The sequence below is a fragment of the Macaca nemestrina genome, chromosome 12 (genome assembly GCF_043159975.1).
Source record: "Macaca nemestrina isolate mMacNem1 chromosome 12, mMacNem.hap1, whole genome shotgun sequence".
In the NCBI taxonomy this organism is placed as follows: domain Eukaryota; kingdom Metazoa; phylum Chordata; class Mammalia; order Primates; family Cercopithecidae; genus Macaca; species Macaca nemestrina.
In genome coordinates this window covers 17,430,448-17,717,646 of record NC_092136.1, presented here as the reverse complement: position 1 = coordinate 17,717,646, position 287,199 = coordinate 17,430,448, and the positions used below count along the sequence as shown (strand labels likewise).

At 46.3% G+C, this 287,199-nt stretch overlaps 2 protein-coding genes and 1 long non-coding RNA gene across 3 annotated transcripts; 2 read left to right on the top strand and 1 right to left on the bottom strand.

The window, feature by feature from the left end:
• Positions 1-64,559: 64,559 nt before the first annotated feature.
• Positions 64,560-255,368, top strand: LOC105471704 (protein tyrosine phosphatase receptor type J). The gene is made up of 25 exons (XM_011724464.3): positions 64,560-64,711; positions 195,844-195,862; positions 199,160-199,396; positions 207,453-207,716; positions 210,071-210,322; positions 211,419-211,637; positions 214,190-214,453; positions 216,879-217,142; positions 222,243-222,500; positions 223,205-223,483; positions 225,701-225,991; positions 229,126-229,257; positions 231,456-231,666; positions 231,781-231,905; positions 233,629-233,716; positions 236,186-236,227; positions 236,729-236,737; positions 236,837-236,924; positions 238,800-238,890; positions 240,810-240,883; positions 240,994-241,128; positions 245,518-245,637; positions 249,033-249,193; positions 249,952-250,087; positions 252,804-255,368. The coding sequence occupies exons 1-25, from the start codon at positions 64,616-64,618 to the stop codon at positions 252,960-252,962; spliced, it is 4,014 nt and encodes a 1,337-aa protein (XP_011722766.2). The 5' UTR covers positions 64,560-64,615; the 3' UTR covers positions 252,963-255,368.
• LOC139357453 (uncharacterized) lies at positions 216,141-220,972 on the bottom strand. Its single transcript, XR_011610584.1, has 3 exons — positions 220,899-220,972; positions 219,836-220,028; positions 216,141-216,259 (listed from the first exon to the last, which is right to left on the bottom strand). It is a non-coding gene; the product is annotated as an uncharacterized lncRNA (long non-coding RNA).
• Positions 255,369-284,995: 29,627 nt separating the features above from the next.
• On the top strand, positions 284,996-286,035 carry LOC105471705 (olfactory receptor family 4 subfamily B member 1). Its single transcript, XM_011724465.3, has one exon. The coding sequence runs from the start codon at positions 285,044-285,046 to the stop codon at positions 286,025-286,027; it is 984 nt and encodes a 327-aa protein (XP_011722767.2). The 5' UTR covers positions 284,996-285,043; the 3' UTR covers positions 286,028-286,035.
• Positions 286,036-287,199: the final 1,164 nt, after the last annotated feature.

Here is a 287,199-nt window from a genome sequence, read left to right as displayed (position 1 = left end):
TTGGCTGAGTACTGACCTGGGGGCACCTACTCACTGCATGGCTTTAAGGACTCACCTCCCCAGTTTGGGCTTTGGTTTCCTTGTCTGAGATATGGGGGAGATGGGTGAGTCTCTGCTACTTCTCTTTGCAATCTGTACTTTATGAGTTTAGGAATCTTGAGAAATTTGTGAGCCTTCCAAGACTTCCCCCTCCTCCCCTGTTAGCAGGACATTGGAGTTATATTGTCGAGGGGTTTGTGTCACTCGATTCACATTTTCCTTTTTTCTTTTTGAGACAGAGTCTTGCTCTGTCACCCAGGATGGAGTGCAATGGTATGATCTTGGCTCACCGCAACCTTCGCCTCCTGGGTTCAAGTGATTCCCATGCTGCAGCCTCCTAAGCAGCTGGGACTACAGGTGCATGCTGTCATAGCCAGCTACTTTTTTCTATTTTTAGTACACGTGGGGTTTCACCATGTTGGGACAGGCTGGTCTTGAACTCCTGGCCTCAAGTGATCCGCCAGCCTTGGCCTCCCAAAGTGCTGGGATTACAGGCGTGAGTCACTGCGCCCGGCCTGGATTCACATTTTCTTCCCTGTTTATTCACATCCGTGAACAGCTGGCCAAAATCAGGCCGTGACTTGGAGTTGCAGAGGAGGCAGGATTAGACTCAGGACCTTGCCCGTAAAGCACTTCAGACAGCCTCCGGTCCTTGGGTGGTGCTTTGCAGTATTGTGAAGCATTACATGTGAAAAGCCTATCCACCAGCTACCCGCCCCAGACCCCTACTTTACTGGCCAGAGGAATGTGATGCTCCGATTGGACAAACCTGAGTCACATGCCCACTCTTGGAGCGGGAAGTGAAGTGAACTCCAGGAAATGAATTTCTTTGAGGAGCAGAGCTGAAAAGGGGGTGTAGCTGGTCCCCTGAGAATAAGCCGGGGATGAAGACACTAGAAAGAAGGGTAAATGGATGCCAGGTGGCAAAACCACACATGCCCACCCTTCTGGTTGCTAAGCAACATTTTGTTTTTCTGCTCTGGTTCCTCTTCTGTTCTGCAAAGCTCGCCTAGCACAAGGGCTGACCATTCTGGAGTTGGAAGAGGGCCAAACCCAGGGGCCTTGAGTGAAGTGGAAAGAGATCTGGGCTGGAGATTTGGGTTTTAGTCCTGATATTGCCACATACTTTCTTCGCTTCCTGAGTCTCAGTTTTTTCTTCAGCTGTAAGACGAGGAGACTGAATAGAACCTCTGTGGGGCCCTTGCAACTTACTAGGCTGGGTTCTGGGCAATGTCATACGCAGTGGGGGCCTCCTGTGCCTCTCATATTATATCTTAGAAGTGAAGGCAGCTTTCTCTGAGCATGGGCAATCCCTGCCATGGAATGTGGCTTGCTAGAAAGTGCCTCAATCTTGGCATCAGATGATTTGTTTTGGTTTCTGATAATTTAATTTCTTTTTTTTTTTTTTTTTTTTCTGAGACTGAGTCTCGCTCGTCACCCAGGCTGGAGTGCGGTGGCACGATCTTGGCTCGCTGCAACCTCCCCCTCCCGGGCTCAAGCAATTCTCCTGCCTCAGCCTCCCGAGTAGCTGAGACTACAGGTGCATACCACCATGCCCAGCTAAGTTTTGTTTTTAGTAGAGATGGGGTTTTGCCATGTTGGCCACACTGGTCTCGAACTCCTGACCTCGGAGGCCCACGCCTCCCAAATGGCTGGGATTATAGGTGTAAGCCACTGCGCCTGGCCCCTGTCCTTAATTTCTGACTCCTTCTAATACCTGTGCAACCCGGGCAAATTACTTAACCTCTCTGCCCCTTCTTATATAAAGTGGAGTTAAAGATAATCCCTCAAAAGTTGTTGAATCAAATGAGACAATGGATGTGAAAGTGCTTTGTAAGCCCCAAAGTGCTGTGCAGACGGAGGGCCCATCCACCCAGGGTCCGGGTCTCCCAGGCCAGTGTGGTTCCTGGACTTGCTGCTCCTGAGAAAAGGCTAGTGCCCACATTCAATGAGCATAAGCCCTTCCACAGTGCATGTCTTTTACTTGTATTTATTCTAAACCTTGTTATTCTGCATGTAAGTGCCACATCAGGGGGTGACCTGAAGCAACTGTGAGGATGGGTGAGAAACAAAGGTCACTGATTATTCCAAATTTTGCACAATCTATCCTGGAGGAGTCTTGGTCTGGGGGCCCAGGACCCAGCAGCTGGCAGTGAGGGAGCAGGAAGCCAGGCCCTGCCCTTCTTTTTTTTTTTTTTTTTTTTTTTAGAGACAGAGTTTCACTCTTTTCGCCCAGGCTGGAGTGCAATGGTGCGATCTCGGCTCACCGCAACCTCTGCCTCCCAGGTTCAAGTGATTCTCCTGCCTCAGCCTCCCGAGTAGCTGGGATTACAGGCATGCGCCACCACCCCAGTTAATTTTGTATTTTTAGTAAAGACAGGGTTTCGCCATGTTGGTCAGGCTGGTCTTAAACTCCCGACCTCAGGTGATCCACCTGCCTCAGCCTCCCAAAGTGCTGGGATTACAGGCGTGAGCCACTGCGCCCGGTGGCCCTGCCCTTCTTTTCTGAACATTCTGTCCCTCTGAGCAAGCCTTTGGATAGAAGCCTCCCTCTGACCTGTCTAGTGGGGCTGGGATAGCCACATCTACTCTGATATCTCACAGTCATCTCAAATTAACATGTGTGTTTTAGGAAGCGGAGGACGGAGGATCGCTTGAAGCCAGAAGTTCAAGACCAGCCTGGGCAACAAAGTGAGACCCTGACTCCACTAAAAATTTTTAAATTCGCTAGGTGTGGTTGTGTGCACCTGTAGTCCCAGCTACTCAGGGAGCTGAGGTGGGAGGATTGCTTGAGCCCAGGAGTTTGAGACTACAGTGAGCTATGATCACACCACTGCACTCCAGCCTGGGTGACACAGTAGGATCCTATCTCTAAGAAAAAAAAAATTAACATCTTCAAAATAGATCTCTTGATCTTGATCCTCACCTCCAAAATCAGTTTTCACCCAGTTTTATAAATGTCGCCTACAGCCGTTCAGTTTCTCATGCCAGACACCTGTGACCTTGAACATCTCTCTCTTTTATCCTGCCACGATCCATCATTAAATCCTAACTATTCCCCCTCTAAAGCATACTTCGATTCCACTCATTTTTTCCATCCCCATTACTACTACCCCTGTCTGAGACACTGCCATTTCTTACCTAACTAGTAACTTGTAGCTAGTTTTTTCATCTGGGGGCCTGTCCCATTCCCCAAGAGGAAATCTGCAGCTGAAGACACTAGTAAGAAGGGTAAATGGATGCCAGGTGGCAAAACCACACTTCCCCACCCTTCTGGTTGCTAAGCAACGTTTTGCCTTTCAGTTCTGGCTAGTCTTCTGTTCCTCAAAGCTCTTCTAGTACAAGGGCTGACCTTTCTGTAGTTGGAAGAGGGCCAAACCTAGGAGACCTTGAGTGAAGTAGAAAGAGAGCTAGAATGGAGATTTGGGTTTTATTTTTGGTTTCCCAAATGTAAATTTGATGGCATTACTGTCCCTCTTACAATCTTCAAAGACCAATACATTTGGAATGACAGCCAAGGTCCCCAGTGTGGCCTGCAGAACCCTGCAGGGTCTGGCTCTGCCCACCTCTCCAGGCCCCACCTCCTCTTACTGCATACTCCCCATTGTTCCTGACACTCCAGTCACTGGCCTTTTTTTTTTTTTTTTGAGATGGAGTCTGGCTCTGTCACCCAGTCTGGAGTGCAGTGGCTCAATCCTGGCTCACTGCAACCTCTGCCAACCAGGTTCAAGCAATTCTCCTGCCTCAGCATCCTGAGTAGCTGGGATTACAGGTGCATGCCACCATGCCCGGCTAATTTTTGTATTTTTAGTAGAGACGGGGTTTCATCATGTTGGCCAGGATGGTCTCGATCTCCTGACCTCGTGGTCCATCTGCCTTGGCCTCTCAAAGTGCTGGGATTACAGGCATAAGCCACCATGCCTGGTCTGCCACTGGCCTTTGTCCATTTCCTGAAGAGGCCACGTTCCTGCACATCCCAACATCCCAAAGTGCTTTCCCCTACTGGGTCTGCCCCTCCCACTTTTTGCACAGAGTTGCTTCTACTTATCTTTCAGATCTCAGCTGAAAAAGCTCAGTTTATCAGAGTCCTTCCCCAATGATACTAACCAAGTAGTCCTCCTGCCCTTGCCCACCTCTGTCCAGGTACTCTCTTTTGGCAGTCTTTGTTTTCTTCATAACCCTTACCACAATTCATATTTATCATTGTGTTCATTTAGTTGCTTATTGCCTAGCTCCACTAAGTGCTCAATAAATGTCTTTTTTTTTTTTTTTTTTTTTTTTTTTTGGCTGGGTGTGGTGGCTTACACCTGTAATCCCAGCACTTTGGGAGGCTGAGGCAGGGGGATCACTTGAGGCCAGGAGAAGTCAGGAGTTTGAGACCAGTCTGGGTGACATAGCAAGACCTCATCTCTACTGAAAATATACTTAGAGACAGGGTCTCACTCTGTCACCCAGGCTGCAGTGCAGTGTTGTAATCACAGCTCACTGCTCACTGTAGCCTTGACCTCCTGGGCTCAAGCAATCCTTCCACCTCTGCCTCCTGAGTAGCTGGGACCCCAGATGTGCACTGGCTAATTTTTTTTTTTTTTGACACGGAGCCTTGCTCTGTCACCCAGGCTGGAGTGCAGGGGCACGGCCTTGGCTCACTGCAACCTCTACCTCCCAGGCTCAAGCAATTCTCCTGCCTCAGCCTCCCAAATAGCTGGCTTTACAGGCACCTGCCACCGTCACCACGCCTGGCTAATTTTTGTATTTTTATTAGAGACAGTGTTTCACCATGTTGGCCAGGCTGGTCTCAAACTCCTGACCTCAGGTGATCTGTCCACCTTGGCCTCCCAAAGTTCTGGGAGTACAGATGTGAGCCACTGCGCCCAGCCTTTTTTTTTTTTTTTTTTTTGTAAATATTTATTGAATGACAGAGCAAACAACAAAAATTAAAGACTCTGCTTCTGTGTCTTCTTTGGAAGATATTCCTCAAAGATTCTACACTGTGAACCAGTAATTCTGAGCACTCCATGGAACCAGGAATAAAGAGAGATGCTGGCACAAGAAATGGTAACTGGCCTAGCTCCCTTCTCCAGTCCTAAGGGTACCCACCCAGCGCTGAAGGGGCTTGCAATGCCTTCCCTCCCTTCTCTCTCTGCAGTGGGATAAAATGCCTGGCTGTATATCAAGTTAGTAGGCTGGCCTACCTCCCCCTATTGCCCAGGCTGCAGTGGCATGATCTCTGCTCACTGCAGCCTTGACCTCTCAGGTTCAAGTGATCCTCCTGCCTCAGCATCCCCAAGTAGCTGGGACTACAGGCATGCACCACCATGCCAGGTTAGGGTTTTGGGGGTTTTTTTTGTATTTTTTGTAGACATGAGGTTTCACCATGTTGCCCAGGTTGGTTTCACACTCCTGGGCTCAAGCGATTCGCCTGCCATGGCCTCCCAAAGTGCTAGGATTATAGGTGTGAGCTACTGAACCCAGACTCCCTGTCTGCTCTCTTGACCCTGACTGTGGCCTTCCCCCCCCACACATCCACAGGTGCAAGTGCCTGGATCCTCAAGCCCTTCTAAAATGGCTTTCAGGCTGGGTGCAGTGGCTTGTGCCTGTAATCCCAGCTACTTCTGGAGGCTGAGGTGGGCGGATCACTTAAGCCCAGGAGTTTGAGGCTATAGTGAGCCGTGATCATGTCACTGCACTCCAGCCTGGGCCACAGAGAAGGAAAAAGAGAGAGAGAGAGAGCACGCGAGAGCTTGTCTCTAATAATAAATAAATGAATAAATAAATAAAATGGCTTTTAGGAAAGGATCCCATACATTCTGGCACACTGGTGAATAAGAATAGGCTGTATATGCTGGGCGCGGTGGCTCACGCCTGTAATTCCAGCACTTTGGGAGGCTGAGGCGGGTGGATCACTTGAGGTCGGGTTCAAGAGCAGCCTGGCCAACATGGTGAAACCCCATCTCTACTAAAAATACAAAAATAAGCCAGGTGTGGTGGCACCCCTGTGGTCCTAGCTACTCGGGAGGCTGAGGTGGGAGAATCACTTGAACCCAGGAGGCAGAGTTTGCAATGAGTCAAGATTGCACCACTGGACTCCAGCCTGGAATGGCAGGTCAAGACTCTGTCTCAAAAAAAAAAAAAAAGGAAAAGAAAAACAATGGATTCGATGTGTTTCATAACAAACAAAAATAATAAGCTAGGATACTTGAGGTGACAAAGGAGTTTTGTGATACTTCTTGCAGAACTGACTATATATATAACTTACAGGGCCTGGCACAAAATGAAAATATAGACCCCTTGTTGAAAAATTATTAAAAATTTCAAGATGGTGTCAGTAGAGCATTCAGCCACTTGCAGGGGCACCTCTAAGCCGAAATTGCACACCCATGACACTGGTCCTGCTTGCTGCCTTTGGAGGCAGGCCAGGAGGCTCGTTTAGATTTTCTGGACTGGCCCTGCTCTCTCTGTGGACACTGCAACTTCCCAGAGATCCTTTTCCCATCAGTGCAAGAACGATACTTGTTCCACAGAGAACTCTCAGCAGTCAGGATAGACCAGGCATACAAGAGGCTGCTGCCACTTTTTTTTTTTTTTTTGAGATGGAGTCTCTGTTACCCAGATCAAAGTACAGTGGCGTGATCTGGGCTCACTGCAGCCTCCATCTCCCGGGTTCAAGCTATTCTCCTGCCTCAGCCACCTGAGTAACTGGGATTACAGGCACCTGCCACTATGTCCAGCTAATTTGTGTATTTTTAGTAGACATGGGGTTTCACCATGTTGGCCAGGCTGGTCTTGAACTCCTGACCTCAGGTGATCCACCTGCCTCGGCTTCCCGAAGTGCTGGGATTACAGGCATGAGCCAGCGTGCCTGGCCTGCTACCACTTCTTGACCAAAAATTTCCCTCAGACTCCATGGTTTATAGCTAAGTCAGATGACTCAGAGCACAGTCAAGTTTATTTTCTTTTATCTAGTAGCTTAAGGAAGCAGGAAAGTTGTTTTTGTAAAACTCCCTAGAAGCTAAACATGACGACATTTTTTTCATTCTGTTTACAGGACACATTGGCATGGAGGGAGTTTCTGTTGCCACCACATGCTGCTGTTTACCTGTCCTTCATACACCTCCAGCCGGCCAGCGGGACAGCTGCTGCAGTAGCCCAGTCTCCCAGAATTTGGCCTTTTTTTTAGGGGAGGGGAGGGACATGGAGAGGGGAGACTATAGGCAGGCCCAGGCGGGTGACTCTGAGTGACAGTGGGAGGGGACACTAGCTTGTTTCCTGAAAGCCACCAAGGGAAACTCTAAACCTCATTCACCAAATTGTTCAATCAATATATATTTATTTTTAAAAATTGTGACTAGAGGTTGGGCTCAGTGACTCATGCCTGTAATCCCAGCACTTTGGGAGGCTGAGGCAGACAGATCACAAGGTCAGGAGATCAAGACCATCCTGGACAACATGGTGAAACCCCGTTTCTACTAAAAAGACAAAAAAATTAGCTGGGTGTGGTGGCATGTGCCTATAGTCCCAGCTACTCAAGAGGCTGAGGCAGGAGAATCACTTGAACCTGGGAGGCGGAGGTTGCAGTGAGCTGAAATTACACCACTGCACTCCAGCCTGGGCCACAGAGTGAGACTCTGTCTCAAAAAAAAAAAAAAAAAAAAAAAAAATTGTGAATAGAATTGTGTATTTTTTAATTGATTTTATTTTTGAATAGGTACTATATTTCTATGGTTCAAAGCTCAAAAGTTACAAAAAGGTTTATTGTGGAAAATATATTTATTTATTTGAATTGACACATAATAATTGTACATATTTGTGGGGTACATAGTGATGTTTCAATATATACAGTGTAGGCCGGGAGCAGTGGCTCACGCCTGTAATCCCAGCATTTTGGGAAGCTGAGGCGGGAGGATCACTTGAGCCCAGGAGGTTGAGGCTGCAGTGAGCTGTGATTGTGCCTATAGAAAAAAAATAGTAATAAATAAATAAATAGCCTGTAATCCCAGCACTCTGGGAGGCTGAAGCAGTGGGATCACTTGAAGCCAAGAGTTCAAGACCAGCCTGGCCAACAAAGCAAAACCTTCTCTCTACTAAAAATACAAAAATTAGCCGGGTGTGGTGGTGCTTGCCTGTAGTCCCAGTTACTCGGGAGGTTAAGGCACAAGAATGGCTCAACCTGGGAGGCGGAGGCTGCAGTGAGCTGAGATGGCACCACTGCACTCCAACCTGGGTGACAGAGCAAGACTCTGTGTCAAGAAATAATAATAAAATAAAATAAAGTAATAAAAAAATTCATTGTCTAGTGATCGGATAATTAGTATATCCAACATCTTAAACACTTAACCATTTATTCATCTTGGGAACATTCAATATCCTCTCGTCTAGCTATTTGAAACTATATATGATTATTAACTCTAGTCATCCTACAGTGGCATAAAACACTAGAACTTGTTCCTTCCATCTATCTAGCTATACTTTTGTGTCATTTAACAAATCCCTCCCTATACCCCCCTTCCTCCTACTCTTATCATGAAAAAATCTTTCCTACTTCCAAGTTATGCAGTTACCCTCCCTGTAGGCAGTCATCATAACTCTTTTTTTTTTTTTCCATTTTTGTGGAGATTGGGTCTCACTATGTTGCCCAGGCTGGTCTTGAACTCCTGGGCTCAAGCAATCCTCTTGCTTCAGCCTCCCAAGGTGCTGGGATTATAGGCATGAGGTACTGCGTGGTCATAACTAGTTTTTTCTTTGTTTGTTTGTTTGTTTGACACAGAGTCTCGCTCTGTCACCCAGGCTGGAGTGCAGCGGCTTGATCTCGGCTCACTGCAACCTCCACTTCCTGGGCTCAAGGGATTCTCCTGCCTCAGCCTCCTGAGTAGCTGGGACTACAGGCACCCGCCACCATGCCCGGCTAGTTTTTGTTTTTTTTGTTTTTTTTTTTTTTTGAGACAAAGTCTGGCTCTGTCACGCAGGCTGGAGTGCAGTGGCAAGATCTCGGCTCACTGCAAGCTCTGCCTCCCAGGTTCTCGCCATTCTCCTGCCTCAGCCTCCCGAGTAGCTGGGACTACAGGCGCCCGCCACATGGCCTGGCCAATTTTTTGTATTTTTAGTAGAGACGGGGTTTCACCATGTTAGCCAGGATGGTCTCGATCTCTTGACCTCGTGATCCTCCTGCCTCGGCCTCCCAAAGTGCTGGGATTACAGGTGTGAACCACTGCGCCCGGTCAGTTTTTGTATTTTTAGTAGAGACAGGGTTTCACCATATTGGCCAGGCTGGTCTCAAACTCCTGACCTTGTGATCTGCCCGCCTCGGCCTCCCAAAGTGTTGGTATTACAGGCGTGAGCCACCATGCCCAGCCATCATAACTAATTTTTTTTTGTATCCCTTTTGTTTTTTTCACAAACAAGCAAATATGTATATGTCTTCCCCATTCTTTCACCAGCAATAGCCTACCTTAACACTTGTTGTTTTCACTTAACAATATATCCAGGAAATCTTTCTCTATATTAGTTCACAAAGAGCTTCTGTGTTATTTTATAGGTGTGCTTAGTATCTTCATTGCATACCTGTATCATAATTTATTTAACCAAGTGGACATTTAGGTTCTTCTAGTCTTTCATTATTATAAACAATGGTGTAATATACAATTTAGATGATTGAGGTTCAGAGCTTCTCTTGGTTCCTTTAAGAAAAGTGTAAGTCGGATTCACCCTCACATTCTCATTCACAGTCACTCTGAATCAAAGGGCGTGTGCACGTGTGCATTTGAGAGATACTATCCGCAGCCCTCTGTGGATTTCAAAAAATATCCATGGAGTGCCCAGTTCGTGTTGACACTGTTGTGAAATGCTGGAAATAACAGCAGTGACACAACGGACCCTGCTCTTATAGGGATGCAGTCTTGTTGGCGGCCTGGGAAGGAGAACAACGATCAAGGACCCAAATGAATGAGAGAATTTCAGATAGTGATAAATGTGAAAAAAAAAAAATCATGAGGTCAGGCGCCTGTAATTCCAGCACTTTGGGAGACTGAGGCGGGAGGATCGCTCGAGCCCAGGAGTTCAAGACCAGCCTGGACAACGTAGGGAGACCCCCATATCTACCAAAAAAAAAAAAAAAAATTGGGCATGGTGGTGTACGCCTGTGGTCCCAGCTACTTGGGAGGCTAAGGTGGGAGGATCACTGGAGCCCAGGAGTTCAAGATGACAGTGAGCCATGATCGTGCTACTATCCTCTAGCTTGGGTAACAGAATGAGACTCTGTCACCTAAAAAAAAAAAAATCACCTCTCAGGTCACCTAGGTGATTGATGTATGCAGCTTGTGGGAGCCCTGCTTAGATAGGATCCAGGCCAGCTTTTAGATAACTGAGCTATGCTTGGGGAAATGGTTCCAGAGAGGTGAAAATAAACCCAGCCTTTTGGATTTATGTAACTTGTAAGGCTGTTTTAGACGTTCTCCATTTGGCCAGGTGCGGTAGTTCATACCTGTAATCCAAGCTACTGGGGAGGCTGAGGCAGGAGAATCACTTGAACCCGGGAGGCAGAGGTTGCAGTGAGCCAACACCACACCACTGCACTCCAGCCTGGCAACAGAGCAAGACTGTCTCAAAAAAAAAAAAAAAAAAGGCTGGGCACAGTGGCTCACACCTGTAATCCCAGCACTTTGGGAGACTGAGATGGGCGGATCACCTGAGGTCAGGAGTTCAAGACCGGCCTGACCAATATGGTGAAACCCCATGTCTAATAAAAATACAGAAGTTAGCCAGGCGTGGTGGTGTGCGCCTGTAGTCCCAGTTACTTGGGAGGCTAAGGCAGGAGAATTGCTTGAATCCAGGAGGCGGAGGTTGCAGTGAGCCAAGATTGCACCGCTGCACTCCAGCCTGGGCGACAGAGCAAGACTCTGTCTCAAAAAATTAAAAAATAAATAAATAAAAATAAAAGCTTTGAATGATCAGTCCAGAATCAGAACTGATGAGACAGATGCTGGCTGCTGTGCCCAGTGGATGCAGCTCTTCCACTCCTGCCTCTATACATGTTTTTCTGTCATCCTTTCTGTTTGCATGACAGGCAGTTCCTTATCGTTTCTGCCTTTTAAAATCCTTCCCATTCTCCAAGTCCCAGCTCAAATCCTCCTTGTCCATGAAATTTCCCTTCCTTACAGCCTGGCATAAACACGTAGGATCCCGGAAGTCATCGTCTTTTTTCCTTACAAGGTAGGCTTCTTTGAGGGCAGAAGCCTTGACATACATACCCACTTCTGTTTCTCCCCCAGAGCCTGCACAGTTGAGCCTTTTCCATAACAGGCCCACAACGCATGTGTGCTGGCTGCGGAGTAAAAGCGTTGGCCTTGACTTGTAAGGTGACACTGGTGGTAAATGTGAGCTGGTGATGCTTAGGGGAGGGCGATCAGCACATTGTTTTTGCTTGGAGTTGTTCAAGCAGCTCTATTTCCCATCCAAGTCAGCACTCTCTTGTTTTCTATTTTGGGTCCTAGTTCACCAGAATGCTTAAACAAAGGAGAAATCATCAAAAACCACAGTAGAGACTGATGGGGTGGAGGAAAAGACAGAATTAAGCAGGTATTTAACCATTTGTAAAATGGGGATAATATGTGTGCCCACCTCATGAAGAGGTTATAAGGAATGAGGGACCGTGCATATAAATTGTTTAACCCAGTTCTTGGAACTATTATAATAATTATAAATATTAACAACTGCCTATTTATATCACTCTCACCCTCCTATTGCCTAATATTCTCTCAAGTGTTCTGAACCTTATTTTCCCCTAATCAAACACCCAAGAACAGTTGGATAGAACTTTCTTTGATGATTGAAATATTCTGCTGGACAGCAGGGTGCGGTGTCTTATGCCTGTAATCTCAGCACTTTGGTAGGCCGAGGTGGGTGGATCATGAGGTCAGGAGATCGAGACCATCCTGGCTAACACAGTGAAACCCCGTCTCCACTAAAAAAAATAGTAGCTGTTGTCCCAGCTACTAGGGAGGTTGAGGCAGGAGAATGGCGTGAACCTGGGAGGCGGAGCTTGCAGTGAGCCGAGATCACACCACTGCACTCCAGCCTGGGAGACAGCGAGACTCTGTTACCAAAAAAAAAAAAAAAAAAAAGGAAATATTCTGCTGGACGTGGTGGCACACACCTGCAGTCCCAGCTACTCAGGCAGCTGAGGCAGGGGAGAATGCTGGAGCCCAGGATTTTGAGACCAACCTGAGCAACATGGCAAGACTCCCATCTCTACCAAAAAAAATATATATATATATTTATATATAAGAATATATAATATATAATTATATATAAATTATATATATATGTGTGTGTGTATATATATATAAATATGCCAGACTTGGTGATTCACACCTGTAGCCCCACTACTTAGAGGCTGAGGGGGGAGGATCATGTGAGCCCAGGAGTTCAAGGCTATAGTGAACCATGATTGCACCACTGCACTCCAGCCTAGGTGACAGAGTGGCACCCTGTCTCTAAAAATATACAAATAAGAATAAATATTCCACATCTGCATTATCCATGTGGCTATTGAGAACTTGTTATGTGGTTTGTTTGAATGAGGAGCTGATTTTTAAATTAAATTAAAAAATTTTTGAGGCAGAGTCTCGCTCTGTCACTAGGCTATAGTGCAGTGGAGCAATCTTGGCTTACTGCAACCTCTGCCTCCTGGGTTCAAATGACTCTCCTGCCTCAGCTTCCTGAGTAGCTGGGACCATAGGTGTGTGCCACCACCCCTGGCTAATTTTTGTATTTTTAATAGAACGGGTTTTCTGCATGTTGGCCAGGCTGGTCTCAAACTCCTGGTCTCAAGTGATCTGCTCGCCTCAGCCTCCCAAAGTGCTGGGATTATAGGCGTGAACCACCACATCTGGGAAAATTTAATTTAATTTAATTTTTTTTTTTTGAAACGGAGTCTTACTCTGTTGCCCAGGCTGGAGTGCAGTGGTGTGATCATGTCTCACTCCAATCTCTGCCTCCCGGGTTCAAGTGATTCTCCTGCCTCAGCCTCCCGAATAGCTGAGATTACAGGCACCCAACACCATGCCTGGCTAATTTCTGCATTTTTAGTAGAGACAGGGTTTCACCATGTTGGCCAGGCTGGTCTCAAACTCCTGACCTTCAGTGATCTGCCCATGTTGGCCTCCCAAAGTGCTGGGATTACAAGCACGAACCACCATGCCCGGCCTAATTTTAGTTAATCTAAATTTACATTTTAATAGTCATATGGGGCTAGTGGCTACCATTTTGTACAACATAGCTCCAGAAATTATGAGCGATGGGAAGAAAAAACTTTCAACAAAAAATTTTTTAAGAGAATCTTTTTTTTTTTTTTTTTTTTTTTTTTTTTTTTTTGAGACGGAGTCTGGCTCTGTCGCCCAGGCTGGAGTGCAGTGGCTCGATCTCGGCTCACTGCAAGCTCCGCCTCCCGGGTTCAAGCTCCGCCTCCCGGGTTCACACCATTCGCCTGCCTCAGCCTCCCGAGTAGCTGGGACTACAGGCGCCCGCCACCGCGCCCGGCTAATTTTTTGTATTTTTTAGTAGAGACGGGGTTTCACCGTGTTAGCCAGAATGGTCTCTATCTCCTGACCCTGTGATCCGCCCACCTCAGACTCCCAAAGTGCTGGGATTACGGGCGTGAGCCACCGCGCCCAGCCGAGAATTTTTTTTAAAGACAGTACTTTTAAAGAGCTCTTTAGAGATCTAAATTCGTCTTATCTGATATGTAATACAAGAATATATTATATACTTTAAGTCACTTACAAAATGTTGGGATGTTAAAGACATAAAAACCCTTAACAAAAGAGACATCTTTTCCCTTTTCGTCCCTCCTGTGCTTCCACTGTTTCCTTCTTCCTCCTTCTTCAACTCTAGTAGCTCTTTTTGTTTCTCTTTCTGCATTCTCCTTTTTCCGTCTAGAGGTGAGAACAGCCTCAGTGGATGGAGGGTTGATAGGGAGAAACCGCCTTATTTCACTTCTCTTCTGTTGCTGTGAGTGGCACTATCCCAGGTCTGTTCTGTCCCGGGAAAGGACTGCCACTGGGTTGTTCATTAGACTCAGGTTTGTAACACAGACGGTGCAGGACAATCCAGTCCAGTAGTAAAATTAGGCGTTTTTTTTTTTTTTAATCCATTCCCTGGGCCAGGCACGGTGGCTCACGCCTGTAATCTCAGCACTTTGGGGAGCCGAGACGGGCGGATCACTAAGGAGTTCAAGACCAGCCTGTCCAACATGGTGAAACCCCATCTCTATTAAAAATACAAAAATTAGCTGGGTGTGGTGGCGCCCACTGTAATCCCAGCTACTCAGGAGGCTGAGGCAGGAGAATCGCTTGAACCCGGGAGACGGAGGTTGCAGTGAGCCAAGATCTCACCACTGCACTCCAGCCTGGGCAACAGAGTGAGACTCTAGTCTGGGCGACAGAGCAAGACTCCATCTCAAAAAAAAAAAAAAAAGGACATTCTTTATGTATGAGGAAAAATCATGAACTTTTGAGCTAAGAGGTTCCTTAGAGACTGTGTGGTCCAATCCCTTCATTTTTTAAATTAGGACTTCATTTTTTAAACCCAGGACTCCTAACTCCAGTCCTGTGCTTGTTCTGTAACTCACAGCGGATGGCCCACATATTTTTCCAATATTTTTTCTTAAGAACAAAAGCATAGCCGGGCGTGGTGGCAGCATCTATAATCCCAGCTACTCTGGAAGCTGAGGCAGGAGAATCGTTTGAACCCGGGAGGTGAAGACTGCAGTGAGCTGAGATCACACCACCATACTCAGAGCAAAACTCCGTCTCAAAAAAAAAAAAAAAAAAAAGCAATGAAAACTCAATAACACGAAACCAAACCAGACTTAGATGTTGTTTTCCTAATCTCAAGCCTTTTAGATAGATCTCGTCGTTTTAGCAAAAATTTTTGGTCTTGATACATGGGAAAAAAATGAAAGGCATTCTTTGAGTTTTTTTTTTTTAATGACTCTGTTCTATAAATATTCAAAAATATTGCATCATGTTTTAAAATCCTCATTATAAATGAAATGACCAGGCCGGATGCAGTGGCTCATGCCTGTAATCCCAACACTTTGGGAGGCCAAGGCAGGCAGATCACGAGGTCAGAAGTTCGAGACCAGCCTGGCTAACATGGTGAAACCCTGTCTCTACTAAAAATACAAAAATTAGCTGGGCATGGTGGCAAGCGCCTGTAATCTGAGCTACTCAGGAGGCTGAGGCAGGAGAATGGTTTGAACCTGGGAGGCAGAGGTTGCAGTGAGCCGAGATCGGGCCATTGCACTCCAGCCTGGGCGACAGAGCGAGACTCCGTGTCAAAAAAAAAAAAAATGAAATGACTGAATATTGCCTAGCTACTGTTATTTGTTTTGTGTGTTTGCTTTTTAGAAAAGAGCACGTGCCTGAATGTTGGTGGAAAGTACTAACCAAAGCAAGACATTTTTCATATTAAATACATTCATCTGATATGGAAAATAACCTTTAACAGACAACATGCAAATAAGATGGATGTAGCTGAGTTTGCATAAGAGTACCTATTTTCCCTAGCAATTACACAGCAGTGTACTATGAAGTCCTATTAAGTTAAGGCCCTAGAGTCAGATTCTTGCTCTGACACTTAGAAGCTGTTTGATCTTGGGCAGGTGACTTGCCCTTTCTAAATTTCAGTTTCTTCATCTTGTAAAATGGAGTCGACAATAGTACCTGCCTCAAAGAGCAGCTGACTAAAAGGGAATCCATGTAAAGCTTATGGCATAGCACCTGACTCATAGTAAGCTTTCAATAAATTGTCATTATTATCCTTTACTTAGTATTATTAGATATGAGATGTGTGAGCTTTGCAAATTAAGTGTGATGCAAATGAACATTATTTAAATTATATTGATTTTTTTTTTTTAAAGTAATTATAAAAATACCCCAGATTCCAGCCAGGCGCAGTGGCTCACACCTGTAATCCCAGCACTTTGGGAGGTGGAGGTGGATGGATCACGAGGTCAGGAGATCAAGACCGTCCTGGCCAACATGGCGAAACCCCGTCTGTACTAAAAATACAAAAATTAGCCAGGTGTGGCGGCACATGCTTGTAATCCCAGGTCCTCACGAGGCTGAGGCGGGAGAATTGCTTGAATCGCTTGAACCCGGGAGGTGGAGGTTGCAGTGAGCAGAGATCCCACCATTGCACTCCAGCTTGGGCAAACAACAGTGAGACTCCATCTCAAAACAAAACAAAGCAAACAAACAAAAAACGCTAGGTGCAGTGGCTCCCACCTGTAATCCCAGCACTTTGGGAGGCTGAGGTGGGCAGATTACCCGAGGTCAGAAGTTCGAGACCAGCTTGACCAAGATGGAGAAACCCCATCTCTATTAAAAATACAAAATTAGCTGAGCATGGTGGCACTTGCCTGTAATCCCAGCTACTCAGAAGGCTGAGGCAGGAGAATCACTTGAATTCGGGAGGCGGAGGTTGCAGTGAGCTGAGATCGTGCCATTGCACTCCAGCATGGGCAACAAAAGCAAAACTCTGTCTCAAAAAAAAAAAAAAAAAAAAAAGAAAACCCAGATTCAGCCAGGTGTGGTGGCTCACACCTGTAATCCCAGCATTTTGGGAGACCAAGGTGGGCAGATCACCTGAGGTCGGGAGTTCGAGACCAGCCTGACCAACATGGAGAAACCCCATCTCTACTAAAAAAAAAAATACAAAATTAGCCGGGCATAGTGGCACATGCCTGTAATTCCAGCTACTTGGGAGGGTGAGGTAGGAAAATCACTTAAACCCGGGAGGCAGAGGTTGTGGTGAGCTGAGATTGCGCCATTGCACCCCAGCCTGGGCAACAAGAGCGAAACTCCTTCTCAAAAAAAAAAAAAGAATATGTACACATTACATACATACGTATGAGTATATGTGTGTGGAGAGAGAAATTGATCAAGCAAATGCAGTAAAATGTTAACATTTGGGTAATTTGGGTGAAGGATGTACTGTTATTCTTATAATATTCTTGTAGTATTTTCCTGTAAATCTAAAATTATGTCAAAATAAATGTTAATTTATAAAATCCTTGAACTTTGACAAGGTCTTCAGAAAAGGCATAAAGTGAGGACAGAATTTTAAAATGCAAAAAAAGTTTGTTTTTGTAAAAATAACCTATAGCTACAGGGGAAGAGATGTTACTTAAGGAGAGATTGTTTTCAGAATATAAATTAGGAGGCCTGGGCCTTCATTTAAGCATCTGCAGATTTAAGGCTCCGACAAATGTTGGCAGAGTATCTCCAATAGAGGGCGGTACAACATTACGAAGAATAAATCATATCGCATGGGTTTTGGGTAACGTTATTTAAAGTGGATTAAAGTGTTAACAAGTAGACCAGAGTGCCGAGAATCTTAGAGCTAAATGCTAACTACATCCCATTTTACAGATGTGCAAACTGAGACTCGAAGTGGGAAAACAACTTGGTCAAAGTCATAGCCACAAGCAGCACAAATGCTTTGCAAATACAGTTGGGGCCAGGCGCGGTGGCTCACGCCTATAATCTCAGCACTTTGGGAGGCCAAGGTGGGAGGATCACCTGAGGTCAGGAGTGCGCGACCAATCTGGCCAACATGGCGAAACTCCGTCTCTACTAAAAAATACAAAAATTAGCTGGGCGTGGTGGCATGTGCCTGTAATCCAGCTACTACTCTTGAGAGTGAGGCTGGAGAATCGCTTGAACCTGGGAGGTGGAGGTTGTAGTGAGCAGAGATGGCACCACTGCACTCCAACCTGGGCAAAAGAGCGAGATTCCATCTCAAAAAAATAAATCAAAACAAACATAGTTGGCCTTCTGTGAGTTCCATATTCCCGGGTTCTGCCTTGGTGGATCCAACCAATCATGTATGGAAAATATTGAAGGTGGAATTGAATATGGAAAATATTAAAGGCAGGGATGGTTGAGTTTGTACTGAATATGCATGGACTTTTCCCCTTGTCATTATTCCCCAAGCGATACACTATAACAATGATTTACATAGCAATTTACATTGATTGTATTAGGTATTGTAAGTAATCTAGTACTGGTGCTGGTGGCTCATGCCTGTAATCCCAGCACTTTGGGAGGCCGAGGTGGGAGGATCACGAGGTCAAGAGATCGAGACCATCCTGGCCAACATTGTGAAACCCCATCTCTACTAAAAATACAAAAATTAGCTGGCTGTGGTGGCGTGCGCCTGTACTTCCAGCTACTTGGGATACTGAGGCAGGAGAATCGCTTGAACCTGGGAGGTGGAGGTTGCAGTGAGCCGAGATTGCGCCACTGCGCTCCAGCCTGGGAGACAGTGCAAGACTCTGTCAAAAAAAAAAAAAAAAGTAATCTAGAGATGATTTAAAGTATTTGAGAGGATGTGTGCAGGTTATATGCCAATATGACACCATTTCAGGGACTTGGGTATCCATGGATTTTGATATGGGTTGGGGAGCATTCCTGGAACCAGTTCCTCACAAATAGTGAGGAACAACTATAATAGCCACAGTTATCATTCCTTGAAGTCTTACTAACGTAAGCACTTTGTGTACATTATCTACGAAATTATACAATCCCTCCTCTTTTTTTTGTTTAGCTCACGTTGAGGCTCAGATAAGTGAACCACTTGTCTGACAGCACTAAAAAACGAGATTCTGGTAGCGCCCATAGCTAACAGGCCATTCTGTCCCACCGACCCTTAAAGAATTGATCCTTAGTAGGGGAGCCACAACAGAGCCATCAAAAGAGAAATCCATCCAGTATGTACTGTTGGATATGCACCCAGCAGGAGCTAGAGATTCAGTGAAGGAAGATTCTTAGGACTGAAAAGAACAGAAAAGGAAGGTGCCCCCAAATGGGGGAGGGGGGTGTAAGTCTTCTACGAAAATAGAGGCCGGGAGTGGTGGTTCATGCTTGTAATCCCAGCACTTTGTGAGGCCGAGGTGGGAAGATTGTTTCAGCCTTGGAGTTCAAGACCAACCTGGGCAACATAGCGAGACCGCCATATATATATATATATATATATTTTTTTTTTTTTTAAAGAAAAGGCCAGGTGTGGTGGCTCATGCCTGTAATTCCAGCACTTTGGGAGGCTGAGGTGGCTGGATCACCTGAGTTCAGGAGTTCGAGGTCAGCCTGACCAATATGGCAAAACCACGTCTCTACTAAAAATAAAAAATAAAATAAAATAAAAAATTAGCCAGGTGTGATGGTGGGTGCCTGTAGTCTCAGCTACTTGGGAGGCTGAGGCAGGAGAATTGCTTGAGCCCAGGAAGCAGAGGTTGCAGTGAGCTGAGCTCTTGCCACTATACTCCAGCCTGGGCGACAGAGTGAGACTCGGCTTAAAAAAAAAAAAAAAAAAAAAAAGAAGAAGAAGAAAAGAAAGATGGATAGGTTTAGAGATGAAAACAAAGTAGAGTAGAGAGAGGATATGGAAGGAGATCGAGACCATCCTGGCTAACACGGTGAAACCCCGTCTCTACTAAAAAATACAAAAAACTAGCCGGGCGAGGTGGCGGGCGCCTGCAGTCCCAGCTACTCGGGAGGCTGAGGCAGGAGAATGGCGTAAACCCGGGAGGTGGAGCTTGCAGTGAGCTGAGATCCGGCCACTGCACTCCAGCCTGGGCGACAGAGCAAGACTCCGTCTCAAAAAAAAAAAAAAAAAAAAAAAGAGAGAGGATATGGAGAGAAAACAAAGAGGGGAGGAAAAGCATCCACTCTCGCTGAGGAGGGCCATGAGCCTAAAATGTTGACTCCTCCTGTCCCCACTACCCTACGTCTCCTCTAAAGAATCCACCAGCTGGTCTTGTTAGCTCTACTTCCAGAAACATCCGTGATTCCTCCACTTCTCTTCATCTGCACTGCCACCTGCCTTCAGGCCACATCACCCCTCACCACGGTTTCTCTTCAAAAGCCTCCACACTGGTCTCCTTCTTACTTCTTCTTTTCTTGCCTTTTTTTTCTTTTTTTGTTTTTTCTTTTTCTTTTCTTTCTTTCTTTTTCTTTTTTTTTTGAGACAGGCTCTCACTCTATAGCCCAGGCTGGAGTGCAGTGGTGAGATCTTGGCTCTGCAACCTGTGCCTCCGGGGTTCAAGCAATTCTCCTGCCTCAGCCTCCTAAGTAGCTGGGATTACAGGCGTCTGCCACCATGCCAGGCTAATTTTTTTTTTTTTTTCTGTATTTTTAGTAGAGACCGGGTTTTGCCATGTTGGCCAGGCTGGTCTCAAACTTCTGACCTCAAGCGATCCACACACCTCAGCCTCCCAAAGTGCTGGGATTACAGTGTGAGCCACCATGCCCGGCCTGGTCTCCTTACTTCTTTTACACTTTTCACAGTTCATTCTCCACACAACAGCTAGAATCATCTTTTATAACATAGATCATTTCACTCTTCTGTGAACATTCTGTGAACAGAGACGGAGTCTCGCTCTGTTGCCAGGCTGGAGTGCAGTGGCGCGATCTTGGCTCACTGCAACCTCCGCCTCCTGGGTTCGAGCAATTCTCCTGCCACAGCCTCCCTAGTACAGCTGGAGTACAGTGGTGCGATCACAGCTCACTGCAGCCTTGACCTTCCAGGATCAAGTGATCCTCCTGCCTCAGCCTCTCAAAGTGCTGGGTTTTGCTGTATTGCCCAGGGTGATCTCAAACTCTTGGGGTCAAGAGATCTGCCTGCCTTGGTCTCCCAAAGTGCTGGAATTACAGGCATGAGCCACTGTGCCCAGACCTCTTTTTTTTCTTTCTTTTCTTTTCTTTTTTTTGGAGACAGAGTCTCACTCTGTTACCCAGGCTGGAGTGCAGTGGTGCAGTCTCTGCAGACTCGACCTCCTGGGCTCAAGTGATTCTTCCGCTTTAGCTTCCCGAGTAGCTGGGACTACAGATGCATGCCACCACACCCAGCTAATTTTTAAATTTTTTTGTAGAGATGGGATTTCCATATGTTGCCTAGGCTGGTCTCAAACTCCTGGGCTCAAACAATCTGCCCACCTCAGCCTCCTAAAGTGCTAGGATTACAGGCGTGAGCCACCATGCCCGGCCTGTGTGATCATCTTTTATCAGCTTCCCGCTGCACTTGGAAGAGAATCAAAGCTCCTGGCCAGGCTGTTTGAGCTGGCCCCTGCCCACCTTCCTGACCTTATCTCCTACCAATCTCCCTTGCCCTCGTTACTTCCTTCAATTCACCCCGAGGACATGAGAAGCTTGTTTTCAGGGGCCTTTGCACTGGCTTTTTCTTTTGTCTGGAACACTCTGCTTCCAGGTCTCCGCATGGCTGTCCCTTCTTACTCAGGTCTTCCTTAAATGTGTGCCCACAGAGAGGACTTCCTGGCCACTAAGTCCAGGGCAGCCCCAGTGCCTTTCTGTCACTGCACCCTGATTCATGACATTGCTTGTGCTTCTGCTATCACAGCCTGGCCCTCATCACTGTCTGCAATAATCCTATTCCTGTGTTTGCTTGTTTATCGTCCATTTTCCCTTCTAGAGTGTAAACTGCATGAGGATAGAAATTTCTCTTGTTCATCACACCAGTGCCTATAGCTATGAGTGTTTGGCAATAGTAGGGATGTAGGCTGGGTGTGGTGGCTTACATCTGTAATCCCAGCACTTTGGGAGGCTGAGGTGGGTGGATCACCTGAGGTCAGGAGTTCAAGACCAGCCTGGCTAACATGGTGAAATCCCGTCTTTACTAAAAATACAAAAATTAGCCAAGCGTGGTGGCACATGCCTGTAATCCCAGCTACTTGGGAGGCTGAGGCAGGAGAATCACTTGAACCTGGGAGGCGGAGGCTGCAGTGAGCCAAGATCACACCATTGCACCCAGCCTGGGAGGCACAGTGAGATTCCATCTAAAAAAAAAAAAGTAGGGATATAATAAACAGTTACTGAGTGAATGGAGGGATGGGCTGAACTGATTAGAACAAAGAGTCCTGGTGAAACAAAGAAGTGAGTGGGGCAGGGAGATGTATTTGAAAGGATTAGGGCGAGATTGAGGTGAGGTGGGCCTCGATGGTAGCCTAACGCCTCTGTTTTCTGTGGGCAGTGGAGAGCTGCTGAAAGATGCTGATTTCCTGAAAGCAAGGTTTGCTTAACACTAGTGTGTAGGATGGATGAGAGGAGTGCTGGAGGTAGGCAGTTAGGAGAGTTAGGAGACTACTGGAAATCCATAGGCCAGGCGTGGTGGCTCATGTCTGTAATCCCAGCACTTTGGGAGGCTGAGGCAGGAGGACTGCTGGAGACCAGGAGTTTGAGACCAGCCGGGGCAACATGACAAAACCCCATCCCTACAAAAAAATACAAAAATTAGCTGGGCATGGTGGCATGCCTGTTGTCCCAGCTACTCAGGAGGCTGAAGTTGGGGGATCACTTGAGCCTGGGAAGCGGAGGTTGCAGTGAGCTGAGATCATGCTATTGCATTCCAGCCTGGGTGACAGAGTGAAACCCTGTCTCAGAAAAAAAAAAAAAAAAAATCCAGCCAAGTGAAGAATGATTTAAACTAAATAAATTGCCCGCTTTGACCATATAACAACAACAATGATAACGAGTCATGCTTGCATAGAACTTACTGTGTGTTTTTGTTTGAGTGCCTGAGTAGACTAGCTGGAATGTGTCCCAGTGGTGGCGGGGTCTGAACTGAAATGAGATCGGGTGGTACCAAGGTATCAGCTTGTCCTTATTCTGAAATTATGGTTTGTGGGTAACATCATTTGAGTCAGTCTTTAAAAGGTTAACAGGCCGGGCGTGGTGACTCATGCCTGTAATCCCAGCACTTTGGGAGCCAAGGTGGGGCAGATCATTTGAGGTCAGGAGTTCGAGACCAGCCTGGCCAACATGGTGAAACCCTGTCTCTACAAAAAATACAAAAATTGGCCAGGCATGGTGGCGCACTCTTATAGTCCCAGCTATAAGAGTGTGGCTGGCCGGGCGCGGTGGCTCAAGCCTGTAATCCCAGCACTTTGGGAGGCCGAGACGGGCGGATCACGAGGTCAGGAGATCGAGACCATCCTGGTTAACACGGTGAAACCTCGTCTCTACTAAAAATACAAAAAACTAGCCGGGCGAGGTGGCGGGCACCTGTAGTCCCAGCTACTTGGGAGACTGAGGCAGGAGAATGGCGTAAACCTGGGAGGCGGAGCTTGCAGTGAGCTGAGATCCGGCCACTGTACTCCAACCTGGGCGGCAGAGTGAGACTCCGTCTCAAAAAAAAAAAAAAAAAAAAAAAAGAGTGTGGCTAAGGCAGGAGAATTGCTTGAATTCAGGAGGTGGAGGTTGTAGTGAGCTGAGATCACGCCACTGCACTCCAGCCTGGATGACAGAGCGATAATCTGTTTAAAAAAAAAAAAGGGTTAACAATCAGGTGATAGGATTTAAGAATTTAAAGTCTTAGCTCCAGAAGAGACCCAGTCCAAGTCTTTTCATTTTACAGATAAGGAAAAATGAGATTAGAGAAGGGAAGTGACTTGCCCAAGGCCAAGAGACCAAAACTGTTTCCTCTGTTTTCCAGAGATATTTCTTCTGAATTAGGTTTCTTCATTTCGAAAACACAGAGTCAAATCCTTCTGCACAGGGTTAAATTGATATGATTATTTTATTTTAATTTTTTTTTTTCAGACACAGGGTCTTGCTTCGTCACCCAGGTTGGAGTGCAGTCATGTGATTATAGCTCACTGCAGCGTCGAACTCCTGGGCTCAAGTGCTCCATCCGCCTCAGCCTCCCAAGTAGCTAGATTACCTGCCATCCCACCCAGCAGGATCAAATAAATATTATGAGAGGCCTTTATAAATATTATGACACCTCATCTCAATCAAAACAGTAAAATGAGGGGCTCACTTGATATTTTATTATTATTTGACCACAGCTGCGAGCTTGGCTTTAGCTCAGGCCCAGATTCATTCTTTTTTTTTTTGAGATGGAGTTTTGCTCCTGTTGCCCAGGCTGGAGCTCAATGGCCTGGTCTCGGCTCACCACAACCTCCGCCTCCCAGGTTCAAGCGATTCTCCTGCCTCAGCCTGCCAAATAGCTGGGATTACAGGCATGCACCACCACGCCTAGCTAATTTTTGTATTTTTAGTAGAGATGGGGTTTCTCCATGTTGATCAGGCTGGTCTCGAACTCCCCACCTCAGGTGATCCGCCTGCCTCGGCCTCCCAAAGTGCTGGGATTACAGGCTTGAGCCACCACGACCGGCCAGATTCATTCTTTCAACAAATTTTAGTGCCTACGAATGCAGGTCTTGTTCTCAGCACTGGAGATTCTACAGTGAATCCAGCATTCACAAGCCCTATCATAACAGTGCTTTCATGCTGGTGAAATTGTGTGTGTGTGTGTGTGTCTGTCTGTCTGTCTGTGTCTGTGTCTGTGTCTGTGTTCTGTGATGATAGGTGCTATGGAGAAAAATCAAGCAGGAAAGAGGAGCAGAGGACGTGCCAGAGGTAGGGAGGGGCTGGAATTGTAAATAGGGGGATCCAGAGGGGACTCTCAGAAAAAGTGATGCAGATTCTGGGCTGCACCTTAGCACAGTGAAGGGGCACACTTTTTAAAGAACCATATTTGTTCTTGGGTAGCAGAGTCCTGAGGGAAGGCTGACTTTGCTAGGATTCGGGGTGATGACCGTCGACACTGGCTTGGAGCAGAGGCTACAGAAATGAAACCTTCCCTATCCGTACTCTTCTAGACCATCAGATGTAACTTTCTGCTTCCTTCTTGAAAACCAAACCCAAGCCAAAGACTTCAGGGGGTAGCAGAAATAATTTGCACTAAGACTCATCTTCAAGTCTTCTTGGGGAAAGGGCAGGGAGGACATTGGTCCATTCCTACTATATGCGAAGTGCAGTGCTGGCCTCCTCCATACGCTGTCCCATTTTATCCTCCAGGCAGCCCCACAAGGGCGTATTACTGTCCCCATTTTGGAGATGAGGCAACTGAGGCTTAGAGTGCGACTGTGACTTGCCCCACGTTGGCACAGCTGGTAAATGATAGACCAGATATTCAAATGCCGGGCCGGTCGGCCTGGCACCATATCCTGCGCTCTCTCTGTGGCATCACAGCCTCTTCTGCAGATGGAGAGCAGGAGTGGCTTTGAAAGCCACTACTGGCCGGGCGCGGTGGCTCAAGCCTGTAATCCCAGCACTTTGGGAGGCCGAGACGGGCGGATCACGAGGTCAGGAGATCGAGACCATCCTGGCTAACACGGTGAAACCCTGTCTCTACTAAAAAATACAAAAATCTAGCTGGGCGAGGTGGCGGGCGCCTGTAGTCCCAGCTGCTCGGGAGGCTGAGGCAGGAGAATGGCGTAAACCCGGGAGGCGGAGCTTGCAGTGAGCTGAGATCCGGCCACTGCAGTCCAGCCTGGGCAACAGAGCAAGACTCCGTCTCAAAAAAAAAAAAAAAAAAAAAAAAAAAAAGAAAGCCACTACTGAAACCTTTCCCAAAAGGCAATTTAGAAATTGTATAGTCCAACTCCTTCGTTTCACAATGCAAATGAGATAACGTGTGAATGCCTGCCTAAACACCTTATAAGCATACAGTGAATGCTGGCTTTCTGTCTTTGCAGATTAGAGATGTGGTTGCTTGCCTGAGATCGCACAGCAGGTTAGCGGCAAAGCTTACACTCTAAAGCAGCCTTTGCACCTCCAGATCCCTCTGTCCTAGATTCACTACCCTCAGAGCCACTTCACATTTAATGGTCAAAGGCTGTATTGTCAATGACAAAGAGAAAGAGGAAGAACTGTCAGGCTACAGAGGGCCAGATACCCAGTTCTCAAGACCCCGTGGGCAGGTGGGGAACAAGAAGAAAGTGGGAAGCTCTGCCCCACTCCTCCCCATCCCCAGATGGGGAGGGATAGAGAGGCAAGAAAAAACCTCTCTAGATGGCCTTTGTTCACATTTACAGCCAAGCGGTATTTATTCAACACTGTTGGGTGCCAGACACAGAGGATCAGGAATTGCGTGCGGGAGCAAAACTCATCTCAGCCCTTGGTGCTGGCAGGTTAGTTAGTGGGAGGCACAGATGAGCAGATTGTGAAACCTATCATCAGGGTCAGCAAAAGAATGAGTGATGTGTTCAAGGTTGCAGGGCTGTCAGGTGATTGCTGTGATGTCTTCACACCGTTGTTTCTGGCAGAAGCTGCCTAAAAATATTCGCGCCTTCGTCAATGAGCTGTGATCATGTAAGGCTTCTATAAAAATGATGATCATGGCCAGCCAAGGTGGTTCATGTCTGTAATCCCAGCACTTTGGGAGGCTGAGGAGGGAAAATTGCTTGAGCCCAAGAATTTGAGACCAGCCTGGGCAACATAGTGATACTTCATCTCCACAAAAAAGAAAAAAATTAGCTGGGTGTGATGGTGTGAGCACACCTGTGGTCCCAGCTACTTGGGAGGCTGAGGTCACTTGAGCTGGGAAGATTGAGGCTGCAGTGAGTCGTGATCATGCCACTGCACTCCAGCCTGGGTGACAGAGAAAGATCTAGGCTCAATAAAAAATTACTTTTTTAAAAAAGGATAATTATGGTTGAATGTGGTGGCTCAAGCCTGTAATCCCAGCATTTTGGGAGGCTGAGACGAGCCGAACACTTGAGGTCAGGAGTTTGAGATCAGCCTGGGCCAACATGGTGCAACCCTGTCTCTACTAAAAATACAAAAATCAGCTGGTCGTGGTGGAGGGTGCCTGTAATCCCAGCTACTTGGGAGGCTGAGGCAGGAGACTCACTTGAACCTGGGAGGCGGAGGTTTTAGTGAGCTGAGATCGCATCACTGCACTCCAGCCTGGATGGCACAGCGAGATCTGTCTAAAACACACACACACACACACACACACACACACACACACACACACACACACACACACACACACGGGGTCTGCTGAAATCTCACTTAAGCTGCGCAGACACGCATCTGTTGCAGTGAATTTGCTTTTCCAAGTTCTTTGCTTTAAGAGGCAGGGTGGTGGTGGGTGCTGAGAGCTGGTGTGGGGCTGGCTGGCTTGGTTTCCCATTCACTGGAGTAACCCTAATAATAATAATGGCAATTAGTATTATTTCTTTTTTTTTTTTTTGAGTCAGAGTTTCACTGTTGTTGCCCAGGCTGGAGTGCAACGGCGCAATCTCGGCTCACCACAACCTCCGCCAACCGGGTTCAAGTGACTCTCCTGCCTCAGCCTCCTGCGTAGCTGGGATTACAGGCATGCACCACCACGCCCGGCTAATTTTATATGTTTAATAGAGACAGGGTTTCTCCATGTTGATCAAGCTGGTCTCGAACTCCCGACCTCAGGTGATTCTCGGCCTCCCAAAGTGCTGGGATTACAGGTGTGAGCCACCCACCAGGCTAATAATGGCAATTATTATAGGTGGGAGGGTGTGGGGGAAGACAGACAGAGGGAGGGGGAGGGGCTAAGGCTGGGGGTGGGCGAAGTAGGGAGAAGGCATGGTTTGCATTTAGTTTTCCCAGCAACCGATCAATCAGGTCACTCCATTATTCTTGCTTTTTCACAGCTGAAAAGACACAGGCTCAGAGAACTCCAAGGCCACACAGCTGGTGAAAATTCTAATTTAAAGCCATATAGGCTCAATTTCTCCATCTGTGTGTGTACTGGGGGGGGGTGGGGTGTGACACGGGGACTTAATTCCTTCTCTTTTAATGAGAAAATGCCACGTGGCGGAGGTGGGGAGGGTGGGAGGAGTCCCGGAGATTTCCGTGTCTAGGACTGAAGCCTCCCTATTTTTGGAGCTGCCTTGCTGTGTTTGGGAAAGTCACCAGGAGGGCCTTTCTGAGAACACGAGGCAAAAACCCGCCCATTGTCTTTGGGGACGCCGGTGGGGTCACCCCAATCTCCTCGCAGATGTAGCGGGCTGCGCTAGGAGTTCTTTTTAGTGATGTAAATTGGGTGTCTTTTTAGCAGATCTTCACCCTTGAGGAGTCAGGGAGAAATAGTATTCCTGGAGGGAGATTCCAACTGGACAGTGGTTCCTCCCTGGGAGGTTACTGGAGATTAAATAATGGAGACTAAGATCGAATAATGGAGACCAAGAAGATACCGTGGGCCCTTGTGACTGCCTCCTGTGAACCATCACGTCATTCATTCACTCACTCATTCCCTTGTGTCAGCAGCTCTGCTAGGCTTTGGGAAGGCACTGGTGAGTTACCCCCAGCTGAATCTTGGAGGAATTAAAAGGGCAGCACATTAGCCCAGCATAGGGCAGCTAGTAAGGATTGGAACTGACTTTGGACCTGTGAAGCCACCTGGGGTCTTGATGTCATCGTCGTGCCCTCGTAGAGGAAAAACATTTTCAGAAGAATAAAGGGCTCTGAATCATATATTTGGATATTTTAAAATCAGAAAGATCAAGTGGGAGATAAGAGACATTTACAGTTACAGACTGGAACCAGGGAATGCAGCTGAATCTAAATTATCTTTTAAATTTGAATTTAAATGCCTTTAGGTGGGGGTTGCAAGCTTCCTTGGTTCTCACCACTATCTGTTGATTCACATACAGTATTTATTGGCCATCTGCCTAAAAAAAAAAAAAATGGTGAATAAGTTGACATTCATTTCCATTCATTCCACATAGATGTACACACACACACACACATGCACACACATAGTTGGTTGGTTGTTTTGTTTTGCTGGGGTTCAAGTGATTCTCCCACCTCGGACTCCTGAATAGCAGGAACTACAAGCGTTTGCAACCGTACTTGGCTAATTTATTTATTTATTTATTTATTTATTTAATGAGACAGCATCTCACTCTGTTGCCCAGGCTGGAGTGCAGTGGCGCAATCTCAGCTCACTGCAACCTCTGCCTCCTGGGTTCAAGCAATTCTCTTGCCTCAACCTTCCGAGTAGCTGGGACTATAGGCACATGCCACCATGCCCAGCTAATTTTTTGATTTTTTTGGTAGAGACAGGGTTTCACCATGTTGGCCAGGCTGAGGTTTTTTTTTTGGAGATGAGTCTTGCTTTGTCGCCCGCCCAGGCTGGAGTGCAGTGGCACAATTTTAGCTCACTGCAACCTCCATCTCCTGAATTCAAGCAATTCTCCTGCCTCAGCCTCCTGAATAGCCGGGACTACAGGTGTGTGCCATCACGCCAGACTAATTTTTGTCTTTTTAGTAGAGATGGGGTTTCACCATGTTGGCCAGGCTGGTCTCGAACTCCTGACCTTAGGTGATCAGCCCGCCTCGGCCTCCCAAAGTGTTGGGATTACAGGCGTGAGCCACTGCTCCCGGTCTTTTTTTTTTTTTTTTTAGTAGAGACAGGTTTTCACTATCTTGCCCAGGCAGGTCTCAAACTCCTGAGTTCAAGTGGTTCTCCTGCCTTAGTCTTGTCAAGTGGTAGGATTGAAGATGTAAGCCACTGAACCCAGTCTTTTTTTTCTTTTTGAGACTGGGTCTCTTGCTCTGGGGCCTAGGCTGGAGTATAGTCATTATGATCAAGGCTTACTGCAGCCTCGACCTCCTGAGCTCAAGCAATCCTCATGCCTCAGCCTCCCAAGTAGCTGGGACTGTAGGCAGGCACCCCTACGCCAGGCTAATTTTTGTAGTTTTTATTTTGTAGAGACAGGGCCTCACTATATTGCCCAGGTGGGTCTTCAACTCCTGGGCTGAAGCGATTTTCCCTCCTCAGCCCCAAAGTGCTGGAATAACAGGCAGTGAGCCACCCGGCCTGGCCCCCCATATGTATATTGACAACTGCTATGTGCCGGCACCTTTCTAGGTCTTGGGAATACAGCAGGGAAGAAAACAGACAACAATGGAACTTGAATTCCACTGTGGGTGGGGGGAGATCAATAGAGAAGATACATGCTATATGGTGATAAGTACTAAGGAGGAAAAGTGGGAAAGGCGGTAAGGAATATTGGAGGAGGAGCAGTTAGAAGGGTTGACCATTGTAGGTTTCACTGGGAAGATTAGTATTTAGTAAATATCTGAATTAGGTGAGAGAGCTGGCCATGTGGCTGTCTGAGGCAAAAGCGTTCTAGTCACAGAAAACAACAAATGTGGCGGCTAGGCGCGGTGGCTCACACCTGCAGCCCAGCACTTTGGGAGGTCAAGGTGGGTGGATCACCTGAGGTCAGGAGTTTTTTGTTTTGTTTTGTTTTGTTTTTGAGACGGAGTCTCGCTCTGTGGCCCAGGCTAGAGTGCAGTGGCCGGATCTCAGCTCACTGCAAGCTCCGCCTCCTGGGTTCACGCCATTCTTCCGCCTCAGCCTCCCGAGTAGCTGGGATTACAGGCGCCTGTCACCTCGCCCGGCTAGTTTTTTGTATTTTTTAGTGGAGACGGGGTTTCACCGTGTTAGCCAGGATGGCCTCGATCTCCTGACCTCGTGATCCGCCCGTCTCGGCCTCCCAAAGTGCTGGGATTACAGGCTTGAGCCTCCACGCCCGGCCGAGGTCAGGAGTTTGAGACCAGCCTGGCCAACATGGCAAAAACCTGTCTCTACCAAAAATACAAAAGTTAGCCGGGCATGGTGGTGCGTGCCTGTAATCCCAGCTACTTGGGAGGCTGAGGCAGAATTGCTTGAACCTGGGAGGAGGAGGTTGCAGTGAGCCAAGATGGCACCACTGCACTCCAGCCTGGGTGACAGAGTGAGATTGTGTTTAAAAAAGAGAGAGAGAGAGAGGAAGGAAAAGAAAACAACAAATACAAAGGCCTTGAAGTGAGACCAGGCGTGTTAGAGGAACCCCATGGACATGCCGCATACCATTCGAAGCTTGCTCACTCGTAGGAGGGAGGTACTGCTATTGTTCCCATTTACAGATGGACAAATTGTGACCAGAGATGATAAGAAACTTGCTCCAGGTTACATAAGAGGCAGAGGCAGCTGCTGAGGAAGGCAGAGTTTGTGTTCTTAAATACTAAGCTATTAAATCATTAAATAAATGATTTCATTAGCCTGGGTAGCCCCAGGTACCAAAGATTTGTACCTCCAGCTCCCAGTGAATTTTCCAAGCCCTTAAGGAAAGCCCTGGGTGTGGTTGTAGGGGAGGGAGTGACTCAGGCCTTGGCTGGCTTCCTGCTGAGTCACCGCTCCTGGGCCCAGGAGGGAGGCTCAATCCTGTCATCTCTTTGCAGGGGCAGGTTCCTGCCTTTTTGGGGGAGATGCCTGGCGCCAGGCCTTAACCGCACACCATTGGTGGATGAATCTGTCTGACTCTCCTAACAGCTTCGTTGTGAAATTGTGGGTGGGCTCCATTTTCTAATGTGACCCTTCGGCCAGCAAGAGGGAACTTTCTGCCCAGCCTAGCACTTCATTCTCCAAGCTGTCCTGGACGGACAGGTTCTGCCTCTTGACACGTTCTGGCTTCCATCTCAGGTCAAACAGCCGTGTGCTTGGCACACCCACGACAAAGTTGAGCAAGACGCCAAGGGAGCCACCTGCATTACCCTGGGCCTGGTGATGCTCACTCCAGACACATTCACAGATACGGCAAGGAAGAAATGGGTAAGGACTGTGATGGGGATGCCAAGTGCCATGGCACCAAGTTGGTTAATACTTCAAACTGAGAGTCAGCCGGGCATGGTGGTGTGTGCCTGTAGTCCCAGCTACTTGGGAGGCTAAGGCAGGAGGATGGCTGGAGCCCCAGAGGTAGATGCTGCGGTGAGCTTTGATTGCACCACTGCACTCCCGCCTGGGTGACAGAGAGAGACGATCTCTGAGAACAACAAACAGGCCGGGAGCGGTGGCTCACGCCTGTAATCCTAGCACTTTGGGAGGCCAAGGCAGGTGGATCACCTGAGGTCAGGAGTTTGAGACCAGCCTGGCCAACATGGTATAACCCTGTCTCTAATGAAAATATAAAAAAATTAGCCAGGCATGGTGGCAGGCACCTGTAATCCCAGCTACTCGGGAGGCTGAGGCAGGAGAATCACTTGAACCTGGGATGATTCAACCTGCGGATGTTGCAGTGAGTCAAGATCATGCCAGTGCACTCCTGCCTGGGCGACAAAGCGAGACTCAGTCTCAAAAAAGCAAAAATGAGATCTGGTGAGGTTGCCTCACAGTATTTTCTTGTGGTAGACACCTTTAGTGATCTACCCAATGCAGTCTCCCTCCTTCCTGGCTAAAAAAATACCAGTTTTGCTGGGCACGGTGGCTCACGCCTGTAATCCTAGCACTCTGGGAGGCCGAGGCAGGAGGATTGCTTGATCTCAGGAGTTTGAGACCAGCTGGGCAACGTAGTGATACCCCATCTCTACAAAAAATACAAAAATTAACTGGGTGTGGTGGTGCACGCCTGTAGTCCCAGCTCCTTGGTAGGCTGAGGTAGGAGGATTGCTTGAGCCTGGGAAGTTGAGGCTGCAGTGAACTGAGATTGTGCCACTGCACTCCAGCCTGGGCAACAGAGCAAGACCCATCTCAAAAAAAAAAAAAAGAAAAGAAAAGAAAAGAAAAAGAGGCTGGACGTGGTGGCTCACACCTGTAATCCCAGCACTGTGGGAGGCAGCGAGGCAGGTGGATTGCCTGAGGTTAGGAGTTTGAGACATAGTGAAACCCTGGCTCTACTAAAAATACAAAAAATTAGCTGAGTGTGGTGGTGCGTGCCTGTAACCTCAGCTACTTGGGAGGCTGAGGCAGGAGAATCACTTGAACCCAGGAGGTGGAGGTTGCAGTGAGCCGAGATTGCACCATTGCACTTAACCCTGGGCAACAAGAGCGAAACTCTGTCTCAAAAAAAACAAAACAAAACAAAAAACAGCCAGGCACGGTGGCTCACACCTGTAATCCCAGCACTTTGGGAGGCCAAGGCGGGCGGATCACAAGGTCAGGAGTTCGAGACCAGCCTGGCCAATATGGTGAAACCCCATCTCTAATAAAAATACAAAAAAAGTAGCCGGGTATGGTGGCTTGCCCCTGTAGTCCCAGCTACTTGGGAGGCTGAGGCAGGAGAGTTGCTTGAACCTAGGAGGTGGAGGTTGCAGTGAGCCGAGATGGCGCCACTGCACTCCAGCCTAGGTGACAGCAAGAGTCCAACTCAAAAAAAGAAAAAAAGAAACACCAGTTTCAGTTTCATTGAGGGTGACCACATGGCCAGCCCTAGGTGGTAGATTCTTACATATCTAAGCCAATAATGACACTCTGTTTCCCACTTTCCCAGCACCGCTTGCAGCTTTACCAATAAGACCTAAGGGGAGGCTTCTGAGAACGCTTTTGATTTTTTGACAAAAGGAAACGTTTCCTACTTCCTCCCTTGGGACCACCCCTCCTCTCTGCCCCAAACTTAAACATAGTCATAAGGGCTAGAACTCCTGCAACTGGAAGGGTAAGATCTGAGGGCTGTCAGCAGCTGTCATTTGCTGAAAGCCTCTTGCTGAGGGGCTGCTGTGGGCAAACCCAGAGAGAAAAACAACAGGCCAGAGAGGGAGAAAAGTTGAGGCCTATTTGAATGTCTAGATCCATCCGTATCTAAAAACCAGCATCATCCCTGAAATTCCAAGTGATGTAAGCAATACAATGCCTTTCTTTTTCCCTCAGGATTATTTGAGATGGATTTCCATTATTTGCAACCAAAAGAGTCTGACCTACACTCCCTGGGCTCAGGTTTCTTGTCTTTTTTTTTTTTGGAAATGGAGTCTCATGCTGTCACCCAGGATGAAGTGCAATGGCATGATCTTGGCATGATACAACCTCCGCCTCCCGGGTTCCAGTCATTCTCCTGCCTCAACCTCCTCAGTTGCTGGGATTACAGATATGCACCACCATGCCTGGCTAATTTTTGTATATTTAGTAGAGATGGGGTTTCACCACGTTGGCCAGGCTGGTCTTGAACTCCTGACCTCAAGTGATCTGCCCACCTCAGTCTCCCAAAGTGCTGGGATTACAGATGGGAGCCACCGCACCCGGCTAGGTTTCCTGACTTTACAGTGAATGTCTAGTAGGGCTCCAGCCTTCCTCTGCCTGTGACACCTGGTGACTTTGACCGACTGTTACAATGTGTGAGGGCTGCGGGTACACGTCCAACCCCCTGCCTATTCTCATCCTCAGCAATTCTGCCCCCGAAGATAACTCCACTCTATCCTCTTGGTCAAAAAGTGTCTCAAGGGAATGAGGAATGAAGAAACCTAGGATGTCACCACATACCAAGGCCACTTCAACTCCACAATGTCCTCAGAATGCCATTGCAACACTCTTGTTTGAGAAACACTGAGGTTAAGACATGGGAGTCAAAGAAAAGCAAGAAGACTGGGCGCAGTGGCTCACGCATGTAACCCCAGCACTTTGGGAGGCCGAGGCGGCTGGATCACCTGATGTCAGGAGTTCGAGACCAGCCTGACCAACATGGAGAAACCCTGTCTCTACTCAAAATACAAAATTAGCTGGGCATTGTGGCGGGTGCCTGTAATCCCAGCTACTCGGGAGGCTGAGGCAGGAGAAGCGCTTGAACCGGGGAGGTGGAGGTGGCAGTGAGCTGAGATCAGGTCACTGCACTCCAGCCTGGACAAAAAGAGTGAAACTCCATCTCAAACAACAACAACAACAACAACAGCAACAACAACAAAAAAGCAAGCAGAGTAGGCAGGGGCGGAGCGGTGTGGGGTTCATCTGATCTGTGAAGTACATTAGAGATTTCTCACTTGTTTCTTCATTCATGCAACACATTTTTGTTGAGCACCTACTTTTTTTTTTTAGATGGATTTTTGCTCTTGTTGCCCAGGCTGCAGTGCAGTGGCACAATCTTGGTTCACTGCAACCTCTGCCTCCCGGGTTCAAGTGATTCTCCTGCCTCAGCCTCTGGAGTAGCTGGGATTACAGGCATGTGCCACCACTCCTGGCTAATTTTGTATTTTGAATAGAGACGGGGTTTCTCCATGTTGGTCAGGCTGGTCTTGAACTCCTGATGTCAGGTGATCTGCCCACCTCGGCCTCCCAAAGTGCTGGGATTACAGATGAGAGCCATCACACCCAGCCTTGAGCACCTACTTTGTGCTTGACTCTAAAATGTCCCAGCCTTCTCAACGTAGGTTGGGAAATGTGAAATACCTTATATGAAGGGTAGAAAAGAAAGAAACTGGTGAGTTTCTCTCTTCCTTCGGGCTTCTCAAAGAGAAAATGGTCTCAAAAATAAAACAATTGAAAACTAGATTTGCAATGAGAGAGCCTTACTGTTGGTTAAGACTTGGGATGTTAAAATGAGGTGTCACATTGGGATTTAGCATCTCCTTTCTAAATGGAAATCTTTAGGAATGAAGACCTAAACCATTGGCTCATTTTTTAATCAACTAATTGATTATTTTTCCATAGAGATGGCAGGGTGGTGGGGGGCGGGGTGCAGGGTGGCGATCTCACCAAGTTGCCCAGACTGGTCTCGAACTCCTGGGCTCAAGAGATCCTCTCATCTCAGCCTCCCAAAGTGCTGGGATTGCAGGCAGGAGCCACCGCACCCAGCTCCATTGACTCATTTTTAATGGAAAGCTTCACGGGTAATGTATAAAGAAAGGGCTTCTGGGTGAACAGACTTAGGTTCAAATCCTGATTCCTTTCTTGAAATGTGTGATTTAGACAAATTCCTAAACCTCTCTGGCTCTGTTTCCTTTGGGTTGTGATGAGCATTGTATGAAGATAATAAGACCACTTAATGTTTATCTTCTGGTTATGAGCTAAGTTCTGTATGTGTATCAACTCATTAATCCTCATTTAATCACAACAAATGGGGAAACCGAGGCATAGAAAGATAAGATACCTTGCTGAGCAGTTGCAGAGCCTGACTTTGAAAGTCGATCTCTGAAGTCTTTGCTTGTAGCCAGATCATTTACTGACACCCTGATTGATAAAGAGGGGGATGCCTCACTCATGTGATACTGTTCATCTATCTCTACTGAGAGATGATGGTGAGGTGGTAAAATGCACGGATTTTGGAGCTGGACTCCCATGGTTCCAATTCTAGGCTTATCTTCCGTAATGTGTAACCTGAGTTATTTTGAGCAAGTTCTGTAACTTCTCTACTCCTGTCTTGACTTTCTTTTATGTAAAGTGGAGCTGATAATAATGTTCTTAGGGTTTTGGGGAGGACTGAGTGAGTCAACATGATAAACTTAGAATCGTATCTGGTCCATAGTAAGTGCTCAATAAATGCTGCCTACTGTTAACTTTCGAGTCTCGTCACTTCCTTAGGGAGGCCTCTCTTCCTAATCTTAATTACGTTTTCCTTCCCTGTTATTCACTCTCATAGCACTTAGGACAATTTGCAATCATATATAAGAGTAAACATCGGGCCAGGCACCAAGGCTCATGCCTGTAATCCCAGCACTTTGGGAGGCCGAGGCGGGTGGATCATGAGGTCAGGAGTTCAAGACCAGCTTGACCAATATGGTGAAACCCCATCTCTACTAAAAATACAAAAATTACCCAGGTGTGGTGGCGCACACCTGTAATTCCAGCTACTCAGGAGGCTGAGGCAGGAGAATCGCTTGAACCTGGGAGGTGGAGGTTGCAGTGAGCGGAGATCATGCCACTGCCCTCCAGTTTGGGTGACAGAGCAAGACTCCGTCTCTAAAAAAAAAAAAAAAAAAAAAAGGAGTAACCATCTGATGGGATTATTATGATGGATAAATAATAAGATATGAGTAAAGCATGAATTTTGTGTATATTTGGCTCTCAACATATGTGAATTTTTTTTGTTATTATTATTTACACTGGATTCCTTCCTGGGTTAAAATCACTGACATGTCTACATTATTGGCAATTTTACCAAATCGAAGTCACCATCAATTGTAACCCACACCCTTACTGATGCATTTCTAGGAAATAGAAAAACCATGACACAAAGCTTTCCTATCACTTAAAATTTTCATTTTATGCATATTAAAAGAGCTCTTTTAGGCCGGGCGCGGTGGCTCAAGCCTGTAATCCCAGCACTTTGGGAGGCCGAGATGGGCGGATCACGAGGTCAGGAGATCGAGACCATCCTGGCTAACACCGTGAAACCCCGTCTCTACTAAAAAATACAAAAAACTAGCCGGGCGAGGTGGCGGGCGCCTGTAGTCCCAGCTACTCGGGAGGCTGAGGCAGGAGAATGGCGTAAACCCGGGAGGCGGAGCTTGTAGTGAGCTGAGATCCGGCCACTGCACTCCAGCCTGGGTGACAGAGCGAGACTCCGTCTCAAAAAAAAAAAAAAAAAAAAAAGAGCTCTTTTAGGTCTTACTTAGACATAGATTTTTATCGTATATCAAGCTGCTTGTTTCCTTACCCTTTTTAGCATACAATAATTTTTCGTTTCAGTGCCGAATCAGTGTGGAATGTTTTTGAAGACATTGTAAGTAGTGATTAAATTCAATACCTATAGTGCTAACAGTGCAAGTAGCTTAAGGGAAAGGATGGCAAGAGGAAGAGCTGTGACCAGCCCTGTGCACGTGTAGGCAATGACTATGACCTGGCTGTCGGCAATTCATCAGCAATTTGAGATGCCATCGATTGCACATCAATTTACACATTGGTGTAAAAATGTGGAAAAAAAACAGTGTTGCAAATTGATGAAATATAATATTAAAATGTGAACATCCCCCCTAACAGTTATATGGTTCCCTATATGGTTTTCCCAAAGCCACCTATTTATGAGACAGAGTCTTTTTTTTTTTTTTTTTTTTTTGAGACGGAGTCTCGCTCTGTCGCCCAGGCTGGAGTGCAGTGGCCGGATCTCAGCTCACTGCAAGCTCCGCCTCCCGGGTTCACGCCATTCTCCTGCCTCAGCCTCCCGAGTAGCTGGGACTACAGGCGCCCGCCACCTCACCCGGCTAGTTTTTTGTAGTTTTAGTAGAGACGGGGTTTCACTGTGTTCACCAGGATGGTCTCGATCTCCTGACCTCGTGATCCACCCGTCTCGGCCTCCCAAAGTGCTGGGATTACAGGCTTGAGCCACCGCGCCCGGCCATGAGACAGAGTCTTGCTCTGTCATCCAGGCTGGAGTGCGTTGGCGTGATCTCTATTCACTGCATCCTCCGCCTCCTGGGTTCAAAGGATTCTCCTACCTCAGCCTCCCGATTAGCTGGGACTACAGACGTGTGCTACCACGCTTGGCTAAGTTTTGTATTTTTAGTAGAGACGGGGTTTCACCATGTTGGCCAGGCTGGTTTCAAACTCCTGACCTCAAGTGATCTGCCTGCCTGGGCCTCCCAAAGTGCTGGGATTACAGCTGTAAGCCACCACACCCAGCAGGTTTTCCTTTTTAGTAATGACTTCATCTGTCACATTGAGCTTTGTGTTGGTTAAAGCAATTCTAACTGCTGTAACAGCTAAAACCTCATTGGTTAATGCTATAAAGGTTTGTTTCTTGCTCATGTAGAGTCCAAATCAGATGTCTCTTTTTTTTTTTTTTTTTTTTTGAGACGGAGTCTCACGCTGACAAGAGCTGTACTCCACGTTGTCATTCAGGGATCCAGACACATAGAGGTTCTGTCAGTTTCACCAGGTCATTTGAAGGGTTGCCCTGGGCCCATAAGCATAAAAGGGTTTATGGGCTAAGCCTGGAAATAGCTTGCAAAGCACACTTTTGCTCACATTTCACCGCTAGAGCTTGAGCACCAGGCAACATCTATCTGCAAGGGAGTCTGGGAAATGCAGTCTAGCTGGGTCCCCAGGAAGAAAAGGAAATGGATGTAGTAATCAGGTAGCAATATCTGCTCTAAGCTTTACAGAGAATTAAAGGACTGTGATGGGCATTCTGTATAAATTAATTCATTTTGCCCTCACAATAACACTTCAAATGGGCATTGTCCTCACTTTACAGATAAAGAAACTGAAACTCAAAGAGGTGAAGACTTGCCCAAGGTCATATAGCTTTACAGTCATGGAGCTAGAGTTAAAGTCTTATCTGCCTCTGTTCTTCTCATTACACCCATTTGCCTCTTTGAATTATACAAGAAAGGTGGAGGGAGAGAGAAACTACATATCTATAGTCCTTTTCCTATGAGGCTGATCTGCATATAGGGTTTCCTTTGGTTTTCTCCAAGGTCATGGATTTTATCCGTAATCAGTCATCTCTTACCAGTGGATAGGGGAGGACCAGACTGCAGCATTTGCTACCCACAAATAGCCTCGGTTTCATCTGGGTGCGTCTGGCTGGGATGCGTCCTTTTTCTGGTTACATGACATTTAGGAACAGTCATTTGAACAATGGAGTTATATCTATAGATATACAAGTAGATATAGATGTAGATGAGATATAGATAAAAGAGATACTTAGAAGTAAAAACAACCAAATACAGGATTGGATCCTAGTTTGAAAAAAAAAGCAGTAAAAAATATTTTGGGGGTAGGTGCAGTGACTTACGCCTGTTATCCCACCACTTTGGGAGGCTGAGGCGGGCAGATCACTTGAGCTCAGGAATTTGAGACCATCAGGGCAACACAGTGAAACCCTATCTCCACAAAAAATACAAAAATTAGATGGGTGTGGTGGCATGTACCTGTAGTTCCAGCTACTTGGGAGGCCGAGGTGAGAGGATGCCTTGAACCTGGGAGGCAGAGGTTGCAGTGAGCTGAGAATGTGCCACTGCACTTCAGCCTGGGCAACAGAGCCAGACCCTGTCTCGATAAATAAATAAATAAATAAATAAATGTAATTATATATATAAACATAAAAGGTTTAATTATATGTAATATATGAAAGGTTAATTATAATTGTATATTTACATATATGTTATGTATATGTAATATATACCATATAATACATATATAATATATATAATATGTATATATATTACATATTACATATGTATATAGGTAGTGTCACCCAAGCTGGAGGACAGTGGTGTGATCTCAGCTGACTGCAATCTCTGCCTTCTGGGTTCAAGTGATTCTTGAGCCTCTGCCTCCCAAATAGCTGGGATTACAGGCCTGCACCACCACACCTGGCTAACTTTTGTATTTTTAGTAGAGACGGGTTTTGCCATGTTGGCCATGGCTGATCTTGAACTCCTGGCCTCAAGTGATCTGCCCGCCTTAGCTTCCCAAAGTGCTGGGATTACAGATGTGAGCCACTGCACCCGGCCAAATTTTTTATAGAGGTGGCGGGAGGCAGGGGGGTCTCACTATGTTGCCCAGGCTAGACTCGAACTCCTAGCTTCAAGTGGTCTGCCCGCCTCAGCCTCCCAAAGTGCTTAGGATTACAGACATGAACCACGATGCCTGGCTGGATGTTTATGATATTATTCTTCCTTATGACATTTGCTTTTTGAAGTAAGACAGTGAGGATATTTGGATGAAGCTTAAAAATGGATAGCACTTATCACTATCTGATGTTTTTCTTGTTATATATGTTTATTTATTGATTGATACATTTTCTCTGCCTGCCCCCTAATCTGACTGTAACTCTCTGAAAACAAGGACCTTTCTAGTTTTGTTTGTTTTTTTTGAGATAGGTTTTTCCTGTCACCCAGGCTGAAGTGCGGTGGTGCCATCATAGCTCACTGCAACCTCAGCCTCCAGGGTTCAATCCTCCTGCCTCAGCCTCTTGAGTAACCACACTTCAGTGGGACTACAGGCAAGTGCCACAACACTTGGTTATTATTATTATTTTTTTTTAAAGACAGAGTTTTGCTCTATCGTCCAAGCTGGAGTGCAATGATGCGATCTTGGCTCACTGCAACCTCCGCCTCCCAGGTTCAAGTGATTCTCCTGCCTCAGCCCCCTGAGTAGCTGGGATTATAGGCACGCACCAACACACCCTGCTATTTTTTTTGTATTTTGAGTAGAGACAGGGTTTCACCATGCTGGTCAGGCTGGTCTCGAACTTCTGACCTCATGATCCACCTGCCTTGGCCTCCCAAAGTGCTGGGATTACAGGCGTGAGCCACTGCACCTGGCGGCTAATTTTTTTTTTTAATTTTTAGTAGAGATGAGGTCTTGCCATGTTGCCCAAGCTGATCTTGAACCCCTGAGGTCAAACTATCCCCCAAAATGCTGGGATCACAGGCATGAGCCATTGTACCCAGCCGACCTTGCTTGTTTTGGTTAACTCTATCCTTAGCACCTATCACAGTGGATAGTATGAAGTTGAATGTTTTATTTTAATTTTTTCTGCTAAATTAAATTCTCACTGATGTAGTTGGCTCTCATCCATCATAGCTGGCCTTTTTGTTCTCCCTGGTTCTGGCTGCATTTCTGTTTCTTCAGCTTCTGTTGTCCACAGCCCTAGCCTGCCTTGTCTTAATCTATCTCTGATCACAGGTCCAGTTAGGCAGGAAGTAAAAGGCTGCTGGTGGTCCAGGTGCCCCCATAGTCTCAGCAGTAGCCTGTAGCTGTCTCCTGCCCTCCTGGTGACTTGCTGCTATCACACTGTTGACTCCTTGGGATTTGCTGAATCACTTGGCGCCATACACAACTGGCGCTCAGAAATCATTCCTTGATTGATCACCTGTCCCCATCCTCCTCCTGGTCCCACTTCTCTCTCTCTCTCTCTCTTTTAATTTGAGACAGAGTCTTAAGAGAAAATATTAAAAAAAAAAAAAAAAGAGAGAGAGAGAGTCTCGCTCTGTCACCCAGGCTGGAGTGCAGTGGCATAATTATGGTTTGCTGCAGCACCAAACTCTTGGGCTCAAGTGATCCTCCCCCCTCAGCCTCCAGCCTCCCAAGTCGCTGGGACTACAGGCATGCACCACAATGCTCGGCTAGTTTTTGTATTTTGTATTTTTAAAATTTTTTTTTTTTTTTTTTTTTTTGAGACGGAGTCTCGCTCTGTCAGCCAGGCTGGAGTGCAGTGGCCGGATCTCAGCTCACTGCAAGCTCCGCCTCCTGGGTTCACGCCATTCTCCTGCCTCAGCCTCCCCAGTAGCTGGGACTACAGGCGCCCGCCACCTCGCCCGGCTAGTTTTTTGTATTTTTTAGTAGAGATGGGGTTTCACCGTGTTAGCCAGGATGGTCTCGATCTCCTGACCTCGTGATCCGCCCGTCTCGGCCTCCCAAAGTGCTGGGATTATAGGCGTGAGCCACTGCGCCCGGCCGTATTTTTAAAATTTTTTTAGAGATGAGGTATCGCCATGTTGTCTAGGCTGATCTTGAACTTTTGGGTTCAAGCAATCCTCTCACCTCTGCCTCCCAGAGTGCTAGGATTACACCTGTGAACCACCGCACCTGGCCCACTTCTCTCTTTCTTGATGAGAAAAGTTTTCAAATATTAATTTCTTTTCTCTTATTATTTTTTTTTTTAGATGGAGTCTCACTCTGTCACCCAGGCTGGAATGCAATGGCGCAATCTCGACTCACTGCAACCTCCGCCCCCCGGATTCAAGCGATTCTTCAGCCTCAGCCTGCCAAGTAGCTGGGATTACAGGCACCCACCACAACGCCCAGCTAATTTTTGTATTTTTGGTAGAGACGGGGCTTCACCATGTTGGCCAGGGTGGTCTTGAACTCCTGACCTCAGGTGATCCACCCACCTCGGGCTCCCAAAGTGCTGGGATTACAGGCATCAGCCACTGGGCCTGGCCTCTGTTATTATTTTTAATTATACTAATAATGCATAGTAAGTATCGAAAAATTAGAAAATGGAAATAAACTACATGAAAAAGTATTAAAATTACCTAAAATTTCATCTCCTATTATTTTGGTACATCATTAACTTATCTCTGTGCATATATTAAAATGTTTTTTTTCTCTGTGTAAAATGGTATTATTTTTGTCCTGCATTTTGTGGCCAAGAAAATATTGAGAATTTTTTTTTCTTTTGAGACCGGGTCTCGCTCTGTCACTCAGGCTGGAGTGCAGTGGTGCAATCGTAGGTCACTGCAGCCTCAAACTCCTGGTCTCAAGTGATCCTCCCAGCTTAGCCTCTTGAGTAGCTAGAACTACATGTGCGTGCCAGCATGCCCTACTAATTTTAAAAACTCTTTTGTAGAGACGAGGTCTTGTTATGTTGTCCAGGCTGGTCTTGAACTCTGGCCTCAAGTGATCCTCCTGCCTTGGCCTGTCAAACTGCTGGGATTACAGGCATAAGCCACTGCATCCTGCCTCCGCCTATTTTTTTCTTTTTTTTGAAACAGAATCTGACTCTGTTGCTCAGGCTGAAGTGCAGTGGTGTGATTATGGCTCACTGCAATCTTGACCTCCCTGAGCTCAGGCAATTCTCCCACCTCAGCCTCCCAAGTAGCTGGGAGTACAGATGCATGCCACCACATGTGACTAATTTTCCTTTTTTTTTTTTTTTTGTCTCACTATGTTGCCCAGGCTGGTCTCGAACTCCTGGGTTAAGTGGTCCTTCTGCCTTGGCCTCCCATAGTGGTAGGATTACAGGCATAAGCTACCGTGCCCAACTAATCTTTTTTTTTTTTTTTTTGAGACAGAATCTGGCTCTGTTGCCCAGGCTGGAGTGTAGTGGTACCATCTTAGCTGCTTTAACCTCCACCTCCCAGGCTCAAGCGATCCTCCCACCTCAGCCTCCCGAGCAGCTGGGACTACAGGCGTGCATCACCACACCTGGCTAATTTTTTTTTTTTTTTTGTAGCAGAGATAGGGTTTTGCCATGTTGCTCAGGCTGGTCTTGAACTCCTGGGCTTGAGCAATCCACCCTCCTTGGCCTCCCAAAGTGCCGGAATTACAGGTGTGAGCCACTGTGCCTGAAAACACTGGCTTTTTTCTTTTTTTTTTTGAGACGGAATCTTGCTCTGTCACCCAGACTGGCATGCAGTGGGGCCATCTCAGCTCACTGCAACCTCCACCTCCCGGGTTCAAGTGCTTCTCCTGCCTCAGCCTCCCGAGTAGCTGGGATTTCAGGCATGTGCCACCATGCCCAGCTAATTGTATTTGTATTTTTAGTAGAGACGGGGTTTCTCCATGTTGGTCAGGCTGGTCTTGAACCCCCGACCTCAGGTGATCCACCCGCCTCGGCCTCCCAAAGTGCTGGGATTACAGGTGTGAGCCACCGCGCCCAGCCACACTGGCTTTTAATACATACTGCCAAACTGCCTCGAGAGAAACTGGATTGGTTTCTATTCCCACCCGCAATGTGTGAGCCTCCTGTGCCCCCTCCCACCACTGTCCTTAAGAGCCAGGTCCAGGCAGCCTCTGCAGGGAGGTGTCCAGCAGTGTGTCCACATCTATTTCCTGCTCACTCTCTCTCCCCCTCCTTCTGGGTTCTCTCACTGGCTACACACCTTGTCTTTCAGTGTTAGCCCTGGCTTTTCAGCCTGGCAGCCTTTGGTGCTGCTCATCTCCAGCTCCTTGACTCCAGCTTCCCGCCTGCTCTGAGCAGGCCTTTGGTTTTGAGGTTCCCTGCAGATCTTCCTGCCATTTACCATGGCACCATGCAGTGCTTCCCACAGGATCAACCACTGACTCAATGGCCCCCAAGTGGAGGCCTTAGACAACCAGAGGGCAAGAAGCAGGCTGGAGTCTGGGGCTTCATGACTGAAAGCAGGTTTTTATCTTTCCTCTACTTTCCTGTCCAATTTCATCAATACTCTCAGGAACCAATCAGGGGATCTTCCTTCATCTGGGTAGGAGGCCTAGCCACAGCTGAAATTGAATCTTAGCCCTTGGCCCAAGTCCTTCTAGGGCTGCAGGGATATCCCTTGGCTTCTAAGGATTAGTGTGGTGTGAGCAGGCATGCATTTGGATGGTGGGAACAGAGGTATCAGTGATCCTATGGAAAGAGCATTCTGTTCTGAGAGTCTGGACGCCGGGTTGGAACCCTGATTCTGCATGTCCTCTGTGACCATAGTAGATAACCTTTGGGGCATTTGCTCAGCTCAATGCTACCCCCAACTGTGCATCTGCTTTCCAGTGGAGGTGCTCTTTGGTAGCCTTTTCTTTGTGTGTGTTTGAGACAGAGTCTTGCTCTGTTGCCCAGGCAGGAGTGCAGTGGCGTGATCTTGACTCACTGTAACCTCTGCCTCCTGGATTCACGCCATTCTCCTGCCTCAGCTTCCTGAGTAGCTGGGAATTACAGGTGCACGCCACCATGCCTGGCTAATTTTTGTATTTTTAGTAGAGACGGGATTTCACCATGTTGGTCAGGTTGGTCTCGAACTCCTGACCACGTGATCCACCTGCCTTGGCCTCCCAAAGTCCTGGGATTACAGGCGTGAACCACTGCACCTGGCCTTGGTAGCCTTTTAACATTTTTATTTCATTTTTTTCCTGCAGCTCCCGCTTAAAGGAAGTAGGCACCCACCTTCAACCTTTTTTTTTTTTTTTTTTCAAAGAGGCAGGGTCTTACTATGTTGCCTGGTCTGGTATCAAATTCCTGGCCTCAAGCAGTCCTCCCCTCTCAGCCTCTTGAGTAGCAGGCACTGCAGGTGTGCATCACTACACCAGGTGGTAGCCATTTTTACACCATATGACCCTGTCCCTTTAGCCACATTGATGGGACCAGGGGTGGACATGGGATCCAAGCTGGGCCAATCGGATTCCCTTTGGGAAGTGGGATTTATTTTATTTTGTTTCGTTTTGTTTTGTTTTTTGAGACAGAGTCTTGCTCTGTTGCCCAGGCTGGAGTGCAGTGGCATGATCTCAGTTCACTGTAACCTCTACCTCCCAGGTTTAAGTGCTTCAGCCTCCTAAGTAGCTGGGATTACAGGCGCCCGCCACCACACCCTGCTAATTTTTTGTATTTTTAGTAGAGACTGAGTTTCACCATGTTGGCCAGGCTGGTCTCGAACTCCTGACCTCAGGTGATCTACCCGCCTCGGCCTCCCAAAGTGCTGGGACTACAGGTGTGAGCCACCATGCCCGGCTTGGGAATTGGGATTTGAAATGGACTAGGAGTCACTATAACAACATGAAATAGAGGTCAGGGAAACTGATGAGAAGGTCACGGAGATGCAGAGAAGGGTGGCCTGCTAGAGAGAACCAAGAAGCAGATGTGCAGAGAAAGAGAAACAGCTGGTCTGAGCTCTTGGTGATTTTCCAGTTCTTGGCGCCAGGCCTTGGGGAGTCCTTGCTGTGGCCCTGCCCTCGGTAGGGAAGGTCTATGAGACACTCCAGTGTCCTCATAATAAAGCCCTTCTTTGCTTAAGCTACTTCTGTAACCTGCACACAAGAAATACAAATGTTGTTTAAGGTGGTGAATAGGGCTAAGCATTAATTTTTTTTTTTTTTTTTTTTTTTTTTTTTGAGACGGAGTCTCATTCTGTCTCCCAGGCTGGAGTGCAATGGCATGATCTTGGCTCACTGCAGCCTCTGCCTCCTAGGTTCAAGCAATTCTTGTGCCTCAGCCTCCTGAGTAGCTGGGATTATAGGCATGCGCCACCATGCCCGGATAATTTTTATATTTTTTGGTAGAGGCAGAGTTTTACCATGTTGGCCAGGCTGGTCTCGAACTCCTGACCTCAGGTGATCCACCCGCCTCAGCCTCCTAAAGTGTTGGGATTACAGGCATGAGCCACTCCGCCTGGCCTAAATATTAATCTTTCTGAGCCTCCACTTGTGCGTCTGTACGATGTTGTGTTAGGTCATTCTTGCACTGCTATAAAGGATTACTGAGATGGGGTAATTTATAAAAAATGATATTTAATTGGCTGAGGGTTCTGCTGTCTATTCAGGAAGCATAGTGCCCAGCATCTGCTCGGCTTCTGAGGAGGCCTTGGGCTGCTTACAGTCACAGTGGACAGCAAACGGGGAGGCAGCATCTCATATGACGAGAGTGGGAGTAAGAGACAGGGAGAGGGTGCTATACACCGTTTTTTTTTTTTTCGAGACAGAGTCTTGCTCTGTTGCCCAGGCTGGAGTGCAATGGTGTAATCTCGGCTCCCTGCAACCTCCGCCTCCAGGGTTCAAGCGATTCCCCTGCCTCAACCTCCCAAGTAGCTGGGACTACAGACTCATGCCACCACACCCGGCTAATTTTTTTTTTTTTGAGACAGAGTCTTGCTCTGTCACCCAGGCATGCCACGATCTTGGCTCACTGCAACCTCCATCTCCCGGGTTCAAGCGATTCTCCTGCCTCAGTCTTCCAAGTGGCTGGGATTACTGGCGCCCACTACCATGCTCAGCTAATTTTTGTATTTTTATTTTTATTTTTATTTTTATTTTTTACTTATTTATTTTTTTTTTTGAGACGGAGTCTCGCTCTGTCGCCCAGGCTGGAGTGCAGTGGCGCGATCTCGGCTCACTGCAAGCTCCGCCTCCTGGGTTTACGCCATTCTCCTGCCTCAGCCTCCTGAGTAGCTGGGACTACAGGCGCCCGCCACCGCGCCCGGCTAATTTTTTGTATTTTTAGTAGAGACGGGGTTTCACCGTGGTCTCGATCTCCTGACCTTGTGATCCGCCCGCCTCGGCCTCCCAAAGTGCTGGGATTACAGGCGTGAGCCACCGCGCCCGGCCTAATTTTTGTATTTTTAGTAGAGACGAGATTTCACCATGTTGGCCAGGCTGGTCTCAAATTCCTAACCTCAAATGATCTGCCCACCTTGGCCTCCCAAAGTGCTGGGATGAGCAGGCGTGAGCCACCGCGCCTGGCACTACACACTTTTAAACAATCAGATCTCCTGAGAAATTATTCACTATCGTGAGGACAGCCCTCAAAGATGGTGCTAAACCATTCATGAGAAATCCACCCTCATGATCCAACCAGCTCCTACCAGGCTCACCTCCAACACTGGGGATTACATTTCAGCATGAGATTTGGCAGGGACAAAGATCCAAACGATATCAGATGGGAATAGTAACAGTGCCCATTTCTCAGGGTTGGTGAGATGCCAAATGTATTAATGTTTGTAGGGCTGCAAACCGATGCTCATCCTGATTCATCAGAACCTGTGCCCGACTGGCTAAAATAGTTTGAGTATTACTCCTGATCATATGTGAAAGAACTTCGTAAACTTTAACGTGGTATAAAATTGTGTGTGTTTGTGTGTGTGCATGCGTGTCTATACCTATATAGACAGCAGCCCCTGCTTATCCATAGGGGACACGTTCAAAGACCCCCAATGGATATATGAAGCAGTGGCTAGTACCAAACACCATATACACTACGTTTTTTGTTTTTGGTTTTGGTTTTGGTTTTGAGACAGGGTCTTGCTCTGTCACCCAGGTTGGAGTGCAGTGACTTGATCACTGCTCGGCCCACTGCAGCCTCAACCTCCTGGGCTCAGGTGATCCTCCCACCTCAGCCTCCTGAGTAGTTGGCACTACAGATGTGCACCACCACACCCAGCTAATTTTTTGTAGAGACAGGGTTTTGCCATGTTGCCCAGGCTGGTTTCAAACTCCCGGGCTCAAGCAATCCTCCCACCTTAGCCTCCCAAGGTGATGGGATTATAGGCACAAGCCACTGCACCCAGCCTCACTATGTTTTTTCTTTTTTTTTTTTTTTCTTTTGAGAGGGAGTCTCACTCTGTCGCCCAGGCTGGGGTGCAGTGGCCGGATCTCAGCTCACTGCAAGCTCCGCCTCCCGGGTTTACGCCATTCTCCTGCCTCAGCCTCCCGAGTAGCTGGGACTACAGGCACCCGCCACCTCGCCCGGCTAGTTGTTTTTTGTATTTTTTAGTAGAGATGGGGTTTCACCTTGTTAGCCAGGATGGTCTCGATCTCCTGACCTCGTGATCCGCCCGTCTCGGCCTCCCAAAGTGCTGGGATTACAGGCTTGAGCCACCGCGCCCGGCCCACTATGTTTTTTCAATACATCCATACTTATGATAAAGTTTTAGTTATAAATTAGGCACAGTAAGAGATTAACAGCATTAATAATAGTGCAATTATAACAATAAACTGTAATAAAAGTTACTTGAGTGTGGTCTCTCTCTCAAAATAATCTTTTTTTTTTCTTTGAGACGGAGTCTTGCTTTCGTCACCCAGGCTGGAGTGCAATGGTGTGACCTCAGCTCACTGCAACCTCTGCCTCCCTGGTTCCAGCAATTCTCCTGCCACAGCCTCCTGAGTAGCTGGGATTGCAGGCGCATACCATCACACCTGTTTCATTTTTGTAGTTTTAGTAGAGATAGGGTTTTGCCATGTTGGCCAGGCTGGTCTTGAACTCCTGACCTCAAGTGATGTGCCTGCCTCGGCCTCCCAAAGTGCTGGGATTACAGGCATGAGCCACTGTGCCCGGCCCTCAAAATATCTTATTGTACTGTACTCACCCTCCTCGCGATGAAGGGAGATGATGAGCTGCCTGTGTGATGAGATGAAGCAAGGAAAATGAGGCAGCCATTGTGTGGCAGCGTTCGGCTGCTCTTGACCCTCTGAGAGCCAGAAGGAGGATCATTTGCTTTGGGTGATCCTGGAGCACTGAGCCATGACAATGTCCATGGTTGGATGTCAGGAACACACGATGTGGATGACTAACATTAGGTGGTATATACAGCGTGGATATGCTCGACTCAGGCAGGACAGAGCAGGATGGCAAGAGATTTCTTCACGCTGCTCAAAACAGTGCACAATATAAAGCTCAGGAATAGTTTATTCCTAAGTTATTCCTAAATTTATTCCTACGTCATTCCTATTTGAGGGTGACTGAGGGTAACTGAAACCATGGAAAGTGAAACCATGGATGAGGCGGGACTACTGTATTCCACATCCCATCCCTGTCCTCATTCTGACTTTTCCTATAAATTTTCCCATGGCCTTAGTCAAGCTGTTATCCTTCTCTGGGCCTTTTTTTTTTTTTTTTTGAGATGGAGTCTCTCGCTCTGTCCCCCAGGCTGGAGTGCAGTGGTGCGATCTCGGCTCACTGCAACCTCCACCTCCCAGGTTCAAGTTATTCTCCTGCCTCAGCCTCCTGAGTCGCTGGGATTACAGGCACTCGCCACCCTGCCCGGCTAATTTTTATATCTTTAGTAGAGACGGAATTTTGCGATGTTGGTCAGGCTAGTCTTGAACTCTGACCTCATGATCCGCCTGCCTCGGCCTCCCAAAGTGCTGGAATTACAGGCATGAGCCACTGTGCCCAGCCTCTCTGGGCCTTTTCTAATCATCAGGAAATCAGGGGTTAAATGCATGACTTCTAAACTCTCTTCTAGCTGACAGCCAACAGTTGGGTTGGTTGGCTAACGCTTGGATATGGCCCAGGTGTGCAGGAAGCATATCTACCTCTGCTTGGTGCTAAAGGCCCTAAGGCCGGGAAGCAGGGAGCCAGGGATCCTCCCAGATAACAAACTCCAGGGTGACTGGGGGAGTAAGGCAGGATCCCTTCACTGCTCTCCTTTGTTTAGGTTTATAATTCTGCAATGTGGATGTTTTACTCCAGGCATAATGATCCTCCAGGCTGGGCTGGGCGTGGTGGCTCATGCCTGTAATCCCAGAACTTTGCGAGGCCAAGGTGGGTGGATTGCTTGAGCTCAGGAGTTTGAGACCAGCATGGGCAGCATGGTGAGACCTCTGTCTCTGCTAAAAATACAAAAATTAGCCAGGCATGGTGGTGCATACCTGTATCCCCAGCTACTTGGGAGGCTGAGGTTAGAGAATTGCTTGAACCAGGAGGTGGAAGTTGCAGTGAGCCGAAATAGTGCCACTGCACTCCAGAGTGAGACTGTGTCTCAAACCCCACCACACCGCAAACAACAGCAACAACAAAAAATTAAAGTGATCCTCCAGGTCAGGTGCAGTGGCTCACGCCTGTAATCCCAGCACTTTGGGAGGCCAAGGCAGGTGGATCACCTGAGGTCAGGAGTTCAAGACCAGCCTGGCCAACATGATGAAACCCCATCTCTGCTAAAAATACAAAAAAATTAGCCAGACATGGTGGCAAGTGCCTGTAATCCCAGCTACTCAGGAGGCTAAGGCAGGAGAATTGCCTCATCCTGGGAGGCGGAAGTTACAGTGAATGGAGATCGCGCCACTGCACTCCAGCCTGGGCAACAAGAGCAAAACTCTGTCTGAGAAAAAAAAAAGAAAGAAAGAAAGAAAGATCCTCCAGGCTGTCATTGTGTCAGTGGGGACAAGAGTAAGGCAAGTTTAACTTTGCCAGGAAATCCAGGACACCTGGGATGCCTGCTGTAGCCTCATCTACACCAGGATCATGATTGGACAATGGCCAGGTCCAGGATGAGCTAAGCCCAGCCTGATTTCCCAGGGTCCAGAAGCCCAAGGCAAAAATGCTTCACATTCTCTACATCTTTGGTGACTGCAAACTTCAAGACTTGGCTAAATCAAGCATTCAAGCATATTGACATTTCTTTGTTTCTTCTTTTTCTTTTTTTCTTTTTGAGACAAGGTCTGGCTCTGTCACCCAGGCTGGAGTGCAGTGGTATGATCTCTGCTCACTGCAACTTCTACCTCCTGGTTTCAAGCCATCCTCCCATCTCGGTCTCCTAGGTAGCTGGAACTACAGGCACATGCCACCATGCCCGGCTAATTTTTGTATTTTTTGTTGACATAGGCGTTTTGCCTTGTTGCCCAGGCTAGTCTTGAACTCCTGAGCTCAAGCGATCCACCCACCCATCTCAGCCTCCCACAGCTCTGGGACTACAGGCATGAGCCACAGAGCCTGGCCGACATTTCTTTTTTTTTTTTTTTTGAGACGGAGTCTCGCTCTGTCGCCCAGGCTGGAGTGCAGTGGCCGGATCTCAGCTCACTGCAAGCTCCGCCTCCCGGGTTCGGGCCATTCTCCTGTCTCAGCCTCCTGAGTAGCTGGGACTACAGGCGCCCGCCACCTCGCCCGGCTAGTTTTTTGTATTTTTTAGTAGAGACGGGGTTTCACCATGTTAGCCAGGATGGTCTCGATCTTCTGACCTAGTGATCCACCCGTCTCGGCCTCCCAAAGTACTGGGATTACAGGCTTGAGCCACCGCGCCCGGCCCTGGCCGACATTTCTTAACAGCCCAGAAATTAATGGAGGTCAATTCAGAAGGCTGGAGGCCCAGAATGAGGAAGATCTCATTTTCTTTTCTGCCAGTCACACAGAGGAGAACGAGCCATGTCAAAGAAGATGACAGGACAGAAGCCTCATGGCTGAAGTGCTGCTGATTTCTAGACCAGCTGTGTTACCATTTGCAAGTTACTTAACCTCTCTGAGCCTCAATTTGTTCATCTGTGGGATGAGCAGGTTGGACTGGATTTCTCCAAGGTTCTTTGTCATGTGTTACATGTCACAACTCCCTGAACCTCGAAGCAATAAACTTCAAGAGTGGCAGCAGCAGCTTTTAGTAGAGCGGATGCAAAGCTAAGAAAAAAATGCCTGATGAAATTGTTGGCGGGGCGTGGTGGCTCATACCTGTAATCCCAGCACTTTGGGAGGTCGCTTGAGGCTAGGAGTTCGAGACCAGCCTTGCCAACATGGTGAAAACTCGTTTCTACTAAAAATATAAAAAGTAACTGGGTGTGGTGGAGGGTGCCTGTAGTCCCAGCTACTTGGGAGGCTGAGGCAGGAGAATCACTTGAACCCAGGAAGTGGAGGTTGCAGTGAGCCGAGATCGTGTCAGCATGAGACTCCATCTCAAAAAATAAAAAAAAAAAGAGGTCGGGCATGTTGACTCACGCCTGTAATCCCAGCACTTTGGGAGGCCGAGGTGGGTGAATCACGATGTCAGGAGATCAAGACCATCCTGGCTAACACGGTGAAACCCCATCTCTACTAAAAATACAAAAAATTAGCTGGTCGTGGTGGCAGGTGCCTGTAGTCCCAGGTGCTGGGGAGGCTGAGGCAGGAGAATGGCGTGAATCCGGGAGGCAGAGGTTGCAGTGAGCTGAGATTGCGCCACTGCACTCCAGCCTGGGCGACAGAGCGAGATTCTGTCTCAATAAATAAATAAACAAACAAACAAACAAATAAATAAATAATAAAAAAAGAAAATGTCAATGACAGAGGAAAATGTCAGGCAGCTGATGAGTAAGAATCAAGGGAGATGAAGAATTTGTGTGTTCTTGTCTGGAAATGGTTCATTTATGATGTGCATTCAGGGAAGTCAGGGATATCTAACATGCTGCCCTTTCCAGCAAGCTAGAAGTTAAAGGACCGTGTAGGAGACTGCCCAGGGCAGAGGAATTCTGCAGAGCGCCCTCCTTAGGCTAGGGATGTCCGTCCTGAAAAGCTGTCATGTAGTGGTTGACACAAGCTTGGGCTTGGCCTGCTGTGTGTCGTTGAGCAAGTTACTTAAACTGCACATGCTTTAGTTTCTGTAGCCATAAAATGGAGATCATGCTAGTGCCTGTGGTGCAGAGTGGTGGTAAGGGGTAAATGAGATCAAGTGTATTCCGATAGCCTACCCAGACCTGGGTACATAGTTAGCTGCCAGTAATGGTTTTTGCCCTCTCCTTCTCTTGGGTTATAGTTTCCAAGCAAGTAAAGGGAAACTCTCTATGCTATTCTGCTTAGATGTGGTAGTCTAGGCCTTTTAACATTCTTTTTGCATCACAGAAAAATAAAAATCCAGATGGGGCTTGGTGGCTCATGCCCGTAATCCCAGCACTTTTGGTGACCAAGACCTGAGCCCAGGAATTTGAGACTAGCCTGGGCAACAAAGCGAGACCCAGTCTCTACAAAAAATTAAGAAATAAACTTGGCCGGGCGCGGTGGCTTACGCCTGTAATCCCAGCACTTTGGGAGGCCGAGGCGGGCGGATCACAAGGTCAGGAGATCGAGACCACGGTGAAACCCCGTCTCTACTAAAAATACAAAAAATTAGCCAGGCGCGGTTGTGGGCGCCTGTAGTCCCAGCTACTCGGGAGGCTGAGGCAGGAGAATGGCGTGAACCCGGGAGGCGGAGCTTGCAGTGAGCTGAGATCCGGCCACTGCACTCCAGCCTGGGCGACAGAGCGAGACTCCGTCTCAAAAAAAAAAAAAAAAAAAAAAAAAAAAAAGAAATAAACTTAGCCAGGTGTGGTGGCATGTACCTGTAGTCCTAGCTACTTGGGATGCTGAGGCAGGAGGATCACTTGAGCCCAGGATTTCCAGGCCAGCCTGGGCAGCATAGTGAGACCCTGTCTCTACAAAAAATTAAGAAATAGACTTAGCCAGGCGTGGTGGTGAACACCTATAGTCCCAGCTACTTGGGAGGCCGAAGTGGGAAGATTGCTTGGGCCTGGGAAGTTGAGGCTGTAGTGAACTGTGATTGCACCAGTGCACTCCAGCCTGGGTGACAGAGTGAGACCCTGTCTCTAATAAATTAATTAATTAGTTAAAATTAAAATAAATAAAACTGAAAAAGAAAAAATATCCAGAAAAATAATTGAGGCTATTTTCTCAAGGTGGGGGTAGAGGAAGCCAACTGCATGTGAATTACCTGTGTGCCTCTTACTATAGATTCCTGATCTCTCCCTCCAGACTCTAACTGAGTCCCCTGAGTGTGGCCCAGGAATAAGTATGTTCCACCAATCAAGGCCGAGCTCCAAGCTCGTGGGCAGCATGCTGTCCTGCCACACAACAGACTAGGCTAATGCTTCTCAAACCTTAATGTTCCTAGGAATCTATTGGGGATCTTGTTAAAATGTGGATTCTGGCCGGGTGCAGTGGCTCACGCTTTGGGAGGCCAAAGCAGGTGGATCATGAGGTCAGGAGTTCAAGATGGTGAAACCCCGTCTCTACTAAAAATACAAAAATTAGCCGGTGCGGTGACAGGAGCCTGTAATCCTAGCTACTCAGGAGGCTGAGGCAGGAGAATCACTTGAACCCGAGAGGCGGAGGTTGCAGTGAGCCGAGATGGCGCCACTGCATTCCATCCTGGGCAACAGAGTGAGACTCTGTCTCCAAAAAAAAAAAAATGTAGATTCTGATTCAGCAGGTTTGGTGTGGGGCCAGAAATTCTGCATTTTCAACCAGCTCCCAGGTGGTGGCCATGCTGCTGTCTGTGGACTCCATTTTTATTATTATTATTATTATTATTTTTTTTTTTTTTTGAGACGGAGTCTTGCTCTGTCACCCAGGCTGGAGTGCAGTGGCCGGATCTCAGCTTACTGCAAGCTCCTCCTCTCGGGTTCACGCCATTCTCCTGCCTCAGCCTCCCGAGTAGCTGGGACTACAGGCACCCGCCACTTCGCCCGGCTAGTTTTTTGTATTTTTTAGTAGAGACGGGGTTTCACCATATTAGCCAGGATGGTCTCGATCTCCTGACCTCATGATCCGCCTGTCTCGGCCTCCCAAAGTGCTGGGATTACAGGCTTGAGCCACCGCGCCCGGCCTATTATTATTATTTTTGTTGTTGTTTTTATTTTGAGATGGAGTCTCACTCAGTTTCCCAGGCTGGAGAGCAGTAGTGTGATCTCGGCTCACTGCAACCTCTGCCTCCCAAGTTCAAGCCATTCTTGTGCCTTAGCCTCTCGAGAAGCTGGGATTACAGACGTGCACTGCCACACACGGGGGTGGAGACGGGGTTTCACCATGTTGGCCAGGCTGGTCTTGAACTCCTGAGTTCAAGTGATCGACCCACCTCAACCTCCCAAAGTGTTGGGACTATAGTCACAAGCCACTGCGGCTGGCCTGTAAATTACATTTTTTTTTTTTTTTTTGAGACCAAGTCTTGCTCTGTCGCCCAAGATGGAATGCAGTGGTGCGATCTCGGCAACCTCCACCTCCTGGGTTCGAGTAGAGACAGGGTTTCACCTTGTTAGCCAGGATGGTCTCAATCTCCTGACCTTGTGATCATCCTGCCTCCGCCTCCCAAAGTGCTGGGATTACAGGCGTGAGCCACCACGCCTGGTGATTACATTCTTAATAGCAACATTTTAGTGACTCTCTGATTGTGGTGGTTATTAATGCTGTTTAGCAGACATTTCTTGCCCTGCTTTCTGACATATGATAGGATTATACTTCCCAGCCCTGTGTGTTAGGTGGGGCCAAGTGACTTGTTCTGGCTAATGAGCTGTGAACAAGAGAGGCATGTCACTCCCAGGACTGGACAGTTAATTGCTGGTTCCAGATCCTTTCAAGGTCTCTTTCCCTTTGCCATGGCAACTGGCAGTGTTTCAGTGTCTGCTCCAGCAGAGAGGCCCTGGAGTGAGGATGGCATGGAGCACAGCCCTGTGCTGACCTGTGATGGACACGTAGTGAGAACAAGACATACAGCTCTGTTGTCTTAAGTCATTGAGATCTGGGAGGGTTGTTTGTGACACTAGCATAACCTAGCCCATTCTGACTGATACGCCAATCTAACCCACATTTTATAAAAGAGGAAACTAAGCCCAGGAGGAGTAACTTGTCTGTGCTCTGACACCTGCTTAATGAAGTCTCAGGGCTCTGACTTCCAATCTCCTTTCCATCAGTTACTGTCTTTACCACTTGGGTCTCCCGGAAAATGTACCAGGAACTTCATATGTGTCATTTCCTTTTCTCTTTACAGCTCTTTGAGGTCAAAAGTCATGGGCCAGGTGCGATGGCTCTCGCCTGTAATCCCAGCACTTTGGGAGGCTGAGGTAGGCAGATCACCTGAGGTCGGGAGTTTGAGACCAGTCTGACCAACATGGAGAAACTCTGTCTCTACTAAAAGTACAAAATTAGCTGCACGTGGTGTCACATGCCTGTAATCCCAGCTAATTGGGAGGCTGAGGCAGGAGAATCGCTTGAACCCGGGAGGTGGAGGTTGCGGTAAGCCAAGATCATGCCATTGCACTCCAGCCTGGGCGACAGAGCAAGACTCTGTCTCAAAAAAAAAAAAAAAAAAAAAAAAAAGAAAAGAAAAGAAAGAGTTTATTTTTAAATTTATTTATTTATTTATTTTTAATTTTTTTTGAGATGGAATCTCGCTCTGTCACCTGGGCTGGAGTGCAATGACGCGACGTCGGCTTCCCACAACCTCCGCCTCCTAGGGTTCAAGCAATTCTCCTGCCCCAGCTTCCCGAGTAGCTGAGATTACAGGCACGCACCACTACACCTGGCTAATTGTTTTGTATTTTTAGTAGAGATAGGTTTTCACCATATTGGCCAGGCTAAGTCTTGAACTCCTGACCTCAAGTGATCTGCCAACTTCGATCTCCCAAAGTGCTGAGATTACAGGCGTGAGCCACCCTGCCTGGCTACCATATATAATTTGTATTTGCTTATTTAGATTGCAGGGTACTTTTCCACATGACACAACTGGTCCAAGTTAATTTAGGGACCAAGGTGTTCTATGCAGCCAGCACAACATGATTAAGAATTTTTTTTCAAGCCTGTAATCCCAGCACTTTGGGAGGCCGAGGCGGGCGGATCACAAGGTCAGGAGATCGAGACCACAGTGAAACCCCGTCTCTACTAAAAATACAAAAAATTAGCCGGGCGCGGTGGCGGGCGCCTGTAGTCCCAGCTACTCGGGAGGCTGAGGCAGGAGAATGGCGGGAACCCGGGAGGCGGAGCTTGCAGTGAGCCGAGATCGCGCCACTGCACTCCAGCCTGGGCAACAGCGTGAGACTCCGTCTCAAAAAAAAAAAAAAAAAAAAAAAGAATTTTTTTCAGCCTGAAAAAAAAGAACATTCTTTTCAAGCCTGGAAAAAATTAATTTATTTCTAACAAGCCTGGAGGACCCAGATGCAGAGAAGCTGTGGGCCTCTGGCCTTGTGCCCTTCTTGTCTTTGTACCTCTCAGTCCTTTCTTTGCTTGAGGTGATGGTTCCACTGCAGGCTTGACTGCCTCCTGCCCACTGCTTGCCACTTCTGGGCTTTGTTTTTTTTTTTTTTTTTTTGAAATGGAGTTTCACTCCTGTAGCCCAGGCTGGAGTGCAATGGTGCAATCTCAGCTCACTGCAACCTCTGCCTCCTGGGTTCAAGCGATTCTCCAGCCTTGCCTCCTGAGTAGCTAGGATTACAGGGATGTGCCGCCATGCCTGGCTAATTTTGTATTTTTACTAGAGACGGGGGTCTCACCATGTTGGCCAGGCTAGTCTCGAACTCCTGACCTCAGGTGATCCATCTGCCTTAGCCTCTCGAAGTGCTGGGATTACAGGCGTGAGCCACTGTGCCCACCTCACTTCTGGGGCTTTGTACAGAAGTTGTTCTCAAGCCCTGAACAAAAGCTCCTTGTCCTCTAGGCCTCGACTCTCCTTGTCACACACACTCCCTGTGTTTTCAGATATCCTGAAACCCTGAGTCCCGGATCTGTCCTGCCAGACATGCAGGCACTGGGGGTTTGACTCAGATCCTAACAGCTCTGGAGGTGGGCTGGGGCACAGAGGCCAGTGGGCTCATCACTGCAGGTATCTGACATGGGGACAGGGTGGGGACCCTTGACAGCAACAGCCCTGTTTCTGTTCTCCCAGACATTATAGGCTTGTATTCACCTGCATTGAAAATCTGGGGAAATTTATGGTTAACATATGATTTTTGGGCTCTGACTGGGTTGCATTCTAGTCTCTTGTTTTTGGGGTTTGGCATGCAACTATCTCTTTGGAAGTCAAACTTTGTTTCTTATCTCAACATACACACACACACACACACACACACATACATGACACACACACACACACTAGAAAAGAATTGGGAAAATGCTTAATGTTGCAAGTGCTTGAAGTGAGAAACAAGAACAGGACTGCCAAGGCACTCCCGAGCTCTGTGCATGAGCAGGTGACTAAGACAGTGTTTAGAGAGGAACTGAGGTCTGGTGGACAAACATGGAGTTCTAACCACAGCCCAGTTATTAGTCCACAGGAAACATCCTGTTACTATTATAAAGACGAAGTGCTACTTTTTTTTTTTTTTTTTTTTTTTTAATAATTTTCTAAAAGTCTTCCTTTCCATTCTGATTCAATTCAGTCTGTGAGGCAGGAAGGTCTCAGGGCAGCCATGCCTGCAACATTAGCTAATCAGACTCCCAAGACACATTCCATTCCGCTTAGGAGGGCTTTGGAGAATGGTTTGCTCATGGTGGCTTTTAAAATACACCAAGGGTTGCCAGGCTGAATGAGCTCCCTGCGGGGCTGGTGACCTGGTTCTAGGGCTGGTGCTCAGCAGAGCTGCCTCCTGGTGGGTTACTGGACTTGATGTTAAGCATAGTTGCCTCACCTATCCCTGTTCTTGGGGGATGAAGTAGAAAGGCTTGTACTCTGTCCCTTCCCATTCTAAAACTGGGGCAACTGAGGCCCAAGAAAGTAATAATATAAGAAATAAGAGCCAACACACAGATCACCTTATGTTAACTTGTCTACAAATGTCAAGGGGAGGAACATCATAGCATAGTGGCAAGAAAGATATAGTTTCAGATCCTGGTTTTTGCCAGTCTGAAGCTATGTGACCTTGTGTAGGTAAGTAAGCTTGAGACTCAGTTTCCTCATTTGTAAAAATTTGATGATGATGCCTATTATACAGCATTGTTGTAAGGAGTAGAAATAATGGATGTAAAGTACCTAGGTGAGTGCTGGCATCCAGTGGGTACCTGATGAATGGCCTGTATTTTTTATTTATTTATTTATTTTTGAGATGGAGTCTCACTCTGTAGCCAAGACTGGAGTGCAATGGCTTGATCTTGGCTCACTGCAACTTCTGCCTCCTGGGTTCAAGTGTTTCTCCTACCTCAGCCTCCTGAGTGGCTGGGATTACAGGCATGCACCTCCATGCCCAGCGTGGTTTTGTATTTTCAGTAGAGACAGGGTTTTGCCATGTTGGCCAGGCTGGTCTCAAACTCCTGACCTCAGGTGATCCGCACCTGCCTTGGCCTCCCAAAGTGCTGGGATTACAGGCATGAGCCACCGTGCCCTGCCTTCCTTCCTTTTTTTGAGATAGAGTCTCACTCCGTCACCCAGGCTGGAGTGCAGTGGTGCAATCTCGGCTCATTGCAACCTCTGCCTCCCGGGCTCAAGTGATCCTCCCACCTTAGCCCCCCAAGTAGCTGAGACCACAGGGACCCACCACTGTGCCTGGTTAATTTTTGTATCGTTTTGTAGAGATGGGGTTTAGCCATATTGCCCAGGCTGGTCTCAAACTCCTGAGCTTAAGTGATTCGCCTGACATGGCCTCCTAAAGTGCTGGGATTACAGGTATGAGCCACCACACCCAGCTGCAAAATTTTTCCTTTTAGAGAACAGGGTCTTGCTGTGTTTGCCAGACTGAAGTGCACTGGCTATTCACAGGCAACGATTGTGGTGCACTACAGCCTGGAACTACTGGGCTCAGGTGATCCTCCTGCCTCAGCCTCCTGAGTTGCTGAGACTACAGGCACCCAGCAGACAAACAATGTTTTCTAATCATGCCTGACAGTAAGAATTTTCCAAGGGCTAGTTAAAAATACAGATTCCTTGGCCAGGTGTGGTGGCTCATGCCTGTAATCCCAGCAGTTTGGGAGGCCGAGGCAGGCATGGATCACTTGAGGTCAGGAGTTCGAGACCAGCCTGGACAACATGGAGAAACCCCGTCTCTACTAAAAATACAAAAATTAGCCAGACATGGTGTCAGGCACCTGTAATCCTGGCTACTAGGGCAGGAGAATCACTTGAACCCAGGAGGTAGAGGTTGCAGTGAGCCGAGATTGCGCCACTGCACTCCAGCCTGGGTGACAGAACAAGACTCTATCTAAAAAAGAAATAAAATACAGATTCCCAGGCTTCACCCTCTACAGTCTATGGAAAGGCATGGGAATCTATATTATAACAAGCCATTGGGTGGCTTTTTCTTTTTCTTTCTTTTTTTTTTTGAGACAGAGTCTTGCTCTGTTGCCTAGGCTGGAGTGCAATGGCATGATCTTGGCTCACTGCAACCTCCGCCTCTGGGTTCAAGCGATTCTCCTGCCTCAGCCTCCAGAGTAGCTGGGATTACAGGTGTGTGCTGCCACCCCCCGGCTAATTTTTGTATTTTTTAGTAGAGATGGGGTTTCATCATGTTGGTCAGGCTGGTCTCAAACCCCTGACCTTGTGATTCGCCCACCTTGGCCTCCCAAAGTGCTGGGATTACAGGTGTGAGCTGCCACTGTGGGGCTTCTATAAGGCAGTTTTGTACTGCATCCAGGAACCCTCCACTCCAGGTTCTTGGTTTGGCCTTTTGGTCCTCTACTTATCTGGCCCTCTGTTCAGGAAAGCTTTAGGTTTGTTTGAAGGAGACATGATTAGAAGGTCAAATATTGTATATTCTCAAGGCGAATGTGTCCTGAACTTTGCATAGTAGAATTTATTCCTGAAAAGCTGTTTGCAGATGGAATTTGTTTTGTGCGTGAGAGAACAGGCATATACGTAATACCTTAGTTTGCTATTTAATTTAAATCAATATTATCTGAGTGACTGCTATTTGCTGGGGATACAATGATAAACAAGATGCAGGCCCCATCTTCAAGGGCCTTAGAATCCAGTGAGGAAGATGGTCAAATAAACAGGCAATTACAAAACTGTGGTTAGATAAGGTTAAGCACAGGGAGCTATGGTGGATGGAGGAGGAAGTGCACCCAACTCAATGCTGGGGCATCTTGGAATTTCTAGGCGAAGTGACATCTGAGGGAGAAACCTATAGACTGGAATATAGTCTCAAATCCATTGCAAAGGGAATGATCGTTCCCCGACTTATCTTCATGGAAAAATGAACTTTCACATCATGGTACCCCTGGATACATTTGTGCGGCCATGCATCTGCACAAATATTCAGTTCCTGCTACGGGCAAGGCACTGGGTCGGATGTTGCAGGGCTACCAAGGTGAGGAGGGCCCAACCCCTGTCCTCAAGGAGTTGATGTAACACCTACCCAGGATTAATTTCATTTCTCTCAGAGGTCATTAATCCAGTGTGATCTGTTTATGGCTGAAGAGGTAGTTTATTACTCAGGTCTTCACTCCCTTTCCTGCAAAGGCTGTTTATTCTGTTTCATCACCGTGCAGTGGCAAAATCCAGCTCCAACCAATACTTAAGCTGGGCATACATTTTACCCAGGAGAAAACTGAAGGGCGTGCAGGAGTTCACAGGGCTGTTTGCCGACCCAAGTCATGAATCTGTGGAGACCTGGGCCGGTCTTCAGGGTTTGTAGGGTCTGTAGGGTCTGTGAGGATCTGAGGCAGCCTGCAGACCTACTAGCATCTTCTTCTTTTCTTTTGTATAATTGGCAATCATCCGTGGCTACCTAATAGCATCTTTTTTTTTGAGATGGAGTTTCACTCTTGTGGCCCAGGCTGGAGTGCAATGGCGTGATCTCCGCTCACCGCAACCTCTGCCTCCTGGGTTCAAGTGATTCTCCTGCCTCAGCCTCCCAAGTAGCTGGGATTACAGGCATGCGCCACCACGCCCAGCTCATTTTATATTTTCAGTAGAGACAGGGTTTCTCCATGTTGGTGAGGCTGGTCTCGAACTCCCGACCTCAGGTGATCCGCCCGCCTTGGCCTCCCAAAGTGCTGGGATTACAGGTGTGAGCCACTGCGCCCAGCCCCCTGGTAGCATCTTAAATCAAGCTTTCCTTCCCTCTGGGTATCATGGACATGAACACCTTTTATGTCTCTGGCTTAAGAGGGGAGGAGGCACGGAGGAACAAAAATCCTTGTAAATTATGATAATTACACAGTGTTTAAATGAAAGGTGGCAAGGTGTGTAAGCCCATAGGTAAGGTTTCTTTTTTTTTTTTTTTGAGATGGAATCTCACTCTGTCACCCAGGCTGGAGTGCAGTGGCGCAATCTTGGCTCACTGCAACCTCTGCCTCCCGGGTTCAAGCGATTCTCCTGCCTCAGCCTCCCAAGTAGCTGAGATTACAGGCGCGCCATCACGCCCAGCTAATTTTTGTATTTTTAGTAGAGATGGGTTTTCCCCATGTTGGCCAGGCTAGTCTCGAACTCCTGACTTCAAATGATCTGCCTGCCCTGGCCTCTTAAAGTGCTGGGGTTACAGGCGTGGTGTGAGCCACCACGCCCAGCCTGTTTTTTTTTTTGAGACATGGTCTCACCTTATTCCCCAGGCTGGAGTGCAATGTCGCCATCTTGGTTCACTGCAGCCTAGGTTCAAGCCATCCTTGCATTGGCCTCCCAGGTAGCTTAGTCTACAGCCGTGTGCCACCACACCCGGCTAATTTTTGTATTTTTTGTAGAAACTGGGTTTCACTCTGTTGTTCAGGCTGGTTTCAAACGCCTGAGCTCAGGTGGTCCACTCACCTCGGCCTCCCAAAGTGCTGGGATTACAGGCGTGAGCCATCCTGCGGCTCGGCCAAGTTTCTTTATCCTTAGTGCTTCTCTGGGTGTGTCGTCTGGTGGGAGCCACGTAGACCCTGTACGTGAATGTGTGTTTCCATCTTGTAGATGGTAACCTGAGACCCAAGGGGTGTCTGGAGGTAGCGTTGGCCACCTGGTGGTCTGCACACAGAATCCAGCCTAGACTCATTATCCTGGCCTTTGAAGTCTCTCCCTGTATGAATCCCCCAGCCTCCCATTCCTGTTTCTCCCAAGGCCAAGCTTGAAGCATCTGCTGCCTCTTTTCTGCCAAATTGGCCCCACCTCCTGAGACACTTCTCCCCTCTACTGGCCTGGTGAAACTCAACCCATCCTTCAAAGCCCAGCTCAGGTGTCACCTCTCTCCTGGTTGGAATTAACCTCTTCCTCCTTAGCACTCTCTGGTTTGGCCCTTTCTCTCGCGGCTTCTCCTGGGCAAGTGGCTTAGCCTCCCTGATCCTAGCGTCTTCCTCTGTGCATGGGCGCAGGAGTAATATCTGCTGTGATTTTTAACTCCTGTCAGTTCATGGACCTCTTTAACAACGTGATGAAAGCTTCCAGAAGAGCTAACATATGTGGAGTCCCACGATGTGTCAGGCTAGGTATTTAGGACTTTACTAACCACTGTCCCGTCTAATCGTGAGTGCAGTGGACCTCTCTCTCCACAGGTCCTAGTACGATCTTTATTTCACACGGGAGGAGAGGTGGGTGTGGGGGCGGCCAGAGAGGAGAAATGCGTCTCCAGAGTTCACAGAGCTGGTACTGCCAGCAGAGCCCGGTCCACCATATGCCACCGCTGGGGTTCTAATCCCTGGACTGGCTTCTACTGGGCTCTCTGCCTCCCTGGCCGGCGCTCGGGGTCTGGGGGACAGAACACAATGTACAGCGTGCCTCCTACAATTTCTGGGTTCACGCACCCCCAAGCCCACCCAGGGACAGGTCAAGCGCGCCTTCGCCGGGATGCTGTATACAATAAGGCTTGGTTGCGCTCTCAGCAGGGGTCTCGGTCAACCTCTGCCTACCCGAACCCGGCGCGGCGCCGTGGACCGGGTGAGAGAAGGGGAGCCCGTCCTGAGGGGTGCCGGCTCGAGGCGCTAGAGCCACGGAGCCTGGTCCCGGGCTTGAAGTCCCAGGAATGTGGGAGGGCTGGGCGGAGGGGCGGGCGAGGCGGGGGCGCTTCCTCTGCCCGCGGGAGGAGAGCCGCGGCCGGCTCGGAGGGGGCGGGGGCAGCGGCGGGCGGCGGCGAGGGGCTGCGGAGCTCGGCAGCCACCGGGCCGGCCGGGGCGGGAGGAAGCGATGAATATTCAGAGGGGGAGGGGAAGGGAGGGGGCCGAGCGCTCGCCGCGGCTCCCTGCAGCCCCAGCCGCATGACGCGCGGAGGAGGCAGCGGGAGCAGCCGCGGGAGCCGGGACCGGGGAGCCGCGCGCTGGGGGTGGGCGCCGCTCGCTCCGCCCCGCGAAGCCCCTGCGCGCTCAGGGACGCGGCCCCCCCGCGGCAGCCGCGCCAGGCTCCGGCGTGTGGCCGCGGCCGCCGCCGCCGCTGCCATGTCCCCGGGGAAGCCCGGGGCGGGCGGAGCGGGGACGAGGCGGACGGGCTGGCGGAGGAGGAGGCGGCAGGAGGCGGCGACGACGGTGCCCGGGCTCGGGCGCACGGCGGGGCCCGATTCGCGCGTCCCGGGCACGTTCCAGGGCGCGCGGGGCATGAAGCCGGCGGCGCGGGAGGCGCGGCTGCCTCCGCGCTCACCCGGGCTGCGCTGGGCGCTGCCGCTGCTGCTGCTGCTGCTGCGCCTGGGCCAGGTAAGCGCCGGGTGGGCTCGGGCGGGGGCCAGGAGGCTGGGGCGGGACTGGCATTGCCTGCACCTGCCTGGGAGTACCCCGCCTGGGGGGTTCCGTGGAAGGGGGCGAGGGTCCGGATCCTCGGATCCCCCTCTTGAAGGCGGCTTGCGGGGACCCCGGCCGGCCTCGCACGCCGGCGACCGAGCCCTTTTCCGGCTGCCCAGGATCAGGGGGAGGGAGGCGGGATCCGGGTTCCGCGGTGCCCGAGCCTCCCGGGGAAAGCCTCCGCGCGGGTTCCAGGCCGTCCCCGGCCCGGCTCTTCCCGGCGCTGGGCACATCTGGCCGGCACGGGCCCGGCTTGCCAGCCCGAGGCGGCCGGAGGGGGCGTGTTTGCGGAGGTCTGGGGACGCAGTGCCGGGCGGCCTGGCCGAGCCTTTGCCGACCCACCTCCGACCCGGCCTGCAGGGGCCCGAGGGGCGGCGGGGGCGCCAGGGCAGGGCCGGGCGCTGGGCAGTGGGGCCCTGGGCGAGGCACGGGACTCGGGGCCGAGGGCGCTGTTTCTGGGGAAAGTTCCCAGGCCGGGGAAGAGGTGGCCGAACGCTGGCTTTTCTCAAGGTAGCCGGCCCTTTTGGCGTCGTGCTTGATTTCATGGGTGTTTAATTCGTGCTTTGTGGGCGCCGGCTCACCGTCCCCACCCCACCCCCGCCCTCTTGTCTTGCTTCACTTTTCGGATAATGCTGTCCCTGGCGTTTTGGTGACCGACCTTTCCCCTTCCTGGCATTTCCATAGGGGGTGAGGCAGGGCAGCTGAGGGGCATTCCCATTTCACAGATGGGGAACTGAGGAAGAGAAGTGAAAGAGCGGAGCACCCAGCCCGTGCCATGGGAGCTGAGCCAGCGGGCGCGTTCTCTCAGCCTCTGGAGCCTATCGGGGTTTGAACCCGCAGGGGAAGTGGCCTGGGGCTGCCCTGCTATGCGTTTCTGCAAATGACCATCTTGCTTGGTTTATACAGACACCATCTCTGAGGAAATGAGTTATTGACTGGGGATGGAACCTGGTTTCAGGGAAAACTTCTCCAGCTTGAATACAGGAGAGAGCAGAAGCATCTCCCTGGGGCAGCTATGCCGCCCAGCAGGCAGTAGGAGAAAGGGGCTTGGGCCTAGGGGCTGCGAGACCCTCGGCATCCACGGGTCTCTCGCAGTTTCCTCAGCAAGTTCTGCACAGGCTTTCCTGGGGGCCGGAAGGCAATGTGACCTCCTGCAGAGAACCTTGGAGTAGATGTCAGGAGACTGGCTCCAGGTCCAGGCCCCAGGGCTGGACTTCCTCTTCAGGGCTCCTCTACCCTCAGTTAACAGCATCTGTAGAATGGGTGTAGCACCCCCTTCCCGATGGAATTGTTTGAGGGGCTTCCACTGGCCAATGTCTAAAAGAGCTTTGTAAATATTAAGGGTTTCCAGATGGGATTCTCATTATTAAGGTACAGTGTGTGGGGGGGCTGTCTTCTCCCTGACCATGCAAGGAAATTCAGGGAAGCAGTGTCTGAAGTTAAAAAAGCCTTGCATTTGAAGATTTCTTGTATCAAAGTTTATGCTAAAACAAACAAAAACCCCCAAAAAACAAAAAACAGAAAACCCCCCAACTTAAAGCTTCATTTATTTTTAAATAGATATGTAATTTATTTTTTCGCTTCAGCAAAAAAAATTTTAAATTATAAATATAATTTTTTGTTTTGCTCCCGCCATACTGGTTGCTGGCTGTGCTTTCAATCAGCAAAAAGTTTCTTGGGTAAATTTATTGCTTGCTCAATCCTTCCTTGTATTTCATTAGCATATTGCCACTCTACACTTGTCCTGTATTTAAATATTTCCTTCCTCTATGGTTTGTTCTGTAGAACCTCAAAAGGACTCTCTTCTTTTTTTTTTTTTTTTTTTTGGATACATTATGAAATAGGAAATCTAAAAGGCTCTCAGAAGAAGCATCTTCAAAATCCACATTCAGCAGTTCATTTTGATAATGGATATTTCAGGGAATCAGTGCCTTTTTGAGCTGGACCAGACTTTCAAGATAGCTGAAACCCCTCAGAGCTCTTAGATGAGGATATTGAGGTCCAGAGAAGACAGGGAGCAGGCAGAAGTCACCCAGCAAAGCATTAGAGAAGACAAGTTGGGAACCTGGGTCACCTGCCTGGGCCTTGTATTTTCAAAGTGCTGTTTTTTTTTTTCTGTGTTTTCACTTTGATCTTACTTTTAATGATAGCGACATATCACTGTGTCTTCTCAAAATGGTGGGTGTGAATGGAATTTTTCAAAGTCGAATCAAATTTGAGATACTTCTGAAGTTTGTTTAGGAAACAAGAGTATGTGACTACCTTCCTAAAAGCCGACTGGTTTTCTGAGGCCTGGATTGTGTGTGTATGTGCTCGTGTGTGTGTTATAAAATGGAATCAACTATACCAGGTTAAACAAATGGACAAGTCATGGAAAAGACACAGCTCTGTTTGGACATTAATAAGGGCGGATGTGGAAGCTGGAAAGCTGAGATGCTGGTAGGCTCAGTACTTCGCAGGCCCGGAAAAGCAGTTTTTGAACTGGCATCTCATTCCCCTTTTCTAAGACAGGAAGGACGGTCAGAGATGATTCCAACATGAGGACTTTGCTGGTTGCAGTGTCTGACTCCTCCCATTCTCATAGCAGTTCTGCACACTAGTTTTGGTTTGTGGGTATGTTTTAGGCAATGTGACAAAGCAGATTTCCTCCTGCTTCCTTCTCTTGAGAAATTTAATCCTGACAGGTTCTTTAAGAAATCAGCTTGATGTGGGCTGATTTTAAAAGAATAAATGAAAAAAAAGCTGGTGACTAATAGCTGTTTTATTGGTCTTGTAGTGTTTTGGTTTTGTTTTATCTTCACTTTCTTGTTTCCTGGTGAATAATAACTGGGTTTATTATCTATCATGGCTAATCCCTAAGCCTGATTCCTTACCTGTTCCATCCAGAGTACAAAATATGTTTTGACTCCTCTTTAAACTGCTTGTTAGATTCTCATATGAGTGACTTTAAATATTTTTGTTTTGCTTCAGAACAACGGGAAGACCAGATGATTATGTTTTGTTTGCAGACAGTTTACGAAAACAGAGCAAATTGGTTTATGGTTAGACCGTGACTTTGAGCTGACTTCAAGTTCGGCCCCAGGATAAAGATAACCGTGGAATACCCAAGCTTTCCTAAGCAGTGAGGATCGTGGCTTCCGAATGAGCAATTTTGGTCAGGAAAGGGGTTATTTAGCTCCTAAAAGTAATTTTTGCTTGGGGTTGGGGCTGAGGCAGAGTGGCTGAATGACCGTAGGCCTGGGTGTAGCCAGAGGATCATCAGTAATTACTTCTCAGTTCATTCACTTCTTGGGCTAGGGAATTATTTTGAGTGCAGGATAAGAGGCAATTTTCTGTGTATTTCCCTTCTAATATAATGCCACTGATGATATTATAATTAATAGGTAACATTATGCATGACAGGCACTGTGCTAAGGGTTTTAATGCATTATCTCATTTGGCCATTTCAGAAATACCAAGAGATAGGTGCTGTTGTTTTTTTTTTTTTGTTTTGTTTTGTTTTTTGTTTTTTGTTTTTTTTTTTTGAGAGGGAGTCTCACTCTGTCACCCAGGCTGGGTGCAGTGGTGCAATCTTGGCTCACCACAACCTCCACCTCCTGGGTTCAGTTGATTCTCTTCCCTCAGTCTCCCGAGTAGCTGGGATTACAGGCATGTGCCACCACACCTGGCTACTTTTTGTATTTTTAGTAGAGACGGGGTTACATCATGTTGGCCAGGCTGGTCTTGAACTCCTGACCATAGGTGATCTACCTGCCTTGGCCTCCCAAAAGTGCTGGGATTACTGGCGTGAGTCGCTGTACCCCACTTTTTTTTTTTGTTTGTTTGTTTTTGAGATGGAGTCTAGCTCTGTTGCCAGGCTGGAGTATGGTGGCGTGATCTCAGTTCACTGCAACCTCTGCCTTACCGGTTCCAGGGACTCTGCTGCCTCAGCCTCCCAAGTAGCTGGGATTACAGGCACGTGCCGCCAAGCCCAGTTAATTTTTAATTTTTGGATTTTTATTAGAGACAGGGTTTCAACATGTTTGCCAGGATGGTCTTGATCTCCTGACCTCATGATCCACCCACCTTGGCCTCCGAAAGTGCTGGGATTACAAGCGTGAGCCACCGCACCCGGCCTAGTTTTGTTTTTAAGAGACAGGGTCTTGCTTTGTCACCGAGGCTGGAGTGCAGTGGTGCAAACGTAACTCACTGCAACTCCAACGTCCTGGGCTCAAGGGCTCCTCTCGTTTCAGCCTCTCAAGCTGGGACTAAAGGCGTGTGCTACCATTCCTGGCTAATTTTTTTTTTTTTAATAGAGATGGTGTCTCGCTATGTTGCCCAGTCTGGTCTTGAACTCCTGGGCTCAAGTGATCTGCCAGTCTCGGCTTCCCAAAGTGTTGGGATTACAGGCATGAGCCACTGCACCCAGCCATATTTTTATTTTATCTGAGAGAAGATTGAGGTTCAGAACTTAATTGTATACTTCTGGAATCTCCACAGAGAAATTAAAAAAAAAAAAGACAAAAATAATTTACTGTAGATGCATAACTACTACGTGGCAGAGCCAGGGATGATGTCTCCACTGCCCCAATTTACCGTCCTGTGTTGTAAAAAGTCATGGAGAAGGTTTTCTGTGGGCAGCTAAGAGATGAGGCGACGGCCGGGTGCGGTGGATCAAGCCTGTAATCCCAGCACTTTGGGAGGCCAAGACGGGCGGATCACAAGGTCAGGAGATCGAGACCATCCTGGCTAACACGGTGAAACCCCGTCTTCTAGTAAAAAAGGCGGGCGCCTGTAGTCCCAGCTACTCGGGAGGCTGAAGCAGGAGAATGGCCTAAACCCGGGAGGCGGAGCTTGCAGTGAGCTGAGATCCAGCCTCTGCACTACAGCCTGGGCGACAGAGCGAGACTCCATCTCAAAAAAAAAAAAAAAAGAAAAAAAGAGAGAGAGAGAGGAGGCGACAGACATGTATTTATTTATTTATTTATTTTTGAGATGAAGTCTCATTCTGTTGCCTGGTCTGGGGTGCTGTGGCGTGATCTCAGCTCACTGCAATCTCCACCTCCTGATTTCAAGTGATTCTCCTGCTTCAGCCTCCCGAGTAGCTGGGATTACAGATGTGCGCCACCATGCACAGCTAATTTTTGTATTTTTAATAGAGATGAGGTTTCACCATGTTGGCCAGGCTGATCTTGAACTCCTGACCTCAGGTGATCCGCCCACCTCGGCCTCCCAAAGTGGGATTACAGGCCTGAGCCACCGCACCTGTCCCAGATATTTTTTAGACAGTCTTGGTGTGTTGCCCAGGCTGGACTCGAACTCTTGGGCTCAGTTGATCCTCCCACCTCAGCCTCCCAAGTAGCCAGGACTACAAGGACATGCTACCTTTATTTTGGGTTCTTTGTGTCCTAAACCCTGTATAATCTGCTCCATTTGTAACACAGAGAACCCAGGTGCCTCCTTCCTGCTTATATTTCTTTGGGGCCTCAGTTTACAAGGCAAGTCTGCCTTTGTGGAGATAGATTGGGGTCTGGGATGGAAAGACTTGGGTTTGGGTCTTTTCTCAGCCACTTAGTAGCTGCATAAACTCAGCAAGTCACTTAACTTCTGTGACTTCTCATTTCCTTATCTGGAAAATGGGACTAACACTTCCTGCTTCACTGGGTGGTTGAGAGGATCAAATGAGATGGAAGAGGAATTGCTACGTAACACCTAAAGCAAGGCCCATCTGCTAGTTGTGGCTGCTGCTGTTACTTGGAGAGAAGAAATGAGGCCCCAGATCATTAGTTCATATCACTTTTTTTTTTTTTTTTTAAGAGGGAGTCTCACTCTGTTGCTCGGGCTGGAGGGCATGGCACGATCTCCGCTCTCTGTAACCTCCACCTCCCGGGTTCAAGCAATTCTCCTGCCTCAGTCTCCCGAGTAGCTGGGACTACAGGCACGTGCCATCACGCCTGGCTAATTTTTGTATTTTAGAGACGGGGTTTCACCACATTGGCCAGGCTGGTTTTGTCCTGACCTCAGGCGATTCACCTGCCTTGGCCTCCCAAAGTGCTGGGATTACAGTCTGAGCCACCGCGCCTGGCCCATATGACAAATATTTATGAAGTGTTTTCCACAGAGTGGTGTGGAATAACCCTGGGTGTGTGCAAGATGAACTGAGCTCAGTCACAATACTTTTTTTTTTTTCTAATGTTAAGAATTATTGGCTGGGCAGGGTGGCTCATTCCTGTAATCTCAACTTTGGAAGGCAGAGGTGGGAGGATCAGGTGAGCCCAGGAGTTTGAGACCAGCCCGGACAACAAAGTGAGGTCTTGTCTATAAAAAAAATTAGCTGGGCGTGGTGGTGTGGACCTGTGATCCCAGCTACTTGAGAGGCTGAGTTGGGAGGATGGCTTGAGCCCTGGGAGGTTGAAGCTGCAGTGAACCTTGATAGTGCCACTGTACTCCATCCCGGGCAACAGAGTGATACCCTGTCTCAAAAAGAAATAAAAAATAGTTTATTTTAGGGGGTCTTAATAAAGAATGACCTCCTAAAAGTCCATGATTTTATAGTTCGAATGAGGTGAAATGTGGTATCATGATAAATTTGTTTAAATATGATAAAAAGTTGGTCTAAAGAAAAACATTGAGTCAATAATTATTATTTTATTAAATAATAAAAAATGTTAGTATGATGTGGTTATGATCAGATTGTAAAGATGATCAGTTGCTGAAGTCTGGGGGACAGGCACTGAGCAGAGGCCGTGGTGGGGAATAGGAGCCTGTCTTCATGGGTCTTACTGGTCACTGGGCAATACAACTCAGATCACACCAACCAACCAGTCACAGTTGTGATGTAGGATGTGACTGTGAACGACATCCCTGCTGCCCCCTTCAGAGAAAGGGCTGCCACTCGCCAGAGAAGGAATGGTGATGCGAGGGACAGCCAGTCCCTAAGTGGAGATCCCTGGAAGTGGTGAATATCTCAGACCAGAGAAGCCCAGAGCAATTTTGTTACCACTTTGTATGGCTGGTTTTCCAGTGGCTTTACTGGTGACCCCTCGGAGGATAGGGGCTGTAGGAAGTTTGTTATTACTTCCTTATTAGTGATAGCTGCAGTCATCCTATTGTCTCAGAATTTCCCTGGCATGTAAATGCCAGGATGAGGATGAGGGGTAGGGGTAAGCAGATGCGGGCGGGGGGGGGGGGGGGCATTTTGAAAACGAAGCAGTGTCAGCTCCCACAGAAGGTCTAATTTTAAACATGCAAATAATTTTCAGTTCCACTTTTCCTTCTTCCTGTTAGAGGGAAGCTGTCCCCTGTTGCCATTTCTGAAACTTGGGCGGACAATGTCGTTATTGTGTTACAAACGACCTGCGTCTCCAGGGCAGGAGTTGGGTGATATTTTTCCGGATGCCTGTGCCAGGGTCTAGCCCAGTGTTATCTCGTGGTTTCTGAGTAAATGAGTGAGTGAATATTCAAACTTCACATCACTATGGAGCCTATAACACAGTGGTTTTGAATCTTTCTTGAGGGGAAGAGAAGAGGTACAAGACCCTTAGAGAGTGTAGAGAGTGTGTAAAAGGGAAGAATCCTTCCCCAGAAGGGAATGCACATACTTCCAATATTGTATCCAATTTCAGGAGGTTTTTGTTTTTTGAGACATGGTCTCAGTTTGTACCCCAGTGTGGAGTGCAGTGATGTGATCTTGGATCTCGGCTCTCTGCTGCCTCCGCCTCCTGGGCTCAAGTGATCCTCCCACCTCAGCCCTCCAAGTAGGTGGGACTATAGGCATGAGCCACCATGCCCAGCTAATTTTCGTATTTTTTGTAGAAATGAGGTTTCACCATGTTGCCCAGACTGGTCTCGACCTCCTGAGGTCAAGCAGTCCACTCACCTTGGCCTTCTAAAGTGCTAGGATTACAGGCGTGAGCCACTGTGCCCAGCTTCATAGACTCTTTAAAAACAGTTCATGAAGCCCAGGTTAAAAAACCTCCAATCCGAAATTGTATAAGGTTAGAAAATTACTGGTCCTCTTCAAAGAGAACTACTGTGGGTATCCTTGGTTTCTTTCCAGGAAAAAAAAAAAAAAAGAAAATTTCTAGGTGATACACACAAATATCTATATTCACCTTTTTTTTGTTACTTTAAAGGTAGCATTATATATACATTGTTCTCTACATAGCATTTTAATTTATTAAGATATCTTGGAGAGCATTTCTTGCCTGTACCTATAGCTATGCCTTATTCTTATAAATGAATGGCTAGTTTTTTTTTTTTTTTTTTTTTTTGAGATGGAGTCTCACTCTGTCTCCCAGGCTGGAGTGCAGTGGCACGATCTTGGCTCACTGCAACCTCTGTCTCTCGGGTTCAAGGAATTCTCCTGCCTCAACCTCCTGAGTAGCTGGGATTACAGGTACGTGTCACCACACCTGGCTAATTTTTGCATTTTTAGTAGAGACGGGGTTTCACCATGTTGGTCAGGCTGGTCTCAAACTCCTGACCTCAAGTGATCCACCCACCTCGGCCTCCCAAAGTGCTGGGATTACAGATGTGAGTCACCGTGGCTGACCATGACTAGTGTTTTGATGTGTGGATTTACTACAGTTTATTTGACCATTCTCCTATCAATAGATACTTTAGTTGTTTTAGTACACCTCCCTGTCCTGTCACAAATCATACTTCCTCATGTCTCTGGTTGATATTTCTTGTAACCTTCACAAGTGTATCTGTAGAGTAAATTTCTAGTTTCAGGGTTACAGGATTGGAAGATGCATGCATTTACAAGTGTGATTGCTGTTGTCAGGTTGTCCTCCAGAAGTGTCACCTCAGTTTGTACCTGCATCCATAGGTTTGCAGAGTGTCTGTTTCTCCATACCTTCTCACCTGAAATGAGAATTTTTACATGTGTGCTAGTCTGAAAGGTGAAAAATTGTATCTTGTTTGTTTATTTTTATTTTTTATTTATTTTTTGAGACGGAGTCTCGCTCTGTCGCCCAGGCTGGAGTACAGTGGCGCGATCTCCGCCTCCCAGGTTCAGGCCATTCTCCTGCTTCAGCCTTCCGAGTAGCTGGGACTGCAGGCGCCCATCACCACGCCCGGCTAATTTTTTATGTTTTTAGTAGAGACAAGGTTTCACCGTGTTAGCCAGGATGGTCTCCATCTCCTGACCTCATGATCCACCCGCCTCAGCCTCCCAAAGTGCTGGGATTACAGGCGTGAGCCACCGTGTCCGGCCATATCTTGTTATTTTTATTTGTATCTTTAATTTTGAGTTAGTTGAGTTTTTTTGGTCATTTGCCTGTGCCGCTTCTTTTTTTTCTTGTTTTCTTTCTTTTTTTTTTTTTTTTTGAGACGGGGTTTTGCTCTTGTTGTCCAGGCTGGAGTGCAATGGTGTTATCTTGGCTCACTGCAACCTCCACCTCCCAGGTTCAAGTGATTCTCCTGCCTCAGCCTTCCAAGTAGCTGGGATTACAGGCGTGCGCCACCACGCTCAGCTAATTTTTTGTATTTTTAATAGAGCTGGGATTTGTTCCTTAAGAACCATGTTGGCTAGGCTGGTCTTGAACTCCTGATCTCAGGTGACCCACCTGCCTCGGCCTCCCAAAGTGCTGAGATTATAGGCGTGAGCCACTGTGCCCGGCCCCATTTTTTGTTTTTTGGTTAACTCCCTGTTCATTAACAAACAAACAAACAAACAAAAAAAACTGTATCTATAGATACAGAGATATAGATATAATCTTTGTTTTTAATTTGTATAAGCTCTTTGGAAATTAGTCCTTTGATTGTCATTTGTATTGCAAACACATTTCCCCTCCCGATTATTTTAGATGTAGCCCTTGTTCCTCAGGAACTCAGAGATCAATAAGACCCTAGGGTGGTGAAGAGAGCATAGAATTTGGAAGAGAACTCCTTGGTTGGAGTCTTGGCTCTACCACCTCATTAGCTGTGTGATCGTGGACAGGTATCTTGACCTTTCTGATCCTTGCTGTTCATATTCCAAAAATGCTAATAATAGGAGTACCTCTGACACAGGGTAGTTGGAGAAGTTACGTGTGATCATATTATGCTAAAATTCCTTGTAAATGGATATGGAAACATAAAGACAGCATTTTACAAAATACCACGAGGTATTCCCTTTACTGAAGAGTTAGATCAGAAGAGTATTTCTGATCGTGCCACTGCATTCCAGCCTGGGCAACAGAGTGAGACTCCATCTCAAAAAAAAAACTAACCAAAAAACACTAGCCAGTCATTTATAAGAATGAGTTACAGCTGTAGGTGCAAGCGGGAAATACTCTCCAAGATATCTGAATAAATTAAAAGGCTATGTAGAGAACAATGTATATATAATGTTACCTTTAAAGTAACAAAAAAAGGTGAATATAGATACTTGTGTATCAGAAGAGAGAGGTATTCCATTTACTGAAGAGTTAGGGCAAAGGCCATAACATCATAATTATCAATAATTATGAATTGTCAAAATTATGCCATGAAACCTCTTTTTTTTTTGAGATGGAGTCTCGCTCTGTCGCCAGGCTGGATTGCAGTGGCATGATCTTGGTTCACTGCAACCTTTGCCTCTGAGGTTCAAGCGATTCTCCTGCCTCAGCCTGGGGTTACAAGTATGCGCCACCATGCCTGGCTAATTTTTGTAGTTTTAGTAGAGACAGAGTTTCATCATGTTGGCCAGGCTGGTCTCGAACTCCTGACCTCAAGTGATCTGCCTGCCTTGGCCTCCCAAAGTGTTGGGATTACAGGCATGAGCCCCCACACCCAGCCCCATGAAACCTCTTAAATTGGGTTTGAGATTAAATCCACGATGGATTGTGTGTATTACAGATACACACACAGACACACAAAAATGTATTAAAATGTATAATAGGAAGCAGTGGAACTTCCCTGATAGCACAATTTAAATATTTCCTTTTTGACAAATGTGCATAGTTGAATAAATTAAGTGACCACCAGTCGTGACTGAAGAGTGGCCAGTGGCTCTTCCTAGCCCCAAAGGAACACGGGGATATTGACTGTGTCCCTTTAAAAAAAATACCATAGAGCTCTGTTTGCATTGGTTTGAGCATTTCTCTTTATCTTGTGACCTGGCCAGCTCTGGCTATGGCTGCCTCCTGTCTCTCAGTACATTTTCTGTGGGGTCAAGAGGAGTTATTTTAAGCTACCAATGGGAAAGTTTAAAGACATAATCCTTGGCTGTAATTGCGGGAGATGGGAGGCTGAGAGACTGTGCCGACTTGCCACCTGTTTCCACGGCAGCAAGGTGATTGTGCATTTCCTGCTGCTGGCCGAGGCGCCAGCGCATTTTCATGTCATTGTGTCATGGGGAGGTTTTCCTGTCTCACTGAGAGCACACCAGGCTCGTGGTCTTGTTCCTGTGGCCAGGACATGGAGAACTATGGCGAGATTGTTCTGGGTGTGAAGGGAAATTGCTGGCCAGTGCTTTACGCACGGGCTTTGGAGTCAGACGCAGCTTCTCCACCTACCTGTGTGACCTTGGGCCCATCCTTCTAATGCTTGGAGTCTCTTCTATCCTCATCTGTTTAATGGGGACAACAAGAATCCCTACTTTATAGGATTGCTGTGGAAGATTAAATGGATCTGCATGACAAATGCTTAGCATGAAAAAAACCCCTCAACAGATATTTTTTTTTGAGACAGAGTCTCGCTTTGTCGCCCAGGCTGGAGTGCGGTGGCGCGATTTCGGCTCACTGCAAGCTCCGCCTCCTGGGTTCACACCATTCTCCTGCCTCAGCCTCCCAGTAGCTGGGACTGCAGGCGCCCGCCACCATGCCTGGCTAATTTTTTTTTTGTATTTTCAGTAGAGATGGGGTTTCACCGTGTTAGCCAGGGTGGTCTCGATCTTCTGACCTCGTGATCCGCCCGCCTCGGCCTCCCAAAGTGCTGGGATTACAGGCGTGAGCCACTGCGCCCAGCCTCCCTCAACACATATTGGCTGCTGTTTTATTATCTTGTTTTGCTGAGACACTGGCATAATTTACAATTTAAAAAATTAAAAAAAAAATTTTAACCTTATACTATAGTTTACAAGGCCCTTTCACATATATGAGCTTGTTCAATCCTCACAACATCCTTGAGTTTGTCATCGTTATTCCCGTTAAAAAAGGTATGACTCAGAGTGGCTATAATTGACTTGTCCAATTCAGGTGTCATCTGTCTTTTGCACGATAATAATAGTGTACATTCATAGTATAGGCCACCTCTTTTTTTTTTTTTTTTTTTTTTTTGAGACAGAGTCTTACCCTGTTGCTCAGGCTGAAGTGCAGTGGTGCGATCTCAGCTCACTGCAACCTCTGCCTTCTGGGTTCAAGCTATTCTTGTGCCTCAGCCTCCTGAGTAACTGGCATTACAGGTGCCCGCCCACCACGCCTGGCTAATTTTTGTATTTTTAGTAGAGATGGGGTTTCACCATGTTGGCCAGGCTGGTCTGGAACTCCTGACCTCGTGGTCTACCCGCCTTGGCCTCCCAAAGTGCTGGGATTACAGGCATGAGCCACCGCGCCCATGTATAGGCCACTTTTAAGAATTACTCAGAGTTAGCTTTTAAGAGGCGAATCAGTGGAGTCCTCCAGTTTGGTTCACACATAATTATTAGGTTGAACCGTATAAAATTACTGTTTTTGGTCCTGTGAATATTAGTATTTGTATATGGTTCCAATCTAATATGTTCCAGAAAGTACACACTTAAAGTGAAGTTTGGAAAACCAAATCATAGACTTACATACTCTAAGGCGGTGTATTTGAAACTGTGGGACGTAAAATCCATTTAGTGAGTTATGACCAGCATTAAGAAAATGGTAGAATATCAGAGTTTGCTGGTAAGTATTGTAAAAATATTAGAGTTTGCTGGTGAGTATTGTGTCATAAAACTCATTTCAGTTATATATGTGCGCGTGTGTGTGGTGTGTATGTGTACTAAATTGCATATAAAATGAATGTCTTTTTTTTTTTTTTTTTTTTTTTTTTGAGACTGAGTCTGGCTCTGTCGCCCAGGCTGGAGTGCAGTGGCCGGATCTCAGCTCACTGCAAGCTCCGCCTCCCGGGTTTATGCCATTCTCCTGCCTCAGCCTCCGGAGTAGCTGGGACCACAGACGCCCGCCACCTCGCCCGGCTAGTTTTTTGTATTTTTTAGTAGAGACGGGGTTTCACCGTGTTATCCAGGATGGTCTCGATCTCCTGACCTCGTGATCCGCCCGTCTCGGCCTCCCAAAGTGCTGGGATTACAGGCTTGAGCCACCGCGCCCGGCCTAAAATGAATTTCTTATCGTGGGTTCAACTGTCGCCAGAAAACACTGGAAGTCACTGTTCCAGGGAAGGGAATGGTGGAAAATGCCTGGTGGGGGATGGAGGTGGATTGTTTCCAGAGACAGTAAAAAAACCAGTATAAAGTCGCTAGTTATGCATTGTCAGTGTCCCTGTGTGTAGCTGGAAACCATCCTGCAGCAGGTGGTGCAGGAAGAACCATTCTCGAGAGGTACTTCAGGAAGGGAAGTGGGCCGACTGAAAGCTTTGGAGGCCTGCCTTTAAATAGCTGCTTTTCTGGAAACTTCGGGCGACCAGCCTAGTGAACAAGCTATGGGTCAGAGTTGTGTTTTCCTTGGGTAAATGGGTTTGGTAGAGAGCTAGCACTACTGCATTTGTAGTTTATTTGTTTTCTTTTTGAGGTGAGTCTCGCTCTGTCACCCAGGCTGGGGTGCAGTGTTGTGATATCGGCTCCCTGCAGCCTCCACCTCCCAGGTTCAAGTGATTCTCCTGCTTCAGCCTCCCGAGAAGCTGGGATTACAGATGTGCACCACCACACCCAGCTAGTTTTTGTATTTTTAGTGGAGACGGGGTTTCATCATGTTGGCCAGGCTGGTCTTGAACTCCTGACCTCAAGTGATCCTCCCACCTTGGCCTCCCAAAGTACTGGGGTTATAGGGGTGAGCCACTGTTTCCGGCCTGCATCTATAGTTTAAATGAGAACTTAATGACCACCATCCAGTAGCTGAGGCTCTGAGAGGGAGGTCTGAATAGTGGGTGACTCAGCTCAGCCCTGCCTGACCTCTAGGCTCTGCCGTCTCTAGGCTCCAACACTGATTTGCATGGGCCTGAATGAAAATTCTGGAGATTGTTAGCCCAACTGGCTGAAGGATCCTGATCTCCAGGTTAATTCAACTGCCATGAATCAGTTCATCTTTTTTTTTTTTTTTTTTTTTTTGAGAGGGAGTCTTGCTCTGTTGCCCAGGCTGGAGAGCAGTGAAGGGATCTCGGCCCCCCGGGTTCAAGCAGTTCTGCCTCAGCCTCCCAAGTAGCTGGGACTATAGGCGCAGGCTGCCACACGCAGCTAATTTTTTTTATTTTAGTAGGAACGGGGTTTCACCATGTTGTCCAGGCTGGTCGCCAACTCCTGAGCTCAGGCAGTCTGCCCGCCTTAGCCTCCCAAAGTGCTGGGATTACAGGCATGAGCCACTGCACCCGGCCATTTTTTTTTAAATATAAGATTGAAAATACACATAAATAAAAGAAAGCAAAATTACCTGTAATCTCCACTCGCCCAAGTTAACTCCTGGTACCTTTTTGGTGGGAGATCCTTGTCTTTTTAAATGCATGTTCTGTCTGTCTGTTTATATTACAATAGGATAATCTCCTACATGTGCTTTGTAACTTACATCTTTTATTTTTTAACAGTTGAGGTGGGCCGGGCGTGGTGGCTCATACCTGTAATCCTAGCACCTTGGGAGGCCGAGGCAGGCGGATCACCCGAGCTCAGGAGTTAGACACCACCCTGGGCAACGTGGTGAAACCCTGTCTCTACTAAAATACAAAAAATTAGTGGTGGCACACGCCTGTAGTCCCAGCTACTTGGGAGGCTGAGGCACGAGAATCGCTTGAGCCCTGGAGGCGGAGATTGCTTGAGTCCTGGAGACAGAAGTGAACCGAGGTTGTGCCACTGAACTTCAGCTTGGGCTACAGAGTGAGATTCTGTCTCTAAATAAATAAATAAATAAATAAATACAATTTAAAAAAAACAATTGAGGTGGATGTCTCCCTAGGGCTACCCCAGGAAGCCACAGGATAAAAAGGAGGCGTCTTGCTGGAGGGTCACTGTTACTCAGTAGAAATTATTTTGTAATGTTTTTTGAAAGCAAACAGCCATGGACATATTATGGACTAGATACCACATTTGCATCAGGATTTTTTTTCAACCAGTACAGTACGCAACCAAGAAATCTGTACCCCGCAGACTCTGGGGGTGTGAGAGCGCTCCTTGCTATTCTCAGGGTCAGTGTATGGCAATCTGTGAAGGACTGACAGTATATTACAAGCATTTCCCCCTGCCAGTAAATATTCTTCTTTTGTGCAACTGTTAGCTGTTGCATCCATTCCATTATGTGGAGGTACCTTAATTTATCTAATAAGTCCCGTGATTAGTCTTCTAGTTTGTTTCCAGATTTTTTTTTTTTTTTGCCATGATAGGCCCTGTTCAGTTGACTTTGTGATTAGATCTCTGAACACATCATCTGGTGATTGCCTTAAGATAAATTGAATAATAAAAGTCACAATAGTAGCTACCGTCAGTTGAATATTTATCATGAACTGTTGTCAGCACATTGTACATATTAACTCATTTAATCCTGTGACATAGATACAGGGAAGGAAACTGAGGCTCAGAACCTCTGCCAGCTAGTTGTGGGCTTCCTTTGGGGCACAAGGGAGCTGGATGGGAGGGTCTCCATAGGCCAGGGAGTGTCTGAGTCTCCAGGAAGGACAGACAGCTGGACTTGGGCCAGTCTCACAGGTGGGAAGGCCATCTTCCTGTGAGGATGGGTGACTTGTTGACCTTGGATGCTCAGAGCCCTAATGCAGCAGGAGTGAAATGATTCCCAACGCCACAGAAAACAAGAGTATCTTTGTCTTGCATTTTAGATCCTGGAGCTGTAAGGTGGTAAGAAGGCTGTCTGACCCAGATTAAGTGATATCATGGTATCATGTTGGGGTGTGGGCCCTCCTGTTGTAAATTATTTGGGATTTCATAGAGATTGAAGTCACATGTGGATGACATAACTTCAAGATGTCCCATTAGAAGAGGAACATGGGGGCCAGGCACAGTGGCTCGTGCCTGTAGTCCCAGCACTTTGAAAGGAGGCTGAGGTGAGCGGATCACGAGGTCAGGAGTTCGGGACCAGCCTAACTAACATGGTGAAACCTGTCTCTACTAAAAATACAAAAATTAACAGGGTGTGGTGGCGCGCGCCTGTAATCCCAGCTACTTGGGAGGCTGAGGCAGGAGAAGCGCTTGAGCCCGGGAGGCAGAGGTTGTGGTAAGCCGAGATCACGCCGTTGCACTCCAGCCTGGGCAACAAGAATGAAACTCCGTCTCAAAAAAAAAAAAAAAGAAAAGAGGAACATGAGAAAGGGCATGTGCTTTGGTGTCAGCAGAAGCATGTGTCCAGTTCCATGCTCTTCCCCTATAGCTGTGTGACCCTGCTATCTGCCTTGATTTGAGCCTCTCAGAATCTGTTACTGCATCTGGAAAATGGGTAGTAACAACCAGGCCATTGTGTTACTAGGTTTAAATGGGGGGAAGGCATGTAAGGCGCTCAGTCCAGATCACGGCACTTAGTAGGCCTGAGCACATTTGCTCTCACCTCAGCCCTCCTTGTTAACACGACATCTCCTGACTTTGGGGCTGCAGAGTGATGCAGAACACTGGCCAGTGTTGCCATGTGCCCAGGGTGCAGGGAGACCTGTCCTGAAGGTGTTCAAACAACTTCTGTCAGCCTCAGTGCCAGGGACTATTGTTGCGTAGAGCAGTCGCCAAATCCTATGGTGTGAAGAGAAATCGTTGGAGATGGGGGTGCAGGGGTGGAAGCTCTTATTTAAGAGGACGTGTCGTGGGGTAAGACTCGGACCCTCAGCTTCTATCTGGCCACAGAGTTTGGGACCAGCCTTTTGATGTCTTTTGGAAGATGCACATAGAATGCTTAGCCTTCGCTCTTCCCTGGAATTTGACTTAGGCCTTGCACCTATCCCACCATGTGGTTGGGGTGAGTGGGGACAACTTCTTTTCCTCCAGAACATGGTTTCTCTGTCTCAGCCCTATTAACATTTTGGGCTGGATAACTTGCTGTTTTGGGAGGTTGTCCTATGTGCACCATACGGTGTCCTGCGGCCTCCCTGGCCTCTGCCTGCTAGGTGCCAGTAGCGCCCCTCCCCCACAGACCAAAATGTCTCCAGATATTGGCAGATGTCCCCTAAAGAGCAAACTGCCCTTGCTGTAGGTAATACTTGCTTTGAAGTACTGATGCGGATGGCCTGTGCCCTGGCAGTCTCACTAGATGGGACTGGCTGTCCTCTCATTCTCATGGAATCAGCCTTATGCTGGTAGCTGACTTCCTCCCCGTGGGACCGTAGGTCTAAACTAACAAGGTTTACACATGCGACAAACATCCAGGTTGCCAGAGCTCAAAAGAGGGTTCACATCGACTCCCCTCTCATTCACTGAGTCCTTTTTTGGGATGCTGTGGCGGAGTTTGTGCTGCAGTCTGGGCACCTAGGTGTCGAGCTCCTTCCTAGTGTTTTCAGCCTCATCTTCCTCCTCAGCCCTACTCTGTAAAATGGGAGTAGCTGATACTTTGCCCGTCTAGGTGGGAAAGGAACCCCGTGTTAATGTGATTGACGGTGTGGTGCTAAGCTCTGCTGCAAGGGCTGTGAAGTTGAGGGAAAGGCTTACCTTTTATTAGGAGCTTTGAGGCCAGGTTCCTTCCACACAAGAGATATGCCCTGTCAAAGGGAGATCCTGTTACAAAGAGATTCACTGCCAAGTTCCCCCTCCCACCAGCTCCCTGGAGCAATTTTCAGCTTTTAGAGTGTGGAGAGGCCTCAGGGCGTAAAACGAGAGAGAATGCCTTCCAGCCAGTGACATTGAGAATAGCAGGAAAGAGGCAGGAGAAGAAACTGACCTCAAGGGTGATGCCAGCCAGGGGTGAATGGAGCGAGGTAGGATTTGCTTTCTGAAAACTGGGATGTGCACATGACTTACCAAGAATATTTCACTTTGTGAGGCCAAAAAACAGCTCCTAGCACAGTGTAGAGTAGACTTGGTCAGAACTTCAATCCTTGATTTTTTTTTTTTAACCCAGATTTCATCAGGTTTTTCTGAGACATCCACTGGACTGTCATATACTGTGTGCTGGGCTCTCATTTTATCCTTACAATTATTATGTTCATTTTAAAGACATCACGTTAGCTAGATCAGTAGGGTGACTACAGTTTACAGTAATCTACTGTATATTTCAAAATAGCTAGAAGAGAACGGTTTGGTTCTAGCATAAAGCAAAGACAAATATTTACGGTGATACGTATCCCAAGTACATTGATTTGATCTTTACAAGTTGTGTGAAAGTATTAAATTACCACATGTGCCCCGAAACTGTGTTCTTGAAAAAATTATCACACCCATTTTAGAGATGAGGCACAGAGAGGTGGAGGGACTTGCCCAGAGCCAGGTATGTGGTTCTCCTGTCTGTAATCTCGCTTCTATTGCTTTGTGTTCAGCAGCAACTTAGTAGCTTTCAAAGCTTGAATTTTCTTGTGTGCCAAATGGGGATAATAAATACCTTAGAGGATTGTGATCAAGATTCCATGAAAAAATGTATGCAGTGCCCCCGGCAAGGTGCCTGGCATGCAGAAAGTGCTCTGTACACACCAGCTGCTGTCATTATTATTGTTTCAGCTACCAGTGATCATAAAGGACGCCTGCTTGGATGAGCTTTTCCAGGAATATGGACAGGTCTGCCCTGATCTAATTGAGTAATCTATCTCAGGCCCTATTCGGTAAATACATGCTGGAGGTGCAGCTGCCAGGGAAGGGAGGGATGTTACCTAGAGAGGACAGAGAGTCTGAAGTTCAGGAAATACAGCAAGAGCCTTCCTCAGGGATGAAACATGTGACCTTATGGTCTGACTAGCCTCAAGCCAGCTGAGCTCATTGCCGTGCAACTTGGTAGTTAATGATTGCTAGTAGGAAGTTTAAGAGGATCATCCCCTCAAAGAATGTCAGAGTTGGAAAATACCTTGGGGACATTAGGCTAGGAAAGACAAATGGGTTCCAGTCTGTGTCCATCTTCAGATGATTGATAGTGAGTGACTGCTTGGGCCCTGTGTAGAAGGGATTCTCAGATCACTTGGGATGTCCTGGCTCAGCAGAAGGCTATGCTGGGATCAATTAGTGATGTCTGCCATGGCCGCAAGAGAGGCAAGGAGTGGCACATATGTTGTTTATTTGCTGTCTTTGGCTGCAGCTGAGGACACTGAGGACCAAGACTTGCTTGCTCACTGGACGATCACCCAAGTCATTAAACCACAAAAATGTCTTTTGGGAGGAATCTGTTAAGAATGTCTGATTATAGAGTTGCATCTTTGAGCAAAGTAGTTTTTGCTTGATTGTCTTCAGTAAGGAGGAACTGTCTTCAAAGAGCACTCTCTGTCTTTTGGCAGTTCTCCCAGTTAGAACTTAGACCACTGAGGTAGAAAGGCCTTAGAAGCCCCTTTAAGTGGGCTTTTCTCAAATGGTGCTGCACCTGAGAAGCTTTTAGAAAATACCAATTGGAGGCTCCATCCCCAGACCAGTGGATTCTGGATATCTGGGTGGATGGACACCTCTCGCCCCCGTTGGTGTTTTATTTTCCAAGCTCCTCATGTGTTGTTAATATGTAGCCAGGGTTGGGAACCACTGAGACTAAAACTCTTTGGAAACAGAGACCCAGAAAGGGAGAACATGATTGTCTACGGTTATGTTGGGCTAGTGGCACAAGGAGAAGGAAAACTAGGGGTAAAAAGGCCTTTAGCAAATGCCACCCATATGCTAGTCTCTTTTACTTCCATGCTGAGATTCTTCTTCTTTTTTTTTTTTTTTTTGAGACAGAATCTCGCTCTGTCAACCAGGCTGGAGTACAGTGGTGCGATCTTGGCTCACTTCAACCTCCACCTTCTGGGGTCAAGTGATTATCTTGCCTCAGCCTCCTGAGTATCTGGGACTACAGGCTTGTGCCACCACACACGGCTAAATTTTTTGTATTTTCAGTAGAGATGGGGTTTCACCATGTTGGCCAGGCTGGTCTTGTACTCCTGACCTCAGGTGATCTGCCTGCCTCGGCCTCCCAAAGTGCTGGTATGCCCGGCCCTTTTTTTTTTTTTGAAATAGGGTCTTGTTCTGTTGCCCAGGCTGGAGTGCAGTGGTATGATCACAGCTCATTGCAGCCATGCTTTCCTGGGCTCAAGAGATCCTCCCACCTTACCCTCTTGAGTAGCTGGGACTATAGGTGTGTGCCTCCTCTCCTGGGTAATTTTTAAATTTTTTTTTTTTTTTTTGTAGAGATGGAGGTCTCACTTTGTTGCCACAGCTGGTCTCCAACTCCTGGGCTCAAGCAATCCTCCCGCCTTGGCCTCCCAAAGTGCTAGGATTATAGGTGCAAGCCACCTCTCCTGGCTTGCTTCTTTCCCGTAAATTGAGTTGTGTTATTCCACCGCTTAAAAGCCTACATGGCTTCATATCGCTCTTAGTATAAACGCAAACAGTGGCCTGCAAGACTCTGAACCTTAGATCGGGATGATCAGACCCCTTCCTCCCCTCCACCCTCCGACCTCATCCTGGCTACCCACTCCCTGTTCACAGACTGTAGTCACCTGGCTCTAGTACAACAGACACTTGAACTGCCCCGCCCCTCTCCCTGGGGCCTGGTACTATCCTCCTGGCTCCTTCTTATCACTTAGGCCCCTCTATCCCATCATCCTTCATTTCCTCCCATCCTTATCACCTACTCATTTCTGTCTGTCTCCCCACCTCTTGAATTATGAGTTCAAGGGGGGTGGGACCCTGTATGTCTGATATCCTCATGTGTAGGACAGAGCGTGCCTCAAAAGCATGCTTGCTTAGTGAATGAATTGAAAGAACCTTCCTGACATGGCGCTGGTATTATGCACAGGGAGCTGGTCTTATCCATAGGTTACGACGGACTGTACTTCCTCTTCCAGTCCCGTATCACTTTTTTTGTTTTTTGTTTTTTTTTTAATTTTGAGACAGAGTCTCACTCTGTCACCCAGGCTCGAGTGCAGTGGTACGATCTTGGCTTACTGCAACCTCTGCCTCCCGGGTTCAAGCAGTTCTCGTGCGTCAGCCTCCCCAGTAGCTGGGACTACAGGCGCGTGCCATTACACCTAATTTTTGTGTTTTTGTAGAAATGAGGTTTCGCCTTGTTTGCCAGGATGGTCTTGAACTCCTGGACTTAAGTGATCTGCCTGCCTGTAATCCCAAAGTGGTGGGATTACAGGCGAGAGCCATTGTACCTGGCCCCATATCACTTCTTATCTTATAATATTCTTACCTTTTGCAGTGACAGCCATAAATTTTGTGTGTGTGTGTGTGTGTGTGTGTGTGCATGTGTGTGTTTGGGGTGGAGATCATAATAATCCTGCAGGTAGGGTTTAGCTTGCTCTGATAAAAAGAGCACAGATCCTTTGATTTGGGTTTGAATCACAGCATTGCTTCTTACTAAGCTGTGTGATCTTGGGACGTTACTAACCTCTGTGAGGTTGTTTTTCTTGGCTGTAAAATGTAAGCACAATACCAATAAGTAAGTGACAGATGCTGTGCTTGTGCCAGACACTGTACCCCGTGCTTTGTGTGTATTGGCTGAGTGAATCCTCATGACACCCTAATGAGGTAGGTCTCTTCTCTTTTTGCTTTCATTTTACAGGAGAGGAAAGTGAGATGCAGAGAAGCTAAGCAACCAGCCTGAGGCCACACAGCCAATCAAGTTGAGAGTCAGAGTTCAAGCCTAGGCAGCTTGGTGCTGGAGTCAGAGTGTTAGGTTGGACTTTATGAAATCATGCCCACAGGCGCCGGAACAGGGAGTGGTGCAGGGATACTTGGTAAACCGTTAGTTACCCCTCCCCCTTTGACATTTACTGTCCTGGTGACATTTAAGTTTTCTGACTTTTGTTATTCAAGTTGGTGACAAAAGTACCCATTTCCTGCCTGCTCACTTCCAAACACAGCTTCTGTTGATGAGAACTAAGGGAGCACAACTTTCAGGCCAGAGGTGTGCATGGTGTTTTGGGCCTTGGTGCTCAGGAAGTGTGGGCACTCCCTTAAATTTTTTTTAATGGGCAAATGAGTACATTTTCCCATTTAAAATGTTTTTCTGTTTTTTTTTTTTGAGACGGAGTCTCGCTCTGTCACTCAGGCTGGAGTGTGGTGGCACCATCTCGGCTCACTGCAACCTCTGCTTCCCAGGTTCAAGTGATTCTCGTGCCTCAGCCTCCCGAGTAGCTGGGATTACAGGAGCCTGCTGCCACACCTGACTAATTTTTGTATTTTTAGTAGGGGGTTTCACCATGTCGGCCAGGATGGTCTGGAACTCCTGACCTCAAGTGATCTGCCCACCTCAGCCTCCCAAAATGCTAGGTTTACAGGCATGAGCCACCATGCCTGGCCTCACTCCCTTAAATTTTTAAAATGGGTAAATGAGTGCATTTTCCTATTTAAAACATTTTCTGCTTCAAATCCTTATTGAGCACTTACTTTGTGCTAGGCATCGTGACTATGGTCAGTACAAAAACTGCAAGAAAACAAAAAACAAAAACAGTAATTCACTGTCCTGTCACCCCTAACTCATCAGTCCTTTGCTTTTCCATAACTGGTTACCTGGGTGCTTTTCTTCTTTGGGACTATTTTTTATTGGAAATGCAGGTTTGTGACTGTGATGGGCCTGAGGTCAGGTCACCTTGCTGAGGTGAGTTTTCTGGGCCGTTTTGCCCTGTTTTGATAAACAGGAGAATAAGCAGCCGGAGCTGCATTTCACGTGGCTGCTTTAGTTGGGGCAGGCAGGCCTCAGTGTTTATGTGACACTGGGCAGCTTCAAAATGAGCTTGGTCATTTAAAAAAATTTATTTTTTCCTAATTAGGTAACAGTGGTATAACAACATTAAAAGAAATGTAGAAACTAGAGAAAGGAAAAAAAAAAAAAGCCCTTTATCCCCCCATCACAAAAATATTATAATTTCAAAGTAGTTACAAGTACGATTTATTCCAGGTGGCTTCTTGTTTAAAATAATTATAATCACAGAGCAGGGACAGTTTCAGATCCTTTAATGCTGAAAGGCTAAATAAAGAGAACTTTTTATTTTTTCCATGTTAATACATGGATAACATAAACCATGATGTTTAATAGCTACAGACTACTGCATGAAGTGGATGCACTATAATTCATTTAGCTTTTTTCGTATTTAGAGATTTAGGCAGTAGCGATTTTTTTCACCATTACAAGTGGTGCAAGGACCAATATCTTCATGAATGCAGCATTTTCTGTGAAGCAGAAATTCTTCAGGATTAATTTCCAGATATCTTTCTGATATTAGACACATACCTCTTGCTTAATAACGTTCCAAAAGGAATTCGTTGTTTACACTGCTGTTAGAAGATATGCGATTGCCTGTTTCATTATCTCCATCCCAGCACTGGGTATTATCATTTAAAAACAAAGATTTTAAATTTATTTATTTAGTTATTTATTTGAGACAGAGTTTTGCTTGTCTCCCAGGCTGGAGTGCTGTGGCACGATCTTGGTTCACTGCAACGTCCGCCTCCCAGGTTCAAGCGATTCTCTTGCCTCAGTCTTCCGAATAGCTGGGATTATAGGTGCCCGCCACCACGCCCAGCTAATTTTTGTATTTTTAGTAAAGATGGAGTTTCATCATGTTGTCCAGACTGGTCTCGAGCTCCTGACCTCAGATGATCCACCAGCCTTGGCTCCTCAAAGTGCTGGGATTACAGGCGTGAGCCACCGCACCCAGCCAAGATTTTAAATTTAATATTTGCATTTGCACACATGCTAACTGGGCTGCATGGTGGCTGCCTCACACCACTTTTTGTCCGTGTGACTCACATAGTGCCTGTTTTCTGTGATCCTTTTTTAAAAAAACAATTTCATTTTTTTAATGCTCAGGGAAAATGTCAAATAATCGCTTATGTTTTGTACTGAAATCTGCCCTTGTCTGGTGGTACCCGGAAAAACTCTTAACTGTAGCCAGAAACCAGCTGAGCCTAGTTGTGTATAACCTGACTGCAGAGGTCGTCAGGTGCACTCATTTTATTTTTAGAGCTACATTTTAGCTGTAATGTGATTGTTGGATGAACACTTGCAGAATGAAATATGACTGACACCTACTAGCTGTCTACACATTCCTGGTTATATCTTAGGAAGGCGGTGTGTGCTAGCACCTTGGGAAGAGAATGTTGAGTTCAAATCCTAACTTTGCCTCTTGCACCAATACCTTGATCACATTCCTCCCCCTGCTTTCTCCCTACCCTTTCTTCACTTCACACCTTAGTTTCTTTACTTGTAAATTGGGTTGATAGTGGGCCGCTGTCAGAATTAAGGACATCGTTTTGTCAAGGATTTTGCATACAGGAAGTCATAGGTGACAGCTGTTGTTACTGTTGTCCTGAGGAGTGGGAACAGGAGAGGAGGAAAACAGGCTGGTCCAGGTATCTTTCCTTAAAGGAGGCTCCAGCTTAGTTGGGGAGATAGATGGGCTGGTTAGAGAGTTTCAAGTCACAGGCAGTGCAGGCCTCAAAGGAACAACCAGGACTTGAGACAAGAGTCAGGCCAAGTGAATAACTGTTGCTGCTGTGGGGGTGAATGTTAGGAGCCCAGGCCTGCAGTGGGGAAGACTCATTTGGAGTACAGTGAGGGGTCTTGCTGGGCAAATGCAGGGTGTTTGTGGCAAGGTAGCTGGGGCTGGACTTGGAGGATGCCTGAGTGATGTAGACTCTATCTTGTAGAGCATGAGGTTTCACGGAAGAATTTTCTTTTCATGTTGTAAATATTAATCATTTTATTGTTTTGTTGTATTTTTTTTTTAAATTTTTTTTTTTTTTTTTTTTTTTTTTGAGACAGAGTCTCGCTCTGTCGCCCAGGCTGGAGTGCAGTGGCGCGATCTCGGCTCACTGCAAGCTCCGCCTCCCGGGTTCACGCCATTCTCCTGCCTCAGCCTCCTGAGTAGCTGGGACTACAGGCGCCCGCCACCGTGCCCGGCTAATTTTTTGTATTTTTAGTAGAAACGGGGTTTCACCGTGGTCTCGATCTCCTGACCTTGTGATCCGCCCGCCTCGGCCTCCCAAAGTGCTGGGATTACAGGCGTGAGCCACCGCGCCCGGCGTTTTGTTGTATTTTTGATGGCAATATAAAAAGTACCAGCTTTGTTGATATATAATTCACATACAGTAAAATTCACCCATTTAAAAAGTATACAGTTCACAGTTGGGCGCAGTGGCTCACGCCTGTAATCCCAGCACTTTGGGAGGCTGAGGGGTGGATCACTTGAGGTCAGGAGTTCAAGATCAGCATGGCCAACATGGTGAAACCCCATCTCTACTAAAAATACAAAAATTAGCCGGGTGTGGTGGCGCATGCCTGTAATCCCACCTGCTTGGGAGGTTGTGGCTGGAGAATCGCTTGAGTCTGGGAGGTGGAGGTTGCAGTGAGCAGAGTTCAGGCCACTGCACTCCAGCCTGGATGACAGAGTGAGACTCCATATTAAAAAAAAGAAACAAAAAAACCATACAGTTCAGTTGTTTTTAGTATATTCAGAATTGTGCAACCATCACTGCTGTCTAGTTCCAGAATATTTTAATTACTCACAAAAGAAACCCCATGCCCACGAGTGCTCGCTGCTGATTTCTCCCTCCCCCATCTCCTGGCAACCACCAATTTGCTTTCTGTTTCTGTGATTTTACCTGCTCTGTGTATTTCATGTGAGTAGAATCATACACTGTGTGTCCTTTTGATTCTGGCTATTTCACCTAGCATAATGTTTTCAAGGTCCGTCCATCTTGGAGCAGGTATCACTGCTTTGTTCTTTTTTTATGGCTGAATGATATTTCATCACAGAGAGATACCATGTGTGTTTATCCTTTTATGAGTTGATGGTCATTTGGGTCATTTCTACTTTATAGCTATTGTGAGTGACGCTGCTATGAACATTTGTCTACCAGTGTTTGTGTGGCCACGGGTTTTCAGTGTGGGAGGATTTTGAAGTGGGGAGTGGTGTTTGGAGCCTTCTTGCGGGGTGGGCTGTGAGGAGCCTGTGTGTGTGTCTGCCCTTACTGGGCCCCGTTTAGAGCAAGCTTTATCTACTTCCTTTCTTTTAAGGGACTCTCTGAGACAGGGTTATTATCCCTTTTTTACAGATGAGGGCACTCAGGCTCAGTGAGGTTAAGTAAGCGCCACAGCTAGGCAATGGCAGATCACAGCCCTGTCCGGCTCTTAGCCAGCTTGCAGCCACCTGCCCCTGCTGGGCCAAGTGACTGCAGTGGTTTTGGCTGGGAGGGGCCCAGAGACTGTGTGGTGCTGGAGAGAGGCAGCAGGCTGGACCTGGATGGGATAGGGTGAGTGGTTGTGGGATAAGAGGAGATGTTTCAGAGGCAGCACCCACAGGACCGCTGTGAAGATGTGATGGGAGAAAGAAGACTTGGAATTAGGAGAGTGGGTTGGACTCTTGGTGCGGCCTGTGTGACCTTGGGCTGATCTTGTCTCTTTTGAGCATCACTTTCCTCATCTGGAACCTGGGGCTCTTCTGGCTTCCTGCCTCTCTCAAGGGTGACTGGAGAAGGAAGAGAGGGAGGGAGAGAGAGAGAGAGGGAGAGGATGGGGGCGAGAGAGGTGGAGTGGGAAAGGAGGGCAGAACCTGCTAGAACCTGCAGAGCTCATAATCTAGGGGCAGGGAGGGATACGCAGCAGGTGCAGGCAGGTGTGGGAGGAGGTAGCCTGATCGTCTGGATGGACATCCCTGCCCATTGAGGGGAGCTCTGAACCCTGCAAAAACCCCCACCTGGAGGCCGATGAGCTGGTTGTAATCCAGAGACTGTCAGGTTTTCCTAGTACATATTTAAACTTGAGCCTTTGTTTCTGAGAAGAGTCTAGTATTGACCCATACAGCATCAGCAGCCCCCTTCCATCCCATGGCACACCCCTCCCTCATTCCTGCTGGGCATTACCTTAAAACCAGTCAGGCCTTTCTGGGTCTTAGAGGTCACCCAGTGTCCTTGCCTATCTGGGCCTGTCTCTGTTCAAGTGGCAAGGCCGACCGTCCCCTTTATCACTGACTTGCAGCTTGCCTGGGTTTTGTAAAAAGCTTGTCATTGCCAGTTAGAAAATAAAGACAGAAACCTCCCCTTTGGCATTGGTATCGTGATGACTTGCTCTTGTTCTGACTCTATTTTGCTGGCTTGTTATGAATCAGTCATTTTTTTTTTTTAAATGAAATGAATACCTTCGTCTTAATATGAGGCTAGGTGTATGTGATAAAGGTTAGATGATTTTTCAAATATGAAATCAGAATTCTACCCATACTCCCAAATTAGCAGTCTGATGTGTCCCCCTTTACTCTGACCAATGGCTCCATAGGGGACCTGGGTGTCAGGCCTTTTTCTTTTCTTTTTTCTCACTCTGTCGCCCAGGCTGTAGTGCAGTGGCGCAATCTTGGCGCAACCTCCGCCTCCCAGGTTCAAGCGATTCTTGTGCCTCAGCCTCCTGGGATTACAAGCGTGTGCCACCACACCTGGCTAATTTTTGTATTTTTAGCAGAGATGGGGTTTCGCCATGTTGGCCAGGGTGATCTTGAACTCCAGACCTCGAGTGATCTGCCCGCCTCCCAGAGTGCTGGAATTACAGGTGTGAGCCACTGTGCCCGGCCGAGGCCTTTTTCTTCTGTGGGTTCCCACTGTCTTCCCTCCAGGCAGCAGCAAGCTGGTAGGAGCTGTACTTGTGAGTTGACATCATGATGTACGGTCACTGGTCACTTATAAAACTGGTCAGGCCCAGAGCAGGAAGGGTCATTGAGGGTCATCTAATGCAAACCATTTACTTTAGAGATGTTGAAACCAAGGCCCAGAGAGGGGAAGTGACTTGCTCAAGACCACACAGCTAGTATCACTGTGAGCCCAGGTTCCTGGCTCCAATTCCTTGTTCTTTCTGCCCTCTTCTTCCCGACACTAAAGATCCAGTGGTGAGCTCACAGGGTATTCAGTAACATACCTATTTTTGACCTGTTTTTAATGGAGGCTGAGTTGTGCTTTTAGGGTTGAGTTCTGACATGTATCAGGTGATCTGCTGGAGGAAAATCTGTTACTTCTGGGGTAGAGTTGAAGGTGTCTACTGAACTCTGGAATGTTTTGAGGGGAAGCTGAGCCCATGCCTGGACCCTTAGGGATATTTGCTGTCAGATGTTCCACACCTTTCACCCCAATTTATTATTTATTTTTTATTTTTTTTGAGTTGAAGTTTTGCTCTTGTTGCCCAGCCTGGAGTGCAATGGTGCGTTCTTGGCTCACTGCAACCTCCGCCTCCCAGGTTCAAGCGATTCTCCTTGCCTCAGTCTCCCAATAGCTGGGATTACAGGCATGCGACACCACGCCCGGCTAATTTTTGTATTTTTAGAAGAGGTATGGTTTCGCCATGTTGGCCAGGCTGGTCTAGAACTCCTGACCTCAGGTGATCCACTCACCTCAGCTTCCCAAAGTGCTAGGATTACAGTCGTGAGCCACCACACCTGGCCACACCCTAGTTTATTGCATTTGCGTCTAATAGAGAAATCAACCCAGTAACCAAACGAATTATTGTTAGCAGAACTGGGGGGTGGGTTGGGAAAGGAAAGTAGCCTTCTATAATAAAACTTGCTGATATTTCGTTGAAAGTCATTGTCTTACTCATCCTTGCGTAAGATAAGTCTCACAATGGGTGCTATCAGAGTTGCAGGGTTTCCCCCTTTGAGGACACAATGGGATGAACCATGTGTGGGATGGTCTGTTAAAGAAAAACAAGAAGTCATGTGTTGGAAACAATCTAAGTATTGAGTGGTAGTGGTGGAGGATTGCTGAAATTGTGGACTGCTATGCAGTCATTACCAATGCATTGAAAAAATGTTCCATGGTATGGCAGGATGTTTATGATATAAAAAGTTTAGGCCGGGCGCGGTGGCTCACGCCTGTAATCCCAGCACTTTGGGAGGCCGAGACGGGCGGATCATGAGGTCAGGAGATCGAGACCATCCTGGCTAACACGGTGAAACCCCGTGTCTACTAAAAATACAAAAAAAAAAATTAGCCGGGCGTGGTGGCGGGTGCCTGTGGTCCCAGCTACACGGGAGGCTGAGGCAGGAGAATGGAGTGAACCCGGTACCCGGGGGGCGGAGCTTGCAGTGAGCCGAGATCGCGCCACTACGCTCCAGCCTGGGCGACAGAGCGAGACTCTGTCTCAAAAAAAAAAAAAAGGTTTAAAGATGTGAGCTTCAAAGGAAAGTATAAACCTAATTCGGTCAAACAGGCTGGGCACAGTGGCTCACACCTGTAATCCCAGCACTTTGGGAGGCCGAGGCAGGTGGATTGTTGGAGGTCAGGAATTCGAGATAAGTCTGGCCAGTATGGCGAGACCCCATCTCTACTAAAAATATAAAAACTAGCTGGGTGTGGTGGTTCATGCCTGTAATCCCAGCTACTCAGGGGGCTGAGCCAGGAGAATCACTTGAACCTGAGAGGCGGAGGGTGTAGTGAGCTGAGATTGTGCCACCACACTCCAGCCTGGGCAATAGAGCGAGACTCTGTCTCAAAAAAAAAAAAAAAAAAAATTTTCTGAGGTCAAACAAACAGACCTCAGACTTGAAGCCATTCTTTATATGGATATGTGGTACCCTATAATGTGGTGCTTGAAAAGCAATTTAGGCAGACCTGGGCCAAGTCTGGACTCTGCCACGTAACTGCTGTGTGCCCCTGGGCAAGTCGCTGGATCTTTCCAAGTTCAGGCTTCCCAGCTGTTAAGTGGGACTAGTACCTTATCTCTTTGGGTTGTTGTGAGAATTAAATGAGATCTCTGGGCTTTCAGAGAAAGGGCTTCAGGTGCTGTGGCTCTGATCAGACCAACCAAGTTATCTACTGCTCTGAGCCATCAAGGCCCCCCATGCCTGTTGGATACTGTTGAGTTATTTGGGTTGGCATGTAGTGCAGCGTTTCTGGACATACATACTCTGGGGACTCCCCAACCCAAATTTCTTACAGTCGCTCCAGTGTGCCACACCCTTTCTTGCTGCTAGGCCCTTGCATGTGATGGGGTAACTCTTGTTCCTCTGTCTCCCTAAATAGACTGGGTTCCCCGAGGACATCGTGTCATAGGGCCTGGCAACCCAGTAGGTGCTCAGTAATTTTTTTTTTTTTTTTTTGAGACAGAGTCTAGCTCTGTCGCCCAGGCTGGAGTGCAGTGGTGCGATCTCGGCTCACTGCAACCTCCCACTCCCAGGTTCAAGCAGTCCTCCTGCCTCAGCCTCCCGAGTAACTGGGATTACAGGCACGTGCCACCATGCCCGGGGAATTTTTTATACTTTTAGTAGAGATAGGGTTTCACCATGTTGGCCAGGTTGGTCTCAAACTCCCGACCTCAGGTGATCTACCCGTCTTAGCCTCCCACAGTGCTGGGATTGCAGGTGTGAACCACTGCACGGCCCATGAGGTGCTCAGTAATTCGTTGAATGAATTGAAGACGTGGGACCTGAGTTAGGCTTTTATTATTATTATTATTATTATTATTATTTGAGGCGGAGTCTTGCTGTCACCCAGTCTGGGAGTACAGTGGTGTGATCTTGGCTCACTGCAACCTCCGCCTCCTGGATTCAAGCAATTCTCCTGTGTTAGCTTCCCAAGTCGCTGGGATTATAGGCACGCCACCACACCCAGGTAATTTTTGTAGTTTTAGTAGAGATGAGGTTTCACCATGTTGGCCAGGATGGTCTCGAACTCCTGACCTCAGGTGATCCACCTGCCTCGGCCTCCCAAAGTGCTGGACATACAGGTGTGAGCCACCGCGACTGGTCCATTATTATTATTATTTTGGAGACAGGGTTTTTCTCTGTGGCTCAGGCTGGACTTGAACTCCTGAGCCCCAGTGATCCTTCCGTTTCAGCCAACCGAGTAGCTGTGATTACAGGTGCACACTGTCCCTCCCAGCAAGTTGGGTCTTTAAATAAAGAGTGGGGTTTGGTGAGCAGGGTGGGTGCACTGTTCTAGGAGGTGGGCAGGACAGAGGTCAGTGGTGGTGCCTACTGCCTGTTCAGGGACCAGGGCCTCTGGGCAAAGGCAGAGATAAACATTGGCACAATCTGCCTTTCAGCTTTCATTGTCATGCAGGAGTCACCACACTTTGTAAGACATTTAATCTATAAGACTTGATTAGTTTTGCTACCTTTCATAGCTCGGGGCTGTGTATGCCTGTTTATAAGAGAGATCCATCCAGATCAAGCCTGTACAGCAATAATGTATGTGCACAAGGCCTCCTGTGTTGTGCTGATGGTAAGATAGGAGCTGGACTTGGAGGCAGGAGGTGGCCTGGGCTCTGCTTCTGGGCTTACCACTTACTAGATGGATACTCTTGGAGTCACTTAAGAAAGTAATGCCGATCAGGGGCTCAGAGTGTCCCAAGTGTTTTCTCTTGCCTTATTCTTATTAAACAGAGGTGTGGCTCAGAATGTGATGGGCCACTCTTAGGTGATTATTGTTAATAAGGCAGTAGAGAGTTTGGGGGACTCTGGCAGACCATGAGAATCTGCCCTGTTTGAAGGAGAACGCTGCCTCCTCTTCCTCCTTTTTAAATTCACACTTGTGATGCTCACTAAGTGTCTGGCACCCTTTTTTCTTTTTCTTTTTCTTTTTGGGACAGGATCTTGCTCTGTTGCCCAGGCTGGGGTGCAGTAGCACAAACACACCACACCCACTGCAGCCTCAAACTCCCTGGCTTTAAGTGATCCTCCCACCGCAGCCTCCCAAGTACCTGGGATCACAGGCACATGTCACCACATCTGGCTAATTAAAAAAATTTTTTTTTGTAGAGATGAGGTCACACTATTGCCAGGCTGATCGTGAACTCCTGGGCTCAGGTGATTCTCCCATCTTGGCCTCCCAAAGTGCTGACATTATAGATGTGAGCCACTGTGCCCCGCCTCAGTTTTTAAAAAAACGTATTCAAGGAGAGAGCACTGAAGAGTGTAGTGAGGAAGATTTAGGTCTGCTCTGTTGATGTGACAGAGTACGGAGGTTTCCATTTACACATATTTTATAGTTCGGGTGGCTTTTTGTGGGGAGTCCTATGAGTTCACACTTGGGGGCACAGTGTGGGGGACCTGTGAAGTGGGTGTTCTGGGGTGAGTCCAGTGCTAGTCACTGCCCCAGTTTTCTTCTCACTTTTTTTTTTGTGAGTGCTTGGCTCGTGGCAGCCTTGCAGATCAGCTCGTTTTGACCCACACCCTCCCTCTAAGTGGTGCTCATTGAGTTGAGCCACAGCCCCAAGGTCGTGTTTTCAAGGTTGGCATTTGGGAGGCCTTGTCAGAAGGTCTTATACCATATTCTAGCCATCCAAAGTGCTATCAGCCATGCCTGTTCATTCAGCAGGATTTCCCTGAGCACCTGCTCTGTGCCAAGCCCCATGTTAAGCACCAGGGGAGGAAATGTGGAGAGCAGTGTCCCCAGAGTCCAGGAACTCATGATCTAGTCAGGGAGGAGAGGGGCACCTACTCTGTCTTTTACACAAGTGTAACCTTTGAGGAACGATGTTCCAGGAGGCAAGAGCAACCCTGGCGGGACTGGTGGAGCTGGGAAGGGAAAGGTGTTCCTGGAGGGGCCTTGGGAGAAGAGCCCTCCAGGATGAGCCCCTTGTGAGAGGTTTCAGAGCTCTCATCCATCTTCATATCCTGGCACTTAGCCCAGGCATTAAAATGTTGCATATTTTTGATGGCAATTTAAAAAATACCAGCTTTACTGAGATATAATTCACATACAGTAAAATTCACCCATTTAAAAAGTATATAGTTCACATTTGGGCATGGTGACTCATGCCAGTAATCCCAGCACTTTGGGAGGCTGAGGCAGGTGGATCACTTGAAGTCAGGAGTTTGAGGCCAGCCTGGCCAACATCGTGAAACCCCATCTGTACTAAAAATACAAAAATTAGCCTGGTGTGGTGGTGTGTGCCTGTAATTTCAGCTACTCGGGAGGTGGAGACAGGAGAATTTCTTGAACTGGGTGGCGGAGGTTGCAGTGGGCCGAAATCGCGCCACTGCACTCCAGCCTGGGTAACAGAGTGAGACTCGGTCTCAAAAAAAAAAAAAAAAAAGTTGCATTCAAGTTGCCAAGCCCCACGGGACTGAGGGTAACGTGAGGGTGACAGACAGGTGATGTTAAATTCCATTTGGGCTCATGTTCGCCCCCAGGCCCCTTATTTTCTTTCAAACACATGGAATGGACATTTAGAACTAGGAAGATCATGAATCTGGTGGCTGTGTAGATGCCATACCAGGCATGGACCACAGGCTTGGAGTGCAGCAGCATACAGGGGTCAGAGGTCAAGGCCAGTGGTCTGTCAGAACCTGTTCCCTGCAGGAGCCAGTGCCGGTACTAGGTAGACTCAGATGACTGAACGGGCCTCGGGATCTGAAGGCCAGTGGGGGAGATGAGGCCTGGCCTCCCGGAAGTGCTCAGTAAACACTCGTTAAACATTTTCTGCCTAGGGAGGCTCTGTGGCATGCTCAGGAGAACCTTGCTTCTCATGGGGGAGTGGGTGCTTGTCATTTGGGTGGCCTGACCGCCTGCCTGCTTGCTGGCTCTCTGGGAGTTGGGGTGGTGGCATCAACCTGCAGAGGCGGGGCAGTGGGGCAGCTCACGGCTGCGTGGGTAAGTAAGCAGTGAGCACAACGAGGGAGCTGTTGCCAGGAGCCTCTTGGCTTAGTGATCCAAGCAGAACCACGTGATGCGCCCTGTGGGCGGCCACCCGGGGACTCGGGGACATGCACCCAGATCCCTCCTCCCCTACCCACTTCAAAGAAAGTGCTGCCCTCCCAGTGGTGATGAGGACCTTCCACTGGCCCCAGCCTCTGGGATCTGGCCTTTACTTGGGTCTTCACATGGCCCTGAACTAGCAGGCTGGGAGTTGGCTTTGCTGGAGTTGGACAGAGCAGGTGGGTTCTGTAATGTGCAGGGGCAACCAGAGTGTCCATCTTTTCAGGCGAAGCCAGCTGTTTAGGTCTGAAGGATCTGTTTGATTTTTAGAAACATGATGTGTTCCAGAGTTAGTAGGTGGTGGTGATGGAGGGCATTGATGTGAAGAGTGTGGATGCTCTTCGTTCCTTTGCTGTTTTGGGACTATCTCTCTATGGGGTAGTGGCCCCTTTCCTTCTTAGGATCATTTAGAGTCCCCTGGGATCATGAGAATGAATGTGGGTCTGTCCTTCCTTCTGTGTGAGAAAAAGGGGAGGTATTGTGGTTAAGCAAGTTTGGAGAACTCTGGTCTGAACAAAATCAAATTGATGTCTTTCCTGCAGGACTTAGAAGAAACTTAAATATGTTGGTAACTCTTTCAGAGGGAATGGGATATAAAACCCTTGTTTTCCCTCGATTTTTGTTTTACTCTACAGCTGTCTCTTTTTAGAAGCATCTCATGAGACTAATGTTTTTAGGAACCTGCTGTAGAAAATTCATGTATTCAGGGCTGGGCGCGGTGGCTCAAGCCTGTAATCCCAGCACTTTGGGAGGCCGAGACGGGCGGATCATGAGGTCAGGAGATCCAGACCATCCTGGCTAACGCAGTGAAACCCCGTCTCTACTAAAAAGAAAATACAAAAAACTAGCCGGGCGAGGTGGCAGGCGCCTGTAGTCCCAGCTACTCGGGAGGCTGAGGCAGGAGAATGACGTAAACCCGGGAGGCGGAGCTTGCGGTGAGCTGAGATCCGGCCACTGCACTCCATTCTGGGCAACAGAGCGAGACTCCGTCTCAAAAAAAAAAAAAAAGAAAATTCATGTATTCAAAAAGTTTTTATTGAGCATCTGTTATGTGCTAGTGACTGCTCTAGGTGCATAGGATACAGCAGTGACCACCTCCAACCAAGATCCCCGCTTTCAAGAACTTCCATTCTAGCAGAAGTGATGAACTCATTTTTATGGAGCACCTACTATATATTAGGCATGTGAGTTATCTCACGTTATCTTCTTTAACCCTCACAATAGCCTGGTGAGGTAGATGGACTATTTTATTTTATTTTATTCTATTTTATTTTATGACAGTGTTTCACTCTTGTCACCCAGGCTGGAGTGCAGTGGCGCAATCTTGGCTCACTGCAACCTGCAGCCTCCATCAGGTTCAAGCGATTCTCCTACCTCAGCCTGTCAAGTAGCTGGGATTACAGGCACGCGCCACCATGCCCGGCTAATTTTTTTGTATTTTTAGTAGAGACGGTGTTTCACCATGTTGGCCAGGCTGGTCTCGAGCTCCTGACCTCAGGTGATCTGCCCGCCTTGGCCTCCCAAAGTGGTGGGATTACAGGCGTGAGCCACTGTCCCAGGCCAGATGGACCATTTTAAAGATTAGGTAACTGAGCTCTAGGGGTAAAGAAACTTGACCACTTTGGTGGCTGAATTGTCCTTTTTGGATTAGGTCATCAAATTGCAAGGGAGGTGGTGAAATAAGGAATTTCTGCGAGAGAAATTGGAGTCTGCGGTGGGGATACTGCAGACCTTCGCTGCTGTATCACTGTGTCCCTTTATGAAGGCCTGATGGGGAAGTTTCTCTGAGGCTCTGAATCAGGCCGGGAAAGATGTATTTCTCTGGAACAACTGGTTTGTTTCTGTGTTATGGGCACCGAGAAGCATGTGGCTCATCATGTTTTCCTTTGGCTTTGGTTACTAAGCACCTGAGAGCTAGATTTGTGGCCCATCTTGACACTTCCGCAGGAAGGGACCATATGGCACGCATTTCTGTGTGCCGATCTTACCCCAGCCCCCCACCCCCCATCCTGCTTTATTATTTTCCCTATACTCATTTTTGCCTTGCCCGGTTCTCTTGACGGTTTGTTTTACTCTTTTGTGTTATTTGTGTTATTCTAAACCACCACATATACTTGGTGGGGTGGAGCTGGGTATAACTAAATTTTAAAAATAATGGTGAGGGCCAGGCATGGTGGCTTATGCCTGTAATTCCAGCATTTTGGGAGGCCGAGGCAGGTGGATCACTTGAGGTTAGGAGTTTGAGAGCAGCGTGGCCAGCATGGTGAAATTAGCCGAGCATGGTAGCGGGCACCTGTAATCCCAGCTACTCGGGAGGCCGAGGCAGGAGAATCACTTGAACCTGGTGGAGGTTGGAGGTTGCAGTGAGCCGAGATCATGCCACTGCACTCCAGCCTGGGCAACGGAGTGAGACTCTTTCTCAAAAAAAAAAAAAAAAAAAAAAAAAAGGTGAGATGACTTGCATAAGATCCCCCAGCTACTCTGTGGGGAAGTCGGGCTCCAATCCCAGCTCTCCTGGCCCCACCGTCTTTCCAACATGCTCAGTGTCTTTCTGGATTAGGATCCACTGCAAGGTTCCTTTGCAGTGGGAGCCAGGTCTGTTTGGCTCTTGCAGCCATTGTGTTATGGGTTCCAGTGGAACCTGGGCTGGCTGGATTGGCGGTGTTGAGTGGTTTGGATTGACCTGAGTGTCACTTGTGGCTCAAGCAAGGTTCTGGACTGTGGATTCCTTCTTGGTGAGGGCTGCTCAGCCTCGCCCAGGAGAGAACCCAGGCCTCTGCTTCTTACTTGTGGGCCATCAGGTTTCAAGCAAGGGTGAGATCAGATGAACATTGTTATGTTCTTCACAGCTACTTCCTACTCGTTATCCTCATAGTAGCCCTGGGTAGAGAGGGAGAGGATGAGCAGGTGGTATTGATGAAGCAATGGAGACCTACAGAGGTGAAATGACTCTGCCCACCAGGTGATGGCTGAGCCTGCAACCCAACGAAACACTCTGTCTCACTGGCGTTTCTCAGGCCAGACAGTTCCAATGTGAACCCACGGTACCTTCTGTGGGAGAGAAGGTGGCATGGGAAGCAGGAAGAGCCTAGAATTTGGGAGGTGGATGCCGTGGACTTGAGTCCTGGCCACTACTATGTGCATATGGGGAAGTCACTTTTCTGAGCCTCAGCTGCCTCGTCTTCAAAATGTGGGCCCTAATTTCTGCCCTGCCAGCCTCACAGGATTGTCATGAGAAACTGAATGAGACGATGAACATGGAAGCCTTTTGTCTGGCGTTAACCACATGTGCCTGTGTGCTGGGTTCTGTCTGCATTGTGCTAATGATGGCGGTGATGGTATTAATAGTAATAATAGTGGTGAACATTTAAGGAACACTGCCTTCTATAATAGTCACCATGGTAAACGTTACATATATTGTCTTAATGAATGCAGAAAACAAGCAGGTGAGCAGGGACCGTCTATTATTTTCCCATTTATTTTTATTTTTAAATTCTTTGTAGAGACAGGGTCTCATGTTGTGGCCCAGGTCTTGAGCTGCTGGGCTCAAGCAATCCTCCCACCTCGGTTCCCCAAAGTGCTAGGATCACAGGCGTGAGCCACCTTACCCGGCTGTATTTTCCCATTTTTATAGGTGGAAACAGGGGCTTCAAAAAGGTTTGTGTAATTTGCTTAAGGTTGCAGAGATGTTAGATAGTAGAGCCCAGATTTGATCCCAAGCAAGTGACCCTACTGTGGTATCACTGCTATCAGGTTGGAAATAGCGGAAGCCTAGGACCTTTTTGGTTTGGTTGAGGACATCTGTGCACATCATTCTGGTAGGTAGGAGCCATCTGGGGGCAGGAAGTTGGGTGTGGGTAGGGTTGGCCCTGGAGAAGCAATAGAAGCTGGGGCTTGGCCGGATAAGAAGCCTGTGACACTGAGTTTGTGAGGTTTGGTTTCTCACCTATAAGATGATGATACAATAATGTGCCTTGTGGGATTAACGAAAATAAGAGATGCCTAGATACTTACACATTGCTATAAAAATGTCTGTGTTGTAAGAGTGACACGGCATTCCACAAAATGCAGCGTAGATGTAAATTAGTTGGAATGGTGACCTCACCCCTGCTAGGTAGCACTGGCTTATGTCCCACCTGAGAGTAGTAGCGTCTGAGTGCTAGCCACACTGAACAAGCCACACGCCTGACCTCAGCGTCCTCTTCTGTGAGGGGAATGCTCTCTGCTCTCCTACCTGCGTGCACCGTGTTAGTGGAAGTGCTCTGTGTAGGACAGGGAAAGCACCTTGCAGAGGGCAAGGGCCCGCTGGCTGCAGAAAGCCTGGTGGGTGACAGACCAGAGAGAAGGGTGAGGGACAGTTTAGTGTGTCACCGTTTCTCAGAGAGCTTTGGGCAGTGACACCAGGATTAGTTTCAGGAGCATCATTGACTCCTGGTTAGTTTTTCTGTTTTCAAAGCACTTTATCAGCTGTAAAGCACTTAAAAATGTAAATCAGTTCCTGCAAAAACAAAATGCACGAAAAATGATGGCCCTGCCAGGCTGAGTGGGGAGACGAATGTGTATGCATGCGTGAATGGATTCATTTCTGATGATAAAAATACTTTATGCTTATTTATGTGAAACTTGGAAAATAGAGGAAAAGTGTAAAATTGAAACTAAAAGTCATCCATAATCCTTCTAAGTAGCTTTATCATTTAATGTTTTAGTATATTTCCTTCCTGTTTTTTTTTTTTTTAATTCTGGGTGTATGCAAAGAGTTTTGTAACCCTTTATATTCTGGAAACTGTTCAACATGGCTTTTTTTTTTTTTTCTTTCAACCAATTTGTGGAAAGTCCATTTTGCAAAGCCTTAGCACAGTGCCAAGCACAAACTCTACACCCGGGATGCTGCTGAATGCAGGCGAGCGCTTGCCAGCTCTGCTGAAGTTGGGGGCTGGGGGCAGTGGATGGCTGTGAGTGGTGTGAAGCCCCGGGCCACAGTGAAGCCCCTGGAATGGCTCAGAGACTGGGATTCCAGGAGACCGAGGTTTGGGGGGAGGCTTTTCATTGTTTGTTTAGCTCTTTTTTTTCTTACCAAATGCAAGTCATCATAATACTTAAAAAAATTGCTGTAAAAAGCAGATAATTAAAAATATAAATACAGTCCCTTTGGAGACTAGAAACAGTCACAGGAGAAGCAGGTTCAGTAAGAACCAGATCCTTTGTCAGTGTCAGCGAGGGGGAGGGGCGTCGGGGCCCGGCCAGCAAATCCCTCTCTCTGAACTGGGGGCACAGAATGTGGCACTCCCTTTAGTTAGACTTGATGAGCTTTGGATTTGAGTAAGTGACAGCCCCTTTTATTTCCTGCTTTGTTCTCGCCCAGGTACCAATTGACCACAGTCTTCATTCATGCAAATGGAAGCTGACAGCTGCCCAGGGAGGGTTAGATACCTGGGAGGATAGAGCAGTGGCCCTCCTTCCCCGCTACCCCTCGCCTCTGCAGGCTGGTGGGGAGGGGGGCAGGGGAGTCGGGTTACCCTCTCTCCACGCTTTCTTCTCGTGTATGTGTGCATGTACACGTGTGTGTGTGTGTGTGTGTGTGTGTCTTGCGGGGTGGAGAACCCCTCTCAGGAGGGCCTGTGGAAAGGCTGGGGTAAGTGGAGTGAGCCCGTGGGTCCTGCCCTTCTAGGCTGCCGGGAGTTTAAGTTGCAGCCTCCCGGTCTCTGTCCCCTTTTCTTGCCTGTGGAAGGCCCTCTGTCTGTTTAGGAACGTGGATGTGGCAGGGGCTGGGTGGGCACTTGGCCTTTATAACAACAGAGGAGGATTTTCAGTGATGAGGAAGCATCTTGCCCTTCTGGTTCCCTCCCTTCCACCTGGCCCCACCGCTGCAGCCTCCCCAGGCCTCTGACTTCCCTAGAATCTGCCCTCTACCTTCCCCCAAACCCCGCCTCCTTTCTCTGAGCCCGAGAGGAGTTAATTGTGTTAGAGTGCGCTGAGAAACCTCCAGGAAGGGGCCCTCGTCCCTGTGTTGCCTGTTCAGCAAACTCGTTTGCTCACATCTAGAAAGTACAATATAGTGACCCAGGTTAAGGGGTGAAAAAATGTGATGGGCTTTTTGCCAGGGTCCTGTGTTCACTGTTCCAAGGTATCACCCTGCGTGAGACTCAGGAACATTCAGTTTTTTGGTTTTCCCCCTATTGTACTGAATACCGGCAGCTTTCCCCTTCTAATTATTTAATCTTAATAATTTGAGGAAAGTTGATTTGCTTTTTAAAAACTGGCATCCAAGCGTACCCTATCACACTGCACACAGCTGAGAGATTAAGGCAGTTCTTTAGAATTCCTAGCCCGTGTTGTGTACACAGCGATAGGCCGGGGTAGTGGTTCTGGGTGCAACTGGGGACAAGCGAAGAACCATAAATTTGGCAGGAAAGATTTGTGTTCGTACCCTGTTATATTTGCTTTGCATCACATATTGTTTAAAAGAGCGATATTTTCGTTAAAGGAAAAAGGAACTGTGTATTTGAGATAAGAAGTAGCATAGAGTGAAATGAATAGTTGGGTTTTGTCGTGTGGCCTTCAAAATAGCGTTATTTCTGAGATTCCCGTTTCTGTGCTGTTCCAATATTTATACGGAACTTATAAAATACAAAGTATAGGCATGTCCTGAGATCCTGGCGAGGCTGTAATTTATAGTGGCGTTCTTTTTCTTTTGTTTTACAGAGCTGAGTTTGGTGAAACTTCAGGAGGTTTTAGCTAGCGGTAATCCAAAGACAATAAATATTGCTTTGTGGGGACGTCTCCACCTTGTGTCTTGCTTGGTGACTGTTCAGTGGTAGGCAAATGTTGGAACCCAGTATGCAAATGTGGAAGTGGACAGATTTGAGGCAGTTATCTCAGCTGGTGTTATGAGATACGGTAATTTTTAGTGGTGGTGGTGGAGGGTGTTGGCGTAGGGGGCATGAATGCTCTTTGTTCCTTGCTGTTATGGGAGTGTCTCTTGATTGCCCCATCATCTTTTCTGGTTTTTTCCCGTTTCCTTCTAGAAGTTTAGAGTTCCCTGGGCTTGTGAGAACCGTTGTACATCTGCCTCCGTTAAACTCACATTTGGAGATCTCATAAATGAGCGCGGTGCAGTCCGGGGGCAGAGTGAAGGCTCAGACTGCAGCCGGTCATGGCTCAGTTACCCTAGGTGGGGCAGCAGCTGAGCAGGTACTGGTCTCAAAACCCTCTGAAGCTAATCTGCCTGTTGATTCCACAGTTGCCAGCTTCCAGCATGGAGCTTCTGGAAGTATCATGGACTGAGTTGGGTCCCAATGCTGGACGTCCCTACTCATCCTCCTGCCCCTCCCAGGTTTGGATGGGCAAATGCACTAAGAACAACCCGTGGGCAAGTGAATGAAACCAAAAAACAGCAAGGGATTTGGACAGTCCACCTCAGAGTATCTGACTTTATTTTGAGGGGCATGTGCCAGAGTTGGGTGAAGAAAGAGATTCCCAAATAGAGACAGAGAAAGATCCCCAAAAGAGCAGGCTGGCTACCAGTGATTTATTTTTATTTTTCTTTCTTTTTTTTTTTTTTTTTTAAGAGAATGCAGGGCATTTTACTCTTCTGTGGTAGGAGAGTAGACTGGCCATAGCCCAGCCCAGAACTTTTAACAAAAGGTTGGTTAAGCTGCTGGGCGGGGTGGCTAACACCTGTAATCTCAGCACTTTGGGAGGCGGAGGCGGGTGGATCACCTGAGGTCAGGAGTTTGAGACCAGCCTGGCCAACATGGTGAAACCCCATCTCTGCTAAAAATATAAAAATTAGCCGGGCATGGCGGCATTTGTCTGTAATCCCAGCTACTGGGGTTGGGGGGCGCTGAGGCAGGAGAATCACTTGAACCCGGGAGGCAGAAGTTGCAGAGAGCCGAGATCATGCCATTGCATTCCAGCCTGGGAGGCAAGAGAAAGACTCCATCCCAAAATAAATAAATAAATAAATAAATAAATAAATAAATAAAAGAGGTTAAGGTTTATACGCAGGCCATTTCTTTTTTTTTTTTTTTTTTTTTTTTGAGACGGAGTCTCGCTGTGTCTCCCAGGCTGGAGTGCAGTGGCGTGATCTCGGCTCACTGCAAGCTCCGCCTCCCGGGTTCACGCCATTCTCCCGCCTCAGCCTCCCAAGTAGCTGAGACTACAGGCGCCCGCCACCACGCCCGGCTAGTTTTTTTTTTTTGTATTTTTAGTAGAGACGGGGTTTCACCATGTTAGCCAGGATAGTCTCGATCTCCTGACCTCGTGATCCACCCGCCTCGGCCTCCCAAAGTGCTGGGATTACATAGGCTTGAGCCACCGCGCCCGGCCTACGCAGGCCATTTCTAATGGATGTTATGGAAGCCCCAGGATTTGGGGCATCAGGGTTGGAAAGGAAGCCAAAAATGGGTGTGTCCAAAGGACAGATACATTGAGAATGGGTTGTAAAATTTCAGCCATTGTGTAGATTAACCAGCACTGCACCCTGCCCCTCAGCCATTGTGTAGATTAAGGAGCACTGCACCCTGCCCCTCCTCCCGCAAGCATGCAGCACCTGAGAAAGAAAGCTGACAAAGATGCTTTAATATGGGTCTAGTGCATTGAGCCTTTCATTGTCATCTTCAGTGCAATTGTCTGTGGGTTTTTTTGTTTTTTGTTTTTTGTTTTTTTCATTTTTATTGGACTTTGCTTTGCAATTTAAGGGAAACTCTGGATGATATATTTCATTATTTCACTTGTCAGATGGTTAGTAGCATAGTATTCCCATTCCTGACCAAAGGCAGCAAGTGATTCCTTCTGGCAAACTCTTTAAGAAACATGGGCGTGGAGCTGGGCTGCCTAAGTTCAAACTCCTGCTCTGCTGCTTACCACCTGGGTGACCTTGGTCAAGTTACTTAATCTCCGTGCCTCAATTTCTTACTCTGTAAAATGGAGAGAATAATAGAACCTGTGTCATAACATTATTGTGGGAATTAAATATGTTAGTCTACGAAGAGGGGTGCCAGGCCCTTGGTAAGTTTTACATAAGTGTTGGTTGTATATAAGATGATGAGGGCCAGGCACAGTGGCTCATGCCTGTAATTCTAGCACTTTGGGAGGCCGAGGCAGGCAGATCACCTGAGGTCAGGAGTTTGAGACCAGCCTGGCCAATGTGGAGAAACGCTGTCTCTGCTAAAAATACAAAATTAGCCGGGCTTGGTGACGCATGCCTGTAGTCCCAGTTACTCGGGAGGCTGAGGCAGGAGAATGGCTTGAACCTGGGAGGCAGAAGTTGCGGTGAGCCGAGGTTGCGCCGTTGCGTTCTAGCGTGGGTAACAAGAGCGAAACTCCGTCTCAAAAAAAAAAAAATTAGGATGATGAAGATACAGCGTGGGGCCATGAGAACAGCGCTGGTCTGGTGAGTCTGGAAACCTGGCTTCTGGCCTGTTTCTAACACTGTGTGTCCTTGGGCCAGGCCCTTTCCCCTGGGGTACTGACTTCACACCTGTAAAATGAAGAAGTTTGACTTGCACAGTGCTTTTCTTAGACTGTGGTAAGGGGTGGATGTGGGGGTAGTGCCAAGACCAAGTCAAAGTGGCTTCTGGACCTCCATCCTTGCTTCAGCCAGAGCAGTGTGGGTTCATTTCATTTATAGATTTTGGTTCGTGGAAAGAAAGGGTTCTCTTGCTGGTGTGTGTGTGTCTGATAAACAAAGAAGTGTGGAAGTGGCTGACTAAGATGACCCAAGGACTGTTTCTGGGAAGATGCAGGAGGAAGTAGGTGAGCTGAGGGGAAGCTGGTGGGGATAGGCCTGGTGGATGTACAGGGGGCCGGGGGAGAAGAGTTCGAAGACTCAAGTCACGCGGTGTGGGATGGGACTCAATATAGGGTGGGATAGGGCAGTGGGTAAAAGCTGTTACAATTTTGTCCAAATGGTGTGGGCTGATTTACTTATTAGGAAGGTACAAATGGCTTCGTGTTATAAAGTGTCAAGATCCTCATTTGGATTAGGTGACCAGAGTGTAGAGGAGAGACTAAGAGGAAGGAAACAAGGAGAAAAATGAGTGTCTTAAGGATGCAGAAATTCAATTTGCTGGAAGTCTCTGCAGCCTGAACAAAACAGCTGTTAGGTTTGCCAGAACTTAAACCCGAGGGTGCCTGCCGGTGGTTCATGTTCTTGCTTCCACTTCCTCCTCTTGTCTTGTTTTCCTTTCCATTCTAATAGTCACGATGAGTTTCCCTGACATGCACGCCCCTTCATTCATTTGTATGATCACTTAGAGATGAAGAGCTGCCTTGCCAGGTAGAAAAACCATTCTCAGGCTGAATCTTTGGCTTTCTGAGTCAGAGTTTTCCTTGGGTTTTAGAACTTCATTCTTATTAAAGTGGGGATTTACCGGCCGGGCGCGGTGGCTCACGCCTGTCATCCCAGCACTTTGGGAGGCCAAGGCAGGCCAATCATGAGGTCAGGAGTTCGAGACCACCCTGGCCAATATGGTGAAACCCCATCTCTACTAAAAATAGAAAAATTAGCTGGGCGTGGTGGTGCATGCCTGTAGTCCCAGCTACTCGGGAGGCTGAGGTAGGAGAATTGCTTGAACCTGGAAGGCAAAGGTTGCAGTGAGCCGAAATCACGCCATTGCACTCCAGCTTAGGCAACAGAGCAAGACTCGGACTCAAAAATAAATAAATAAATAAATAAAGTGGAATTTAATGTCTCCTATCAGTTCTTCAATACCAGTTTTTATTAGATCCACAACTTTTTTGGTCAAAACCAGAATTTTGATTATGTGTGCCGTCCTAGGCTACCTCACCATCCAAAAATCCTCTTGGAAAACCCCACACTTACCAGGAAAAGGAGATGGAAGTGAAAAGATAAAAATATATATATAAAAAGGAAAACCTAGTGTTAGCACCCCTTATCCAGCAGGCCCCCCACTCGGACCCCCACCTATATTCACATTCCTCCCACACTTACAGTTAGCAGCTTCATTAATCTCTAAGGTTCCATGTTCTGCTCCCCAAATAGACTGTTTGCTCATTGAAGATAGGCACCACACTTACATTTCCTCTCCTCTCCTCTCCCTTCCGCTCTCCTATTCCTCTTCCTCCTCCTCCCCTCCTCCTCCTCCTCCTCCTTCTTCTCTCTCTTTCTCTCTCTCTCTCTTTCTCTCTTTCTCTCTCTCTCTCTTTCTCTCTTTCTGTCTTTCCTTGCATCTGTCCCAAGCAGCCGTTGCTAATGGGAATGAATGTCAGGCACTGTACATCAGCCCTGATTGGAAACTCTGTGCCTGCTGCCTCATTGACTAGCTGGAGAGTGTTGAACATTTGGTTGTAGAATGTATGTGGATTGCTGAGTTTCACGCATGAGCTGTGTTGTCATTTCATTCATTCTGAGTGGCATCTGCGTCAGGGCTACCTGGAGTTTTTCCAGCTCCCCAGGCCTGGCAAAGGCAGGGATCCTGTCTCATTCAGCTGCATTTCTTGAGCTCTGCTTAGAAGGCCTGCCACACAGTAGGAAGAGTAGGGAATCAGGAAGAGTCGAGTTTACAGAACTCTCGGGTGATAGAAGAGAAAGTAAAGGTATATTAGATTTCTTCTAGGCTTGCTGCCTAATCCCCTAAGGGGCCTTCTGATTTCTTTCAGCAGTGCCATCTGGCAGGCCTGAGAGTGTATGGGAATAAGCGGGGTGCTGGATCTTGTGGGCAGGCTATGGGATCTGGGAGAGGGGTTAGCACCTGGGCCTGGAGGGACCTGGAAGTTAGAGGGGCCATACATCTAAGCTAAATGTGGCTGTGGCTTGCAAACTCAGAGTCCTTTCGGGCAGCCTGGTGAAATGATAAATGGGAAGTTGCTGTTTATTCTCAGTCCTAGACATTAAAAAGAGGTGCCCTGCCCCGGAAACTGTAGGTTACATGTTCCCCCCAAAGGGGGCAGCTACCAATTAGCTTCTTGAGATGTGAAAGTACAGGCCCAGAAAACCCAGGGTTTTAAAGTGATGTCCCCTAATTTTTAAAAGTTGGCAACCAATTCAACTATAGTATCATGCCCCCTGGCCTCTGAGCAGTAGGCAGGGCTGGTGAATGCCGGAGGCCACCAGGGGACATAACGCCTGCCATAGGGTCAGAATAGGTGGGTTAGTCACCGTCCAGATGGTCAGATACTGGAATTGCCACAGAAATGAACATGACATGCAGAGCAGGCAGAGCAGGTGCCAAAAGTTAGTATTAAGGAGGTGAAGGTCAAGTTCTTTGCCCACCAGAAAGCCTTCTGTTCCTTGTCTCCTTCCCTTCCTGCACCTCCAAGGACTCTCCACTGCTCCCTATAGCAAAAGTCCAGATTTCCCTGTCTGGCATTCACGGTCTTCCGTGCTTTCCTTACAAGTGCCCTTTAGGTGCTCTAAATGGCACCTCGGCTCCTATGTGTGGCCTCGGCTCCTATGTGTGGCTTCAGCTTAGCAGTCCCGTGTTCCCTCGCCCTGAATCCCTCCAGACCCCCCAGGCTGCATCTGTCTCAGACAGCCGGGTGTTCCCAAGACATGCTGCACTTCCCTCCCTGATTTGCTCATGTTGCTCCTCTTCCTGGAATGCTCGTCCCCCCAGTTATGGAAATCCCACTCCCCACTCGTCCGTCAAAAGGCTCCGGACAAAAGGCATATTCTCCCCGAAGTCGGCTACCCTCCCGACTCTGTAAATTTGGAATAAATCACATCTTTCTTTCAGCTTCTGCAGCACTCACCCTGCATCTTCACCACAGTCCTTATGACATAGCTGTTGAGAAAGGTCTGTCTTCCTTGGTAGATGATAAGGTCATTGTGGAAGTTTTGAGTCTTACTCACTGCTATATCCTCATAGCATTTGGCTCAGGGCAACAGTCAACAGAGTTTTAGTGACTTAGATACTTGATGGTAGAGTATGGAAAACTGATTCTCATGAGAAAGGTGCTTAACGTCTTTGATAAGCCTGGGAAAGGGGCAGTTGGCTTGAACAGACGGTGTGGGGGGAGCAGGTAAAACTGGATCCAGCTCTCTTTCAGCCCAAGGCAATACCTAAAACCCTGTCTCTGACTTGGGAAGGCAGTATCCTGCTGTCTTCCTGCTCTGGCCATGAGCCTCACTGGGGCTTGACTTGAATGCTAGGACTTTTTTCTTCTTTTTTTTCTTTTTTTGAGACGAAGTTTCGCTCTTGTTGCCCAGGCTGGAGTGCAATGGTGCAATCTTGGCTCACCGCAACCTCTGCCTCCCGAGTAGCTGGGATTACAGGTGCCCGCCACCACGCCCAGCTAATTTTTGTATTTTTAGTAGAGATAGGGTTTCACCATGTTAGCCAGGATGGTCTCCATCTCCTGACCTCATGATCCACCTGCCTCAGCCTCCCAAAGTGCTGGGATTACAGGTGTCAGCCACCGCGCCCAGCCATGAGTAAATTCTTTAGTGGTGATTTGTGAGATTTTGGTGCACCCATCCCCTGAGCAGTATACACTGAACCCAATTTGTGGCCTTTTATCCCTCACCTGCTTCCCACCCTGTCCCTCTGAGTCCCCAGAGTCCATTGTGTCATTCTTAATGCCTTTGCGTGAGAGGGAAGACTTTTTTTTTTTTTTTTTTTTTTTTTTTTTTTGAGACAGAGTCTTGCTCTGTCGCCCAGGCTGGGGTGCAGTGGCCGGATCTCAGCTCACTGCAAGCTCCGCCTCCCGGGTTTAGACCATTCTCCTGCCTCAGCCTCCCGAGTAGCTGGGACTACAGGCGCCCGCCACCTCGCCCGGCTAGTTTTTTGTATTTTTTAGTAGAGACCGGGTTTCACCGTGTTAGCCAGGATGGTCTCGATCTCCTGACCTCGTGATCCGCCCGTCTCGGCCTCCCAAAGTGCTGGGATTACAGGCTTGAGCCACCGCGCCCGGCCAGAGAGGGAAGACTTTTTAAAGAGCCCTTTTCAAGGTTTGAAATAGGGCTCCATGACAATAGCCTGATTTGGATGGGTCTTGGAATACCTTTAAAACATAGCCGGAAAGGGCTGAGAATGGGTAAGAACCCAGGATACAGAGTCCCTCAAGGGACGGCCACCATGCAAGATGAACAACTTGGTCCTGATACAGATGGGGCTAGAATCTCCTTAGTGTTGCTAATAACGTGGAACCATATCCCTTCCCTGTTCCCCAACACAATAAAACTTCAGTGTTGTCTGGGTGCAGTGGCTCACGCCTGTAATCCCAGTACTTTGGGAGGCCAAGGCAGGCGGATCACCTGAGGTTGGGAGTTCGAGACCAGCCTGCCAGCATGGTGAAACCCTGTCTCTACTAAAAATGCAAAAAATTAGCTGGGCATAGTGGTGCGTGCCTGTGATCCCAGCTACTCAGGAGGCTGAGGCAGGAGAATTGTTTGAACCTGGCAGGCAGAGGTTGCAGTGAGCAGAGATTACACCACTGTACTCCGGCCTGGGCAATAGAGTGAGACTCTGTTTCAAAAAAAAAAAAAAAAAAATAAAATCTTCAGTACAGGGGCTGCCTGCCCTCCAGGGAAGGCTGCGGTATTGTCAGGTTTGTTTCTTTTTCCTCACAAAACTTCTTCAGAGAGCTCTTAGGTCCCAAGTTTGCATGCATCCAGGGTCCAGGCAGTGAGTGGAAGTGAAGGAGGCTCCTCTAGTGAAAGAAAAAGGCATCCAGTGTTAATGGTATTTCTTCCCAGTTGCATGGGGCTTGCATGTTAGATATAAAGGAAACTTCTTTGCTACTACTGAGCCATAAGTGGTCTCACCTTTCTTGAAACATAAGGTCCTCTTGGTTTATTGTTCTACTTTGTGCTTTTCACAGAGGCATGGACATTGAAAGATGTTTCTTTGACAGTGGGGACATAGGGCTGAAGAGTGGCATGGCTTGGAGAGCACTACCTGCCCCCCTAATCCACACTGTCCTCTGTCCTCATGGCCAGCCTGAGAATGTGGACCCAATGTAGCCTATCATGCAGTTTATCTGGAAATCTTGCATTTCATGGGAAGTCTCGTCACTGCTAAAGTACGCTTAGATTTGTTTTAAAACCTTGTGTGGGCCGGACGCAGTGGCTCATGCCTATAATCCCAGCACTTTGGGAGGCTGAGGTGGGTGGCTTACCTGAGGTCAGGAATTTGAGACCAGCCTGGCCAATGTGGTGAAACCTTGTCTCTACTAAAAATACAAAAATTAGCCAGGCCTGGTGGCGGCCACCCATAATCCCTGCTACTTACAAGGCTGGGGCAGGAGAATTGCTTGAACCCGGGAGGCAGAGGTTGCAGTGAGCAGAGATTGTGCCACTGCACTCCAGCCTGGGCAACAGGAGTGAAACTCCATCTCAAAAGCAAACCAACCAACCAACCAACCAACCAGCCAGCCAACCAACCAACCAACCAACCAACCAACCTTGTGTGGGTGAACCAAACACATCTGCAAGCCTGATTCAGCCTGTAGCCCACCAGTTTGCAGAAGTTTAGATCCATAGTGGAGAAGGAGGCTAAAGCTACAAGTTAGGACCCCTGAAAATGAAAGGTGGTTTGGAAGTGAATCTAAAGTAAATTGTCACTGTGTGGTTTCAGACCGTTTTCTGGTAGTATGTGCTGTGTGACACAGGTTGTCCCTGTGTTGTGCGGTGGTTTTGAGCACGGCATTGGCCCTGGGCGTGCGGTATGGGGTGCAGGCCCTCTCCTGAGGGCTGCAGATGCTGCCAGGAGTGCAGTGGACGTGGTCCTGCCTGCACAGCCTCATTTGGCATTGATATCCATGCCTGGAGGATGTGGGCTCATCTTCTTGGCTCAGGTGAGCCTCTTATACCTGTATTTGTTGCTTAGCCCTTTTGATGTCACCGCATGTTGGTTCAATTACTTTTCCCTTTTCAGAGCCATGAAAAATAACTTTATTATTTTGTTAGAGGGATAAAATGAAATTATCAAAGTAATGCATGTACATGTTGCATAAAATTTATGTTATACAGAAAGGCAGAAGGAAAACAGGGAAAATTACTTGTTCCCTTTTCTCTCTTCCCCTCCCAATTCCTTGAACAGGAAGAATGTCTCACTAGTCATGTGATCTACAACAAATCCTTTAACCTCTCCAAACCCACATCTCTTATATGTTACAGGACAGTAATAAAACTTAACTTATATTATTGTTACTTTTTCTCTAATGTGGATTAAGTGGGTTGGTATGAAATTCTCCAAATCCTATGCATATATAAGAGGTGCTCATAGAGCTTTTTTCTTCTTTTTTGTATATCCAGGATTTCTTTGGCGGTCTTTTGTAATTATAGTAAAAGCACTGAGGTTAGATTTATAGGTTTTTTTGAGGAGGATAGACTGAATCCCTTTCCCACCTGAAGGCCATAGTGGGTTGGCACAGCTTGTGTTTGATAAACATATCTTTAGCTGCGTAAGAGAAAGAAGGAAAATAGTAGAGATGAGCAGTACTGTTTTCTACTTGAAGTTCTACTTGGCCCACCCTCCCTTCCATGTAGGAACTTTAGCTTGCTTTCTACACCCTCCCACCCCGGGACTCACAAAGGCCCCTGATGAGTGCCTCCTGTAAGACGGGGAAATTTTTATCTTAATTAGAAAAAGGCATAGTATCTTGATTGTACGTTCTCTGGAGCCAGTGATAGAGATGGTATAAGAAATTTTAGACATTCAAATGTAAAACAGATTAATTTGTAGGAATGTTGGATTTTTATCTGGACAGATGTTTTGTTTTTTATAGAGTTGGTTGGGATTAAGAAATGGGGGCAGGGTCATGTTGGTATTTTGTTTTTGCTTTGGGCTTATGTTACTTAGGATTAACTTTAGCTGCATATAACAACAGCAACAAATCAGATTTATAGTCAGTTAACAGAGGCTTAAGTGATGTAAAGTTTTATTTCTCTCTCACATAAAAATCAGTTAGAGGTAGTAGTTTAGGGCTCTTAGAGGCCCCAGGCTGTCATCTTCTACCTGCTTACACGTGGCTTTCAGGATCTAGGTCACCTCGCAGTCCATAATGGCTGCTGGGGCTCCAGCCCCCTTGTCTGAGCCATATGTTGGCAGAAGTAGGAAAGGCACAGGTCAAGAAGAAGCCTTTCAGCTGGGTGCGGTGGATCACCTGAGATCAGGAGTTTGAGACCAGCCTGGCCAACATGGCGAAACCCCGTCTCTACTAAAAATAGAAAATTTAGCTGGGCATGGTGGTGTGTGCCAGCTACTGGGGGGCTCAGGCAGGAGGATCGCTTGAACCTGGGAGCTGGAGGTTGCAGTGAGCCGAGATTGTGCCACTGCACTCCAGCCTGGGCAACAGAGCGAGACTCTTGTCTCAAAAAAAAAAAAAAAATAAATAAATAAATAAAAAGAGGAGGACTTTCCCGCTGTATCAGCTGTCTTCGAGCAGCGGTGCTGGGAAGTTCCCTGGAACACTTCTGCTTATCTCATTGATCATAACTTAGTCAGATGCTCACACTGAGCTGCAAGGGAGGCTGAGAAGTGTCGTCTCTTCGTCCCAGATACAATATGTATAAATTTCAGAACGAGGGTCCTTTTACTAAGGGGGAAGAAGAGACTGGATGTTATGGATATGGGCAGCAAGAAGTGTTTTCAAAGTACTGAAACAGATTGTAGAACTTTGTAAACTGGCTGCCTTTCCACTCCTCTGCTCACCTCTAACCAAAGCGCCACCTAATTGTTCTGCGTGGTGACCATTGCCTGTTAGATTCTTGGTGAATAGATTCCCAGCCTCATTTTTTTTTTTTTTTTTAAATAAATGGTCGAATGAGGATTCAGGAAACTTGGAAAAGCAGAGTCAGAGGTCACCTAGCACGGGACCAGAAGGTAAATTCTGTTGGCTTTTAGAATGAGCCCAGACCCTGGTGTCAGAAGACCTGGGTCAACTCTGGTCTGTCCTCTCCTGGGACTCAGTAAAGTCTCTTAGCTCTCTGAGCTTTCCACATCAGTAAGATGGAGAATGACAACCCTATGGGTCTGCAGTGAGGCTCAGCCAACATGGTGCTGTGGAAGGGCCTACAGGACTCCAAAGCGTGGCGTAGATGATGAACACTTTGTGTGGCTGAGGTGCTTCCAGCAGGCACGTGGGAAGCACCCGTGTAAGATGGGCGTCATGTAAGATGGGGTGGGATCACATCGTGGGATGAAGCACTTGGACGGAAAGGCCTGTGTGGTCCAGCCTGAGTCTGGCTCAACACACAGGGTTGGATCCCGGCTCTGTGCCTTACTGCTGTGTGTACAAATTTGGCTCAGAGGGAATGCAGGATTGGCAACATGCATCTGGTCTTTCTTGTTGGTTTCCTGGTGCCTCTCATGGTGTGCTTATTCTTATCCTGCTATGGTAAGTGTGACTTAAGCATGTAATTTCCATACAGCGTGGCTCCTGAATGCAAGCCACTAACCCGTTATTTTACTTGTTCCAGTGTTGGGGCTTGGGGGATGGTGTGTCCTTTGCCAGTGAATGTTTATATTGGTACATTTTAAGGGTTATTTTGCTTAGGCACCCTCCCCACCCCCATCAACAGTAGAACTTAGCACCATATTAAAGTCAGTGTCCCTGTGACTGTATCATAGGGTTGATGAGGATGAAATGAAGTAACCGCAGGCAGTGTCCAGCCCAGTGCGCAGTGCTCTGTCCAGGCCCAGTGAGTGACCCTTGCTGCTGCTGCTGCGTTCAGCCAGCCAGATGGGGCTGGTGGCAGAGGGTGACTCAGTTCTCAGTATGTCTTTTCCTGCCCCCTGCCGGGATGCTTCCCCTAGCCTAGTTCCCTTTTTTTGTGAAATGCTCATCCCTCAGCTCTGGACTTCAGTGTACCATTGGTTTCAAAACCTTGTGAAACACAACATCAATGGGGGAAGGGAGAAGAGAGAAGCTGAGAAACCTGACCCAACTCTGACAGCTGAGCAGCTACAGAGGACTTCTCAGCTGGGCTTCAGTACTTCTTAAGAACTTTCAAGTTAGGCCTCAGATGTGATTTTGTTTGCTGACTTTCTCTTTGCTACCTTGGCTTCTATTTAGTTAACAAATGTAGGCTGGGTGCGGTGGCTCACACCTATAATCCCAGCACTTTGGGAGGCCAAGGCGGGCAGATAACCTGAGGTCGGAAGTTCAAGATCAGCCTGACCAACATGGAGAAACCCCATCTCCTCTAAAAATACAGAATTACCCGGGCGTGGTGGTGCATGCCTGTAATCCCAGCTACTCGGGAGGCTGAGGCAGGAGAATCACTCGAACCCAGGAGGCAGAGGTTGCGGTGAGCCGCGATCACCCCATTGCCCTCTAGCCTGGGTGACAAGAGCAAAACTCTGTCTCAAAAAACAAAACAAAAAACAACAAAAAAACCCCCAAATCTAATTCATTCATTCAGCATGAACAATTTATTCAACGCCTACTTTGTTCCAAACACTGGGGATATGCCCCACATAGACCAAGTTCCCTGTTTTATGGATCTTACATTTGGTGGAAGAGAGACAAATACAGAAACAAAAGTATAGGCTGGGTGCAGTGGCTCATGCCTGTAACCTTAGCACTTTGGGAAGCCGAGGTGGGGAGATCACTTGAGCCCAGAAGTTCAAGATTGGCTTGGGCAACATAGTGAGACCCCGTCTCTATTTAAAAAAAAAAAAAAAAAAGTCTAACATCAGGTAGACTTTAGGACTGTGAAAGAAGTGACGTAGGGTAAGGGAATACAGCATGTTGAGGAGATGGGTGCTATTTTCCAAGGAAAGCCCCTCCTGGTGGGGACCATAGGAAACAGCTGGTGCAAAGGCCCGGAAGACTTGCTGGCATCTTTCTGGAATAACAAGGATCAGCTCGGTGGGAAGTGGAATGAGCTGGGGGTGGGGTGGGGTGGATTTTGGAGTCTGAGCTTTTGCGATACCTACTTGGAGATGCTGAGCAGCCTGCAGGACCCAGGAGTCTGGAGTTGAGGGAGGATATGAAGGCTGGAACTGCAAGTTTGAGAGAAATCAGCTTTTTGGAAGCCATGGGACAGGGTGAGATCACCGTCATGTGAGGGGATGGGACTGGCCAGGTGGTGCCAGCGGATGTTCCTGGGATACAAGTACCTGTTCATCTTGTTGGCATCTAATCTGTATCTGGGCAGAGTGACCAAGGACAAGCCACTGAACTGCTCCAAACCTGGCTATGGGGGGATGGATTAACTGTGTAGGTGTGGAAATCCCTCAGAATGATGAGACAGGGAGCAGTGGAGAGGAAGATAGTCGATCACTGATTGGTGAGCCTGTACTCGAGATCTGGCCTGGATAGCTGTGATGGTAGGTGGTACCCACGGTGATGGCCCTTCGAGGGATTTGAAGATTGTGAAGGAGGACCAGGAGAAACTGTTTGGACCACCTGTGGTCCAAGGCGGGAACAAGGAAGACACCTACGGAAAGTCTTTGTGGATCTTTTGGGATTGGATTGGATTAGCAGATACAGAGCATTTGACCTGTAGTAACCAGCTGACTGTTCAGCAGACGCTTCACTTCCTGAAAGGCTTCTTCTTTCCAAGGGAAACTGGGGTATGTGAGGAACAGGAACTTACAAGAGCTTCGAGTCTGAACCCTGGGTGCTGACACTGTTAACAGTTGCTGAGTGGAGTCCTTCTCACTTGGGCGGAGAGTAACCTATAAACTTGGCCCAAGTCTCCCTTTTCCTGTCCTTTGGCCCATCCTATTCTGGTGCTGAATGTTGGCTCTGGCCTTTGCACTGACCATCTTCTCGAGATGACACGTGAGGAGGATGTGCTGTGTTGAGAAGAACTTGGCTGGATAGGCAAAGACTTGAGCTATTAAAAGAACAAGTGGTTATTCATTCGGTGCTTCCCTTTAACCAGGGCCTTTTTTTTTTTTTTTTTTTTTATCTTAAAGGAAACCTTTAAGAAAGGAGGGCTCTCAGGCCTTACTTAGAATTTAGGTCTCAGTTTTACATCATGGGATTCTGTTTTTCTTGGGTTTCCATTAGAAGATTAAACAACATAGTGGCTGTGAAAGCATAATATAGATACTAGGAAACGTTGCTTTGATTGTGTTCAAGGCTACCTCTATTCCCCAGGTCCTTTATTGATTCATCTTATTTTTCTTTGTGTAATAAATCATTAGAATAGTGCCTGGTGCTCTGTTGCACTCACGTGCATATACTGTATAAAGCTTTGTACATATGACTCCTCACAGCAGCCCTAGGAGGTAGGTGCTATTATTTTGCTCATTTTGCAGGCAAGAAAACAGGCAGACAGTTAAATAAGGTCACCCAACTAACAAGCAGTAGAGCTAGGATTTGAACTGGGGAGCCTGGCTCCAGATTCTAGGTTCTTCACCATTATACTCCAAGGCCTGTCGGTTTTCCCATCAATCTTTACTGAAGAACAATGGCGATGGCCGTACTGGTAATTGTGCTTTATATGCTGCGCACTATGTCGTATATTTCAGATGCACGAATGAGAATCTTCATCCCTGCAAGATATTAAGAGCCCATTTCCTCAGCACGGCGGCTGTCCTGCAAGGCTGTCACATGTTCCTTCCCTGGTGACTCATGGCACCTGGTTACCTCCTTTCAGACTCACTGTGTGGCCCATAGCACCCAGTTGTGTCATGACAGGACAGTGGCTCCCATTTCTCCAGGCCTGACTGTGAGGCGACATGAGCCACCCCAGGGAGGCCAGCAGAGTCAGAGCTTGGCTTTGAAAGCTGTTAATCCAGCTGAGCCCCTCCACGTCCCTTGCTCCGTTTTAAGCCTAGGGCTTTCCTAAAGCACCGTAGATCTCCTTTTCTCGTGAGAAGAGATTGGGCAGATGTATATACACACGGTAACGTGCAAGTGTCTAGTTTCTCGTCAGCATCAGGATAAGCTGTTTCTAGTGAAGAGCCTGGGCCTGGTGAGCCCCCGGGAAGGGTGGGGACCATCTGTGCTCTCCTGGAAAGGAAATTGTGGTTTCTTTCTTTTCTTTTTTCTTTCTTCTTTTTTTTTTTTTTTGGTTTATGGGAAAGGGAGACTTGTGTCTCAATTGAGTCTTTGTGGCGTTGTATTACAGAGAGTCACAGAAAATGTTCTATGTAAATGACTATGTGCCCTGATTAGAGCCTCAATAGGCACCATTGTGTCACATTGCTATTATTGGCGATTGCAGGATACTAAATGATATTCTCATCAGGCTGAAAAAGTTCAGTGTTAGCAGTGAAACTCGGGGTTAATTATACTGCTCTGAATTAGAGCACGGAATGAAGTTGTAGGGAGAGAAAGCCTATTGCTTGCTTCCCCCTCTGTCTTCCTCTTAAGGGTGCTTGCTGGGGGTTTGATCAGAATAGTTTTTAACCCATGTTCTAAATCTGTACTACTGGTATTTTGTTCTCCATGAGTTACTACCCCATTTGGGGTTGGGAAACACAGGACCAATTTATAGGACAGTGGGAGAGGGGGAGACATGGTCTACTTAATGGTGCATTCTTCTGAGTCAATAGCTGGGTAAAAAATAGCATGAAGATTGAAGTCTTAGGGGAGTGCTGGACTCTCTAGAGGGGCCTCTTTAATTTAGCTCTTGTCTCTTCTGCCTTTGAATTCTTGTCTCCTCTGCTCCTGACTCACCTCTTTGAAGAAATGACACACTGACCTATATCTCGGCAGAAACAGATAGAAGAGTCTATCTCTGTTCTGCCCCTTCTTGGCATTCCCAGCACAGCCTCCAAGGGAGCGTGTCCCAGAGCCGAGGCAGGCCGTCTCGGGTTGCCTGCCATTGACTTCTCAGCTTTGTTTTCATTGCAGTTTCCAGTGCTCTGCTCTTTTTGGTTCACTTCTGACTGTTACCTTCTTGCATTCCTTTCTCTCATTTCTTTTTCTGTAAATTTCATGTCACTGGTATCAGGTCTAAAGTCACATATATATATATTTTTTATCCCTTTCAGTGTTACATGGGTTGTAAATGTAATTGTTAGTATTATTTAAACATTTTTGAAAAGTGATTTTTAGTGGTGGCCTTATATCTACATATTATTACTTCACCATTTTGGGATGTTTAGGTTGAATCCTAGTTTTTTCTTTTGCTGTTGTAAGTCATGTATATTGGCAATGAGTCTAGGAGAGATTCCTAGAAATGAGTTCACTGAGAATATGAGCTTAAGAGAAAGTAAGGATTTAAAGCCAGATCTGTCTGCCTTCAAATCTAGCACTCTTTCTACTGATGTGCTTTCTCCTGTCTTTTTTACCTGGCAGAATTCTAGAACTCTCCCAGAGAAACCAGGCAGATACTGCTCCACACTGGTGAGCTGCTTCTCACCTGGGCAGTCTAGGGTGGTTTGCTCCAGAATTGTATTTCTGCTTTTTCTTTTTTTTAACTTGGCAGTGGGTAACCATTACCTGGGGCAGCACCAGGTAAGTCAGCTTGTATCAGAGTTATCTGCTTTACCTGACGTGAGCACAGGTTGTCATATATTTTGCACATGCAAATATCACATGTTAAACAATATCACACTGTTGAAGAAAATCACGCTTGAAAGCGTAAAATATAGTTTGGAGGCCCTATTGAGTGTAACTTAATCCACCTGATTCAGAACTTTTGTAGAGTGCCTCAGAGTTCCTATTTGGAAATATCAGTTAGCAGCTTTAGTTAGTATAGTAACGTATTTTCTATATCTATGATATATAAAAGAGACTTTCTGAAGCAGAACTCTGATTGACACAAGAGTCTTTTCCAAATTCTGTATTCTCTCAGAACCAGGATTTAATAGGAGGTGGGTGGGGGGTGGTCCTTGGTCAGACCAACTGGGTAAAAGCCTCATAATGAGATTCCCAAAGTGCTTACAGCATTTGAAGGCTCAGAGAAATGCCGCGGTCAGGAAGCCTGTTTGAGTCTGTCTGGAAGCCAGTGTGTCCCACAGAATACCTACTGAGAATCCTGTGGAATAAGCAGCATATGGAATGTTACTGAGCTAGAATTAAAGTCCACACACGGCCAGGCGCGGTGGCTCACGCTTGTAATCCCAGCATTTTGGGAGGCCAAGGTGGGCGGATCACTTGAGGCCAGGAGTTCGAGACCAACCTGGCCAACATGGTGAAACCTTGTCTCTAATAAAAATACAAAAAATTAGCTGGATGTGGTGATGGGCATCTGTAATCCCAGCTACTCAGGAGGCTAAGGCAGGAGAATCGCTTAAATCCGGGGGTCAGTGAGCCGAGATCGCGCCATTGCACTCCAGCCTGGGCAAAAAGAGCAAAACTCTGTCTCAAAAAAAAAATAAATTCCACACACCTAGTTGTTCAGCCCTATACAGGCTGACCCCATACCTGCCATCTCCTTTTCACTCCCTATTTTTTCTGGCCTCCGTGAGTCCACATGTGCCCTTATCTCCTTGGTGTGACTTTCTCTTTCGTCAACATTGCTAAATTCCATCCAGTTTTCAAGGCTCAGTTCAGATCATCCTTCTTTGCTTTATCATTTTATATACTCTGTATGGTTTGGCCTCTTGGTCTGCTGCTCTCTGTGTCTGTTGTGTGAAGCGCTTTCTATCTGGTATTACAGTTATTTGTGTACATGTCTTTTGATTCATCTACTTGAAGACGAGCTGGTCTTGGGCTGCCATTCCTGCAGTGTAGGCTCTCACATTGCATTGCATGTCGTAAGTGCCCAGTAAATGCTTGGTGAACAAGTGTTCATGGTGTAACTTAATACTTCCAGTGGTGAGAGTTCCTGTCAAGAGTGTTGGCAATGAAGTTGTTCCCCTTAGCAATTTCTATGCTGACCTCAAGTTACTGCAGGAGACACAGAATCTGCGTTTCCCTCCATTCAGCATCAATGGGGAGGACAGCCTTACTTCAAAGTTTTTTTTTCTGATCAGTTACATGATGGCTTCATCTATGACTACTGAAAATAGGCAGCTCTGCCCATGGAGTAGCCATTCTTGTTTTTTTTTTGTTGAGACGGAGTCTCTCTCTGTCACCCAGGCTGGAGTGCAGTAGCATGATCTCGGCCCACTGCAGGCTCTGCCTCCCAGATTCAAGTGATTCTTCTGCCTCAGCCTCCCGAGTAGCTGGGACTACAGGCGCACGCCACCATGCCTGGCTAATTTTTGTATTTTTAGTAGAGACAGGGCTTCACCATATTGGCCAGGCTGTTCTCCAACTCCTGACCTCTCGATCCACCTGCCTCGGCCTCCCAAAGTGTTGGGATTATGGGTGTCACCCACCGCGCCTGGTGGAGTAGCCATTCTTTATCCCTTTACTTTCCTAATAAACTTGCTATCACTTTACACTTAAAAAAAAAAAAAAATGGCCAGGTGTGGTGGCTCATGGCTCATGCTTGTAATCCCAGCACTTTGGGAAGCCAGGGCAGGTGGATCACTTGAGGTCAGGAGTTTGAGACCAGCCTGGTCAACATGGTGAAACTGTGTCTCTACTAAAAATACAAAAATTAGCCGGGCATGGTGGCAGGCGCCTGTAGTTCCAGCTACTTGGGAGACTGAGGCAGAAGAATTGCCTGAACCTGGGAGGCAGAGAGTGCAGCAAGCTGAGATCATACCACTGCACTCCAGCCTGGGTGACAGAGCGAGATTCTGTCTCAAAAAAAAAAAAAAAAAAAACCAAGGACTACTGGTAACAGCCCTCAGTTTTCTGAGCACTTGCTACAGTGCTAACTGCTTTACGCACACTATTTCTCTAATCCTTACATCTACCCATGAGATAGGGTTTTGTTGTTCAGGCAGTGACAAAACCTGCTTAGAGAGGTTAAAAAAACCAACAAACTGGCCTAAACAAAGTCGTATAGTAAATGGCAGTGCTGGGGATTACATTTAGTGTGTCTTGTTCTGCAGTTCATATACCATATAACTTTGTCAAATACAACAGTGTGGTGTGTGTGTGTGTATACACATGTGTGTGGCCTTTATTGAACACTATGGTGTGTGTGTATGCACATGTGTGTGGCCTTTATTGAACACTATGGTGTGTGTGTATGCACATGTGTGGCCTTTATTGAACACTATAGTGTGTCTGTATGCACATGTGTGTGGCCTTTATTGACTTATTGAATTGATCCTGAATCTTCCCTGCTCCTTTCCTGTCTCTTTTTTCTTTCTGAATACCATCATTTCTTTCTCTCTGCAGGACATGGTCTCTGTGGGTTTCACTGTGGCTAAGGTGTCTTAATTCTGTCTCTCCCCTCACCCTTCTTAGTTTTGAAGTTTTATTGAGACACTGGCTGAGGCTTTAGGGCTCCCACTGTTAAGTTTGACAGTAATAGGTAAGTGTCCCCCCAGTCTCCCTTTTGCCCTTTCCTTTTTTTTTTTTTTTTTGAGACAGAGTTTTGCTATTGTCATCCAGGCTGTAGTGCAGTGGCGTGATCTTGGATCACTGCAACCTCCACCCCGCGGGTTCAAGCGATTCTCCTGCCTCAGACTCCCGAGTAGCTGGGAATACAGGTGTGCACCACCATGCCTGGCTAATTTTTGCATTTTATTAGAGATATGGTTTCACCATGTTGGGCAGGCTGGTCTTGAACTCCTGATCTCAAGTGATTTGCCCGCTTTGGCCTCCCAGAGTGCTGGGATTACAGGAGTGAGCCATCCCGCCCGGCCGCTTTTGCCCTTTCTTGACATCACCAATGCATCCTGTCCCCAAGCGCCTCTGAGTTCCAAGTCTCAAGATTTGTTTTCTTTGGAGACAAACTGCAGGTGGGTGTTACTTCTCACCGAAGCTCCCAGATAGCACAGGCTTTGCTAAACAACACAGCACCAGGAACTCCATCACAGGGCCCCGCAGGATGCTGTGCGCGCGCACGTGCGTGTGCACCTAGTGAGTGAGATGTAAACATTTACCAGGAGTAAAAGAAATTCTTTCCCGAGAACCCAAATTTGGCTAGTCTCCTTATGTACACAGCTTTGACAGGGATTCCATATGTTTTGCTCATCTTTGCTTTTTTGCAGCCTCCACAAATTTATTTTCCATACCACTGCCACTAAACAGAGTTGTTTCCAAAGTGCAGATCTGGTTGTGCCATTCCACTGTTGAAAATTATTTTTTGGCTCCTTGTTGCCCTCAGGGTGATAGGATAGGTGGCTGCTCACCTCTCCAGCTTGTCTTACTTACTTACTTTTTTTTTTTTTTTTTTGAGATGTTGAGATGGAGTCTTCCCAGGCTGGAATGCGATGGTGCAATCTCGGCTTACTGCAACCTCCGCCTCCTGGGTTCAAACAGTTCTGCTGCCTCAGCCTCCTAAGTAGCTGGGATTACAGGCACCTGCCACCATGCCCGGCTAGTTTTTGTAATTTGAGTAGAGATGGAATTTCACCATATCGGCCAGCCTGGTCTCGAACTCTTGACCTCAAGTGATCTGCCTGCCTCGACCTCCCAAAATGTTGAGATTACAGGTGTGAGCCACCACGCCCTCTTACGTTCTTTTCTTCTGTTCACTGCAGCCATGGAGATCTCCAGGTTGTCCTGTACATGTGCACTGCCCTTTTATGGACCTTTTAGGCTGGGTGCACCCTCCGTCTGTGTCACCCTCCTGCTCCTTTTCCACCTGGCTAGTTCCCGTTGGCCACTTTTGGAAATTTGTGCCAGTCCAGTCCACCCCGAGTCCATCCTCTTTTCTGTGTCACTGAGCTCACTGTGCTGGGTTTTATCTCCGTCTCCCCCTCAACTTGATCATTCATCTCTTTTTTTTTTTTTTTTTTGAGACGGAGTCTCGCTCTGTCGCCCAGGCTGGGGTGCAGTGGCCAGATCTTAGCTCACTGCAAGCTCCACCTCCGGGATTTACACCATTCTCCTGCCTCAGCCTCCCGAGTAACTGGTACTACAGGCGCCCGCCACCTCGCCCGGCTAGTTTTTTGTATTTTTTAGTAGAGACGGGGTTTCACCGTGTCAGCCGGGATGGCCTCGATCTCCTGACCTCGTGATCCGCCCGTCTCGGCCTCCCAAAGTGCTGGGATTACAGGCTTGAGCCACCGCGCCCGGCTGATCATTCATCTCTTGAGGGCAGGCATCACGTGTTCTTCATTTCTGTACCTCCCAGCTCAGTGCTTAGTGCCCAGTAGGGGCTCAGGTGCTGTGTGTGGAGTGAAGGATTCGTGTGAAAATGCAGGGAGATGGAAGGCTGAGCGTTTCTGTTCCTTGACCATTCCCGGGTTTGACTAATAACTCTCATACACACTGCTACTCATTGAAGGCCTACTGTGTGCATGCATTCCATGTATGTTACACAGTTTATTTATTGTTAACCCATGTAGAACTCCCAGACATGTAGCGTTATTACAAACTTCATCACAAAAATAAAGAAACCAGGGCCCTGCTTCTCTTTGTGTCTCAGATGAGAAGTCTCACCGGAGTTGACTGTGGCTTCTGAGCATTAGGAGGCACTTTTAGGATTTCAAGCTGAAAGGCTTTATCCCTGAGACTCAGGGAAATATGACAGTCTTTTATTTTGTTTTAATTAATATTTTTTGAGTCAGGGTCTCGCTTTGTCACCCAGGCTGGAGTGCAGTGGTGCAACCATGGCTCACTGCAGCCTCAACCTCCTGGGTTCTAGCGATCCTCCCACCTCAGCCTCCTGAGTAGATGGGACCACAGGCACATGCCACCACACCTGGCTAATTTTTGTATTTTTTGTAGAGATGGGGTTTTGCTGTGGTCTCAAATTCTTGAGCTCAAGCGATTGGCCTGACTCAGCCTCTCAAAGTGTTGGGATTACAGGCATGAGCCACCACACCCAGCCTGACAATATTTTAAACAGAATTTTAGGTGCTTGGGCCCTGGAAGGTTCCCAGTTGTCCAACTCTTGAGAGAGGGCGAGAGAGAGAGAGAAAGGCTTTTCCTTTTCAAATAGTTTGCATTTACACGAAGGCCAAGGTGTACTTGTTTATTGAATCAATAAAGATACAATCTCTTTGAATAGTTCAGAATCTGATATCCCTGTGAGACTGAGTTCACCTTTTGTGAAGGACACAGGACCGCTGGATAGGGTGTTGCAGTAATGAGGAGTTACGTCTTCAGTGTCTTTTTGGTCATATGAATTTTATTTGCCCAGTAGGACATGACTGAGGCTCTGAATAGTCAAAGAAAACATCTCGCTTACGTTTTGCTCATGAATAGAACACTCTGTGTCCTGAATTGTTGCTCCACTGGGGCCAGCACGTGGTGTATTTTTCTAATGTTTGAACCAATGGGCTTTTTCATTTTGGGGCAATCCAGGTAAAGCTTTTCTGGTGCTCCTGTGTGACAAGGAAAGCATGTCTTGTATTTTCTCTTTCTTTCCCTTCTGTCTTTTGAGTTTGGAAAATTATATTTTGAGTTACATGATTAATTACATGACTAATTTTAGCAAATTTACTAGAAATTGATGTTCTGCCAATGATTGGAAATCCCTTCCTCCCCTCCGCTCTTCTGAACCAAAACAGTGCTGTGTCCTGAAGCTAGAGGGGTGGGTATTCAGTATTGGAGTACAGCGGTTTAGAACATTGGAGACATTTACAAGGATAAATCTATGGCCCTGGGTTCTGACTCTCTTTTGCCTGTGTGTGTGTATATGTGTGTGTATGTGTGTATGAGAGAGAGAGAGAGAGAGAGAAAGAAAGGGAAAGGGAGAGGGGAGAGAGAGAGAGAGAGAAAGGGAGAGGGAGGGGGGGAGAGAGAGAGAGAGAGAGAGAAGGAGAGAGAGAGCTGGGGTTGGAGCTGGGAAGGAAGAATGATTGATTAGGAAGCTGTTGTACAGAGTAGAACAGGACTTCCTGAAACGTAAGACCCAAAGAAACATAGATAACCATATTTTCCAGTCCTGGAATCAGGCTCAAGTCTGATAAAAGGTTTTCTTTTGATTTGTGATTCTGATCATATGAAAAGTCTTAGAAAAGTATAGAATCGTAGCTGGTAGCCTGCTTTATGAGAAAGAAAATAAACTCCCACAGAGTGGGCATTGACCTGTGAGATCTGGAGCCTGCTGCAAGTGTAGACCATGGTTTTCACAATCTTTGATCACTTTCCTTTTGGGTGGAACTTTCTCTTTTAGCTCCATATTTATAAATGGGGTCACATTTAGTCAGATATTTTATTTTTATTTTTAAGGAGAGACAAGATCTTGCTGTGTTGCCCAGGCTGGAGTGCAGTGCCATGATCATAGCTCACTGCAGCTTCGAACAGGGCACAAGCCATCCTCCCATTTCAACCCCCTGAGAAGCTGGGATTACAGGCAGGAGCCACCTTGCCTGGCTCCTAGTTTTGTCTTTTTCGTTTCTGGAGGAACAGAACCATGCTCCTCAGGCAGGAAGACCCAGGTAGAGCAAGACCAGCAACCTCTTGGCTAGAGGGCTGTGGGAGCTGAGCATCAGTGAGTGAGGGGAAAGCAGTGGTTTTTTGTCTGGAGGAGAAGTTCAGTGTTCAGTTGACTAGAACAAGTGCCACCTGTATAAGACAGCAGACGGTCAAAGCAGAAGAGGGAAGGAAATGGTTGAATAATTCTTTTTTTCCTCTCTTGAGTTTTTGGTTCCTTCTCCACCCTGAGTCTCCCCCACCCCCAGAGAGATGTCTCAAAATGGCAAGGTCCAGTGAAATGGACGATGGGATCCTTGGGGAGGGGTCTGTGGGGTGGGGGTCTCTGAAGGGGCCCAGCCATGGTGGGCTAATGGCTCTATTTACTGAACGCATGCCCTGTGCCCGGCATTGTACTTCTTTCTCAAAACCATTCTACAGGTGGGAGAAGCCGGGGTTTAAAGGGAGCCAGCAGCCAGTGACTCTCTATCTTACAGCTTCTAATTGGCTTTGAAACCACACAGGCTGCTGCTGGAGGAACCTTTGACGTCCTTAGTGTGCAGCCCTCTCGCCTCCCTCTGAAGGGAGGCATAATCCTTCACTGTCGCTTTGGCACTCTAGGATGTTCCAAAACTGGGTGGTCAGCTTGCTCAGGAGGCTCTGGGCATTTTTCCTCCTGCAGGAGGGACTGGGCACGTGCGAAAGACATGAGGAACCTCTGATGCTCAGGGCTGTGGGGGCTTTGGCCTTTGGCCCACACAGCCGTCTCTGGGATAGTGAGGTCTCCCATTGGCTTTTTCACTTGTGTTTGTTTTGAGGCGTGTGTGCTTCGTGCGGTTGAACTCATTCCTCACCCAGCTGGACATAGGGTTGACTGCCTCAGTGGGTCCCGCCTCGGGGGTGGGAAGTGTAACCTCATGAGGGCTACTGTATGGTTGGGCAGCTTCACAGCTGCTCTGAGGTCAGGCCTGGCAGGTGGCGAGGGCCTAAGAGGAATTGGATCACCCTGGAACCTGGCTGGGGCTAGGGTAGTTGTTGCATGTGATTTTCAGCAGGACGCTAAGGGATCTCCGAAGCTGGTTGGCTGGCTAGTGAGGTTGGATGAGGGAATAACTAACTCATTTGCTTAACTTCATATGTAACAACTGGGTTTTGCGTTTCGCAAGAGACAAGTAAGATAGGCAGGCAGGCTCAGGTGCTTCTGTATACTCCATTTCATACACGAGAAAATGGAGATTTGTTTCAGATTGTAAGGTAGTTGGACCGCAGCTACTCTTCCAAGACTGGTATTCGTCCCACTACTCTGTTAAAGCCAGAGAGAGGATGCAGGCCAAGTCAAGTGACCAAAGCTGAAGGGGAAGGAAGGGGTGAATGGACTTAGCAGTGACCACAGACAGAGTCGAAGCCTTCACAGTTGGCGTTGGTCTTGTTCACTGCTGTGTGCCAAGCCGCTGAAGGCATCTGGCTGTCGCAGGTTCTTCATGAGTGTTTACTGAGTGAATGAAAGAATATTGGTGTTGGGGATGACCTCTTTCACTTGCTCAGTACCTTCCACAGTTTCGTTCCTCTCTTTGCAACTCCCTTTTTTCTTCTCTCTGGATAACACTTCTTATTGCAGCAGTAGGATCAGGTTTTGAGCAGCACCTTTGGGATACCCATTCCGTTCCTCTTTTCCCCCCGGAGTTATGGGATTTGGGATTGGAGAATTAGACAACTTTAGGCTCCGTGTGTTAATTCGAGGCCTGCATTTGGGACTTGCTTCTGATGCAGATAGACCTTGGAAGGGACTCCTTAGAACCTCTTTATTTTATCTCCTCACTGGGAGAGTAGATCCCAGACAGGTTTTGGGAAGCACCTGGTGCCCCCAGGTGAGCAGAGGCGGAGCTGGGCTTGAACCTCCTCCTTCACTGCAGGGCTTTCTCTGCCCTGATCCGATTGGGTGTCCCTGGACTATGAATATGGACTATGGGTGGGCCCCGAGAGTGATCAGAGACATCCTTCGAGATTGAAGCCGCTTTGGTTCCTGCCACATGGAACTGAGTGGGAGAACGTCTCAGTTCAGGATGGTGGGAGTGTCTCTTTGTCCATGTAATAAATGGAAACCATTTGCTCCAGACTCTTGCAGATATCAAGGGTTTGTCTTTCCAGAGTTTGGTTTTCTGCCCTTCTCTCTGCCTCCCTTTTCTCTGCCCACCTGTGGTTTTGAGCCCCTCGTGGCTATCTGGGCAGTGACGGGTGGAAGGGAACTGGTGCGGTATTTGAGTAGAGAAGTTCTGCTGCAGTGAGTGTGGAGTAGGCTTCCCAGACCCTTCCTGGGTCAGGGCAGGTGGTTGTGGCCCAGTTGTTTGGCCTCATAGTTTGACTTCTGCAGGCTGCAGCCCTGCCCTGCTGCCTGCCGGAGGGGTGAGGGCCTGGCCACCTGGTACTTAACAAGTTTGGTTCTACATATGTTCCTGTGAGTGGAGGACAAAATGAAAATACCTCCTGATCATGTTCAACCATTGAACAACCATTTCAGAGTTTTCTTCTGTTTGTGATCTCATCTGTGCCTTATAAGGGGTGAATTGCTACCTTATAGAGCACCTAGGTTGAGGCCCTGGGCACAGTTCCATACATTAGCTCATTTATTTATTTTGAGACAGGATCTCACTCCCGTGGCCCAGGGTGGAGTACAGTTGTGCAATCACGGGTCACCGTAGCCTTGACTTCCCAGGCTCAGGTGACTCTCCCACCTGAGCCTCCTGAGTAGCTGGGACTACAGCTGTGTACCACTGTGCCTGGCTAATTTTTTGTATTTTTAGTAGAGATGGGGTTTTGCCATGTTGCCCATGCTGGTCTTGAACTCCCGGCCTCAAGAGATCCTCTTGTCTCCAAATCACCTCGCAAAGTGCTGGGATTATAGGTATGAGCCACCATGCCCAGCCAAGTTAGTTCATTTAATCTTCACAGTGGTACAACGGGGTAATATTTCTGTCTTGTAGGTAAGGAAATGGAGACTAAGAGCTCTTTGCTAAGGGTTGCTGTTATTCATTTATTCATTCAACAGTAGTTATTAGGTGTCTACTCTGTGCTGGGCCCTGGCCTCAGCTTGGCTTTGGTAGATGAGACTGACAAGTTCCCTGTTCTCATAGAGTTGAGAGTCTGGGGATAAAGATCCCTTATTATGGTTTCTTTTTTTTTATTTTATTTTTTATTTTTTTTTTTTTTGAGACGGAGTCTCGCTCTGCCGCCCAGGCTGGAGTGCAGTGGCTGGATCTCAGCTCACTGCAAGCTCCGCCTCCCGGGTTCACGCCATTCTGCTGCCTCAGCCTCCCGAGTAGTTGGGTCTACAGGCGCCCGCCACCGCGCCCGGCTAGTTTTTTGTATTTTTTAGTAGAGACGGGGTTTCACCGTGTTAGCCAGGATGGTCTCGATCTCCTGACCTCGTGATCCGCCTGTCTCGGCCTCCCAAAGTGCTGGGATTACAGGCTTGAGCCACCGCGCCCGGCCATGTGGTTTCTTTTGTGGTGTTGTGGGGAGAGGGTGATGATGAGGGTTTGGGGACTGGAGAGAGAATTAGGATTTTAGCTCATTTTACTCAAATGCTTTATATTGCACCATGTTACTACATTTTCCCCTGTGCTTCCCCGCTACCCTATGTGAATTATTACAGTTTACTTATATGTAAACTTAGGCTCAGAGAGGCTAGGTAACTTATCCCAGGTTGCACAGAAGAGGACCTGAATTTGAACAGACCCTAGGTTGAGTTCTGTCCTATGCTGCCTTTCTATGAATAATATGTTTACATAATTTTTTTTTTTTTTTTTTTTTTTTTTGAGACGGAGTTTTGCTCTGTCGCCCAGGTTGGAGTGCAGTGGCGCGATCTCAGCTCACTGCAAGCTCTGCCTCCCGGGTTCCCACCATTCTCCTGCCTCAGCCTCCCGAGTAGCTGGGACTACAGGCGCCCACCACCTCGCCCGGCTAGTTTTTTCTATGTTTTAGTAGAGACGGGGTTTCACCGTGTTAGCTAGGATGGTCTCGATCTCCTGACCTTGTGATCCGTCCGTCTCGGCCTCCCAAAGTGCTGGGATTACAGGCTTGAGCCACCGCGCCCGGCCTTTTTTTTTTTTTTCAAGACAGAGTCTTGTTCTGTCACCCAGGCTGGAGTGCAATGGCATGATCTCGGCTTACTGCAACCTCCGCCTCCTGGGCTCAAATGATTCTCCTGCCTCAGCCTCCTGAGTAGCTGGGATTACAGGTGTGCACCACCATGCCTGGCTAATTTTTGTATTTTTACCAGAGACGGGGTTTCACCATGTTGGCCAGGCTGGTCTTGAACTCCTGACCTCAGGTGATCCACCTGCCTTGGCCTCCCAAAGTGCTGGGATTACAGGTGTGAGCCACAGTGCCAGGCCCTACATAAAAATTGTTTAAAAATTAGCAGTTTGCAGAAGAATTATCAATCCTTTTGTTAACTTTTTGGTGAACTCTTGAACACATTTTTTAAAAAGTTGAGAGCTGCTAACAAGTAAAGGTGAAGTCCTGTGTCTGTTGTAATTTGGACTGAGAAGTGTGAGTTGTCTTGGTCTAAAGGTCAGAGTGAGGATCTCTGCCTGCTGCAGGGGTCTCCTGGTTAGGGTTGGGGTGAAAAGCTTTTTAAAATAAACCTCTCAAATTTGTTGTCAATATTAACCTATGGTAATTTTTTTTCTTTTCTTTTCTTTTTTTTTTTTGAGACAGGGTCTTACTTTGTTGCCCAAGCTGGAGTGCAGTGGCGGGATCTCAGCTCACTGCAACCTCTGCCTCCTGGGTTCAAGCGATCTTTCTTCCTCAGCCCCCCAAGTAGCTGTGACTACAGGCACGTGCCACCATGCCTGGCTAATTTTTGCACTTTTTGGTGGAGACAGGGTTTTGCCATGTCACCCAGGCTAATCTCTGGTAATTTTTAAACCCTGCTCAAAGTTTTAGAAAACAGAAGTCTGGAAATTTCAAGTTGAGCCACTGGTGACCTCCTGTTCCTTGTGAGCATGAGTGTGGCATGGGATCGGGGGCGGGGTGGGGCTGACGTGGCCTGGGGCAGATGCCAGGTGGTTCTGTTTGGAAACAGAAGTTTCACTGCACATGCAGCCTTCACCTCTTGTGGGGCTTTTGTGAGGGCTGTGTACTTCCCAGATTGGTTATTAGTAACTTTATTGGGTTCTGGTCATTAATGGCTTTGGGGGGCATTTTGGGAGCCTGTTTGAGGCCCCTGAACACTGCATTTTCAGTTGTTGTTGTCCATGTTATTTAAAGGACACATTGGAAGGGGTTGCAGTTTAGTCTGCTGCTGTTTCGAATCCTTTTCTTTGATGGTGTTTGCCCTCCTCCCACCAAATGCTGCACGAGAGTCTCTGATACCTGGGCCCCTCCTTCACTTGCCTTTGCGTGGGAGGTCATTGCATTCATCCAGGACATCTTTGGGGGTACAGGTAACCCCAAGCAGCTCTGCGCAGTTGTTGATGCCCCTTCTCACAGAACCTGATCTGCCTCAGCTCTCCTTGCCTCCTAAGTGGCTGTGCCCCGCTGCTGGGAAGACCCGTCTCCCTGCTGGGTGCTTCTTCAGGCCTGCCGCTGCATAGTTTACGGCTGTGACAATTGCTGCAGTGCGGAAGGCGTTTCAGTTGGCTGTTTGTTTTTCATGCATTTTGTGTTTGCAGTGTGCTGGCCACTGGAGCACTCCAAACACATTATGGGCCGGGCGCCGTGGCTCCTGCCTGTAATCCCAGCACTTTGGGAGGCTGAGGTGGGCAGATCACTTGAGCCCAGGAGTTTGACACCAGCCTGGCCAACACGGCGAAACCCCGTCTCTACTAAAAATACAAAAATTAACTGGCTGTGATGGCGCGTGCCTGTATTCCCAGCTACTAGGGAGGCGGAGGCAGGAGAATCTCCTGAACCTGGGAGGCAGAGATTGCAGTGAGCCGAGATTGTGCCACTGCACTCCAGCCTGGGTGACAGAGCGAGACTGTCTCAAAAATAAAAATAAAATCAGAAATAAACATAAAAATAAATACTTTATGTACAGAATCTCACATCACTTTCACAGTCTTGGAAGGCAGATTTTTCTGTTATCCTCACTGTACAGCTGACGCCTATCTAAGGTTTGGATAAAGTCAGTCACTTTATCCAATGCTGGAGCGCTGTGTGGCACCCAGAGAGCACAGTTGCTGCTTGGAATAAACCTTCACTTATAGTCTTGAGCAGGGTGGTTCTAAAGCTCCCTTAGCTTTCCCACTAGTAAGCTTCCAGGTTCTGGTAAAGTTTCTCAGCCTCGGCACTATTGATGTTTGGAGCCTGATGATTCTTTGTTGTGAGCGCTGTCCTGTGCATTGCAGGATGTTTGGAGCGTACTTGGCCTCTGTCTACTGGCTGCCAGTAGCACCCCCCTCCCAACTCTCCGCTCAGTTGTGACAGCCAAAATGTCTGCTGACATTGCCACGTGTCCCCTGGGGGACAAAATTTTGCCTAATTGAGAACCACTGAGTCATGGCAACCGTTTCAAACCCTAAGCCGGGATGTACATGGAGATGGAGAAAGGTGGAACATTTAGAATTGGTACTGTCGGCTGGGCACAGTGGCTCATGCCTGTAATCCCAGCACTTTGTGAGGCCGAGGCGGGCAGATTACCTGAGGTCAGGAGTTCGAGACCAGCCTGGCCAACATGGTGAAACCACGTCTCTACTAAAAACAAAAACAAAACAAAACAAAACAAAAAACCTCACAAAAATTAGCTGGGTGTGGTGGTGCACTTTTGTAATTCCATCTACTTGGGAGGCTGAGGCAGGAGAATCGCTTGAACCCAGGAGGTGGAGATTGCAGTGAGCTGAGATCGCACCATTGCACTCCAGCCTGGGCGACAAGAGTGAAACTCTGTCTCAAAAAAAAAAAAAAAAAAAAAAAAAAAAAAATTGGTACTATCTTAGAAAACCTGGAGCACCCTGCTGCTTTAACTGCAGCCTTCTGTGTGGGCAGACAGATTGACAATGGGCTTAATGTGGGGTAACCTTTCATCATGAAAATTAAATTACATTGCAGGCCTCTTGGAGCCCTCCTATATGAAACTCCCTTAAAATATTTTCTTTCTGCAATGGAAACTTGGGGGAAAAATCATAGTCTTAGATTTATTGAAATTTTGTGGATAAAAGCATTTTCTATTAAAAAGAACCAGGTGAAAACTAGAAGGGCCTCTTTTGAGTCTGCTGACAGACACGTGGAGAATATATAGTCAGCAGAACATTCCTGTGCTTTCCGTAAAGCTGTGGATGAACCTGCCTTTCAGGTTTCATAGCCTCTTCAGTCAGATGGTTTGAGAACGCGTGTTTTCTGGTGTATGCACACAGACTCTCTGAGTTTGTTTTTATAACAGGACTAGTAAACCTGTCACGTTTTGTCAAATGTGATTTTTTTTTCTTTCTTAAAATAAATTTTCTATTTAGAGCTGTTCTAGGTTCGCAGCAAAATTGAGCGGAAGATGCAGAGATATCCCATATCCCCTGGCCCCCACATATGCACAGCCTCCCCCGTTAGCAACACTCCCACCAGAGTGGCACAATCAATGAACGTACATGGACACATCACGATCACACAAAGTCTGTAGTTTCTGTTAGGATTCATGCATAGCATTGTACATTCTCTGGGTTTGGTCAAGGTATGATGACATGTAACTGTGATTTCCTCAATTTGATATGTATAGTTCCTGTTCACACGTTTCTTCACACATTTGTTCCTCAACGCTTAAGTGCTTACTGTATTCGAAGCCCCTGAGCCTTTATTTGGAGAGTTCATTGAACATTGGAGCATGCGGTTTGCTGAGATGTCGTATACTTAGAAAATCCAATTTATAAAAAAACTTCAAATAGAACAGCAAATTTAGGGAATTTTTTTTTCTGATGATAAAATTAGATAACTCTGTTGCACAGATTCTGTAAAACAGAGCTCCCTCTTGTAATGTCATGAATTGGGTTCAATTTACAACACCCCTTTAGGCACACTTTTTTAGCAACACATATCTGAGCCGAGGTGCACTGTGCCCCTTTCTGTAGCAGGCAGCCTTTGAGGCGGGGTGTCCTAGTGGTCTTATGTTTTATACATCTCATGGGAGTGGCTGGTTTCTAGGAAATAGCTCACTTGCCAGTTTTGGTAACCCTAACAGCAGTTTTACCAAGGCGTCTGGTGAATATTTCTGTCCTCCAGTTAGGACTAATATAGTACTTTTCGAAGGTGATAGCCAGTTAACTGATGACTTTTTTTTTGAGGTGGAGTCTTGCTCTGCCACCCAGGTTGGAGTGCAATGATGTGATCTCAGCTCACTGCAACCTCCGCCCCCCGGGTTCAAGCGATTCTCCTGCCTCAGCCTCCTGTGTAGGTGGGATTACAGGTGTGCACCACCACGCTAGGCTAATTTTTGTTTTTTTTTTTTGTTTTTTTTTAGTGAAGATGGGGTTTCACCATGTTGGTTAGGCTGATGTCGAATTCCTGACCTTGTTATCTGCCGGCCTTGGCCTCCCAAAGTGCTGGGATTACAGGCATGAGCCACCACGCCCAGCCAACTGATGACATCTTTCTATCCCATAGTATCCATTATTTTTATTCCCAGGGTTTAACTCTTCCTCCATTGTAAAGGTAATAATGTCGTCCAGAGTTTTTGCTGTTATGAGTGGCGTCATTAACTCAGGGTCACCTGGCAGGTGAGTGGTAGAGCTGGGATTTTAACCTGCACTTGCCCACAAAGCTCTCCTGCCTTACATTGATCATTGTAGAAAAAGAACTGGGGAAATGAAGGAAGGCACACCAAAGAAAAAGAAATCCCTTAGTCTGCTGTCTAGGTATCAATGTTGTTAACATTTTGCTGTATTTCCTTATGATTTTATCCCCCAGAATACATATATCATTTTTTTTTTGTATCTTGTTTGCCTTGATGTCTTATTGTGAGTGCCTTCTCATGTTGATAATTGTCCTTTTAAAGCACCACATTTAGCAGCTGCATGACATTCCAGCATCTGTTGTAACACATTTTATTTATTCTCTTATTGGGCATTTTGTTGTCTTACTTTCATAAAGGGTTGTGACTGCAGTGTTGCTCTGCTGCTTGGGACGTTGTGTGTGTGTGTGTGTGGGTGGTTGTGGTGGGCGTGTGCATGCGTGTGTACACTGATTCACAGCACCAGGGCTGTGTGATGGGCAGCTGGGATCCAGACTTGAGCTGGAAGACTCTTGCATTTGACTTAGGCCAGGATGCTTTTTTTTTTCCCCCCCAAAAGCCAGGGTCTCACTCTGTCACCTAGACTGGAGTCCGCTGGTACGATCTTGGCTCACTGCAACCTGTACCTCCCGGGTTCAAGCGATCCTCCTGCCACAGCCTCCCGAGTAGCTGAGATTACGGGTGTGCACCACCACACCTGGCTAATTTTTGTATTTTTGGTAAAGACAGGGTTTTGCCACGCTACTCAGGCTGGTGTCGAACTCCTGGACCCAAGTGATCTGCCTGCCTCCGCCTGCCAAAGTGCTGGCATTACAGGCGTGAGCCATTGTGCCTGGCCGTGTTTTCTGTTTTTTATTTAGAGGAAGTCACTTGATCATGCTTTTCCCCCCTACCCATGGCATGGGAAAATGATTCTTTTGCTGATTGTGCTAATCCTGTAAATGTGATGTGGAAAAACCTCCTCCTAGTGTTCCGAGAGGTTTTCCAGGTCACGGTGGGGTGGGTCTCATCTGGACATCAGAATCATTATGTGAATGATAACTAAGAGCAGTTGACTGCTTACTGTAAGCCAGCCATTGACCTCAGGGCATTGCATAACTGGTCTCCTTTACTCTTCACATCAGCCCTGTGGGCTTAGGAGTGAGACATCTCCCTAGTTTTTAGACAAATTACATAAACTTGTTGGGGCTCAGTTCCCTCATCTGAAAATCAGAAAATGATGCTTCTCTGGCATTTTGAGCATGAGTTCAGGAGTCAGGGTTTGAATCCTAGCTTCCTCTATGACTTGGAGCAAATTGCTTTAATTTTGCTAAGCCTCATGTTTCTCGTGTTTCATAGGCAGATGATAGTCATATCTGAATGTAACAAGAATGAGATGCAACCCAGGACACAGTGAACACTTGGTGAACGTTAGTGCCTTGGTAACAGTGATGATAGTGACAGTAAGGATCGATGATGATGATGATGGCGATGGTGCTTAACCCAGTATGAAGGTGAAGCGTCTAAGCTTCTTGAGGGCAGAGTTTTGTCTTGTTCTGCGCTTTCTTTCTAGTGTCTAGAATTGCCTGTAGGTTTGCCCCTGGATCCCGTCAGGATGTGGCTAAATTTAGAATTTTTAGAAAGATGTGAGCCAGCCCGTCTACAGTGACATCCAGCTCAGTGTGTATGTTTGGTCTATGAACGTAGTAGAGGCGTGATTCAACCGTGAGTGTGTGCTGGGAGCATAGATGGACACTTTTCAGGCTCTTGAAATGTGTGAGTGTGGTTCCCTTGCAGCAGGCATTTCCTCTCTCTCGTTAATCAAGATATTTTCCCTGCCGGGACTTCAGGAGATCCTGGACGTCCTCTGGAGCCCAGGGGTGGCCTCACCCACTCCTTGCCTCAACATGGAATGCAGGCCCTGAACATTTCCAGCCTTGGGTTAGTGCCAGAGCTGTGAAAGCAGGGCAGGCATTTCCACCGTGCTTGACAAAGGCTTTTGCTCTCTGGGTGGTTGGGGGTGCCTCTGAAGCCAGGCGAGGCCAGAGATCTCATGGGTCTGTGTTTCTTCATTGATACTTTTAAGGGGAGCATCTTAATCAGTGGGAACCTGAATCTCAAAGGATGGGACAGATAAACCCAGGGTACAGAGAAGAGGTTGGGAGAGTGTCAAGCTTTTTTGCCCAAGAGGGCTGACCCTACCTTACCGCCATTAATACGTGTCCTTCATGCATCCCTGGGTAACAGGGAAGTAGTACCAAAAATCTTACAGTGCAATAAACACTCATCAGAAATGGAGAAACTAGTAATGGCTGAGCAGCTGCGCCCTTTCCACCACCTCAGTGTGCAGTACGTGAGCCACCAGCCACCAGGGGCCTGGCAGCCACGGAGATGAGGGAAGCGTGCTAAGGACCCTGGTGTGGAGTTGGAGGGGTCATGTCCTCCGAAAGGTAGCCACCACTCATCGCCTGCCCTTACTATCATGTGAGAACGTGGCTTTGTGTTTCCAGATCTTCTTTTTTTCCCCTCCAACAGAAGCAAGAAATATATATATATATATATAAAATATATATAACTTCACAGAAACTCTATGAAGGAGAGGTCAAATATAATATATAGTATATATATAAATATATATATATAAATATATATACTATATATTATATGTTATATAAATATATACTATATATTATGTTATATAAATAATATATAGCATATAATAAATATATAAATATGTAATTATATAAATATAATATATAATTATATAATATATAGTTACATATTTATATATTATTATAATGTAATTATATATAATACTATATTTATATATAATATTATATTTATATATATTTTTTGAGATGCAGTCGTGCTCTGTTGCCCAGGCTGGAGTGCAGTGGTGTGATCTTGGCTCACTGCAACCTCCGCCTCGTGGATTCAAGCAAGTCTCCTGCCTCAGCCTCCCAAGCAGCTGGGATTACAGATGTGTGCCACCACGCCGGATAATTTTTGTATTTTTAGTAGAGACAGAGTTTCACCATGTTGGCCAGGCTGGTGTTGAACTCTTGACCTCGTGATCTGCCTGCCTTGGCTTCCCAAAGTGCTGGGATTACAGGCGTGAGCCACCGTGCCTGGCCAGGAAATTATATTCTTATGGGAAATAGTCTGTTGTTTAAATGTTGGCACCTCGTTCACTTCTTTTTTTTTTTTTTTTTGAGATGGAGTTTCACTCTTGTCATCCAGTCTGGAGTGCAGTTGGCATGGTCTCACCTCACTGCAGCCTCTGCCTCCCGGGTTCAAGCAGTTCTCCTGGCTCAGCTTCCCTAGTAACTGGGATTACAGTTGCCTGCCACCATGCCCGGCTAATTTTTGTATTTTTAGTCGAGACAGGGTTTCACCATGTTGGCCAGGCTGGTCTTGAACTCCTGACCTCAGGTGATTTGCCCACCTCGGCCTCTCAAAGTGCTGGGATTATAGGCATGAGCCACCGCGCCCGGCCCTAGTTCACAAAATATATATGGCCAAACAAAACATGTCTGGGGCTGGACTTGGACAGGGGGCCCCATTGTGCAACCTCTTACATAGCAAATTAGAGTTTACCAGGAAGTTTCTGCTCTGCAGGCCCTCAGCTCTCACAGAAACTCTGTGAAGGAGAGGTCATCTTGTCTATGTTTCTAAGAAGTCACATTGAGAGAAATGACGTCTTAGCTCCTCTTATGTGCCACGTACTTTGTCTGCGATATCTTCTTTTAGATTGCATCTCTCAGGTGAGGAGAGAGACTTGGAAAGGTGAAGTGACTTGTCTACGTAGTTAGAAGCACGTCATCTTCTGATTCCTGTTGCGTTTCATTTCACCGCTTGTTTGCCCTCTCTGTGGTCTTGCCCTCGACTCATGGTCCCTGGTGTACGCCAGGCCTCTCACAGTGTGGCCCCCGTGGATGCCCTTTTATGAAAACAAGTTGAGCATGAGCTGTAAGTTAGAGTAGGTTTTAATTCTGCCCTACCACGGAGTCTGTTTTATATCAGAACAAATTATTTAACTCCTCTGAGTGTAAATTTCCTCATTTTTTTTTTAAAGGGCCAGTCCCCATTCTCACAGGGCATTTGGAAGAAGTAACTGAAGGAGGGTATATAAAGCCGCCAGCAGCCAGGCATGGTGGCTCACGCCTGTAATCTCAGCACTTTGGGAGAGTGAGGCAGGTGGATTGCTTGAGTCCAGGAGTTCAAGACCAGCCTGGGCAACATGGTGAAACCCTTTCTCTACAAAACATGCAAAAATTAGCCAGGCATAGTGATGCATGCTTGTAGTCCCAGCTAGTTGGGTGGCTAAGGTGGGAGGATTGCTTGAGCCAGGGAGGTTGAGGCTGCAATGAGCCGTGATGGCGCCACTGCACTCCAGTTTGGGCGATACAGTGAGATCCCATCTGTAAATAAATAAATTAATTAAAAAAAAAATACGGCCCCTAGCATGGTGCCTGGCACATGGTAAGCCCTCAAGAGATGACCCTCCAAAGTGGCCAGGACTCACCATGCATTTAGGGAATATGGATTATTTTGGTGGCAGCAGGCTGCATTTTTGCCTGGCTGTGTGCCTGCAAGCATGGGAACTTTTGATGCAACAGTAATCCTTGGGGTCTGAAAGGCCCCAAATCTCCCGCCAGATCTCTGAGGTTAACATCCAGTCAACCTTTTGATTTTCATTCTTGGCCTCTTTCCTCCCCACCCCCACCAGTGTGACAGTCACATCCTCTCTACAACATTTCTGGTAAGTTCTGGCCTTGGGAGCCTTGAGGGCTGGTCTTTTTTTTTTTTTTTTTTTTTTTGAGAAGGAGTCTTGCTCTGTCGCCGGGGCTGGAGTGCAGTGGCCGGATCTTGGCTCACTGCAAGCTCCGCCTCCCGGGTTCACGCCATTCTCCTGCCTCAGCCTCCCGAGTAGCTGGGACTACAGGCGCCCGCCACCTCGCCCGGCTAGTTTTTTTGTATTTTTTAGTAGAGACGGGGTTTCACCGTGTTAGCCGGGATCGTCTCTCGATCTCCTGGCCTCGTGATCCACCCGTCTCGGCCTGAGGGCTGGTCTTATGATTGACAAGTGAAGAGCAGTGCCACCCCCTACTCCACATTCTCAGAAGGGTCTCTAGGTTCCATACTTCAGGGCAGGCTAGTTTCCAAGGCATGCTGACAGATATCCCTGTGCAGTTCTAGGGGCATGGGGGTCCCATTCCACTCTGGGGCTTCGGGGTCAGGTGAGGAAGGTAGATCCCTGAAGTGGGGTCCAGAAAAGGCCACGGGGCTAGCCTGTCTCTGGTCTTGGTCGCTGACCTCGGGATCCAGCAGGACACTGCTAGCTTGCTTGGCTCAGCTCCGCGAGTGCTGGGGGTAATAAGCAGTGTTGAAGACGCGATGCATTTCAACCCAAAGCACTCTGATCCCTTTCCAGGCTTTGGGAGAATGTTTTTTCCAGCTCGGTTACTTGCTGGCATGCACAGGTCAATATACAAGATGTTCTCGGAGAAGCCGGAGCTGAATGTTGACTTTTGTGCTCCCTGGGATGTGTTCTGGGGAGGAAGTGGCTTTTCAGGTTGTGGTGGGTATAGGATGTGGTCTGGGATGATTAGTATCACACACTGTGGATAAAGTTAACACAAATTGTGGAGCTTTTTCCTTCTTTTGTACTTTTGGGCGAAGGTGTCTCAAAAGGAGCTTTGTTTATCAAGGAGATGCCCTTGATTCTGCATGCATTTTTAACATCTGAATAGAAGTTAGACGCACACATACTGCTTTACTTGATGCAGTAAATATGTTTCAGCCAGATAATCCATAAGACCCGAGTTCAAATCCTGGCTTTGATCCCTCTTAGTTGTGTGAGCTCTAGCCAATGTACTTGACCTTACTCTCTGAGCATCAGATTCCTGAGTGTAAAATAGGTACAAAAACTCAAGATTATTGTAAGGTTTCAGTGAGTTGTTGTGTGCAAAGCATTTAGTATACAGTTCTTGCCACAGTGTAAGTGGTTAGTAATGGTAGCTATTATCTTAACTATTAGAGCTGCAGTTTGGCATGGCATGAATGATGATGATGGTGACAGTTTCACCGAGTGCTTGCCACCTCAGCTATTCTTCCAAGTATTTGCATCACTTAGCTTATTTAACTCTCACAATAAAGTGATAAGGTAGGTGCTATTCTAATCTCTGTTTTACAGATGATAATACTCGGCAGCCAGGCGTGGTGGCTCATGCCCATAATCCCAGCACTTTGGGATTATGCGAGGCGAGGTGGGCGGATCATCTGAGGTCAAGAGCTTGAGACTAGCCTGGCGAAAATGGTGAAACCCCGTCTCTACTAAAATACAAAAAGATTAGCCGGGTGTGATGGTGCATGCCTGTAATCCCAGCTACTCAGGAGGCTGAGGCAGGAGAATCACTCCCAGGAGGAGGAGGTTGTAGTGAGCCGAGATTGTGCTGTTGCACTCCAGTCTGGGTGACAAGAGTGAAGCTCCGTCTCAGAACAAAACAAAACAAAACTCAGGCACAGAGAGGTTAAGTAACTTGCCCAAGGTCACCCAGCTCATAAATATAAAAAGAGCAGGGACTTTAGAGTCAGAAGACTTGGGTGGCACGCTTGCATGCTGTGTCCTGGTGGTGTGGCCTACCGCAGAGTGCCTGACTCTGATTGCCTTCCCAACTGTACAATGGTGCTAATGATACAGACCGCCCCCCATTGCCTGGTGTGGTGCACGGCTCTGAGTGCTTAATGATAGGTGCTTAGGCATCATTTGCTAATTAACTGACTGTGTTACGAAGTTCCAGTGAGCTAGAAAAGCTCTGGGTAAACGTTAGTTGTTCTTTTAAATGTCCTAAAGTGCTTATTATTGGGGTTTAAACGCACCCTGTATTTCAGATTTCAGAACCACTTAAGAGAGGCACAGTGTAAAGAAGGTGGAGATGAGAATATCACCTTTACTCCTAATACAGGCTTGGTGAATGCGGCTTAGTTGTGGGACTTCATTAGCTTTCTGATATGAGGCTGAGATTAGGTGGATGTACCCAGCCAGTCACAGGCAGCCTCGGGTACCCAGAGGCCTTCTCCCATGGGTCGAGACAGGTGGTGGAGGTGGTGGCAGTGGTGCCGGCAGCCCCCATAAAACTTCTGGGTGGAAGAGCAGACCACCTGAGTGAGAGAAGTCACTCCTGCGCCCTGCGGGGGAGAACTGTGTGGAGGGGCAGATGGGAACCTGGAGTTTTGAGGGAAAAAAAATCTTTCCTTTCGGAAGCCAGATGTAGGGAAGAAGCATATTGATCACAATGACTATTAAAGAAAGCTCCCCAACACCCCAGAAAAACACCCACAAAACAAGAAACTACTTCTGCCAATGGTTCTAGCCAGTTTTCACCACAGTTCATGACTGCTTCATCCTTTTAGGTGATCACACCCAAAACTTTTGGGTCTTCCTGTTTTTTTTTTTTTTTTTTTTTTTTTTTGAGACCGAGTCTTGCTCTGTCACCCAGGCTGCGGTGCAGTGGCGCGATCTCGGCTCACTGCAGCCTCTGCCTCCTGTGTTCAAGTGATTCTCCTGCCTCAGCCTCCCGAGTAGCTGGGATTACAGGCGTGTGCCATCATGCCTGGCTAATTTCTGTATTTTTAGTAGAGATGGGGTTTCACTGTGTTGACCAGGCTGGTCTTCAACTACTGGCCTCAAGTGATCCACCTGCCTCTGCCTCCCAAAGTGCTAGGATTACAGGCATGAGCTACCACACCCAGCCTTTTTTTTTTTTTTTTTTTTTTTTACAAAACAAAAACAAAACCAAAAGAGACAGGGTCTCTGGCATGCAGTGGTGTGATCATAGCTCACTGCACCTTGACCTCTTGGGCTCAAGCAATCCTCCTGCCTCCACCTCCTGAATAGCTGGGACTACAGATGTGTACTATCACACTCATCTAATAAGAACCTTTTTTTTTTTTTTTTTTTTTTGTAGAGATGGGATCTCGCTATGTTGACCAGGTTGGTCTTGAGAACTCCTGGCCTCAAGCGATCCTCCTGCCTTGGCCTGCTGAAGTGCTAGGGTTACGGGTATGAGCCACTGTACCCAGCCTTGGGTCTTCCTTGACTCCTCTCTCTCAAACCTCATATCCAGCCCATCTGCCAGTCTGTGGGTTCAACCTTCAAAGCAAACTCAGAAGCTTACTACTTCTCGCCTCTCCCCAGCCACCGCCCTGGTCCAGGCCACCATCGTCTCTCCCCTGGATTAGTGCGGGGCTCTCTTCGTGGTCTCCCCACTTCTGCCCTTGTCCCTCTTCAGTCTATTTCTATGAGGCCACCAGAATTATCTTTTTTAAAAACTGAAGTCAGATCATGTCCTTCCTCTGCTCAAAGCCCCACAGTGATTCCCTGGCACACCCAGGGTAAAGGCATGATCCTCCCAAAGGCCTGTATGATCTGCCCCCGGCAGTTCCCTGGCCTCTTCATTTTCTGCCCTCTCTGGCCCCTCTGCAGAGCCACACTGGCCCTGGTAGTTTCTAGAACACATCACGTTCATGCCTGCCTCTGGGCTTTGCATGGTCCTTCTTCCCAGGCAAAATGTGGGGCTCTCCCCACTTCCTCCACCCTACAGAGAGGCCGACCCTGATCAACCGCTGTATAATAGCTCCTCTTGGTCAGTACTCCTGATCGCCCCCTACTCTGCTCTGCTTTTTTTTTTGAGGCGGAGTCTCACTCTGTCGCCCAGGCTGTAGAGCAATGGCGCGATCTCGGCTCACTGCAACCTCCGGCTCCAGTGTTCAAGCAATTCTCCTGCCTCAACCTCCTGAGTAGCTGGGACTACAGGTGCCCGCTACCATGTCCGGGTAATTTTTTGTGTTTTTAGTAGAGGTGGGGGTTTCATCATGTTGGCCAGGCTGGTCTCGAACTCCTGACCTCAGGTGATCCACCTGCCTTGGCCTCCCAAAGTGCTGGGATTACAGACTTGAGCCACCGTGCCTGGCTGCTCTGCTTTTTACCCATAGATCTGGCTCTAACATATAACGCTGCCCCTCCCTGAATTAGAATGGAGGCCACAGGGGGATGCTGGTCTGTTTAGTTGACTGATGCATCTTCCGCACTTAAGACAGTGTCTGGCACAGAGTAGGAACAGAATATGGTCCTGTAACAAATACTGAAGGTTGTGCTCTCTGCACCTGGGATAGAGCAGGAGCAAGACACATCGTCCCTGCCCTCACAGGGTTATGGTCTCCTGGGTGACAAGGTAGTGCATGCTTCATAGCTCTTACTCTAGGACAGGTACTGTGCCAAATGCTTCCTCCCAGCCGCCTGACGAGGTAGCTACTGTTAGTTATCACGTCCGATTTACAGGTAAGGCAAAGAAAGGATAAGTAATTGACCCAGGGTCACACCTAGCGTGTGGTGAAGCTGAGCTTTAGCTGTGGGTCTTGGCTTCAAGAATCTGTGCTCTTGAAGCTGCCGCCGGATTCAAACCTGAATTGCATTAAGGAATCATCATACCCTGTTTGATTGAAGCTATGAAGGAACTTTGAGCACGGTGAATGGGGTTCTCTATGGAAAAGGGGTTCTGGGAAGCCCTGGTAAATGGAGTGACTGGCCCCCAATTAGCTTGCTTTTCGGATTAAGTGAAATACATCATGCTTTCGAAAGTGAAGATATGCCCATTTTTCCCCCTCTAGGTCTATAAAGTAGATTTTTGCCATTAGTAAAATTTAAAGTGATTGAGGGCTATGTGGTTACTGAGAATTCAAGAGGTGGATTAACGAAATAGCATTTGAATGCAATTTTATTTTTTGAAAAACGTTTTTGAGATGTCCTGTTTTTAGCCAGGAAGCAACTCCAGGAAAACTCTCTTTTCCATTAAAGTATGGATGGTGTACTGTAAACAAAGATTCAGCTCCCGTGAGCTGCCACGTTTCTATAACTTATAGAAACAGAAGCTGTTTTTTTTTTTTTTTCTGAAGTTCCACACTCATGTTGCCACACAAACAGCAAAATAAACCAGTGTATTCCAAAAACAAGCATTTGCTCTACCCACATGCGCAATTGGAAAGATGCAGGGTTGATTGAAGGAGATGTTGGAAGCCAGTGAGGTAATGGCAGATTCTTTTAGGGGCTCCTGTTAATTTTAGTGAGTCTGGGAGAAGCTTCTAGGTTGTGTAGTGTTCTATTAGAACCACCATCTCAACGAATTTGTTATTGTAGACATTAATTAGGGGATTTGCCTCCTTTGAGCAGCCAGGGTCCCTCAGCGCCAGCTTCTAGCCTGCTTTTCTTCCTCATCTCTACTCTTCCAGAATAATGCACGGCTTTCAAGTCCTGTGTGTCAGGTGGCTTCTTAGCGGGCCTCTGAAGGGGCTGAGATTAGTTCTTGGGGCTGAGACTTTGCCCCTCTGAGGGGGCAGAGGCTGTTCACTGCTCAGGCTGCCCCCAAAGAGCTCTTGTGTGCAGTGTGCTGCTTGGGGACCAGTCTTGGTTCTGCCACCATGGAGGACACTACTGGCTTCTTCTAATCTCAATCTCTTCTCCTTTGTGTTTTTTTTTTTTTTTTTTTTTTTTAAGACGGAGTTTTGCTCTTGTTGCCCAGGCTGTAATGCAATGGCGCGATCAATCGTTCAAGCGATTCTCCTGCCTCAGCCTTCCAAGTAGCTGGGATTATAGGCATGCACCACCACGCCTGGCTAATTTTGTATTTTTAGTAGGGACAGGATTTCACTGTGTTGGCCAGTCTGGTCTCGAACTCCTGACCTCAGGTGATCTGCCTACTTCGGCCTCCCAGAGTGCTGGGATTACAGGCATGACCCACCGTGCCTGGCCCTCTTCTCCTTTCTAACACAACCCTGCTTCTCAGTTTCACTCACACATAGGAGTGGCCACGTGACCCAGTGTTGGCAAATGGTTGCAGGTTGTTGTCACTGGTGGGGCTCCTGGGAAAGCCCTCTGTGGAGGATTGACTCTGGCGTGACTGGGGTATGGATGCCGTGCTCAGAGGTGCTGCAGTAATGGTTCTGCTGCTGCTGATAGTAACACAGGCAGTGCTGTGTCATGCACAGTAACCCTGTAAGGGAGATACTATCATGATCTCTGTCGGGTGGATGAGGAAACAGTCCGAGGAAAGACAACTGACCCGTTCAGGCCACACACTAAGTACAGAGCTGGGATCCTGGCACCAGCATTTGCTCTTGCCACGTCTCTTATTATGTGCCTCTCACACAGGTGCGAGTCCCACCCCAGAGGGGCCTTGAGAGGCTGCAAGTGTCCTGAGTGGGCTGCCTGCTTTGGGAGGACTTATTATTGGGGAAAAATACCTCCCTTACTTATTACTAAGGGCCGAATACTTTGTGTAGTTGGTGGAAACACTCCATGTTGTGTGACTTTGGACACGCTCCTTAACCTTCTTTCTCTTGGTCTTCCCATCTCTGTAAAATTGGGATCATAATGGCACGGACTTAGAGTTTTTTTTTTTTTTCCCTTTTGAGACAGGGTCTCACCCTGTTGCCCAGACTGGAGTGTAGTGGTGTGATCTCGGCTCAGCCTCCCAGACTCAAACAATCCCCTCACCTCAGCCTCCTGAGTAGCTAGGACTACAGACATACACCACCATGCCTGTCTAATTTTTTTTTTTTTTTTTTTTGGTGTGTTTTGCTGTGTTTCCCAGGCAGGTTTCTAACTCCTGGACTCAAGTGATCTGCCTGCCTTGGCCTCACAGAGTGCTGGGACTACAGGCATGAGCCACCACTCCCAGACAAACTTCTAGGTTTCTTAAAAAAGTGCCTGGCACATCCTCAGTGCTTGTTGTTCTTTTGTTGTTATTGTTAAAGGATCATTATCAACAACATTGGCAGGTAATTGAGCAACTGTTGTTCTCCATGTCGATGTGGAGATAGAAAATTGCCTGCGAGGTTGGACAAGGTGCTGGAGCGGCGTCCAGGAAGAGAGATCGAACAAGAAGACTGCTTTGCCCTTGGACAGCTTTGTTTCTGAAGCACTTTCTCATATATTCTCCCATTTAATCATCTCCTCCCTGCCAACTTTTCCAGCAGGTGCATACTTAGGTAGAGCTATTCTTTGTCAGCCTGGGGCTAAGATTTGTTCCTGGTCAGGTTATCCTTGTCTCTGCCTGGATAGAGGCAGGGGCAGTGGAGTTGTCATGCATTCCAGGCTACTAGCTATGCAGAAACAGGAGCCAGGTGAGAGCCGATTTGTATAAATGAGGGTGTCGGGGAATGTCTTAGATGTCCATTTAGTTGTTAAAAGAGAGAACTGATGCCTGTATTTCAAAACCCAACTTGGATCCGGACCAGTGGCTCATCATGCCTGTAATCCCAGCACTTTGGGAGGCCGAGGTGGGTGGATCATCTGAGTTTGGGAGTTCGAGAGCAGCCTGGCCAATGTGGTGAAACCTTGTCTCTACTAAAAATACAAAAATTAGCCGGGCGTGGTGGCACATGTCTGTAATCCCAGCTACTTGGGAGGCTGAGGCAGGAGAATCGCTTGAATCTGGGAGGTGGAGGTTGCAGTGAGCTGCGATCGCGCCAGTGCATTCTAGGCTGGGCGACAGAGCGAGACTCCATCTCAACAACAACAACAACAACAACAAAACAAAAAAAAAAAAAAAAGAAAGAAAGAAAGAAAAAAACCCCTGACTTTGGAGAGGTTATCTCCTGAAAAGGAGGGTTTTGGTCTCTTTCGCTCACTGATCTAAAATAGTGACTGGCGCATAGTAGGTAGTCAGTAAATATTTGTTGAATGAATGAATGAACGAAAGGTAATCGGCCTTCCCTGCTCAGTTCTTTTTTTTTTTTTTTTTTTTCTGAGACGGAGTCTCGCTCTTGTCACCCAGGCTGGAGTGCGGTGGCCGGATCTCAGCTCACTGCAAGCTCCGCCTCCCGGGTTCCCGCCATTCTCCTGCCTCAGCCTCCCGAGTAGCTGGGACTACAGGCGCCCGCCACCTCGCCCGGCTAGTTTTTTGTATTTTTTAGTAGAGACGGGGTTTCACCGTGTTAGCCAGGATGGTCTCGATCTCCTGACCTCGTGATCCGCCCGTCTCGGCCTCCCAAAGTGTTGGGATTACAGGCGTGAGCCACCGCGCCCGGTCCCTGCTCAGTTCTTATTAAAAATTCTGGTTTTCACATATATGGGCAGTGCCCCAACAGGCTGCTGGGGGGTGGCCATTTGTGATGGCCTCACCAGTCTTTCCCAGAGGAGGGAAGTGCACATTTTTCAGCTACTTTTGCTCTGACTGATACACTTGGCTGCCTAACAAAAAGCCAGAGAAGAACTAAGATTTTTAGCACCATTCAAAATGCTTGCCATTCCTTTTGCTTTGTGAAATCATGAGCTAATTATTTTGAGTTCACATAAAGGTCAGAACTTGATCTGGGGAAGGAGGTTCCCCTTGGTTTATGTGAGGGGAACTTTTTCGCCCTTCTGTTTATTTTATCCAAAGGCTTCTGTTTTTCTCCCAAGCTGAAATCTGGCATTTGTTGTAGAAAGTTCTCAGCTTATGTGTGTGTGTGTGTGTTTAAAAACAGCTCATATTTTGGCTTTAGTTTGGATTCTCAGTGATTTTTTTTTTTTTTCTGCCTGAGAGTTGATTTTCTACTCCTTGAAAGTCCAGCTCTCAAGTGGGTGCCTAAAGTTGTTTCGTTTTAGAGGTGACTTAATCAGTTTTTTAGGCCTTTAAGTGCTGCTCCCAGCTTGTGTTTCCTTCTGTTTTTAGTTTTTATGTGGGACAGGGTCTCAAAGTACACGGGCTCTTTTCCCCACCCCTCCACCCTCATTTTAACTGTGCGTCAAATGGGTCCTCTTTCTTCTTCTTGTATAATTCTGTGAGTCCGGGAAGGTGGTGAAGGCCGTTGAACCCTGGCTTTGTCATGGCCCTTCCTTGAGGACCTGGAGGTCTTTTCTTCTAAGGGCTGGGTCGGTTCAGAAAGTGGGAAGGGCTGGACCTTCTGTGGGGAGAGGATACAGCAGGGTCCGAACAGCTGAGCTGACACTGGGCAGCAGCAGCCCAGCGGCAGTCGGAGCTGCCGGGTCAGCTCACCATGGGCTGAACTTGGGCATTGCCTGTTTAGGCAGAGGCTGCCCGAGCCCTTCCTGCTCCCTGAGGATCCTCAGCATGTTTTCCTGCTGAGCAAGGAGTGGGGAATGAAGCCCACTAGGCAGCCAGAGTTGCAAATGTATTTCTTTATTTCTTTAGAGACAGAGTCTTACTCTGTCGCCCAAGCTGGAGGGCAGTGGTGAGATCTCAGTTCACTGCAACCCCCGCCTCCTGGGTTCAAGCAATTCTCCTGCCTCAGCCTCCTGAGTAGCTGGGATTACAGGCGCCCACCACGGGCCTGAGACTGAGTCTTGTCCATCTAATTTTTGTATTTTTAGTAGAGACAGGGTTTTGCCATGTTGACCAGGACGGTCTTGAATTCCTGTTCTCAGGTGATTCACCCAACTTGACCTCCCAAAGTGCTAGGATTACAGGCGTGAGCCACTGCATCTGGCCCCGAGCTGCAGATTTAATAGGGAAACTGAAGGAAGAGATTCTTCCCAGCACCAGTGGGGCTGAGACTTGTTTTCCTCAACTGCCTTTCTTTTTTTGAGATGGAGCTTTGCTCTTGTTGCCCAGGCTGGAGTGCAATGGCGTGATCTCAGCTCACCACAACCACTGCTTCCGGGGTTCAAACGATTCTCCTGCCTCAGCCTCCTGAGTAGCTGGGACTACAGGTGTGCACCACCACGCCCGGCTCATTTTTTATTTTTAGTAGAAAAGCGGTTTCTCCATGTTGATGAGGCTGGTCTCGAACTCCGGACCTCAGGTGATCTGCCTGCCTCTGCCTCCCAAAGTGATGGGATTACAGGCATGGGTCACCGTGCCTGGCCAACTGCTTTGGTTTCTGAGTCCTCCCTCCTCCTCTAAGCCCCCTCAGTGTGTGTCATTTCTGGGAGGAGGTGACTCTCCCAGAACGCCATGCCCAAACCTGCGCTCTTCTGTCCTCACACCCCCACCTGGGGTACCCCTCAGTGTTTCCCCATTACACAGATTCACGTTTACATGTTCTAGAAATATCTGTCTTTTTCCTGTTTGTAAATTGTATATCCTCTGTTAGATTAAAAAACTTTAAAAAGTAAGTGTCTTTCTCTGTGGTGACCTATTTGTGTTGAAGAGTATAGGTTACAAAGCCCTTTCATGCATCGTTTTACTTATAAGTAATGTTTCTAGATGATACCGAGGTAGACCCTATGGGGTGCTTACTATGCCAGGTCTGTGCTAAGAATGTTATACACATTACCTTACTAACCTTCCCCAACCATCCATTGTGTTATTGTCACCCCTGTTACATGGTGGAGAGAAGAAGGCAGAGAGAGGTGGAGTCACACTCCTGAGGCCAGGCATTTGCCAAGTGAGATTTGGGATTTGAACCCAGGCAGCTGAACTTCAGAATCCTAGTGTTTAACCACTATACCATGCTGGCCTTCATGTTATTGAGCAGGATAAGGAATTGTCACTTTGATTTATTTTTGAAACATGAAAACCCTTCTTTTAAAAAACTCAAAAGTAATACGTAGGTGGGCACGGTGGTGTGCACCTGTAGTCCCAGCTACTCAGGAGGCTGGGGCAGGAGGATTGTTTGAGCCCAGAAATTTGAGACTGCAGTGAGCTCTATAATCATGCCACTGCATTCTAGCCTGGGTGGCAGAGTGAGACCCTGTCAAAACAAAACAATAACAAAAAAAACCAAACTAATGCGTATTGCAGCAAGTACTTAAATAATGTAGATGCACAAAAGTGAAAAGTGAGAATCCCCACTCCTTCTCCAGTGCTCTGAGATAGACTGGAGAGTTAACAAGGGATGCCCTTGAAGACTTTCCACTTGGAAAGCTTGTGTATTTTATACATTAAGTATCATAACATAATGTAGTTACCCTAATGGGTCCCCACCATCGCTCTGTAGGCGGTGGGCCAAGGTTCAGGTGTTAAGTCAGCTCCAGGGCACAGGGTGGTGCAACAGAAGAGCTTGAGCTGAATCCAGATCTCCCCTTTCCACTGTGACCGTTTACTGGGAAACTAGTCAGGGGCTGGTTTTATAGGAATTATCCAGTCGTCTTATTATTATTATTATTATTACTATTTTTGAGACTGAGTCTCCCTCTGTCATCCAGGCTGCAGTGCAGTGGTACCATCTTGGCTCACTGCAACCTCTGCCTCCCAGGTTCAAGCAATTCTCCTGCCTCAGCCTCCCAAGTAGCTGGGATTACAGGCTTGCGCCACCATGCACAACAAATTTTTGTGTTTGTAGTAGAGACGGTGTTTCACCATGTTGGCCAGGCTGGTCTGAAACTCCTGACCTCAGGTGATTCCGGCTGCCTCGGCCTCCCAAAGTGCTGGGATTACAGGCGTGAGCCACTGCGCCCAGCCTTCCAGTCGTATTCTTGACAAATGGTTTTCCTGGAAGTTGTGGGCACCTTCCAGGGTCACAATTAAATGGTTAAATGAGTCACAATTAAATAATGATTGTGGGTACCTCCCAGGGTTTCAGCGAAAAAGGGAATTAATTTGGACAAAGACAGAATAATGCAAATCTTCGGTTTTGGTTTAGAAAATCTGAAACCTGTGGTGGGGAGTACAGAAAAGAAGGAAGCAGAATGAGTCTCTCCACCCCCAGCCCCCTCTGCCCCTTCCTTTTTTCTCTCCTCTGGAGAGAGAAGGGATTAGGAGGCCTCCTGGAAAGGAGTCCCTTTCCTGTGATCAGACCTGCCCCTTCCCTCCCCCAGAGCAATTACAGAGCCTCCGGCCTGGAACCTTCCTCACCGGCCTGGAGGAGACACCATTCTGCGGACAATGGGGGGAAGGAAAGGAAAGCAATGCCACTGCCAATGGTGCGGATGACTTCCTCAATGCCAGACTTGCTTGCGCTTTCAAAGTCCCTCCTCGGAGGTCCCCTGGTAGGACCTGGAGGTAGGATGTGCTTTCACTCTCTACAGCCTATTGTCCAGGAAAGAAAGTTTCAGACTTTCTTAGGCAGGGAAGGGCCCTCTGACTGTGAATTTATTTGGAAATTTGAAAGAGAGGAGAGTCTTATCCCAGGAAGTATTCTTTTTCTTTCCCCCTGGATTTGACAGGCCAGGCAACAGCAATTATCCAAACCACTGCTCTGCACCAAGAGGCAAACCACAGGAAAAAGAAACCCGAACAAGCAAGGAGAATAGAAGTTCCCCAAAGCATGCCTTCTTGTTTTTCTCAGAGGACAGTCTTTTCATTCATGTTTTACAGATTGGTCCAACAAATGCAGTTCTTCTAGTTTCCTTTCTAGATAAGCAGATATTAGAAGGAATCAGAGAGGCCTGCAAAAAGCTATGATAGACAGGGTGGAAATAGAATGGGAGAAACTGAAAAACGGGGAAGCATGTGCTCAAACGCTTCCATAGCCCTTGGGGCCCTTAACGTGCTTAGTTTCTAATGAGAATCCAGAAGGCCCATGTCTCACTAGGCCTGAAAAATATTAATCCAGCCCAATAGGAACAGTCTGCTCATTATATGACTTGGCCTGCTTAGAAGATAAGGGCGATATTACGTTCAGAGCACTCAGTTTAGGAAGATGACACAGTGCAATACATACAGATTTCCATCATTTCTTTTATTCCTCATTTGGAGAGGCAACAGGGCTGAGATAGACATGTTAGCGATGGCTAGATTGATTGATTTATTGATTGAATGGCCTGCTTTAGGCAGCAGGAACACTGACCGAATATTTTAAAATCAGCTGGTATAGGTCAGGAACTGCACAGGTTGCTGGGAATGGGTAGATGAAAAGACATTGATATGGTTTGGCTGTGTCCCCACCTAAATTTCACCTTGAATTGTAATAATCCCCGTGTGTCAAGGGTGGGACCAGGTGGAGATAATTGAATTGGGGGGTGGTTTCCCCCATACTATTCTTGTGGTAGTGAATAAGTCTCACGAGAGCTGATGGTTTTATAAATGGGAGTTCCCCTGCACAAGCCCTCTTGCCTGCCACCATGTAAGACGTGACTTTGCTCCTTCCCCTTCCACCATGATTGTGAGGCCTCTGCAACCATGTGGAACTGTGAGTCAGTTAAGCCTCTTTCCTTTATAAATTACCCAGTCTCAGGTATATCTTCATTTGCAGCGTGAGAACAGACTAATATAGACATGGACCTTGCCTGTAGGGAGTTTGCACTGTAGTGACGGCGAGAGCTCATGTGATCTACTTTAAGATAGAAGAGCGAGCTCAGGCAGAGGAGCACAGAGCCAGGATGGTCCATGCACTGAATTTGGCCCTGCCGTTGTTTTCTCCAGGAGCACTGGCTGGGTTCCTCTCCTCTCTAATCCTCACTTTGCTCGTGTGTGAAATGAAGATCAAGAAAGGTCTACACTTAGAGGTCTCTTGTGAAGATTAAATGAGAAAAGGCATGGAAACTGCCTTTGTACACAGCCTGGCATATCCTAATGTCTGCTGATACTCTTATTTTTATGTTCCTTGACATTCCAAATCTGCCCCAGGGAGAATTCCAGGACAGCTTTGGAGAGGAAGTGATTTTTGAATCCAATCTTGAAATCACCCTAGGAGGTGCAAAGAAGGTGACACCAGTTAAGAATAAGATTTGTACCCATTTTCAAATTTTCTTTTCTTTTTTTCTTTTTTTTTTCAGATGAAGTCTTGCTCTGATGCCCAGGCTGGAGTGCAGTGGGGCAATCTTGGCTCATTGCAACCTCTGCCTCTGGGTTCAAGCGATTCTTCTGTCTCAGCCTCCTGAGTAGCTGGGATTACAGGCGTGTGCCACCATGCCTGGCTAATTTTTGTATTTTTAGTAGAGACGGGGTTTCACCATGTTGGTCAGGCTGGTCTTGAACTCCTGACCTCAAGAATCCACCTGCCTTGGCCTCCCGAAGTGATGAGATTATAGGCATGAGCCACTGCACCTGGCCCAAATCTTCTCAATTCTAAATGGCTATGATAAAAACTGCATTGACAATTAATTTGTTTATGGAAAGCCAGTTATGTGATGATGGTGAACACATGCAACTTGATTGTATAATACTTATTGTGGTTTTGGACCAAAGTCACTATTAAAGATGCCAAGTTGTTGTTCAAGGAAACAGCTAATGTCATGGACTTGCATCTCATTTGTAGTTGGTTCTCCCTGAAAAGTCAGTGCTTTGGGAGAAATGATGTTTAGTCAAAATCATCAGTGAAAATCATCCCTTGGATCATCCCAAAATATAATGAGCAAAGTGATATTTATCTGCCACATTGAGAAACATTCACCATATCTCAGTAAGCTCCCCTCAGCCAGTTGGTCCTTTTATGGCTGAAAAAAGTGCCGTATTCTTGGTTGGGCATCCAATAAAATATTGTATTTAGGGGCTACTTGTATGGAAAATCCATATCCTTAAAGGTTAGCTCGCCATGAGGATGTTGAGAAATAGCACAAGGCGCTGGGTGCGGTGGCTTACGCCTGTAATCCCAGCACTTTGGGGAGGCTGAGGCGGGTGGATCACTTGAGGTCACAAGTTCGAGACCAGCCTGGTCAACATGGTGAAAGCCCATGTCTACTAAAAATACAGAAGTTAGCCAGGCGTGGTGGCAGGCGCCTATAATCCCAGCTACTAGGGAGGCTGGGCAGGAGAATCACTGGAACCCGGGAGGCGGAGGTTGCAGTGAGCTGAGATCCCGCCACTGTATTCCAACCTGGGTGACAGGTAAGACTGTCTAAAAAAAAAAAAATAAAATAAAAAAATAAAAAAAATAAAAAAAAAATAAAAAAAGCACACAGGAATTGGGACTCAGTAGATTTAGATCTCCCAGTTCAGGCTCAACTCCATAGTATGGGTGGAGTAGTACCCACACTATTTAAATTATTTTTATTTCACTACCTGAACCCCCTCAGCAAGTATAGTTTAATTCACCTGAGTAATACGCTTATGCAAGGGGATTTCTCCGTGGGCCTTTTGTTTTTGCTCCTGCTAGTGATCTGATTTTAAATGTGAACGTGCCATTGCTAAGAGTTTTTGTTCTATGTATTATTCTGTGTGGAAAATTTCTTAAATGGGATTATTAAAGTACACTTCATTGTTTATCCTCTGGCAGTTTATCAACAGCAGCAAATATCATTCATTATGATTGTTTGGAGGACAGAGCTATTTTCATATTCTTTAATTAAAAGTGGCTTTGACATTTTCAAATTTAGAGGGAAGTCGATAATTTAGTACCGTATGATAGGACCTTTAGTTGGTCTGAATGTCACGTAATTGTGCAAATTGCTGTTAAAGTATATTACTTATTTTCTGAGAGGTAGAGGGACTTGGTTTTCCTGGGATTGCATAATTATTGGTTCACTAGAACTACAGACGAGTTAAAAGAAGGGTTAGATACTATCTAGTTCACTTTTCTTCCAGTGCAGGGAACGTTCAATGGGGTTCTGAACAGATATAATAACTCATTATAACAGTGGCCGTTGATTGAACTCTTCCTGTCAAACAATGTGAAAAACATTAGTAGAGGTGGTGTCTTAGTCTGCTTTTGCTGCTGTAACAGAATACCTGAGACTGAGTAATTTTTTTTTTTTTTTTTAGATGGAGTCTTGCTCTGTTGCCTAGGCTGGAGTGCAGTGGCACGATCTCAGCTCACTGCAACCTCCACCTCCCAGGTTCACGTCATTCTCCTGCCTCAGCTTCCCGAGTAGCTGGGACTACAGGTGCCCACCACCACGCCCGGCTAATTTTTTGTACTTTTAGTAGAGATGGGGTTTCACCATGTTGGCCAGGATGGTCTCAATTTCTTGACCTCATGATCTACCTGTCTCAGCCTCCCAAAGTGCTGGGACTACAGGCCTGAGCCACTGCGCCTGGCCATTTTTTTTGAGACAGAGTCTCACTCTGTCACCCATGCTGGAGTGCAGTGGTGTGATCTCAGCTCACTGCAACCTCTGCCTCCTGGGTTTAAGCAGTTCTCCTGCTTCAGCCTTTTGAATAGTTGGGATTACAGGTACCCGCCATCATGCCTGGCTAATTTTTGTATTTTTGTACAGGTTGGATTTCATCATGTTGGCCAGGCTGATCTTGAACTCCTGACCTCAGGTGATCCACCCACCTCATCCTCCCAAAGTGCTGGGATTATAGGTGTGAGCCACTGTGCCCAGCCCTGAGACTGAGTAATTTATAATGAGCAGAAATTTACTGGCTCACAGTTCTGGAGGTTGGGAAGTCCAATATCAAGGTGCCAGCACCTGGCCAGGGCCTTCTTGCTGTGCCATCCTATGGCAGAAGTACAGAAGGACAAAGAGAGGGGGCTGAACTTGCCCTTTTTATAATGGCACCAACCCACCCATGAGGGTGGAGTCCTAATGGCCTAATCATCTCTCTGAGATCTTATCTGTTAATACTGTTACAATGAGGGGACAAACACTTAAACCATGGCAGGTGGCGAGAAGTATCAAACTACTAGGTCCTTGGCAATGTGCTTTGTACAGGGGTGTATTTTTTCCAACACTCCTAAAAAGCATTCGAATAGATACAGCAATATATATCATACCCATTTGGAAATGCACAGAAATTCAGGAGTGTTCACTTAGAAACAGAAGATCATTGACTTTTGTCCCAAAAGCCAATGATCTGTTTTTCTTGACTCTTTTCGATCTGTGTTTCTCAATGTGTTGATATACTGCACTACAGGATGATTTTAAATGTTGCACAGATGAACATTTAATAGTCATCTATTTTAATATGTATTAAGAAAAAGCCCATAAAACAATGAAACCCACTAAAACCCCATGGTTTCTTGGATAGTATTACATAGGGTGAAGCTAATTTCATTTCAGTAAAAAATATGCGGGTCAATTTAAATAAAAATATTAAATAGATAATAGTGTAAATGGCTTGTGGCTGCAGCAAAAATGATGATGGTACTTGAATGTCCGAATTAATTTAAGTGATGTATGTGTTCATAGATGCCATTTCATTTTAACGTGGTTCTGCTGCTCAGAACAGTCTTACGATCGGGTAGTCTCCATGCCTCACCTTGTGCCCACTGGCTCTGTTTGGTTCCTCTGGGGTCGTACACAGGGAGCTATGTATGTCTCTCTCATTTCCTTTGGTAGGTTCTCTGGGTTAAATGTCCCCAGTTATCTGATCTGTTCCCTGCGGGCCTTGGCCATTCCTGCCCCGGCCTTTCTCCACTGGCAGTCTCTCTATTCTAAAATGTGAGCATCCCACATGAGGTCCAGCTCCTCCTGAGATCCCCGGAGGTACAGCTGCTATGACGGTGACCTTGTTTAGCAGATGCTCCCTGCAGTCCAGCCTCCCACCCGTCGTCCTGCCTTTTGATCTGTTTCCCATGAACTGCTCACCTCAGTTTTCTCATCTGTAAGATGGAGAGATAATGTAAGTGCTTAGCACGGTGTTTGCTGGCACAGACAACTGTCATTACTGTCGAGTCACTTTTCCTTTGCTGCCAATAGGTCCTATTTTCTGTTTACGGCTTCTTCAATGTGAACTGATCAACTGTAACTTGAAAATTTCCAGACTTAGGACTTTTGGACTCATAGTAAAAGGATCCCTTCCCAATTCCCTTGATCAGTTTTTCCTTTAAAAAAAAAAAGGTATTTGACATCTTTTCACTTTTCGAGTTCAGTTTCTCTTCTCCTTTTTTTCTGGGTGATGGTTTATTATTTTAAAAATTCCTATGTATATGTGATTTAAAAGTAAATCCATGTGGCTGAAAATGTCTTAGAGGTTTTTCTTGCATTTTCAGTTGACCCATTCATTTTGTAAATCTTTAGAATATTATATTTAAGACAGCTTGCAGCTGTTTTCTTATATATATTTTACATGACAGAATTATATTTAAAACATATTAAACTTAAAAAAACCATAGTTTATAATTTATAAGCCATGTAGCATGTTTTTATTTTTATTTTTGAGACAGGATCTTACTCTGTCACCCAGGCTGGAGTGCAGTGGCTCCATCACGGCTCATTGCAGCCTTGACCTCCCGGGCTCAAGCAATCCTCCTGCCTCAGCCTCCCAAGTAGTTGGGACTGTGGACACATGCCACCACATCCAGCTAATTTTTGTATTTTTTGTAGAGATGAGGTTTCACCATGTTGCTCAGGCTGTAATTTTTAAAAATGAAAAAAAGAAAAAAAAGGGTTTAAAGGACTTTAAATTGAGAACCTTAAATATCTTCATGTATTCTGTGTTCCTAACATTTTTGCAGCAGTAATTATTTCAGCTGTCTTTAGTATTGACAGGTTGGAACCTTGGATTAATTTGTGCATGGATATATTTAGAGCCTTTTACTTGATAAGAATCACATATATCATGACTGAATTGGTAATTTCCCCAGCATGAGGCCCAAATTAATAGACAGTGTTTAGATTCTAGGCAACGATGCATTATATAAACCAGCATCATTTAGGGAGTGGCAAAGACTGTCTTCCCACCTGTTCTGTGAACTTGGGCAAAGTGTGTCATCTTTCTGAGCCTTAGTCTAATTAGACCCTTTCTCCTATAACCCAGAGGAGTCGTTAGTAAAGTTGGTGTGAGAAAAGTCAGTTATTGTACTGATGTAATTTGGGTGAAACTGTGAAGTTCGGTGTTAACATGATGGTTGTGGAGATATTGAACCTTAATCCTTAGGCTAGGAATTCAAAGTTTTTTTTGACTGTCACGTTGAACATTGTCTAAAGTGCAGTGTGCCCTAGTTTTTAGGTAATTCTGAGAATTCTAAGGCCCTTGCTGGAATAATTAATGAGAATATGAGATTTCAGCAAATTAGGGCCAGGAGTCAGTGCTTTCAGCATGGAAGAATCTCACCTCCAAACATTTTATGTGGGTTTTACACATTAAGCAAGCATGGTTGAGGTGCAATAAAGGGGCAGTGATGGCTGTCAGTCCCTTGGCCAGGTTCCTTTGCATACAGGGCAGCTAGTGGGTGTAGTAGCTGAGACAGCTAAAGGAGGAGAACATGAAGAATAGTTGGAAACCGTTGAACCTATGATATTTTTGTGTCTTTGTTAACAACTAGCAGTTACATGCTAGCATTATTTATTTATTTATTTAGTTAGTTATTGAGATGGAGTCTCACTCTGTCACCCAGGCTGGAGTGCAATGGCACGATCTCAGCTCACTGCAACCTCTGCCTCCTGGGTTCAAGTGATTTTCCTGCCTCAGCCTCCCGAGTAGCTGGGATTACAGGGGCCCGCCACCACACCCAGCTAATTTTTATATTTTGAGTAGAGACGGGGGTTTCACCATGTTAGCCAGGCTGATCTCGAACTCCTCACCTCGTGATCCACCCGCCCGGCCTCCCAAAGTGCTGGGATTACGGCCATGAGCCACCACGCCTGGCCTTACTTATTTATTTTTGAGACAGGGTCTCACTCTGTCACCCAGGCTGGAGTGCAGTGGTGCAGTCATAGCTCACTGCAGCTTGGAACTCTTGGGCTGAAGTGATTCATCTTCCTTAGCCTCCCAAGTAGCTAGGACTACAGGCATGTGCCACCATGCCTGGCTAATTAAATTTTTTTTTTTTTTTTTTTTTTTTTTTTTTGTGGTGGAGATGGGTTCTCACTGTGTTGCTCAGGCTGGTCTTGAACTCTTGGACTCAAACGATCTTCCCACCTTGGCCTCCCAGAGTGCTGCGATTACAGGCGTGGGCCACCGCACCTGTCCAGTGCTAGCCTCTTAACGTCTTTCCCAGATGTTATGTCCCTTCCCTTGGTGGCTGCTGCTTGCTGCCACATTTTACCTTGGCGTTCTGCACCTTCTACCATGTCTCCTTTTCCAGCCTCATTCCCTGAGACATAGCCGGAGTTCCAGTTCTGCTGGCCTGCCTGTTGTTTTCTCTCCTGGAACCGGGTGTTTGAGTCTCCAGCATGTAGTGTTCTTCCTTCCCAGCTAAAGTCCTGGCCATCCCATTTCCATCTGAAAGGTCCCCTTGTTCATGAAGCCTCTCATGGTCCTTCCCCCTAGCCCAACCAGGTATACTTTCTCTCCTCTTGGAATGACCCTATAGGAAGAACATGGTGGCTTGACCTGGGTTCCAGTCCCACCCATCTGTTTACCTGGGGAGTGATCTTGGGTGGGTCAATTTATGTTCTCAGTGCCTTACAAAATGGGGGCAGAGGATACCTAACGCCTGTGAGCAGGTGCATCTGGAGTACCTCACACAGGGCCTGACTATAGTAGCTTCTCTCCAAGCATTGGTGTCTTGCCTCTTCTGTTTCTCTAATGGTGTTCTGCACATTCACTATTGTATTAGGGTTTTTTTTTTTTTTGTCTTATCTTGTTTTAATAAATTATGATCTTGTGGGAGATGACACTGTCTTGTCTTTGTTTGATATATAAAAAGTGTTTTGCTGATATCCACAGGATCAAGTCGGTCTGGAGTTGCTCTGGATAAGGGATGAAATCAGGGAGCTCTTGTGTTCAAAGGGGCCTTCTTCCCTTTTTTTGTTCTGTCTTCCTCCTCATGTTTTAGCTTCCATTTTTACTTCCTTTAGTATTGAGAAAGTACCAGGCTGACTTCAAAGAGTTGACTTCAAAGTTCCCCCCCGAGCCCAGAAATAGTTGCCCCTGAAGCCTGTAGGAATTGGCCTCAATGGAAGACCCTGTGGCAGTTGCATTTAGGATTTTTTGGGGGACTTCTATTTTTATAATCCTTTTAAATGGTAAAGGGGGAGGGTTACAGAAATATCTGCACCTTTAAGATATCAAACATAAGCCAGTAAAGTTCCAAAAAAGAAAAAAGATGTCTTAGAGAAATGAAAGGGATTTTACAATTGGTAGAAAAGAACAACTCGTTCTTCTTTTTCTTTTTCATTTTTTGTTTTTGAGATGGAATTTCGCTCTTGTTGTCCAGGCTGGAGTGCAATGGCGTGATCTCGGCTCACCACAACCTCCACCTCCCCGGTTCAAGCGATTCTCCTGCCTCAGCCTCCCGAGTAGCTGGGATCATAGGCATGCGCCACTACACCTGGCTAATTTTGTATTTTTAGTAGAGATGGGGTTTCTCCATGTTGTCCAGGCTGGCCTTGAACTCCCGACCTCAGGTGATTCACCTGCCTTGATCTCCCAAAGTGCTGGGATTATAGGTGTGAACCACTGTGACTGGCCATCTTTTTTCTTTAAAAAAAAAAAAAAAAGGTTACTTTTACTATTTTGTCCTAGTTACAAGATCTTAGGACAGAATTAAAGCCTTAACTTGTATGTGACATTTTCCAAGATGGCTAAGTGGGGTTGCAGGTTACATAGCAGAAAACAGAGGCTTGGGTCTTCTTGGAGCTGTGGGTGTGGGCTGAAAGAGAAGACAGGGAGATTAAAGACCAGTAATTTCCCTCCATGGACCCTTTGATGCTCTTGTTTGTTGACTTTTTGAGGCTTGGAGTGACCGACTCTTCCAGGAATGAGAAAACCCTCCCAGTTTTGATGGTAGTCCCAAAATATATTTCCTGAAGGCCTACTCTGTGTCTCAGCACCATGCCAGGACTCCCCCCGACAGCCTTACTGAGTGTGCTACAGTCTTCCTGATCCAATATCCTGCCACCTGCCCACTCATTCACCCTTGGCCCTTCCCCATGCCTTTGCACGAATCTTTCCAGCCTGAGATGGGTCTTTTTCCCTGCTCCCAAATCCTGACCTCATATTGGCTCATGAATCCCTATTCAACCTTTAAGACCTGGTTGAAGGGTTAAATCCTTTAAGGAGAATTCTTCTGATTTTTCCCCAGCTGGTTGCTTTGTTCTCCAATGATTTGTAACCTTGTGAACAAATATTCTAGTCATTTTATTCTATCGGAATGATCTATTTACACTTCTATCCCTGTAAATTGTATCCTGCCCTTCAATGGCTAAGTGAATGGCATAAACAGATGCTATAGGAATTGAGACTAAGTTGGAGCTGGGTGATCAGGGAAGGTTTTAAGGAAGAGATCTGGGACAAATAGCTAGAGATGAATTCAGTGTTGTTGTTTTTTTGAGGCGGAGTCTTGCTCTGTTGCCCAGGCTGGAGTGCAATGGTATGATCTCGGCTCACTGCAACCTCTGCCGCCCAGGTTCGAGCGATTCTCCTGCCTCAGCCTCCTGAGTAGCTGGGATGACAGGAGCCCACCACCACGCTTGGCTACTTTTTGTATTTTTAGTAGAGACGGGTTTTCACATGTTGGCCAGGCTGGTCTTGAACTCCTGACCTCAGGTGATTCACTCACTGTGGCCTCCCAAAGGGCTGAGATGATAGGCATGAGCCACCGCGCCCGGCCTGATGGATTCAGTTTATGTGCAAAAATTAAGAGGATGGGTTTCGGCAGTTCAGGTTGTTAGGAGACAAGGGTGGAAAGGTGTCTTGGAGCCCCACACAGATGGGCCTCAAGTGCCAGCCAAGATGTTTGACCATTTTTAGAAGAGGAATGAGATGATTAAAGTGGATTTTTTAGGAAGATCTGCCTGAGTAGGAGTGAGCGGGATGGATTTAAAAGGCGGAGTGAGAGGCATCAGGAAGGCTGGGTAGGAGAACATTGCTACAGTCTAGGAAGGAGGTGGCAGGGGTATAGACCAGGGATCACAAAGCAATGGCTTGCCATCTGTTTCTGTATACCCAGAGAGCTAAGAATGGTTTGTACCTTATTAAATGGTTGAAAAAAATCAAAAGAATATATGCTGTGATATGTGGAAATTCTATGAAATTCAAATGTAAGTGTCTATAAATGTTTTTTTTTTTTTTTCTGGAACACAGCCATACTTTTCATTTCTGTATTGTTTGTGGTTGCTTTCACACAATCATGCCAGCCCTGAGTAGTTGCTGCAGAGACTGTATGGCCTGCAAAGACTAAAATATGTACTATCTGGCCCTTTCCAGAAAAAGTTAGCAGACCCCAGGTGTAGACCATCCAGGGTGAGTGAGCATATGACTGGAAATGCAAAGACAGGCAGGATCAACGGACAGTTTAGAGCAGGGGTGTCCAGTCTTTTGGCTTCCCTGAACCACACTGGAAGAATAATTGTCTTGGACCCCACATAAAATACACCAACACTAGCAATAGCTGATGAGCTAAAAAAAAAAAAAAAAATCACACAAAAAATCTCAAAATGTTTTAAGAAAGTTTATGAATTTGTGTTGGTCTGCATTCTAAGCCATCCTGGGCTGCATGTGGGCCGTGGGTTGGTCAAGCTTGGTTAGAGGAAGAGATGGTACAGGAGAGTTTTCCCTTCTCCTCCTCCTCCTCCTTCTTCTTCTTCTTTTTTGAGATAGAGTCTCACTCTTGTTGCCCAGGCTGGAGTGCAATGGCGCGATCTTGGCTCACCACAACCTCTGCCTCCTGGGTTCAAGCGATTCTCCTGCCTCAGCCTTCCGAGTAGCTGGGATTACAGACATGCGCCACCAAGCCCGGCTAATTTTTATGTTTTTAGTAGTGATGGGGTTTCTCCATGTTGGTCAGGCTGGTCTCAAGCTCCCGATCTCGGGTGATCCGCCTGCCTCGGCCTCTCAAAGTGCTGGGATTACAGGCGTGAGCCACCGTGCCCGGCCTTCCATTCTCTTCTGATGTCACTCCATGTCTTGGTGGTGGTGTTCTAGATGTAGGCATCTTTAGGTAGGGGATTGTGTGTGGAAGAGTGAAACAGTTGTGCCTTCATGACGCTAGTGTGTGTGTGTGTGTGTGTGTGTGTGAGTGATGCTGAGCTAGTCTTAGAGTAAACCCAGACACTGGATGGATGTGAGTTTAGTGCAACTTTCATGGCTGGACAGCTTGCTGCCTGTTGATGAAGCCGGACAAGACCGGGCAGTGAAGTCAAAGGCCCACACCTAACTCTGAGGCTTTTGGGGGCAGCTGTGTTGTGCAGAGAAGGTAGGCGGGCAGAGGAGGAGGAGGAGTGGCCCCTGGGAGAATGCCTTCTACCAAGCCATAGCTTCTCAAGGGTGTGTTTGCGTCTGACCTAAGGTGTTGGAGCTCTTTGTTTCTGGCTGTGTTCAGGCTTTCCCCCACTTGCCTTTTGGGATGATAGGGGAAGCTGATGACTGCTTTAAAGAGAGGGCCGGGAGGTCAACTTCTCTACAGTCCAGTGCCTGCTTCTGGGTTGGGGCAGGGGAGAGTGCTGCCCACGGAACTCTCTAAATGTGAAAAGATACAAAGAGGAAGCACAGAGTGAAAAGGGAGACCCCAGAGGACAGCAGAACATCCCAAAGCATATCCCCCATCAGGGAAGAGGCATGATTTTCACCTGGCTTGCAGGTGCAGAATGGGTGTCTCAGATGCTGTGAGTCTGAGGGCAGATGCCCATCAGTCCAAGACAGTTCCTGGGGACAAAACCTTCTTCACACCTTTAGAGAAATTGAGTCTTATTGCTAGAAAATATTTCAGAGAGGTTCTGGTCTAAGCCTCTCATTTTGCAGATGAGAAACCACCCAAGGCCCAAGATGGATGGATTTACCAAAGCCGGTTGGTGCTGGAACTTGGATTTAATTTCAGGTCTTTTATTATTACTATGGAACAAATCTTAACTTTTTCAACTGCGTACTGTGTGCCTGGCTGTGTGCTGCATGCTAATGCTTTATCTGCATGTTTAATCTTCACTGCAACTATGGGAAGTAGCTATTGTCTGTCTTCTGCAAGTGTGAAGAGTGAGGCTTAGAGAGGCCAACTTGCCTGTGATCCGGTAACTCAAAAGGGAAATTGGACCGGAATCCGTCTGAGACTGACTCAGTGCCAATGTCCTTAGCCAATAGGAGCACATAAAACTGTTCTGAGTGGCTTCCTAGCTCCTGTTTCCAGTGTCCAATCCATTCTCGGTTTCTGTTCATTCATCAGATGTGCACTGAGTACCTGCAAGAAGTCAGAAGGGTGTTGGGTTGGCGAGGACAAGTTGTATACCATGTTGGCTTTGGCCGAGCCAAAGAGAATGCCGAAGATCAGCCGAGATAGGGAATGATTGTTCTTGGCCTCAGCTCCACGCTCCCCTCCTCTGTAAAACTCTGTAAAAAACCCCGGCAGGATTGACTTCTTCCACCTTTAAGCTCCCAAAGTGCCTCAGCTCTGTCTTTAGCACCTCACACTGTGTCATGCCTCCCCTTGGGCCCTAAGGCCAAGAGCATGTACCATTTATTTTTGTAGTCCTACTTCTTTAGCCCAGTGCATGTAGCCCAGGGCATATTAGCCCAGTGCATATTGGGGGCACTCAGGAATTGTTGAGTGGATAAAAGAATGAGTGAATACAGACCCAGATTGTCAATGATTCTCAAACCTTATTTTACAAAAGAATCACTTGAAAAGCTGGTTAAAGATTCAAAACTCCCGAGCCCTACTCCTGGTGATTGACTCCTAGGTTTGGGGTGGGACCCCAGAATCTGAATTTCCCGGGAGCGCCCAGATGTTTCTGATGCGGGTGGTCTGCAAACCACACTTGCAGCAACCCTGGCACAGGTGCCCAGCCTTCTGGAATAAAGACAGGAAGTAAGCGTTAAAAATAGCACGCCATTCATTTGCTTGTGCCGAGCCGCCAAGTGCCTCCTCCTGCCGGCGACAGGTCCGGATGTGGGCCAGTTCTCAGCCCAGGGAAAATGAACAGTGTCTTCTCCGTGGTGCCCAGAACAGTCTGAGTCAGTGGAATGTGCTGGCCAGTCAGGCAGAAGGGAACTTCCACTTCTTTTTTAAAACCTTGGTGGGAACTGTGCTGGCAAGACGAACCGGGAGGAGAGGAAGCTCCATGTGGGGCTTGGGCTTGGCCGACGATGTGGGACTGGCCGGACTTTGGGTGGCCGCCGAGGACCACTGCTAAATATGCCCCTTTCCTCTTGAAATAGTCACTTCCCTGGCTGGCTTGTGTGTTGGTCGGTCGCCACAAATGCGTGGCTGTTGTTCAAGGAGGCCTCCTGGGATATAAAAAGAGAGAATGGGGCCAGGCTGCGGCCAGGGCTGTGCAGGGAGACAGGAGAGCTGCCTTTTCTCCTGTCCCACCACAGACTTCATTGTAAGATTCAGAGGGTGTGGCTTCTGGGCCCTGGGCTTACTTTTCCATCTGTAAAATGGGTGGGGGGAAGGGGCAGCATCATAAAGCTTCTTTCTTCTCCTGAAAGGGATGTTTTAAGGCCCATGTCAAGATTGAACACAGGGCTCTGTTGTTGGGCTGATGCTACTGATGAAGTCTCAGGAAGCTCGAATTTTGTAGTTAACTCTTTCAGGGTAGATGTGGTGAATAGTCTGTTGGTATTGTGCTGTCGGTGGCCCACTAGAACAGAAGCTCCCAGAGGGCAGGGGCTTGGTCTTTCTTCTTCCTCTCTGCATCCCCACTGTTTAGAACTGGGCTGGGCGCACAGTAGTCTCCATAAATGTTTCTGGGGCCAATATCTCCACATATTGGCACCTACGAAGCGTCAGCTCCATCTCTCTTTTGTCTTCTTCACAGGTTGAACTTGCTGTTTGAGAAGAGGGGATCTGAGGAACAGGGCACTTTTGGAGGAAGAAACTTGACCTCTGTTTTCAAAGTTTCATCCAGTTTCTCTTCTTTTTATTTATTTTTTCAGACACGGTCTTACTCTGTGGTCCAGGCTGGAGGCCGGAGTGCAGTGGCACGATTATAGCTCACTGCAGCCTCAAAACACCTGGCCTCAAGTGATCCTCCTGCTTCAGCCTCCTGAGTAGCTGGGACCACAGGCTTATACCACCATACCCAGCTAATTTTTTTTTTTTTTTTGAGACACAGGGTCTTGCTCTGTTGTCCAGGCTGGGGTGCATGGTATAATCATGGCTCACTGCAGCCTCTATCTCCTGGGCATAAGCCATCCTCCTGCCTCAGCCTTTGAGCCTCCAGAGCACCTAGGACTACAGGCATGCACCACCAAGCCAGGCTAAATTTTTTTTTTTTTTTTGTAGATACAGGTTCTCATTATGTTGTCCAGCCTGATAGGCTTTTTTTTTTTTTTTTAAATAGAGATGAAGTCATCTTGCTTTGTTGCCCAGGCTGTTCTGGAACTTCTGGCTTCAGGTGTTCCTCCCACCTCAGCCTCCCAGAGTGCTGAGATTACAGGTGTGAGCCACTGTGGCTGGTCCAGTTTCTCTTTACATGGAGGAATATCAGAGGTTAAAGACTTGGTAAAAATTCATGCGGTGCAATAAACCATGTATTACATAATAGGGGTGACACTTGTTAACTTTTCCCAGGCTCAGTTTCCTCGTGTGTAAAATAGATGAATAGTATCCACCCTCCAGGAGTTGTGCAAGGCTCATGTAAACATAGCGTATGTGAATGCACCGTATAGGTGCAAGGGGTTGCAGAAGTGATAATGTGTGTAAGCAGAGGGTCTGGTTGGCTCATTGGAGGGGTGGATGCCCTAAGTGAGATGACCTCTGAGGTTTATTTACTCTTCCTAAAGCAGTTGGAAAGCAATTCAGACTCAGTGGTAAGCTCTCAGCTCTTCTAGGGCAGGTCCCTTTTCCGCCACCCTGTGTCTGCAAGCATTTTGGTATTATTTTTCTAAGACTGGGCGCGGTGGCTCACGCCTGTAATCCCAGCACTTTTGGAGGCCGAGGCGGGTGGATCACCTGAGGTCGGGAGTTCGAGACCAGCCTGACCAACATGGTGAAAGCCTATCTCTACTAAAAATACAAAATTAGCCGGGCGTGGTGGTGTGTGCCTGTAATCCCAGCTACTTGGGAGGCTGAGGCTGGAGAATCGCTTGAACCTGGGAGGCGAAGGTTGCAGCGAGCCGACATCATGTCATTGTACTCCAGCCTGAGCAACAAGAGTGAAACTGTCTCAAATAAAAAATATTATTTTTCTAAAAAGCTCTTATTTTATTGTGAAACACTTAAATTAGCACATCTCAGGCTGGCTGAGTAAGGCTTCCCAGGCAAACCACATCCCACGTGTGCAAATGTCTGGTGACACAGTGCTTCATTTTTTTCCACTAGCACTTGTACTACCTGACAAGCGTAAGTTTACTTGTCTATTTGTGTATGGTCTGCCTCTCCTGTGAGAATGTGAGCTGCATGAGGTCAGGACGTTGTTTTGTTCACTCATGAATTCCCAGCACCCAGGACAGTGTCTGGCATGTAGTGGGTACCCAGTAAATGTTTGTGGAATGAATGAATGAATACTTAAGTGGGTGGGAAGTTCTTGGACCTTAGTCTAGACCCATGGTTCTCAAAAGAGTAGTCCTGGGACTCCTGGGGATTCCTGAGATCCTTTTAGGGATTTGTGAGGTCTGTGAGGTCAAAGTATTTTTATAATAATAGTAAACTATTTGTCCTTTCACTCTCATTCCCTCATGTGTGCAAATCTCAGTGAACTGATATTTTCCAAGTAACCAATGCATGTTTTTTTGTGAGACGGAGTCTCTGTCGCCCAGGCTGGAGTGCAGTGGCGTGATCTCGGCTCCTTGCAACTTCTGCCTCCCGGGTTTAACGATTCTCCTGCCTCAGGCTCCCGAGTAGCTGGGATTACAGGCACTCACCACCATGCCTGGCTAATTTTTGTATTTTTAGTAGAGGTGGGGTTTCACCATGTTGGCCAGGCTGGTCTCGAACTCCTGGCCTCAGGTGATCCGCCCGCTTCAGCCTCCCAAAGTGTTGGGATTACAGGCATGAGCCACAGTGCCCAGCCCAGAAAGGATATTTAGATGTGGGGACCACTGCATCTTGCAGATGGGTAAACTGAGGTAGCGACAGATGAAGGCTCAGTTACATTCATCCTGGGTCCCAGACTGTCTCTATCTTGTAGCCCGAAGCTTTGTTTCCTTCCTCCATAGCCCAGGATGACAGCATTGACCTTCCATGGGATCTTTTCCTGGGATTTATTGAGCCACTGAGGTCATTGGCCTCAGGCCACCTGCGTCTCTCGACTGACCAGTTATTCTTCAAGGAAGACACTGTGTGTGTTTATTTTAGTTGCTCTTCTATAACTTCCGGGTGCTCTTCTCAGAGCAGCAGTGCTTTAAAACATGTCTCTGTGTGTGTTTCCCCACTTTGAGCCATGAAATACGTTCAATCTGTTTTTTTCTACTCCAAAATATTTCCGTATCTTTGTGCACCTGGGGAAATGCATACCTTGATAGAAAATGGGCAAAAAAGTTGTACTGAAGGAATTAAATGAACTAATGCATGTCAAGCACTGAGCACTTTGACTCAATAGTAATAATAATAATAACACAATGCATCATTATGATAGTGTTATTTCTCTTTAGCAATCTTGATAATTGACTTGTATAACGCATTGTACAGAAGCTCGTTCTACAACTAAAATGCTTTGGTTCTTCCTGTGTGCCCGGAACAACAGTAAATTTTATGTCCTAAGATTAGTATGGTTGGAAATGCATGTGACAGTGGTTCCCAAACACTGGTGTGCAGATGGAACACAGCCTGTGAAGTGTTCAGCGGTCCTTGTTAAAAAGAGATAAAGGATAAAGTGCTGAGATTCTCGTGGAGCTAAATGAAGCTAAATATTACTTGATTCAAAGGATCATCCTTCAGTGAGAATATGTCCTTCCTGTATGTTTTTGGGGAAAATATTTCCTTTTGTGAGACAAAAATGTTAGTAGGTGGTAAGTACCTTTGATTTGGCAAAGTAAAAAGTTGTGGCCCCCTGTCAACCCGTCACATTTTGGTGTGTGTAATGTTTGAAACTGCATTGGTCTGTAAAATCTCAAACCCAGGTGGATAAAACCAAAAAGTGTCAGGGCAGGAAGGGACCTTAGGAATTAGTAAAGGAATACTGCCTTCATTTCATAAAGAACTTCAGGCTCAGAGAAGGCATGTAAGTTGCCTAAGGTCACACAGCAAATCTGAGGCAAGTCGGCTACAAACCCTCAGAAGATGGTCGTGAGCACTGGTTTTGAGTCATCCATTTGAACACACCGGTGTTCAAATTCTACCTCTGTTACTTATGAGCTGATTTCTTACCTGTGAAAGTGGGATACCTACCCAAGGGGTTCCTGGGAAGATTTAATGAGATGATTTGGATTAGGAAAAACTGGCAAATTTTTCCCCATCCTTCTTCTCCTTGCCTCCCCTTCACCTGTTAATAAATAGATCCTTGTGATAGGTCAGTGAGCAATATCAGCCAGAAGGGCTTTGTTTTCCTCAAGGTCCCTGCATGTACGATTACAATCCTAAGTAATGTTAGCTGTTGCTTGCGTTGGTTTCTCAGCTCTCTCTTGGTGATCTCTCTCTCTAGCTGTTGAATGAGTTCAAAGATCCAGGAAGAGCTTTGAAATCCCTCTACCAGCATCTCTGTCTCCAATTCCAGCACAGGTCTTTGGAGGATGAGATAAAAAGTGTTTTGCCCAGGGTCAAATGCTGTGTGTACGCAGCTTGGTCGCTCTTTCCTTTCTTGAGATGACCTGTCCCCTTCTTGGAGACCCAAGATGATGGACAACAATAACATTCCTTTATAATGTTTTCTTCTCATCTAGAGGACTGGGAGGCCCCCTTTTAACAGAGACATCACAGAGTAGCAAGCATGCAGAAGTTCTCATGACATCCTGACAGATTTCAAGACCAAAGAACATCCCATGTTCCCTCTTGAAGGCTTGTAATAACTGCCATAAATTATCTCGTGGGAATGGAGTGGCCCTGGCCCAAGCTGTGCTGTACCGGGCTCTCCTGGTGACAGTTTTAGTGGCTGCATATGTTTGCAGAAGAAGGAAGCGTGGTAACTTGGCAGACAGCTCCGAACGCTCCTGGCTTGCTGCCACAGGACTGTCCTCGAGACCCGGGCACAGTGATGTGTGAAAAATGCCCACCTTTGCTCTTGGTGTCCAGTGGGCCTTCTGTGGGCTCTCTATAGAGGTCATCACCTGAGGATTCCTGACTCTGGCCACGTCCTGAGGTCTTGCCATGTTGCTCTCCATGTTACTTGAGTATCTGCTTCTTAGGGCTCTTGCGTTCTGCAGGACGGATGAGCTAGGTACCCAGGATAGGTCTGTTTGCGCACGAGGCTGTCTCCTTCTCCCCCTCCTTGGTTTCTCTACTGAGGCTTTGTTGTGCTTGGCTCAGGGTGATGTTAGCAAATGCGCTCTCCACCCTGCCGTGCCATATTAAGGAAATGCATGTTGTATTGGCTTCCGCCAAGTCAGCTCACATGCTTTGTTTTAGTGACTCTGCGAAGAGTTCATCATCTATTATTTATTCAGGTAACACACTTCGATCTCTTAATTTCGGTGCTGCTCCCATTTTTCATCCCTGGTCAGTGTGCTGAGCAGCCAGGAGGGCTGTCTGTGTCTTTAAGAACCACTTTGCACGTTTTTGCTTTGGTTATTTATTCATGCCAACATGTTGTGGTTAAATGGCATGAAATAAAACCCCATTTTGAAAAGAAATTGTAAAAGGAAGCTATGTCCTATGTGGAAATCATGACAAGCACAGAAACGTTAGAAAAAATAAACATTAGCCAGGAGCGGTGGCTCACGCCTATAATCCCAGAACTTTGGGAGGCCAAGGTGGGTGGATCACTTGATACCAGGAGTTCGAGACCAGCCCAGGCAACATGGGGAAACCCATCTCAACTAAAAATACAGAAACTATCCAGGCATAATGGCACAGGCCTGTGATCCCAGCTACTCAGGAGGCTGAGGCAGGAGAATCGCTTGAACCCAGGAGGCGGAGGTTACAGTGAGCCGAGATTGCGCCACTGCACTCCAGCCTGGGCGACAGAGCGAAACTCCATCTCAAAACAACAACAACAACAAAACCCCCCCCAAACCCTAAAACAACAACAAACAAAACAAAACACACAACAAAAAATAAATATTGCGTGTTTCCTATCACCTGAGGAGCCCATTGTTAATGGTTGTGTGCCTTTTCAGTCTTTTTAAAAATGTGTTAAAAATCTAGTTGTCGCCGGGCGCGGTGGCTCAAGCCTGTAATCCCAGCACTTTGGGAGGCCGAGACGGGCGGATCACGAGGTCAGGAGATCGAGACCATCCTCGCTAACACGGTGAAACCCCGTCTCTACTAAAAAATACAAAAAAAAAACTAGCTGGGCGAGGTGGCGGGCGCCTGTGGTCCCAGCTACTCGGGAGGCTGAGGCAGGAGAATGGCGTGAACCCGGGAGGCGGAGCTTGCAGTGAGCCAAGATCCGGCCACTGCACTCCAGCCCCGGCGACAGAGCAAGACTCCGTCTCAAAAAAAAAAAAAAAAAAAAAAAAAAAAAAAAAAAAATCTAGTTGTCATAGTGTCCATATATAAATTTTTAAGTGGAGTTGATAGATTTCATTTGAAGGGCTGCTGTGTGATAAATGTAAAATGCGTAGCAAGGTGCTTGGCACCTGGAGCTGTTCACAGTAAATGGAAGGAATTTTTATGGAGGGTGTAAGGTAGAGTGGGCTCCTGAGCAAGACTGCCCCGTTCCAGGCCTGGCTCTGCCATGTCTGGCTGCTAGAGCCTCGAGCCAGCTATTGAAGCGTAGCGCCTTCGTTTCCCCATCTGTAAAATGGGGGTAATTATCATATACCCCAAAGCATTGTCATGAGGATTTAATGAAATATCCCCTATAAGATCCTTAGAGCTCTGCTGCTGGGTAGTCATCTCATAGTAGGTATTGGTTGTTATTATTCAGGAAAATGTTGGAAAACACGTGTTTTTTTTTTTTTTTTTTTTTTTTGAGGCGGGGTCTGGCTCTGTCACCCAGGCTGGAGTGCCATGGTGCGATCTCGGGCTCACTGCAAGCTCCGCCTCCCGGGTTCACCATTTGCCTGGCTCAGCCTCCCGAGTAGCTGGGACTACAGGCGCCGGCCACCAAGCCCAGCTATTTTTTTTTTTTTTTTTTTTTTGTATTTTTAGTAGAAACGGGGTTTCGGGCCGGGCGCGGTGGCTCAAGCCTGTAATCCTAGCACTTTGGGAGGCCGAGATGGGCGGATCACGAGGTCAGGAGATCGAGACCATCCTGGCTAACACGGTGAAACCCCGTCTCTACTAAAAAATACAAAAAACTAGCTGGGCGTGGTGGCGGGCTCCTGTAGTCCCAGCTACACGAGGCTGAGGCAGGAGAATGGCGTGAACCCGGGAGGCGGAGCTTGCAGTGAGCTGAGATCTGGCCACTGCACTCCAGCCCGGGCAACAGAGCAAGACTCCGTCTCAAAAAAAAAAAAAAAAAAAAAAAAGAAACGGGGTTTCACCATATTGGCCAGGATGGTCTCGATCTCTTGACCTTGTGATCCGCCCACCTCAGCCTCCAAAAGTGTTGGGATTATAGGCGTGAGCCACCGCACCCGGCCGGAAAACACGTTTTTAAACAAAGCAGGTGTTCAGTCCTCTCCCTGCCCCCAACCAAGAAAACTCTCTTTAATTCCCAGTCTACTGTGTGATTCAGTGCTGGCCCGGGAGCAGCCCTCGAGGGCAGACACAGCACTCATCCCCTGCCCAGCGCAGCACCTGCCTGTGCATCCTTAGCTGATGGATGAGGCTCACAGCCTCAGGCGCCCTGCATCCTTCCCTTCCTCCTGGTACCCTCTTTTGTCTCCTTCAAACACTTGCTCTCCAGGCTTCAGGGAGGAAGTAGGAAGTAGGAAGTAGGAGGTGGTCTCTCCCTCCCAGGCCCCCAGCTCACACTGGTCTTGAAGGGCCTGGCATCTGACAGAGCCTGGTAGCTGGTTTTCGCGTGTCTCCTGAAGCCACCCCTAAGGCTTCGGTGTCATCTTCTGGTCAGAGCCAAACATGGTGGCCCTCTTCAGAGACAGATCTGTGCAGCAGGATGGCATCTCTGTTGTCCTCCCAGACCAGCAGTGGGTGCACGTGGGCCTCGCAGGCTGTTTCCTGCCCTGGAATGCTGCTGTTTTTTGGACCCAGCACACTTCAGTGTCAGAGAAGGCTGGTTGGTTTGAAACCGTCAGAATGTCATAAATTCCTTATGATGAACATTTTCCCAATTTGCTTAAATTCGAGAGGCCAGGAGTGCACCTTTCCCTTTCCTGAGAAAGAGCATGGGCCACCGGCTTTTCCATCTTCGATTCTGTCGGGTGCCTGTGCCCTGGAGCTGTCCGTCCCCTGGTCCTGCCTGCCTGGTCCTGTGGCCAGCACTCTCCACTGTGAGTCACTCAGGCCCAGTCCTTGTCCTGGTGGTGCATCTGCCTCATGATGTCAAGCATTATGGGAAAGGCACCCAGCCTGCCCCACTCCAAAGGATGAGTATGGGGAGGTGGTGGTGCTTCTCAAACCCAAGGCTGTTTGTCATACCACATTCCAAAGACTTCAGATGAGGGCATTTACCTGTTTGCCTAGGAGGTGTTCTTCAATCTGCCATCCAGCAAACCCCTCCTTGATGAAAGGGGAGGGTGTGTGGGCTCTTAGGGAACAGCTGTGCCCCGAGGAGGAAGGCGGGGCAGTGTTAGGAGCCTTTGTGCCTTGGAGCTGCAGGTGAGTTGTCTGGTCTTGGGTGATTCCCTTCCTATGTTTGCACCTCAATTTTCCCACGTGTAAAATGCAGCTGAGAGCATCCCTTATATCACAGGGATGTTACTAGGATTACTTAAGGTGCTGGAATGTTTCCTGGCCTCGGGGAAGAGCTCAGTCGAAGCTTGCTATTGCCCTAATATCGTTACTATCCCAGATTTGCATTTTCTTGTTATTTCCCTGTGAGGCGTTAAGTGTGTGAAAGTGTGTGTGTATATTTAAAGGGTCAGGCTACAAAGTAAAATCCTTTAGAACTTTAGGGCGGGATAGGGCTTGTTTAGTTAGGGGCATTTGGTGACTGCTGGGGAAGTCACCTACCCAGGTGATCTTATAATTACTGTCTGCTTAAAGGCAGCTCTTGACTTGGTCTTCTCCAGGGGAAAAACATGTAGTTTACACAACTTTTCTTTTCCCTTTCTGCTCTGGATTTGACCTTTTGTTCCTTCAGGTGATTGAAAAAAATTCTGAAAGTCACCTGCTTCCTCAGAATTAGTTTCAAGACAAGACTAAATGAACCAACAAGAGTGAAGTCAGCTTTTTGGAAATACCTCCCAAGAGGCCTTGCTCTTTATGCAGGACTGTTATTTCAAAGGATGGTGTCCCCTTCCCAACCATAAGAATGATCCAGTCCTGTTTTCTGGGAACCAGAGTTTGCTGAGGATAGGACTGGGCCTGAAGCTTTCATTGCTGGTCTGTGGGGTAGAGGTAAGCCTCCCCTGTGAAGCTGGTAGGTTATAGGCTTTGGCAGCATGAATTGTTATTTCTGGAGTCCCCTGGGTGCTGTTTAGAAATGCAGGTAGATGGCTGGGTGTGGTGACTTGTGCCTGTAATCCCAGCACTTTGGGAGGCCAAGGCAGGCAGATGACTTGAGCTCAGGAGTTCGAGACCAGCCTGGACAACATAGTGAAACCCCAACTCTACAAAAAATGCAAAAATACAGAAATTAGCCAGGCATGGTGGTGCATACCTGTAATCCCAGCTACTCAGTAGGCTGAGGCAAAAGAATCGCTTGAACCTGGGAGACGGAGGTTGCAATGAGCTGACGTTGTGCCACTGCACTCCAGCCTGGGCCACAGAGCAAGATTCCATCTCAAGAAAGAAAAAAATAAAAATAAAAAAAAAAGAAAAAAAGAAATGCGGGTAGATGCTTCTAGCTACTGCTGTGGGATAGCAAGGTAGTTACCAAACTGATAAGGGTAGCATCTTTCTTACTGCTGAAAAATTCAGTGCCTTTTTTCTTTTTTTTTGAGACAGGGTCTTGCTCTGTTGCCCAGGCTGGAGTGCAGTGGCGAGATCTTGGCTTGCTGCGAGTTCTGCCTCCTGGGCTCAAGAGATTCTCCTGCCTCAGCCTCCCAAGGAGCTGGGATTACAGGCACTTGCTACCACACCTGGCTGATTTTTGTATTTTTAGTAGAGACAGGGTTTCACCATGTTGGCTAGACTGGTCTCAAACTCCTGACCTCGGGTGAACCACCCACCTCAGCCTCCCAAAGTGCTGGGATGACAGGTGTGAACTACTGCGCCCGGCTTGAGTTTGACTTTTTAAAAATATTCCACATACAAGTGAAGTTGTGCGGTGTTTGTCTTTGTGTGTTTAGCATATTTCACTCAGCATCACGTCCTCCAGGCTCTGCTGGGCACGTGAGTTGTTTCCATGTCTTGGCTATTGTGAATAGTGCTGCAGTGAACGTGGGCAAATTGCCATGTTAAGGAGGCTCCTTTCCAGTCTGAGTTTGCAAACAGCTTTTCGTATATGAGCGCTGAATATTATCAAATGCTTTTCTGAATTCATTGAGATGACTTTACGTGTTTTAAAAAATCTGATGTTGTAATAAATGGCCTATATATTCTATTTTTAAACCACTCTTGTATTCCTGGTATAAATCAACTTGATGTGTTACTCTCGTTTTTATACATAGCTGGATTTATTTTCACTAATACTTTGGGATTTTTGCCTCAATGATCATGTATGTGATTGCTCTGTAACTTTTCATTCGCATTTTGTCCTTGTCTGTCTTGGTATCAGAGTTATATTGGCTTCATAGAATGAGGTAAATGTTTATCCTTCTAAAAAATTATTTCGTAGAGTTTGTCTAAGATGAGAGTATACACGAGTAAACTTTCTCAATCAAATATTTTGTGATATGTTTCAGGAATTTCATTAGATGTTTGGTTCAATTTTTAAAATATTTCTTTTTATTATTTAAAACTTTTAGCATTGGTGACCATCCATGTGCTGCTTTTAGTGCCAGCTTAACTTTTTTTTTTTTTTTTTTTTTTTGAGACGGAGTCTCGCTCTGCCGCCCAGCCTGGAGTGCAGTGGCCAGATCTCGATTCACTGCAAGCTCCGCCTCCCGGGTTCACGCCATTCTCCTGCCTCAGCCTCCCGAGTAGCTGGGACTACAGGCGCCTGCCACCTCGCCCGGCTAGTTTTTTGTATTTTTTAGTAGAGACAGGGTTTCACCGTGTTAGCCAGGATGGTCTCGATCTCCTGACCTCGTGATCCGCCCGTCTTGGCCTCCCAAAGTGCTGGGATTACAGGCTTGAGCCACCGCGCCCGGCCAACTTAACTTGTTTTTATGACATCTTCAGGAAGGAAACCTCTGCTGTCTATTTAATGGAGATGAATTGTTAAACTTTTACTATTTGCAACTGTATATCTCTGTGAGTCAGACTTTTATTGATCGTGTACAACTAAATGAAACCCAGAAGTGAAGGAAATGTAGCAAGCGATTTTACATATTTTTGTGTGCTCGAATTGCCTTTTTAAAATAGATTGATACTCTCTAATAAGTAAATGTGAATTTGGAGTTTTCAAATTAAGGCTTACTAATAATATTATCCATTTTATCTGAGTTTATTTGGGTTTCTTATAAAATGTAATTTCTCAAGAAGATTTTGCGCCCTAAAAAAAAAAAAAAAAAAAAAAAAAAGAAAAGAACAAAAGGGAAGCCACTGGTTGCTAATGGCTCCTGCGGCTCTGACGATCCTTGATGAAGTGTTCTTTGATTAAGTGTCAAGATGAGTGGTGCAGACCTTTGACAGACACATGATTGTGGTTGGAGAAAGCCCAGCTATTAACTGCTGACCTTGCTGTCTGTGAGCAGGTGTTGAATGAGCTCAGTTCCCTCCCAGCTCTTCTTTTTCCCTGGTGGGCCATTGGCTCCTGAGTAAGATAGATGCATGCAATAGAAGAGCTGTTAATAGCATTTACTCTTTCTTAATCCTTATTAATCCCATTCATATTTCAGTGTCTGAAACTTGGCAGGATGTCAGGAAGCCACGGTGCAAGCAGGGAAATTTTTCTTTGAACAGCAAGGACCAAGTACAATGTTCCCCTGATGTTTAATTTGCTAAAACATGTAAGAAGAAGAAAATTCGTACATTGTTAGGTCCCAAAGAGAGTGCCACCAAGCGACCTTGCCAAAACCACCTTGCTGGAGCTTCTTACTATCTTTTTTTAACGAATGGCAATAAAGTCATTTTGTCAAGCTAACCAAGTACCAAGCTAACCAAGTAAACTTGTGGCATAAGTTTACCGAGTGGGGAAATAACTTTGACAGGGGTTGATGTCTGAAATGAAGTGTTGTCTGTCTGATGTCAAGCCTGTGGGGAATTTGAACCTTGCACTCTTTCCAGATAAGACATTAGCCTCTGCGTGGGCTTGTCGGCCCAACCTTTTGATTAACTGGACCTATTTTCTTGCAGATCTAATACAAGGATTTGGAGAACCCCAGTAAAATGCTGGAGGGACTTAGACTCTGATCTCTATTGGGATGTGTCAAATTGGAGGTTTGGTGGGCTTTTCTGCCGTGTTTACTGCGATGGGTGTGTTATTTGAAGTCGGTATGTGGCCTTTAAGGATGTGTTTGGTGTGCAGAAGTTCTGTGTAACAGAGAGGCTCCCAAATGTTACATTTTGGATTAGGCTTTGGGTCAACTTCAGGGTAGCAAGAGGATGGATAGCCGAGAACATGTTGTCTCCGACTTCCTGGCCCCTGTCTTCTAAGTTCTGGGTAGCGATGGGTCTTTGGAGGGGCAGCCCTTTCTGTCATGTGAATCTTTGCCTAGCCCTGAGGGGGTGAGGGCTGGCCAAGGGAGCCGGGCCATGGTGGGAGAGAAGGCTGAGGCTCCTTGAGAAGCATTTGGAGTTTGAGTCAGTTGTGTCTTTTTAAAAAATTACCCATTTTGGACTTGTCTGTGGAAGCAATTAGAGAGATCACAGGACCGTTTCTGATTCCCAATTCTGTCCAGTGTCTATTCAGAAAAATAGAAAACAGTCAACTGGAACAGGGGATTAATTGAGCACACACAGAGTCCTGTTGTCTCAGCAGCGTGCCCTCAGACAATTTGCCTTTTAGTGAAGTTTAAGCCCATGAAAGGAAATAAAAAGTGTTTTATTAGATGGCAAAGAAAGATGGACTGGACTTATGAGACTTTGAGAATTTTAGCTTTTTCTTTGTTAATGAAACTTTGGAAGAGAGCGACTCCTTCTATAATGCAATTTATTTGTACAATGTGGTAATTATTGTTAATAGCTAATAATGATCTTCAACTGGGTAAAATACTATTGTGTGTGTGAGAGGGAGAGATAGAGAGGGGTAGGAGGAGAGGGAGAATATCTTTTGTTCAAAGCTAAATGTTGCTACTTCTGAAGATGAGTGCACCTTATGAGTGTAACCAGCTATAATGTTTATCAAACATATACTTTTTTTTTTTTTTGAGATGGAGTTTTTGCTCTGTCACCCAGGCTGGAGTGCAGTGGCACGATCTCGGCTCACTGCAACCTCCTCCTCATGGGTTCAAGCGATTTCTTCTGCCTCAGCCTCCTGAGTAGCTGGGATTACAGGTGCCCGCCACCACATCCAGCTAATTTTTGTATTTTTAGTAGAGATGGGGTTTTGCCATGTTGGCCAGGCTGGTCTTGAACTCCTGACCTCAGGTGATCCACCCACATCGGCCTCTGAAAGTGCTGGGATTACAGGCATGAGCCACCGAGCCCAGCCTCAAGCATCTACTTTGTACAAGAGCTTGTGGAAGTTCTTTCCTGCCACAGCTGTGGTTGGCCACATTGCTCCCCCATGAATATGTGGAAACTGACGCTTTGGGAGAATTGGTGTCTCACCTGTGGCATTCAGATAGTGGGTTACGGGGCAGAGACTCAAACCCAACCCTGACTCCCATGGCATTATTCTTTTTCTGTAAATTGCTGACTTACTCAGTTGATCACAGTTCATTGCAGTTTACAGGATGTGTCTGCACCCATTGTGCCTTTTATGTGTCGATTTTCTTTCCTGAAAGCGCACAAAGCAAAGCACGGGCTCCGCAGTGTGACCGGCCGTGTGCTGTGTGGACAGATGATGCCGGTCAGCAGGCGGGAAAATGATCTGCTAGGCACTGAGGGGCAGAGGATTGGTCTTCCTGACCTTGGTATGAAAACCGTGTCGAGTTCTTAGTGAGGAAAATCACTCTTAGCCCAAATTCCTGCGAAGGCCGATGGGATTGTTTTTAAGATTTGTTGGATTGCTGGATTTGTGGAAGGGAGAACTGGAAGAAGCTATCAGAAGTTTACAGGGCATCAGAGGGAGACACTCCCTTTGGTCACTTTCTCCACCAAAACTATCCTGGTTTTAGCCCAACAGTTTCCTGTGCCGGTCCCCGCACCTCCCCCCCCAACCTTGTTTGTTTAAAGACCATTAAAGAATGTCTTCAATTTATTCTGGATTGAGCTTTCCTCAAACCAAACCACCCCTGAGTTCACCCCCTAGGGCTGTTCAGGCCCTTCCTGGGGGCTTGTGGTTGTGGCTGCCTCAGATCAGAGCAGACCCTGGGCTGTATCATCCTTCCACATTGTCTCTCTAAAGTACCTGAAGCCAGTTGTTCTCAAACTTGGGAGAGTGTTTGAGTCACCTCGACAGTGATTGTGATAAAGAACAGAGGCCCAGGCTGGTTTGAGGCCAGGCTGATTGAAGTTGAATAGTGCTGGGCCTTTGTGTTTTTACCAAATTCCCCTGGATGGTTCTGCTACCTCCTAGCCTGTGAGAACTACGCCTTTGTGATTTCTTGCCATTGAAATTTTTTCTCACCTTGTTCTTGGCTTGATTGCTCTTCTGTGTTCCTTCCTGCTGTCCAAATCAAATTTAGTTTTCACGCCCAGACCCTGTCCCTGCTCTCATCCTTCAGCCCACCCTCCTGCTCCCCATCCAGCCCCACTGCCAGTCAGTTCAAGTGCTAGGCATGGATATCGAGTCTCAGGCCAGTCCATAGACATTCCAGCACCTGGTGGTAAGAGATGAGTGCTGAGCGGACTCACCGAGGAAGGCTCTGGCTGTGGTGGGGAGGGGAGTTTAGGGAGGTCATCTTCACAGAAGGATGAGCAGAAATTAAGTGGGCAAAGGAGGGAGTGAGGAAGCTCTCACTTTCTAGTGACCAGCATGAGCCAAGGTAGCGGACGACAGCATGGCTTATTCAGGGAATTTGAGGTATGTTGATACATGGAAAAATGTACCTGAAATGTGAGTCCTGCTTTTGTGACTCACCCTTTCCTTTACAGAAGCATTGATTTACATCTGTTGTTTTTTTTAAAAAGTGTGTATGTTGAAGAGTTCAGAACGAGATCAAGTGGAGACATAAAATGGTAAGATGTGAACAGTTGTTCTTGCCAAATTAAATGGTTCCACCCAAAGAATTTTTTTTTTTTTTTTTTTTTGAGATGGAGTCTCTGTTGCCTGGGCTGGAGTGCAGTGGCGTGATCTCAGCTCACTGCAACCTCCGCCTCCCAGGTTCAAACAATTCTCCTGCCTCAGCCTCCGGAGTAGCTGGGACTATAGGCGTACACTACCATGCCCGGCTAAGTTTTTGGATTTTAGTAGAGACGGGGTTTCACCATGTTGCCCCAGGCTCCTCTCAAACTCCTAAGCTCAGGCAATCCCCTGCCTCGGCCCCGCAGAGTGCTAGGATTACAGGCGTGAGCCCCTGCACCCAGCCTGAAATGTTTTTTTGTTCGTTTATTTCTTTGTTGCTTTTGCCGGCCTTTAAGCAACCCAAGACTAGGGGGCTTTTTCGCTCCATCCCTAGAGAGTTCAAAGGGCCTGGCTTAGGGGACACAGTCAGTGAACCGGGATGAACGAATGAGTTTCAGACCCAGGTGTTCTGGATAAGTCACTTTACCTTTCTGGGCCTCTTTCCTCAACTCTAAACAGAGGATATCGATATAGGTAATCCCTAGGATCTCGTCCCCTTTATGACTGATCACACAGTTTCACTGCTTGCCCTGGAGGCCCCGGTGTCCACGCAAGCCTATTCAGCCTGACCTGTGAGAGGCCAGGCCAGCTCTGTTCCAGGCCCTGAAACTCCCATTAAAACTCCCCTCACCAGCCAGTTCCCAGCGGGTGCTGAATGAGCATGTAATGGGGAAGGCCACGAGCTAGGCTCCAGTGGGTAGGAAGTGTGTGACTCCTCTTACTTCAACAGTTTCTGCTGTAACTAGCGGGATAAGGTAAATCCATGGAAATGTGAGGCTTATGCCGTGGGCCTCACAGAGTGGGCCAGGCTGCACATGTCCTGGACACCAAGGGCCTGCTTTCAGAAGGCAACTGTGGTCCCACCGCCTTGACCACCAGGCACCATCATCTGTTGCCAGTGGACCCGCGTTTCAAATCATTTTATCTCCTAAATAACCTGTATTCATTTGTTCCTTCCCGTGTCTTATCCACCAAAAATCTCCAATGGGAAATTCAGACAAGCATTGAGATCCTGTGTTCTTAAATTGGGTTGATTGAAATCTAGAAACAATGATAGTAATAATAGAGTTATCTTCTCTTGAACATCTGCCTCATGCCTGATATTATTTCACTTAATTCTCTTAAGGGCTTGAGGAGAGTCCTGCCATAATCCTTCCTTTCAGAGGGGAAGATTGAAATTTAACTCAGATCTTAAGCTAGCAATCGTCAGAACCAGGATATAGAATCAGGACCAGACCACACGGTCCGTGCTCTGAGCTGCTGCGGGTCCATCCCTGTGGCTCTGTCCAGGGTAAATGGATGATTTAGGGGAAGGGTCAGCAAACTACAGCCCATGAGCCAAAGGCAGCCACTGCTTGTTTTTGGGTGCCCAAGAGCCAAGAATAGTTTCTGCATTTTTAAATGGGTGCGGAAAAAAAAATCAACAAAGAATAATGTTTCATGACACATGAAAATTACATGAAATACACATTTAATGCTTGTAAGTAAAGTTCTGTTGCAACTCAGCGAAGGTCGTTAGTTTACGTATCATCGATGGCTGGTTTCACAGTACAAGGGCACAGTGTAAAGCCTGCCAGGCCTAAAATGTTTACTATCTGACCTCTTACAGAAGACGTTTGCCGACCCCTGATTTAGGGCATTCACGAGACTTGATGAGATGCTGAAAATCACCTGTCTCCTCCTGTCACTCTCTTCTGATTGTGGTTAGGCTCTGGTACACCAGCTGTCCAGTGATCTGTCTGATGCTCAGAGTTCTTTTTCCATTGCATGGATGTCAAATAAAAGTGTCTGCTTTGTGGCATTTCTGGCTTGAGAGTACCTGCCCAATGTGATTTGCTAAGGTGCCATTTTATCAAAAGTCTTAGGATGACTAGATGGGTTTGCCTTGAATTTGTTTTGCCTTTGCTGATGGTTGTATTTAGGTTATCGTTGAAAGGGGATTGCAGAACAGCGGCAGTTTCCTGTGCTGTCTGGATTGAAGTCAAATGATGCCCTAACTTCTAATTGAAAGGGACTGTTATAGGCAGGAGACTGTCTAAGAGCTGACCTGTCACCACCACCTGAGATGTCTGAGCCCAGCCTTGGACTTTTCTGGCACATGGGGAAGAGGGGACCTGGGTCCTGGGCTCCCAGCTAAACTAGGCAGACCCCACTGACAGGTGTGTGTTGTGGGGGTGACAGATGCTTTGCAGAGGGCATTGAGCTCCTTGGGTGGAGGTGCGGTGGCTGCCTTGGGGGTTCAGTGCAGCTCTGGCCGTGATGGGCAGCAGGAGACAAGAATGTAGCTAGTCAGAGAACTTCAGCCCAAGTCCCTCCTTTCATGCAGCAGAATCCCAGACACTGACTTGCCCCTCTCTGCCGTTCAGGCTTCTGTGTTCGCACAGATACCTTCTGGCCCTGCTTTGTCCTAGTGAGGTGGTTCACCCCTCCCGTGTTTCAGCACTTGAACCCTCCTTCCCGAGGCCGTGCTAGTGGGAGTGATTATAATAATAGTTACTATTTATTGTGTGCCCCTGGTATGCTAAATGCCTCATGTAGATTATATAATTTAATACTTGCCACAACAGTCTTATGAGGTAAATACTGTGTGTGTGTGTATATATATATATATAATTTTTTTTAAAGACTATTTTTAGAGCACTTTTAGGTTCACAGCAAAATGCAGAGCAAGTTTCACAGAGCTATCCCAAGCACCCCCTGCCATTTTCTCTTAGTTATGAAAATGATCAAATGGGCTGGGTGCAGTCCCAGCAGTTTGGGAGGCCGAGGCAGGTGGATCACCTGAGGTCAGGAGTTTGAGACCAGCCTAGCCAACATGGTGAAACCCTGTCTCTACTAAATACAAAAAATTAACTGGGTGGGGTGGCGCATGCCTATAATCCCAGCTATTTGGGAGGCTGAGGCAGGAGAATTGTTTGAACCCGGGAGGTGGAGATTGCAGTTAGCCGAGATTGCACCATTGCACTACAGCCTAGGCAGCAAGAGCGAAACTCTGTTCTCAAAAAGAAAAAAAAAAAGAAAAGATCAAATCGACTTCCAAGTGCCCATGTCTCAGGTTGAGTACTGATCAGCGTTTTACCCACCTTTGCTTCAGCTCCCTCCTGGCATTGCTCGTTGCTGGGAGTGGGTAAGTGCCTTTCTCAGGTTCCTGTAGCTGGTAGGATCCCGCTGTCCTCAAAGTTCTTGCACTCAGTGGCTGACAGTGCCAGGTGACTCCCCTTTTGGGGTCCATGACATTTGCTACTGTTTCTAAAGCCCCTACTGTGTGCTGCTAATCTCCTCACCAAGCTTGCAGAGTGGATAGTAACTGACAGGTGAAAAGATGCAAGAAGTTAGGTCACTGGCCCGGGGACATCCTGCTGATAGGTGGTGGTGCCAGGCTTCAAACCCAGGCCTGACTCTAAGTCCTGCGGCTCCTCTGCCCCACCCTGTCTCTGTCTTCCTCATGTCTGTAGTGTGGTGGGAGTCGGTGGGGCGGTCGTTTGACTGTGGGAACTTCTGTTTGCAAAGCCTTGGAAGGACCCAGGTGACTGCAGATAGTTCCGTGAGAAGCATCTGGGTCTGTTGACCTCACTGCTGATGTTCCTCATGGGCCTGTGATAGGACTCACCCTTGGCTTTTCTGGCCAGAGTGTAGACAGAGACCCGCTTAGCATTTTGTGGTCAGTCAGAGGCAGTTTGTGAACCTGGAACTTGGAAGCCGGTGTCCTCCTCTGGGAGGGATGTGGTACCTGGGGAGTCAGGAAGGCATATGTTGTATATACAGTCAGCTGGGCAGTGGGGAAGGGAGGATTCCGTGGGGAGCTAGCCCTGAACACAGCAAGCATTTGGTAAATGGTGCCTGTTAGCTGTTTTTACCCATGTTCTAAGGTGGACGAGCAGTGCAGGAGAGAACTGGTAGGATTAGTGGAGTGGTTTCGTTATTCAGATTTAAGTGCATGCAACCAGAAGTCTTCAACTGAAGAACTGAAACTCTCTGCCCTGGTTTTTGCTCTTTTTTGGGGATCGTGGTGGTGGCAGTGTGAGCGGCCGGCTCAGGGGTGAGGAGGAAAGGTAGTGGCAAGCAGAATGGTACGTTTTATATTCACACTGTGCACATTATTCACACCTCACATGGGCCAGAAATCCTCTCCTAGGAGAGACACTTAGAAAGTAAACAGTTTGTTAATCATTTCAACCCGTGGACTTTGGTTGCAAGGTGCACTTTGATCAAGGGTTACAAACACCACCGTCTTCAGGGACATTTGGGGACATAAATAAGTGGAATGGAGGAAAAGGTGGAAAAGCATACTGCCTCTCAGTCTTTTGCATGCTCATGTTTGATACAGAAAACCAACAGCGTGGGGGCCATGTTGCTTGGCAACTGCCATTTGTCCTCAGCGTTGGGGTGACATTACTAGGGAATGGCTGTGAACTCCAAGCACTTCCCCCATGGGAAGCGAGGCTGACACTCAGATCCAATTCATGTCTTTAATGTGGCCAGAGGAGAAAGCCAGATCTGTTTCTGAGAAGCCAAAAAACAAGATTTAAAAAATGCTATCTCCCTAATTTTCTTTTTTTTTTTTGAGATGGAGTTTTGCTCTTGTTGCCCAGGCTGGAGTGCAATGGCACAATCTTGGCTCACTGTAACCTCTGCCTCCCAGGTTCAAGCAATTCTTCTGCCTCAGCCTTCCGCGTAGCTGGGATTATAGGTGTGCACCACCATGCACAGCTAATTTTTGTATATATATATATATTTTTTTTCCAGTAGAGATGGGGTTTCACCATGTTACAGACCAGGCTGGTCTTGAACTCCCTTGAACTCAGATGATCCACCTGCCTCAGCCTCAAAAGTGCTGGGATTACAAGTGTGAGCCACTGCACCTGACTTCTATCTCCCTAATTTTTAAATACTTAAGATTTTAATAACATCACAGGTCAAGCAATGCATGGCAGTGGGCTAGATTCAGACAGGGGAGTCTTAATTTAGGACCCCCAGATTTATCATACATGGTGGAGGAAGGGTTCAGATAGGGACTTGGGGATTGCCAGCTCTGACCCTCTCTTCAGATGAAGAGATTAGCCCTGTGGAGGAGTGCAGGATTTTAGTCTCGATACTGGGTGCTCTGGGTTGAGTTGTTAGACCATTCTGGGACTTCCTTTCTTCCTCCATAAAGTCAAAGGATAGGTAGATCACACATTTTTAAAGTGTGCTCCTTGAGGTGTGTCAGGGGTTCCAAAAGCATTTGCTTTCAGTTTAATTAAAAGCAACCTGCACTCTCGTATTTGAGTATATTTGAAATTGTAATGAGAGCAATTGCTGAGGATGGAGTGGAGTGTGGTGGCTCATGCCTGCCCAGCACTTTGGAAGCCTAAGGTGGGAGGATCAGTTGAGGCCAGGAGTTTGAGACCAGCCTGGGAAGTATAGGGAGACCCCATTTCTACAAAAAACAAAAAAAAAATAGCTGGGTATAGTGGGACACATGTGTAGTTTGAGCTACTCGGAAGGCCAAGGCTGGGGGATTGCTTGAGCCCAGGAGTTTAAGGCTGTGGTGAGCTGTGATTGTGCCATTGTACTCTGGCCTGGGCCACAGGGTGAGACCATGTCTCAAAAAAGCAAACAAACAACAACAACAGCAACAAAAACAATTTAAAAAACAAAACAAACCAAAAAAACCAACACATTTGCCCAAATAGCGAATCACATCAAATTTTAGAATTCACTGGAAACCATCTGCTTCTTCATTTGATTATACATCAGTTATGTTCAAAGTAAAAAGCAAGGTGATTTGAACTTTGAAAAAGCTGCTTTTATCCAGGTGTATACCCGGTATATACATACACAGATACGTATGAAATGTAGAGCTCTATACCCGTATGTATGGAGTTCCTTCTAAGAGTCTTTTTGAGAAAATAGTTCTATTGCTAAAAATACCCAATGGAAACTTCTGGCCTGGGAGTCTAAGTTCACCCTCAGCTGTGCGTCTCAAAGTCCATACAGCCTCACCAAAATAGCCCTTCTGGCTACTTTTTTCTGTGTGCTCTTGGAAGAGGCCATCGTGCCTCCAGCTCCCCAAGGGGAAAGATGAGCCAGGGGGATCTTTGCACGGTGGTTGGTTCTCGTTCCTTCCACTGAAGCCTTCCATGGCATTTTTGGGACCTGGAATTGTAAATTATTCTGACCCTTCCCCGCAGTCCCTGATGACAGCATGAAGTTCAGAGTTTATTTGCAGATGAGGCAGGGAAGCCGGCCTGTTCTCATCTTGCTGTGCCTGATGCCTTGTGCTTGAGGCACTGTTCGCCGGGCTGCCTGCTGGCCTGCCTGTCCCTGCCTTTTGGACGGGAGATACTCAGGCCACCCCACAATGCCACACCTGGCTTCTGGGGAGCTTTGTACAATGGGTGTTCGTTGTCTGGCTTCTGGGTCGAGTGGGAGGGCCCACCCAGCCTGCCATTTTAATGATTTACCTTTAAGGAACCAGTTTTATAGGGAGTTGTTGGATAATGCTCACATGGCAGATAAATGGGAGAGCAGGAAGAATGATGGCCTTTCAGAGTTGAAATCTGTGCTGCTCCAAATCCCATAAACTGCTATTTGATTTTAAACATTGCTTGAAGCAGTTCACATTTTGGTTAATTACGTCAGTGGGTAAAAATAACTATTGTCATATGGTGTGTGGGTTTGGTTTTAGAAGGATAAAGAGTCTATTGTTACCCATTGTGCTATTCAGTCACTTATTACCCATCCTTAAAAGCCCAACGTGGATAACAGAAAACCTGGAGAGCTTTGTCACTTGCTGAAATCCAGGCTGCTCCGTGAATTTACCCCCAAACACTGCTCCTTTTGAGAAACTTGTGCAAACTGCTTTAATTCAGTCCATTCAAATGGGTTGTTGGGGGCTGTTCCCAAGGCCCAGGACAGGCAGGGGTTTGTGACCTGCAGCCCTGGAACTGCCTTTGGGTTTCATGGTCTCAGTTGAGACCTGCCCAGGGCTGAACCAGCTTAGTGCTCCCTGGGGGTGGATAAGGTCAAGGACTTCAGGGTCAGACTGACCTGGGACTGAATCTTAGACTTACTGGCTGTAAGATGCTCAGTCAGGACCTTAACTTTTCCAGGGCTCGGTATCTACATCTGTAAAATGGGGATAAACAGTTCTTCCCTGCTAGGATTATTGTAAGGCTTGAATGAGATGATAAATACAACATCTGACATGTGATTGGCCAGTAGCTAAGGGTTTAGTCAATATTATAATAAGTAGAATGGAACAGCATTAGATTCTCACACAGGGTCACTCTTTATGTCATGTTTTCTGCCACTCTACCCCTGCATATTACCCTGGAGTATCCCCAAGCCTCGCCCTCCCCATCCCTCAAGTCCCTCCCTCTCCATCCCGCAAGCTCACCAGGTCTTGGCGCACCCGGATCTTTCACTGCTTTTCTTGCCTGTGAGCTCTTGGGGAGTCAGGACCACCTTAAGTACCCTCTGCATCTTTGGCACCTAATCTGGGGCCTGGGGCCCTGCAGGGCCACAGTTAGCAGTATGGACAGCGGGATGGACGGAGAGGGGCTGAGAGCCTGGAGAGCTCCTAGGGGCTACAGCAGTCACAGGAAGTCACCAAGTGAATTGAAGGGCGGTAGCTGCGGAGGTTCAGTGAGGCAAGAAGGTGGCTGTTAGGCTGGGAATTAAGGAACCTTCTGTTGTTCGAGTCTCAGGACAACTCAGATGTGGGGTCTGTATTGCAGATGCCCCTGCATCATTTTACAGTAGATGAAACCAATGGCTCCACGAGACCCTCACGTGCCAGAGCTCATGAGTGACAGTGGAAGTTGAACTAACCTCTTAACCACCCTAGTCCACACCTGCCAGGCTGACGGGCTGTCAGTGGTGATGTGATGGGAGCTCTGTGCCCCGGATCTCTTGTGGGCTCCTGAGACCCTGCCCACCCGTCTCTACCCTCCTCTTCCCAGCAGGAGGAGACTGACCTTTATGTTCTACACCAGCGGGTGCCCTTGGCCTCCAGCTTCCAGTGGGCCAGCCCGGCGAGAGGCCCCAGCTGGAGATGAGGGGAAGCAGCCTTGGCCTTCTCCTTGCCCTTTCTTGCTGCTGCTACCCCAGGATTCTTGCCCATCCCTTACTGGTTTTCCTTAACCCCACCCTCACCCTTGAAAACAGACCCTTTAAAACTCTCCCTCACTCACCCTGGTTGAGTGTGTCATCTGCTCCAGCTAGGATCCTGGCTAATACTGCATGTTTTGGAAAGAGGAATTCGCAGTTCTGTTTATTTTTTTTACTGTGGATTGAAGGGAGAGGCAACCAGGTATATGGATGAGGGAGTAGGGCCTGGCTGTCACCACTGGTGTTCACAAAAGGCCCCCGTTTAAGTCCCTTAAATTCCAAATGAGGGGTTATAGGTCGAGTCAGGGTGATGCTCTAACAGAAGTAGAACCAAAAATATACGGCAGTAGGTACAACCCTGTTCTGGTACTTCCTAATTTTGTGTGTCTGTGTGTGCCCCGGGAGCTTCAAGAAATGAAAATGGAAATGCCCTGAGTGTTTCTCAGCCCTAGGATGAGGCTGCTTCTGTGATTTAGGGCTGGAGGTTATGAGGACTTGGTTTACAATATGCACAGTACAGAAGCGTTGGGTGCGCTGGGCAAGGAAACATCTTTCTGTGACCCACAGAGAATGAAGAGGAGGGAAGAACCACAGGTTATTCAGGTTTGCAGACTGGGAGACAGGTTTAATGACACAGTCATGTCAGAGGGGAAGAGGAGAATACGTAGGGGGTCTGTTTTGATGTGTATGTACGTGTAGGATTTTCATGTAGAGGAGTTGGGGAAAATTTTAGAAGTTTTAGGTATAAATGCAGCTGGTAAGATCCCTGTGACTTAGTTTCTTTTTTTTTTTTCTTTTCTTTTTGAGACGGAGTCTCACTCTGTCACCCAGGCTGGAGTGCAGTGGCGCAAGCTCAGCTCACTGCAACCTCCGTCTCCCCAGTTCAAGCGATTCTCCTGCCTTAGCCTCCCAGAGTGCTGGGATTACAGGTGTATGCAACCACACCTGGCTAATTTTTGTATTTTTAGTAGAGACGGAGTTTCACCATGTTGGCTAGACTGGTCTGGAACTCCTGACCTCTGGTGATCCCCCGCTTCTGCCTCCCAAAGTGCTGAGATTACAAGCGTGAGCCACCGTGCCCGGCCTTAGTTTTTGAGTGGGAAGAATCCAATGTTCAGAGTGGACCACTGATGTCATGGCTGCAGGTTTGGCTGAATTGGGATGCTGTAGAAAGCCGCGTTAACAGTTTATTTTTCTCTGAGGCCTGGATGAGGATCCTTGTGACTGGAACCATAGGTGGGACTGGTAGTGCTTTTTCCTGCTGGCAAGGAAAAAAAAAAAAGTAAAAAGAAAAAAGAAAGGGTTCGACTTATCAGCACAAACAAAGGAGGATGTGAAACTAGAACCATCTCTAGGGCAGTGTACAAGGCTGGAAGGCTCACCGGCAAGGGGTTTCCCCTCAGGAAAGGGGACAGAGAAGCTTCTACCTTCTGGGTAGCATTGCGTGTTCCTGGGCACATCTGGGTGACTAACGGGTTCTCTGCCACACCTGGGGTGTACGGGGAAGTCTTTGGCCAGAACTGTGGGCCGTACTGCATTCTTCCTGTGTCTGTCACTGCTGAGTTGTGAGCTTGATCTCTTTTCTTAGTATTTGCTCCTTTTGTCCAGCTACGGGGACCAGCAGAAGCTTTGGGTCATCTGTACTAATGACTTTGCTGTGAAGATGTAAGGGAGAGTGGTGGAGGTCAAGATCTGGGTTCTGGTTCTTGTGCGTCCTCTCTGGCTGTGTGTCCGTGAACAAGCCACTTATTGTCTCTGGGCCTCCGTGCCCTCTGCAACTGGGTTGTTGGTCTATTTAAATACTTGGAGAAAAAAGCTGGGCATGGTGGCTCCTGCCTGTAATCTCAGCACTTTGGGAAGCCAAGGTGAGAGGCTTGCTTGAGCCCAGGAGCTTGTGACCAATCTGGGCAACAAAGTGAGATCCTGTCCCCATACAAAAATAAAAAAATTAGCTGGGTGTGGTGGTGCATGCCTGTAGTCCCAGCTACTTGGGAGGCTTAGGTGGGAGGATCGCTTGAGCATGTGAGATCAAGGATGCAGTGAGCTGTGGTTGTACCACTGCACTCCAGCCCGTGACAGAGTGAGACCTTGTCTCTTAAAAAATAAATAAATTATAAAAATAAATTATTCAAAAAATACTTTGGAAAACAATGCTGGAGAGAGTATGAGCTTCAGATTACACATTGGTTTCAATCAGGAGGATCTGAGCCTCAGTGGTGTTATCTGTAAAATGGGTATAAAAGTGCCTCACAGGGTTGCTGTGAAGAGGTAAGGATGATGATGGTGACAACAGCAGCGCAAATAGATCATTTAACTTAACTCTCGTTAAAGCAGGGATTATCCTGTTGGCAGATACAGACAGGGAGGGACAGAGAGGTTAATTAAGCAAGCTGCCTGCCCACAGTCACATGGCCAGAAGCAGTGAACGACTTCCTTCAGGTGGTCTAAGTCCAGGTCCCAGCTCTTAGCCATCACTCCATGGTTCTGTGCTGAGACAAGGGATGTAGAAAGCCTAGCACAGTGCCTGTTACATAGTAGGTACTTAGTAAGTTAGAGTTCCTTTTTATCTGCAGAATGCGTTTCCAAGTATAGCCTCCCACAGTGCTTTTACTTTAATCTTTCCCCTAACTGGGCAAAAAAATGTTTGCTGCCCTGTGCGACTTGCCTAGCTATCGACTTCTCTTTTTTCTCCCTCTCTCCTATGATTCATCATAGACTGTGGATTGAGGCTCAGCATAGATTGAAGGGCAGGGGCTGGAGGAGAAAGATGAGCTGAAAAATGGTAGGCCCGAGATGTGAAGGACTTGACGGTAGGGTGAAAGATGGGAATGGGAAGTTAGAGTTGGAGGACCTTGGGGCAAGACTTTTCCCTCTGGGTTCGTTCTTTCCTTCCAGTGCCGTTTATGGAGCGCCTACTGTGTCCACCATTCTAGCCACGGGGCACAGACAAGGTCTCTATTCTCATGAAGCGCACAGTGTGGTTGGAGCAGTCAGTGATGGATGGAGAGTGAGGGCTGTTGGTTTCCATGGCTGCTTGGAGAAGGACTTGCCAAGGAGGTGGCGTTTTGGGCAGGCCATGAAAAGGTCTGGGCAGAGTGTGTTTGTGGGAGGGAGTAAATATGTAAAGGCTCTAGGGGAGAATCAGTTTCGAGAATGTGAGTGGGCAGTGAGACCAGAGGGGCTGGTGGGTTGTGGTTGGGTTTGAATTTTATTCTAAGTGTCATGGAAAGTAGGAGGATGGTTTTTTCCACCGGGGTCCTTTTTGATTATTTTATTCTTTGTGACAATCCTACTTAAAAAAAAAAAAATTCTATTGACCAAAAAGACGTGTTTATGAAACAGTAGAGTATACAACCTTGAATCACTTTAGGTTTTTAAAGTAGAGGGAAATAATTATGGATCACAATGAATATCCTTGAGGGCTGCTGCCTTCCCCAGCTGACACTGTCAGCTAAACCTTTAAGGCCTCTTGTGTGTCAAACACTAATTCTTCCCAAAGCTGCTTGACATGTGATTAAAAAATTTTACTGCCACCTACTGATAGAAAAAGATGAATTTTTGTACCGTGAAAATCCCAAACCCAGTGGATTTCTTCTGCTGCACATCTGGTTTCCACCGTGCTGTCAGGACTGGGAAGTGGGTCTGGGGAAGGGGTGTGCTGGTCTTGTTACCCCCCTCCCACCCACCCAACTGCCCTTTTTTGGCCCCAACAATCTGGTGTCTGCTTCTGTGTCCTTCTGCTTCAACTCATCACACAGTGGGTGGAGGGAGGTGCTGACCTGGGGAGTTGCTCTGGGGAGAGGGCTGGAGGTGGGGGTATGTGTCTGGGGAGAAACACTGGGCACTGGGAGTCAGCAGCCGCCAGCCCCCACATAACCCAGTTAATCCTTTGTAATTGACCCGAGGTTGCAATGATTCCTTGTGTTTAATGTCCCAGGACGCCCCAACCCTGACCAGCCGACCTTTGCTTAATGTGCTTCTTACCACCCCACCCCCATTATGAAATCCTCAACTGCTTTATTTCTGATTTGCATTTTCCATGGCTGAATGAATTTGCTGACTTCCGTTTTCTTTTTCTATTTCAGATCCTGTGCGCAGGTGACCGTGAGTACCGTTTTCCTTTCCATTCTTGTGTTGTTTGCTACTGCCCCCTGATGGACACATAGCAACATTAACAGCAATGTGAAAATGCTAATACTAATTTATTAAATAAAACCTGCTCGGTTTTCAATTTTTCTTTCTTTTCTTTTTTTCTTTTCTTTTCTTCCTTTTTTTTTTTTTTTTTTTTGTCAGAGTCTTGCTCTGTTGCCCAGGCTGGAGTGCAGTGGTGCTATCTCGGCTCACTGCAACCTCCGCCTCCCGGGTTCAAGCGATTCTCCTGCCTCAGCCTCTCAAGTAGCTGGGGTTACAGGCACGTGCCACCATGTCCGGCTAATTTTTTATATTTTTAGTGGAGACGGGGCTTCCCCATGTTGGTCTTGAACTCCTGACCTCAGGTGATCTGCCCGCCTCGGCCTCCCAAAGTGCTGGGATTACAGGCGCGAGCCACCACGCCCAGCCCCAGTTTTTCTTTAGAAGTAGGAGTAAGGGTGGAAACAAAAATGAAAGAATTTTTTTTCTTTTCTTTTTTTTTTTTTTTTGGGGGGGGGGACGGAGTCTCGCTCTGTCACCCAGACTGGTGCAGAGGCGCAATCTCGGCTCACTGCAAGCTCCGCCTCCTGGGTTCACGCCATTCTCCTGCCACAGCCTCCCGAGTAGCTGGGACTACTGGCGCCCGCCAGCACACCCGGCTAATTTTTTGTATTTTTAGTAGAGACGGGGTTTCGCCGTTTTAATTAATTGTGCAATCATGATGAAAATTTATATTTTCTGTAATTTTTTTCAAGCCCCATTTGTGGGCGATTTAACTTAGTTGAAATTGTAATACAAGGCCGGGCGCGGTGGCTCAAGCCTGTAATCCCAGCACTTTGGGAGGCCGAGACGGGCGGATCACGAGGTCAGGAGATCGAGACCATCCTGGCTAACATGGTGAAACCCCGTCTCTACTAAAAAATACAAAAAACTAGCCGGGCGAGGTGGCGGACGCCTGTAGTCCCAGCTACTCGGGAGGCTGAGGCAGGAGAATGGCGTAAACCCGGGAAGCGGAGCTTGCAGTGAGCTGAGATCCGGCCACTGCACTCCAGCCTGGGCGACAGAGCGAGACTCCGTCTCAAAAAAAAAAAAGAAAAAGAAAAAAAAAAAAAAAAAAAAAAAAAAAAGAAATTGTAATACAGTATTTGTATATTGTTTATATACTGTTATCCTTTAAGTATTTTCTTGTGTTGCTACATTGCTACATTTAAAGAATGGTGTGCAAGGTTGGCATAACCTCTGGAAAACGAGACCTGGACTCCTGCATGTTTTGCTTTCATGTACAAGGCTGAGTCCCAACTGCTGACAGTGCTGGTTCATTCCCTGGTCTGTAATAAAATGAGAAGAATAAGGATATGACTACAAGTTTTTTACAGAAGCTTAAATATATTCAGTTGAAGGCACCATCCACCCCGGGATTATTTATTTATTTATTTATTTTTTGGCCCCGACAATCTGGTCTTACTAATTTTTTGGCCATAAAACGTTTCTATAAGAATTGAAGCCTGGTTGCAGTGGCTCACGCCTGTAATCCCAGCAATTTGGGAGGCCGAGGCAGGCAAATCACCTAAATTCAGGAGTTCTAGATCAGCCTGGTCAACATGGTGAAACGCCGTCTCTACTAAAAATACCAAAAAATTAGCCAGGCGTGGTGGCACGCGCCTGTAATCCCAGCTACTTGGGAGGCTGAGGCAGGAGAATCACTTGAACCCGGGAGGTGGAGGCTGCAGTGAGCTGAGATCATGCCATTGCACTCCAGCCTGGGCAACAAGAGTGAAACTGTTTAAAAAAAAAAAAAGAATTAAAGATAATAGTAGTTGGTAGTTTTAAAAAATGTACCTTTTAGGGAAAAAAACAAAACAAAACAAAAACAGTGGCTTTTGTTTCTTCCCAACATTTGGGAACCTTTTTTTCCTGATTGGTAAAATCTCAGTTTGTGAGATAAAATAGAGATAAAATAATCAGATTGTACTCATGGAAGCATACACAAGGTCAGATCTTGCTGAAACCCTCTAATAAAGCAAATCTCAATTAATAATGGTAATTAGAGCCTGTGCAAATAATGGGAAGAGTTCTGCCATGGGTTTTTCTTCCTGTTAATTAGTTTAATAAATAAACTGGTGGGTACCTTGTACAGGCGTGAATCAGGGCTGCAGAAGAACACTTCTATGCAGACATCTACCGTAGATCGTAGAATGTTGGCCAGGGCTCCGTTGTGGGAAACAAAAACCATGAGCTATTTTAACTGAAAGGGTTTACCCTGGGAAGTGAGAGTTTACAGAGTCATTGGAAGGGCTGCTGTATTAGTTTGCCAGGGCTGCTATAATAAGATCAAGGTCTTGGGGGTTAGGACTTCAACATACGAATTTGGGGGTGGGGGAGCACAAGTCAGCTCATAACAGCTGGGGAGCAGGCTTTAGGCCTAGCCCTGAGAAATGACTCCCAGACTAAGGCTGCAGAACTGACCCCGTGGAGAGTCACCACCTTGGTCACAGACAGCAGAGGGAGGAATCAGGGAGTCCCTGCTGTAGTTGCTCGATCCAGGGGTGTATGTTCTGAGCTGTGATTCTGGGATCAGGAAGCTGCAGCCACTGCTGTAGTGTTGGAAGCCAGGCAGCGTGAGCTCCAGTCATTGCATCCACACTACAGGTTTAAGAAGGAGGAAGGACAGAAGGTTGTGCTCCACCCTTTAAGGACTCTTCCTAGAAGTCAGACAGAACGTCTGGTCACACTCTGTTGGACAGAACTTAGTCACGTGCAACATCTAGCTGCATGGGAGGCTGGGAAATGTAGTCTTTGTTCCCAACAGCCATGCACACACAGGGCCAAAAATCTCCAGGAGTATGATGAAGGGAAAATGGGGGAATGGAGTTGGGGGGTCAAGAGTGGTCTCTGCTGCACCTCCCTGAACAGAGACTCTGGGAGACTAGTAATGCATTCAAAATAATGTGGCCCGTGTGGCCAAGGTTCTCCTCCAGAGCCTAAGCCCTTGGCCACATGAGCTCACGCCTCCTCTCATTTCCTGTGAATGACTGTGTGCAATGTAAGCACGGAGCTTCTGCACTCTCATGGCCAGGTACTCTCCATGTGGCCAGAAACAGCAGTTCCTGAGGGGGCTCATGTTGTAGGTGATGATACAAAGAAGAGAAAGAGAGGGATCAGTTTTCCTAAGTTTGCATTTCATTTCAGAGTAAATAGTTTGTGAGGTGGGGCATCCCTGTCTCCTGGAGAAATGTATTTTTAATCTAATTGTTTATTATCTTTGCATAGCCCCTGGTCCAACTCGTGACCCTTCAGTAACAACTGTTGCCACAGCGGAAAGTGGCGTAACCCAGATCAGCAGTGAAGCAGCATCCTTTTACAAACTGAATGGAACTGGAACACCTCAGGTGCCAACAAATACCAGTGAGGGTGGCGAAGACTCTGGAGCCAATGATAGTTTAAGAACACCTGAACAAGGATCTAATGGGACTGATGGAGCATCTCAAAAAACTCCCAGTGCTACTGGTAAGCGTGGGCTTTTCTGCCAAGCAGTCATGTTTCTTAAAGGAAATCGGTATAATTTAAAATGTCATGTTTTCCAAATATTGTTCTTCTTTCAATTACCTAAGAAAATCTTTAAAACAATTTTTATAATGATAGTAATGCATATTCATTATATAAAATATAGACAAGAAGAAAAGAATAACAAGTAAATCATTAACTGGAGATAACCACTGATCACTTGATATACGAGTTTTACAATTTTAAGATGTGTACGTGCCTGTGTGCATATGTATATACATATATATACGTTTTATTTTGTTTTACAAGTATCGAGGTCATCCTTTACATGTAGTTTCTCAACAATATATTACAAGTATTCTTCTCTGTTAGTATGTACATTTCTACAGGACAGTTTTAATACCTGCCTGGCATTCTGATGTCTAAATCAGGGTTGGTAGATAATAATGGTTCTTGGGCCAAATATGGCTCACTTCCTGTTTTTGTAAGTAAAGTTTTATTGAGTCTGCCTATGGCTGCTTTCATGCTAGAATTGAGTAGTGGCAATGGAGAATATGTGGCTTGCAAAACCTGAAATATTTATTCTCTGGCCCTTACAGAAAAACATTGCTGAGACCTGGGTTAGATCAGTGATTCTAAAACTGTGGTTCAGAGATCTCTAGGGGTCTCCTAGATTCTTTCAAGGTATTTCTGGGTATTATCATAATACTACTAACATGTTATTTGGCTTCTTTACTCTCATTTGATCATGAGTGTCCAGTGGAGTTTTGCAGATTCTATATGATATGGGATGACGCTGTCATTCTAACAGCTAATGGAATGTATGCTTTTGTATTGTTATGTTTAAAAAACTTTATCTTTTTAATTCATAATACAGTATGGTAAATATTAATCAAGATAACCCATATAAACAAAAATTCTCCAAGAGCCTTAATAATTCTTAAGCAGTTAGAAGGGCCCTGAGACCACAGCGTTGAAGAATTACTTGTCTAGAAGCATTGTAAATTATTTAACTACTCCCCTGTTGTTGAGAAGGTAGATTATTTAAATTATTTACATTTTTTTCATAAAAAACATTGTGATACAATAGTTTTGTTAGTTCTAGAAGTATTGATAGTATCATTTCACATACACAGTTAAATCATTGAATTATTTCTAGGGTAATATGAGAAACTTTTAGAAATTGCTAGGGGGCTGGGCACAGTGGGTCACGCCTGTAATCCCGGCACTTTGGGAGGCTAAGGCAGGTGATCATCTGAGGTTGGGAGTTCGAGACCAGCCTGGCCAACATGGCAAAACCCTATCTCTACTAAAAATACAAAAGTTAGCTGGGTGTGGTGGTGCGTGCCTGTAATCCCAGCTACTCGGGAGGCTGAGGCAAGAGAATTGCTTGAACTCAGGAGGTGGAGGTTGCAGTGAGTGGAGATGGTGCCACTGCACTCCTGATAGAGTGAGACTCTGTCTCAAAAAAAAAAAAAAGTAAATAAATAAAAGAAATTCCTAGGGAGCTTATGTTAAGTATTGTTACAAAAATTTGGGCTTAGGGTACCCCCTAGTACTTCAGTGGCCATTGTAGTCCTAGGGGTTGGGACCATACCAGATAGTCTGCCCAGAAATCTCTGGACAGGCTTACTGTTGAAGGGCATTTCCAGAGGAAGCCAATCTACAATGACTGGAATAAGAACTTACTTCTTCAAATGTACAGACATCAACAGAGAGTCACAAAGATCAAGAATAATCAGGCAAACATGATATTACTAGAGAGACAAAATAAAGTGCAAGTGGTTGACCATAAAGAGATGGGAGATGTATGAACTGTCTGGCAGATAATTCAAAATACATGTTTTAAGGAAGCCTAGCAAACTTTAAGAAAATACAGATAAATAATTCAAAGAAATGAGGAAAACAATAAGTGACTAGATTGAGATAATTAACAGAGAAGCAAACAGAAATTCTGAAGCTAAAAAATACTTTGAACAAAATGAAAAATGTAGTAGAGAGCACCAAGAGTAGAATTGATCAAGCAGAAGAATAATCTTTGAACTTAAAGACAGATTATTTGAAAATATACAGTCAGAGGAGGAAAAAGAAAAAGTGGATAAAAAGGAATGAAGAATGCCTATAGGATTTATGGGACAGCATCAAAAGAGGTAGTGTTTGAATCGGAGTTCATCTAGAGGAAGAGAAAGATAAAGAGGTAGAAAGCTTATTTAAAGAAATAGTAGCAGAAAACTCTCCAAACCTGGAGAAAGATATAAATATCCGGTATGGGAATGAAAAATGACCCCAATCAGAGTCAATTCAAACAAGACTACTCCAGAACATAATCACACTGTCAAACATCACAGATAATGGGGATTTGGAAAGCAAAAAGAGAAAAGAAGCAAATAACATATAAGGGAGCTCCACTTTAGCTAGCAGCAGACTTCTCAGCAGAAACTTACAGGTCAGGAGAGAGTGGGATGATATATTCACAGTGCTGAAAGAAAACAACCTGCCAACCAAGATTACTATACCCAGCAGAACTGGCCTTCAAAAATGAAGATGAGATAAAAGACTTTCCCAGAGAAACAAAAGCTGAGGGAGTTCATCACCACTAGACATGTCTTATAAGAAATACTAAAGAGAGTTTTTAAGCCAAAAGAATAGGACACTAATGATTAATTGAAAACATATGAAAGGATAAGACTAGTAAAATACACAGCCAAATTCAGAATACATGAATACTCTAATGGTCATACATATTTTTAGTATGAAAGTTAATAGATAATACTTAAAAAATAATAACTACAGTAACTTGCAGGGGGATATGCATATAACAAGATGTAAATGGTGACATAAACAATTCATAATGTGAGGGGGGAATGGACTAGAAGTGTAGAGGTCAATTTTTGTGCATGTGATCAAAGTTGTCATCAGCATAAAATAACTTGTTATAACTATAAGATTCTTTTTATAAGCCTCATGGTAACCACAAAGAAGAACCTTTAGTAGATACACAAAAATTAAAAAGCAAGGAATCAAAACATGCTACTAGAGAATATCACTTAACCTCAAAGGAAGATAGTAAGAGAGGATGAAAGGAACAAAAAGTCTAGAAAACAACCAAATGGCAGTAGTAAGTTCTTACCTATCAATAATAACCTTGAAAGTAAAGGGTTTAAATTCTCCAGTCAAAAGACATAGAGTGTGTGAATGGGTTAAAAAAAAAAAGCAGCAAACTCAATAGTATGCTGTCTACAAGAGACTCACCTCACCTGCAAGGACATGCCTAGACTGAAAGTGAAGGGATGGAAAAAGATACTCCATGCTAATGGAAATCTAAAGAGAGCCAGGAGTAGCTATACTTATATCAGATAAAATAAACTTTAAGTTCAAAACTTTTAATAGAGACAACAAACATCATTTTATAATGATAAAGGGATCAATTAATCAAGAAGTCTTAACAATTTTAAGTATATATGTAACCAGCATTGAAATGCCTAAATATATAAAGCACATATTAATGGATCTGAATGGAGAGACTGACTGCAATGCATTAATAGTAGAGGACTTCCGATACCTTACTTCCAGCAGTGGATGATGATCCAGACAGGAAATCAATAAGGAAGCATCAGACTTAAACTACAGTTTAGACCAAATGGATGTATCAGACATATACAGAATATTCCATCCAACAGCTACAGAATATATACTTTTCAATTGCACTTGGAACATTCTCCAGGTAGATCATACGTTAGACCACAAAACAAGTCTTAACAGATTTAAGAAGTGTGAAATCATATTGAATGTCTTTTCTGATGATGGCATCAAACTAGAAATAAATAACAGGAGGAACTTCAGAAAATTCACAGATGTATGGAAATTAAACAACATGCTCCTAAACAACTAATGGATTGATGATGAAATTAAAAGGGAAACTAAAAAATATCTTGAGACAAACATCACTTCTTAAGCAAATTTGTTAACATATTTCTTCTTCTTCTTTAAAATGGTGCGATAACCACCTTCATGAAGTTACTGTGAGACATAAATTAGAAAATGCTTGTACAGCCCTAGTATAGGATCTGGGACATGGTCAGGTCCCCAATAGGGGTGATGCTGATCTTGCCATCTCCCACAGTAACTATTGTTAATTGTTTTGTCACAGATGCCCCTGAACAATCAATGGGTCAGTGAAGAAATTAAAGGGGAAATTTAAAAATTTCTTGAAGCCAATGAAAATGGAAACACAATATACTAAAGCCTATGGGATATACCAAAAGCAACCCTTCCAAGAAAGTTGACAGCAATAAACTCCTACATCAAAAAAAGAAAGCTCCCTGGGCATGGTGGCTCATGCCTGTAATCCTAGAACTTTGGGAGGCCGAGGTGGGTGGATCACTTGAGGTCAGGAGTTCGACACCAGCCTGGCCAACATGGTGAAACCCCGTCTCTGCTAAAAATACAAAAATTAGTCAGGTGTAGTGACACACACCTATAATCCCAGCTACTAGGGAGGCTGAGGCAGGAGAATTGCTTGAACCCAGAGGGCAGAGATTGCAGTGAGCTGAGATCGCACCACTGCACTCCAGCCTGGGCAACAGAGCAAGATTCCATCTTAAAAAAAAAAAAAAAAAAAAAGCAAGCTCACACCTCCAGCCTGGGTATTGAGAACCTGTCTGAAAAAAGCAAAAACCAAAACCCTCAAGTAAACAACCTGATGTGGCACGTTAAGGAACTAGAACGACAAGAACAAACTAATCTTCAAATTAGTAAAATAAACAAAATAATAAAAGTCAAAACTGAAATAAATGAAATAGGCACTAGAAAAACAATAGAAAAGATCAATAAACTAAATTGTTTTTTTTAAAAGATAAGGAATATTGACAAAGCTTTAGCTAGACTAAGAAAAAAGAGACACTACTCAAAGAAAATCAGAAATGAGAGACATTATAAACTGACACCACAGAAATACAAAGGAACAATTATGAACAATTATATGCCAACACATTGGATAACCTAGAAGAAATGGATAAATTCCTTGCCATATACCGTTTACTACGATTGAATTACAAAGAAACAGAAAATCTGAATAATCCAATAATGAGTTAGGAGGTTGAATCAGTAATATAACATCTCCCATTTCTATTTATTATTATTATTATTCTAAGAGACAGTGTCTCCCTCTGTCACCCAGGCTGGAGTGCAGTGGTGTGATCATAGATCACTGTAAGTTGAACTCCTGGGCTGAAATGATCCTTCTGCCTTAGCGTCACGAGTACCTGGGGCTATAGGTGTGCACCACTACATCCAGCTAACTTTTAAAATTTTTTTGTAGAGATGGGGTCTCACTATGTTGCCCAGGCTGGTCTTGAACTCCCAGCCTCAAGTGACTCCCCCACCTTGGCCTACCAAAGTGCTGGGATTACAGGTGTGAGCCACTGCACCCAGTCCTCTGCCAAACATTTAAAGAAGGTCTAATGACAATTCTTCTCAAATGCTTCCAAAAATTGAGGAAGAGAGAATACTTCCAAACTCATTTAACAAGACCAGCATTACCTTGATACCAAAACCAGACAAGGCTACAACCCAAAACACTATAGGCCAAGATGTAAAAATCTTTAACCAAATACTAGCAAACCTAATTTAACAGCATATTAAAGAGATCATTCATCATGATCAAGTGGGATTCTTCCAAGAAATGCAAAAAGGGTTCAACTTGTGCAAAACAATAAATGTGCTACACCATGTTAACAGAATGAAGGACAGAAACCATACGATCATTTCAGCAGATGCAGAAAAAACATTTGACCAAAAAATACTGTTAACTGTGCTTTCTTTTCTGAACTTAAGAACTTGCTTTTCCAAAACCTTCCCAGAATTCCTGTGTGAATCAATACAATTTACTTCTTAAAGCATTTCTCCTTCTTTAAAATGGTGCCATTAGCCGGGTGTGGTGGCGGGCGCCTGTAATCCCAGCTACTCGAGAGGCTGAAGCAGGAGAATCGCTTGAACCTGGGAGGCAGAGGTTGCGGTGAGCTGAGATTGTACCATTGCACTCCAGCCTGGGTGATGAACAAGACTTTGTCTCAAAAAAAAAAAAAAAAAAAAAAAAAAAAAAATGGTGCCATAGTTTTCTCATGAAGTTGTTGTGAGGCATAAATGAGAACATACTGTACAGCATCTGGGACATGGTTGGCCTCTCAAAAGGAGTGCTGCTGTTCTTGCTACCTGTACCACTGCAACTATTGTTACTGTTTTATCATTATCCTCATCACCATCATTGTTATTGATTGTAAATGGGAGCAGCTGCGATCATCTTCCAACTATGCCACTCTGACTCTGTGAACGTGTCACTTTATAAAGAGGAAACTCAAGCCTGGAGGGGCCTTCTGGCATGGTGTTTGTTGAATTGTGGGCCACAGGATCCTTCCCTGCTTGTTCCATTTTCTCTTCTCTTATTTCTTCTCCTGCCTTTTTAATTAATTAATTAATTTTTTTCTTTTGAGACAGAGTCTCGCTCTGTTGCCCAGGCTGGAGTGTAGTGGCGCAATCTTGGCTCACTGCAACCTCCACCTCCTGGGTTCAAGCGATTCTCCTGCCTCAGCCTCCTGAGTAGCTGGGATCACAGGTGGCTGCCACCATACCCAACTAATTTTTGTATTTTTGGTAGAGACAGGGTTTCACCATGTTGGCCAGGCTGGTGTCAAACTCCTGACCTCAAATGATCTGCCTGCCTCAGCCTCCCAAAGTGCTGGGATTACAGGCATGAGCCAGTGTGCCTGGCTTCCTGCAGTTTTTTTATTGATTGGATGAATGAATGTATATCCCATGAGCCAGGTGAGGCACACTTTCCATGCACATACCAAGATGGTAACACTTATGCCATCTTTACTCCTTTGGGATTAGTCCCAAGCTCCTTGAGAATGATGGCCATATCACCTGGGTTTTACTCTTCAGTTTCTGATTATTACTCCTCAGTCTTCAGCTTAATTAGGATGCATGCATTTGGTAGTTCTACAGTTAGTAACCCTGATGGCTTCCACTGGTTTACGATCTTGTACATCTAAGATGATGAAACTAAGGTTCAGAGAGGTGAGATTACTTTGAGTAAAATTGCACGGTGAGCGACTAGCAGAATTGGACCCTGAAACCAGATTTCTAATGTCCAAATCTTGTCCCTTGTTTATCGTATCATGGTGGTTCAATAATAATTCATTGTGTTTAGTGTGGTGTGCTAGAGCTGTCAACAGAGGAATTGGAGACGGAGAGGTTTGAAGGGACTAATTCTAGGCCACACAGCTAATAGATGGAGCAGGTCTTTAATCCCCGATCTGGGTTCCAAGACCAGTTCTTTTCTTTTTATGCTGCTCTGCCCCTGCTATCTTTATGTCAGAAAACCACTGAGCTTCCTTCTAGATGTCAGGGTTTGGCAAAAAAGTTAGCATGTGCTTCTGCATCATGTGGCGTTTTCTGAGAATGGGGAGATGGACTCATTTTGCATCTTTGATCTCTTTTTTTTATTTTGAGACGGAGTCTCAGTCTTATCACCCAGGCTGGAGTGCAGTGGCGCGATCTCGGCTCACTGCAACCTCCACCTCCTGGGTTCAAGTGATTCTCCTGCCTCAGCCTCCCGAGTAGCTAGGATTACAGGCGCCTGCCACCACGCCCAGCTACTTTTTGTATTTTTGTAGTAGAGATGGGGTTTCACCATGTTGGCCAGGCTGGTCTTGAACTCGTGATCTCAGGGGATCCGTCCGCCTTGGCCTCCCAAAATTTGGTCTCTTTTTGTATCACCTTCTATACAGACTTAACCCCATTTTTAAGTCACAGCCAACACGACCAACTTCTATCAGTTTTGCTTCTGTTCCAAAGGCTTCTGTTTTACTAACATACATACGTACATGTATGCATATGGATTTAAATAAATTGTGGTGCAGGGAAGTCTAGAAAGCAAAGAGATAAAACTCTGTGATTGGAAAGTCACTTCTGGAAACTAGACCTATAGAGCAGACCTCGCTCTTACATTTCTTTTTGAAGTGCATTAATTTTTTTTTTTTTTTTGAAAACAATATAGGGCCCAGTCCTGTGTTTGACATTAAAGCTGTTTCCATCAGTCCAACCAATGTGATCTTAACCTGGAAAAGTAACGACTCAGCTGCTTCCGAGTACAAGTGTGTGGTAAAGAATGAGATGGAAAATGAGACAACAGTTACTGTTGTGTATCGACCATGGTGTAACATCACAGGCTTACGTCCTGGAACTTCATATGTGTTCTCCGTCACTCCAGGAACAGGCAATGAGACTTGGGGAGATCCCAGAGTCATCAATGTCGTCACAGGTAAGATGACTGGCTCCCAGGGATGGTGACAAACCATTTCTTATTATCCTGTGTTCTAGGGCCTGGTCCATTCAAGTTGTCTGTTGGGAAGAGAGTGGTTTGCATAAACTAGAAGAGGAGAAAAGGTGCTGTGTTATTGCAAGCCTCGGATTTCCCCACATCATTCAGTATGAAGGCCCTCTGTGTTTTGGGAAGTTCTGACGACTTCTGTGTGGTTTTAAACATCTTCCGTTATTGTTGGTTAATACCTACTTTTCTGTTAAGACTCAGGAGTAGAGACTTCCTTAAAAACGTGTTTTCATGGTAATTACCGGCCTTTTAAGCTCCCAGGAAATTGATGCTGTGTTTGTATTCCCAGGAGTTTCTGTTGGGCAGGGAAGTTTGGTGTATGTTATAGAGGAGCGTGTGTTTCAAATGAAATAAGAGCTTGATGATATTTAAATTTTAATTCAGATTTGACAGTTTAGATTTTGATTTATCTTAGATGTCAATGCCTAAGCCATCTATTAGAGCTGCAAACTTAGCTCTTTTTTTTAAGCTGAAAAGAACCAAACATTTTTAAAAAACAGGTGGAGAAACTTTTTTAAGGTGAAGAGAACCAAAAATTGAAAAAAGAGGTCCTCTGTTAGTTTTCTGACCTGGGGGGCTGGGGGGTGTGATCTCAGGGGCTGGAGTCGCCCATGGGCGCCTGAGCTCTTGGAGCCCCCACGGCTGGAGGTGAACGAGATCCAGCATGGAGCAGCAAACACGAAACCAGTGGCTTCCAGCATTTTTAGTCAGGAAACTATTTCTTTAAACAAAACCTTGCCCAGGAGCTCAATAAGTAAAAACAAAAAGAGCTGGAGAGAAAAGAGCCAAAGAAACGGGTGTCACGGGCACCCTCACAAAACTCCTGGAGCTCCTCAGAGCCCTATTTTGTGGGGGAGCGGGGGGAACCCGCTGTAAAGGTTTGCTCTGTTACCTTGTGAAAGAGAGGAAAAGAAGGAGAGCACAGAGAGAAGACAGAAGAGATGAGAATGAGAGAAAAGAGCACAGAACTTGGAAATGGTGATGAGGACAAGGCGAGCCCGAGGGGGTGGCCGTGGGAAAGGGGATGCGGAGGGGCAGGAAGCACCGGTAGAGGGGCCGAGCGTCCTTATCTGCCTTAAAGCCCCGAGCGCAGGGCTGCATTGGAGCAGGTCCGTCAGCTGCTGCTTATTGAGCACGGACCGTGTGCCTCGCTGTCCTTACTGTTATTTTGTCCTCACAGTAACCCTGGGGGCTGCAGCGGAAGACGCTGTAATGTGGAGAAGTTAAGTTTCTGCCGGCGTCTCAGAGTTAGGAGCTTCAAGTGGTGGGGCTGGAACCCGGAGTCTAACTCTAGACCACTGTGGCGCAGTGATGTTCATAACAGCTATCCGCAGTCACCGAGCTGGGGATTGATTGGTTCCGCGTTACTTAATAAAACAAAAAGACACGACTGACCTGATTTAGAAATCTTTGCATGAGAGACATGTGCTGTGAGGAATCATCTCACTGTTTCGGAGCTGGACGGTGCTCCGAATCTTAGAATCATCTAGGCCAACGTCTTCACCTTCAGACCCCTGCAGCCCTCAGGCAGGGCTCTATCTGCAGCCCTACCTGTGCTTTTCTGTTCGTGAAGCTGCAGCCCTGGTTCTCCTGTCCCCACTGCTACTGGGAGTGTGTGTTCTTGAGCAAACCGCCCTGCCTCTCTGGGTCTCCGTGTTCTTACCGGATAAGTGAGGGGATTGCACGTCATTTTGGGTGAAGTGGTTTGACTTATGTTACCATCAGCCAAGTAAGGTGATGGGAGGAAGGGCCAGGACATAGTGGAGACGGAATGTCTTCTGAAAAATCCCCTTGGGGCTGGGATATCGAATGTGCTGCTTACTTCAAATGTCGCGGTAATTTAGAATGATAGTATTTGCATTGTCTTGAATTGAGACCTTTAGATTAGTAGGCAGTCACTTTAGTTGAGGCTTTGTTCCTGATAGCTAAAACACATGTAATTAAATGCTACCGTTTAAAAGGGACAATTTAGAAGAGTGTCCAGTCACTATTGGGGTTAATCTTGGAGACCAGTGTGGATCCTAAACAATTTCAGTTTTAAGGTTTTTTGCTTCTTTTCCGCGTTATTATTTTCTCCCCCAGCCCTGCTGTGAAATGATGGAAATGCATTGGACTGTGATAGAAAGGAAGTATTTTTAGTGAGTCACATCAGGACCTCAGTGACCTCATTCTTTCTTTTTTTCTTTTCTTTGAAAACCTGCTCCCAGCACTGAACCCCAGTCATTCTTAATGAAGGTGACTGCATATCTCTTATTCCATTAATGCATGTTGTGTTTTTAAAATAGAGCCGATTCCAGTTTCTGGTCTCCGTGTTGCCCTCACGGGTGTGAGGCAGGCTACTCTCTCCTGGAGCAATGGCGATGGCACTGCCTCCTGCCGGGTGCTTCTTGAAGGCATTGGAAGCTATGAGGAGTCGACTCAAGACTTCGCAGTCAATATCTCAGGCCTGAAGCCAGGGGTTCAATACAGCATCAACCCATATCTTCTACAATCAAATAAGACAGAGGGAGACCCCCTGGGCACAGAAGGGGTCTTGGGTGAGTTACAAAGGGTACCTCCCATCTCCCTTACTGGTTCTCACTTTCAGTATCTTAATGTTTTAAAAAATAAATTGCTCTTTCATGTGTATGGAGATTTAGAATTTATAGAGGGCTTTTCCTCCACATTTTAGTTTGATCCCCCACCTGCATGAGGAAGGAAGGAAACGTGTTCTGATTTTACAGGGGAACACATTGGGGCTGAGAACAGCAATAGGGATTGAAACTGTTTAGAGTCTGGTACCCGGGAAAGTAGAGGCCCGTTTAGCTTTCTCTCTTTCAGTTGAGCAAATAACAGCTGTGTCAACCCAAGTTGGGCCTTCAGAGGAACTTATCACGTCTGCTGGCTGACGTTGGCGTTGTTATTTGCAGATTTCAGAGCATTTGTAGAGGATCCCCAGGCTAACTCCACGAGGAGGACAGGAACTTAACCTGCATTGTACACTTAGGAAAACAGAGCCGCAGAGTGGATGTCAGGATCCTTGCTTGCAAGTGACAGAAACCAGACTTTGGATAGCTCAGACAGAAGGAACAATTTATTGTCTCGTGTGGATTTTCCTGCTAGCGGGAAGCCTTAGAGAAAGAGATGAGGCAATTCTCATCCCTCCCTCCTGCTTCTTTCTGTTTATCAGCTTCATTCTCAGAGCAGCTCCCTCTGCACACTCAAGGAGCCCAGCTGCTCCCGTTTCACACCCTGCAGCTGCCCCACCAGCCAAGGTCTGGTCCAGGGAAACGTGTCTTGAGTGGGGTCTGATTAGCAAAGTCTGCTTCACAGAGCTATCCCTGGAAATCCATGCTGGGACAGGAGAAGAAAACGTCCCAAAGAAGGGAGAATGACCTGAAATAAGCAGAGTTTGAAGGAGAAGCGCCAGATATCTGTGGTGCTACTGGAATAACAGTACAAATGAAGATAGAGCTATCAGGCCTTTTTATGGGGCTGCTTCTCTCTCTGGAGGAGGAAGGGAGCAGATATTGATGGAGCACCAACTGTGGCCACTGTCTGATGGCCATCTGATGGGGCGGGGGGCTCCAAAGGAAGATGGGGGATGTGTCCCTCTTGTGGTTGATGTCTTTTTGTCTCCTGTGCTTGAAACAGATGCCAGCAACACAGAGAGAAGCCGGGCAGGCAGCCCCACCGCCCCTGTGTACAACGAGTCCCTCCTGGGACCTGCGGACTCATCCTCCAGCCAGCAGTCCCGAGACACGGAAGTCCTGCTTGTCGAGTTAAAGCCTGGCACCCGATACAATGCCACCGTTTATTCCCAGGCAGCGAATGGCACAGAAGGACAGCCCCAGACCATAGAGTTCAGGACAAGTAGGTTGAGCTTTGTAAAATGGTGGCAGCCAGAGTTTCTTAGCGCAGTGTTCTGTCTCCTGTGATTCCGATTCTGAGTGATTTCTTGCATAACAACTAGTTTTGATGTCAGAGGGAGCTTTCTGGAGGAGATTTTGGACAGAGCAGATCTGCTCAGTTTCTTCTTAACTCCATGGGCAGTGCACATCTGTCATTAAGTGAAATCAGATACACGGAGCAGCCCGTGTGTGAGCACCGGGCACTGCCTCGCGCCGTCTTTCACAGCTCTACGTGGTGGCCGATGACACAAACTGGCGTCATACTTTCCTCTTAAAAATAGATCATCATTGCTTATTTTTCCCCTACTTTGAGTTAAGAAAGTGAGTTTCGTTTTGTCGCCTGCCCTCGTCATTCGTACCAGTCTTTCTGTTGAAATGCTTGTTGAAATGCACATTGCTGCTTCCTCGCTGTAATGTATCAGCACTTTCACTCTGTAAGTTCACCAATATTTGGAGGCTTTGGTGAAAAGAGCGGGAGGGGAACACGTTTGGGAATACCTAGAGGTAGTTACTGGCCAGGCTGTGTTACTTGTACAGGGCTAGAAGTTTTGGCAAGACATCGGTGAGAAGCCATGTCTGTAAGGAATGACAGCTTTTCGTGGTATCCACATTGAAGGAGGGTCCATTTGTGTCCTTCCTTCCCCTTGTACTTGTTTTGCTAACGTCGGGGTGGGTGGGGAGGATGCGGCTGTAGGAGAGCCCACCTGACTTCATTGGGTCTGCAGTGACCTGGCAGGAGTGGCAGGCGGGAGGCTCTCGGGTGAGGAGGGCTTGGATTCCAGAGGGTGGGTTAGTTGGAGGAGGAGGAAGGGGCTCCTACATGGGTGCGGTTGGCAGTGGTGGGGTGTCCTGCACACGGTAAGCTTGTGTGAGAGGGTGAAAGGGGCTGAAATCTGGCCTGTGTGCCCTGCATCAAGCCATGCATCCAGGGCTGGGCCCAGCCAGGAGAAGGGCCCTTTGCCTGATTTGCTCAAATGACTCATGAATTCGTGTGGGCCTGGGGTCCCTGTTTTTTTAAGCAGTTTGAGCAAAAGCAAAGTAGTAGTGATTACATCTCAGGCTCTTGGTGGTGTGAATTCACACACATCCTGGTTTGCGTTGAACTGTCTTCATGCTTGGTAAATAATCATTATGGTAGCCTTTCCCTCTCTCTAAGGGGCGAGTGTGTGTGTATAAATAAATCTGATTCAGTTTGGGCTGCTGTAACAAATGGCCATGCACTAGATGGCGTAAACAATGAACATTTATTTCTCAGGGTTCTGGAGGCTGGAAGTCTGAGACTGGGGTGCTGCAGCATACCTGGGCTCTGGGTGAACACCGTCTTCCTCTTCCGGGTTGCAGGCTCCCTGGGTCTTCATGTGGTTGAAGGGGTGAGGGAGGGGTTTCTCTCCAGCCTCTTTGATAAGGGCACTAATAACATTTGGGAGGGAGGTAATCCATGACCTAATTGCCTCCCCAAAGCCCCACCTCCAAAAACCATCATATCAGGGGTTAGGATTTCAACACAGGAATTTTATGGGGCAGAAACATTCAGTCTGTTGCAACACACACACACACACACACACACAAACAAATACACATTTCCACCCACTTCAGAGCACGCTGCACTTTTCAAGTGACTAGTTAGGTGGGGCAGGGTTAAGGAAACCATCAGAGGACATTGTTGAGGCACCCAAGACTCGTCCACAGCAGAAAGCCACCTCAAGGGCTGAAGGGCTAGAGGAGGACAGGGTGTTTCTGGAGCCCAGTGAGAGCTGGAGCAGTGGAGGACACAGCTGTGTCAGAACAGGAGGCCCAGAGCAGGAGGCGATGGAGGAAGGCACCGACTCCTTTCTCCTGTGGCCCTTCAGGTGCCTGCCCATTGGCTCATGGTGGAACCTGGTCACAGCCCACGTGGCAAGACCCCCCTGTGACGCCTTGTGCAGGGTCAACCTCCTGGGCACAGAGCAGGTGAGGGAAGGACAGCAGACACGTCGGGAGGGTGGGGTGGGCAGGTGGCGAATAACTGGCACTTGGGTTGTCTTTTCTTGAGGTTAGGATTGCTCTCCCAGTTTTATAGATGAGGAAGCTGAGCTCCAGTGGTTTTCCTGCGGCCCAACTGGGTGTCACAGCAGAGTGAGCCCTAGAACCCAGGCCTGCCTCGTCCTGACTTCTGTGATCTCAGGCGATCCCGTAGATCGCAGTGTTCGCTTTTGCATCATTTGTGTTTGACAACTTTTCTGGGTGCCCCTGGCCCTAGGGTAAGACATGCATAGAGTCCAAGTCATCATTTAGGTCAAATCTCTAAAGTCACCTTACAAAAAGGGACAAAGAGTAACCCTGTAGGTGCCATTGGCCAGGTTGTTTCTTCACCGCCTGATGATGCCTGACTTTGGCTGGGACCCTCATGCTTTCCTAGCCGTGGCTGATGGTGCAGAGGAGAGTTTCCTGGGCTCGACAGCATGCCCTGATGACCTCTCCCTCCCTCTGCCTTGGCCGCTCTGGTTATTTTGAACTCCTCTTGTGTTCTCACAGATGCTATTCAGGTTTTTGACGTCACCGTTGTGAATATCAGTGCCACAAGCCTGACCCTGACCTGGAAAGTCAGTGATAATGAGTCGTCATCTAACTATACCTACAAGATACATGTGGCGGGGGAGACAGATCCTCTCAATCTCACCGTCAGCGAGGCTCACGCTGTCATCTCGGGACTCCGCTCAAGCACCTTCTACCGCATCACAGTGTGTCCTTTCCTAGGTGACACTGAGGGCACACCGGCCTTCCTCCAAGTGTACACCCGTGAGTTCATGCCTGGCTCTCGCCACCCTTTCCTGCTGTCGTGCTGCATGGTAGGCCCAAACACAGGATGTGTGATATAATAATGGTGACTGTCAGCTGACCACACGCCGAGCTTCGTGTGACATGCTTTCCTTGCACTGGCACATTGTATGCTCACGACAGCCCTGTGACGTGGTTGGCAGTAGCCTTATTTTATAGATAGGAAGCCAAGGCTGAGAGAGGTGCTAGACAGGTGTCACAGCTGGAAAGTGGCAGAGGTGAGATGAAGCCTCTGGTATTTCTCACCTGGAGCCTGCGCTTGTAACTCCCTTTCCAGTGTGGAGGAAACCTAGAGTGAATTAATACATGGAGACAAAAATGACGTGGATATTCATGTCCCCTTGTGTCTTGGGTGCTGATATTATAATGAATCACTGCCACAGCTGCATCTCATCTTGTTTGTTTAAATGTCCCTTTAAAATAAGATTTTATGCAGCAAATAGAAAGCTTTTGGTTCCAAAGAAGGTCCAATAATGTAAAATAAAACAGTAATGGTGCACTAGTGGTATGGTGGTATAATATTGATTATATACGATTAAACAATAGTAGTGACACCAGCACTGCATTTTGCACTGTGCCAGGAGATTTATAGACACTGCAGTGGCCTCCAAGGTAGGTATTGGGGTCCCCTTTTACAGATGAGGGAGCGATACCCTCATGGCGGAACAGTTTGCCCACGGCCGCAGAGCTAGTGAGTGGCAGAGCTGGACTTGAACCCAGGAGTGTGTGGCTCTGGACCCAGGGCTTATCCCACAAGAACGTCCATTCCTTCCCAGGAAGCACACCTTAGCATTCTTACAGATGTATTTTGGACTGGCTCTTTGGGAAAATGAAATATGCTTGCATTTCTTTACCTTTTACTTTACTCTTTTACTATTTATTAGTTAGGATTAGGTTCAGCCACGAATAGCACCACTAAAAACAACAACAACAAACCCCAAGTATCCATGGCTTAAACAAGACAGGGGTTTATTTCTCCCTCCCGTAACAGAAGCCCAGTACTAGGCAGGACGGGGGCGGTAGAGGTTATGCAGGACTCAATTGCATGAAACAGAAACTGTGAGCTCTTTTAACCAAAAGGGATTTATCCTGGCAATTGAGGTGTCACAGAATCATTAGAAGAGCTGGTGTATTAGTTCGCTAGGGTTACCAGAACAAGTACCAAAGGCTGTGTGGCTTAAACAACAGAAATAGACTTTCTCATAGTTCTGGAGGCTGAAGGTTAAAGATTAAGGCAGCGGCAGGTGTGGTTTCTTCTGAGGCCTCCCTCTTGGCTTATAGATGACTGTCTTCTCCCTCACGTGGTTGTCCTTAGTCTGCGTGTGCCTATGTCCTCATCTCCCTTTGTAAGGACACCAGTCTTGCTGGATTAGGGCCTACCTTCATGACCTTACATTAACTTAATTACCTCTTTAAAGACTCTTGTCTCCAAAGACAGCCACATTCTGAGGTCTTGAGGGTTAGGACATAAACATATACATTTGGGAGTGAGGGAGCACAAGTCAGCTCATAACAGCTGGGGAGCAGGCGTTAGGCCTGGCCCCAAGAAATGACTCCTGGACAAGGCTGCAGAAATGACCCCCTGGAGAGTCACCACCTTGGTCACAGACAGCACAGGGAGGAATCAGGAAGTCCCTGCTATAGTTGCTGGATCCAGGGGTGTATGTTCTGAGCTGTGATCCTGGGATCAGGAAGCTGCAGCCACCGCTGTAGTGTTGGTTCTAGAGCCAGGCAGCATGAGCTCCAGTCATCGCATCCACACTCCAGCTATAAGAAGGAGGAAGGACAGAAGGTTGTGCTCCACCCTTAAAGGACACTTCCTAGAAGTCACCCAGTACCTCTGCTCTCACTCTGTTGACCAAAACTTAGTCACATGCAACATCTAGCTGCATGGGAAGCTGGGAAATGTGGTCTTTGTTTGAACAGCTGTGCACACACAGCGCTAAAAATCTGGGTGGGTATGATGAAGGGAAAACAGGGAAATGGATTTTGGGGGTCAAGAGTGGTCTCTGCTGTCCGTCCCTGAACAGAGGCTCTGGGAGGCTAGTAATGCATTCAAGATAAAGCAGCCCGTGTGGCCAAGGTTCTCCTCCAGAGCCTGAGCCCTGGACCACAGGAGCTCACGCCTCCTTTCATTTCCTGTGAATGATTGTGTGCAGTGTGAGCACGGAGCTTCTGCACTCTCATGGTCAAGTGCTCTCTCCATGGCCAGAAACAGCTGTTTCTGAGGGGCTCGTGTTGTAGATGATGATACAAAGAAGACAAAGAGAGGGATCAGGTGTCCTAAGTGTACATTTCATCTCAGTGTAAATATTTTCTGAAGTGGGACATCCCTGTCTCCTGGAGAAATATATTTTTAATCTAGTTGTTTACTTTCTTTGCATAGCCCCTGGTCCAGTTTCCGACTTCCGAGTGACAGTGGTCAGCACGACGGAGATCGGCTTAGCATGGAGTAGCCATGATGCAGAATCCTTTCAGATTTGTATCATATGCATATCCTGTGTGCAGGAGGTTGCTGGGGTAGAAATAACCACCAACCAAAGTATTATCATTGGTGACTTGTTCCCTGGAACCAAGTATTGCTTTGAAATAGTTCCAGAAGGACCAAATGGGACCAAAGGGGCGTCTCGGACAGTTTGCAATAGAACTGGTAAGCAAATAGGCTTTTCTGTTAAACCGTCATGTTTCTTAAAGGAAATCAGCATAATTAATAAATATAATGTTTCCAAATACTGTTTTTCTTTTAATTATCTAAGAAAAACCTTTAACAATTTTCATAATAACAGTAATGCTTATTTTATGAAATACAGGCAAGTAGAAAAAACTTACATGGAAACCATCAGAGATAATCACTTTTGATGTATGACATTTTATAATTTTTAAACATGTATACTTACATATATTTAATACATACATATTTAATACATATATATAATACACACACACACACACACACATATATATATATATATATTTTTTTTTTTTTTGAGACAGTCTTAACCTGTCACCCAGGCTGGAGTGCAGTGGCGTGATCTCGGCTCACTGCAACCTCCACCTCCTAGGTTCAAGCAAAGCTATTCTTGTGCCTCACCCTCCTGAGTAGCTGGAATTACAGGTGTGCGCCACCACGCCTGGCTAATTTTTATACTTTTAGTAGAGACGGGGTTTTGCCATATTGGCCAGGCTGGTCTTGATCTCCTGATCTCAAGTGATCCACCCACCTCAGCCTCCCAAAACGCTGGGATTACAGATGTGCGCCACCGCGCCCAGCCCACAAATATATATGTATTTCTTTGACAAACATTGAGGCCATCTGTACATGTGGTTTTGTAATCTGCCTTTTCCCCAACTTGCCAATTAATTATGAATATTCTTTCCTCTTAATACAATAATATTTCTACAAGATGATTTGAACACCTGCCTGGAATTCCATCATCTGAAACAGAGTTGGCAGATAAGAATGGCCCCTACGCCAAATTTGGCTCACTGTCTGTTTTTGTAAAAAAAGTTTTATTGGATCACAGCCATGTTCATTTGCTTATGTACTGTCTATGGCTACTTTGGTGCTAGAATTGAGTAGTGGCAACAGAGAATGTGTGGCTTGTGAAGCCTGAGATATTTATTTTCTGGCCATTACAGAGAATGTTTATTGACCTCTGGGCTAGATCAGTGGTTTTCAAATTGTGGTCCAGGGCTCTCTAGGGATCCCTAGGTTCTTTCAAGGTGTCTCCAAGGTAGTATTATCGTAACAATACTAAAATGTTATTTGACTTTTTCATTCTCATTCTCTTTTGGAGTTTTCCAACTTTGATCTGACATAGGATGACCTTGTCTCTCTGAGGGCTAATGGAATATATGCTGTAGATTCTTACATTTAAAAAATTTCATTTTAAATCCCCGATATAGTAAATCTTAATAAATATAACCTATGTAAATACAAATTCTCTGAGAGCCTTAATAACCTTTAAGAAGGTAAAGAAGTCCTGAGAGCAAAAAGTTTAAGAACCTCTGGTCAAGATGTGTTAGAAATTAACTACTGTGCTGTGTTGGGCAGGTGGACTCTTGACAGTCTTTCATACACAACACTGTGATATGATAGTTTGTCGTTCTAGAAGGCTAACTGAAATTGATAAAATCATTTTATAGTCAGCTATGGTGGCCTGCACCCATAGTCCCAGCTACTTGAGAGGCTGTGGCAGGAGGATTTGCTTGACCCAGCAGTTGCAGACCAGCACCAGCCTGGGAGACCCTGTCTCAAAAAAAAATTTTTTTTATAGAAACAGTTTAAATAAATTATTAAATTGTTTCTAGCCTACAGGAGAAACTTCTGGAAAATCCTAGCGAGTAATGCTTTTTATTGTTGTTTTAAAAATTTGAAATTATTTTTTTTGAAAGGTTGAAAAACATACAGTCTTCCTAGATCTTTGATTCAAGATAGTTGAAATCTTTTATACAGAGGGTAGAATAAAGAAATGGGACAGATTCCTTGAAACACACATGAAATGAGTTAGGCTTTTGAGATTCTCCTTGAAGAAGCTTCTTCAACTGTGCTGGTTAGGTTAAGCACCAATAGTCATTCAGAGGATCTGCTTCCGAAATAAGGGGTCTACTAAAATGCATCCCTCAGATGAAATGCAGTATTCCCTTTGCAAGTCTGCATTTTAGACTGTTGACATGAAGTCTTAACATCAACATGTTTCTTCTGTCTTTTAAGGATGTGGATAATGGTAAGAGGATCACCACTGATGGGGATGTGTGATATCGTGCTACTTGCTATTGCTCAGAACTTACTGTAACAATAATATAATATGTTGGGGGTCTGCAAAGTGCTGAGTGCTCTCATACTATATTTTACATTTTTAACACAACTTCATGGAGCAGGTATTATTATCATTTCTGTCCTAGAGTAAGAAATGGGGGCTCTGCGAACTTAAGTAACTGGCCCAGAGTGATGAGGTGGCAAACTGACTTGTGTCTGGTGTCTAAGACCAAGTGCTTATCCACCATGTAGATTGACACTTTGATGTGGTACAGCAGTAAAGTTTAGTATTAGTGAGGAGAAGGCATCTCTTTTACTATAGTTTATTATGAATGTTCTTTCCTCTTAATATCAGTATTTCTGCAGGGTAATTTTCACATGGTAATTTTAACACCCGCCTGGAATTCCATTGTCTCAAAGGACCCATTTCATTCAGTGGTCCCATTGAATGAAAGTCAAGAAGGCTTGCTATAAGATCTAAACTCTTTGGGAGTTACCTTTCTATTATTAAACAACCTTTATTGTTATTGGAAAAAGTCAGCTTAACAGCATTAAAAGCAATTTTGAAAAAAGGAAATGAATACCATATGATCCAGTAATTCCAGTCCTATGTATGTCTCCAAAAGAATTGAAAACAGGGCCTTGGACAGTTATTTGTACATCAGTGTTTATAGTAGTAGCATTGTTCACGGTAGCCAAAGGGGGACCGAAGATCCCATCAGCAAATGAATGGACAGACAAAATGTGGTTCATCCATACAACAGAGTATCATTCAGCCTAAAAAAGAAAGAAATTCTGATTTATGGTACAACATGGATGGATCTTGAGGACATTATGCTAAGTGAAATAAGTCAGACACAGAAGGACAAATACTGGATGATTCCACTTACCTGAGTACCTAGATTAGGCAACTTAATATTCTACAGAAATTAGAATAGAGGTTACCAGGGGCTGTGCAGAGGAGGGAGTGGGCATTATTATTTCATGGCTACAGTTTATGCTGGGGATGATAACAGTGTTTTGGGTACAGGTAGTGGTGATGGTTACACAACATTGTGAATGTTGATGACACCGAATTGTACACTGACCGATGGTTAAGATGATGAATATTATGGTATGTATGTCTTACCACAATAAAAAGGAAAAGAAACAAATATCTCTACTTTTCTAACCCAACCAAATTCCTTTTCTCTCTATGTCCACATTTTGCTTGTATTACTGTAATTATTATACAAGTACTTTTATTTTGTATTTGAATTTTTTTTTTTTTACTCAGTCTATACCACAACTTTCCCCTGTAGTTATCATGGTCTTCATGTTTTTAGTGGCTGCAGAATATTTCATCATGCAGCCAGATCACAGTGCCCACAGCCCTCCCCATGTTATTGAATATTTAGGTTGTTTCTAGTTTTTTATGTTTATAGGCAAAGGCTGCCTTTCATGGTCTTTTGTCTGTGGAATTCCTTTGACACCAGGAATCTGCCAGTAGGAAACAAAGGCTTCTCCCAGTGGCTTCTCTTTAAGGAGAACACACTTAAGATTTAAAAAAAAAAATTAATTTTGGAGTAGATTGTACGTAAACATGGCACTTTTATTTTTTAGGACAAGGTGTTTGCAGTGAAAGCATTTCCCTTTTTTGTCCCCTACCTGCCCATTTCCTCTCCCTGGAGGCGATGTTTGTTGCCAGGTAAAGAGAGACGGGGTTGAAAGCTGCCCTGGAAAACAGGCCCTGCCTCCGTGGTTACTTCCGGGCATCCCTGGTGCAAGTGGCTGAGTGTGCAGCCGGGAGATGATTGGCGGATGGGCTCCTGTGGGGGACTCCGCTTCTGACTCTGCCCTGAGGGTGCAGGGTGTGCCCGTTTTCTTCCCTTCCTCATCCGTCCTCAAATGCTGCAACGTAGTAAAGGTCAGCTCTCCATTTCAGTTCTCCTCTTCAGTATGTCAGGCAGTGTCACGGGGAGATGTTTCCTTCTAAATGAGTGATTTAAAAAAACCGAAAAGGGACGTATCCTCAGCGCATAGCTTCATGAACTTTTACAAACTGAACACACCTCGTTACCATCACCCATATCAAGAAACTGAATGTGATTTCCACTTCAGATGACCCCTTGAAGGGCTTTTTTTTTTTTTTTTTTTGAGACAGAGTTACGCTGTTGTTGCCCAGGCTGGAGTGCGATGGCGCGATCTCGGCTCAATGCAACCTCCGTCTTCCGGTTCAAGCGATTCATTCTCCTGCCTCAGTGGCTGGGACTACAGGCATACGCCACCACAGCCGGCTAATTTTGTACTTTTTTTTAGTAGAGATGAGGTTTCTCCATGTTGGTCAGGATGGTCTCAGACTCCTAACTTCATGTGATCCGCCCGCCTTGGCCTCCCAAAGTGCCGGGATTACAGGCATGAGCTGCGGTGCCTGGCCGCCGCCTTCTTTTTTTTTTTTTTTTTTTTGCGACAGAGTCTCATTCTGTCGCCCAGGCTGGAGTGCAGCAGTACTGTGATCTCGGCTCACTGCAACCTCTACCTTCTGGGTTCAAGTGGTTCTCGTGCCCCAGCCTCCCGAGTAGCTGGGATTATAGGTGTGTGCCACCACACCCAGCTAATATTTGTATTTTCAGTAGAGATGGGTTTTCAGCATGTTGGCCAAGCTGGTCTCGAACCCCTGACCTCAAGTAATCCACCCATCTCAGCCTCCCAAAATGTTGGGATTACAGGCAGAAGCCACTGCACCCAGCCTAAGGGCTCATTTTTATGACAAGAACAAAAAACTAGAGAACTGGTAAGATAAACTGGGAAGTTCATCTGCGTCGTAGAAGAGCTAAAATTCTTGAGAGCACCGAGTGTGTGCATTTCTCAGCTCGATTTTGGAGTGTGCCTTTTATGAACTCATTTGAAAGTGTGATGGCAGAAGAGCAGGTTCTCTCGACAGCACTTGGAGAGGAAGCTGGGCCTCATGATAGTCAGTAATGGGTTTCCTTCTTCCTTTCTTCTGAGCAGCTCCCAGTGCAGTGTTTGACATCCACGTGGTCTACGTCACCACCACAGAGATGCGGCTGGAGTGGAAGAGCCCAGGCAATGCTTCCGAGTATGTCTACCATTTAGTCATAGAGTCCAAGCATGGCTCTAACCACACAAACACATCTGACAACGTGGTCACTCTCCAGGGCCTGATCCCGGGCACCTTATATAACATTACCATCTCTCCGGAAGTGGACCACATCCCGGGAGACCCCAGCTCCACTACACAGTACACACGTAAGTCTCTTAGGATGCCCTTCTAAGGAACAGCCTCTCTAACCGTCTCTTGGAGGAGGCACTGGTTAAATGATGGCCAGTGTGCTTCTGGGATCCAGGTTGACCCTGAAACTGCTGAAGTTGAAAACGTTGGTCTCAGCAACAGTTCTGCTGTCCCCATGGGGCACTGTTCTTCAAGCTGTGTGAACCTAGAATTGTCATTAGAAGCAAGAAGTGATTCCTTGGGAGTGGAGACTGAAACTGTTCTAGTCATTCCTTGAGAATACAGAGCAGAGAAGGGTCACCTTGTCATGTTGGTACTGGAAGATACTGCCCAGATGAGGAGCTTTACCTGCGACAGTGAGGGAGGTGTTTTGCAAATATTTGAATCAAATACATGGTAAAGATGTTTGTAATATGTTTTTAGTATATTTTTCTCCTTCATCTATTAGATTTGAAAAACAGATTAGAAATTATATCTTAAAAATATATTTGAAATAAACTCGAAGTATTAAAAGAAGCCTAAATTAAACTTCTTTTGAGATTTAATCTGTATAATTATTTTCTGGATGTGTTTTGGGGAAGTTTTCCGTCTTTTGAGCCAGCAAAGACTAGCTTTGTTCATTCTTTCTAAAATGAGCCAGCCTATTTTTGGATATAGTAAATAGTCCTGGAATTCTGGTTAATCTGTGCTTTTACATGAATTGCCTTTTTTTAAAATCAAGGGCCCAGCAACGTGTCCAACATTGATGTAAGTACCAGCACCACAGCAGCAACTTTGAGTTGGCAGAACTTTGATGGCGCCTCTCCCACGTACTCCTACTGCCTTCTTATTGAGAAGGTTGGAAATTCCAGCAACGCAACACAAGTAGTCACGGGCACTGGAATTACTAACGCTACTGTCACTGAATTAATACCTGGCTCATCATACACAGTGGAGATCTTCACACAAGTAGGGGACAGAATCAAGTCACTGGAACCTGGCTGGAAGTCATTTTGTACAGGTGAGTGTAGCCCCAGCTGCCTCCTGGACTCCTCCCTGGGTGGTGCTGACCTTGCAGGTCAGTCCTCCACAGTCTGTAGTTTGTTGGGTTTTGTGTGATGTGCAGTGATCGAGCTTTCTGAGGCATCCTGTTAGCTTATTGGCGCTGTCTCGATGCCCTCATCATTTCTGCATTCAGTAAATATTTATTGAGCATATACCATATGCCAGTCAAGTCCTTGCCTTCTTGGGACTTTTATTTTGGAAGGAGGAAGTGGAATGTTTATCTAGGATGCTCAGGAAAGGCCTCAGTGAGAAGGTGACTTTTGAGCAAAGATCTGAATAAAGGGAAGGATGCAGCTATTTGGATATCAGGGCATGAGAGCATTACAGGCAGAGGCTTGTGCACAGGGGCCTGTGCAGCATCACCACCGTGTCCTGGAGGCTGGAGGAAGAGCGGGAGGCAAGGGTGGGAGGAGTGGACCCACAGGAACAGGAGGGTGTAGGAGGGGGGTGAGGCTTGGGTGGGGCTGGGCCAGGACGTGGATGATGTCTGGCATTGGTTTGTCTTTTGCGCTGGAGAAGATGGAAGGGTTATTGTTGACATGATGCCCAGCCTTTGTGTCCTTCTGGATCCTCACCTATCTCACAACTCAAAATGTGTGATAAAGAGAAGAGCCCCGTGTGTAACTGAGGATGCTTTCAGGGCAGTCCAGGGAAGGCTTTGTAGACAGTGGTGGGCACTTCTGTTCACAGTGCTGACTGTAGCACCTTTATCACTCAGCACCTGTGCACTACTCATTTTATGCTCACCTTGCTCCTACCTCTTCCCTTTTTAGCCCAGGCCATTCATATGTTCAGGCTGATTTGGAAGTGGGGGGTCTCATGGGATCAGCCTGCCTGGTAATGTAGGAGCTCCACCCGTGATGGCCTCTGGCCTTTCAGTGGTCAGTGGGGTGGCCACAGAAATCCCTGCAGCTTTGGGTCACCTCTGTTCCATCCCACCTGGTCCAGACACCCATCTTTGATATTTGGGTGCCTTTCATTGCTGATATTTGTCTTAGCTATAGTTATTTGTAGCCTATAGCCAGAGAAAAAGTGTATCCGAGCATTTATGACTGAGTATGGGTGGAACAGGAACTGTGAAAGTAGGTGCAGTGTTCAGATTACCTTTCCAGGCCTTGGGTGGTGAATGTGGGAGTTGCACTAGATGCCTTGGTAGAGCTTCTCCTGCTCTAAAATTCTGTGATGTTCAATTAATGATAATACTGTCCTCCAGTTTTAATATGGAGTTTTCCATTTAGATTAGTTTGATGTTAGTCCTCAGTAAAAATCTGTTGGCCCTCAGAGACAAATAACACTCTATTTTGAAGATGAGGAAGCTGATACCATTTGTCATTGATGATGCAGTATGTTATGTGAATAGAGAGTGTCTTGAACTTAGACTTAGAAAACCTGGGATCTAGTTTTGGCTTCACCACCTGCCATGTCATCATCAGCCAATTACTTAACCTTTCTGAGCCTCTGTGGATTTATCTGCAGATGGGACAGTATGGGCCTTACCTGTCTCAGAAGGACCATCAAGAGGGCCTTGGCTGGGCCTGGTGGCTCACGCCTATAATCCCAGCACTTTGGGAGGCCAAGGTGGGTGGACCATGAGGTCAAAAGATTGAGAACATCCTGGCTAACATGGTGAAACCCTGTGTCTACTAAAAATACAAAAATCAGCTGGGTGTGGTGGCATGCACCTGTAGTCCCAGCGACTTGGGAGGCTGAGACAGGGGAGTCATTTGAACCCAGGAGGCAGAGGTTGAGGTGAGCTGAGATCACGCCATTTCACTCCAGCCTGGGCAACAGAGCGAAACTCCATCTCAAAAAAAAAAAAAAAAAAAAGGAGGTGGGTCCTCAAGATGAGATGGTGCAAGCAAGGAGGTCACTACCTCTCAAAGGACGATGTAGCTGCCTCTCATGGAGCCCTGGTCTCTTCCAGGCATCTTTCTTGGTGCCGGACATCATTGTTCAATTTACTCTTCAAAGGGTCCTGCAGCTGAGGCTCAGAGCAGTTGGTAACTGACCCAAGGTCACACAGTTTGGTGTTGCCCAATTCAGGGTCAGCCCCTGCCTCTTCCACCACATCACCCACCCACCTCCTCATCACCAGGATTCTGCTACTCCTTATTTCTGTGTTTGCAAAGGCAAAAGTCCTGGAATCTCATGTTGTGCTGTGCTTGTTTTGCAGATCCTGCGTCCGTGGCCTCCTTCGACTGTGAAGTGGTCCCCAAAGAGCCAGCCCTGGTTCTCAAATGGGCCTGCCCTCCTGGTGCCAATGCAGGCTTCGAGCTGGAGGTCAGCAGTGGAGCCTGGGACAATGCAACCCACCTGGAGAGCTGCTCCTCTGAGAATGGCACTGAGTATAGAACGGAAGTCACGTATTTGAATTTTTCTACCTCGTACAACATCAGCATCACCACCGTGTCCTGTGGAAAGATGGCAGCCCCCACGCAGAGCACCTGCACCACTGGCATCACAGGTGGGCTCCAAGGCAGGGGCTGGTCAGACGGCACGGTGATCACTCCTGGAGTGGCTGACCCAGTGGGTCTGCACGTGTGGACTAGAAACCTGTTTTTGTGTTTTTATTTCCCCTGAAATATTTGCTTTTACTGGCATAGACTTGTTTCTCATTCTATAGAAATTCTATAGAAAGAAAAAAAAGCAGAGTAAGAGGGGCTCCTTTTTTACATTCTGAAAACTCCTTTTCTTTACAGCATAACTCATTGCCACGTTTTCTTTTATATTTTTTCGAGATGGAGTCTTGCTCTTGTCGCCCAGGCTGGAGGGCAGTGATGCGATCTCAGCTCACTGCAACCTCTGCTTCCTGGGTTCACACGATTTTGGTGCCTCAGTCTCCCGAGTAGCTGGGACTACAGACACACGTCACCACGCCTGGCTGATTTTTGTATTTTTATTAGAGATAGGGTTGCACCATATTGGCGGGGCTGGTCTCGAACTCCTGACCTCAAGTGATCCACCTGCCTTAGCCTCCCAAAGTGTTGGGGTCACCCACCTGAGCCACTGTGCCAGGTCGTCCGTTAGCCCACATCTGTTGGTGGCTTCCTGTGTGCTGTGGTGAGGGACTCTATGGGAAGTATGGACAACAGGGCCCCTGGAGCACTGGACTGAGAAGAGCATTGAGAAGGAGAGGATTTCCAGGTCTGGTGGTGGGTGAGCTAGCATGCTGCTGCCAGTTTTAGAGCAAGGACCTGGGGATGGACCTTCTCTGGCCAGCTACAGGGCATAGAGCTGACGGGAAATGCAGGAGCCTGTGCTAGCAGTTGACCATTAGACATGGGAACGGCACCTCCCAGTGGGCACTGCTGCCAGGTACTTGCGAGGTTGCTGAAGCTTGTAGTTTAGAACAGGACCATCCACTAGATGGGCAATGTGAGCCTCAGGTATAATTTAAAGTTTTCCAGAAGCCACATTGAAAAAAAGGTAAAAAGGAATAGCTGAAATTAATATTAATAACATTTAAGTTAGTATATTAAAAGTATTATTTCAACATGTAATTTCTATATTAATGAATTATTTTACATTTTCTTTTGTACTAAGTCTTTGATATCTCGTCTGTATTGTATGCTTGTAGCACATCTGAATGCAAACTGGTCACCTCTCAGGGGCTTGGCAGCCGCGTGTGGCTAGGGGCTGCTGTATCAGCCGCAGGTTTAGACAATTATGTTGTGGTTGTTTTGGAGTTCAGATTTCCGTCTCCTTGAATCTTGAATATATATAATAATGAGAACAGGCTGGGTGTGGTGGCTTATGCCTGTAATCCCAGCACTTTGGGAGGCTGAGGTGGAAGGATTGCTTGAGCCCAGGAATTTGAAACCAGCCTGGGCAACATAGCAAGATCCCATCTCATTTATTTTTAAAAAATATAAAAAAATCCAAACTGTATATGTGAGATGAATTTAGGTAAAGAGAGAGTGTGTGGAGTGGATCATTTTTAATTCAGCATGTTCTTTCTTTTGTGTTAGTTCAGAGAGTGGCTCCACACCCTGGCTTGGAAAGGGAGGGTGCAGAATCATGGAGGTTATCCATGGAGGGTCCTGTGGGGGCTTTTCTGGTTTCTGGGAAGAGGATCTGTTGGGTTTCTCTAGGTGGTATTTTAGACCAACTCTGGGAAAAATGTGGGGACTGTTTATGAAGAACACGGGGCAGTGCCATGGCCAGGTCTCAGTAGAAAGTATGTTCTGTCCCACCTCATCTTTGATTCTTCTTCTTGGACATCTGCTCCGTCTTTGCTCTCAGCCAACCGGCTGATCCTGGGGCCATGCCAAGTCCATGTGGTGTCAGCGTGCAGCTCCCAAGGCCACACCTTAGAGTTCCACCACAGTCTCTTTCTCACTCTCCTTCCACCCCAGGTCTCAGGATAATGAACCCGGCTCATCTCGAGTCAGAAGGGACTGGGGGAGAGGACAAGGGCAGGTTAGCTTCCCCATGCAAGGATACTAACTTCTTACTCTAATGATGGTTTCTTTTACTGGGCAGAACCTTTTCAGTTTGATTTAATCTTGCTTGTCTATTTTTGCTTTTGTTGCTGTGCTTTCTGTGTGGTATCCAAGCAACTGTTGTAAATACTGTGTCAAGAAGCTCTTCCCCGCTGTGTGTGTGTGTGTGTGTGTGTGTGTGTGTGTGTGTGTTTTGTTTTAAACAAATTTAACAGTGTACAGCTTTAGGTCTGATGTTTAAGTCTTGAACCTATTCGGAGTTTATTTTTGTGTCTGGTGTAAGATAGGGGTCTAGTGTTATTATTTTGCTCATGGATATTCAGTTTTCCCAGCACCATTTGTTGAAGAGGCTGTCTTTTCCCCATTGTGTCTTCTTGGCACCCTTGTTGAAGATAAGTTGACTGTATATGTGAGTTTAATTCTGGGCTCAGTATTCTGTTCTGTGGGTTGATGTCTGTCTTTATGCCTGTAATATACTGTTATAATTACTGCAGCTTTGAATAAATAGATCTTGAAATCAGGAAGTGGGAGACCTCCGGCTTTATTCTTTTTCAACACTACTTTGGCTGTTCCTGGTCTTTCATTGTTCCATATGAACTTTAGGATTTTTTTTTTTTTTAATATTCTGTAAAAATTGCCATTGGGATTTTGATGGGGTAGCATTGAATTTATAGATCGTTTTGAGTAGTGTCAAGTCTTCCAACAATATCAGGTCTTCCAATCCATGAGCATGGGATGTCTTTGTATTTGTGTCTTCTTTATTTTATCAGTGTTTTGTGGTTTTCACTGTACAAGTCTTTCATCTCCTTGGTTGTATTTTAATTATATTTCAATCAATTTGTTAAAAAATAAAATAAAAGCATGCACAGTTCAAAACAACAATAGCAAAACCAAACAAGGCTGCTGGGTGCCTGCCCTGGGGATTTGGCTGGATGCCCTGAAGGGGTCATTGTGAGCTGGGCAGGTTTCCCAGGATCTGCTGTCTCTGCTCCTCACCAGTTTCCTTCCATGCCTTTTGCTTCTGGATTTGCTGCTTTACAGAGCCCAGCATGTAGCTTCCAGAGTAAGATCTTGAGGAGGTCGCTGAAGCATGTTCTCTACCTAATGTGTTACTTTGGTTTTCAATATTGGGTGATTGTGTTTTGTTTTGTTTTAGATCCCCCTCCTCCAGATGGATCCCCTAATATTACATCTGTCAGTCACAATTCAGTAAAGGTCAAGTTCAGTGGATTTGAAGCCAGCCACGGACCCATCAAAGCCTATGCTGTCATTCTCACCACTGGGGAAGGTAAGGAGAGGCCTCCGTGGGTTAAACAGCATGTGAGTGATGCAGTGACCAGAACTTTCTCTGTGCCCACTGAGGCACATGAGTGATGCAGACACACTCCTGTCTTCTCACTGCAGCCCGTGCTGTGTACTCAGACAGAGAAGGAGGGTGAGGTATTTGCCTGATGGTTGACAAGCTTTCTGGAAAGGGCCAGATTGCAAGTATTTTAAGCTTCGCCGGTGGTATAGACTCTGTTGCAAGCATTCGACCCTGCCATTGTAGTGTGCAAGCAGTCACAGAAGATCCAGAAGGAATGAGTGGGGCCATTCCCACTAGATGTTATTTACCATGGCAGGTGGCTGGATTTGGTTTGTGGCCCATAACTTGCTGATCTGTGATCTAGGTTTTTCTTCTCTTTTACATCACAAGACCTTTTAGGTGGTAGAATACTAGTTTTAACCCACTCTGTCTCTTGTTCTCACTCACAACACACACGTACACACATGCCATCCTCAGCGGATGAATTTCCTTTAAAAGAAAATAGAAAAAGATTTGCATTTGCTAGTGGGAATTTGCAGAGTATCTCCTTAGCTGAGAGAAGAGGTGGATTAAAGGCTGCTTTTCCTTAAAGGGCTCTGTAACATTTTTTTGTGGTAGGAAAGGAATAATTCGAGAGTCTCTTTGGTAGCTGTGTTTGAGTGCTTGCATAAGGCCTAGATTTTTTCTTTTTTTTTTTTTTTTTTTGCGACAGAGTCTTGCTCTGTTGCCCAGGCTGGAGTGCAGTGGTGCGATCTCGGCTCACTGCAAGCTCCACCTCTCAGGTTCATGCCATTCTCCTGCCTCAGCCTCCTGAGTAGCTGGGACTATAGGCGTCCGCTGCCACGCCTGGCTAATTTTTTTGTATTTTTTTAAATAGAGACAGGGTTTCACTGTGTTAGCCAGGATGGTCTCGATCTCCTGACCTCGTGATCCACCTGCCTCGGCCTCCCAAAGTGCTGGGATTACAGGTGTGAGCCACTGCGCCCGGCCCAGGCCTAGATTTAAAAGCCCAAGTTTTGTTGTGGGGCTTCCCTCCTCCTCCTCCTCCTCCTCATCCTCCTTCTCCTTCCCCTCCTCCCCCCTCCTCCTCCTTCTCCTTCCCCTCCTTCCCCTTCCTCCTCCCCCTCCGCCTCCCCCTTCTCCTGTTTCCTTCTCCCCCTCCCCGCAAGTTTTGTTGTAGGGGTTCCCTCCTCCTCCTCCTCGTCCTGCTCCTCGTCCTCCTCCTCATCTTCCTTCTCCTTCCCCTCCTCCCCTCTCCTCCTCCCCCTCCTCCTCCCCTTTCTCCTGTTTCCTTCCCCCCCTCCCCCCAAGTTTTGTTGTGAGGGTTCCTTCCTCCTCTTCCCCCTCCACCTCTCCTCCTCCCCTTCTGCCTCTCTTGCCCTCTCCTCTTTCTTTCTTTTAGAGACAAGGTCTCACCATGTTGCCCAGGCTGGTCTTGAACTCCTGAACTCAAGTAATCCTCCCACCTTGGCCTTCCAAAGTGCTAGGACTAGACTACAAGCATAAGCCTCTGTGCCTGGTCTGGGGGATGCTTTATGCATGAATAATGCAGTGTTTCCTCTGCCCACTCTCTCCCACTGTGGTGCTATCCTCATCTCCTCGAGGAGGATAGAGACCAAACACACTGTCAGGGGGTTGGGGATCTGGGAGGATAGAAATTTGCTAGTGCAATAACCTGTGGCAAAATTTCAAAAAGTGAGGTGGAAATCTGTCTCTATCTTTTCATTTTGGGTCTGTTTCCAGCTCTTAGTCATTCTGCTGTGATGCTTGTCAACAAGTCCATCGAGGAAGGCCATGTTGCATGGCAGCCAGATGGACCAGTGCTGGTCTGTGATTGGATGAAACCTTGGGCTCTGAGCCCGACGCCCTGGATTGGGAACCCACCTCTACGTCCTAGGCCATGTGACCTTGTGCCTGGTCCTGTTAGCCTTTTGTACCTTCGTTTTCTTGTCTGTAAAATGGAGACAATAAGCTTATGTGATGGGATTCATGGGGCTGAAGTGAGTTACTGTAGGTGGAGCTCTTAGAATTCAACGTGAGTCAACCCTGGCACAGAGAGATACTTGAGAGGTGGTTGCTGGTATCACTGTCACCCAGCATCCCCACCATGTAGACATGCAGGAGAAGTCGTCTCTCTGCCGTCACTTTCTTATGATTCTCCTTCTGTGTACCTTTCTTAGCTGGTCACCCTTCTGCAGATGTCCTGAAATACACGTATGAGGATTTCAAAAAGGGAGCCTCAGATACTTACGTGACATACCTGATCAGAACAGAAGAAAAGGGACGTTCTCAGAGCTTGTCTGAAGTTTTGAAATATGAAATTGATGTTGGGAATGAGTCAACCACGCTTGGCTATTACAATGGGAAGCTGGAACCTCTGGGCTCCTACCGGTAATGTCTTCTGGTTCTTGCTCTCTGGGGGCTGAGCCTCATGAGCGTAAAGCTCTCCGTGCCTGCGGTCAGACACGTCTCAGGGACCTCTTTTTGCTCTTTGTCATCCCACAGGGCTTGTGTGGCTGGCTTCACCAACATTACCTTCCACCCTCAAAACCACGGGCTCATCGATGGGGCTGAGAGCTACGTGTCCTTCAGTCGCTACTCAGATGCTGTTTCCTTGCCCCAGGATCCAGGTAGGGAGAAGACAACAGTCGTGGCACCGGTTCAGTGGCATTTTGCTCCACGTGTCCATAGAAGGCCAGCTGTGTGCATGCCTCCCTCAGACCTTCAGGAGGATTGGTGTGCCCAACTCCCCCCTCCCAGAGGTTGAGATGTCACTGGGTCACCGGGCTCAGTGGGCTTCCTCCTCTGAGGTCCCACAGCCTGGACCCGACACTCTCCCTTCTCTAAGTGCCAGTTGTTCTTCCAACCTGCAAAGATGATTGAGTCCTCATGTGCCAGGTGCACAGTTTGACACAATGCATCGAATCCTTAAATATTAGAATCAGAGGAAGTCACATAAATTGTCTTGTTCAATCCTGTTTATTTTACTTCATAGTTTTAATTCTATTTATTGATTTGTTTATTTTATTTTATGATTTTTTTTTTTTTTTTTGAGACAGTCTCCCTCTGTCACCCAGGCTGGAGTGCAGTGGCGCGATCTCTGCTCACTGCAACCTCTGCCTCCTGGGTTCAAGCAATTCTCCTGCCTCAGCCTCCTGAGTAGCTGGGATTATAGGTGCCTGCTACCACGCCCAGCTAATTTTGGTATTTTTAGTAGAGACGGGGTTTAGCTATGTTGGCCAGGCTCGTCTTGAACTCCTGACCTCAGGTGATCTGCCCACCTTGGCTTCCCAAAGTGCTAGGATTATAGGCGTGAGCCACCATGTCCAGCCTATCTATTTTATTCTTGAGACAGAGTGTTGCTCTGTTGCCCAGGAGTACAGTGGCATGATCATAGCTCACTGTAACTTTGAATTCCTGTGCTTAAGGGATCCTCCTGTCTCAGCCTCCCAGATGGGACCACAGGTGCTCACCACTGTGCCTGGCTAAGTTTTTGTAGAGATGGGGTCTTGCTATGTTGCTCAGGCTGGTCTCGAACCCCTGGCCTCAAGCTTCCTTCCACCTTCTGCCAAAGCTCTGGGATTACAGGCGTGAGCCACTGTGCTCTGCCCGCTTTTTGGAAATGAGACTCTTAAGGCCCAGAGAGGGGAAGTAACTTGCCCAGGGTTACACGGTGGCTTTAGAGGCAGGCCTGAAATTCTGGTCTTGGACCCTTGTCAAGTGCTTCTACCCTTTATCACATAGACCTAAGTGATACAGGAGCTTCAGGGATCCAAGAGGGATTCATCCCCTACCTTCAAGCCAGAGGTGAATGGACTGACTGGCTTGTTAGTGTGTCTGCTTTTTTTCCTAGTTGGTGGTTGTTGGGTGCAGGAAAGAATGCCTGTCCCAGAAGCAAAGTTTGGGGAGTCCCCACATCCTTCTCCAGTAAACCAATGGGTTTCCTGTCCCCTGAGCATGGATGCTGCTGTAGGTACCTCTGCTCATATGTGGGTGCTAGTCTCAACACGTCAGAGGTGGCAGGAAAAATCCCTGAAAATCCAGCCTAGTTCCCTAAATTTGCAGTTGAGGAGACTGAGACCTGGCAAGGAGCAGTAGCTTTCTCAAGACCATCCAGGTGGTAGTGGGTTGGGAATAGGAACCTGGCTTCCGTGTGCATGGACAAATTTTAGGTCCAAGCTATTTAACTCTTGTGTGTGTGCACGTGTGTGTGTGTGTGTGCACGCGCATGCATGCGTGTGTATGCCACACATACCTGAACCCTCTGGTGTTAGGGTCCCTGGCTGGTTGTTAGCACGTCATGTGGTCTGCACGATCACCTCTTCAAGCGTCTCCCGTTTTGACTTTTCTCAGGTGTCATCTGTGGAGCAGTTTTTGGCTGTATCTTTGGTGCCCTGGTTATTGTGACTGTTGGAGGCTTCATCTTCTGGAGAAAGAAGAGGTGATACTGCTGATGCTAATAATAATACTCTGGTATTTAAGGAAGCTTTCTATTGAGGAACATTTCAAACATTCACAGAATTGGAAGGAATGATATCATGAGTGCCATGTTCCCTTCACCCACAGTCTTTTGCATTTGGCCAACCGTGTTTCCTCTGTGCCCCCAGTTGGGTGAGGTTAATGTGCTCCCAGCTGTCACATCAGGCCACTGATAGATGCCGCAGTGTGGGATGCTACTTTGAAACGATATGTTCTTGTTCTCAAGTCAGTTTCATAGTATTATCATGTTAAGAGATTTCATTTTAGAGGTAGCTAAGTTTGAACACCAGCTCTGTCTTTGACCAGCTGTTTAGGAAGCTTAGCCTTAATGTCCTCGTCTATGATAGGAGGATAATCATTGTGCCTAAGTTGTGAAGCAAAGGAGGATTGAATAAGGCACTTCTCAGTGTCTTGTACCTTGGATGCTATTATTATTATTTTATCTGTACAACTACCCTGTGAGGTCATTAAATGGTAAAAGTAGCAGCCCTGTTTTGAGTGCTCACTGTGTGCCTGCATCTGTGCTTTCCATGAATTATCTCATGCACGAGGCTCTGTGAGGCAGGTCCAGTAAGTCCCTTCCACGGATGCAGAAGCTGAGTCGGGAGGTGTGGAAATAGAACTTGAACCTGGTCCTTGTACTTCATGGCACGCCCTCTTGTCTGTGCAGTGTGTGAAGCCTGTGTGTGTTAGTTGGGATTTCTTTGCTGTAAGGTGCTGCCAACCAGGGAATCTCCGTCCTGCCCCAGGGGTCCTCATGCGGCCCAGGCCGGTTCCTTGTGCTGCCACCCCACCCTGTTGGGGGCACATGCTCCAACTTTTAGATTAGGTTCTGTTTTTTTTTTTTTTTTTTCTCGAGGTGAAGTCTGGCTCTGTCCCCCAGGCTGGAGTCAGTGGCATGATCTCGGTTCACTGCAACCTCTGCCTCCTGGGTTCAAGTGATTCTCCTGCCTCAGCCTGTTGAGTAGCTGGCCACACCTGGCTAATTTTTGTGGTTTTAGTAGAGATGGAGTTTCACCATATTGGCCAGGCTGGTCTCGAACTCCTTACCTCAAGGGGTCCGCCCGCCTCAGCCTCCCGAAGTGTTGGGAATACAGGCGTGAGCCACCGCGCCCTGCCAGATTAGGTTCTGATTTTGGGGGAGGAGATGGATCAGTCTGTGGCTGGGTAAAACAGTTTTATTGTTTCTTGTTAAAAATAAGAGTAATACATGCTTATGGCAAAAAATACGGAAAAGAAGAGCACAAATAAATAGGAAATCCGCAATCGCAGAACCCACACAAAACTACTCTTAACATTTTGATGTGACCAAACTCACACACAAATGTGTGCACACACATGGAATCATGTTACATGTTAGTATCTAGCCTGCTTTATTCAGTTTAGACATTGTTGGCAGCTTCATTTCATCATCATTTCTTTTTTTTTGAGACAGAGTTTCGTTCTTGTTGCCCAGGCTGGAGTTCAATGGCACGGTCTTGGCTCACTACAACCTCTGCCTCCTACGTTCAAGCGATTCTCCTGCCTCAGCCTCCCAAGTAGCTAGGATTACAGGCACCCGCCACCATGCCTGGCTATTTTTTAAATATTTTTAGTAGAGACGGAGTTTTGCCATGTTGGCCACATTGGTCTCAAACTCCTGACCTCAGGTGATCCACCCACATCGGCCTCCTAAAGTGCTGGGATTACAGGCATGAGCTACCATGCCTGGCCCATTTCATCATCATTTTAAGTGGCTACAGAGTATTCAACTATATGGAAGTACCATGATCTATTTAGCCAATTTCCTAGGTGTTTCCACTTTTTAAAATTTTTCTTGGCCACAGTTACTTATCCTTGTGCCTGAATCTTTGGGCACATTCACGATTATTTCCTTAGGCTAAATTCCAAGCTAGGCAAGTGCTGGGTCAGTGGGTATGCATGCTTTCAGTTTTGATACATACTGCCACATTGCCTTCCAGAAAGTTGTTCTTAGACACCAACGCAGAGTTGAGTCAATAGTGCAGGAGTGTGCAGATGCCTCACCAACTTGCCGGTTCTGGATCTGATATGTTTTTTGATTTATTGCATTCATTTATCAGAAGAGCTTTCTCAAAAGCAAAGTATGAAATAACAAGTCTTGCCTTACATTAAAGTAATGTCACTGCTATATATTTGCAAGGAAATTCTTAAAAGTGACTTGGATATGATTTTTTTCATTCTTGTAGATAGTACAAAAGGAAATAACTTCACAAATTTATAATTAGCATTTGCAGCTTGGGTCATTAAGTTTAGTATTAGGGGGCAGGATTTGGTGTCATCTGTGAACTAATGCCCGAGGAAAAGGTGTAACACCTTTATTTCATAGGTGACATCAACTCCAGATACGCAAGGGAAAAAGCACAGGAAGGAATCCTTTTTTGTCTAATGGGTCTCTTTTCTCTTAAAACAGGAAAGATGCAAAGAATAATGAAGTGTCCTTTTCTCAAATTAAGTAAGTCTCTCAAATTATGAGCTTTATTTTAAATCCTCCAATCTGTTCAGTGACTATCTCTAAATAATTTTTGATGGAACTTGCTGTCATTTTTCCTGATTGGCACATTTTGACCATGATCATCTGGAAGTTTTTGCTAACTCTGTTTTCTGCAAGGAATCTATGTTTTATTAGTCTCCTGAAGCTAGCTTCCTTGACATGTTCTACTCTTCTACCAATAAATACATATTTTTTGATTTAAAAAAGTCATATAGGTTATCAGGATCCAGGGGAGAGAAGCACTTACTTAAAGTCACAAAACCAATTATTTACAAAGTAGGGTCCAGAAATCAGATTTCCTGATTCATATTTTAGTGTTTTGTGAATACTAGTACTCTGATCCCCTCTTGCCAAATTATACCCTGGGTTTTGTTGTTTTGGGAAGATTGTTTACTGTCATCTCTAGAGTATGAATGAGTCTTTCTAATTGCTTATTTTTTTCTTTCCCTTTCTATCATGAAGACCTAAAAAGTGAGTAATTTCTTTATTTTTTTTTTAATAACTTGTACTTTTCTATTGAATATGGACTTCATTGAATGTAAAAAATCCTGATAAGTTTTGTTTTCTTAGATCTAAGTTAATCCGAGTGGAGAATTTTGAGGCCTACTTCAAGAAGCAGCAAGCCGACTCCAACTGTGGGTTCGCAGAGGAATATGAAGTACGTTGCTGTAAATACTGTGTTTTTAATTGTGTCAGGTTCTAACCCAAGCTGGGGTCCGAGGGGAGTTGGTGGACGGGTGGCAGGTAGCTGAAGGACTTGAGGGACTGTAGGCAGTTGGGACATGGCTTTATTCTCTCTCCTACAGAGTCAGCAGTGCAGTTATATTGCTCACAGGTAATAGTGGCTCAAAGCCAGGTACGAACTCACCCAAACAGGTTACATTAAATGGCTATATAACCTCAGGGTTGTGCACCTGCGCTCCAAACCTGTTGTGTCATACTGTCCTGGATGTCTACCTTGGACGACTACTGACTGAAGCACAGCCACTTTCCTTAGAAATTGGCTTGTTTTTCCTGAAAGTTAGAAAACTGTTAACAGAAACTAGGAATTAAAGTCAGGGAACTATTAGCCACAATACTTAGGAAACTATATGAGCTGGAAGGAAACCAAATGGGCATGGAGAGGTCTGGGGCTTGATGACAGTATGGCCTAGGGTGGCTTGTGAGGCTCACATGAAGCCCTGCACAAGGACTTTCTTGGCCAGTGTCTGCCTTTCAGTTCCCTCTGCTATGCTCCAACCAGCCTAGGAACTAGCCCTGCTCAGAGTGTCCATGCACACTCGTCCTCATGTGCTGCCCTGTCCAGCATCTCTGCCTTTGCTCTCTTGAAATCCTGCTCAGCACTCAGCACAGTGCACATGCTGCCTCCTCCATGGGCTTTCTGGGATCCCATTAGGAGAACTTGAGTTCTGTGTACTCACACTGCTTTGTTTCTCCTGTTGCTTGTTATCAATATTCAGCATTTCTTTAATTCTGCCTTGTTGTAATGTTAGTTTTCTCTGTGTACAGTACACCTCTCCTCCAGGTTGCAACTGCTTGAAGGCAGTTTGCCCTATATTTTAACCTTTTTTCTATATTTTAACCTTTGTATTAGTTTCCTAGGCTGCCATAAAAAAGCCCCACAAACTGGGAGGTTGAAAACAACAGAAATTTACTGTCTAAAGGCCACAATCCCAAATTAAGGTGTGGGCAGGGCCACACTCCCTCCTAAGCCTCTGGGCAGCATCCTTCCTTGCCTCTGCAGCTTCTGGGTGCCAGGCGTCCCTTAGTTTTGTGGCAGCGACACTCTCATGTCTGCCTCTGTGTTCACATGGCCATCTCCCTTCATGTGTCTATGTCTCTTTGTCTGTTTTCCTCCTATAAGGACACCAGTCATATGGGATTCAGGGCCCACTCTATTCTAGTATGACCTCATTTTAATTTGTTTACATCGGTAAAGAGCCTATTTCTAAATAAGATCCCACTCATAGGTATTAGGGGTGAGAAATCCAACATGTCTTTTTGGGGCACAATTTAAGCCATATTGCCTGTACATTTCTACTTTGTTCTGTTGTTACCAAAACACCACAGGTTTGGTCTAGGTGCTGCTCCTTGCCTTTACAGAAAGCCAATCACTGAGACAACAAATATTGCCAGGGAAGAAAGCTTTAATCGGGTGCTGCAGCCAAGAGGATGGGAGCTCAATCTCAAATCCATCTCCCTGACTGACTAAAACCCGGGGTTCATATAGCAGGAAAGAAATGTAACAATGTGTAAGAAAACAGGAACTAGGGAGGGGCTAGGAGGCATCTGGTACAGTGATCTGACTAGTTTCAGTTCTTTGGTACTTCCTGAAGGTCCTTTCCTGAGAAAGGAACTCAGATAAAACAAATACAAGTTTCAGGCTTTAATAGAAGAAGGGTAAGTTTCTATGTTTATTCAAAAACGACTTGTCTATGGGACTGTTGGGCTGGTTTCACTGTCATATGCTATGCTAAATATGAATAATATTTGAAGACTAAATAAATGAACACCTCATTTGTTCTGTTTTCAGGATCTGAAGCTTGTTGGAATTAGTCAACCTAAATATGCAGCAGGACTGGCTGAGAATAGAGGAAAGAATCGCTATAATAATGTTCTGCCCTGTAAGTTATTTTATCCACAGCATCTTCTCTGTTTTCCATCAGTGGCCATCACATCTCTAACTGTAGAGGGGAGGGAATCAGTGATCCTAAGTAACCACTTCCACAACCATTCATTGGTCACCTACTTCCACAACCATCCGTTATTCACCTACTATGTGCTAAGCACTATATTTAGGTACATTATCTTTAATTTAATCCTCACAACAGCCTTATGAAGTAGGTAGTAGAATATTTGTTTCGCAGGTAAGGAAAATGCACAGAGTGGTTAGGTGATCTTCCCAAGGTTACACAGGTAGTGTCGGGAAGACTAGGCTTCGTACTAGGTCTGTCTTATTGAGGGAAAAGGCCAGAGTCTGTGTTCTTAACCCCTCTGTCTCACAACTATTTCAATTCTATAATTCTGGCATGAAAGCGAGCAGAGCGAGACAGGGAGTCACACTTTTCTGTGTCCAGACACATGGGCTGAGTGAATTCCACAGCTAAGTATGAATTATACTTAGCTCATTTCCTGTTTTTGAGAATGTCTACATCTTAGTCAACAGGGATAACAGCAAATTGAGTTTAAAATGAGAATTATTTATTACATCAAACCATTAGATGAAATGTAAATACTTCTCCATCGAAAGTTCATCGTGATCTCTCTTTTGGGTGGGGATTAGGGCACAGAGAGGAGCATAAATAGACTGTAGCCATGTTCTGATGTAGCTGAAATTGATAGACTTTGCAGATAATTTTTACATCAGGACATCATCGTCTTTATTTGAAGCTGTGTTTTTCATTCCTGGACTAAAACATTAAGTTCTTTTTAAATTCAGCATTGTTCTTGGGTTCTTTCTCTCCACTTATTTCCCTGTACTTGACAAGGAATATCGGCCCATGTTCTGAGAGAAATGCTTTTAAAACTAGGCTGAGGGTATTGCCCTTCTAAGGGTAATTTGGGATTATCAGCTTCTTCTTGTGAATGTCTGTGGAGATTCTCAGATCTGGAGTGGGAGCTGGGACGTGGGTGTTTGGGTATTGTTTTTATTGGGAAGTCTTTAGGCTGAGACTCAGGTTGGTACTGGACTTAGCATTGTTATGTTATTTTGTCCAGAGGAGGGTGAGGTAGTACAATCAGAGGCAGGGAGACTCAGGTGGTGCTGCTTCTGGCTCAGCCTGACACTCACAGTTCTAAGGTTATTATTTCATCTCTTAGGTTGGGCAAGTTTGTGTGTATGCTTTTGAGATGACAATAATATTTATAAAACATAATTCTGTGTTTTAGATCCTCCTTCTGATAGTAGTCTTATACATTCAATTTATTCTTGAACTTGGTACTCTCTTTTTATAACAACTTGTTTGTATGAGAATAGAGGCTAGAGGCAGAGTAGAAAGGTTAACCTAGGGACTTAACCTGTCCTAGTGGAAGGGGCACTAGATTTAAATTTCGACTGCCCCTCACCAGATATATGGATTTGGAGAAGTCACTGAATCTCTATAACTCTCAGTTTCCTCATCTGTGAAACAGGGCAGAGGCTTATAGGGTGGTTTTGAGGAGTAAATAAAATTGTTTAGCATATTCCCTCATGTGAGCTCATGGTAGACACCTGAGGATGCTAATAGTAACAGGTTCATTTTATGTGAGAAGGCGTCTGGTGTGGTTAAGATCTTGGGCCCTGGTGTCAGGCTGCAGGTTCAAATCCTGGCCATGCCAGTCATTAGCTCTGCTCTGTGATAGTGTGACTGCTCTGTGCCATGGTCACATAGAGTGACCATGAGGATTAAATGAGGTGGTCTATGTGAAATGCCATGCTGTGCATCTTCAAAGACACAAGTCCCAGTGTTGCCATTTTGAATTTCATTTTTTTTTTTCTGTTTTGTGTCCAGCTTTACTAAAACGTTTGCTTATAATGCGGACCTTTTCTCTTTTAATGTCACAGATGATATTTCCCGTGTCAAACTTTCGGTCCAGACCCATTCAACGGACGACTACATCAATGCCAACTACATGCCTGTAAGTTGGGGGATGGTCTCACAGCACTGGACTGTTTGGATGAAATCTTTAGAGCGCTTTGCTTCTTTCTGTTTCTTTGAGGTTGACTATGTGTTGTTTCCTATTTTTAGGGCTACCACTCCAAGAAAGATTTTATTGCCACACAAGGACCTTTACCGAACACTTTGAAAGATTTTTGGCGTATGGTTTGGGAGAAAAATGTATATGCCATCATTATGTTGACCAAATGTGTTGAACAGGGAAGAGTAAGTATGTTTTTTAGTTTTTGAAATTTAAAATTACATTAAATTAATTGCTTTCTTTTGTGGCAGAGGGGTATCTTAAAAACCACTTGTTTCTTTAAAAAAAACCTCAAACATTAGCACTTTATTCTTATAAACTTGTTTTCTTTTTTTCCCCTTAAGAGAAACGTTTAAAAACATGCTTTAAACAATTTTGTCATTATCTTTTTTTGTGTGGGCAAATATCAGTGTCTTCTATTTATTACGTCGTGGCTGGAGTTAGTAAGCAGGAACGGGTTAGTGCCGTGGAAAAATCTCCCAGGCTTAGTGCAAGATGCTGTTGACGGTGTGGCTCTGTCCTTCATTGGCCCCGTGAACACGGACAAGCCCATCAATGTCTCTAAGCAACCGGTATCTTCATCTGTGAGATGAGGATTTCCATCAGCTCGATGATTTTCAAACTTAGGTTCAGCACTGAGCCCCCCCGGGTTTTTTTTTTTTTGAGACAGGGTCTCCTCTGTCAGCCAGGCTGGAGTGCAGTGGTGCGATCATGGCTCACTATAGCTTTGAATTCCTGGGCTGCCTCCCACTTCAGCCTCCCGGGTAGCTGGGACTACAGGCGGCACCACATGCCTGGATAATTTTTCTTGTTTTTAGTGGAGGCAGGGTCTCACTGTGTTGCCCAGGCTGGTCTCAAACTCCTGACCTCAAGTGACCCTGCTTCCTTGGCCTCCGAAAGTGTTGGGATTATAGGCGTGAGCCATCACACTTGGCCTGGAACCCTTTCTTTAAGCAAAATCTCAGACTTATCCCTGGATAAGCCTCAGCAGCCCCCTCTCTCCTGTAACGCCCTGAAATCCCTCTGCTGCTTCCATCAAAGATTTTATATATATATATATATATATTTTTTTTTTTTTTTTTTTTTGAGATGGAGTCTCACTCTGTCGCCAGGCTGGAGTGCTGTCATGCAATCTTGGCTTTTGCAACCTCTGACTCCCTGGTTCAAGCGATTCTCCTGCCTCAGCCTCCCGAGTAGCTGGGATTACAGGCAGGCACCACCATGTGCAGCTACTTTTTGTATTTTTAGTAGAGACAGGGTTTCACTGTGTTGGCCAGGATGGTCTCGATCTCCTGACCTTGTGGTCCGCCTGCCTCAGCCTCCCAAAGTGCTGGGATTACAGGCGTGAGCCACCATGCCTGGCCAAGATTTTTTATAGTAATAAAATTCTGTATTTCCATAAATTGATGTGAAGAGAACTGAAAAACACATGCTAATCTAAAAAATGCTGTGCCTTAGGAATGGGACTTAATGTTGCTTTATGAGTTGTTTTTTAGTGTAGGTTCATTGTTTGAGGAATAGGAGTCGATTCCTTAAGCCAGTAGATCTCAAACTTTAGCATCCATCAGAATCACCAGGAGGGTGGTTCTACCCTCAGAATTTCTAATTCGGAATTGCATTTCTGCCTGTTTTCAGATGATTCTGCTGCCGTGGCACCAGGGTGCATACTTGGAGTGGTGCTATCCCTGGGATAGTGGGCGCCCATCAGGCATCATTTCTTTTAAAGTTCTATAATTCATTGTAGGCTAGCAGATGTTTATCCAGCCCCTGGTGTAGGTAAGGTCCTGTGCTAGGGGTTGGGGATGGAGGAGGGAAAGATAACAGAGCAGTAAGAGATGACGCCCATCCTCATGTTGCTTGTGATAGAGGGTGGGCTCCTTACCCTCTTGTTGAATCAGGAGAATAGGCTATAGTAGAAATAAAAGCGTTTTTTTGTTTTGTTTTGTTTTGGTTTGGTTTTTTGGAGACAAGAGTCTTGCTCTGTCACCCAGGCTGGAGTGCAGTGGCGTGATCTCGGTAACTGCAAGCTCCGCCTCCTGGGTTCACGCTATTCTCCTGCCTCAGCCTCCTGAGTAGCTGGGACTACAGGCGCCCACCACCACGCCCGGCTATTTTTTTTTTGTGTTTAAGGCCGGGCGTGGTGGCTCACGCCTGTAATCCCAGCACTTTGGGAGGCCGAGGCGGGCGGATCACAAGGTCAGGAGATCAAGACCACGGTGAAACCCCGTCTCTACTAAAAATATAAAAAAAAAAAAATTAGCCGGGCGCGGTTGTGGGCGCCTGTAGTCCCAGCTACTCGGGAGGCTGAGGCAGGAGAATGGCGTGAACCCGGGAGGCGGAGCTTGCAGTGAGCCGAGATCACGCCACTGCACTCCAGCCTGGGCTGGGCGACAGAGCGAGACTCCGTCTCAAAAAAAAAAAAAAAGAAATGTAATTTTTTTTGTGTTTTTAGTAGAGATGGGGTTTCGCCGTGTTAGCCAGGATGGTCTCGATCTCCTGACCTTATGATCCACCAGCCTCGGCCTCCCAAAGTGCTGGGATTACAGGCGTGAGCCACTACGCCCAGCAAAAGTGTTTTTTAAATGAATGTAGATGGGCCGGGTGTGGTGGCTCATAGCTATAATCCCAGCACTTTGGGAGGCCATGGCGGGCAGACCACCTGAGGTCAGGAGTTTGAGACCAGCCTGGCCAATGTGGTGAAACCCATCTGTACTAAAAATACAAAAATTAGCCAGGCGTCGTAGTGCGTGCCTGTAATCCCAGCTACTTGGGAGGCTGAGGCAGGAGAATGGCTTGAACCCGGGAGGCGGAGGTTGCAGTGAGCCGAGATTGCACCACTGCACTCCAGCCTAGGCAACAGAGCAAGACTCTGTCTCAAAAAAAAAAAAAAAAAAAAAAAAAGAAGAATGCAAATGAATTTTTTAATACTGTTGAGCCCAGGGCCTTATACATGAAACATTCTTATACATCTATCTGTTAGACAAACAAAAATGACATAATTACATTAATGGAGAACATGAAGATGAATTTAAATGGTGTCTTGTTCATCTAAAATCAAGACTGAAGTGAGTGTTACTGACCCTGGGTGAATGGGGACGGGAGTGTATTTTCTGCACTAGGTTCTCCATATATGTTATTTCTTTCCTGTAACAACCCTGTGAGGTATTACGATTTCATAGATGGGGGAACTGAGCCTTGGAGAGGTTAAGAACTTGCCCACAAGGTAGCAACAAAAACAAAAACACACCTGGTAAGAGGCTGAGCTGAGACTCAACTCCCTGCCAGTGTGAATCCAGATCCTGGGTTGTTTCTTCGGAACCTGGGTCTTTAAAGAAATACAGATCCCGCAGCCAGAGTCCGAATCTCTGGAGGTAGAACCCAGGCATCTCTTTTTAAACATGACAAGGCCAGGCACAGAGGCTCAGGCCTGTAATCTCAGCACTTTGGGAGGCTGAGGTGGGAGGATCACTTGAGGCCAGGAGTTCAAGAGCAGCCCGGGCAACATAGTGAGACCCCCATCTCTACAAAAATACAAAATAGCTGGGTATGGTGGCACATCCCTGTAGTCCAGGCTACTCTGGAGGCTGAGGTGGGAGGATCCCTTGAGCTGGAGAGATTGAGGCTTCAGTGAGCCATGATCGTGCCCTGTACCCCAGCTTGTATGACAGAGTGAGACTGTCTCAAACAAACAAAAAACAAAACCCCAAAACAACTCAGACTTCTCAGGTGAGTCAGATAATCAATTAGCTTTGAAAACTACCAGCAGCAGAGCGCACCTTAGAATGTTGAGAGCGTGTGTGTCTGTGTGTCGTCTTTTGCCAAATGGGGATTCAGATATTCTTGGAGAGCAGGCGTTTCCTGGTTATTTCTGTTCACATCTGTCCACCAACTTTATAGAAATCAAAGACCCCAGAATGATTTAATTTGATTTTCTTTGTTGGTGTGTGTATTTGTATTGCAACCAATGTATATCTGAAAGCCTTGGGAAAAAGTCCTCATTTCTTCCAGCTGTCTGGGGTTATGGGAGAGGATGAGGTCAGTGAACAGTTGTGGAGTGGCGACTCTAGGGGCACAGGGAGCTGGATAGGGACGGTGTCCCAGGTCAAGGACCAGCTGCTGCTCTGCTCTAAATCAGTTTTCATGCTGAAAGCTGGGCCTGGTGTAGGCAGATCTGATTTTTAAAGAGAAAATAAGTCTGGATTTTTATGAGGAATTGTAAGAGTTAGCAAGAATTGTAAATTAAAATAAGAAAAACAATTCTGACAGGCGCTGTGGTGTGCCCATAGACCCAGCTACTCGGGAGGCTGAGGCATGAGGATTGCTTGAGTGCAGGAATTGGAGGCAGTAGTGTGCCATGATCTCATTTGTGAATAGCCACTGTACTCCAGCCTGGGCAGCATAGTGAGACCCTGTCTCTAAAAAATAAAACAATTCGAAGAGTCAAACAAAACCCAACTAGAAGGTCTGATTCCGTCTCTGATGCCAGTTTTCAATAGCTAGTCTCCCTTGTGAGGTTTTAGTGATGGCAGATGGCACGATCTGAGTCTTCTTATAAAAATGCAATTTTGTTCTAGACCAAATGTGAGGAGTATTGGCCCTCCAAGCAGGCTCAGGACTATGGAGACATAACTGTGGCAATGACATCAGAAATTGTTCTCCCGGAATGGACCATCAGAGATTTCACAGTGAAAAATGTAAGTAAGAAGTCAGGATCAGTCGAGCTCATGTAATTACTATATGTTAATTTGGGGGTGATATGTTTTAGGTTGATATTAACTCATATGTTTTCCTATGCAGTGAGAAATGTTTTGCTTCCTTCCTTTCAGAACAGAACAATCCATATGCATGTATACTCCAAGGCAACCCCTTGACTTTTCTGGGAAATTTACTTTCTTGGGAATTTCCTAAGTTATTGCTGAATAAAATGAATCTTAAGAGCATGGCTCTGCATCAGGAGCTCTTTCCTTTCTTTCCACTTCCAGGTGACTTGCTCATAGATTTTATAGAACAAACCGTAGCCTTTTGGATTATTTGGTTAGAAATATGGCATCAGGAGCGGCTACTTGCTCTTAGGAGTAATTGATAACAGTTACATTAATAGGATTCCAGGGCTTATGCACATGGCCTCCCTTCCCCTCAAAATTTACAAAAGCCAATCCAATTAAATTGTGCAGGCATTCCAGGAAGTCAAGTTTATGTGCCTTTTTCCTTTTACAAGGATGCTTTGAAAATAGAGGCAGTGCCATGAAGCAGCGTTGGTATCTGTTGATGGGTGTGTGCATTGGCGTAACTCTTTGCTGTTTATATCACAGGCCTAAAAATGTCTGTTCTCTTTGATTTGCTGGCTCGAAGTCTGAGACTATCCTAAGGAAATAATCTGAAATGCAACAAAAGGCTTATTCAGAAAGACGAGTCTCAGCATTATTTATAATAGAGAAAAACTTTGGAAACCATGCAGACATCTAGCTTTTGTAGAATGGATAACTCAACTATGACTCGCCTGCTTATAATATCATTATTCAGCTATTAGAAATGATGGGCCAGGCGTGCTGGTTCATGCCTGTGAGGCTGAGGTGGGAGGATCGCTTGAGCTCAGGTTTGAGACCAGCTTGGGCAACATGCTGAAACCCCGTCTCTACAAAAACAAAGCAAAACAAAACCCGAAAATTAGTCAGGTGTGCTGGCATACACCTGTAGTCCCAGCTACTCGGAAGGCTGAGGTAGGAGGATGGCTTGAGCCCAGGAGGTCGAGGCTGCAGTGATTGTGCCCGCTGTGCTCCAGCCTGGGTGACAAAGCAAGACCTTGTCTCAAAAAAAAAAAAAATAAATAAAAAAGAAAAAAAAAAAATGGATAGGTAGACTATATAATTACCATGGGGACATGGTAGGATGTAATGTAAGAGAAACATTCTAGGAGATGAAAATTTATGCATATTATGAGTAGTGCATAAAAGGAAAGCTGGAAAGTAGATTCATTGGAGTTGAATCTTGAATCTTTTGGGTGCGTTTTGGGGTTGATGGGTTAGGGTCTAGTTTATGAGATTATTCTTGAAGATTCCATAAGTCATGGATAAAGTATAGTATATTAAGTACTAATTCTTTACTAATTGCTGTGTCTCAAAGGGTCTGGCCTCAATATTTCAGTTCCTCCTCTGGAGATGCCATCAAAGCTGTTACCATTCACTGATCTGGCCACCTAAATAATGCAGCTCACAGTAGTAGAAAAATGTCGTGCTTATTCCTTCCCTCCCCTTCTCCTCCCCTCCCCTCCCCCTCCCCCTCCCCCTCCCCTTCCCCTTCCCCTTCCAGAGTCTCGCTCTGTCATCCAGGCTGGAGTGCAGTAGCGTGATCTCAGCTCACTACAAACTCCGCCTCCCGGGTCCAAATAATTCCCCTGCCTCAGCCTCCTGCGTAGCTGGGACTACAGGCACCTGCCACCACACCCAGCTAATTTTTTTTTGAATTCTTAGTAGAGACGGGGTTTCACCATATTGGCCAGGCTGGTCTTGAACTCCTGACCTTGTGATCTGCCTGCCTCGGCCTCCCAGAGTGTTAGGATTACAGGCGTGAGTCACCGTGCTCGGCCTCTCATGCTTATTTCTATAGATTTTGCTCATTTGAACGGACTGGCTTCTCCTTGGTTGCCTCCGCTGCTTGGGGCTTACCTTTGTGGAGGGGCATTTTGGGTGGAGTCATCCACATCATTTTTTAAAATTGCTATTACTATGATGATTATTTTTTATTAACTAAACTCCAGACTTTATTCCGATTTCATGTTTTTCCACTAAAGCCTTCTTTTGTTCCAGGAGCTGATCCAGGACACCATATGGCATTTAGTACCATGTTATTTTTTAATTATACAAAATGCATGAATACATTTTCCTTTAGAAAACTGAGAACATTACAGGGCTAATGGTTTCCTTTGACTACCACCCCTAACCCGAGCCCCTTCGGCCCTCCACGAAGATAATGCTAAGTATAACCCTCCGCACTTCCCCCTCTTCCTCTCCCCCTCCTTCTCCCCTTCCCCACTCCCACTCCCTTTCCCCTCCCCTCTCCCTCTCCCTCCTTTTTTCTTCCCCTTCCCCCACCTCCATCTCTCACAGCTGGTTTCTGACTTCGGATCAGTACTTCTGGTTACATTTGTGAATGTTAACTTTATCTGTGATGAGGTCTTCTAGCACCTCTCCCCTCACTCTTATCTTTGTTTCCTGCTGTTTTCCAAATTTTGAATACTGCAGATTTATTGTTCTTATCATGAATATACATTTGAAAAAAATGAGTGTCAAAGGGCACCTGTCATAAAGGAGATGGAAATGCCTGCAGCGCGGATGTAGGTCACATGGGTACGGTCATTCCCTGGTATGGGCATAACGAGTACAGCTGAGTCAGGGACAGGACCCGCCCCAGCTGTGGTGGGCTTCTGGGCTTCAGGGTATATGCTTTGGAGTGAGGTAGGGAACCAGTCTGTGTAATAATGAGCTCTATTATCTTTCAGATGTTGAAATGGATGGTTTTTTGGGGGAGTCCTTTCTCAGCTCTCTCCAATTCTAAATACTTGCATGGTGCTTGCCAGTGACCTGTCACTTTATTCGCTTCTCTAGGGGGCATAGTGAATTATGAGGCCATTCTTGCCCAGAAGGCACTGATTATCATGGTGTATTTGAGTAAATTATTTTTGGTTTTATGGTCAGTGGCATTCCCAGGGGGGCTCGGGGATGGGGCTCATGAAGTTCTAAGGAGGTGAGTTCATTATTGACAGGCAGCTGTGTCAGGAAGGGAAGGATCTGAACGCAGAACTGGAGGATAAGGGACTTCCGTTGCATCTAAAATCAGTGTCAGGGAAATGACTTCACTTCTGTGAATTGCTGCTGCCTTATCTTTAAACGGGGATAATAAACTCTCCTTCTTGGGCATATTGTGAGGGTTTGATGAGCAAGCACTTTATCAGCTGCGTGCAAATGTGAAGTTTCATTTTTAGTCATTACAACTCCCGGTTACTACTCAGGCTGTGCTTGATTTCCCCTGCCTTTTTGATGTTGTTAGGCGGCCTTTCTGTCTGGATCTAACTCATTTTCTGGGCTTTTAGATCCAGACAAGTGAGAGTCACCCTCTGAGACAGTTCCATTTCACCTCCTGGCCAGACCACGGTGTTCCGGACACCACTGACCTGCTCATCAACTTCCGGTACCTCGTTCGTGACTACATGAAGCAGAGTCCTCCCGAATCGCCGATTCTGGTGCATTGCAGGTATGCAGATGGCACGTCATGTGTGACAGATTTCCAATGTTATTATATATTTATCAGCACTTTACATAAGCAAAGCCTAAGAGGGAATGTAATAGGCATTTACGAATTCAGGAAAGGGTTTGGATAAGCAACCATGGACTTACTCCCTAAACCCTGAACTTCCAAAACAGGGGTTGGCAAACTGTAACCCATGGATCAAATCTGGTCAGCTGCTGTTTTTGTAAACAACATTTTCTAGGAACACAGCGTGCCCATTTATTTGTATATTGTTTATGGTTGCTTTTCTGCTACAACGGCAGAAAGAGACCATATGGTTTGCAGAGCTTAAGATGTTTACTCTCTGGCCCTTTACTGAAAAAGTTTGCCAACGCCTAACAAGAAGTTAGTTTTGAAGCTAAAGGAATTAATTTAGGACAGAAGACAGGAGGGGCTCTGTTGCCCAGTGGGGAATAAATAGATGAAACATGCCATCCTAGGTTATGGTGGCAACTTGAATGGGACTGAGATTGAAGAAGCTCGAGCAAGGGGTTGTATATGTGGCATTTGACTCAAATGTGAGTTTGAGACTTAGGCCCCAGTCCCAAGCTAGTGCTGTCTGACTTGCTGAGGCTTCAACTGAGCAAATGTGTATTGATCCTGCACATTGCCCTCAAAGTGTGACAGTGAAGGAAAGCAAGATGTATGTACAAATGAGGAACTCTAAGAGGCTTGCAGTTGAGGAAACCCACTGTAATAGGCTTATTTCTCTTTTCTCTCAGTGCTGGGGTCGGAAGGACGGGCACTTTCATTGCCATTGATCGTCTCATCTACCAGATAGAGAATGAGAACACCGTGGATGTATATGGGATTGTGTATGACCTTCGAATGCATAGGCCTTTAATGGTGCAGACAGAGGTGAGGTCAAGATCTGTATTTGACATTCCACCCTTCCCCTCTTTTTTGGTTTTGAGATGGAGTCTCGCTCTGTTGCCCAGGCTGGAGTGCAGTGACGTGATCTCGTCTCACTGCAACCTCTGCCTCCTGGGTTCAAGCGATTCTCCTGCCTCCGCCTCCCAAGTAGCTGGGATTTCAGGCACGCACACCATACCCAGCTATATTTTTGTATTTTTAGTAGAGATGGGGTTTCTCCATGTTGGCCAGGGTGGTCTCGAACTCCTGACCTCAAGTGATCTGCCTGCCTTAGCCTCCCGAAGTGCTGGAATTACAGGCGTGAGCCACTGCGCCTGGCCCTTCCCCTCCATTTTTAAAAGGTTGCATTGTATCATGCACTCGTGTTAAAATATGTCACCCTTCCAGATCTTTCTGGCTCTTGGCTGTGAACTAACATTGGATTTCTTTGCAGACTCTAAGCTGACTCGGAATTAAGTTACCCAGTACAAGTGACATAGTAGTACTGATGTCAGTAATGGAACTACAATCTGAGATGGTGTCAGGATTCTTTACCTTGCTGCCTCTGACTCATTAAATAATCTTGGGACATCTTTGAACTTTGGCTTCTGGGTTTTAAACTCATAAAACTGGTATTTTCCATTCTTTGTTTCTAAGAAGGTCTGACCATCTTTAAAATGAGCTAATGAAACAAACTCATCAAACATTAATGATGTGACATATAATGCCACTTAAATGTTAATACAGCAATTTATCCTCACTCAGACTTATACATTTTAAAGAATATCAATTATCATAGCTACAGAAGGGTGGCTGACCAGTGAAGAAAAGGAATGCTTAATATCTACGGTATAATTTCTGTACTACTGTTGGATTTGGTTTTACCCAAAATGTTACTGAGAAGCAGTGTTTTTGAGGCATGTTTTCAACAGAGAACATATTGCAAAGTTGCTTTCCTCAAAGGGGTGAATGTTCCTTGACCAGGATGAGAGCAGAATATTAATTTTGTATCAGGCTATCGTCCTGTACCGATTTAGAACTCTATGTATATATTCTGTGTTTTTGAGTCTAGCAGGGAATGTTCTAGATGCCTGGGTACATTGTGTGCTCTGGGGTGAGCTTGATGGTTGTTGTGGAAAGAGTGAAATTCACCTCCTGTGTTGGTCAAAAGAGAGATTGTCTTTATTCTGCTATGATTATATAAAGTAGTATTTCTCAATCTTTTATCCTTTTTTGAGAAACACAGAACTCTTATCCCTGCTACTAGAGTCTAATCTTTTTTATATTTTCAAAACAATACTTATTCATATGAAAGCATTTGACAATATATTTCTCTCTCTTTCTCTCTCTTTTTATTTTTATTTTTGAGACGGATTCTTGCTCTGTCACTGGGCTGGAGTGCAGTGGTGTGATCTTGGCTCACTGCAACCTCTGCCTCTTGGGTTCAAGCGATTCCCCTGCTTTAACCTCCCAAGTGGCTGGGACTACAGGCACGTGCTACCACACCTGGCTAATTTTTTTTGTATTTTAGTAGAGACGGGGTTTCACCATGTTGGCCAGGCTGGTCTTGATCTCCTGACCTCGTGATCCGCCTTCCTCGGCCTCCCAAAGTGCTGGGATTATAGGCGTGAGCCACTGTGCTCGGCCTCAATATATTTTTCTCTTACTTTTCCTTTCCCAGTCCTGCTTCCTGGAGGTAGCCAATGTTTATAGTTTGGTGTCCATCTTTATAAGACTTTTTATGTACATCTGTAAACACATACACACACACACACACACACACACACACACACACACAGACACACAGTACTTTGAAAAAATTGGATCCGGTGTTTTTTTTTTTTTTTTTTTGAGATGGAGTCTCGCTCTGTCACCCAGGCTGGAGTGCAGTGGCACCATCTCGGCTCACTGTAACCTCCACCTCCTGGGTTCCAGCGATTCTCGTGCCTCAGCCTCCTGAGTAGCTGGGATTACAGGCATGTACCACCATGCCCAGCAAATTTTTGTATTTTTAGTAGAGACGGGATTTCACCATGTTGCCCAGGCTGATCTCGAACTCCTAACCTGAGCCGATCTACCTGCCTCGGCCTCCCAAAGTGCTGGGATTACGGGCATGAGCCACCACGCCTGGCCAGATTCTGTTTTATATATGTTGCTTCTCTGTGTTTTTTTTCCTCCTCTTACAGTATCATGGATATTTTTCTCTGTCAGCTTATACCCCCATTTCCCCTTTTTTTCATCACTACCCGCAGATTCTGATATACTTGCCTGAAGGGTAGTCCTCGTCCAGCTCCACCTGATCATCTCCTTTTAACCTCGCTTCTCGGTTGGGCATAACAGTTGATTCTTACCCTGCACGGCCTCACTAGCCAAGGCCATCTTGTTGGACATTTGATTGTTTGAATGTGTGTGTGCCTTCTTTCCTCTACATTTCCTCCTTTCGTTGCCCTTCCCCGAGACTGTGGCATTTCTCCTTGGGGAGGGGAGGTGTGGTGTGTGCTCTTCTGGTTGAGAATCTTCGACGATGGACATCTTGCTTCTGTGATTTCAGATTTCACTGCAGTGCTGTTACGTCTCGAAACACGTTCACCTGAACCGTTTGCTGTTGGGTGGATGGGGTTTGGGAGTGGGGCCGGGGAAGTACCTGTTTGAAAATAATTTTGGGTGCTCATTTCTGGGACCCGTGTTCATTTTCTGTCTCTCTCTTTCCTTTTTCTATCAGGACCAGTATGTTTTCCTCAATCAGTGTGTTTTGGATATTGTCAGATCCCAGAAAGACTCCAAAGTAGATCTCATCTACCAGAACACAACTGCAATGACAATCTATGAAAACCTGGCACCCGTGACCACATTCGGAAAGACCAATGGTTACATCGCCTAATTCCAAAGGAGAAACCTTTCTGGAGTGAACCAGACCGTCGCACCCACAGCGAAGGCACAGGCCCCGATGTCGACATGTTTTTATATGTCTAATATCTTAATTCTTTGTTCTGTTTTGTGAGAACTAATTTTGAGGGCATGAAGCTGCACGTGACAGATGACAAATTGGGGCTGTCGGGGGCTGTGGATGGGTGGGGAGCAAATCACCTGCATTCCTGATGACCAATGGGATGAGGTCACTTTTCTTTTTTTTTTTCTTTTCCCCCCTTGAGGATTGTGGAAAACCAGGAAAAGGGAGCTACGATTTTTTTTCCAAAACAATTTCTTTTTTAAAAAAGACTCTTTTATATGGTTCACATGCTAAAGCCAGGATTGTGTTGGGTTGAATATATTTTAAGTATCAGAGGTCTATTTTTACCTACTGTATCTTGGAATCTAGCCGATGGAAAATACCTAATTGTGGATGATGGTTGCGCAGGGAGGGGTACGTGGCGCCTCTTCCGAATGGGTTTTCTATTTGAACATGTGCCTTTTCTGAATTATGCTTCCACAGGCAAAACTCAGTAGAGATCTATATTTTTGTACTGAATCTCATAATTGGAATATACGGAATATTTAAACAGTAGTTTAGCATCAGAGGTTTGCCTCCTCCGTAACATTTCTGTTCTCATTTGATCAGGGGAGGCCTCTTTGCCCTGACCCCACGTCCCCTGCCCCCTGTACATTTGTGCTCCATTTTTTCTTCCTTTTTCCCTCCCAGTTTTCTCCAAAGACTCTTCTGTTGGCAACATTTTCAGCCCATTGGTTGGGTGAGAATGGCGACTCAAATATCACCTTGAGAATTTCTGTGGGTGGGAATGGGAGAAGCAGAGGAATCCTACAGTGACAGAAATCCTTTTCCTGTCCCTGTATTATCCTTTTTCTCATGTCTGTATTTGGTATGAAGGATTATTTAAAGGTGCAATATGTGACTTAGTGATTCATGATGTTCTAGGTTTTTAGTAACGTTTTACTCAGGTTGGCATTTTAAGTGTCTGTGTCCGTGTGTATGTGTGTGTGTATGTTCAGAAGCGTGGCAATCTGTGAACACTTCAGCGTGAATTCAGCATCAGATTAATCCCTCCTTCCCCGAAGTCCACTGGCTTTTGTCTCTCTCTGCCGTGACACATATCGGAATCTACTGTATATATATATATATATATATATACACACTAAGCTCTCAAAAACAGTCATTCCTATGAATTGAGGTGTACAAAGTTTGAATTTGTATCAAAGATGTAATTATTATTTTTAAAACCTCTTTTCACTATACTGCTGCTGTAATTACTTTGATTTTTAAAATGTAGATTAATTTTTTTTTTTTTTTTTTTTTGCTTCAGGTGTGTGTCCACCAAGAATTTCAGAATTTATGTGGATTTATTTTATTGGTACATAATCTGTAAACTTCTTAAGGCATTAACATGAAAAGATTTTTTTCTTCTTTTTTATTTTATATTGTGGCTCAGGTTATATTTTGAAGAAGTTTTGAGTTTAACCTCCAATAGGCAATGAAGTTGACAAGGTTTTATGAAGGAATAACCAAGTCCCTGGAGTCCTGTGGCTGTTTCCACAGTAATGCGTCCTGCTGTCAACAGGACAGGTGTGTTCTGTTGAGAATGGGAGCGGGCTCTTCCAGCCTCCTGGTCCCTCCTGACTCTGCCACGCCCCTCACCTCACTGGCACTTTGATAACTGACTGGACGTGTTAATGGGTCTCTTAGGGTTCTAAAGGGTGAACCGCACTTTTTAACGCCCTGGCTGTAGTTCAGAGGGTTAGTGCTGTATGCCTTTTATTTCCCTTTCCCTTTGAGGTACTGAAAGGATGAAAAGATGGTGTCGTGTTTTGGGGAGAATCTTACTTCTCAAATGGAAATTGCACTTTTTGCTGAATCCTTTGCATTTTTTTTTTTTTGGTAGTAAGCAGTTCATTGAGTATCAGGTCCCCAAAGGAATGAGTTAGCCAGGCTAGGGCGGGCCCTCTTGACCTAACTTCAGAGGGGGCCTTGGCTCAGTAGGTGTGAATCAGGGAAGCCACGCTGTCCTCGGGGCGTTGCATGAAGCTGGGCGTGGGCAGATTCCTCCCACACCTTCACACCGGCCTGCCTCCAACTCATGCATATCTCGGAGCAGTCGGTACTTCATTCATAGGTCCCTGTTCAGGCAGCAGTTCTGTGGGCTGTGGTCCTCTCCCCTCCAATGTGTCTGAAACCATTGTGATGGCTGGCAAATCCCAGGTAGCTCCTGAGCTCTGCTCTGCCCACATCACTGCCACCGGGAAGTCAGAGGAAGGGACTTGTTGCTAAAAAATCCTTTAAAAGATTAAATCCTTTAAAAGATTAAAGCAACATAATTGTAAACACATTGTATAAAAATGCAAAACACAGTAACCCTCTTTCCTTCCGCCTGGTGTGGGCTTGGGAAATGGGCAAGCGGCCCCAGCGATCACGGGAGGAACTCTTGCGGTGGAGCGGTCTGGGATTCCAAATGGGCAGGTCACACGAAGGTCACGATGCTTCTCTGCATCCTGAAAAGGGCTGGGGACAGGGCCAGTGGGGGTGGTAAGGGTATTTATAGCACAGTGCTTGAAAAGGGAAGATTCATGTGTAACTATAAAGGACACACAGGCTGGGGGTTGGTCAGAGGCAAGAGGAGGGTGCCTCCGAGCTGCCTCAACCCCTCCCAGGAACAATGAGCTCAAATTGGAAGAGTCCAATGGAATCGGGGGGATGGTGTGAGCGCCCCTGCTCAGTCTTTGACAGTTGCATACAGAAAAGCAGCTGGTATGGGTTTCGGTGTCAATGCAAGGGCCAAAGATGGGTGGCCGGCTCGTTTGGGGGATTCGGATTCGGGCCATTGATAGCATCTCCCGGAAACCACCACTTCTTGCCTCCGAAGTCGAATCTAGTGATGATCTCGGCACCAGCAGGAAATGACATTTGGTGTCTGCCCACCGCGGCCATACTGTGACCTCCAGCCAGAGTTCCGCCGAATTGACTCCACTGGATTTGTGCTTTCTTGGGTCAGAGGCTCCCTGGGGTTAGGGATGGAGGGGCGGGGTCAGCGTTGCAGCGGATCGCGTTTGTTTTTCATCTGGGATGAAAAAGCCTGGTTCTCTTGAAATGCTTGATTGTACTTACTGAGCTAAACAAGCCTCGGTGACTGTGGTTGATTTGCCTCAAAAGTCTTAAGTTCTGGGTTTGCAGACTACTGTGTAGCAGCTGTGTGTTTAACATACTGTAGCTTTTTCTCCCTTGGGGGCACATATGCATAGGATGTGTTGATGTGGACTCTAAACTGTAATTTTCTTGTAACTATTTTGGAATGATGCATATTTCTAATGTTTGTTATACTTGTACAGAGTATTGCTGTTGGTTGCTTTTTTTTTTTTTTTTTTAAGGAAAAAATGGCCTGAAAACATTTTTTTAAAGACTTACAAATACCAAATATAAAAAAAGTCAATGCATTGTGCCTTTGCTTCTTTCTTTCTTCTTCTTCTTCTTTTTTTTTTCCTTCTTACAATGTACCAAGCAGTTTACTGGCCTGCATTTTACTTGGGCATCCTTAACAAAAACATTTCTCTTTGGGATTTCCAGATTGTTTTAGTTTTCTAGGGCTGTTGGAACGAGTACCACCAACTGGTAGTTTAAACAACAGAGATTTTCTTCCTACAATTTTGGTGGCTGAGATCCAGGTGTGGGTAGGGTTGGTTTCCTATGAGGCCTTTTTTTTTTTTTTTTTTTTTTTTGGAGACAGAGTCTCACTCTGTTGCCCAGAGTGAGTGCAGAGTCATGATCTTGGCTCACTGCAACCTCCGCCTCCCGGGTTCAAGCGATTCTCCTGCCCCACCCTCCAGGGGCCTCTCTTTTTGGCTTACAGATGGCTGTCTTCTCCCCGTGCCTTCACATGGTCTTCCCTCTGCGTGTCTGTGTCCTAATCTCCTCCTTTTTTTTTTTTTTTTTTTTGAGATGGAGTCTTGTTCTGTTGTCCAGGCTGGAGTGCAGTGGCACGATCTCAGCTCACTGCAACCTCTGCCTCCTGGGCTCAAGCGATTCTCCCGCCTCAGCCTCCCGAGTAGCTGGGACTATGGGTGCCCATCACCACGCTCAGCTAATTTTTTTGTATTTTTAATAGAGGTGGGGTTTCACCATGTTGGTCAGGCTGGTGTCGAACTCCTGACCTCGTGATCCACCTGCCTTGTCCTCCCAAAGTGCTGGGATTACAGGCGTGAGCCACCGCTCCCGGCCAATCTCCTTATAAGGGCACAAATCATACTGGATCAGGGCCCACCCTATTTACCTAATTCTACCTTAATTACCTCTTCAAAGACATTCTCTTCAAATGTAGTCAAATTCTGTTGTACTGGGGGTTGGGACTTGACCATATGAGTTTTGGAGGGGACCTAATTCAGCCTGTAACACATATTCAGGGCAATTTAGTGAAGAGGAGGCTTGGAAAAAGTGGTTGTGCATCTTAAGATTATGTGTGTTCCCAGAAGGTTGGAGGTATGAGTCTGCAGGTGGATGGATACCCAGTTGGTGGGGGGGGGGGATACGCAGGTCCCCTGGGATTTTTAGAGGGCTTTCATTGGTGGATGCAAGGAAGCCTAGAATTGCTGGGATACTGTGGCAATTAGGGTAGTTCTAATTTCATCCCTGTCTCTCTCATATGCGGATGCAAACTCTCAAACAGACTAAGAGTGCCAGGTGCGGTGGCTCATGCCTGTAATCCCAGGACTTTGGGAGGCTGAGCTGGGTGGATCACTTGAGGTCAGGAGTTTGAGACCAGCCTGGCCAACAGGGTGAAACCCCGTTTCTAGTAAAAATACAAAAATTAGGGCGCCTCTAATCCCAGCTACTTGGCAGGCTGAGGCAGGAGAATTGCTTGAACCCGGGAGGTGGAGGTTGCAGTGAACTGAGATCGCACCACTGCAGCCTGGCCAGCAGAGCGAGACTCTGTCTTGGGAAAAAAAAAAAAAACAAAACAGAAAAAAAACCAGACTAAGAGGATTTTGTTGTGAGATCTCTTTTGTGAGACAAATTCATGCATTCATTCAATTGTGATTTACTGAGTTCCTATCCTTTACCAGGCACTGTACCTCAGTGGCTGAGGGTTCAGTGGTGAACAAGACAGACAAAAATCTCTGCCTTCATGGAGTTTACATGCTGATAAAGGGAGACAGACAAGCAGTACATGTAAGTCAAATCTTGAGCATGTTAGAGGATGAAAACGTGAAGAAAAATGGCATTTCCTGTCCTGATGCACCAACTCATCAGTCTCACGCAGGCAGTGCAGTTATACCCTGTCAGGATGAAGGATCTTCTGCAACACGCCCTCCAAACAACCCCTGCTTTGGGGGAAGATGAGAGCGAGACAGTTTGGACAGCAGCAGTGCACACCTCATGGGCCTGCCAGAGACAGAGTGGAATGGAGATGAAGTCCCGCCCTTGAGGAGAGCCTCAAGGGAGCGGCTGGGGCCTGGGAGATGCAGATGCCAAATGAATGCCAGGAACTACTAGAGGAGGTTTAAAGGAAGAGGTAACGGGCCCAGAGAATAATGAGTGGGTGACTTTTAGTGTTGAGATAAAGCGGGGCAGGTACAGGGCAGGAGACTACAGGCTTTGCTTGGAGAATGGCCAGGCTTCAGGTGATGGGAATCTGAGGAGCATGTGGGTGGGGGTGAGTGACGTGAGTTGAGGCTGATAACTGTGGAAGGTGAATGTGCTCTAGGACTGTCTGTGTGGTTGGCTGAAACTGTCTCACCTTTTAAACACTGTGTGTGTGTGTATGTGTGCACATACACAGGCGTACGTATTGTCAACATTAAATAGCAGACTGGCTGCAGTGGCTCACACCTGTAATCTCAGCACTTTGGAGGCTGAGGCAGGCAGATCACCTAAAGTCAGGAGTTCCAGACCAGCCTGGCTGACATGGCGAAACCCTGTCTCTACTAAAAATACAAAAATTAGCCAGGCATGGTGGGGGGCGCCTGTAATCCCAGCTACTCAGCAGGCTGAGGCAGGAGAATTGCTTGAACCCGGGAGGTAGAGGTTGCAGTGAGCTGAGATCATGCCACTACACTCCAGCCTGGATGACAGAGGGAAAAAAGTAATAATAATAATTTTAAAAGTCTATTTCTTAACACAAGCAATTATAAACATAACCTGGAGGTATCTATCATGTGAAAGAAAACAACAAATTTTACCTATATCTGTGTTCTAGAGGCCTCCACTAAAGAGTATGGTATGGTTAGCTCTCCTGGGCTTTCTGCTTAGGGACAGCGCTTGGGCTGGGGATAAAGTATCCATCATCTTCCTGTTTTGATTGAGACCAAAGTTGTCCCAGAACTTTTCTGCCCACACTGGTGGTTTAGAGGAGGCAGGGAGACACTGTATTGTGGACCTGTTATCCACATACTAAAAAAAAATAACCAAACGAGGCTACCCTGCAAAATAGCACAACATTCTCTGCCCCTAGCACTTAGTTTGATAAAAACTGCCTTACCCAGGTATAGCCTAGGAACTGAGATATCATGGGAAAGAAAAACCAGATGATCACCTGTGGTCTTATAAAGTGTAAAGCTTAAGTGAGAAAAACAATTAATAGAACTATAAGCAGAGAACAATCCCATTAAGAAATAAGTGTATAGAAGAAAAGAAACACAACTCTAGAATAATATAATAGTGGGATTAGGAGTGGATTTTTTAAAATTTTCACCTGTTTATAGTTTCTAATTTCTCCCAATGAATATGGAGTACTTATTTAAGAGTAACTAGTTTAAAACTTAGCACTTATCCCTCCTTGCCTCAAAAAAAAAAAAAAAAAAAAAATGAGGCTACAGTATATTTTAAAATTTACTAGTCAGGTTACAAAATTCTTTAAGCTGAGTGTGAACCCCAGGCTGTTTTTGGAGCACCCCCTGTTGCTGGGACTTTGTTAAAAATGAAAGCTCAGGTTTCGGATGTTAGATTCCGAGCTGTAAAGCTGTAGAAAACAAGGGGCTACCTCTTTGTTCCTGGCTGAGCGTGGTCTGCAAGAGTCCAGGACCTCTTTGGTATCTGGAGAGCGGAGGGAGTAGGCAGAAAGAATAGAGAAGATTTAGGCTCCCAAGAGTTCATTTTAAATTTTTATTTATTTATTTATTTTGAGCCAGAGTTTTGCTCTTGTTGCCCAGGCTGGTGTGATCTCGGCTCACTGCAACCTCTGCCTCCTGGGTTCAAGTGATCCTCCTACCTCAGCCTCCCGAGTAGCTGGGATTACAGGCGCCTACTACCACTCCCGGCTAATTTTTTTTTTTTTTTTTTTTTTTTTTAAGTAGAGATGGGGTTTCACTATGTTGGCCAGTCTGGTCTCAAACTCCTGACCTCAGGAGATCCACCCACCTTGGCCTCCCAAAGTGCTGGGATTACAGGCGTGAGCCACGGCGCCTGGCCAAGCTTCCAAGTTCTGATAGCCATCCCATCCCTTCTGGGGTTTCACAGCTGTATTTGGGGCTGAATGTGGCAGATCTCTGGGGCCTCCAACATGAGAGCCTGGGCTTTACCTTCCTGCAGGCAGGTGAAGCCTCCTGACCCCAAAAGGTGAATCATGGCTGTTGGGGCCAGCAGTTTTGGATGATGCCACTAGATGGCGGCAGAGAACTGGGCTGTGGAAGCAATCCTTGGCTAGGCTGTGGCAGGGCGGTGGAGCACATAGGATTGGAAAAGGAACCAGGAGGTCCATAAGGGAAGGCTAAAAACCAACAACAGGGCAAAGGAAGCGCCCTTGCCAGCAGCTGGCAGCTTTCCGTATAATTTGTTACATATGTTCATGGTATAAAAATTTAGGAAAAGAAGGAAAATTAAAAAATCCTATGTTGTCACCATTCAACAAGATGGTCCCCAATCATCCTCCCGCCTGGTAGTCACACTTTTGTGTAGCGCCTCCTCCACTGTAGCAGGGTTGGTCTGTGTGACTGGTAGATTGCAGAGAGGTCATGGCATCGCACTTCTGAGATAAAACTGTGCAGTTTCTCTTTCTCTCTCTCTTGCTCTTTCTCTCTGCCTCCAGACCCCTCCCCTGCCTCTCTCTCTCCAAAACCAGCTGGCATGTTCTGAACAGCCTTGTGAGAGGCCCACGTGGTGGGCTTCTTCTGAACCTTCTGCCAACAGCTACATGAATGGGCCTGGAAGCAGGTCAGCCTTCGGATGACAGCAGCCTTGGCCGGCAGCTTGACTGCAGCTCCTGGGAGACCCCGAGCCAGAGCCTGCCCAGACTCCCTGACTTGCAGAAAGCATCTGAGATGATAAATGTTTACTGTTTCAAACTGCTCTGTTTTGGGATAATTTGTTACACAAAAAGAGATAACGAATATAGGCTAATACATCCCACCACATAGGTAATACCACTCTTAACATTTTACTATAAATAATTCTGTAACTTTTAGAATTCTCACAAACACACCACACCCACCCACCCACCCACACACACACACACACACACACACACACACACCCCATATATGCATACATGCATACATCTTCATGTATTTGCTTTCATCTTTTTGCAAAACTGGAACCAAACATGTTCATATTTCTTTTTAAGATTAACATACTTCTTTGAGTAATATTTCTATTGAAGTGTGATACAGACAGAAAAATGCACTAAGCCTAGGTTGGCAGTGTGAGGAATTTTCCAAAAATGAACACACCTGTATAACCAGCACCCAAATAAAAAAAGTATATATGACCGGCATGCCATAAGCCACCTTGGTGCCCCCTTTCAGCCACCCCCTGGCAAAACGAACCACTATCCTGGCTGCTAACCTCTTGAGTTGGTTCTGTGCTCAATTTTTTTAAACGTGCTTCTTTTTTAAAATTAAAAAATCTTATTTTTAGAGATGAGGCCTCACTCTGTCATGCAGGCTGCAGTGCAGTGGCACCGTCATGGCTCGCTAGCTTCAGACTGCTGGGTTCAAGTGATCATCTCACCTCAGCCTCCTGAGTAGCCGGGACTACAGGTGTGTGCCACCACACCTGGCTAATGAAACTTACTTTTTTTTTTTTCTTTTTTTTTTGGGACGGAGTTTCACTCTTGTTGCCCAGGCTGGAGTGTGATGGCATGATCTCGGCTCACTGCAGCCTCTGCCTCCTGGGTTCAAGCAATTCTTCTGCCTCAGCCTCCCAAGTTGGGATCACCTGTTCGAGTCTCCCACTTAGCGAGGGCCACACATGCAGGATCTAAGGAATTCTGTGTTTCCACAGCTGCAGCCTTGGGTGTGAGACCAGGTGTCATGTCATGAGACCAATTTTGTCATGTCAAAATGGCATGCTCAGGTGTCATGGTTGTCTTGGATAACCTGATCCAGACCTGTAGGCCCTGATCCTGCAAGCCTTGGCAGTGTGAGGGTCCGTCTGAGGCATTTCATGTTCCCTGACATGGGCCATAGACTCCACGGGAAGAATCTGTGAAGGCCCTTTCAACAAATCCACTGATCCCATCCACTCCACCTGGCGTGGATGCTTGCTTACTTCCAGAACCTTTGGAGGGAGGGAGATGGCATGGCTCTTTCTTGGAAAGTTTGGAAGGCCACCATGGGCAAGAGGGGACAGACACATGCCTCATGTGACCTCACAGGTCAGCCTAGGACCTGTAACAGTGACAGGGAGACAGGTTTGGCTCAACACAAGGAAGGGCCTTTTGAGGCACAAACTCCCCTAAGGGGCCAGCCCTCTCATGGGAGTAGCTCAGGGCAGAAGGCTTGGCCTTGGCCACTGGGAAGGCCTCTTTCCTGGACTGTGACTGGTGAGTTTGTGCCTCCCTCTGCTCTGCCTCCTAGTGTGATGTTGTTGGTCCTGGTGGCAGTGAGATGGAAAGAAGGCATCAGAGAACAAGACGGATCTGCCCTTTGAATTTGCTTCTTATGGGGAGGGGGTCATCTCAGTCATTTCATAGTAACCAGCTGAGGCAGGAGGGCACCTGGGGTGGTGGATGGGACATGGCTGTGTCCCAACTACCAGCCTGCCTCTACTACATTCTGCTCAGAATCCACCCTCAGCCATAATAAACCACTTACACTTGATTTTCTATACAAGAGATTGTTGGATATAAAATGCTTCAGGAATAAATACTCAGTGCCATGAAGTAAAACCAGCACTCAGGCAAAAGTTTAATTTTCTCAGCAAGGCAATTTACTTCTGCAGAATGGTGTCACTTGTGTCCGTCAAAATCACAAGAGCACAGAGAACAAAGGAGACCAGGGAGTTTTTATCCTTAACACAGTGTCACTCCCCCATGGTCTGGGGTCAGACTGCAAAATCCGAGCTGACCCAATTGGCTACTTGTACATATTTTCCTAAATATAGAAGGGGTGAGGGATGTGAGGTACAGAGGTACAGCATATGAGACGTGCAGTTTTGGGGGAACAATGGGTAGAGGTCACCAAGGGAACAGATATGAGTTATTGATTAGCGCTAACGGGAATGGGGTAGGCTGTTTACAGTAACTAGGGGCAAGGAAGAACAAGAAAGTTGAGTTTGAGAACAAAGGATAAGGAAGTTAACAGGCTAAATCCTTTGAAGAGAAACTCAAAGATTTATTGTATCTTACAAGATTATCTTCCTTTTGCTCAAATTCTTGTATCCGTCCCCCTTTCCTTGGCCAAACTCTGCTTTAGGCATTCCTCACTCTAGAAAGCCTTCTCTTACTCTTTTCTATTTAGACTGTGCTACCATAGAATCTCACACATGCCCTTGGGGCCCAGCTGGCTCTCCCACATAGAGCTGTTGTCAACGTTAAGAGAAAAGGTAATGTCTGGAACACAGTAAGTAATAAGTAAACGTTGGCCACTATTTTTATCATAGCATTTGGAACACAGGATTGTAATTGTGGCTTTACAATTCTGTGGGGCAGGAGCTATTTCTCATTTATCCCTGGATACCCAGAGGCCAGCACACGGCCTAGCATCTGGATACACAGTGCGTTTGCTGAATGCATGCATGCCTGAGTACAAGAATACATGGATGGAGCAGGCCTTCTCCACCATAGTACAGTTACAGGGTGTCAGGAAGAGCCTTCCAGCCAAACACTTGTATTGCATAAAATTCCAACCTTGGAGGAGGAGGACAAGCTGATGTTCACGGAGTGCCTGCTCTGGGTGGGGCTTGACACTGTCGAGCATTGACAGATGTTCTATTAATCCTAGGAGATGAGTTTGTTGCGGGTTCCAAAATGTGCCCTGCAGCTCAGCAGAGTACCCTCAGAACAGCACCCTGGATCATTTGGGGCCAATCTCATCTTGCTTTCATGCCCCTTCCTGCTGATGGCGAAGGGCTGTGGAAAGCATGGACTTGTCTGTTAAAGGCGATTCAGTGTTTTCTGGTTAAAAACTGTTTTTCTTTTTTTTTTTTGAGACAGAGTCTCGCTCTGTCATCCAGGTTGGAGTGCAGTGACCGGATCTCAGCTCACTGCAAGCTCTGCCTCCCGGGTTTACGCCATTCTCCTGCCTCAGCCTCCCGAGTAGCTGGGACTACAGGCGCCCGCCACCTCACCCAGCTAGTTTTTTGTATTTTTTAGTAGAGACGGGGTTTCGCTGTGTAGGCCAGGATGGTCTCGATCTCCTGACCTCATGATCCGCCTGTCTTGGCATCCCAAAGTGCTGGGATTACAGGCTTGAGCCACCGTGCCCGGCCTAAAAACTGTTTTTCACACAGGAACAGAAAACCAAATACCACACGTTCTCACTTGTAAGTGGGAGCTAAATGATGAGAACACATGGACACATACAGGGTAACAACACATGCTAGGGCCTGCTTGAGGGTGGAGGCTGGGAGGAGGGAGAGGATCAGGAAAAATAACTAGTGGATACCAGACTTAATACCCACCTGGGTAATGAAATAATCTGTACAACAAACCCCCGTGACACGTTTACCTGTACAACAAAATTGCACATGGATCTCTGAACTTAAAAGTTAAAAAAAAAAAAAATTGTTTTTTAGGCTAACTCAGGTTCTCTTTGGTAAATGCTCAGTCTTGAAAGTTTTCTCCATCCACTCTCCTCTTTTGATTATTTTCAAATTTTTAAATTTTTTTGAGATGGGGTCTTGCAATGTTGCCCACGCTGGTCTTGAACTCCTGGGCTCAAGTGATCCTCCCACCTCGGCCTCCTGAGTAGCTGGGATGACAAGCGTTGGCCATCGTGCCTGGCTTCCTTTGTTTTTTTTTAAGATGGAGGCTAGAGGAAGGGGAAGCCTGTGTCTTCTCATAGCGGTGGGGTGGAAACCCTTCTGGTCTTCAGGCCATTCTGTGGCTTTCACTGGCTCTTGCTGATATATCCTACCCTGTGTGTCTCCAGGTGTTGCCTGTTATTGCTGAATCTGATGGAGACGAAATGAGTCTCCCTTTCCCCTTGGCCATGTTTGTTGCTCCTGGCCGTGGACTCTGTCATTACAGAGGATTAATTAATCATTAATTAATGATTGTCCTCAATCAATTATTGAGGACCCTGCTTTAGGCTGCCTCCTTGTCTGGACCTCAAGTTTCATGGTCTGTGTGGCTGCTCAGCATCCCTGGGATAGGGTACATGGGAAGTTCCCGGTCTCTCGCACATGCACACTGCAGCTCTGCTTTCACCGATGCAGCTCTGCTGCTCCTGTGCTGTGCTGGAAGTGGGGCAAAGCTCCTATCTGGATGTTCTCAACATCTTTTTCAGCCTTATCTGGAATTTCTTCCTGACTTTTTGTTGCCTTGAGTCCCAATTCCCCTGCAAGAGGGTGGGATGCTGGGATGCATCTTTGTCAGGGGCCCAGGTGGTGTCCTCAGGGCCTCTAGTTTCATCCTCGCTGAATGTCTCTTTCCACTGCATATTCAGCCAGAGCCTCTTCATGCCCTCCCTGTTTTATCCTCAGTTTTCTCTACCCTCGGTTACAATAAAATTGTGTGCTCAGATTCTGAGCTTTCCTCTTAAAAAAAAGTTTTTTTAAAGACAGGGTCTTGCTATGTTCCCAGGCTAGAATGCGGTGGTGCAAACCTGGCTCAGGCTCACTGCAGCCTTGACCTCCTGGGCTCAGGGCTCAAGCAATCCTCCCACCTCGATCTCTCGAGTACCTGGGACCACAGGTGCACATCACCATGTCTGGCAATTGTTTTTTTTTTTTTTGTAGAGACAGGTTCTTGCCATGTTGCCCATGCTGGTCTCAAATTCCTAGGCTCAAACGATCCTCCTGCGTTGGCCTCTCAAAGTACCGGGACTATGCTTTGAGCCACTGCACCCGGACATTCTCTGGATAAGTAAAGACAGTTTTTTGAAATTTAGAAATCCCTTTCTCTTTCCACTAAACTTGGCTTTCCAGATTATTTTCACATGAGAGGTTCAAAAAAGTCTATTTTAACAGTTATAACCAAACTAGAACTTTTTATAGCCAGGGCCTGCCCTCCACATAAAATATTAAAATTATTATAGACCTCTGAGTTTGACACACACACACACATACATATATATACACATTTCGAGACAGGGTCTCACTCTGTTGCCCAGGCTAGAGTGCAGTGGCACGATCTCGGCTCACTGCAGCCTCTGCCTCTCGAGTTCAAGCGATTCTCATGTCTCAGCCTCCCAAGTAGCTGGGATTACAGATGCATGCCACCATGCCTGGCTAAGTTTTTGTATTTTCAGTAGAGATGGGGTTTCACCATGTTGGCCAGGCTGGTCTTGAACTCCTGACCTCAAGTGATCCTCCCACCTTGGCCTTCCAAAGTGTTGGGATCACAGGCGTGAGCCATTGCACCCAGCCATATCTGTTGGTTTGATGGGAGGGAAGCAGAAGGAACAAAGCATAGATTGGTTTAGCAGGAAAATGCAACAATCATCAATTTCTGTCAGCCCCTGTGAAGTCCTTATTAAAAAAGTGGAAATAATTAGTATCTTGCCAAAGCCACACAGCTAGTAAATGGCAAGCCTGGGAATTGAGCTCCCATCTATTTGGCTTAAAAATCTGGGCTCTCTCCATGACTCCACCCCAGCTTTGCAAGAGGGAGTTACTCCTAAGATGCAGCTTTCAGATGCTGACATTCCTGCTGACTTAGCATAAGTAGCAGGGTCAGGAGACACAGGATCACTTGGGAGCAGAGAAGCTGGGAAGAGGAAAAGGAAAACCTAGGAAAGGGGTTGGTCGGGGAAGAGAAATGTGAAAGGTACCTGGCAGACTCGCGGGACTGGCAGGGAGGTGGGTTTAGGTACAAGCTTTAGGCTTTGGCATTAGATGGTCCTGGCTGACCATCTGCTAGGTGTGATGCTGCAGGCAAGCCACCCCACCTCTTTGAATCTCTGGTTCTTCATCTGCAAACTGAGAACCATGATAGCATTTATTTATAGTTTTAAATGAGATAGTGTGTGCATTTTCAAGATGAACTGCTAGCCTTTATATAGACAGAGGCAGAAAGTTTCCTTGGAGTAGTGTCTCTGTTCTAGGAAGTTAACTGAATGCCCTGTTTAACAGTCCAGAGACTGTGATGTAGGAACCTATTATGTGTTTCCTGAGGCAGACTACTCTCCCCTGGGTAGAGATGGATTTTCATCCAGAGCAAGGGGCTTTCAGGAAAGGAAGGGATGAGACCCTGTCTTTTGTTTTGTTTTTGAGATGGAGTCTCACTCTGTCACTCAGGCTGGAGTGCAGTGGTGCAATCTTGGCTCACTGCAACCTCTGCCTCCCAGGTTCCAGCAATTCTCCTGCCTCAGCCTTCCGAGTAGCTGGGATTACAGGTGCCCACCACCATGCCTGGCTAATTTTTGTATTTTTAGTAGAGACAGGGTTTCACCATGTTGGCCAGGCTGGTCTCGAACTCCTGACCTTGGGTGATCTGCCCACCTCAGCCTCCCAAAGTGCTGGGATTATAGATGTGAGCCACCATGTCCAGTGAGACCCTGTCTTTTGCTCTCTGAGATTTGCAATTAAGGAAACCTATTTTGGTGGTTCAGGGAGATGTTCACTATGATCCATCTGCCTAGAAGAATATTAAAAGCCCCAAGGGGATCCTACCATGAGGGAAAGGGGTACCTGTGTTGATGCTGTAGGCTCAGGACTGAGGTTTGCATAGGAGGCTTGATTTGGTGCAGCATGTGCTGGAGCTGGAAGCTTCTCTGGATCCAACCATCCTAGACCACTGTGTTTGGAGATCAACAGCTGAGCATGTGAGAATGAACAAAGAGAACAATGACCTTGGAGCACAAGTATGGAAGCTAACCACGGCATGGCGGAAGTCAGACCTGCAGCAGCATTGCTGTAGCAGTGGGCGGAAGACACATGCTCACCAGATTATATGGGACCAACTGCATGGTAATGACTGAAAACAAGGATTGGTCAGATTTTTAATGTCCTCTCTTTCCACATGACTTTTTGGAAGCAGGAGTCCTTTCGACTGAGTGTTCCTGGGAAGTTCTTGGACAATTTGGGATGTAGATGGGGTCTGGCATTGTGTGAGAGAGAATGGACTTCCTGACAATAAGACAGGTGAGGCCTTGAGCTGTTATTTGGATTAAAAAAAAAAAGATGTGATTTAATTTTTATTAAATTAAATTAAATTTAATAAAATAGATTGTAGGAATTGGAGTAAATTAATGGCTGCATAATAAACAACCCCTTGATCTCAATGGCCTATTCTCATACCCCAGTTTCATGTGGTTGGCAGCCACTCAAGAAGCTAGACTGGTAGGGGTTGTACAACCTTAACCTAAACCTCTCAAGTGTTGCGGGAAGTCAGGGACCCCAAATGGAGGGACCAGCTGGAGTTGTGGCAGAGGAACATAAATTGTGACGATTTCATGGACATTTGTCAGTTCCCAAATAATACTTTTGTAATTTCTTACGTCTGTTTTACTTTATTCTCGTAATCCTGTTATCTTCATAAGCTGAGGATGTAGGTCACCTCAGGACCACTATGATAATTATGTTAACTGTACAAATTGATTGTAAAATGTGTGTTTGAACAATATGAAATCAGTGCACCTTGAAAAAGAACAGAATAACAGCGATTTTTAGGGAACAAGGGAAGACAACCATAAGGTCTGACTGCCTGCAGGGTCGGGCAAAAAGAGCCATATTTTTCTTCTTGCAGAGAGCCTATAAACGGACGTGCAAGTAGGGAAGATATCACTAAATTATTTTCCTAGCAAGGAATATTGATATTAATACTCTGGGAAAGGAATTCATTCCCTGGGGGGAGGTCTATAAATGGCCACTCTGGGAATGTCTGTCCTATGCAGTTGAGATAAGGACTGAGATATGCCCTGGTCTCCTGCAGTACCCTCAGGCTTATTAGGATTGGGAAACTCCATCCTGGTAAATTTTTGGTCAGACTGGTTCTCTGCTCTCAAACCCTGTTTTCTGTTAAGATATTTATCAAGACAATACATGCACCGCTAAACATAGACCCTTATCAGGAGTTCTGCCTTTTGCCCTTTGTCGTGTTTCCTCAGCAGTATGTGATCTTTGTTCTGCTTTTTGCCCTTTGAAGCATGTGATCTTTGTACCTACTTCCTGTTCGTACACCCCTCCACTTTTGAAATCCTTAATAAAAACCTGCTGGTTTTGAGGCTCAGGTGGGCCTCACGGTCCTCCCAGTATATGATGTCACCCCTGGTGGCCCAGCTGTAAAATTCCTCTCTTTGTGCTCTTTCTCTTTATTTCTCAGCCGACTGACACTTATGGAAAATAGAAAGAACCTATGTTGAAATATTGGGGGCAGGTTTCCTCAATACTCAAGGTCACCCAAAGTGTCACCATTCAGCTGGTAGACAAAGAAGAGAAGGCCAAAGACAATGTGTGGGTGGTTTTTATGGACAAGTTGGAAAGTGACATACAGTCGATTTTCTGTATTCACTGGTTCTGCCTTTGCAGATTCAACCAGTTGCAGATTGAAAATATTTGGAGAAAAATATCCATCAATAAAACCCACAAACATTTAAAATAAAAAATAAAAATAATAGCAATATAATAATGAAACATAAAATAAAAGATACAATATAACAACCATTTAGATAGCATTTGCACTGTATTAGGTATTATAAGTAATCTAGATGATTTAAGGTCACAGGAGGATGTGCATAGTTTATATGACAACGCGACACCACTTTATATAAAGAACTTGAGCATCCATACATTTTGGTGTCCACCAGCGTCCTGGAACCAATCCCTTGTGGATACCAAGGGACATCTGTGTATGACTCTCATCCACATTCCATTGATAGGGAAATGGTATTTAGCTGCATGCCCAGGAAGAAGATAACTGGATGTTGGTGGGTATTGGCATTCTCTGCCACGTGTGTCAGGAGGTTGAATAAAGTGCTCAGCCCAGGGTCCAGTGCACAGCAGGGATTCCATAAATGGCAGTGTCCTTTCCGCTTCCAGAGCAACCTGTGTGGGGAAGGAGTAGAGGAGAAATGAATGGCCTCTGTTTTTCTGCATTGGCACAGTGGCCCAGCTGCTTCCAAATGTGTTGTTATGGACCTTAAAGGGGTGCTAGTTAAAGATTATGTCTTAATTTTGGCCCACAGTAAGGTTACAGGAGGAATCTGGAACCCTAAGTCCTGGCTTATCAGTGACCTGAACATTTAGTGAGAATGTTTTTTCCTAGCCTCCAATCATGCCTTTAATTATGTAGCTGGAGCTGCTGAGAATCTCAGGGAGGTAAAAGAAGTTCTCAGGTAGCTCTGAAGAACCCCTTAGAGGATGACATTAATTTGCTTCTTTGAAAACTTTTCCTAACTCTCTGCCTCAGCTCCTTAGGGTATAATTAGTTGCTAAAGGCTGTCACCATGCCATAAAACCTGGGTGCGGGCCCAGAGGGCAGAGGGCTGAATGATCATCAAAACTTACAGAAAGAAGAACTAATTGGCCCCTTTTCTTCCCTTGATGATCCCTGTAGCAGCAGAGAACATTTTCCACTAAATTCAAAGAGGTCAATGTCTGAGTTATGGAGGGTTGGTGGAAACACCTGAATATGTGGATTCAGTCTACAAGTTTTTTTTTTTTCATTTACAGTATTATGTTTTGCAACTTGCTTTTTTGGTTAACTAACAATATATTTTGGAGCTTTTTCAATGTCAGTATATGTAGATGTATCCATTCTTTTAACTTTTTCATAGTATTTTATTTTACACATGCACCAAAATGTGTGTGTGTATGTATCAATCTCAAGATTGAGCTAATTATACTCTTTGCTTCATCACTGATCCATGTACAGTCTCATTTGTTTATTTATTTTGTCTTTATTCTTTTTTTCTGTTTTTCTTTTTTGAGATGGAGTCTCACTCTGTTGCCCAGGCTGGAGTGCAGTGACACAATCTCGGCTCACTGCAACCTCTGCCTCCTAGGTTCAAGTGATCCTCCTGCCTCAGCCTCCTGGGTAGCTGGGATTACAAGCATGCGCCACCAAGCCCAGCTAATTTTTGTAGTTTTAGTAGAACATAGGGTTTCACCATATTGGCCAGGCTGGTCTTGAACTCTGACTTCTAGAGATCCGTCAGCCTTGGCCTCTCAAAGTGCTGGCATTACAGGTGTGAGCCACCACGCCTGGCCTGTCTTCATTCTTCTCTTATCTCCCACATCTTCCATATAAGCAACGTCCCATTGTGTTTAGGTAGACCTTTTTTGGGTACAATGCAAATAATGTTTTATATGATAAGCAATGCTGCAGTGTCTTTGTATACATCACTGTTGGGCCATTTGCAATATTACTTCAGGAGAGGTAAACAGGAGAATTGCTGGCTCACTGGGATGCACATTACATTTTCAAGGAGGAGGCCAAATTGTCCTGCTAGAAAGCTGAACAACTCAGTTGGTTATGTTAGGATAGGTCATGGCAGCAGATGGTCCAGAAAACTCCAAGGGCTTAATCAACATCAGGTGGCGGTGCTGAGTAGTGTCAGGTTGGTGGGTGGCGGTTCTCTTGTCATTCAAGAATATCAGCTAAGGTCTCTGCATTATCTGCACCCAGGCAGGGTTTGGAGTGTGTGCACAGGAGGCTCTTATGGTCAGGCCTGCACGTGACTCACATCACTTCTCAGGTTCTATTGGATAGGACTTATTTACCTGCACTCCTGACTGCATTAGTGGTCAGCAATGTTGTCTAGCTGTGTGCCTAAACGAGGGGGGGAGAGTGCTTTGGTGGACAATTAGTGGCCTCTGACCCAGTTATTAACTTACAGGCTATCTTAGACCATTTGTGTTACTATAAAGAAATACCTGTGACTGAGTAATGTGAACTAAGCTCTGATTTCTTTTTTATCTAGCCCAAATTCCTATCTAAGGGGTCTGGGGATGGATGCCCTACAAACCACAAATTCTCATCAGATGGGTTTTATTTAACCCTATATATCATGACTTACTTTCCAATCTGACTCTGGCATAACATTATGTGACAAAGAACAAAACCAAAATATTTTCCAAAACATGTTTCTTTGGCTTGTTTTGAAATGGTCCTGTGAAGCTGTCCTTTGTGGGGAAAAATGTGCATCTACAAATAATCTTTAATAACATAGCTAGATCTTTTTCTTCCATGCCCTCCCAATTCTGAAGAGATTAAGTAAGAGTCTATCACCTTTTAGATATCTGAATAGGAAACATTTGTCATTTATTGTCTCTAAGGGCAGTCACTAAGATTTCAAAAGAACCTTGGTCTCTGCAATCTTTTATCTTAACAGGAACATTTCCTGTTAAGGAAATCGTGTTAAGGATTCCCTCTTTTTCTATTCATTAGAATAGTTTCAGAAGGAATGGTGCCAGCTCCTCTTTGTACCTCTGGTAGAATTTGGCTGTGAATCATCTGGTCCTGGATGTTTTTTGGTTGGTAGGCTCTTAATTATTGCCTCAGTTTCAGATATTGGTCTATTCAGGGATTCAACTTCTTCCTGATTTTGTCTTGGGAGGGTGTATGTGTCCAGGAATTTATCCATTTCTTCTAAATTTTCTAATTTATTTGCATAGAGGTGTATAGTATTCTCTGATGGTAGTTTGTATTTCTGTGGGATTGGTGGTGATATCCCCTTTATCATTTTTTATTGCATCTATTTGATTCTTCTCTTTTTTCTTGTTTATTTGTCTTGCTAGTAGTCTATCAATTTTGTTGATCTTTTCAAAAAACCAGCTCCTGAATTCATTGATTTTTTGGAGGATTTTTGTGTCTCTATCTCCTTCAGTTCTGCTCTGATCTTAGTTATTTCTTGCCTTCTGCTAGCTTTTGAGTGTGTTTGCTCTTGCTTCTCTAGTTCTTTTAATTGTGATGTTAGGGTGTCAATTTTAGATTTTTCTGCTTTCTCTTGTGGGCATTTAGTGCTATAAATTTTACTCTACATACTGCTTTAAATGTGTCCCAGAGATTCTAGTATGTTGTGTCTTCATTCTCATTGGTTTCAAAGAACATCTTTATTTCTGCCTTCATTTTGTTATGTTCACAGTAGTCATTCAGGAGCAGCTTGTTCAGTTTCCATGTAGTTGAATGGTTTTGAGTGAGTTTCTTAATCTTGAGTTCTAGTTTGATTGCACTGTGGTCTGAGAGACAGTTTGTTATAATTTCTGTTCTTTTACGTTTGCTGAGGAGTGCTTTACTTCCAACTTTGTGGTCAATTTTGGAATAAGTGCGATGTGGTGCTAAGAAGAATGTATATTGTATTGATTCAGGGTGGAGAGTTCTGTAGATGTCTGTTAGGTTTGCTTGGTGCAGAGCTGGGTTCAATTCCTGGATATCCTTGTTAACTTTCTGTCTTGTTGATCTGTCTCATGTTGACAGTGGAGTGTTAAAGTCTCCCATTATTACTGTGTGGGAGTCTAAGTCTCTTTGTAGGTCTCTAAGGACTTGCTTTATGAAGCTGGGTGTTCCTGTATTGGGTGCATATACATTTAGGATAGCTAGCTCTTCTTGTTGAATTGATCCCTTTACCATTATGTAATGGCCTTCTTTGTCTCTTTTGATCTTGGTTGGTTTAAAGTCTGTTTTATCAGAGATTAGGATTGCAACCCCTGCTTTTTTTTGTTTTCCGTTTGCTTGGTAGAGATCTTCCTCCATCCCTTTATTTTGAGCCTATGTGTGTCTCTGCACATGAGATGGGTCTCCTGAATACAGCACACTGATTGGTCTTGACTCTTTCTCCAATTTGCCAGTCTGTGTCTTTTAATTGGAACATTTAGTCCATTTACATTTAAGGTTAATATTGTTATGTGTGAGTTTGCTCCTGTCATTATGATGTTAGCTGGTTATTTTGCTCATTAGTTGATGCAGTTTCTTCCTAGTATCAATGGTCTTTACAATTTGGCATGTTTTTGCAGTGGCTGGTACCTGTTGTTCCTTTCCAGGTTTAGTGCTTCCTTCAGGAGCTCTTGTAGGGCAGGCCTAGTGGTGACAAAATCTCTAAGCATTTGCTTGTCTGTAAAGGATTTTATTTCTCCTTCACTTATGAAGCTAAGTTTGGCTGGATATGAAATTCTGGGTTGAAAATTCTTTTCTTTAAGAATGTTGAATATTGGCTCCCACTCTCTTCTGGCTTGTAGAGTTTCTGCTGAGAGATCCACTGTTAGTCTGATGAGCTTCCCTTTGTGGGTAACCCAACCTTTCTCTCTGACTGCCCTTAACATTTTTTCTTCATTGCAATTTTGGTGAATCTGACAATTATGTGTCTTAGTGTTGCTCTTCTCGAGGAGTATCTTTGTGGTGTTCTTGTGTTCTCTGTATTTCCTGAATTTGAATGTTGGTCTGCCTTGCTAGGTTGGGGAAGTCCTCCTGGATGATATCCTGAAGAGTGTTTTCCAGCTTGGTTCCATTCTCCCCGTCACTTTCAGGTAGACCAATCAGATGTAGATTTGGTCTTTTCACATAGTCCCATATTTCTTGGAGGCTTTGTTTGTTTCTTTTTCTTTAAACTTCTTTTCTCGCCTCATTTCATTCATTTAATCTTCAATCACTGATACCCTTTCTTCCACTTGGTCAAATTGGTTACTGAAGGTTGTGCATGTATCATGTAGTTCTCGTGCCATGGATTTCAGTTCCGTCAGGTCATTAAAGGTCTTCTCTACACTGTTTATTCTAGTTAGCCACTCATCTAATCTTTTTTCAAGATTTTTAGCTTCTTTGAGATGGGTTCGAACGTCCTCCTTTAGCTCGGCGAAGTTTGTTATTACCAGTCATCTGAAGCCTTCTCTCCACTCGTCAAAGTCATTCTACATCCAGCTTTGTTCTGTTGCTATTGAGGAGCTGCGTTCCTTTGGAGGAGAAGAGGCACTCTGATTTTTAGAATTTTCAGCTTTTCTGCTCTGGTTTCTCTCCATCTTTGTGATTTTATCTACCTTTGGTCTTTGATGATGGTGATGTACAGATGGGGTTTTGGTGTGGATGTCCTTTCTGTTTGTTATTTTTCCTTCTAACAGTCAGGACCCACAGCTTCAGGTCTGTTGAAGTTTGCTGGAGGTTCACTCCAGACCCTGTTTGCCTGGTAATCACCAGTGGTGGCTGCAGAACAGCATACATTGTGGAACAGCAAATGTTGCTGCCTGATCCTTCCTCTGGAAGCTTCGTCTCAGAGGGGCATCTGGCTGTATGAGATGTCAGTTGGCACCTACTGGGAGGTATCTCCCAGTGAGGCTACTTGGGGGTCAGGGACCCACTTGAGGAGGCAGTCTGTCCGTTCTCAGATCTCAAACTCCATGCTGGGAGAACCACTACTCTCTTCAAAGCTGTCAGACAGGGACATTTAAGTCTGCAGAAGTTTCTGCTGCCTTTTGTTCAGCTATGCCCTGCCCACAGAGGTAGAGTCTACAGAGGCAGGCAGGCCTCTTTGAGCTGTGGTGGGCTCCACCCAGTTCGAGCTTCTCAGCTGCTTTGTTTACCTACTCAAGCCTCAGCAATGGTGGACGCCCCACCCCCAGCCTTGCTATTGCCTTGCAGTTCCATCTCAGACTGCTGTGCTAGCAGTGAGTGAGGCTACATGGGCACGGGACCCTCCAAGCCAGTTGCGGGATATAATCTCCTGGTGTGCCTTTTGCTAAGACCGTTGGAAAAGTGCAGTATTAGGGTGGGAGTGTCCTGATTTTCCAGGTACAATCTGTCATGGCTTCCCTTGGGTAGGAAAGGGACTTCCCTGTCCCCTTGTGCTTCCCAGGTGAGGCGATGCCCTGCCCTTCTTTGGCTCATGCTCCATGGGCTGCATCCACTGTCCAACAAGCCCCAGTGAGATGAACCCGGTACCTGAGTTGTAAATGCAGAAATCACCCACGTTCTGCTCATGCTGGGAGTTGTAGACTGGACCTGTTCCTATTTGGCCATCTTGAAACCTCCTCAGAACCTCATCTCAAATAAATAAAACTGCCTATTTGGTCTCTGATTTAGGGAGACTTGCGTATGCTCTGCTCCCAGAGCTGTGAGGTTTAGGTTAGAGTTCTTCAGGAGGTAGCTATAAAAGTTGGGGAACTTGATGTATGACATAAACCCCTTCTAGGGAGAAACAGGGACTTAAATTTTTTTTAAAGATCTTTTGTTTTATGTTCATTATGTACATTCTTTTAAAAAATATTCACAACAATTTTTTTATTTCAATAGTTTTGGGGGAACAGGTGGTTTTTGGTTACATGAATAAGTTATTTAGTGGTGACTTCTGAAATTTTGGTGCACCCATCACTTCAGCAGTGTACTCTCTACCCAATGTATAGTCTTTTATCCCTTACCCCCTTCCATCCTTCCCCTTGGGTCATCAGATGCCATTATATCATTCTTATGCCTTTGCATCCTCACAACTGAGCTCCCACTTATAAAGGAGAGCATACAATGCATGATTTTCCATTCCTGAGTTACTTCATTTAGAATAATGCTCTTCAACTCTATCCAGGTTGCTACAAATGCCATTATTTTATTCCCTTTTATGGCTGAGTAGTATTCTGTGATATATATATATATATATATATCACATATATATATCACATATATATATATTATATATATATATATAATAAATATCCCATTTATTATATATATAGCCCATTCTTTATCCAGTTGTTGGTTGGTGGGCATTGAGGTTGGTTCCGTGTGTGTGTGTATATATATATCCCACTTATTATATATATCCCATTCTTTATCCAGTCATTGGTTGATGGGCATATAGGCTGGTTCCATATATATATATATATATATATAAAATACATATGTGTGCGTGTGATATGTACATATGTCCCATTCTTTATCCATTTGTTGGTTGATGGGCATTTAGGCTGGTTCCATATTTTTGCAATTGTGAATTATGCTGTTATAAACATGTGTGTGCAAGTGTCTTCATCTTTTTCATATAATGGCTTTTCCTCTGGGTAGATACCCAGTGGTGAGATTGCTAAATTTCAAGCGTGCCACCATGCCTGGCTAATTTTTGTATTTTTAGTAGAGATGATGTTTCACTATGTTGGCCAGGCTAGTCTCAAACTCCTGACCTCAGTTGATCCACCTGCCTCGGCCCCCCAAAGTGTTGGGATTACAGGCGTGAGCCACCACACTGGGCTGCAGTTTATGTTTTCTGGACACTCTTCTCTTTGTGGTGCTTGTTGCTCTTCTAGGTCTCACTTGGTGGCCCTCTGGAAGCTCATGATTCCTCTTTGTAACAAAGTGGCTACAGCAGTTCTAGACCTTCACTCAACACTATTCAGAGCAAATATTTCTCTCTCTTCTGGTATCTTCTGTTTACGATAGAATAAGCTTTTTTTTTTTTTTTTTTTTTTTTTTTTCTGTAAATACCTCAAATGCCTTGCTGTCTCCCTGACTAGGTTACTTTCCATCCCTGAACCAAAGGGGTGGTTTTTGTAGATCTGCTTAAGCCAACCAAAGTCCATCTCTAGGTGACCAACATTATGCAAAACACATGGCTGGGACTGGGATGGTGTGCTTTCACCAAAGCAAAATCTGGGTAGTTTTGACAGCAATAGAAGAAAATAGTATGGAGAAAAGAATAAAAATGCTTAAGAAGGAAACTGCAGAGTTGCTGTCAACATTAAAGACAATGGCTGCAAAATGTTTGGGATAGTGTCTGGCACATAGTAGGTACCCTATAAATAGCAGTTATTTTATTATTGTGGCCATGATCAGCATCTTTATCACTTATGGGGTGTTTAAGACATCAGAGTCTAAGTGATCTTGAAGCGCAGAATGTTAGAACAAGAAGGGATGTGAAAGATTATTGAGACCAATTCTGTCATTTCATGGCTGTAAAACTACAAACTATGGGGGCAATGGAACTTGCCTAAAGTCCCCCTGCTGGCGGCCCCTGACCCTGACCTACCCTCTCTTTTCTTCTCCCTTTAGTTGCATATTTCAGTGGTTAACTCAGAAAACTCTCCTAATGTCTCTAGCTGCCTTCTCTCAGAGTATAACTACCAGATGGTTGGGACTTCCTAAATGTCTCTCAATGAATTAATTGAAACACATTTTGGAACTTTTCCTAACTCGTACTTTATTGGCAAAGTTTTACACTAGAGGCAAGAAATTCCATTGGGAAACTTAGTCCCCTGATTACAGCTGTGGCTCAATTTATTTCAAATAGTTCAAAGCATCTCAATGTTGAAAAACAGTCGTTGGTCTTCTAGCGAGTGGCTGGGTTTTCTAAACTAAAAACCAGAATTTAAAAATCATTATTTAGTTGCTTCCTGTAGTTTAGTTTTTTTCTGTTTTTCAATAGTTGATCCAGAGATTGGTCAGGGGATTGGTTTCCTGAATCCTTCCTTTTGTAATTTATCCACATCAACATAGGCTGTTCATTTTATGAAAGATCACAGGACCCAGGGAATTTTGTTGTGTGGAAGCAAGATTTACTTGTTCATTGGCAACAAAAATCATAAAGATCACTAGAAAGGAATCCCAGTGTCATGGAAAGAGCACTTATTGGTACCTCAGCAACTTGATCAGTAACTAATGAGTTGTGTAACTTTGAAAGATCAATTAAATTCTCTGGCCCTTTGTTGCATCATCTGAAAACTAAGGATATTGAATGAATGGTCTACAAATTTATTCAGCTCTAAAATTGCTTTGATTTCACCTGGTGCCTTAGCTAAGATGAAGTGGTTTAATCTACTGGGGTGCCTGCAATGCAGATACAGAAGGTGAGTGGGAGATTCTTGTTCTGAAGAGGGGCTTCCTGTGCTCCAAGTCACACTCCTTCAGTCCTGTCAGCCCTGGACACCCCTCTGAATGATGAGCACTTGCCACGGAGGAAGAAAATTTTCCTCATCCTAAGGAGAAGGAGCCTCCCATTCCATTCTCTGTTCTAAGGCTGAATATTACCCAAGGAAGGTAGGTAATGCCCTATCCAGAAAGAGTTCTCAGGCACTGAGCATGAGTTAGAGGCGCCAAATCTCTGTATGATCTAGGGCGGTCACTTTCCCTCTCTTAGGCTCAGTTTCTGACTCTGTAGAAAGGAGAGGGCTGGACAGAATGTGTCTTCAAGTTCTTTCCAGCATTCACTTTCTGGGATTCCATGTAGTACCACTTGGGGGTCTGAGGCGGGTGGTGGGAAGGAGACCTTCTGATGTGGCTTTGAGCTCATAGCAATGGGTCTTCTAGGCTACCTCTCACTCACTGTTTTGTCCCCATCAGATTTCTCTCATTGGGGCTTCACGTTAGAGGATAAAATTCTACCTGCTTAGCATTCAGATGATAATTTTCCTACCTAGGCTTTTACGTGTAATCCACGACCCCAGGGTGAGGGATTTATTTGGGAAAGTGCTGGAAGAAAAAGGAGGTAATTTGTTATCAAATAGCTGCCTTTCTCTTGGGGAAGGTGGAAACAGAAAGCAGAAAGAAATGTAAATAAATACCAGAAAATCTGAGCTAAGAAAAGCTACTATTTATGGAAAGCTTTCTATTTGCTGGGCAACCCTGTGAAGTACTTTATATATTTTATCTCGCATCTAATTCTTGCAACAACTATGCCAAATATAATTTGCTACTCTATTGAAAAAAAAACTGTTAATAAGGACACATGATAGGTGGGCGGTAGAGCTAAGAGTTGGCTCCCAATTTCAACACTCACCCTCTTTACCACTGCTTTAGACCAATTCCTGAGAAGAGTGAAAGGCAGCTTAGCCAGGGGTCCTTGCTTTGTTTATCTCTGTCCTTTAGAGGACCCTGAACCTCGAACTGTCTCCTCCACTAAAAGGCAGGTCACTTGCCCTTCTGGATTCATCACCTCTGTGCTCTCACAATGACTTCATTAAGCCATCTGACATAATTGTATTAAGTTCCTCTAATAGGCTTTTCTGTTTGCTTTTAAAATGTATATCATGTGGCCCATTATGGTAACCTTCTCAGCATAAGGACTCGTGTGTGTGTGTGTGTGTATGTACGTGTGTGTGTAAGAGAGTTAGCATTTTAAGTGAGAACTGGGCTATTCATGTCCAAGTAACACTGGACAAACCAAAGAACAAAAAATGTCTTCTGGAAAACATAATGATGTTAGGGTCCTCCCCACTCAACTCATAGAAAATAATCTAGAAGTAGGTAAAGTATCTCAATTTCAGCATGTGCGGCTTTGACCCAGTGCAGTAAAATGTTTATTTCTGAAATAAAAATGATCTACATTGTTTATAACTTTATATATTTGGTGAGAAAGAGTCTCAGGTAGGTTGTAAGAGGTCAACAGACTTAAAAGAAAACGTAGAGAGATAGCATTAAAGAATCTAGTTTTTTTCTTATCAATCTACTGGTTAATCAGTTTATCATCAATTAAAAGTCTATATATATACTGTGCACCATCCGTGAGGTTGACATTTAGGTGCTATGTGGGCGTAATAAACTTTGACTGTTTTTCTAAAGACAAACAGGTGACCATAAAACCACAGTGAGAGAAAAGAAAAGAGGCTGTATGAAGATAAAGTGTGTGCTGCGTTGTGTGCTTTCAACTGTAGGTGGTAGAAGAACTTCATTTATTCATTTAAAAATTCAATTAAATGAACATTTGCTGAGAAGTTATTAGGAGGATTCAGAGATGAATAAAGGCAGCAAAGAAGACAGATACAGAAACAGTAATTACAATAAAATATGCTAACTACTCCAGTAGAAATATGTAAAAAACATGGAAGAAGGCCGGGCATGGTGGCTCCTACCTGTAATCCTAGAGCGTTGGGAGGATCACTTGAAACCAGGAGTTTGAGGCCAGCCTGGGCAACATAGTGAGATGTCATCTCTACAAAAAAATTAAAAAATGACCTAGGCCTGGTAGCACTTGTAGTCCTAGCTACTCAGGAGGCCAAGGCAGGAGGATCCCTCAAGCCTAGGAGTTCAAGGTTACAGTGAGCTATGATCACGCCATTGCACTCCAGGCTGGTTGAAACAGTGATACCTTGTCTCAAAAAGAGTAAAACACAACAAAACACGGAAGAGGTGTTGCCTGGCAGTGCAGCGATGGGTGGTGTTTGACCTGAGTATTAAAACAAGAAGAAAAGTTAGTTAGAAAGTCAAGATATGCATACCAACCAAGCAGAGGGATTAGCTTATGCAAAGAGACAGTTTTTTTTTAGAATGATACATCGTTCAGAATGGCTGGAGTACAAGCTCCAGTTAAGAGTGATGGCAACTGAATCTATCAAGGTGAGCAAGCTCCAGTTCTTGGAGAGTCTTAATGTCATGCTGATGGAATAGGACTTAATCTTGTAGTCAGTGGAAAACCATTGCTAGATTTCAAGTCAATGCATGGCTTTATCAGATTTGCATTTTAGAAGTATAACAATCATAATAGCTTACATTCTTGGAGGGCTTGCTATGAGATGAATACTGTGTGCCTTCTTGCATTTAGCAGAAGGATGACTTGAACTGATTTCTAGAGTTGAGAGCAGAGATGAATGAATCAGTGTTGAAGTAACCAGAGAAAGCTTCCTAGACAGCGGACATTGTAGACTAGCTGGCACTTGGAAAGGGAGGCAAAAAGGGATGATACATCAGGTAATGTGAAAAGTAGGAAAGATACCCCTGTGTTGGGGATCAACTTGTATTTATGAGAAGGTGAGGAGACCTCGAACTGAGATTGTGTGCAGTTTAGTGCCCAGTAATGTGGGTTCGAAGGGGGCTGTGGAAATCTTGCAGAGGTTAGGATGGATTGCCAGCCAACAGGGAGACAACGGCAACTTCTGAATGATTTGGAGGTACTGAGGGAAGATGAAGAATTTCTAACTTGAGTGTGCAGAATAGACTGGGATGAAGACTAGGGACGTCTGGGAACAGATGGAGCACGTAGATGTCTGCGGTCATCCTCACATGAGTTTATGTCCTGCTTGAAGATGGCAGCTGCAGGAAGACAGAGGAGGAAACTGGTGAAATCAACAGGACATAAAGATTGTGTGAATATGACAGGTGGAGGAGGCATGAATTAGACGTGACTCCGTGGTTTCAAGCCTGAGGGACGGGGAAAGTGATGGTGCTGCTACAAGGCCCAGTGTGAGAGGAGTTTCTTTAGCTCACCTGCGCTGGGAGGGAATGACAGATTCCATAGCTTGGTCTCACCAGCTGCATTGCTACCTCCCATCCAAATCCCTGCCCTGGGACAAAGTAGGAGAGGGGAATGCCTGAGTCTCACACTCTGCTCGGGATCCTACATGGTTTCTTGGTCTTGTGTGATCCAGAAATGGTGGAAATGGAACATTCCCAATAACGTGGAGTTTCTAATGATGCTCCTGCTATTCACAGAGAGGGATTAGTAAATGAATTTGGCCAAATTTTGTATTGATCATGAGTTTTGATGCCATTTCTCCAAGGCCCTGGGGTGGCTAATCCCTTTCTCCTCTAGCTGAGGTGTGGTGGCTCTCCACTACCCTTATTTACATAGGCTTGGTTTCAGCCTATGTAACTCATAAGCTGTATTTCTTTAGGCAAGTTACTAAACTCTGAGACTCATTTCCCTGATCTATCAATTATCTACCTCAAAGAGGTAAAGGAAGAATTAAATGAGGGGATGACTGTAGATCCTGAAATACATGGCAGCAGCATCTGCAGTTGTGGTTGTTAGGAAGACAGTGACAATGAAGATGGTGAACATTTGGTAACCTCAATACTTACCATCTTCATCGTCATCCTAACAACCACGTGACAGCAAACATCAGGTAACAAGATGCTCTAGTTTCTCCAGGCCACCAGACCCCTTCGCAGCCTTCTTGGGTTGTTTTTGATGCTTCCCTTATTTCCATTCCTCTGCACTAGTAAGAGGGCCCATCTTGCTTTCTCTCTCCCATTCAGTTGTTTTCTCGGGTACCTCTTCTTTCTTTCTTTCTTTCCTTTTTTTTTTTTTTTTTTTTGAGACGGAGTCTAGCTCTGTTGCCCAGGCTGGAGTGCAATGGCCGGATCTCAGCTCACTGCAAGCCCCGCCTCCTGGGTTCACGCCATTCTCCTGCCTCAGCCTCCCGAGTAGCTGGGAGTACAGGTGCCCGCCACCTCGCCCGGCTAATTTTTTTTGTATTTTAGTAGAGACGGGGTTTCACCGTGTTAGCCAGGATGGTCTCGATCTCCTGAACTCGTGATCCGCCCGTCTCGGCCTCCCAAAGTGCTGGGATTACAGGCTTGAGCCACCGCGCCCGGCCCCCCCTTTTTTTTTTTTTAAACACCAGTTAATACTCCACTTCATCTCCAGTTTTAGCCAAGCACCTTACTGAGCATCTCTCAGCAGATTTTTACCTTGTGTTTCTCTTCAAATTTTCACGATGAGAGAAATTAGGGAGGAAAAGGTATTGAATCTATTTTCAAATGGAAGCACAAGTAGAAGAAGGAAAAGTAAGATGAATAAGAGACACTTCAAAATAATTTTATTTTTATTTAATTTTTTTTGAGATGGAGTTTTTCTCTTGTCACCCAGGCTGGAGTGCAATGGTGAGATCTTGGCTCACTGCAGCCTCTGCCTCCCGGGTTCAAGCGGTTCTCCTGTCTCAGCCTCCTGAGTAGCTGGGATTACAGGCGCCTGCCAGCATGCCTGGTTAATTTTTGTATTTTTAGTAGAAATGGGGTTTTACCATGTTGGCCAGGCCAATCTCGAACTCCTGACCTCAGTTGATCCATCTGCCTTGACCTCCCAAAGTGCTGGGATTACAGACATGAGCCACTGCACCAGGCCTGAGATACTTCAAAATAGTTTTAAAAGCAGGGAAAATCTTGAAGGTTTTCTCTCCTTCATTTCATAAATGTGCTGTTTAATCATATGAAGTTACAAGCCTCCTGAGGCTAGAACCATATTCCATTCTCCTTTCCTATGTCCTGAGTTGCCTAGGCACGTGGTAGGTACTTAATAAAACCTTTGGTTCAAAGAGTTGTATTAAAAGAAATCCTGCACCTTCTGCTGACAAAAATGTTTGCTAATGGCAAGCAAACTGGAAGACAGAAACAAGCAAAATGGTGATGTCCATCTATTATATTCAAACTATTGTTCCATAGGGAGCTATACTCCAAACAGCTTCTGGATGTTCACTTAGCTCTCAGCTGCCAAAATTTTCTCAAAATGGTTGTAAAAATTCATGAAGCTATAGGACTGGGCGAAAACCATAGGGTCTAAAAGAATTCGGAAACTTACGTAGTTAATGTAAGGAAAACATCAAAGGTATTCTTTAAAATGGAGACATTTCAAGTACATTGGCATTTCTGGGGAATAAATAAATGGAGGAAACAAAAGAGTCAGGAGCAGAAGGTCACTATACAATCTCTAACACAAAGGCATGATCAGAGAAAATGGAGAATAGGAGAAATGTTAGTAATTAATATAAATGGTTTTCATGCTGAAAGTGGTAATTTTTTTAGTGGGGTATACATGAAGTAATGTATGAGTTGGAGTACTATGATCTGGGAGGCTTGGCTAATTCACAAATTCTCTGAGCCTCAGTTTTCTTACTTGTTATATGGGGATCATAGAGTTTTTATGGGGTTGCTTGACCAGTGTCTTGCATAGGGTAGGCTATTGAGCACCAAATGAATAAACATTGACTATATAAATAAATAAACAAATGAGTCAGAAAATATACATGAAAGGGTTTTATTAACAGGCAAGTGCTAAACAAACATGAAGGATTAGTGTTAAGATTGCATGTGCTTTGTCGCAGGGCTTTTCTCTGAGATCTGTCTTCTTCAAGTGGAATCCATGGCCAGTACAAGTAATGTGACTACGTTGATTTTCACCGGCCTTTTCCAGGATCCAGCGGTGCAGAGAGTGTGCTTTGTGGCGTTTCTCCCCGTGTACCTGGCCACAGTGGTGGGCAATGGCCTCATCGTTCTGACGGTCAGTATGAGCAAGAGTCTGGATTCCCCCATGTACTTCTTCCTTAGCTACCTGTCCTTGGTGGAGATCAGTTACTCCTCCACTGTTGCCCCTAAATTCATCACAGACTTACTTGCCAAGATTAAAACCATCTCTCTGGAAGGTTGTCTGGCTCAGATATTCTTCTTCCACTTCTTTGGGGTTGCTGAGATCCTTTTGCTTGTGGTGATGGCCTATGATCGCTATGTGGCCATCTGCAAGCCTCTTCATTATATGAACATTATCAGTCGTCAACTGTGTCACTTTCTGGTGGCCGGTTCCTGGCTGGGGGGCTTTTGTCACTCTGTAATTCAGATTCTCGTCATCATCCAATTGCCCTTCTGTGGTCCTAATGTGATTGACCACTATTTCTGTGACCTGCAGCCTTTATTCAAGCTTGCCTGCACCGACACCTTCATGGAGGGGGTTATTGTGTTTGCCAACAGTGGATTATTCTCTGTCTTCTCCTTTCTCATCTTGGTGTCCTCTTATATTGTCATTCTGGTCAACTTGAGGAACCATTCTGCGGAGGGGAGGCACAAAGCCCTCTCCACCTGTGCTTCCCACATCACAGTGGTCATCTTGTTTTTTGGACCCGCCATCTTCCTCTACATGAGACCCTCTTCCACTTTCACTGAAGATAAACTTGTGGCTGTATTCTACACGGTCATCACCCCCATGCTGAACCCCATCATTTACACACTCAGGAATGCAGAGGTGAAAATCGCCATAAGAAGATTGTGGAGCAAAAAGGAGAACTCAAGGAAGGAGTGAAAAAGAGCTTAGGGATGAAAAGTGATACAAAATGTATGTCTGATTACTCTCTGTTCTTGAAATGGATTTTGATTTTAGTGGGATATTCAAGAACGACAGAAACAAATATAAAGGCTTAATGATACTGCTGCTGTGATTCTCCTTAGCAACCGAAGACACTCGGTATCCTGGTGTAATGTTTGAAGGACAGAGGGCAGATAGCAACAATATCATGGGCTTGGGTAATATGAAGCCTCAAACTAAGTGCAAATGCAAAGGAGAACATGTGGACAAATGTTTTTTAGATTAAATCACTTCGTCCTGTTACCTCCTCCCTTCCTCACTTCTTTTCTTTCTCCCTTTTGATCTTCCTCCTTCCTCCCTCCCTTCCTTCTTTTCTTCCTTCATTCTTTCTCCCCTCTTTGTTCAAACTCCCTCATGATAACAAACTCTATTTCATTAAAAAAGGAAACCAACCAGATGAATTATCAGGGAATATTTAGGAAGGAGGGCACCAATCCGATCTACAATGTTGACAAGTATGTCTTTGAAAATTACATCCAGGAAAGCCGGGCGTGGTGGCTCATGCCTGTAATCCTGGCACTTTAGGAGGCCGAGGCGGGTGGATCACGAGGTCAGGAGTTCAAGATTGGCCAAAATGGTGAAACCCTGTCTCTACTAAAAACTACAAAAATTAGCTGGGCATGATGGCACGTGCCTGTGGTTCCGGCTACTTGGGAAGCTGAGGCAGAAGAATCTCTTGAACTCGGGAGGTGGAGCTTACAGTGAGCCGCGATTGTGTCACCGCACTCTAGCCTGGGCAACAGGTCGAGACTCTGTCTCAAAAAAAAAAAAAAAAAAAAAAAAAAGAGAGAAAATTATATCCTGGGACTACTTTTCTATTCTTTTTGGTTGGCTCTTGGTATCTTGTACCATAGACCATCTGGCCATGAGCCCCAGAAAAGTCCCTGGAGCAATTTTACTTCTTGTGACATGTTTTCACAAGAGATGGTCCTTCAATCTCTCTGGTCTTTATCACAATGTCTAACATTTGTAAACAAAATAATGTCAAAAAGACATACTTCTACCTATCAATATGGAAAGATCAAGTCAAATATTTTCACAAATACAATGTTTCACAAAAGCATTGTTAGTCTTATCCAGATGTGAAAAATACATAATGTAAGAAAATG

Excerpts from the sequence above, each read along its gene's own strand:
- LOC105471704 (XM_011724464.3), top strand. The coding sequence starts at position 64,616 with ATGAAGCCGGCGGCGCGGGAGGCGCGGCTGCCTCCGCGCTCACCCGGG. Across the intron at positions 211,638-214,189 it reads GACCATAGAGTTCAGGACAA|ATGCTATTCAGGTTTTTGAC; the intron begins GTAGGTTGAGCT and ends GTGTTCTCACAG. Across the intron at positions 240,884-240,993 it reads TCAATGCCAACTACATGCCT|GGCTACCACTCCAAGAAAGA; the intron begins GTAAGTTGGGGG and ends TCCTATTTTTAG.
- LOC105471705 (XM_011724465.3), top strand. The coding sequence starts at position 285,044 with ATGTGCTTTGTCGCAGGGCTTTTCTCTGAGATCTGTCTTCTTCAAGTG.